This window comes from Amphibalanus amphitrite, unplaced genomic scaffold, assembly GCF_019059575.1.
Source record: "Amphibalanus amphitrite isolate SeventyFive unplaced genomic scaffold, NRLGWU_Aamphi_draft 000070F_arrow, whole genome shotgun sequence".
In the NCBI taxonomy this organism is placed as follows: Eukaryota; Metazoa; Arthropoda; class Thecostraca; order Balanomorpha; family Balanidae; genus Amphibalanus; species Amphibalanus amphitrite.
In genome coordinates, this window is record NW_024881566.1 from 60,006 (window position 1) to 319,795 (window position 259,790).

The following is a 259,790-nucleotide window of genomic DNA, read 5'->3' on the forward strand; positions in this document are numbered from 1 at the left end:
TTAAAATCAGTCTAGCAGTTTCGGACATATAGATTGGGGTCGATGCAATCTAAACCCCCGCCCTTCAAAGTTCCCCATATGGCGGTTAAACTCAGCCAATAGTCCTACAAGTTACGGTTTACCTCCTCTCCCTCCCTTGATGTTTTCGGTTTGAGTCTTGAAGCTTGAGATCAAGCTCTGCACAGGCTAACGTTAAATAAAAGTTATAAAATGATCGTACCTAATCCCTTCAGCAGTAGCCCAGCGATTAGTGTTCTGTGTGGTTGGCGACAGCGGCGGTCACACAACTAATCCTCACCCCGGCTCTACGCTCGGACGCTCGGACGGTGACGGTGCCACCAGACCTAGCGTCAGAGCGACGACAGCGCGAGACGCAGATGGACGCCGCTTCTGGACTGCTCCGGTACCTTTATCAATGCCCGGTAAGTTCTCAGCACGGGAGACAGGAGTGTATGCACGTAACGGGTAATTATGGCAGGGATGGAAAGGCACCATGAGCGGCAGCACGCGCGTTTGTTTTGGATATAAAATGTCAACCTATGAGGTGTTACGTTCCATATCGACGTTGATTTTTTGCGCAGCATTGTGTCAGCTTCCTGTGCATTTGCTGTTAGTACGGGTACGCATGTTACCTACAGGGGCGATATGTTTGCGATAGCTCCTGCACGATATGAGAGGGCGAACCTTTAAGTGTATTTTCTCCAATAAATTAGACACTCAGAAACAAAAATATTTACCTATACTCCCTGAATAGTGCGTCGCATATCGATTCTTTAGTTACTGACCTTTTTTTTAGAAATTTAGCTCGAATGTTTGAAATATGGACGGATTGACAAAGCCGGAGCCTACGCTAAGCAGAGCTTGTTTTGTCCGACCCCTACCATCCGATCGCGCAATTCCGGGTAACGGGATTTAGATGGCAGATGCCAAAGTTAAACGTGCTCTTCAAAGTTCAAAGCCGGACATTGCCTGTCCCACTCAACTGACTTCAACTGGCTGCGGCTGCTCCCACCAACACAGACCACTCCCGTCAGGAGTCTCAAATGTCGAGCGTCGGAGTGACAACGCTCTGCCAACTGAGCTACGGGACAGGCAGACGAAGGGTATGTCTGCCAACAGGCAGACCGACCCTTACAGACGAATTTCGACGTCAAGGACTTATGAACCAATAACATTTTAAACTCAGAAACTAAGGTCGCAAGTCGCAACTATTTTGAAATAAGATCAGCAGCTTACTTAAAGTGACCGTCCCACCTTAACATTAGTTTTGAGTTGAGATAGCCAAAATGGGGTCCCTGGCTTGCACTTAACGGTTTTAGAACTCACAAGATCGAGAAATGCCTCAAATAAAAAATATCTCATTTTAAAGTTTCAGCACTTGGATTCAGAGGGCCAGAGGGGCTAATGCATTAGAATGCCCCTTCTGAATGTGTGACGTCAGCGCAGATCTAACGATTTTAAATCTTTTACTTAAACGTTTGGTAGCACGCGGTGGTAGGTATATGCTGCTTTGCGCGCAACAAGTGCCGCACTTTCAAATAAAGTCGCTGGGAACAGCGGAGATCCCAAAAAGTAAACAAAAGTAAAAGCATAATATCTTGAAAACCGATGAATATTTTTCGATGAAATTTTGTATATATTCGTTTTCGCTCTTTCTTCTGGACTGAGCGACATCACTTTAACCCTCGCACGACCAGGCCATTTCTCATAACACGAACGACCAGGGGGGGGGGGTTGTTACGACCCCCCCCCCCCTGGCGTTTCGAAACGGAAGGTCGTAGAGCTTAGTGGAAAAAACCAACGGATTGCTCTCAACGAGATCTCGCGATTGGTGGTATATTTTTTGGTCCTAGGTCAACATTTGACCTACTTATGACCGGTCAAAGGTCAAATTTTCCGAAAAAAATCAAACTTTTTCAACTTTCCGCGGCGATTGCGGCAAAACGGTGGGAGATATCGACTTGAAACCTTCACTATCGTGTTCCTTGATCAATTCTCTATCGTTTGGTATGTATTTCGTTTCCCTAGCTCTAAAAATGGCGCGTTGGGAGCGCCGGAAGTCGGCAAGGTCACAGTCGGCGGCAGAAATTCGAAAAATCAACATTTAAATTTTTGAAATCTGATTGTATTTTTGGATTTGGGAGGTCCATTTGCTCCCTATAGAAGCTAATATTGCTGCATATTCCCATTGAGGTGACAAGAATTAGCAAAATAGTGGTTCGGGCGCTTTTCAAAAATAGTGCCGGACGCTGTTCCTCTTGTGACGTCATAGCTCCGTGACCTGACCTGACCCGGTCAATTTTCTTGCACCACACGATAGCCAATGCTTGCCCCAACATGCATGGGAAGTTTCATCATGATCCATCAAACAATGTGGGTATCACCGGCAGAAAACCTAGGGATTCGGCGCACACGTTTGGTAACTGTCGGCCGGAGGCTGTACCTCTTATGACGTCATAACTCCGTGACCTGACATGACCCGATCAATTTTTTTTCGGCAAAAGATGCGCAAAGGTTGCCCCAGAGGGTATTGAAAATTTCAGCCCGCTACGACAAGCCGTTTAGCGTGCACTTTGAAAAAACCTCAGGGGGGGGGGTTGATACAACCCCCCCCCCCCTAGGCGTTCTAGGGTTAATGCCAATTGCCAATGGGCATGCCAACTTTCATGCCCGCGCCCCGCCTTGGGGGGGGGGGCAGAATCTGCCCCTTCCCGTTTTTTGCCAATAACTTCTAAACGCGTTATGCCAGCAACGTCAAAGTTTCAGTACCTTACCATACATCAATTTAACACATTTCTGAAAATTTGAGCGAAATCTGTCGGCAAATTTTAGAGGAAATAACGTTTAAGTGACATCATGTCCGCCATTTTCGCCTCAAAAACGGCTAAATTTCAAACGCCGCTAACATATTCATTTTTAAAGGAATCAAGACGTAACAAAAAGTTTATACGTGATTCTACTTTGTCTATGAAATTGATGTCTCGGTTTTTTGAAACTTTTGGATTTTGGACCATTTTTGTCCTAAAAAAAACTGATTTTTTTGGGGAAAAAAATAATAAAATCACAAATTTTCAGTGTATCAAAAAACTGGAATATTTGTCAGAGAAGTGGTCTATGTGCACCTATATACCAATTTTTAGAAGAATCGGTTAAAAAATGTGGGAGTTATTCAACATTTTATGACGTCACGACAATTTTTTTTGAAAAATGATTTTTTTTTGAAGTTCTAGACCTCCTACGGAAACAAAAATAGCACCATTCGATTCGCCATGAAAAACTGCATCAGATAGACACCTTTTTAGGCCTTAACAACCAACTTCAAAATTTGACCACACTTGACATGACCTTGACCTGACATCGACCTGAAATTCATCCAGATGTGGTCCATATCGCTTATTATTGGATTCTATGAATAACATGACCCATAAAACATGTGTCGCACATGCCCTTTTCTATATTTCGTTTTTGTTGACCTGACCTGACCTTGACCTTGACCTTTGCATGATATTGTATGCAACGAATATTGTCTTGGTAGCCTTAAAACACGTTTTGGGCAATCAGTCTCAGTCCATTCTTTGGCAACTACGGTGCAAGGTCGATACTGTAGAAACTTTCATTTACCTTGACCTGACCTTGACCTGCCTTCTGACCTACTTAAGCAAAAACAAATTGGCTCTTAAGATCCGCCGTATTGAGAGCTTTCGATTGCCGTTTTCCCCGTCTTTCTGCGGCCATCGGTTCGAAAGTTAGATAAGGGGCAGAATGTGCCCCCCTCCCCAGCAGGGCGCGTATGGCTGAATAGCCCAGCGGGGGGGAGGGGGGGGGGGGCGGGTTAACTTTTTTGAAGGTGGGAGGGTCCCTTTACCATTGAAACGTTCGAGCTAAATGAGTTGATTTTTATATCTCTTGTTTGATATACCCATGGAGGCTCCGTTTTAATTTATCTTTTTTCGCAGGCAATGAAGAGTTGCTGATCGCTCTCATGCTGTTGCTGTCAATCGCCAAAAAAGTAAGGCCACATATAATTTGGATCTTCACTCAGCACTCATAGTCCCCCTGATGGGGCATTCCATGTCAACCGGGACAGCCAAAATCGGTCACCTCTGCGATTTTGTTCAAACTAGGTATACTGATTGCCTTTTGGGTGAAACCTCTGAGGGTGAAAGGATTTTGTCATATGCCCTCGGGCTACAGAGATACAAGCTGCTAAACTTCTGCTTTTTTTAGCAGAATTGGACGTGTACTGCAATCTTGAAAGATCTATAGCTTCAACATTTTTGAAGCTATTAATTTCAAACAAACTGAAACGTGTACATAAGGAGTTATTCTAGTAAAATTTGACAATTTTTACATTTTTTGATGATTTTGAATTTATTTTATTTTGAATTAATTTCTTAAAATGTAATTTGTGAAAAATGGGTACCCTTCGATTTTGCTCAAATTTAGATATTGTTTTCCACTACACGTAAGGCACAGGTGCTGAGAAAATTAGAGTGGGCCAAAGATAACTTTGGATGATATAGCAACAAGAAGTGCAACGTAGCACGGGCGGTGGAAGGGGCCGATTTCGCTAACCCCGCCTGTTTATCGCCAATAACTCACGCCATAATTATCATATTAACGTCAAACTTTCAGTATCTGTCCAGAATCGAATTGCAAATCCTCCCGTGCAAGAAATAGGTAAATCGGTTCACAACTTTTCTAGTAATGGCGGTGTAAAGTTAAACATTCCTGCCGGAGCGGCTCGGCGGCCGGCGCCGGCCGTTAAAGGGACAGTATCACCATTTTGATGAAATTTGACATTGTATAGGCCCCACCTTTCTGGTGCGGAAACTGAACACCGATCCTCGAAACTCCACACCGTTATCCCGCTATCGCCGCTCAAAGTACGAAAGGTGTACCACACTTTGAATCGTGCTTCACTATCTTCACTGTTTAAATGTTTGCGCCGTTTTGAATTGACCGCCAGTAATAAAACTTTTACCCTGGTCATTTCATCAAATTTTATAAAGCCAAAACGTTTTTCGCACTTATTCATCACCGTTAAATTCATTAAATAGTCGTAGGCAATTTCCGCTGTTTCCTTCGGATTCTAGCGGCTCAACAAAGGAATTCCTCCAGCTTGAATCACAATCTCCCTCCAATGTATGACGTTTATCACGTGATTGTCACGTGATATTTTCTCCCATTGTCAATTGTCACGTCCAATTGTCACTCCCTCCAATTGTCACGTTATATTTTTATAGGCAATACCTAAGGCTACCTCTCCCTAAGGACAACTCAATCAGAAGAACGACCGCGTAAGCGTAGCGCCAATAATGTATTAGCTGCGCCAGTTCTGTAGTAATTTTGCATGCTTCCAAACTGGCGGCCATGCTTGTATAGTGGTGGTTCGCTCATGAAAATGAATCATGAAAATGAAATGTGGTTGCAATATTTTTCACCGAGTTCGGTCCTCAAACTATGTTTTTCTGATTCAGAAAAATAAGAAATGCTAGTAAAGAAAAAATCAGCTCCATACATGGATTTTTTTTTCGATGATACTGTCCCTTTAACCCGCGCCCTGCTGGGGGGGGTGTTTGAACACCCCCCCTGTGGTTTTTCGCGGATATCTCAAAAACGGCGGCGCGGAGCGCCGCCGTTTTTGGTACACCTTATCATACATCAATTCTACACATGTTGTGAAAATTTCAGACCAAGGTCATTCAAGGTCAGGTCACCAGGTCACTTGAAGTGACCTCACCTCATAAAAAGTTTCAATGTCTGCCATAGCTACACCGAGTGACCGATCGCTTTGAAACTTTCAGCGATTACTAAGAACAATAGCATGTACAAAATGTATATCTCAGAATTTTGATATCGATGACCTAAGGTCAGGTCAATTTTGCGACCTCCCCATTATAAGTCAATGGGAGAAAATTGAAATGCGCCTCTTTTGGACGAAAAGCATTATAAACACTCCCAAACACTGAATTACAAGTGGTTTAGACACACTGAACATGAAAATGGTGTCCGTGACCCCTGGTTATGCCCCTGAGGTCATCTTAGGTCACGAATGGTATCTAACAGTTTTTCGCAAATAACTTTTGATAGAGGCATGCTAGAGCGATGAAAACGCCTTAGATGTGTTCAGCTGGACGATACGGATCGACTGATATGCAACATGACCCTTTCCGGTCAGGTCATGACCTTGACCTGAGGTCAAATTTTCAAGTTGACCTTTCAAGGTCAAGTTATAGTTCATTCGATGCGTCTTGACGAGAGGAACACGATGCCGGTAAAAGTAAGCTCGTACAAGGTTTGGGTCAAAAGTTATTGCAGAAAAACTGTTTCCGAAAAAATCGGCTATTTTTGCAGTTTTTACCCCCTGCAGGCAAAACCGTTGGCGCTAGGTCAATTCTGAGAGAATTACTCAGAAAGAGCGTTAATAGGGCTATCGAATGCGCTTTTCCGCAGCGCTGTAGCTCTATTGGTTCCCGAGTTATGCGCTGGCTTCTTGGAAATTGTCGACATTCGACCTGGAAATCGGCGAAATTTTGCCTTCAGTGACCTCTGGTGACCTGACCTTTGACCTGACCAAAAAATTGACCGAAGTGATTTCGTCATTATTTTTTACGCTCTTTCGAACGCCGCCTTCCGCGTATCGCTACGTGGCCCAGGAGCCGAGTTAGAAGGGGGGGTGTTTGAACACCCCCCCCCCCCCAGCAGGGCGTGGAAATCCAGGACCCCCAGCAGGGCGCGGGTTAACGCCTGAATGGTAGACTGTGCCGTGTGCCGGCGCGGGACGGTTCATCTTTGCACCGCGCTTCTTACCGCTGATTATGATCGATTCGTGTCAAATTTTGTGTGAAGGCTTAAAAATGTACAGGCAATCTAATGGTCAAATACCTACATGAGAAAATCAACAGATAAAAATTGAATTATTAGGGCGCAAACACAATCTGTGAATGAAACGTTTCCCGCTTCGGCCGATCCCCGCCTCTGCCGGCGACATCTTACTCTTAGCAGGCCAATAACTGCCAAATTTATGGTCACATTAGCTAGAGATTCTCATAACACTACAAATGTATAAAGGAAGAAATAGGGGAATCGGCCATTAACTCTTAGCGCTATGGGCGTATAAACGCAAAATATTCACTACCTATAGCAAATTTAATCACGTTTAACCTCATTTGATCTTGAAGATATTGATCTAGGGCCATGAAATTGGCACACGATAAAGTTCCCCACCGCCCCACCTACAATTCAAATTCCGTTTTTTAATACCCTTTTTTGACTAAACCGGGCCTTTCTCCCCTAGCGCTGGGAGAGTCAGGCGTATTTCCTTTTTGCAACCAAAGAGAGGCGCTGCCGGGAGAATGCTCAATTGCATCATTAAAAAAGAAAACTGGCTTACAGTTCAGCGATGACCAGCTATCTTCGTGGCTTAGTAGTTAGTGTGCCGAGTGTACCTAACCCACCTCGTAATCTAAAGGTCGCTGGCTCGTGGCTGGTCAGCCTCAAGTGTTTTAACACCGCACGCGTTCATTTTTGTTTTATAGTGTTCGTATCTAAGTAGCATTTGGCCAGCCAGCAACTGCCGTGAGGGCTATACATAAGTTTACGCGTGTTAGATTAGGTCAGGTCAGGTCAGGTTAGGTTTGCTTTGGTTTGATTGAGGTAGAAAGAACCATCTCCGCGTAGCGCCTCTCCTTGGTTGCTAAAACGAAACGCGCGAGTGCCAGACATTACGAAGTCCAAAAGACAGTTACGTAGACGTCGGCCCATTCTGAAATTTTCATATGAAGTAGCTAATGTATGGAAGAATAAAATATGCAAAAATCAGCAAAATCGAAGGGTACCCATTTTTCAGAAATTCAAACTTTATTTTTTGAATTTTAATTATGATCACTAATTAGTTAATGACGTCCATATTGTGATCCTCAACTTAAAGGGACCCTCCCACCTTCAAAAAAGTTAATGAATTGGCACGAAAGTGATGTCGCTCGGTTCAGAAAGAGCGAAAACGAATATCTACCAAATTTCATCGAAAAATATTCACCGGTTTTTAAGATATTAGACTTTTACTTTTGTTTACTTTTTGGGATCTCCGCTGTTCCTAGCGACTTTATTTGAAAGTGCGGCATTTGTTGCGCGCAAAGCAGCATATACCACCGCGTGCTACCAAACGTTTTAGTAAAAGATTTAAAAATCGTTAGATCTCCGCTGACGTCACAAATTCTAAGGGGGCATACCAATGCACTAGCCCCTTAGAATCCGAAAACTGCAAGTTTGAAATTCCATATCTCCGAATTAAAGCATTTGTCGATGTTGTGAGTGCCCAAACCGGTATTTGCAGGCCATGGCCACCAATTTGGCTATTTCAACTCAAAACTAATGTTAAGGTGGGAGTGTCCCTTTAAAGCCTGATCTATTCCCTCCATTTCAAACTTTGTCGCGTGGTGATATGTCTAAAACTTTAAAAGTTATGACGCTTTAAAGATGATAATGTGCCTTGCCGAAGTCAATGTTTGATGACGTGTATCTCGGAAACGTGACGTCATATCTTGGCAAAAAAATGTCTCCTTTCTTTTCACATATAGATGAGTAGTTTCACAAAGTTTCGCAAAAATCGGAGGAGGTGAGGTTCAAAATCGTCATTTTTTGTCCCACTTGACGTGGAATGCCCCTGATACGGATAATCTGACCACTCCAACTATCACGCATACAGAAGGATTGCTAAAAAAAAGAATATTGGTAAGACACCCGAGCAAACAGGATAGTCATTAGCGACTGCTCGTCGTCCACTGGAAGCTCGTCCCGATGGCTGCCAAGATGATAATCGGCACCCTGCTCGGTCTGCTGATCGTGGCCACGTCCGGGGTGCTGCCGGTGGTGGTGTCTCGCTACCGGCACCTCCGCTCGGCCACCAACTACCACCTCTGCGTGATGAGCATCGCCGACTGCGTGGTGGGGCTCATCATGGTCGTGTACTCGTGGCTGAACACCTTCTAACCGTCGGCCACCAGCTCGGGCGTCCTGTGCGCCCTGCTAATGGTCGTCAACACGGCCTGCTCGACCGCCTCGAACGTCACCATGTTCTGGCTGGCGCTGGACCGGCGCACGGCCGTCCACAACCCTCTGCTGTACCCGCTTCTGGTCACCTCGTCCACGGTGGGCCGCCAGCTGCTGCAGACGCTGGGCTTCATCGCGCTGCTCATCGGGTACGTGGTCACGTGGCGTCACCTGGCCGGCGCGCCCTTCCCGGCCGAGATCCCTCGGTGCGCCTCCTCCTCGCAGCTGGTGTTCGGAGACGTCGGCACGGTGATCAACAACGGCGTCAACCTGCTGGTCAGCTTCTCCACCGTCATCCTCTGTATCGACGTGCTGCTCGTGGCGCGCCGCACGCTGCGCCCGAACGTGGCGGCGCTGCCGCACGAGCTGGCCGAACGTGCACGGCTGCGAAAGCACGTGCGCACGTTCTACTACCTGCTGCGTGTGATGGTGCTGTACGGCGTCTGCCTGATCCCGTTCTGCATCACTGCCCTGCTGAAGGCCGTACTGGATATCAAGGCCTCCCTAGAGGACGGACCTCTTGCCGAGTCCACGGCTGAGGGCAGCACGGCGCTGGCCCCCACCATGGACTCCGATGATCCTCAGATCCTGTGGTTTGTTATGATGGTGCTGCGCGGTTCGTTCCACCTCGTCGACTCCTGGCTGTTCTGCAGCAGTCCAGAGCTGAGACATGCCATCCTGCACTATTTCGGAGGCGACCGCTTCGACCTTTACCCATAGATATTGAGACAACTTGAGACATAAACCCGGGAACAGGGGGGGCAGCGGGGGCGCTTGCCCCCCCCCCCCCAACGTGAGAGCCGAGGGGGCGGCGCTCCCTCAACATTGAGGCAGCGAGAAAGGATCTGTCCTCCCTTTTCCGGACTTCTTTCCTTCTTGTTTCCTTTATACATCTAAACATCAACACACGACATTTGCCTTACCATCTGAATGGTTTCTGCTGATACGGTATCGATTTGATAACATCTGCAGTGATATTGTCATTCCGCTATGGTTTGGGCCCTGACCTTGGCCATAAGTTTGGCAGGCCAGATTTTACACTGGACCATTCTGAGTCAACTTTGAGAAATCGGCGTTTAGCGCAGCTAGGAGCTTTTTCCAATCGTATACGAGCGAAAAATTTTGTGGTACCATGACTTCTCTGTTTGGCCCTCTAGGGGCAATGAACCAGCGCGCGGCCGCTGCGCAGCCAAGACGTCCGTCGCGGTCACGTGACTTAGGCTAGGGGACGCGCGCCCGCGATAACGTTGTGTCCCATTTCTGCCTGGTCTGTCTGGCGACACACGCGTTGGCGCTCCGCTCTTACAACCAACTGGCGTTACATTTACAAGGTACGCATATATCTTTCGCACACAGTTGCCGTTCGGCTTCCCGGTTTTTAAATGTGCTCGATTTGGTGGTGATCAATTTAGAGCGGTGTGCTGTGCATGTGTTGTTCTTGTTGCTATAGGTATAACACAGTTTACCCGCTCCGGGTGTGAGGGAGGGGTGTGGGTCAATGAGTGCACTGACGTGGCGCCCTCGGAAGGCCGGTATGAGATTAAAGCTCACTAAGGGCTTGTGTGGTGCCTTCGGTAATCGGTAGCACCCTTAGAATCACCGGCGTAGGGCCCTCAGAGCCGCCGGTAAGGTGCCTTTAGAGGCACTGGTGTGGGGCCGTCATGCAGGTGCCGGTGTGGGCGCTCAGAAGTGCTAGTGTAATTCTCTCAGATGCGGCGGTGAGGGCCTTTACAGGCGTTGCTGTGGGCCCTCATAGACGCTGGTGTGGAGCCGTTACAGACGGGTGTGGCGCCTTTAGAGCTGCTGACGCGAACCCTCTACAAGCCGGCAGGGGGTTCTCAGTGACCGGCAAGGGGCCCTTAGGCCGGCAGATGAAGTCCTGTGGGGTCCTTTGGAGACCGGCATGGTACTGTCAGACGCCGGTTGGGCCCTCAGAGTCACTGGTGTGGGGCCCTCAAATGTCACCAGTGGGTGGCCTTTAGATGTACAGGTGTTGAGTAAGAACTATCAGAGGCCAGTAACGGGCCTTTGGAGACCACCGAGGTCCGAGGGGCCCTTAAAAGCTGCAAGAGGCCCTCATAAGACGGCGTGGGGCCCTTATGGAGATCTTAGTGTGGTTATTTAGGGCCCATGAGGTGCTCTAGCGAGCCCCATGGGGCCCTTCTGAGTCGAAATATGGCCATTGTTAACCCTCAGCGGTCAAATGGCGCCACTGGGCCTCTCGGACCCGAGGATCCCTTTGAACCCGATGGGGGGGGGGGGGGTACGACAGACACGTTTTTTATTCAACTTTAAAATTTGACCTTTTTTACCTGAAGTGGCCTGACCCAAGCTAAATTCAACTCAAAATGACCTCAAACGACATAGACGACGACATCGAATTCGAAATATATGGCCTAAATGGACCATAAAAGTTCCGTCACGTGACCAATGCATGATGTAAGATTTCCGTGACCTGTGATGACCTGACCCTGACCTGAAAATCAAAGTACAAGTATGGTACCTTCAGGGTATCTTAAGTATCTGTTCACGAGTGTGTAAATAAAAAAATGAACCTGATCTGACTTGTAAGGGACCCTCCCACCTTAACATTAGTTTTGAGTTGAGATAGCCAAGTTTGCGGCCAGGCTCAGAAACCACTATTTATCCTGGTCTCAACCCCCGCAGCTTTATGGTGTTCAAGAAATTTCTTCCCTTTACTTGCAGGGTGGGACCAGCGTGGTCCCTATCTCTTAACCATTACGGGAATCTGATGACGTCATCCGGCTTTCGAACGTCCGTTTAATGTTTGACTAAAACGTTTTGTAGCACGCGGTGGTATATGCTGTTTTGCGCGCAACAAATGCCGCACTTTCAAAGAAAGTCGCTTGGAACAGCGGAGATCCCAAAAAGTAAACAAAAGTAAAAGTCTAATATCTTGAAAACCGGTGAACATTTTTCGATGAAATTTGGTAGATATTCGTTTTTGCTCTTTCTGAACCGAGCGACATCACTTTCATGCCAATTCATTAACTTTTTTGAAGGTGGGAGGGTCCCTTTAAGACGGTGGCCAGAGCCCAAAATGTGAACAAGCCAAACATTGATAATTTTTACTTTGACCTGACCTGTGAAGTCATCGGTGACCTTGAGGTCAATGACATTTGGTTTCGTTCGACAGTTTTTCCGGAACTATCAGACAGCGTTTGAATTTTGACGATCGGCCCAGTAGCTTCAGAGTTAGGAGGGGGGCTATGAATTGCCCACTCCCCCCTCTCCCCAGTAGGGTGCGTTATACGCAGACCCCAGTGGGGTGCGGGCTAATGAAAAGAGTTCTTTGATGATACGTTGACGGCTCGTGATGCCCACGAACCATTAGCGCCATTTTTGGCTGGGGAGGCTTATCTGAGCGTCCTTTAGCTTCTTACGCAAGAAGCTGAGCGAAGCCGGACAGTCAGAGGCTATATTTGGGCGAGAACGGACAGCCAGGACAGATCAGATCCTGGCTCACCCCGCCTATAGCTATATGTCTTTGAGAAAAATGAGACGCAACCTGACGACACTGGTATATCCGCAGATGAAGCAGGTCCATAAACAGATTTAGGTCAGTCAGCGGTAGCGATCACTCGCTGAAAATATATTAGGAAAAGCATTACTGGATTCTGAAAACGGGACCAAATATTAGAAGAAAAAGTCAAATACCTATAGTTGTACTTGTCAGGTACCAATGTTGAAAAAACTGCATTTGTGTCAAATTACACGCATCAAGCTTTCGATATGAGAATACCCTCTATACATATATCTGAGAGCAGCTGAACAGTGTCCAATATATTTTCACATCGAAAGCCTTGTGCATTATTTCCAATTTGTCCCAGTAGGTAGGTACGGGTAAGCGCATCTGAATAATGATTTATTATCGTTATCTGCTATCCTAATTGTTATGGATACACTAAGAGTACTGTGGCAATATGTGAGCGCGAAGCTGGTAACTACGTAACAACATTACAACCGCGCCTGCAGCGCACCGAGCGTCCATATTCATACCGCCACTGACGCAGACACATACGGCGGCTCTAGGTAATCATAAATCTTTATTCAATGAAGCAGCTTATCTGTGCCGATACGAATGAAATCCGAGACATTCGTGCCGGTTTATTGTCAACTGTTAGCAGTAAATGGCACTTACACTTGTGCTTGCATCAATATACAAACATGTTTATTTGATCCTTCTCAGACAATTTTACGCAGTACACAATATTTAGCATATGCAATACGCACGCCACGTTCGGCTGTCACGTCGTGCATACTTGAGCGGCCGTTTTACGACAAAATGTCGCTGACTCGCCATGTGCATATACAGGACAGACATCGAACACACGTTACAGTGGTCCCTAGGCCGACCGAACATGAAACACCACCGAGCGGGCTCGCAGGTGTCGGCTCGATCGCAACCACATGATGTCCTTGGCCACAGACTTTTCGATATATATGTATATATGAAGAAGTCTGTGCCTTGGCGTATGCGAATCTCACACAGTACGGCTTATTCAGCGTTGATAATTGCTCGAAATAATCAAATATGTAACTACATACCTCGTACGAGCGGAATCACCCACACTCTTCGCACCGAAACCCTTCCCACACGCTACGTGGCTGAAGCACACCCTAATTCCATACCATAACAGAGCCAGTGCCGAGCTCCGCCAGCCCAATGCCGTTTCCCGAAGCCAAAGTAGCGCGAATCACGCCGACAACGTTGGCTGTCTAGAGCAACATTCCCGATACGTTTTGTCCTGCTCGTGTCCATGGCAACGGTTAAGCTCCAAGCAGGAATATTGCGTTGCCAGCAGTAAACCTCTGCTGGCAATGCCTCCAGCCTCACCAAGCTACATTCAGCCTTGTAGAAAAATAACAATTTCTTCCCTTAGCGAGCCATCTCTACAGTCACAAACAGCCTTGCCTTCTAACTAAGCATGTGATCTGCAAGTTTTAACCGATCCAAAACAATATGGTGAACCAGTGTCTTTGCATCGTGTAACTGAGGGCCCTGTCACCCAAAGAAAACGCATAGAAAAATGTAGGACGTTTGACATTAGGCAGGCATCAATACACTGTCAAATCATCGCTTACGATGACGCGAACCGAAAGGACGACAGATGGGTCAGATAACGCCTCCGGAAAGGACTGGAGTCCACCGCATTTCTCCGCATTCATTGTGCATCTGGGTTTTTTTGAGCTGCAACCGCTGGCTCGCGCTAGACCCAGTCCCACCGACACGCGACTTTGGATCACGAGTCGCTATCACATGACGTTTCTGATCCGGGAGATCACCTTTGGTAGCTGGACAGTCCCGGGACCGTGAACGGGGTCCCGATTATATCCGCCTGTAAAACAGAACATCGCATAACAGTTAAAACGTAGCAGTTGCACTGTGCTATTAAATGATGAGAAGAAAATGATGAACTGTTGAACACTGGAGTGCGAAAAAAGGTCAGTGGGCTTGGCAGTACCTATGTAGACAAGGTGTTCAAATAATACATGTGGATGAGATGGAAGGGCAAATCATGTGACAAACAAGCCAGAATTCTTCGGTCCAGTATTTATCGCACTCGCATTTACAAAACATTAATTCAGCAGCTGGACTATGGTCGCACGGATCCGTGCGCCAGCCGCGGCGCCTGGCGGCGGCGACTCGCCTGTGTCAGGTCGCACACGCCGGACGACTTGTAAAGCAGGTAGGCGTTGCAGAGCGCCAGTACGGCCACGATGAAGAGCGTGAGCACCAGCCAGCGGTGTGTGGCCGCCCCGTGGCGCGCCACCTGCTGCGAGAGCGCCTGCTGGCGCGCCAGCCGCTGCGACACGGACTCCAGCTGCTGGCCGAGGCCGCGTACCAGGGTGAGCAGAGGCCGCTCGGGGGCCGGCGCGCAGCGCAGCCGGCGCTCCAGCCGCACCTCGGCCGGCAGTGTCTGAGAGCAGAGGGCAGAACAGATAGAACTGATACCGCAGGTCAGAACAGAGTGGCAGACGGTGGAGGACAGAACAGCCAAGAGGGGTCAGGGCAGCGGGCAGACGACACACGAGGAGTCAGGGCACAGAACGGTGAGCAAACAAGACGAGGGTTCAGGGCGCAGGACAGCGTCCAAAAGAGATGAGAGGTCAGAGTACGGGACAGCGGGACAGAGCAGCGGGCAGACGAGACACGCGGGGTCAGGGCACGGGACAGAAAGCACACAGGCGACTGCAGCGGTTAGAACGGTCAGGGCACGAGCGGCGTCCGGCATGTGTTAAACATTGAATGAAACTATGGCATAATAAATAAAATACAAAATAAATCAGGGCAAACGGTACCAACAACGTCCTCAGAAAGTGTATTGGCTAGTGTTGAGCTTTAAAATGTTTCGAAGTCGCCTAGCGAACACTGAAATGATCTAAGGTTCGATTTCAGGGCAGTGAGGACGGCAGAATTCACCCCCAGCTCAGGGCTCCCCACACTAAATCCAACCGTTCCTCCGCCGCCGACTCGATTGTCTCACCCTCCAGATGGTGTCCATGTCACCGGCGGCGACCTGCTGCGGCTGCACGGGTGCGGCGACCAGCAGGAACTTCTCGCAGACGGCCTGCTGGGCGGCCACGCCGGGCGCCAGGCGCAGCTCGACCGTCACCCGGCGACCCGGGGCCACCACACCGCACGACGGGCGCACGCGGAACTTCTCCGGCGCCGTGATCTTTACCTGTGGACGGAACAGTGTGGGTGAATGATTCGTGCCGGAGAGTGCATTTACTGTCTGAACTTCATAGCAAGGATCGTCTGATTACAGGCAGCTGTGCTTATGTATACGCATGCTTCTCATCGCACAAATGTTCCAGAAAACAGCCATTGATGCAATCGTAAACGCCAATACGGCTGCAGACGCGTATGCAAGCTGTGCGTAAAAGGTCGGATTGTGCGGCTCGTGGCAGAAGTTCCAAACTGACGGGAGATGCAGTTAGTTTACAGGGGATGTGATAACGCGAACACAGCTAAGCGAGACGCTACATTACCGCATCACACAGCGATACGCTGCATGGGTAGACTGTGCCACATTACACCATACGCCGCGTAGGTAGACTGTTCCGCATTACACAGCGAGAGCTACATACTGTATAGGTAGACTGTGCCGCAATACACCGTACGCCACGTAGGTAGACTGTGCCGCATTACATAGCGAGAGCTACATACTGTATAGGTAGACTGTGCCATATTACACCATACACCACGTAGTTAGACTGTGCCGCATTACACAATACGCCGCACAGGTAGACTGCGCCGCATGACATCACACGCCGCAGAGGTAGACTGTGCCGCATTACACAACACACTGCATAGGTAGACTGTGCCGCATGACATCATACGCCGCAGAGGTAGACTGTGCCGCGTGACACAGTTTAGCGATACGCTGCATAGGTAGACTGTGCCGCATAACACGGCTCAGCGATACGCAGTTATAAGGCCGCGCCGTATCACAAAACGGCTGAATGATACGGCATTCCGTGCCGTATGACGTCAGTCGCTGATCGGGAGGCGGGAGCGATGAAGGTACTGTCTTGATGGCATATGGTGACGGTACATGATAACATAAAATAGTAAGCTTGCCAGTAATGTGATGCGTTGTGATTATCGACCTAAATCCTTAATTAGCTTCCATTAGCCAGCCGAACAATATCTAATAGAGTAATATACGTTCTAGATCACGGTATTTCTTTTCTCGTGCTGGTTGAATTCACCAGCAGTAGGTATGTACAGTCCACCGCACAAGTAATGTGCGGTATCAGTCGTGGTTATGCTTTGCATCTGTATCTTCGGAACGATTTGCCAGACTACAATGAAACTTGGAATGTAGCTTACATGTGTTCTAATTCTTGCAGCTGCTATATGCTCTTGCAGCTTATAGTTATCTTTAGCTGTCTACTCCTGGATCACTCCGTATTTAAAAATCTTCAGTCAAATATATCTGTTGAGATTGGTAAAACCGCACATTACTTTAGCGGTGGGCATATATGTAGCATTACTACATGATCGTCAGGAGGGTAACGGGTGACTAAGCCCATTTAGTTGTACTTGCGAGGTGTCTGGGTGGGCGAGCTTCTCGGAGCTAACGAGCGGCCGCCCAGAGTGAGATGACCATTTACTGCATTGTTCCGCTCTTGCCTCTTAGCTGGGAAACGACTAACATATAGCTGTGCATTTGTTACTGACTGTAATTTTTTGGAGACTTGTGGTAATGTCACTCTTTCTTCGAGAAGTGTTTGCTTTTACGTGCTTGTCGCGTCTTTACACCTAACAAGCGATTTGAGCAAATATAATATAGCACACTTTGAACAGACAGGGCACTGGCTTACCTTAAATGCGACGGGAGTCCGGTGAATGTTTTTCAGCATCAGCGGTCGCCTGGCCTCCACTGCATCCGTGGCGAACTGAATTTCGTCTCCCGGACTGATCTTGAGCAGGTCACCTGCGGTCAGCGGCCAGCCACAGTCAATGTGTCAGCCGAGGCGAGACACGAACATACCTGCCACCTACAACAGGCTCTAAACTCGTGCCGTGACGGAACAAAGGCTCCATTGTGACAAAGCGAGACGGGAGATGGCGCTTACCCGTCATCATCCCGACAAACTTGTAAACGCCTGAATGTCTGTGAGTTGTGACAGTTACAATCACAGTAGGCTGTTAGTTAATGTAACTCTTGGGAGGAATCCAGGCACACGGTGCGCAATTTTTTTCAGCGTGCTATCGCGAGTTCGTGAATGTGCATTTCGTGATTTCTCACGAAATTTACAAGTCACTCGTCAAGACTCAAGTCACTGGCACACCATCACATGACGTAACAAACAACCGATGGGTTCTTTAGCTTTGGTTTATCCTATGCCTGTGCAAAATATGTACCGGTGAATGGTGACACGGAAGTAACGCATGTCACTTACATGTAAGTGAAACATTAATATTTCGGAGACACGTCCGGGTTCGTAAGTACTGTGGATTGATAAGCGAGTGTCTCAGGAAGGTAGCCTTGCAACAAAACGCTACACATTCGTGTTTTCTAATTCTCCGAATGCCTAGGTACTGCGAGCATGTCTGGTGCCGCCGGGACCATTAGTGTAGGAACGCTAATGTTTGACAAAACGTCTTCAAGCATGCTCTCCCAGCCGTGCTTGCCGATGTTTTATTGAAGCTATATAGGCGAAGTGCAGCATAGATGCGACGCCCGTGATGGTTGAGCAGTGGCGCTATCTTGTTACAAGCATCCACATAATTCAGCAATGTAAGACATCAATGTGGTAAACATGTGTCTTCCCAAACCCTCGCGATTAAAAACATGTCATGCAATTTTATTTATCCACGAAACCCCGTCACCCGGGGCCACCATCACCATTGGCTCACCCCTAAACCAGCGTTATGTTTCCTCGCCCACACCATCATGCGTTCACCGTTCACCAAGCCACTAGTATACCGCTAACCGATTCGGGGTGCGAACGCACCGATTTCCGCTGTAGTGTCCTCGCCGCCCGGCAGCGACTGGTCCGAAGTCTCGTCGCAGGATGCGCCGCTATCATCCGACAAATCCTGCTGGTGGCACAAGATGACGATCGGTGTTTACTACTGCTCCATGCGCCCTAAATGTGGTTCTCGGTCTGTCTTTGATTCGGGATCAATTAGATGCACCAAAAAGGCAAAATACTGCTCACAAGCTGATAATGCCATTTATATTTCAGACAACAAAAACAGTTCAAGTACATTCAAGTTCGGAGAAGACGGTATCAAAAGCAAAAAATCATGGGTAGCTTGCAGTTCCATGATACAATGCATGATTAAGATGACAGTTCCCTAACATAATTCGAAAAGCATTTGATGAAGCATATAGGTAATATACCCGTATAACGCAAGTGCAAGTGAGCTACCTAAACACAAACAAGAAAACATCTGAAGGCAAAAACATTTGATAGCCTTGTGTCACACACAATATGATGGAAAAACTGACAAACCAGCCCTATAAAGTTTCCCAGAATAACTATTCAAGAGAGCGAAGCGGAGTGGTCTAGTATTATCGAGTGTCCAGCGGCAGTTTGGTCCACGTCTGGTGAGGTAGGACAGTTAGGGACAGTCGCAGTAGGTAGGCACCCCTGCCATCCCTCCCGTTCTGCTTATCTCGGCAGAGTAGGTGCACCTGGCCACCCCGCTCAGGCGGGCGCGGGCGGCACCTGCCCGTCCCGCTCCTCGGCGCCGCTGGTTACCTTGGCCCGGCGCTCGGCCGCGCTGCCGGCGATATCCACCACGCTGCGGTAGTGCAGCAGGCTGCTGTGGCTGAGCGGCGCCCGCTGCGTGCCCGACGGCGGAGGGGTGGCGCGCCGGCCGGCCGTCCGCCGGCGCACCGGCGCCTCCGGGGGCTGGTCGGAGGCCTGCTCCGCGCCGCGCGACCCCTGGCGACCGTCGTCAGCGCCCCCTGCGCCCGGCGGAGGGGAGGGCTGCTCCCGGGAGGAGCCACTGTCCGCCGAGACGGTGTCCGTGTCCCCGCTCCCGGGGCTCTCCTGACGAGCGGCGAGAAACGGACACATTTATGATAGTGCGGCATTAAAGTTTCCATATCTCACTGACGTTGTATAGGCACCAGCCAGGAAGAAACAAAACGTCATGGTAGCGCCATTAAAATTCGGATTGAAGAAAAAGCTCGTCAGAAATCTACTCCTTTCAGATGAGGTCTTTCTGTACACTGACCTGCTGGCCGAGGAAGGGAGACGGCGGCATCTCGCAGTCCTCCTGCCGGTAGGTGTAGGACCAGGGGTCCTTGCCACCCCACCGGACCAGCGTGTGCTCCGGAGGGATCACCGTTCCGATGTCCTTCTTATTGACGAACTTGATGAGCTGGTGCGACTTGGGCGGCAGCATCTGTTTGATGATTTTCCACGCCGCTGCCGAACGAGTCCCACGTCAGCACATCGGGTATTTCAGGGAAAATACACAGTATCTGCAGTGATGCACCTACAGTGAGTTGTGGTAGTACTATAGCAATCATAGCTTTGCACAGAGGTAAGATGTGGAGATAGTCTGGTCAGAGGCCGTGCAAAGGTTACGTACACAGTAGACACATAACCTGTCCTTCCACTTTCCAATTGCGTAGTTTAACCCTGGCTGGTGTGCTAAAATCACACGAGAATATGCAGGGAACAGCAATCTCAGCACATTGCTTCATAGAAGCTGACAAAAGTAAAGCGACTCAGTTGTCCAAACGCTAGCGAAATTTTCGTGTTTCTAGAACAGTATTGAAACTCGTAATCACTAATGCTACCGAAAGGGGAAAAAATCATAAATTTGTATAGGTACGTAACTTGTAATACATAACTATATTACATAAATAAAGAAAAGACACCCGCATAATTATGTAATACTGGGTGGGTTTTCCGGATTGAATTCCGCACAAAGACATTATGTAAGTCCACAATGTCCGACGAGCTCATTTCCGGTTTCTGAGAAAATAATCGTGATTGTACAGTCATCAAAAAGATCTCTGACAGCAGCGCGCCAAGGTCTGGAGAGATTAGTGCTGTCGTCTTCCGTGAAGACGTTATTCTGGGATGTAATTTTTGATAATTCTCCTGCAAGGTCGACAAAATACAGAGGATTAATTAAGGTGCGCTTTTGCACCACGAAGGGGCTGTGGGACAGACCTTCGTTCAAGATAAGTCATCAGTGGTCTATTGAGGAAATGTAAGCCTAAAGCCCACCAATGACCACTCTCCATCAGAGGACACCGGTGGGCGGCCACCCACCGTTCATGATCCACGGCATCTCGAACACAATGATGGAGTTCAGCATGTCCGGGTAGTAGAGCTTGAACAGGTTGATCAGGAAGCCGATGAACGGGATGTCCACGTTCGACAAACCGGCGTTACCCATGTCGAGGATGAGCGAGATCCTCTGGCCACGCTCCTCTCTGCGAATACGGGAGAAATCACACGCAGTTAATGATTAATTCAAACTCGGAAACGACTGGATAGTATAGGGGAAGATGGGGGAACACCGACCCCTTAACCTTTTAGGGTCTAGTCACGTATTTTTTGGCAAAATCATCAATCTCTCAGTTTCAATGGATTGTCGCATCAATTTTACATACATATCAGCCAGTTGTTTTCTTGTAGTGTCGTCCATAATTGCATTATTCCACATTTAGTAAATGTCTACATTTTTCGGGGTAACACCGACCGTTGGGTAACACCGCCCGGGCTCAGCAGGCAACGAACTTTGCAGGTTACTGGACTATTAATTTGTTCTTCTTATCGTAAATTTCGAGGCATTTTAGTATATCTATAAATTGCAGTGGGAACGATTTTATTATTTCTCTGTACAATGTAGTACTCATTTATATAACTAGACGACTTAAAGTCTCAAAATTTAATTTTTTCGAAATTTTGCATTATCCACTAAAAAGAAGACATAGCAACAACGTTCTTTCTTTATTTGAAATGCGCCACTCTTGGGTTTGGTGTCACAATGTGCTATTAAACATCAAATTGCCCAAGTGGGCGGTGTTACCCAAGTGTCTCCATTTTTCTAAAAAATCCTTCAATATGGCAGCACGACAAAAATTTCGCTCGAGCAGGAGCACGTAATGCTTGGATCAGTCCTAATTATGGCAAAAAAATACTACTTCAGGACTAATATCTGTCAAATAATATAAGTTTTCTTCTGCTTATTTTGCTAGAAAAAAAGTATAAAGCGTATTAACGAAACGTAAAATTAGGAATTTCTCGCAAATCACCTAAACCAATGCGGTACACTGCCCATACCTGCACTTCTGTTGACGTGACGCTGCCAAAAGACAGTCAGCTGTCGCCCTAGACCTTTTTATATTTCTGATATCGGGGTGGGCGGTGTTCCCCAAAGGGCGGTGTTCCCCCATCTTCCCCTATAGGGCCTTGGACTGGATACCGTTGCGGTCCGTTATATGTATTATCTGCGGTCCTTTTGGATAAATATCAAACACAATTGAGTGCCGGCTAGATACTGGATTTTGGACGTAGTGGTAGTGGATAGGTCTTATGGGACAATCATGCTGAGGGGCGTGTACAATGAACTTTGATCCCTGGCAAGGTGGAATTGCGGACATGGGCAGACTTCTGCTTTGTTGGCAGATATAAGCGGTATGAGCACTACGAAACGAAACAAACTACGAAACCGCATAAAAACGAAACAATATAGGTAAACATAGACAAATGTTTCGCATCCGGAAACAGGGTCTCAATTGCGCTGTTTATTTTCCTAAGAATTATAATGTTCAAGCTATACAGACACCGCATGGTACCGAGCATAACTTCTGGGCGGGCACGGATCAGAGAAAAACACGTCAGAATTATAGGTCCATGACAGCGGCCATTTTGGTCAGCAGTTTCGCAGCGAATGTGACCGTCTGTTTGGGCGGCTTTGACGACGGCTCACGGCATACGGTCTGGACGGCACGGCTCAGACGCTAGCCCAGGCGGTGGTTCAGACAGTGGTTCAACTTCAGACGGCGGTTCAATGCGTGGCTCAAACAGCTTGGCTTAGACGGTAGCTCACTGTGGGGCTCAAATGGTGGCTCACGGTGTGGCTCAGACGATTCGTCTCAGAGAAATGCAGCTCAGGCCGCCGACACTGCCGGCTCAGATGTCGCAGCTTATGACGATGGTTCATAGCAAGACGACGGTGTTGCTTACCGATACCGATCAGACAGCAGCTCACGGTGGGGCTCAAACGGTGACTCAGCCGGTGGGGCTGCGCATTCCCCAAGTGCATCACACGAGTCGCCCGACCATCTAGCGCAGCGCCATCTCTTGGGCCACGTCATAGTGACGTCATATGCCATGGTCATAACGCTTAGGATCTTATCTATGCATAGATAAGGCATAGATGCCTTGACGAACCCAGCATGCATATGTTGTGCAGCGGCTGGTGAGAGAATACAGATGGGATTGGACTTTACACAACCGGCAACTATGTGAACTGAAGTGACTTTGATTCAAGAACCTAGTACATAAGCCTATGGCCGGATTCGTACGGTAGTTCGCGTTTGAGCAGCCCTGTGCCGAAGGCGTTGAAAGTGACTTGAAAAGTCAGACTGACATCACTGTCACTGTTGATACAGTTTTACGCCAGTGTTTGTCGGCTATTTTGAACAGTGGCTCGCAGCATCGCATGCATTATTGCATAATAGCACAGGACGTCCTGCTTTGTGATGCCCTCACTTTCTGGATCAATACGGGACTAGCGAGGTGCCGGTGTTTGCATTGCACCATATCATTGCCAACATTACAGAGCAGGATGGAAGCGCTTTCTTAGGCACCATTATGGACTACTTGCTTAGATGTTTCGCTGTAGGTTGCGATTGACTGTCAAGAGGCATATTCAGCATGTTTGATGTTTTCTTACAGTTTTTTTTTGCATATCTCTGACGCAATAATTATTTTTTAACACATAACACGAGTATAACCAATGGGCATATTCGCACAACATTTGAAAAGTCACGATAGCCATAACCTGATTTCAAGCCCTGTCTATAGTCTACTGAAGTCTCACGTTTTCACAAAAGTAACAGCGCTTTGTGCAGCCATTCTACGAGCATGTTGCAGGGCTCTGCTGTCTGCAGTCTGCTGCAAATAGCTGTGCCGTGGACGGAGACTGATATATGTGTCGACATAGAGACAGTCTCTCAAGCAGGAGGCGATCTGCTTTGGCTATTTCGCATGATGTGTGAGGCGTAGGATAGTTGCAAAGTAAGACATTTTTAATAACTTGTTGACTTTTAAGCATGAGGTTTGCAGGGTAGGCATACGAAAGATCGACCTAATTAATTAGCTAAATAACAGATGCAATATCTTGGGGCACATTGGGTTGGAGTTACTGACAGTGACAACAATCGAACAGCAGAGTGGAGACGATGGATTATTGGGATAGCGGGGCAGTGGGACAGCGGGGTGGTGGGACGGCGGGGCAGTGGGACAGCGGGTCACTGGGGCAATGGGATAGCGGGACAACGGAACAGGGGGTAGTTGGGGTAAATCGGGACAGCGGGGCAACGAGACAGCAGAACAGCGAGAGCAGTAATCTGAGCAGTAATCGCAACGCACTTTGTATATGGATCGCTCTTAAATGTAAATACAAATACGAATACAATACAAATACAGCGAAGTACAACGGAACAGCGGCCAGCGGGCATCGAGGCATAACAGGACAGCGGATAGCGGGCAGCGGGGCACCAAGACAGCGGGGCAGCGAAGGACAAACAGCGGACAGCGGGGCAGCTGAGTAATAACTGTGGACACTGGACAGCGGGGCGCCGACCGTCATGGCCCGGCGGCGCTCCGACCGGCCCGGTCATTACCAAACTGCTGACCTCCGCGACCACTCTCACCCGCCGCCACAAGGTCGAGAGTTCAGTGTCGCCCCGGCGGCCGGACGCCCCTACCGCAGCTCGCCGTGTGTGGTTATACCGGAACACGTGCAGGGGAGAAATTAACGCGGTCAGAGGGACGGCTGTGCGGCGACAGCAGCTGTCCCGCACCCCGGTCTACTCAGCTGTGAACCCGCGCGGCCGCCGGCGGCGAGCGACTTCGGCCGCGTCGCCTCGGTAATGTTGTAACGCCACAGTGCCACAACCGTCCGCACATGGCGGCCGTCCCAGCGAAAGCTGAGGAATGATGCCGATCAGTTGATAGGATCATACTGAGAGGCGCAGCAGCGGTGAGAAGCATATATTTACATTTATAGTTCTACCAGTGCATTGCAAATTATCTACAGGATTATACTGGCCATGGAAACACCGCACCAGAATACAGAGTCGCAGCTACTTATATTCTTATGACATTTATTTATCGAATGGAGGCATTCACTCGAGACGGTGACTGCCTCCGGCTTGAGTTCACAGTCCTGCAAGTGTCAGCTCCCAGCCGTTCAAATCCGGCGAGCCGTGCCCGCTCCCGACGGCGGCGCGTCCCAGAGGTGTGTGACCGCCGCGCGCCTGACCTTGACCCTGTTCGGCGCTCGTCACTGGTCGCCCGCGGCGGTCGGGCGGACTCGGACGGACGCTGGCGCAACCGCAGCGTGATGACGTCACCGAGGAGCAGCTCGGTGAGTCGCGTACGGTCCGACAAAGCTGGTTTGGGGCTCCACAATAGCGGTGCTGGGGACCGGACGATGGTCCGCCCCCCCCCCCCCCCGCCCCACTGCAGGGTATCCGTAGAGCGGGGAGCTCGACGCAGCGTAGGCTGCTAGCTCGCGATGGGTAACACGATGATAGCATCTGCCCCACGTGAATGATATGACTCATGCTGCCTGTTGCTGATCGCACACCACGTCTCTGAAGCACGTCTGATATGTGCGTCAGTTGGAGGAAGCACTATTATTTTTGTCTTGCGCAATCATAAACATGGTTATTTTTAGTAATAAGTTTTTGGTCCTCAATGGAATTAGTTGCCTAGACCTACAGGTATAGGCAAGGCAATTCATTGCAATTAGTAATGTCCATACTTCACTCCATTCATGGCTGAGTCACCACTCGATCTTTTCTACCCTGTAGACGACCAACTAACCCATTCCATTCATTGCACGGACTCACCTTTCGATCTTCTCCACCCAGTAGACGAGAAACTGTTTGACGCGCTCGAAGCGCTCGCCGTGGGTCCTCTCGTGCAGACAGGAGTGGAAGATCATCAGAGCGGCGCCGTCCCGGTCGCGGCCGTGCACGCTGAGCGTGCCCCGCTCAAAGAACTCGGTCACCACCGAGTCGTGAGTCAGCTCTGTCGGAGAACAGTCACGCGCTTGGAGTTAGTTACTGACGACATGCCAGATAAGTTAGTAATGATTGAGAAACAGGCGTTAAAACGTTGAGGAAAAGCGAGACATAGTGACTTTTTTATTTATAAACATAAGTTAATAAGAAATGGTCATAGCAAACATTGCACAAAATAAATGGTGAAGGTCCGAATCTAGCGAGGAATAAGCACCTAAACATAACATCATCGATACAGTTTTCGCAATTACCTAAATATTCATTAGTCGATAACATATCGCTCGATGACGCCAGATTCTCGACATATGTATTATATTGAGGTCCGTCAGTCATATCAATCGACACTTACGTAGTAATGCGAGCTGGGCAACTCCTTCCATTGTCATGCTATATGTAATGTCACAAAAAAAACTTTATTTAACACAATCCAAGACAAGGAACAATTAGGACTGAGTATGTGTGCTCTATTAACCAATATCAGTAACACCAGTATAACGCCTTTTGGGGCGACTAACGGAGCGAGCGAGAGGGTGGGCCTTGCACGTGCGAAATTGCGAGGGGGTACCTCCAACTGACTTGTGCACGGCACCCTACTAACCGGTCTCTAGCGATGTGCCAAATTTGAGCACAATCGGCCCAGCCGTTCTCGAGATCTGGAAGCGGCACCCTGCACGTGCGCACGTGCAAAATGGGGCCCAACTGACTTTTGCACGGCACCCTACTAACCGGTCCCTAACCATGTGCCAAATTTGAGCGCCATCGGTCCAGCCGTTCTCGAGATCTGGAATCGACCCCTGCACGTGCGCACGTGCAGCAGCGCCCCAACTCTGGCACATGGATATGCAGTGCCTAGTGGGTGCCTACCTACATGCCAACTTTCAGCGCAATCGGCCAAGTAGTTACCGAGATATTGCAACAATTACAAAACGGACACCTCTTCGTTTTGCACGTGGCACGTGCATAAGGGGTCACCCACATGCATCGGGAATAGTCCAATACTTGGAAGAAGGAATGAAGCTACCCTACAAAAATTACCGCATGTAAATCGGTCAAGTGGTTGCTGAGATATAAGCCTCGCAAAAGCGTGACCACGGCCGGCCGGCCGGCCGGCCGGCCGCTCATACTCAGAAATTTCCGTTAATCTAAGGAAAGACTACGCTCGCTTCGCTCGCTCCGTAATTAGTGTTCAACAATTTACGAAAAGCAAATTCATTTAAGATAGCTTTTAAAGAGTTCATAAGTCATCAAATGTGACAAATCTTCAGAATATCTTAACTGAGGACGATAATGATGATTTGGTTGTGGATGCCCGGACCTGCAGAGGTCATCGGTTCGCAAGTCAAGCGCTCGTTTCGAATTGCGTTTAACTTTCAGTCAAAGTCATCATTCGTCAGTTGTGCGCGATGCTGACGAGTCCGTGACTGCTCCGGGGTGAAGGAATTCCCAAAAAGTCACGCCACCCAGCCACCAGCAGCCCCTCCCCCGGCTCAAAACGTGCCACGGAGCGGGGAGGTGCTGATCCGCGTCACGGATAGAGCACACCTCTGCGCGGTACGCGGCGCGGCGTGCGACGTAGACTGGCATCAGGCGCACCAGCAGGCATAACCTCAGCCGAGAGCTACCCGTGCAACTGCAGAATGCCTGCGTGTCGCTGGTGTAGAAAATGAATTTTCTTCCAAGCAGTCTGTTTGTCATTTTTATAGCTATCTAAACCAACTTTATAAACTGCCTGAATAATTTTAACATTGGATTTATGTTGTCTTGCTGTTAAAATATAAATTCCTTCCTGTAAAATCTTGCTGCTCAGAAAACCCGTTTCTTCGTGAGATAGAAACAACGTTGACTCGGACATTGTTTCGTTTGTGATCGAGATTTATGTGTGCTGTGCCTTTTACAACTACAAGCGTTGACCACACTGCTTCACCGTTTATAATTGCGCTTATAAGAGCGCAGTGCACACCGCACAACGCACATCCTACCAATTAATTAGACATCCGAGTAATTACGCCAATTTAGGATTTTATCTAGCCCATGTCCCAATAATTTACCCAAAACTCACCGTTGACTTGCCACTCGTGGCGGAATTTCACCGAGTCCATCATGAAGTCGAAGGCCTTGTCGATCTCCAGGTCGCCGTGCGCCATGAACCTCTTGCACCAGAGGTCGTCCGTGCGAGCGCGCACGATGTCTTGGGGGTGCACATGATCTGCAAACAGCGAGACAACGGCCGTCAATGGCTGAAAACATGGGGGCTCCTACCGGACCTTGGGATACACCCGAGGGACAGCCAGGGCAGCCGTGGCGTGGCCCGTGGGTCCATGGATCAGTGCGCTTGCGGCCTGGAACAGCCTGCTTCAATACGCGACAGATAATACGTTTTTCAGGTCTTATATGTTGCTGCGCTTGCAGTTAGGATAGATATAAATGATATAGTATTTTTAGGCAAATAATTTGATAAAAATGTAATGCCCATTGGTCAATATCGGCAACGATTTTACGATAAGCTGGAAACAAGCGAAGCGAACCCCAATCAACCGCAACTCAACTAATATTTCATAAACTGATGGAGTGGCCTCATTCAAAGGGAAGTCCAGTGGTGTGGGACAGAAAATCACCACCTTGCGGACGGGCTTTGTGCTGCCAAATCTCCTCCCAAGGTTGAAAGTACCGGATCTTTGGGATAGACCGCTGGTTTCCGCACGATATTCCTGTATCTGACCAAGGACGCGGGGCCTGGCATCTGACGTGCAGCGAAATCCACATCACGCATACGTACTGCCGACCATTCAGAACGTGTTCACAACTGATGACTGTGGATAAAACAATAATCCCCGGCAGTTTGTGAAGTTTCGAAGTTGAGCTCAGTAGTTAGATCCGCGGCTGGCCCCATCTCGGGCTAAAATCCTGGAAACATGAGCCCGCCTGCAGGCTGCCTCAACGGTCAACCGTCTCAGCATTCCACAGAGGATTGCCAGAGTTACATAACGGATAGAAGAGACGCAGTACTAGCCTCTGAGCAGAGCTAGCCGAGCAGCTTCTCTGATTGCAGTCTGAGTTCAAGTGCATGGCTAGGCTTGTACAGATTTCATACCTATACAAATACAGGATTTAGAGTAATCTAAGGGAACAGTCAACTTTGAGAATCCATCCTCGCGCATGCACTTATAATATCAGATTGTTAGATCCTATTTCTGATGTTGACCTTCATTTTGTTCAGCAATGATGTATTTTTGAATTTAGGGTGGGTGATGTCAGGTAAGATCAGATAAGCTTTTAGGTGTCCCGTTGTATAATCTTAGCTGGTGTTTACCACCACTAACAGATTCGCAAAATGTGACATGGGCTCAAAAACTAGTTCCAAAACCCCGAAACGTACGCTAGATTCGAAATAACGTACAAAAGCTACCACGAGCCGTAAACTTAGAAAAGTCGACCGCTGTTGCCAGAGGTCAGTGACCTCGAACTGACCTTCACGTGAACTTGGAACCCACTAAACTCACGGGAAAACATCATCTCACATGTTGGCACGTTTTTAATCACACACACAAAAAAAAAACTGGAGACGTACAAATATAATGCGCACTGTCACGTCAAATCACCATTATGGACTGATGTAGTGTCGAGAAAGGGGTCACATGCCAATGGTGGTTTGAGCCAAGTTCATGAAATGTTCAGGTGGGGTGTAACATTGATGAACACGAGAACAAAGCATTGTCGCAATCCGCCGCTTTCTACGCACGTTAATGAGAAAAAACAAGGGATCCATCCGACCCGCAGTCCCCACTACCCTTCCTACCAGTCCTCGCGCTACCCTCCCGTAGAGCGATGGTATACCGTGGTTAGCAACTCTTCGGCTGTTTAGTGTTTGTGTTTACTTAAGTAACGAGTTAATCATTTATGTACATTATTACGTACATTATTATTTATTTATGCATTAGGTATGCATTGAAAAATAATTATTGAGCGTTTCTACTTTCGTTTGCTTTTACGATAACCGATGTACCTAACGAAACTTATTATTGCACGCATTACATGATTCTACATAGTCCGGGCCTGCATCAGCCATCAATTCAGCCACGATTGTGCTGATTTGGCATGGTTAGAGTTGAATGACCACCACCTTAGTAGGTATTGGTCTTAGTAACAAATTGCAGGTATTGATAAGGCTTCACATAATTCAAAACCTATAGCCGGTAAGTATGTAAATAGTGATTGCAAATGTGTTTAAATTCTAGAGCATAACCGTTTTACTGTCATTAAAGGTAGTGTGCCAGCTTTCTTGGACCATATGGAGTTAATGACCCGGATAAGGAGAACCGGATTTTTAGAACTTATCCATACCTTCAAAACTCATGCAAACGTCTTAAATTCTTCAAATTTTGAGTACCCCAGTGCGAAATTCGCCCCGACGGGTTGTCGGTCGTACCCCAACCACATTTCACACCACTATGAACAATAAATCCACACACTAAAATCGCTATTACCGATAGGCTCATCCAATCAAGTTTCGATAAACCCGTTCATCATCATCTCCTGCGGTTTCGAACACGCCTGTTAGGTGGCTTCTGATGCTCGTTGAGGTCGGAATTTCCAAATACGCGTGGTGCGTCGGGCCGCGCGCTCTGACTTCGGCCAAGAAAAATGCGTCAGCTGATCATTGTCATTTCTGCCACTTGCGTGTGGTGAAATGGGGTCATAACTTAAAAGACGGCTGTTTCATATAAATTATTTTACATAAAATCATATTTCAAACCATAAATTAATGTTCAACAGCCAAATTAAAGAAACAATACCAATACAGGCTTACAGTTTAAGTTCGACATTGTGCTGTCTACGACTAGACAGCTGATAACTCATTCCCGTACGTCGTAACCCTATAATGACCTTTGCTTATTGTCACATGTGCGCCGCATTCGCGATTGTTGCCGACGCCTGTTTGCAGGTCAGCCCACTACAGTTGTTATACATATCGAAAAACCGATAAACTTTTAGGCAAAAAAGGCACTATTCCAGGCCCATTTTTGATTTTTTTTTTGCGATATTAGGTAAAAACAGAAGCTTCTTATCCTAGGAAAAATAAAATGGGAAATCATTGGAAGGTGGCACACTACCTTTAAAAAGTAATAATGGTACAAATAAGGTACGATCTGCCCTCCTCAGCGCCGTATTGAGGATGTCGCTGTTATGGCAACACTCAGACGTAATCCACGCCTCCAAAGGTAAAGTTGCCAAACTGAGCAGTGTGTGACGAGGGCAAGGTCAAGATGACTGGGCAAAACAGTGGACGTCGACATCGACTCACGAACCAAACGGTGTCGTCATTGAGCAGGTGTCACGAATACTCTCGGCACACATGGGGCTCGCCAGTCTTCAACTATAACAGAACCGTTTTGCTATCCTGCTACACTGTCCTGCAACTGATTAAAGGGACTATCCCACCTTCTAAAATGTTATTAAAACCAGTTAAATTGTGCCCGACTTTATAGATTGGATGACCAGGAACACGGTTCTGGCATTTATTTTTCATTAAACATCTTAGGCTTCCCATATTCCAAACACAAACTTTCAAATATGTGACGTCACAGCCCAAAATTACCTCCTTCCCCAGGTCACATTACTGTCATAAAGCTGATTCTTTTTACTCTGTAGGCACCACAACAAAGTTCAGACCAAGTTTTAAGCGATTTTTCAACGAACAAACCCATTTAAATCAGAATGACTAAACGAGGTGACGTCACACTAACGGTCGCTCCATGTTGAAGATAGGGCCTTGTACAAGGCCCATTTTCAAATGGAGGGAACGAATTTCTTCAACACCAGGAGGCCGCGGGGGTTGCAACCTAGATAGATAGTGGTTTCTGAACCTCGCCGCAAACTTGGCTATCTCAACTCAAACCCCATGTTAAAGGTGGGATAGTCCCTTTAAGCTCTTTATACAGATTTTACGCACATATTTTTTGTATATGACAATGGAGGTCTGGGATGGCTATTCGGGATAGGGGCCGCATGGAAGAGACATGAAATGCGGCACGACATTCGGAAGTTTTTTTTTTCTTTTGCTATCATTATTTGGTGGACGTGTGGAGACGCGCAATTAAGCTAATGCTCTCCATCACAATGTCTTGTGTCTCGAATCGATATGTTTTCCATCCGATACACATTTGTTCTGAAGTAGCTACCGCGGTCTTTTGAGCTCCGCTCCACGTATTTCAGTCGCCCGGCCCAGTCCACTCGTTGAAGGGCGTCCGGTCTTGCCATTGCTGTATTGCATCCAAATGTCGTAAGTCCGGGCGGACCGGGGCCGGCGGCTGTGGAGTAACACGCGGGTCACCGGGAGGGCGGGGCGACCGCGCGGGGCGGGGGGGGGGGGTACAGGTACCGGTCCGGCCATGTGGTAACCGTGCACCGTCCGCCCCGCCACCACTGCTGGGGCATTCCACGTCAAATCGAACAAAAATCGGCTGTTTTGCACCTTACCATCAGCGATTTCATTATAAATTTGTGAGCGAGTTCCTGTGTGGCCCCGGACATTACATATATGTTTTTTGCACATTCTGACCACAGGTCTTCTAAATATAGGGCATCAAATTTTTACAAAATGTTGCATCTTTATATTTTTGAACGACCATAACTTTGGTTGTACTTGTTTGATTTGAATGAAATAAACTTTACTGTTTAGGTAATTTCTTAAGCATTTGTTTAGAATTGCACGTACTTAAATATATGACTTTGAAATTTGCTTAACTCTGTTCTTAAGCACAAATAATGAAATAGCAAAAAACACGTCGCCTTCGATTTGGCTCATTTTCATATATTTTATTGCCTACCATATTCTTAACAACCTGTGAAAAAATTAGAGTGGGCCATACATAAGTTTTGAAGAAAATTGCACATATGCAAACGTATGTTAGCACGCGCAGTGGAGGGGGAAGAGCGAATTTCGCCCACCCCTCCTGTTTTTCGCCAATATCTCATAAGATTAATGCGAAATTAATTATGGCTACCTGTCAAGAATTGAATTGGACATCTCATCGTGCAAGCAATAAGAAAATCGGTTCACAACTGTTCTAGTAATAGCGGTGTAAAGTGAACATCCTGTCGCCGCAGCGACGCGGCGACTCGGCAGCCGGCGCCGACCGCTACGCGCCGCCTGAATTGTAGACTGTGCCGGGACGGAACGGAACGGTTCCGTCTTTACATCGCGCTCCCTACCGCTGATTACGTTCGATTCGCGTCAAATTTTGTGAGAAGACTAAGAAATGTACAGACAATCTTATGGTGAAAGAATTTTGAAAATCAGTTGGTAAACAATTGAAATATGAACGTGTAAACACAAAATTGTGATTGCTGCGTTTCCCGCATCGGCCGAGCCCGCCTCAGCCGGCGACATGTTACTCTTAGCAGGCCTCTAACTGCCATATTTATTATTGGATTAACTAGAAATCCCCCATACATACTAAAAAATGTATGTTCTTTTGTATAGTGAAGATCAAAAGACGTGAAGATATCGTTGCGTGATAATGGTTTCGTTGAATTTACTTCATGATGCATTTCCACACGGCTCAAAATTCACCGCAAAATACCGTTTGCCTGAGACACTTTTACTATGGAACGTGAATGCTTGACTACGATGACTATGCATTTCCATTCTCGCAGAGTTTGGGATATCACTAATCAGCAATCATTCATTTCAGAAAGTGTACACAAGCAGGCATGTCTTGACTCTGTCTTTCAAGGTCACGCGCGGTTGCGTGATGTTGATGCATGAAAACGGCGTTTGCCGCGAAAGTTATGAATGGCCCACTCCAATTTTTTCACAGATGGTTAGGAACATTGTGACGGACATAATATGTAAAAATTACCCAAATCGAAGGTGACGTGTTTTTTGCTATTTAAATTTTTCTGTTTTAATTCAAGGTCAAATGCATTTCAAGGTCACTTCAATTTAATTTTATAATTAAAAATCAAAGCCTTATCAATTGCCTATAAGACCCTGTTAATATCATTTTGATACCAGAAAAGGAACCAGAGTTATAGCCATTTAAAAAAATGATGTGTGGCATTTTTCGCTATATTCGATGGCCTATATCTCAGCAATACGTTATCAAATTTCGAAAATATTATACGTAACTCAGTTTTGAACCATGCCCAGTCTGCCTACAAATTTTCAGAAAAATCGAAGGGGATGACGGATTTCGGTGTTTGATTTGACGTGGAATGCCCCTGCTGCTGCCGACTGGCAGGACCGGCCTGACCGGCCCGGTGACCCGGGGGTCGTCTGACCGGCCCGCCCGGACCCGCCCCGTCCGCCGACGGACCAGGGACAGCCTCCTGGTCCCGCCGAGCGACCAGGGACCGCCTCCTGGTCCCGCCGAGCGACCAGGGACAGCCTCCTTTATGCATTCATCTCCACCAATGAGTCTAGAGCCGTCTCCTGTGCCCGGTCCCGCCGACGGACGATGGGAATGGGCCAGGAACTGTCTGTCACCTGTGCCCCGCTGTCCGCTGCCCGCTCGGGTCGGCAGGAGCGGACGCCCGTGACGCTGACCTGGCCCGGAGACGGCCCTCTGCATGGGTAATGTGCTGCCTCTCAGGCTCCGGTCGCCGAATTAGCAATGAAAGCATCTCCGCCTCCAGGGCCTCTGCATACACTTCCGCAGGGTGCAGTGGCACCGCGTCCGTGCGCAATGGTTTAGTCTGAGCGCGACCATGATGTGACTGATCTGCAGCGCAGCATTCGAATGCTCAAAAGGTGCTATTCAAGCATCAACAACTGTACCGAAGTGTGCCTACACCTCAGACCACGCCAGCTGGTACTCTCTTGGATCTACCAACATCTCGGCGTATCATTTGAACCGTTACTACAAACCAGGATCTGCTCTACATCGATGTATCCACCTGAATCGGTCATAGGAATGTGTCCACTTCATACTTTGCGAACTTCACAATTGTTTAGTGAAACACCCCTCAGTTAATTGTTTCATGCTTAACATAAATATATAGACCTATCTACCATTGTTCCGGCATAACCGTTTTAATGAATGTAACTTAATTTTAACGTCACAGAATGTAAGCATATAGCATCATCGACGCTTAAGCTTACAACATCGTTTGTTGCACCAGTTCTGGAGCGAGTTAGACCGTCCAATGTGGACATTCTAGGGTTCACGGAAGAATTTAGAGCTGAACGTCTAATAAATGTTCTCACATATCCGAGCATGTCCACTGTCCAGCTCAGCTCAAGGCAGAAAACTGTTATGTCCTGTTAATTAATTAAGAGCATTTGCCCTCACTTAAAATTTAAATATGTTGTTAACATTCAATATCAACAGTTTAACATTCACATAATTAGTTAGCATACCCATTAATGCCGGAATTTTTATTTTTTGATTCTTTAGTTGTCAACAAATGTTAGTCACACGGGTCCCAGTAAGAAAACTGTGCAAGCTTAAAAAATTGTTCCATCGGTTCTCAAGTTATAAGTATGGGTCATAAATGACCCAACCGGCATTGGCATAGCCACAAATAAGGAGTTATACGAAAACCGATTTAGCTAGATACCTTATTGTGTACCTATACTGTATAGCGGTCTCAGACAAACAATATTAACCCGGCAGGCGGTGGGCCTACCAGCCACCTTCCACGCGGTGGGGGGGGGGCACTTTTTTGCCCCCCCCGTATCTCCGAAACTACTGGATGGATCCGAAAAATTCAAACGGCGTTCGATAGCCCTGTCAAATTTGTCGAGGGAAACCAAATTTCATTGACCTCGGGGTCACCGATGACGTCACAGGTCAGGTCAAAGATAAAATGTTTCACCGTTCACAGGGCTTCTAGGGAAAGCGCTATAACACCGAGTAAAACGCATTTTGTCGAAAATCAGCGATAAGGCGTCAGTTGTCTAGTACATATGTTGCTATTAGAAGTCACTGGTCATACCAGGTCAGGTCACAGGTCAGGTCACCAAAGGTCACCAAGGGTCACCACATGAGCCCAACTTTACTAAGGTTATGTGATGCATGTTTTATGGCCAGTTTTTCATTTCCAACTCAATGGTGTTGGTTATAAGAGCATCAGGTACGGTTAAGGTCACTTTCTGGTGGAGGTCAGGTCAAGGTCAGGTCAAAAAAGGTCAAATTTCAAAGTTGATATTTTTGCACAAAATGGGTATCGATTCGATGCAGCTCGTCACGGGGAGTCTAATGGTGGTCTTTGTTTTGCGCTACGAGGTCTAGAACTGCTAAAAATTGAGTTTGAAAATTTGACGTCATCAATTTTGAACAGTTTTTTTCGCTATAACTTGGCCAAAAAACGAGGTATCGATCTCAAATGTGGTATGTAGATAGAAGGCGGTAGGGACTATCACATATATTCCGGTTTTTTCGAAATTCAAAAAACTTTTTGGATTTTTTGGCTATTATATTCAAAAAATCTATTTTTTGATTTTTGGGGGTCAAAATCCAAAAAATTCGAAAAACCGAAATAGCAGTTTTGTAGCCCTTTTGATTCCACACCTTTTATGTCTAAAACATTTTTCTGTATCTCTAAAGCTGTAGGTCTGACAGCTCTTCCCGCGAAACCTTTTTTTGGGTCGAAAATGGCAAAAATGACGTCACTCTTACGTCATTAGCGGCCAACCTATCATAGCCTTTGGAAAAATTTTTGGTCACCATGTGCGCTAGCTGCTCCCGGGAGGGTACTGAAAGTTTGGTGACGATCGGCGCAGCGGTTCTCGAGATATATCGAAAAAAGTAAAGGGGGGGGGGCAAAAAATTGCCCCCCCCCTACCGCCTGGAAGGTTAAGAGGCACTGCATTGCAAAGCTTTGCAACGTCTCATTGGCGAGGCCGTTGGTGACGCTGACAGGCCTGTGGTGCCCCTGTTAGGCCTCTGGTGCTCCTGAGGGGACACCATAGGCCTGGCAGGCCTGTGGTGTCCCTGGAAGGACTGTGGTGCTCCTGGGCCCTGACAAGCCTGAGGTGCCCCTGACAGGCTTGCGGAGCCCCTGACAGGTCTGTGGTGCCATTGCTAGGTTTGTGGTGCCCCTGGCAGGCCTGTGGTGCCCCTGGCGGGCCTGTGGTGCTCCTGCTAGGCCGCTGGTGCCCTGGGTCCTGGCAGGACTGTGGTGCCCCTGACAAGCCTGAAGTGCTCCCGACAGGCCCGTGGAGCCCTTTACAAGCCCAAGTTGCACGTGCGAGGCTGGTGGTGCCCCTGTGAGGTCGATGGTGCCCCTGGCAGGCCCGTGGCTGGTGCCCCTGGCAGGCCTGTGGTGCCCCCTGACAGACCTGTGGTGCTCTTGCTAGGCCGATGGTGCTCCTGCAGGCCTGTGGTGCCCCTAACAAGCCTGTGGTACCCCTGACAGGTCCGTGGTGCCCCTCGGCCGGCCGAGTCGCCGGCCCGCCCCGAGTCACGGCCCCGGACAACCGGTCCGCTCATGATATCCCAACATCGCAACACTAGGCCTGTGGTGCCCCTGATAGGTCGGTGGTGCCCCCGGGTCCCAGGGGAGGTCATGAGTGACCCATATGACCCCCCTCCTTTGGATCCGCCACTGTGATCTGATCACAACCCCCAGAAATAAATAATCGTATAATCATCAATTGCTTCCCGTGTATTCAACATACGAGAAAATTGACAACACTATTGCCGGCTGGGTCATTTATGACCCAAGGATATTTATCGAGGAAAAATAAGTTATCCGATGGCGACAAGAAGGGCAAAAATATACATCATGCCTTTTTCAGACAAATTTAGATGCCAGGTGGACGATCATTCAATAGATAGTAAAATGCAAACATAACATAATATTACTTTTTGGGACGGCGCGCCATTGCCAGTGACCGGCAACTGTGCAGTCCCGTCGTCTTTGGCTCCAGAAACTTCAGTGGACGAGCTCACACGAGTTTTAAGCGGCTCCAACGCTCGTCGCTGAACCCACAAATCCAACAAAACACACGCACAAGTTCCTCAAAGTGCCACTTGCCTCCATTTAGAAAAAAATGTTAAGATGTTGCTTTTGGGTCATATATGACCCAAGCGGCATTAATGGGTTGATATAACTTTTTAACCGGGTGTTATTAGTTACCAACTCAGGATGTTTTCGACCGGTTATCACCATCTGCCTATAACGGTAATATAACGTATCAATAAATGCGTAAAATATAATAATTAACCCGCGCCCCGTAGGGGGGCCGAAACGGCCCCCCCCCCTGTCCTTTTCGGTCGATATCTCCTAAACGGCTGGAGATATCGCCACCAAACTTTCAGGACCCCTCCGGGCATCAATTTTACACATTGTGACCAAAAATTTTTCCAGAGGCTGTGATAGGTTGGCCACAAATGACGTCAGAGTGACGTCATGTTCTGTCATTTTCGACCGAAAAAAGACCTTCGCGAGAAGACCTGTCAGGACTACAGCTTTGAAGATACAGAAAAATGATCAAGACATAAAAGGCGTAGAATTGACAGGGCTACAAAACTGCTATCTCGAATTTTTGAAATTTTTGAGTTTTAACCCCCAAAAATCAAAAAAGCATTTTTTGGATATATTCGCCAAAAAATCCAAAAAGTTTTTTGAGTTTCGGAAAACCGGAATATATGTGATAGTGCCTACCGTCTTCTATCTACATACCAAATTTCAGATCGATACCTCGTTTTTTGGCCAAGTTATAGCGAAAAAACTGTTCAATAAAGATGACGTCAAATTTTCAAACTCAATTTTTGGCAATTCTAGAACTCGTTGAGCAAAATGAAGACCACCATTAGACTCCCCGTGACGAGCTGCATCGAATCGATACCCATTTTATGCAAAAATATCAACTTTGAAATTTGACCTAATTTGACCTGACCTTGACCTGACCTTCACCAAAACGTGACCTAGGCTGGCCCCGAAGGCTACCTAACCCACATAATCGCATTTGTCATGTAAAATGGACCATAAAACATGTATCACACGACACATTCATATTGTGACCCCCGGTGACCTGACCTCGCTGTGACCTGACCTGGTATCAGTGACCTCAGATAGCAAAGTATGTGTTTGACGAACAATGTACCATCGATGGTTTTCAATAAATTACCAATTTACTCGCTTTCACAGCACATTTCTTGAAATGCCTGTGAACGGTGAAAATCTGACCTTTGACCTGACCTGTGACGTCATCGGTTTGACCTAGGTCAATGAAATTTGGTCACAAGGTAGTTCCCGGGTGGGGCCATCGAAAGCCGTTTGAATTTTGAAAATCGGCCGGTAACTTTCCGAGATCTTAGGGGGGGGGGCCGAAACGGCCCCCCCCCCCCTACGGGTGGTAGGGTCCGCCGGTAGCCCTACGGGGCGCGGGTTAAAACATAAGAAAATAATTGATAAATTTTGCAGGTAACTAAGGAACGTTTCAAACAATGTTTTCAACAACAATCCAAATCAGCGTTTTGTTGACGCATTCAAAAATTGTTACCACATGAAATTAGTTTCAAGCGGTTTGATTATAGGTACCTATCAAAGAGTACCTATGTGACGTGTCCACTGTCCACTATGCTATGACGATGGGCGTCTTCAATGTTTATGCCAGCCAAATCATCCACCGAAAGCTTGAGCCAGACATTTATCACTCAATTAGCCATTGATCGAGAGGCCCTTTGCTACACCCATGACTCCGTGCTGGACGGTAGGTAGTGGTTGTATTGTGAAAGTGAACGGACAAGCGTGCAGACGACTTGGCATAAGTAAGTATGGTCAAGTCAGCATTATCAGCACAAGAACGAAAAACTGGTCCTCTAGGTTGTCCCAGGAATCAGTGGCGGTCGCAGGGGGGGGGGCATCAGGGCCATGCCCCCCCCAAGGCAAATCAGGGGGGCCATCATATCATTTGCCCCCCCCCCCCCCCAAACAACCGATGGGCCCCCATGGGCGTATAGGGCCCTGGCCCGTATTCGATTGTCACGAGGCTCGAGAAACCCACGCCAGCTATTAACAGCTCCCATACCGGTCTTTGAGGGTCCTACACTTACCTCTGAGGACCCTTCAGTGGCGGTCAAGCGCCCACATTGACCGCTGAGGACCCACGTTGACCTCTGAGGGCCCTCCACTGGCCTTTAAGGGCCCCTAAACCGGTCTCAGGGGCCCAACCGGCGGCTGAGGGCCTTACACAGGCTCTGGTGACCTCATTTCTGTCTCAAGACTAGCCTTTAATTGCCTCTGAGGGCCCCGCACTGGATTCTGAAGACCCGATGTCGGCCACTAAGAGCCCGGATCGACCTCTGAGGGCCCCTCTTGGTCTTTGAGGGCCCTCCGCTGGTCTCTGGGGTCCAACGCCGGCCTATGCCGGTCTTTTAGGGCCCCACACTGACCTCTAAGGGCCCCATGCTAGCCTATGAGGACCCACATTAGCCTCTGAGGCCCCCGCACTGGATTCTGAAGACCCAATGCCAGCCTCCAAGGGCCCGCATCGGCCTCTGAGGGCCCATCTTGGCCTTTGAGGGCCCTCCGCTGGCCTCTGGGTTCCAACGCCGGCCCATGCCGGTCTTTTAGGGCCCCGCACTGACCTCTGAGGGCCCCATGCTGGCCTGTTAGGACATACATTAGCCTCTATGGGCCCCGCACTGAATTCTGAAGACCTGATACCGGCCTCTAAGGGCCCGCATCGGCCTCTGAGGGCCCATCTTGGCCTTTGAGGGCCCTCTGCTGGCCTCTGGGGTCCAACGCCGGCCCATGCCAGTCTTTCCGGGCCCCATTCTGACCTCTGAGGGCCCCATGCTGGGCTGTAAGGGCGCTTATTAGCCTCTGAGGGCCCCGCACTGGATTCTGAACACCCTATGCCGGCCTCTTAGGGCCCGCATCACCTCTGAGGGCCCATCTTTGGCCTTTGAGGCTGGCCTCTGGGGTCCAACGCCGACCCATGCCGGTCTTTAAGGGCCCCACGGCGGCCACGCTAACCTCTGAGGGCCCCATGCTGTCCTGTAAGGACCCACATTAGCATCTGAGTGCCCAAGTCGGTCTCTGATGGTCTCAATCTGCCCTTTGCAGGCCCTGTACTGGTCTCTGAGGGCCCTAAACTGGCCTCTATATGCCCCCAACTGGCCTATGAGGTCTCTACACCGGCCACTGATGGCCGTATTATGTTCTATGGGGGCTCAAGACTTACCTTTGGGCGTCACGCATTTGCCTCTGAGGGCCCACATCAGCCTCTGGGGCCCCATCTGGGGCCTTTGAGGCCCTTCGCTGACCCTTGGGTCCAACGCCGGCCTCTGGGGGTCTGACACTGTACTCTAAGGGCCACATTGCAGCCTCTATGCGATAGGTATCGCCGAAGCGTTATCCATGGGCCTATTAGTAAAGGAGCCACGGGTGCAGTGGGTGAAGTTGCACCAACAATAATTATCCAGTGGGTGCAGACAATGTATTCTCTACCCACAATAATCTGGAATAAAACCCATTTTCTCATCAACACTACTTTCGATGCAGCACGACAAATTCAGGATATTTTGCCCACTACTATCCATCTTTCGATGCATTTGCTACTGTGATGGTCTTCACAACTTACATGTGTGCTCAAGTGAAAAATAAGAAACGGAACATATGTGATTGAACACGTACCGATGACCCACTGTTAAAAGTTTTAGCACGATATCTTCAAAATGGCTAAGTTAGCCGGTTTTACTTTTTGCGGTAGTCAATTCACAGTTGCGTGAATTATTGACATTACCAATGCTTCCAAACAGACATGTGCATGGATCCGAGAAAATGGATCTGGGATCTGATCCCACGGATCCTGATCTCGGATCCATCGGGATCATAGATCCAGCTCTTTAATTTATCGAGAGATCCGTAGGGATCATAGATCCATGTCTAGTATTTTTGCTTGAGATCCAGTGGGATCATAGATCCTCATTTATTTTTGGTCAACACAGAAATCCCAAAAGATCACTCGTTGCAACTCACAAACGTTCTTATTTAGTGATTTTATGTGATAACACGTCATAAGCCATAGTTTTATGGCACTTATTGACATAGAAACACTTGAAAACCTGGTTTCAAATGTTGTGCATGGTGGGATCCACTCAGATCATAGATCCATGTTCTTGGTTTATCGTCAGATCCTGTGAGATCATAGATCCAGAATAAATTTTTCACGCCGGATTCGGTGGGATCATAGATCCGAGTCTGCAATTTGCCTCGAGATCCACTGAGATCATAGATCCATCACTCGGATCCATGCACATGTCTGCTTCCAAATGAACTTACCTTTTCGACATAGTACACTCTCAAAGCTGGCAATGAGCCTCCGCCCGGGTGCCGCTCCCTACCCCCCCCCCCCCCCGCTTCACCGGTCATGGCTAGATTTCTGCACTCATGCACTACGCCCGTGGGCCCCTTTAAGCTAGCACCGGGCCCCCCGGGTCAGTGCAGGGGCCCCTTTGCCAAGTTGGCCCCCCCCCCCCAAACGCCAAGTCTGCGACCGCCCCTGCCAGGAATAGGGCAGGTGGCTTGGCAGCTTCTCCACTGTGGTGGCGTCGCCCGTTAATGTTAACAGGACTCCCTCCGCCGGTAGAAATCCCCCTGCTTTGGCAGCATTGTTACCGTGCCCGCGTAGATGGCAGCACGTGGGGAGATGGGAGTCGCGCGCCGCCCCCGGCACGGTCCGGGTAGGATCCGTGTAAACGTGTGATCGTGGATCGCGCAGCCAAGTATAAACCTGCCCAAGAACCGCATAGTCTCGCCAGTCGGCTCACGACACAACACTTGGCGACAAGGACCGAGATTTCGGACTGGCGAGCAGCGGACGCACTCCGAGACACGCTGGGGATCGCGATCCGGTGCGTGGGAGGCCTGATTTGGCCTGGAGCGGAGTGGCGTGGCGGTCTTGGCAAGTTGAAGTTCCGAACAGTTTCGTGTCCTGCGTGTACCGAATTGCTCGCACCAGTGTGGCCATAGGGCGCCGGCGTGATTTTGCTGGATATTTTCGCTCGCGCGGCGGGACGGCGCGGCGGCCATCTTTGCATCCCGCCACGCGTGCGGCGGCGCGGCGGTGAGTGTGACGTCACGCGAGCTTCGGCGGTCTGCCGCAAGGGGGCAGCCGACGGCGGCGGGGCGCGGGGCCGCCAGTCGCCGGGTGTCGGCGGAGCGGTGCGGAAGTGCGAGGAAGTGCTGCGGCTCGTGCTGTTAACGGAGCGGCCGGCGGGCCGTGACCGGTGTGCGGAGGGTGGAACGCCCTCTTTGGATGCGGCAAGACACCACATTGGGGCCGGTCAGGTGTCGTCGATCCCCACCCACGCGAGGGTGTTGGTAGATTGACTTCACTGCCCCTGGATGCAGCAAGTAACTTCTTCCGCGTGACTGGCTGCCGTGTGGCCAGCGAGCGGCCGGGCAGTCCGTACGAGTGAGCGGTGGTGTGGCGGTCGGCGCCAGTGAGGTGATAGCCTGTGCGCGTGACCGACCTGTGGCTGCTGTGAGTGTGGTGTGCAGGCAATGGTCATGGAGGCCCAAGGGATGGCCTTCCCGCCTGTAGCGCGCTATTCCCCGGGCGGGGATTTTGGGAGGTGGCTGAGGGAGGTGGACAGGTACATGGCCGCCGTCGGCATTCAGGATTCAAACCGCAAGAGTGCCGTCCTCCTGCATCTGATCGGGCCAGACGTCGCCGACCTCGTGGACACCCTGCCGGAGGAGACCGACGCGACGGCGGAGGCCGACGACTACGACAAACTGAAAAAGAAGCTGACAGCGTACCTGTCCCCAGTAAGGAACACCGTGGCAGAGCGTTCCGCGTTCCACCAAATGCGGATGGAGGCATCGGAGGACCTAGAGCACTTTCTGGGGCGCCTCCGTGCCCAAATCGCGCTGTGCAGCTACCCCGCCACGGAAACGGACACAGAACTGAGGGATCAGTGCGTGCTGGGCTGCCGAGCGGGTCTCCAAGAGAAGCTTGTCCAGTTGGCGGCCTCTAAGGGGGACAAACTCACACTGGAGGAGGTCCGGCAGGCGGGCCGTGCCCACCGCGACCTCCAGCAGCTCGGCGCCCAGCTGGCTGCCACGCGCGTAACGGAGAGGCCAGCCGCCGTGGGCGACCAGCCGCCCTATCCGCCAGAGCCGCACTCCGTGGACGCGGTGGGCGGGCGGCCGGCCATTGGCCGGGCAGCGGCGCCGCGCGGACGGCGAGCGGTCCGCTGTTATCACTGCGGAACGCTGGGTCACCTGCGCCGCGACTGTCCTGCGCGACAGGACCAGCAGCAGCAGCAGCATCGGCCGGCAACAGGCAGGGGGCGCCCTGCCCAGCAGCAGCAGCCGCGGCGGCCGCGCGGCCGGGAGCGCGACGGCGGAACGGCTGACGGAGGCGGCGCCGACGGCAGGCGTCCAGAGACGCGGCGGTGCTTCAAGTGTAACAAGGTCGGACACCTGCGGCACCAGTGCCCTCAGAAGGACGATACAGACATGTGGGGCATCGACTTCGGCTTCGGGAGCATCAACTCGGTGAACCTGACGCAGGCAGTTACAGTCACCGTGCCGGTCAACGGGGTAAAAATCAACATGCTGGTGGACAGCGGCAGCCCCGTAACGGCGGTGGGGCGTGACACGCTCATCCCCGGTCTGCAGCTGAGGCCCAGCCCACTGCACCTCACCTCATTCACCGGTCACGTCATCCCTCTGATCGGTGAAGGTCAGGTGTCGGTGAGGTTCCGGGGGCGTGATCACCGTTTGCGACTGGTGGTGGTCGACCTGCCCGGCGAGAGACGGCTGCTGGGCCGCGACTGGATGTCGGCCCTGAACATCAGCGCGAGTGGCGAGGCTGCAGTACTGACCGTCGGACCGGGCGGCGTGGCCGCAGATCTGCAAGCGGTCTGTGATCGGCACGCGCCGGTGTTCGATGGCCGCCCGGGGCGGATCAAAGGGACCAAGGCGCACCTGGTCCTCAAACCCGACGCGCAGCCTGTGTCGAGGCCGGTACGTCTGCCTCCCTACGCGCTCAAACCAGCCGTGGAGCGGGAGCTGGACCGGTGGGTGGAAGCCGGTATAGCGGAGAAAATCGGACCAAACGACGCCCTGGGATGGGGCACTCCGCTGGTGACAGTCCCGCGTGCCGATGGAGGCATACGTTTGTGCGGAGACTACCGCCTGACGGTAAATCCGCAACTGCAGATGGCCACGCACCCGACGCCAACGCCGGAGGACATCTTCGCGAACGTCAGAGGACAGCAGTTCTGTAAACTCGACCTTAAGGACGCGTTCCTACAGCTGGAGCTCGGAGAGGAGTCACGTGACATGACGACCGTGGTCACACACCGAGGAAGGTACCGAATGCTCGCTCTGCCGTTCGGGATCTCGGCGTGCAGCTCAATTTTCCAATCAGCGATCGACCATATCCTGGATGGAATTGACGGCTGCGTGGCGTACCAGGACGATCTGCTCATCGCAGGCGCCGACCGGAAGGAGCTGGCGCAGCGGCTCGACCGAGTGCTGGCTCGCCTGGAGCAGCACGGGGTCAAACTGAAGCGAGAAAAGTGCCGCCTGGGACTCGATGAAGTGCAGTATCTCGGCTGGTGTATATCGGCGAACGGACTGCGGCCGGTGAAGGACAAGGTCCAAGCCGTGCTGGACATGCCGGACCCCAAGGACGTCAAGGCGCTGCGCAGCATCCTGGGTAGTATCACCTACTATCAGCGGCTGCTACCCAACCTGTCGACGCTGCTGGCGCCGCTCTACCGCCTGCTGCAGAAAGGGGTGCCGTGGGAATGGAGCAGCGAATGTCGACACGCGCTGACTCAGGTCAGACAGCTCCTGGCAGGAGACACGGTACTCAAGCGGTACGAGCCGGAGGCGCCGCTCAAGTTGGTAACGGACAGCAGCGAGGTCGGAGTGGGAGCAGTACTGACACAGCCCGACGGCGAAGGACTGGAGCGCCCAATAATGTACGCCTCCCGCACACTCACCGGCACCGAGAGGAAGTACCCGATGGTGGAAAAGGAGGCTCTGGCAGTGTCATTCGCCGTCAAACGGTTCGGGCAGTTCCTCTATGGCCGACGATGGACTCTCGTCACGGATAACAGAGCGCTGTCGCGTATCCTCTGTCCCGAACGCGAGCTGCCGACCCTCGCTGCGGCGAGACTACAGAGGTACGCACTGCAGCTCGCAGCCTTCACGTACGACGTCGAGCTGAGACCCTCGGAGAACATGCATCTGGCTGACAGCCTGTCCCGCATGGCGGTGCCGGGGCGCCCGCTACGTCCATCAGAAGACATGCACCTGGCGGACAGTCTGTCTCGTATGGCAGTGCCAGGCGGAGAGGTCGAGCCAGCGGACGCTGAGGACGACACCAGCGGCGGCTCGTATCTGCTGTTCATGGACGGTGTAGCTCCAGTTCTGACGGCCAAACAACTCGCGGCGGCGACACGCCGCGATCGGGTACTGTCGCGCGTCCTGACGTACGTGCACAGTGGGTGGCCCGGACAGGTGGAGCAGGAGCTGGCCCCGTTCCGTCAGAGGCGGGATGAGCTCTCCACGGACCTGGGATGTCTGCTCTGGGGTGGCAGGACGGTGGTTCCCCACTGCCTTCGGCAACAGGTGCTGGCAGAGCTGCACCAAGGTCACCTGGGCAGCGCCAAAATGAAAGGTGTGGCGCGCCGATACGTATGGTGGCCGGGCATGGACGCCGAGCTGGAGGCCCTGGCGCGTGACTGCGCGGCTTGCATGGAAAAGCGCGGGGCACCACCGCGTGCTGAACTTCACCCTTGGGAACCGACGGACAGCTGCTGGTTCAGGGTTCACATCGACTTCGCTGGACCTTTCCAGGGCTCTTTCTTTCTGATAGTGTATGACAGCTACTCGCGCTGGGTGGAGGCAGTGCCGATGCGTGAGACCAGCACGGAAAGCACTGTGCGTGTTCTGCGCGAAATGTTCGCCAGGTTTGGATTGCCGGTCCAGGTGGTCAGCGACAATGGACCCCAGCTGACCGCCACTGCGTTCTCCCAGTTCCTGAACTCGAATGGGATTCGGCACATCAGGACAGCGCCGTGGCATCCAAGTAGCAACGGGGCGGCGGAGCGCGCAGTGCAAACCGTAAAGAATGGCTTGAAAGCTGCACTCAAGGACGGAGGAACGCTTTCTCAGCGCCTACAGCGGTTCTTGATGGCATACCGGGTGGCGCCACACGCGACCACGGGGAGGTCTCCAGCGGAAATGATGCTGGGACGGAACGTGCGAACCAACCTGGACCTCCTAAAGCCGGATGTGGACGTGCGGCAGCGCGAGGAAAAACTTCGCCAGTGGCAGGCCGGTAGGCCAGGTCACAACAGGCAGTTCTCGATCGGAGACCACGTCTGGACACGGGCCTACGGTGGACCGTCCAAGTGGCGGCGGGGCGTCATCACCGCCCAGACGGGCCCGCTGTCGTTCGAAGTGGACGTGGGGAGCGCGATCTGGTCCCGACACGCCGATCAGCTCCGTCATGCTGGCGCGCCCCGCGACCCCGACACGCCTGCCGAGCCCAGTGCAGTCCCCGGACCCGGCGCAGTCGGCCGGCCGGGCGCGACTCACGGCGACGGCATCGTCAGCGGACGCGGCGCGGCCAGCGGGCCTGACGCTGTCGGTGGTACCGGTCAGCGGCAGCGGTTCGGGAGCGGCCAGGAGCCCGGACACGGTCCCGGTCAGCAGCGTCACGAGCAGCGGCCCGGTACCGGGGCGGCCGGCGGCTCAGGTGCGGCCAGCAGCCCGGACACGGGCACGGTCCCGGTCAGCAGCGGTACTGGCAGCGACCCGGTACCGGCCAGCGGCACCTGCACACCCGGCCGATCTCCTGCAGAGGGTAGACCCGGTACGGACGCCGGCAGCAGCGCCGACACCACTGGTCGGCCAGAAACAGACGGGTCGCCAGACTCGCCCAGAGTCGGCGAGGACAGAGACAGACAGCTGGGAACGGGAAACGGCGCCAGCGCGGCGGATCAGCCGGTAACTGCTGGCACACAAGCAGTGAACGCCGGAGCTGGGACCAGCACACGCGGCGGCCGCCGGTCCGGCAGGCGCCGGAAAGCAACCCGCCGACTTATAATGGAACTGTGATTGAAACGAACAGGTCGTATACTGTGAGCCAATCTTTGTGTGATTCTCTGTAACCTTACCGCCACGAATAAGTGAGGGGCAGCGACCTTTTGTTCCCACACCATGACTCCCCGGTGTCTTGAGAAGCTGGACTTGTGTTTTTTTTTATCGTCGTTGCACTCTGATATGTTCGTTACCTCTTCGCATGGTACCGTGCGTTCGATTTTAAGGAGGGCGATGCGTCGGGGAAATTGACGTAAAGCAGCTGTTTGTAGAGGTCGATGTTTGGATTTTTTTTTGGTTGTGTTTTTGTACGCCGGTGGGATTAACGCGTTGTTTAGTTACAAGCCCGAACGCTGATGTGGTTACACCCATTTTAATTAAGGAGGGTAAGGTGTGGTGGCGTCGCCCGTTAATGTTAACAGGACTCCCTCCGCCGGTAGAAATCCCCCTGCTTTGGCAGCATTGTTACCGTGCCCGCGTAGATGGCAGCACGTGGGGAGATGGGAGTCGCGCGCCGCCCCCGGCACGGTCCGGGTAGGATCCGTGTAAACGTGTGATCGTGGATCGCGCAGCCAAGTATAAACCTGCCCAAGAACCGCATAGTCTCGCCAGTCGGCTCACGACACAACATCCACGGTAGCTGCCTATAAACACGATAGTGCAAAGTAAAAGACAACAGATTAAATTATGAATGCACCGAGCCTGGTAAACGGACTGGCCAATGACGACAATGACGAACGACTTTGCTGCTGGAATATACCAACCAGCCGTGACTGTGACTGCATACACAGTATGTAGTATGTACACACATACGAGCATTCGAGCGTTGAAGTCACCGCTGGTGACATACTACAATCGGTAAATGTTCAATTGTTCACGTCAGGTCAAGTAACACTTTGCAAGTATATATATGTCCATCGTTCATGGTGTACGCGTGCTCCCTCTGATCGTTATGATGGAGTGACTCGAATGGAGGGTGCAGCCGGTGTCAATTCGACGACGGATACACTTGCCGAGACTTGTGATGTGCATTGTTATGTTCAATGTTCATACAATATAAAACTTGAATGTTTTTTGGTACCGTGAACCCGAGACTGGGAATGGTTGAAAAATTGTTATTGCAATTAACATGATACTGCATAGTGTCGACGAGAGTCGTGTCGTGCAGCCACAAACGGTACAGGTTCTTATCGAGCACAAAGAGCACAAATCTTGGGAGCTAATACAACTGACGGCTTATGATGGCAAGAACAAAATAAGCTTCTCGAACGGTACTGTAACTCCGTGTAGAAATGTGTCGCCGTAAAAATGTGTCGCCTTCCTTATAACATTAAACATCACCAGCTAATGGTGTTCAAACTCGTCAAAGACTCGCATCATGATTCAAAGCAAAACGTGAAATATTTCGGTTGATGGTAAATAATAATGCGTCCATCATTAGGTATTCAATGTGTTTTGCAGGCTCATGACAGATACAAATCGTCTGAATCATTAATTTCATGATGGCCATTGCGGTTGGTAGGCAGCGGTATACCACACACCACGGTAGGTCACCCGTCCCACCGTTTCCGGCCACCGCCCCCACACGTCACCGGATACGTTCGGCCGCTGTGGCCGATCAGGACTCACCTCGCACCTCCTCCTTCTCCACCGCCTCGAGGAACCTGCGACGGAGCGCAGCCGCCTGCGAGTCGCTCACGTCCGACACCGAGTAGATGACGGGGCCGGTCATCTTCGGCAGACGCTGCTGCTGGTACTTTCAGAGAGCTCACAGCACGGACAGTCCACAGAGGGGCGGTAGGCTGGGACAGCCTAAGCGCAGCCTTAGTACAGGTAACAGAGCGGTCCGAGAACGGTTTGAGAACGGCTTAAATCGTAGCTGCAGTAGAACGAGGCAGGCGGTCCGGCTGCAGCGTACCGGCACTCCGTTCGGTGGCTAGGTCTCGGACACAGCTATGGCACAGTTCAGCGCGTCTAGCACGCTCGGTCGCTCCCCGCTCCGTACGCACCTCTCTCGCACGAAGGTCGCGCTCCAACTGACGGGCCGGGGGCGCCGGCGGGCCGCGGGCCGCTCCACCTTGAGAGGGAGACGGCCGACCGGCCGCCGGCGCGGGACCGGTCCCGCCGTACCGAGACGGTCCGGCCTGCACGCTGCAGCCGCCGGGATCAGCGGCGGTCCCCGGAACCCAAGGCCTCGCGGGATGACCACCGGCTGACGGAGGATGGCGCTCGGACCGCGGCGCGCCGGGCAGGTGAGGCCACCGCGCGCTGGGACGTGTGACTCATCGACAGGGAATTGCGCGAGCCGCGAGCTCATCGGCACAGGACAGCGATTGGATCTTTCGGTTTCCTACAAAGGTTCGCCTCGCCCGAGAGTTTAAACCCCACCATCCCCTTCCGACCCTAATTGAGGTAAAAAACAGCCGTGCGGAAAAAACGAGCGAGGTGAAGAGCCGCGATATTGGCACTACCTTGCTCGACACGCTCAGGTGTGTCGAATAATATTTTTTGCTTTGTTTTGTTTGGAAGAGGCCAACATAGGATGAATCAGGTCCAGTCAGGTCACAGCCGCTCAGGTTACAGAGTTGATCGAATGAGGTCATGGATAGGTATCGCACATCACACGATTCAGCTGCAGCAGAACTTCTGAAGTCAATGTGTGGCTTTTCCAACTCGCTAGGTCAACTTGATCGGGAGTTATTGACGAAAAATTCTGATCACTTTGATGACGTGATAGGTTTGTCTTATCTACCTATCTCTTCAGCTTCAAGCAAAGTCCTACAAAGTGCCCAAAACTAAAGTATCGGACCTTGCAAGGAGTATATGAAATTACGACTCCATGCCCTTGAGATAATGTTAGATCGCCTCCGGCGTTAGCACTCACCTTTGTCTGTCGCTGTCGATCAGCAACTGTCCCTTGAGTCTCAACGGACCGTAGCAACTGTCTATACGTCCATCACTGCCTGTCCCTGTCTGCCAACGTTCGTCATTCTGGCTGACACCGTTACCGAATTTCCCCGATTTATTTGATTGAAGGTAATGGTAAAGTCAAGTGACCGATGGTCCGACCTGGATGCAGGTGACTTTTATCTGAAAAATCCAAGACGCAAGTAGGTAGGTAAGTACCTATAGTCGACTACAGAATGATGTTCCACTTCAGTAGCGGCGGAAGACCTTCAATTAACCCTCGCCCTGGCAGGGGGGGGGGGTCGATGCGACCCCCCCTAAGGTTTTTCGAAGATAGCGTAAAAACGGCGGCGCGCAGCGCCGCCAAATTTGGCACAGCCTATGGGGCAACCTTTTTACATACGACCTGAAAATTTCAGGTCCGGGTGACCTTGGGTCAGGTCACCAGGTCAGAAAAACCGGTACAAGGTCATGGTCAAATTTCAGTTTTCTTTTTGCACCTGTCCAACTCACAGTTTTGCACTGATTTCCTTCAAACTTTCAGGATGTGCTAAGTTCACCGAGTTGTATAACATATAGTTCGGGTTTTTTGAGGTCACTGACCTGAGGTCAGTTAGAGGTCATTACGTCGTAATGTTAAGCCTATGGGAAAATACTAAATTCGGAAAATACTGGAGATATCCGCTTCGTTCTATCACTTTTGTGCTTTGAAACCACAGTACTTAACAGCAGGTCACTTGGTGCTTCTTTGTTTGGTGTACTTATCCATGGGTCAGGTCAAATGAGGTCAACTGAGGTCAAATGACGTTTTTGCCAATAACTTGGCACATAATGACGCTAGAGCTTAAAAAATGGTATCATTGTGTTCCTGGTGATCAGCCGAATCGAATGATTTGCGATATGATGCAATTTGGTTAACTTTAACTTAATTTATTAATTTAAGTTTACTTAAAATTTAAGAAAAACTTTAAGTACACTTAAGCAAGCTAAAAAGTATATCATTCGACGCGCCTTGACGTGCTGAGTTCACTGGTGCTTTTCTTTTTGCTCTATCTTAATTAGATCAAAAGTTATAAGCGAAATACTTTTGACCTATTTTTAGCGAAATTTTTACATTTATACCCCCCAAAACCCCCCTAAATATTGACCTAGAGCAATCAAATTTGCACAGGGGCGAGAACTCCAGGGGGCCCACCTACCTACCAAATTTCGTGTTTCTAGGTGCCATAGGAGCCAATCGCGAGGGGGGGGGGTCGCATCGACCCCCCCCCCTGCCAGGCCGTGTTATGAAAAATGCCCTGCCAGGGCGAGGGTTAAGGAGGGGCACTGCCAAATTTTTGTCCCATTCTTTCCATGCAACGCCCATAGGGCTAATGTTAAAATGACAAAATCAAAGGAGGGCACGGTGCCCTGGTGCCCTCCCCATTCCGCCGCCTATGTTCCACTTTTCACAGCACCACCACACCCTGCTAACAGGCAGAGGCGCAACCAATGGGGGGGCACACTGGGCATTTGCCCCCTCCGTCAGCTTTGAAGGCGCCCTCGAGGCAAATGCCGCCCCTGCGCACGAAAAGGATTTGCAGGCGCCGAAGGCGCCTGCAAATCCTTTTAAAATGTGAGCATGCAGTCTACAAAAGTGTCATGCCGCCCTCAGAAAGAACAAGGCCGCCCGCTGAGGTGTTTTACCGCCCTCCACCGGTTTACATGCAGTCCAAAAATGCGTTATGCCGCCTTACAAAAGAGTAATGCCGCCCTCTGAGGTAACATGCCGCCCTCTGTGGTCAGTACGCCGCCCTCCAACGGTTTGCATGCAGGCAACGAAATGGCGTTATGCCGCCCTCAGAAAGAACAATGCCACCTTATGAGGTGTTATGCCGCCCTCTGTGACCGCTATGCCACCCTCTAACGGCTTGCATGCAGTCCACAAAAGATGTTGTGCCCCCTCAGAAAGAACAATGCAGCCCTTTGAGGTGTTATCCCGCCCTCTGTGGTCGATACACTACCTGCTAGCAGCTTGCATGCAGTCCACAAAAGGTATTATGTTGCCCTCATAAAGAACAATGCCGCCCTCCGAAAGAACAATGCCGCCCCCCCCGTGGTAAGTACGCCGCCCTCTAACGGCTTGCATGCAGGTAACAAAAGGCGTTATTCCGTCCTCAGCAAGAACAATGCCGCCCTCTGTGATGTTATGCCGCCTTCTGTGGTCGATACGCCGCCCTCTAACTGTTTACATACATTTCACAAAAGGTGCCGTCCTCAGAATAATGCCGCTCTCTGAGGGGTCATGTCACCCTCCGTGATCAATACGCCGCCTTTCATTAGCAACATGCTTGGACATCGACGTCATCAGACCAATCATACAAGACGAACTACTTTACGTGCGCCCCAAAATGCCGCCCTTGTCAGAGTGCCGCCCCTCCCTTCCGACTGAGTGCCGCCCCTCAGCTATGAAGTGCCGCTCTCTGAAGCATGTGCCGCCCCTCGGCTGAGCTCGCGCCGCCTGTCTAAGCAAGTCTGACCATTTGACCAGCTTTTTTTTTCGCGCGTAGATGCCCCTGGCAACATGTTGCCCTGTGGAATATTAACCCGCGCCCCGTAGGGCTAGCGGGGGACCCTACCACCCGTAGGGTTCGGCCCCCCCCCCCCTAAGATCTCGGAAAGTTACCGGCCGATTTTCAAAATTCAAACGGAGTTCGATAGCCCCACCCGATAACTACCTTATGACCAAATTTCATTGACCTAGGTCAAACCGATGACGTCACAGGTCAGGTCAAAGGTCAAATTTTCACCGTTCACAGGCATTTCAAGAAATGTGTTGTGAAATCGAGTAAATTGGTAATTTATCGAAAACCATCGATGGTACATTGTTCGTCAAATACATACCTTGCTATCTGAGGTCACTGATACCAGGTCAGGTCACAGCGAGGTCAGGTCACCGGGGTCACAATATGAAAGTGTCGTGTGACACATGTTTTATGGTCCATTTTACATGACAAATGCGATTATGTGGGTTAGGCAGTCTTTGCGGCCAGCCTAGGTCACGTTTCGGTTAAGGTCAGGTCAAGGTCAGGTCAAATTAGGTCAAATTTCAAAGTTGATATTTTTGCATAAAATGGGTATCGATTCGATGCAGCTCGTCACGGGGAGTCTAATGGTGCTCTTTGTTTTGCTCTACGAGGTCCAGAATCGCCAAAACTTGAGTTTGAAACTTTGACGTCACCATTTTAGAAGTTTTTTCGCTATAACTTGGCCAAAAAACGAGGTATCGATATTTGGTATGGAGATAGAAGACGGTAGGTACTATCACATATATTCCGATTTTTTCGAACTTCAAAAAACGTTTTGGATTTTTTGGCTAATATATCCAAAAATATATCCGAATCTTTTTTGATTTTTGGGGGTCAAAACTCAAAAATTTCAAAAATCCGAGATCGCAGTTTTGTAGCCCTGTCAATTTTACACCTTTTATGTCTTGATCATTTTTCTGTATCTTCAAAGCTATAGGCCTGAGTGGTCTTCTTGCGAAGGTCTTTTTCGGTCGAAAATGACAGAACATGACGTCATTCTGACGTCATTTGTGGCCAACCTATCATAGCCTCTGGAAAAATTTTGGTCACAATGTGTAAAATTGATGCCCAGAGGGGTCCTGAAAGTTTGGTGGCGATATCGCCAGCCGTTTAGGAGATATCGACCAAAAAGGACAGGGGGGGGGGGCGTTTCGGCCCCCCCCTACGGGGCGCGGGGAGTCATTCTGCCGCCCTACTAGTTGTTATAAATCGACCCCCAAATATATCATTGCACCTAGGAAGGAATGATACCGAGTTTTGAAACAATTTTGCCGCTCTCGAATCATTCTATATCGCCCTCAATAGACAATAGACATGGCACCTCCATTCGAAGGTACGCATTCAAAAGTATCTTGTCACTATGGTAGTAGAGATGCAGGTCTGAGGAAATATTTAACGAAACATAAATGTGGCATGTGTCGTATGTAGCGAGTTTTGGTTCGCATGTCTCCGTCCCCCTCACTCACAGAGTCGTGTAGCGCCGACCTAGGTCACGCAATGGAAAGGCACGGGCACATTGTGTGGGACTCATACACTAAATTATCTTTTTATTTTATTTTAATGAATTTACCAAATCAAGTGGACGAAATCCGAGGAGAAACAAATTTGGAGGGGTAGGTTGGTGCCGCCCACCTGGGCAAAAACTGCGCCCCCTAGTGCTGTGCCCCCTCCGAAATATTTTTCTGGTTGCGCGCCTGCTAACAGGTGTGGTGACGTCTGTGGCTCGTCGTGCCGCCTGTGGCGCGTTGTCTGTGAACGGCGCTCGGCCTCCACACCAGTGCCCAACTGGTGCGCCGAGCGACGATCTGCGACCTGCGTGCCACCTGTTGGCCGCAGCTGAAGATGTGCGTTGCCCCCGTTCACGCATTGCAGCGCTGTCTGCATCCGCCACCTGGCGGCCATAGTTGGAGTTATTAGTAACTTCCGTTACGTCCCTCTCTCTGCCTGTGACCGCCGCCGCGTCTGGTCGACGAACGGACCGGCTCGTGTTAATTCGTAATAAATCCGCTGTCACTGTAGTGAACCTCTTTCCATTTTACGGGGCGACTGGCGCAGGCAATTATTTGCCTGGAGTGGTAGGCTGTGCCGCATCACACGGGCTGAGTTTACAAATTATAGTTTTGTCCCAATGCTCACAATCGACACGCTTAATTGCGTGATAAACGACACAACTTAGCAGTTAGCGCTCTGGTCAACTGATAGCTATTAGCCTCTAAGGAGTGGAACATCATTCTGCAGTCGACTACACATACGAGTACGCGATACGATTGCGCGATACAGTTTTTTAGGGGACAACACTATTCGACCACCACCCTTGCAGCCATTCTATAACTCAGGAACTACTGGACCGATCGGAACGAACGAAACACCATTCGAATCACGGGGTACGATCTTATCAGCCGTTTCGAAGCTCGTGACCCCAGGTGACCTCGGTGACCTCAAGAGGTCAACTCGGCATTGACGCCTATTGCAGCCATTCTATAACTCAGGAACTACTCAGCCGATCGCGACGAAAATACCACCAGTCGAATCAGCGTATGCGATATCATCAGCCGTTTCGAATATGGTGACCTCAGACGACCTCGGTGACCTCAAAAGGTCAACTTTACGTTTTCGCCTATTGCAGCCATTCTATAACTCAGGAACTACAGGGCCGATCGTGACGAAAACACCACCAGTCGATTCAGCATATGTGATTTCATTAGCCGTTTTGAATATGGTGACCTCAGGTGACCTCGGTGACCTCAAAAGGTCAATTTTACGTTTTCGCCTATTGCAGCCATTCTATAACTCAGGAAATACTGGGCCGATCGCGACAAAAACACCACCAGTCGATTCAGCGTATGCGATTTCATCAGCCGTTTCGAATATGGTGACCTCAAGTGACCTCAGTGACCTCAAGAGGTCAACTCGGCATTGACGCCTATTGCAGCCATTCTATAACTCAGGAACTACTGGGCCAATCGCGACGAAAACGCCACCAGTCGAATCATCGTATGCCATTTCATCAGCCGTTTCGAATATGGTGACCTCAGGTGACCTTGGTGACCTTGGGAGGTCACATGACCGTTGTGGCCTATGGCAGCCATTCTATAACTCAGGAACTACTGGGCCGATCGCGACGGAAATATATACCACGAGTCAAATCAGCGTATGCGATTTCATCAGCCGTTTCGAATATGGTGACCTCAGGTGACCTCGGTGACCTTGGGAGGTCACATGACCAGGTCACCGAGGTCACCTGAGGTCACCATATTCGAAACAGCTGATGAAATCGCATACCGGCTGATTCGACTGGTGGTGTTTTCGTCGCAATCGGTCCAGTAGTTCCTGAGTTATAGAATGGCTGCCATAGGCCACAACGGTCATGTGACCTCCCAAGGTCACCGAGGTCACCTGAGGTCACCATATTCGAAACGGCTGTTGAAATCGCATAGGCATACGCTGATTCGACTGGTGGTGTTTTCGTCACGATCGGCCCAGTAGTTCCCGAGTTAAAAAAAAATGGCTGCAATAGGCGAAAACGTAAAGTTGACGTTTTAAGGTCACCGAGGTCACCTGAGGTCACCATATTCAAAACGGCTGATGAAATCGCATACGCTGAATCGACTGGTGGTGTTTTCGTCACGATTGGCCCAGTAGTTCCTGAGTTATAGAATGGCTGCAATTTAGGCGAAAACGTAAAGTTGACCTTTTGAGGTCACTGAGCTCACCTGAGGTCACCATATTCAAAACGACTGATGAAATCGAATATGCTGATTCGACTGGTAGTGTTTTCGTCGCGATCGACCCATTAGTTCCTGAGTTATAGAATGGCTGCAATTGGCGTCAATGCCGAGTTGACCTCTTGAGGTCACCGAGGTCACCTGGGGTCACGAGCTTCGAAACGGCTGATAAAATCGTACCCCCTGATTCGAATGGTGTTTCGTTCGTTCCGATCGGGCCAGTATAGTTCCTGAGTTATAGAATGGCTGCAAGGGTGGCGGTCGAATAGTTTTGTCCCTTTTAGGCCTTCACATAGCTTATTGCAGCATTTTAGGGGCCACTCCCCTTGTTGCAAAAACAGCGCAGAACTGCGCCACTCCTTCCACTTTCATAAGAACTGTTCTATTCTGCTGCTGACATACAGTCGTGAGCGCTACTGGAAAGTTTACCATTCAGGACCCTTCTTTGGCATAAGTAGTGAACATTTAGCGGCTTTGTGAACACATTTTTCAGAATCAAATTGTTGACTGATAAGCAATAACGAAGCTAGGGCGCACTTGAGGGCGCACCCATTAGCATTTTCCGTAATTGGTGGGGTTCCTCTTCAGTTTCATATTTGATTGATGACTCATTAAAGGTATTTTCGGACCAACAAAGGGTCTATTCATCGTTTGAATAGACACAGTACTGTTTGCCTACTGTTTTATTGTTTTCTGTCGTCGAGTCAACGCCTTGCTACAATGACCGGTCGGCTACCGGCCTGCGTTATTGATAACGGAACCGGGTGAGTTATTTCATTTTTGACTGAAGATTTTTTAATGAAATTTCTAATGAAATTAGCTATAACTGCATCTAAAATATCAGATTCAATTGTGTTTATAATTATGGGGTTGGCTATCTTCAACATTATCAGCATACCTAGGTGCCCAATCTTCGGATGAATAAACTCAAGGTGATAAATACGGTAGTCATAAAGCAGGCGTCACACTTCCGTGTTAACGGTCGGAGGTCCGGTGACGGGCTGTGGCCTTGAGACGGCCGCCGGTTTATTACGTCACAAACGTACTATCGATGCAGAGTTTTCTATCGATGTGAGAGCTTTGATTTACGGAGCGGGGAGATGAAAATGACCAGCGCACAGCGGACGCAGGGAGAGGAAAGGATAAAAAAAACTTAGTCACAGCAGCGGACTCGCTTCGAATCCGAAGGTCACCGGTTCGAATCCCACCATGCCGTTCGATCAGCGGCCGACAGTCGCGAACTTTTTTGGGTGTGTGCGTGTTTTTTTGTGTGTAGAGGGCTGGGATCGGCAGTGTTGAGGGTGCTAGAGCTCACTGACTTGACCCCAATGCAGAGATCCTGGGTTCGAATCCCACCACGGCGTTACCTAAGCGGCCACTTTATCGTAGGTACTTTTTTAGTTTTATAGGATTGGGATCGGCAGTGTTGAGGGTGCTAGAGCTCACTGACTTGACCCCAATGCAGAGATCCTGGGTTCGAATCCCACCACGGCGTTACCTAAGCGGCCACTTTATCGTAGGTACTTTTTAAGTTTTAGAGGGCTGAGATCGGCAGTGCTGAGGGTGCTAGAGCTCACTGACTCGACTCCAATGCAGAGGTCCTGGGTTCGAGTCCCACCACGGCGTTACCGAGCTCTAGCACCCTCAGCACTGCCGATCCCAACCCTCTAAAACTTAAAAAGTACGATAAAGTGGCCGCTGAGGCAACGCCATGGTGGGATTCGAACCCGGGACCTCTGCATGGGAGTCGAGTCAGTAAGCTCTAGCACCCTCAGCACTGCCGATCCCAATCCTATAAAACTAAAAAAGTACCTACGATAAAGTGGCCGCTTCGGTAACGCCAAGGTGGGACTCGAACCCAGGACCTCTGCATTGGAGTCGAGTCAGTGAGCTCTAGCACCCTCAGCACTGCCGATCCCAGCCCTCTAAAACTTAAAAAATACGATAAAGTGGCCGCTGAGGCAACGCCATGGTGGGATTCGAACACGGGACCTCTGCATTGGAGTCGAGTCAGTAAGCTCTAGCACCCTCAGCACTGCCGATCCCAATCCTATAAAACTAAAAAAGTACCTACGATAAAGTGGCCGCTTAGGTAACGCCGTGGTGGGATTCGAACCCAGGATCTCTGCATTGGGGTCGAGTCAGTGAGCTCTAGCACCCTCAACACTGCCGATCCCAGCCCTCTACACACAAAAAAAGCACGCATACACCCAAAAAAGTTCGCGACTGTAGGCCGCTGATCGAACGGCATGGTGGGATTCGAACCGGTGACCTTCGGATTCGAAGCGAGTCCGCTGCTGTGACCAAGTTTTTTTATCCTTTCCTCTCCCTGCGTCCGCTGTGCGCTGGTCATTTTCATCTCCCCGCTCCGTAAATCAAAGCTCTCACATCGATAGAAAACTCTGCATCGATAGTACGTTTGTGACGTAATAAACCGGCGGCCGTCTCAAGGCCACAGCCCGTCACCGGACCTCCGGCCGTTAACACGGAAGTGTGACGCCTGCTTTATGACTACCATAAATACTAGGTGGCATCACAAGAGAATACTGACGTGCATTTTTTTAGGGTAAAAAATATTTATTAAAGGGACCCTCCCACCTTCAAAAAAGTTAATGAATTGGCACGAAAGTGATGTCGCTTGGTTCAGAAAGAGCGAAAACGAATATCTACCAAATTTCATCGAAAAATATTCACCGGTTTTCAAGATATTAGACTTCTACTTTTGTTTACTTTTTGGGATCTCCGCTGTTCCTAGAGACTTTATTTGAAAGTGCGGCATTTGTTGCGCGCAAAGCAGCATATACCACCGCGTGCTACCAAACGTTTTAGTAAAAGATTTACAAATCGTTAGATCTCCGCTGACGTCACAAATTCTAAGGGGGCATACCAATGCACTAGCCCCTTAGAATCCGAAAACTGCAAGTTTGAAATTCCATATCTCCAAATTAAAGCATTTGTCGATGTTGTGAGTGCCCAAACCGGTATTTGCAGGCCATGGCCACCAATTTGGCTATCTCAACTCAAAACTAATGTTAAGGTGGGAGTGTCCCTTTAAGTTTGATATTGAAATAATGCTTTTTGTTAAAGTGATTCCAAATCTTACGAAATGTCCCAAAACAATATAGTTATACCTATAGTTACCAAGGGCAAAATTCTTCTCAAACAGAGTGGTCCCTCTTTGGAATAGCCTCCCATCAGGAGTGGTAGAGGCAGATACAACAAACATTTTCAAGAAACAGCTCGATAAGTTGAAAAATGGGTACCAGTGGTGCTATCCTATCTGTCTGAATCCTGATCATTAGTCTCCAAGTACTTACGATGTGGGCACCTAATAGCCTGCCTAAATCAGCCCGCTATCCCTAATCTTAACTTATCTAAAAGAGATATCCTCAGAAAAAGGCTGCTATTCACACAATGACATCACACAAAACACGTTACAGGTTTACCAGTGACTGTGTCCTGAATGAACTATGAATTGGGCAATGGGCATTCATCAATATTTGCATTGATGTGGATATTACCTGTCCAACTCCAGAGTCCATGACAGTTACTGTCTCTTCTCACCTGGTCATCTCACCTGGTAGGGTTCTCCTTGCCTAGCAGCCATTAGGAAATGATAGCAGAAGTGGTGGGAACTCAGGTTCAAAGGACACTCCAGCTCACTAACAAACATTGCCCATTGTCAGTCGCAGTGTGGGTGGGGCTCTTTGATCTGAGCTTACCACCACACCACATGGTGGGCATAAGTTCCAGAGGAGAATGGTGAGAGCACAAAAGTATCGGATCATTTGACTGAACATTCACCATGGAGATGATCCAAGCAAGACATGACTTTTTACAAATAAATAAAATGTATGTTCTGGATTGATAACTGTTGCCTTTTGCAACAGCCCACAAAAGCAACAGAAAAGTTTCAAAGGGATTTCATTGTGCATATCAGTTTCCCTAGATTGTTGCATATTGTATCTATCAGATAGCCAGATGCCCCATCTATATCAACCAGGCTTATCTAATAGTATGTCAGTATGTCAAACAGCCTCTAATTGTTTGTCTTCTGGCCAACGATGATTGACATGAATTGGTTCTTGGTGTCACTAAGTACATAGTAAATAACATTTTATGCTTACATTGCTCATATAACAAAGCTGTTAGAAGTAAGAGGATTGAAAAGTCAAGATAAGCACTGCTTTTTCCAAAAGGTCCTGTGAACCTGCTGCATGATCTTGATGGTGTCCAGTTCACCATTCCTTTCATGACTGTATGACTAGGTATTGTCCTATCGGCATTGGTATTATTTTGAGCTGATACCCATGGTGCTGCAGATACACAAAGCTGGGCTTTGCCGGTAACAAGGAGCCCCAGTTCATCCTTCCCTCTGCGATCGCCATCCGCGAGTCGGCCCGTATCGGGGACCAGGCGGCGCGACGGCTCGGCAAGGGCGTCGAGGATCTCGACTTCTTCATCGGCGATGAGGCGTTCGACGCCACCGGCTATGCAATCAAGGTGAGTCCAGCTATAATCAGTGTGGGCTGTGGCGTCAGCTGGTGGTTAATAGTATAGTGCCTACTACAAGCTGTTATGTAACATGAACAATCTGTTAAAGTTAATTAATTTTCTCCTGAGATTCGTCAAAGTATAGACCTCTGTACAGCGGTGACCTCTGCACAAAGCATAGGCTGGTGTACAAAGGTCTGTGGTTAAAGTAAAAACAATTTAATAGTCTACGAATGTTCTCCGTGAGCGATGCGTCGCTGACCGTCGGCCGTCCGTCTGTCTCCAGTACCCAGTGCGGCACGGTATTATCGAGGACTGGGACCTGATGGAGCGCTTCTGGGAGCAGTCCATCTTCAAATACCTGCGGGCTGAGCCGGAAGACCACTACTTCCTGCTCACAGAGCCGCCGCTCAACCCGCCCGAGAACCGCGAGTATACCGCAGGTGGGTGTCCGAGAACACCGTTGATGGGTGTTCGGTGCAGGTACACCTCAGGTGGGCGTTGAAGCACGCAGCAGGCGGATATCCCAGTCTTCGCGGCTAGACGAGGTAGAAATGGGCTCGGTGTTGGTAAGGATTGTGAAAACAATGTCAGATGTTATCTGGGACGCCTGTTCTGGCCGATCTCTGTTGCTGTCTGACCACTCCCCGCCCGGCCTGTCTAGGCCCCGCTGACCGCTCCTTCGCTGTGGCCACCCTCTGACCGTCTCGTCCGGCCGCCAGAGATCATGTTCGAGTCGTTCAACGTTCCGGGCCTGTACATCGCCGTGCAGGCGGTGCTGGCGCTGGCCGCGTCCTGGACGAGCCGCCAGGTGGGCGACCGCACCCTCACCGGCACCGTCATCGACAGTGGCGACGGCGTCACCCACGTTATCCCCGTGGTGAGTAATAACTACGTGGATAAAATGGCTAATATCCTCACGTCGTCCATTTGTCTCAATTCTTTGGGATTTTCGTGCAGTGTATGTCATTGTGGGATCCGACTTAAGTTCCGACTGTGTTTGGTCCGGCTGTGAGTTCTAACTCTCTCCCGTTATCCCGTGTCCCCCAACTCTGAGCTCTGACTCGCTCTCGTTTTCCCGTTTCCCCGACTCTGTGTTCTGACCCTCTCTCGCTCACCCTCCTTTCCCCCGACTCCAGGCGGAGGGCTACGTGATCGGCAGCTGCATCAAGCACATCCCGATCGCGGGACGCAACATCACCTACTTCATTCAGTCGCTGCTTCGCGAGCGGGAGGTCGGCGTGCCGCCCGAGCAGTCGCTCGAGACCGCCAAAGCCATCAAGGAGAGGTGAGTGCCGCCGGACGCCCAGTGCTGTTCTAATCGATACTGCTGGGACAGTGGGGGAGGCGGCAGAGGTTAGTAGCACACCGGATGGGTTCTACTGAGGAGTTCCATGCTGGCCGGGTGCATTCGAAACATTAGGCATCGTAAAACAGCGCTGTTTTGTACTCGTCCCTGACCGGACATGTATGGTGCTCCGTAACCTAGAGGCTAGATGTGTGACATTCGGTGACTGGGATGGTGTTTTTCTTATCGATATTTGGTGCTATATAATTGTCCCCGGCCGGCGAAGTGTGGCGTAGATTGTATAACCTTTCCTAGCGGGCGAGTCGCCGGCTGCGGACACCGGACGTATCGGTGGGCCGGGACAGGAAGGGAGGAGCCGATAAGGGCAGCGGCCGACGCCGGCCACACGGGTATCGGCACGGCACGCCGTCACTGCAGGCCGGCCGTTTGACTGAGGACTGAGTGGACGACTGACAGCATATTTATATACGACTGAACGACTGTCAACATTGCTATCACCTGTCTGACTGCTATCATCTGTCTGTGTCTGCTGTCGTCACTGAACAAATACTGTTGTCTCATGGCCCAGTCAGTCACAGTCACTCTGGTTTGCAATCAGGATGAGGGAAATACCGACTTGTCGGTGGCTTCTGTATTTGACATACTGGGTGTCCCAAAAATAATGTCACACCTATCCAGCGTCAATTGCATGAAAATAACAAACATGAGAGGTGCGCTTTTCTTATATATGTATCGCACTCGCACCTTCTCCGTGATACGGGCAAGCATACGTTCCGGGACATCAGACATCAACATGTCCAGCTTCTGTGGACTGATCTTGGACCACACAGATCGAACGTTCCTGGTCAGCGTGCCTTCAGATTATTCTGGTGCCATTTTGATCACCTCTTACCGAGCGATCGCCCTAAGATTTTCTATCTGCGACAGGTCGGGACTATTTCCCGGTCATTTGTCCTTCTCCCAGAATGCTGGGAAGTTCGATCTGCACCAGTCCTTCGTCGTTCTAGCTCGATGAGCCGGGACGCCAACCTGTTGAAAGATGGCCCTGGACATGTTCAGCAGAGGTTTTCGGCTGGAAACGTGGCTTGGTGAGCCTCAGCTTTAGAAACAGCCTCCAGTACCGATGAACTGTCAGCTTGGAGACTGGATGACTGTTGGCAATCAGCCTCCTTGCCAGTTTTCTTGTTGATAAGCCCGTATTTAGCTCCGCACTTCGCGATGACGAGCTGCACTACCCGGCTGGCAGAAGTCTTGCTGCCGCGACCTAGCTTGTTCGCGGGCGTCTATCAGCTTCTGCCGCGTGACAACCAGCGCCAAATCGTGCGGCAACTCATGCCCAGTGTCTCGGCGACTTGGCCGTGGGTCATGCCACCGGCAATCATGCCGACTGTCCCGCTGCGGGACGATTTACTCTGCAGTTTTGCCATCCTGGACACCTGGTCCGCGCGCGCTGGGTACTGTCCAGGAAATGACCTCCGTACACCCCTTGACCGGTCAGGGTAACAACAATTTGAAGGTCACGTGACTAGAATGTAACCAATATGGTCTGGGAGCCAGTACCGGCGAAATCAAATTGATATTGCGCCGTAGAAGGAAAAATGAAGATTGTGAGAGGGTGTGACATCAATTTTGGGACATCCTGTAGTTACATCGTGCAGAATCTGAAATGTTCTTTGGCGGAAAGGGATGTACATATGTATACGTCATGTGTGTGTGGGAAGAGGGGGAGGTATGTTTTTAAGACTATTATTGGACTCGACTCCGATTTCCTATTTCGATCCATAATAAACATTGACGGTCCTCACTCCTGACCACACCAATCCATCAACACTGTGTGCCTCACTAACCACTGCGTTACGTACGGTTCCGTTCCCAAAGAACTTGCTGGCTTATATTTAATGTCCGGCGCGCCCTGCCCCTCTGGCGTTCGCGATCACCATCGCGTCTCGCCTCCAGGTTCTCCTACATTTGTCCGGATATCGCCAAAGAGTTCGCCAAGTACGACGCGGACCCGTCCAAGTGGATCAAGCAGTACCAGGGCGTCAACTCGGTGACCAGGCAGCCGTTCGAGGTGGACGTCGGCTACGAGCGCTTCCTCGGACCCGAGATCTTCTTCCATCCGGAGGTAGGAGAGTGGTCCGATGGCCAGTGAGACTTTCCATCCGGAGGTAGACCGTAGGGGTGTCCCGTTGACCAGTGTGAGATCTTCAATCCAGAGGTAGGGGACGATTGAGAGGTCTTCCATCCAGAGGTAGGGGGCTTGTCCCGTTGACCAGTCTGAGATCTTCCACGTGGAGGTAGGGGTGTCCGGGTGACTGATGACACGTGCTCCGAGACGCTACCTGTATGGCTGGTGTTGGACAAAGGCCGCTTCTGCGTGATTTGTACTCGTGAACATTTGGAACCAGAAACAAATATCTGATAAGATATCAAACATATGATTTCCCGGCTTATTCATGAATCTAATATTAGCCTGTCAGATAAAAATTAGTGTGATAAACGCGTAAACAGACTGCTTTGTACGCGGTTGTGGACATTTTGGTGTTTCGCCATTGGCATATAAAATTCATCGTCTAACGTTGTCTTTCCCATCGTATTGCCGCCGTTCACGTCTTGCATGTTACTGCATATGTTCCAGTAAAGTGATTTTGCCGGCTATTTTAGCTCGCAGAGGACTGACATTAGAAGTCGCATCTCTGAGTTCTGACACTCTTCTCCCGTACGTCTGTCGGCAGTTCGCGAACCCCGACTTCACGACGCCGATCTCGGAGATTGTCGACAACGTGATCCAGAGCTGCCCAATCGACGTGCGCCGGCCGCTCTACAAGAACATTGTGCTGTCGGGCGGCAGCACCATGTTCCGCGACTTTAGTCGGCGCCTGCAGCGTGACGTCAAGCGCCAGGTGGACGCGCGGCTCAAACTGAGCGAGGCGCTCAGCCAGGGACGCATTACGGTCAGTGGACGCCGCGGGGGACATGGGGAACGAGGGGGGGGGGATGACGACGGCTGGGGATGTTCTGTCTCGAGGCATTGAGTAGACCGGGCAGTCACTGAAAATGTGCAACGATGTAGTTCGGGAATGATCATGCTAATATGCTGGATTGATTGGACCTTACTGCTCATCCCATGGATGATATGCATGCTGTTTAACTGAGTATCTTTTTATGGAATGTGAAACTGCTGCAGCACTCCAGTCAGAAATCGTCTCAGGTGTGACCGGGCCTGTCCCAGGCACTGTTCACAGCCGAAGTCTTTCTATCTGTCTGTCTATCTTTGGTGTGATCTGAGGTCCGGTCATTCAGGTCTGGCCAGTATGCGTATAATAGTGTATGATCTGTAACCCCTTCGCCGGAACCCCGGTTCACAGCCGAAGTGTGTCTGTCTATCCGTTTATCTGCGGTGTGGCCCGAGGTCCATATGATCTGCTGTCTAACTCCCCGATCCCGTGCTCCTGTTCACAGCCGAAGCCGATGGACGTGCAGGTGATCTCTCACCACATGCAGCGCTACGCCGTCTGGTTCGGCGGCAGCATGCTGGCCTCCACGGTGAGTGAGCGTCCTCCCGGACACTCCATTCCCTCCCCAGCGCTCTGGCATCCTCAGCGCCCCTCCCTGTGTTGTTCCTACCAATGTCCCTCCCTTTGAAGGAAGAAAATATATCGTTTTTATCAGCATTATGGCACAGTTGTCAGTTAGACGTTCGTCAACTTATATCTAACGCTCTCGCATCGTTAAACTTTGAAGCCAAGTTTTGTTTGCTGTTGTTGTTGCTGTTTTAAGGCGTATCTAAAGCAAAGGCGGCCTGCCGTAAAATTAAATATACATATCTCCGTGTATCTCAGCCACTCCCCATTCCGTGAATCTCGGTCGCTCCTCATTTTCTGTACCCGGCCGCTCCCCGGTGTTTCGTGGGACAAAGAAGGGGACCGCACCTTCATGGTTATTGCCATAACGCTCTGTCCCGCTGCCCTAACGATATGACCCTTGACGCACTGCCCCCTGCCATGACGCTAATGTCCACTACCACTCTGTTCCCTGTCTTGCCGCCCTGTCCCGCTGTCTTGACGCTATGCCCCTGGCGTATGTTCTGCCCCTTCCCTGGCGCTAATGCCCCTGCCGCTGTGCTCCCTGTCTTACCGCCCTGTACCGCTGCACTGACACTCTGCCTCCTGCCGTGACGTTCTGCCCCGTGCCCTGATTTATGCCTTTTGACGCATGACCCCGTGCCCGGACGCTCAGTTTCCTGCTCTGACGCTCGTCCCCGCCCCGTTCTCCTCCGGCAGCCCGAGTTTTACCAGGTGTGCCACACCAAGGCGCAGTACGAAGAGTACGGGCCGAGCATCTGTCGGCACAACCCCGTGTTCGGCACCATGTCGTGAGCTGCTGTTAGCAGAAACGGACGCCGGCACAGCCGACCGGACCGTGCTGACGTGGCTGAGACTGATTCCTTTTCTTACACAATTTATAGCGTGTGGTGCCGGCCGCCATTCCACCTAGAGAGAGAGAGAGCGGCCGAGATGAGAGGAGCGAAGGTGATCATGGCGCGAGACTAGACTGGCTTTGGCGTGAAAAGCGAGCGGGGCCGCAGCCAGTGCTTTATTGTTAATTTTCGATATCAGCCGCCCTCATGTGATTCGAATATGTAAATGAATACATTATCCTGTATTAGAGGGTGTTTGTTTGTCGGGTACATCTGTCGCGAGACGGGGACGGGGTGTGGGATGTTTTCGCGAAACCACACCTGTCTGCGTTCTTGTCTCATTTCTGACGTCATGCGATCTTTTTAAGAGCGTCGGACTGTGAGTTTGTCACTTCGTATTACATCCGAAATCAGCACTGCGCGAGTGTTATATAATCAGATGGAATGTTCAAGATAAATCCCAGATGTATACAGACATTAACTGACATAAACAAGCATGTAATGACACGGAAGTGGCGCCACGGTGGAATTATGTGGCGAGGTATGGAAATATTGCCACGTAAGGTAACCTTGGCTGCACCCTCCATGTCTCTTCTCGGGCAAAAACCCGTGGTAATATTTTTGCTGGTGGATGATACTTGCATCTGACCACTGGGCTTGGTTCTATTCGGAGTTCAGATTTCTCGCAAGATTGTGGAGTTAAGTGTTTAGAAAATACCAGCGGTCATTCCTATGAATTCGAGCCTAACTAGAGGAGTGGTGCCGGTGGTAACTGGGAGTTGATCAAGGAATGGTGGATGTAACTTTAGCCAGCCTGATATTCTTTTCTATTCGTCCTAACTCTAAGAGGCCTCTTCTTCAGCCAGCATCAGCCTACGCCGCGTATATCTATCTAGCCTCTCTAGCCAGAGGTGGAGATCTCGGGGGGGGGGGGGGGGTCAGGACCCCCCTGAAAATGAATTACTGCTATTTAAGTCAATGGTACTGCATCCAGCCCGTCTCCATCTGCCCGGCCTGGACCCCCCCCCCTCCCTGAAATTTTGACAGATCTCCACCCCTGTCTCTAGCTACTCCACTCATCGCTTGCCCCAAATGTGCATCGTGACCCGGCGGAAAATGGTTAAGAAGAGTCCATTTTTAAAATTCACGGAAAGCATCGATGATAAAGCTTCAAAGACATTAGCAAAGCAGAAAAATGTGATGTGAAGTGTAGTAACTCTAGATAATTACTCAATACTCATGTCATTATCATTATGTGTTCCCTCAGCTTATCAATTCGTGGTCATGACCACTATTACAAGTCCAGGGTTTTGCATCACACAAACTGTCTTTATTGAATCACGCAATAATATGACGTCATCAAACGAAAAGAAAATAATTGAATGTTCATTCAAACATCGAATCAATTTCAAAATAATTTTGCTTCTTGCAAAATTTGTGTATTTCTTACAAAAAAAACGAGTAATAGAGTAAATTTGACATTTTTATTCCCAAACAACTTTTAAAATAACCAGTCCGGCCATAATTTTGCATGACGTCATTTAAATTGAAACGTGTGCATAGACTTATTGAACTGTAAACAACAGACTTTCGGGAAGAAATCACCACACATAGGGGTGATTAAAACGTAGATTGATAATACATCGGAACTCGCTTTTGAATAAATAAAGGTGGTCGGGCTATATTTCAGACTTTTCCCATTTATTTTCTCCGTGTTTTCCGAAATGTCTGGAGCAACTCGACATGCATCCAAAAGCAGTAGCACCGGAAACGAAGAGGACAGGTTCGTTGTTTGATAATGCTTTTGACTATCGATTCAATCCTATACGATCATAACCTTAATTTGAAGCATAAATGGTTGGTTGCCTCTAATTGCCATAGCTATGTTAGTCTTAATTGCAAACATTCTCTAGTCATTGGTAGCCTCAAAACATTCCAGTGCATGGAGTAAATTCAGTTGCGGAACCAAGGCCAAGGGGAGCATTTCAATTTGAGGCATTTAAACTTTACCCCGCTGACCCTACCCTTGGTACTTGATGTTGACAACTTTTTGCAGTTTTCCTCACATAGAAAGAAATCTTCAGTTTGACCCAAAACTGCACAGCTGAGCAAGATGCTCTAAGGAGGGATTTCCAAGAAGTTTTTGGAAATCTGATAAACGCTAACATTAAATATCTATGTTTTGGGTTTTCAGAGTCTAAACTCTGCCTTTATTGCAGGAGGAACTGCTGGGTGTGCTTTGCATCAGATGAAGATGACCGCATGGCCCTGTGGGTGAAGCCCTGCAGATGCAGAGGAACTACAAAATGGGTATGCATCCTTGTTTGGACATCTCTCTGGAGTCTGCTATGTGCAATGGATGGGGAGGGGCTCTCTGGCCAGGGAGTGTGTGGTTCTGCAACAGATGATTTCTCCAGGATTGCTCAGGATATTTCACTGAGCTGTATTTCAGCTTACCTGACCCTTGACTTAAGCCTGACATTTTAGAATCTAGCCCATTTTTAACCTCACCTCAGCTGTTTACTTGGCTGTCAATTCATTACACCCTTGTGAACCTTGTCTCAGCACGTGACGTTTATTGAATCCGTGTCAACCAAGGCTATGTAAAACCATGTCAACAAATGCCGCAACTATTCTGCCGCAATATTCCGACACATCTCCCCCTTTTTACTGAGACACATCTTTCTACGCAAACGACACCGGCTCTGAACTAAACATCGGCACAACACAGCGGCCCTCTACAGATCCAAACGCGTGGGGGCCACCGAGGCGCGTCCCGATCGTGTCAGGATTGGGCGCGCGGGCTGACGCGACGGGGGCGGAGCTGGCTTTGTGGTCCGCGGCGACGGCTGCTCGGGCGACCTCTGGATCCGCGGGGTCTGCGGCCGCTCGTCTTCCGTTCCCCCTGTGGCCGCTGGAGTCGGAGTCATGTGACCGTCTCCGTTATGGGCGAGCGGTCGGCGGGTGTCCGGGACGTACGGAACGTCGACTGGCTGCAGGTTTCGGCGGTTACGCACATGATACGTCCGCTCACCGGCTCGACCGATGATCTGCTGGGGATCGGTCCAGCAGCGCTCTCCTGGCAGGCGGGTGAGGACGACATCACCGGGCCGAAGAGCAGGCAGCGGCCTGACTCCATGCCTCCTGTTGAAGTCAGCAGTGCTCTTGCGCTCGGCTTCGTCCGCCCGGCGAGCGATGTGAGCCATGTCTGGCCAGCGTGGCGCGAGATGGGCCTTAGTCGTCGGTAGTCGCGATCGAAGCTGGCGGCCCATGATCAGCTGGGACGGCGTGCATCCTGTGACGTCGAGCGGCGTTGACCGGTACGTCAGAAGCGCGAGATACGGGTCTGGCTGAGCCATGATTCTCTTCGCAGTCTGGACGCCTCGCTCAGCCGCGCCGTTTCCCTGGGGGCAGTACGGGTCAGACAGAGTGTGGAGGAACCCGTAGTGCCGCGCGAAGTCAGCAAACTCGGCACTAGTGAATTGAGGTCCACCGTCTGACCGTACTTCCTCGGGGATGCCCCATCTGGCGAACAGCGACTTCATGTGGTTGATCACCTGCGCGCTGGTGGTACTTCTGAGGTGTTCAATCTCTATCCACCGGCTGAAATAATCCACGACGATCAGATACATCTGTGAGCCATATTGACAGAGATCCGCACCGATCTTCATCCACGGACGCTCTGGCAGTCCCCTGGAGACCATGGGTTCTGCGTGCTGAGCTCGACGGTTCGTTTGACAGAATCTACATGATCCTATCCAACTCTTGAGGTCAGGACTCAAGCGAGGCCACCACACCGAGGCGTGCGCTCGCTCGCGGGACTTTGAGAGACTCATATGCCCATCGTCGTGGATCCGTTGCAGCATTTGGGCTCTCAACGACTCTGGGATCACTATTCTGCCATCGAACATCAGAAGAGACACGCCCAGGACACTGAGATGGCCTCTCACCTCGTAATACGGCGAGAGATCCTGCGACCTGCAGTTCCGCGAGGTTTTCTGGCCACCCATGTAGAGTGTAGTAGATCACTTGCTTGATCTCGGGGTCTTCCTGCTGCTTCGTCTGGATCAGCTGAAGCATATCTCCAGACGCTGGCAGGTGGGACGCCACGTAGTTGACGTGAGCATCGACGTCACGCTGCAACTCGTCCGCCACTCCTCCAGGCGGGCCTTGCAGCGGATGGCGCGACAGGAGGTCTGCCACTATCAGCTTCCGACCTGGAACATAGACAGCGGTAGGGGCATACCTGGCGAACCTCATCAGTAGTCTCTGGCACCGCAGCGGTGTGTCCGACAGGTCCTTCTTGTTGATCAGTGGCACCAGTGGACGATGGTCCGTCTGCAGCTCAAACTCGATGCCACACACGAACGTGTGGAACCTCTCGCACGCCCAGACAGCTGCCAGGCACTCCTTTTCTATTTGCGCCCAGCGTTGCTCCACTTTCGTCAGCATGCGAGAGCAGTAGGCGACTGGGCGCCATTGCTCTCCGTGCTTCTGTAGCAGGACACCTCCGATCCCATACGAGCTGGCGTCTGCAGACACCACAGTCGGCTTCGTGACATCGAAGAATGCCAACGTCGGTGCTTCTGCCAGCATCTTCTTGGCTTTCTTGAAAGCGTCTTCTTGTGCCGCATCCCATGTCCACGCGGCATCAGACTTCAGCAGTGCATTCAGCGGCTGCAGGACAGCTTGGGCGTTCGGCATGAATCTCGTCAGGTACGTTATCATACCCAGGACCTTCCTCAGTTCTGCGACGTCCGTCGGCGGGTTCAACTTCAGCACAGCTTCAACCTTCACCGGACTGACCTTGATACCCTGGCCAGTGATCACGTGTCCCAGGAAGGTTACTTCTTGTTTCTGGAAGCTGCATTTCTGCTTGTTGAGCTTCAGTCCGCTCGCTTTGATCCGTTCTAGCACCGCTTTGAGTCTTTGGTCGTGTTCCTTCTCGTCCCTTCCGAAGACGAGGACGTCGTCCATCGAGCATATGACGCCCTCCAGCCCTGTCAGAAGTTCGGTCATCTTGCGCTGGTAGATTTCGGGGGCGAGCGTGATTCCCATCGGCAGCCTGTGGTACTTGTATCTGCCGAAAGGCGTGATGAAGGCCGTGCATGCTTGTGCACTCTCATTTAGCGGAATCTGGTAGAATCCCGATGCTGCGTCGAGCTTCGAGAAGATTCTGGCTCCAGCCAGCTTCCCTGTGAGCTCCTCAAACGTGGGTAGCGAGAACTTTTCTCTCTTGACGCTCTGGTTCAGTCGCTTGTAATCGACGCAGATCCTGACCTTCTTTTCGCCTGTACCCTCTTCTCTTTGCGGTTTTATCACTGGCACCATGGGTGCACACCAGTCCGTGGGTTCAGTTACTTTAGAGATCACTCCCTTTTCCTCCATTTCCGTCAGAGACTTTTTCACAGCTTCCATCAGTGGGATGGGCACCCGTCTGGCAGCGCTCACTGCATATGGCACTGCGTCTTCTTTCATCTTGAATGACACCGAGTCGGTGTTCCATGTCCCGAAGCCAAACAGGCTTTCATCTTCCACTGCTCCAACAAACTGAATCAGACGGAGCGTCTGGGCTGCGGAACGGCTCAGCAGATTTCCACAGCCTCGAGGGGTGTCTGGAAGCACATATACATCCATCAGGACAGTTGTGTTCTGTGATTTGCTGCGTGCTTCAGCTTGGAAGACACCGATCACTTCCAGTCTTCCAGCTAGCGTCATCAGCTTCTTCTCCGGGGCCTTCAGACTGGGCTTGGAGACCATCTTGTCGAACGTTTCTCTGCTGATCAGACTCACATCGGCACCTGAGTCAACCTTGAATGGAATGACAGCTCCACACATCTCGAGGTAAGTCATCCAAGCCTCACCTGGCTTTTCCATGACATCTCCCAGGAATATGCCAGTGTTCTCTTCTCCATCATCTTCATCTTCTTCAATCACTTCTCTGATCCTGCGTCCTCGGCTGCTCTGGCCTCTTCCACGCTGTGGGTTCCGTGACCCTCTCATCTCCTGCTGCTGTGGCTGTGGGGTCAAACAGGCTCGTGCAAAGTGATTGAGCATGCCACACTTGTTACACCGCTTCCCATACGCTGGACAGCGTCCCGGCCTTGTCATGGCTGAATTTGCAAAACTTGCACTGGGGGTACTTTTGGCCATCATATTTCTGCCCTTGGGCTTGTGACCCCCTCACAGCATTGACTGCGGCTTCAGCGGCCCGTCCTTGCCTCACATCGGAGTAGTTTCTAGCATAGTCCAGGACAGACGCAAGGGTGACATCACTTTTGGTGAGGTGAAGGAGTTCAAGCTTTTCCGACAGGTCAGAGCTCGCTACACCGAGAATGAACTGATCACGAACGCGCTCCTCTTTGGACCCACCAAACTCACAATCTGCTGCCAGGACATGCAAAGCTCGTGAGAACTCCTCCACGGACTCACCTGTTGCTTGAACTCGTTTTGAGAATTGTTTTCGCAGCCTCAGAACGTTTTTACGGGGCTGGAAATAGTCATTAAATTTTCCAATCACAGTGTCAAAATCCTGTTCACTTTCCGCACTCAGGTTGAAAGTCGCCATAATATCTTCAGCTTCCGGGCCCATACAGTACTTTAGGGAGGCCACCTCAACCTGAATTGCTCCTGTTTCATTTTCCAGTTTTGTGAGGAGTCTGAATGTCACATACATTTTTCTCCATCTGAACCAGCCTTTAGGGTCAAAGTCAAATCTCTCCGGCGGCGCGTACTGGGCCATGTTCCGACGCTTTTATCACAAGCGGTCAATATTCCAAGTCACGGCTGATCAAAATTCAAATTCAAAATCCGCAAGAAATCCAAATCCACGTTCAAATCCAGGTCCCACGTGGTTTCGGCACCATGTCTCAGCACGTGACGTTTATTGAATCCGTGTCAACCAGTGTTGCCGTTGGGAATTTTCGACGCGTACCAGATTCTGAGTGAAAATGTACCAAAACGAACCTATTTCGTACCATATGGGGTATGCCAATGTACCAAGTTATGTACCATTGTATAAAATACATCAAAACGTCATAGATCAGCAAGATTCTATATAAATTCCGGTCAATTTCTGTGTTTGGTGCTCATATTTGGATATATCAGGATGTGATATGCAACATCTGCTGTCCGTATTCACTTCATACTCGTAATATGAGTTGCTTTAACCGCATTGATGTTACGTAAGTCAGGCTAACAATAATTGTAACTTCTCATGCCTACAATATTGCTAAGGAATATAGTTATAGTTCTTTTTTTCAACAGCGGTTTGGCTCCAAGTTGATTATCGAAGCTCTCACGTTAGTTTTGGCAACTTCAGCGTCTGGCCAATTCATAATTTCTTACCAGTAAAATATTCAATTTCAAATTTGCTCGGTAAATACATGCAAATTGTATCTTCAAAGATTATCATACTATGATGACGTCACTGGTGGCAGCTGGCAGCTTATATCCCTACGGTGGCTTAATGTGTCGACGAATTTGAGGAAAATTTCAGTTTCATTGTTACCGAGGTCAGAACGGAGTAAATAATTCTGTCCATGGTAGTTATAGGTATACTGGTTATACATTACATTGCAACTTCGACAACATGACATCACTGTTCCAATGTTTAGTTCTAAAAAGTACGCATCAGCATGGAATTTATCGGGAATAAATCACATGTTAAAATAAGGCGACGTTCGATTTTCTCAAGCTCAGTTTTTGGTCGTTTGTACGCGTTTTACGTGCTTAGTCGAAAAATGTACTTGAATTCAAACCGGTTTTGAAAAAAAAACGAACTACAGAAATATGCTTAGGAAGATGCTTATTTAGGTGGTCTTCCTGTTACAGCATATTCGTTTTAATATTGATACTGATTGATTTTTGGAGGCAGAAATCTATAAATTTAACGTAAAAAGAAATGCTTGCGCGAAACCGTGAAATGTACCAGATTTGGGCCTCATTGTACCAGCGTACCAGAAAGTGTTGAAATGTACCAGATCTGGTACAATCGTACCATAGCGGCAACACTGGTGTCAACCAAGGCTATGTAAAACCATGTCAACAAATGCCGCAACTATTCTGCTGCAATATTCCGACACAAACCTCATCATGGTAAAAAGGTTTTTCACATTTGAAAATGTGAAAAACCTTTTTTTAAAGCTTTTGGTTGGTAATGAATTGTATGAGTTAATAGGCAAAGTAGCTAGCTTTTGAGCTTTTTTACCATTTGTATAGGTATTACAGATTTTACTCATGTTACCTGATCTTTGGTTAGTGAAATTACTGTCCCCCTGAAACCTTGACAAGGAAGTAGGTATCAAAATTGCTTACCTACTTAGCCCCCCCCCCCCAAAAAAAAAACACCTAGTCCCAGCTAAGCATTCATAATCATAGTTTCATAGCTTGTGCTCTTTGCCTGCCTATGTGCTCTTTTTTTGCTTTTAACATCTAGTGTGACATGTCTTACATGTCTGTCTTGTGATTAAGCTACTTGACCTCACTTAAGTCAGTTTAGGTCATAGCCATTTTTGGTAATAACTCCAGACCAATTTGAGATAGGCATGTGCCTGGTTTGGAAATATAGGTACCAATGAGCTTATAATAAACTGCCAAATTAAATGATTTGCAACATCTGAATCATCTGAATCTGAAAACACCTGAATTAGATTATCACTCTGAATGGTGTTCAGTCATCAGTGGGGTCCCCCAAGGTCCAAGGATCAGTGTAGGAACCAGTCCTGTTCATTATGTTTGTAGATGAGCTTTCAGACATTGTGGGCAGCAACATGAAAATGTTTGCAGATGACGCGAAGATATACAGGTCTATTCAGTCACAGGAATATGCTGAGATTCTCCAACTGGATATATCATCTTTTTAGAAGTGATCTCAGGACTGGCTTTTGGAATTTAACCCTCACACTCCTAGGGGGTCTGAACGCCCCCCCCCCTCCCCACGATTTCGCGAATAACTCGCTCAAAAAGCGGCCCATCGTGACGAAACTTTTAGTACCCTCGAGCCTATCAATTTTACACCTACTCTGAAAATGTCATGACCCTTACCCAAACGAACTGGACCTGTGACCTGTTTCTCTAAGCTATCTCAGGCCAGAATCGCGATTCGGCGTGATATTGCATATCATCTGCGCGTCTCCAGTCTTTTTGTGGATGCAAATGTTCCAACTTCAAATATGTGAAATAGTGTTTGTTCCATGCGTTATGGTGGGTGTCAAGGTCTTGAGGTCAGCTCAAGGTACGGGGTATAATCGCTGTTCGCCCCCTTGCCGTTTCGCCCCTGATCGAGCTAGAGCTTCGCGGAAAATACGAGTGTGCTGCCCGTGACGAGAGGAAGCCGATGATACCCAATTTTAAGGTCCTCGGTCATTGGTTGACCTTCCAGATCAGGTCAATGATCCAAAAGTCGGAAAATCGGGACCTGTTAGAACATCGCCCCCTATACGGGCGAGGTTTAAATCAGATCGAAATTCGAAACAGGCGATTCTACTCCGTCTGTTTAGTGCATAGCTAATTGTTAATAAAACTTTAAAATAGTTGTTACAGTTCATAAACATTTATGCATAAGTTAACAGAAATACTTCATACGTTGGAATGTCAGTTGTTGGCTTGTGAAAATGATCCACCTTTGTGCTTATTTGTGAACCGACGTATTTATTTACGCAAATGCCCATTGTATTCGGTAGACCCTTGGTCAATGAACAAACAAACAAGCAGGAGTTGACGTGTTTGTTTTGTCTTACTGTCAGGTGCACCAGACGTGTCTGCAGCGCTGGGTGGACGAAAAGCAGCAAGGCAACGCCATGGCGCCCGTCCGCTGCCCGCAGTGCAACACAGAGTACATTATCATCTTCCCACAAATGGGTGAGGCTGCTGGATAAACTGGGGCTTCCTCAGTTATAGCCTTCTAATAATGTTTGCTGGTTGTTAATGGAACTTCTACCGGCAGCAGTTCAAAATAGTAACTAGTAACTACCTGATGGCCTTTGAGATATCGTTTGCTCGTTAGTCATTATGTTTAATTTGATCTTCCACACATAAGCTTTCGCACGCGGCCAGACTGATGACCCGCGGGCGGTCACGGCCGCTCACGACCCCAGCGCCCCTGGTGACGGCTGCCGCAACTATGGTTGACTTGTCACTGCCTCCCTCCCGGTCCGCGTTTCTGCGCAGGTCCGGTGGTGATGGTGATGGACCTGATTGATGAGTTCATCAGCCGCTCGTGCCCGTTCGTGGCCGCCGGCGTGGTGATCGGCTCCGTCTACTGGACGGCCGTCACGTTCGGCGCTGTCACCGTCATGCAGGTGAGACCGAGGGCAGACGGGACAGATCTTCATGAACAATGAAAATACGTGTTACATGCAGATTACAATGCTGAGCGCATGAGGAAATCAGTTTACAATGCATATTTACTCATGTATTCCCGGTAATAGCGATAATCCGTAAGGTCCTGTAAACACTTACGAGTTAATATTCATAATACGGCAATTATGTATGTTTTCCAGAACAGCTTATGATTATATATTCCTAGTTATGTCTCGTGGATAAGGTCTTGATGCTATTCGGACAACAGGATTGTACGAATCAAGCAGACATACTTGCAGCTTCCTTATTCAACCGGAGAACTCACCGTGCTTGACGGTGAGATCCGAAGGTGTAGCACATGAAAATGTGGCGATATCGACACAATGTCCGTTCTCTCAGTGTGACGCTGGTTCCCGCTCTCCATACAGGTGGTGGGTCCGCGCCAGGGCCTGGCCGCCATGGAGCAGGCCGACCCCATCTTCCTGCTGGTGGGTCTGCCCACCATCCCGCTGCTGCTCATCATGGCCAAGATGGTGCGCTGGGAGGAGGCGGTGCTGCGCTTCCTGCGCTCCAGCGCCGTGCGGCTGCCGCTGCTGAAGCACCTGATGCCGCCGCCCCCGCAGCTCGTCTCACCGGCGCAGCCGTACGTGGACACGCTGCCGCTCAACGACCCGGCGTCGGCGACGCGCGTGCTCTGCGGCGCGCTGCTCTTCCCCACAGTGGCCACGCTGGCCGGCAAGGCGCTGTTCGAGAGCGTGCCCAGCCGGCTACAGCGCACGCTGCTCGGCGCCGCCGCCTTCGTGGCCGTCAAGGGGGCGCTGAAGATCTACCACAAGCACAAGCAGCTCATCAGGCTGAGCCTGAGACAGGTGGGTGGACGGGACGGACGGGTATAGCTGAGGATGGGTATCAGGACGGGCGGATGAGACTTACCAGGACATTATCAGGACGGCTGGCGGGTGCTCGAGGTCCAGCACCAGAGGATCGAGGTCTCGTACTAGGGAGAGTGATTCGAGTCTGGCTGGGTCTTGTGATGGTAGCACTTATAGACAGTAACTACTTGTACGGGTTGAGGGACGAGGGTTCGTCTTTCGTACTGATATTACTGGAGATTGGGGATTTCAGTGTCCATGATTTGTAACTTGATGCAGGTGCTGCGTATTTAGCAGCGTGCAAGTATATGCTGCTTTTTGGTAATTAATTAAACTCCTTTGCTGTCGCAGGTGCTGAACTTTGACGACGAGAACGCAGTGAACATCCGACAACGTCAGGCGCGGGAGAACGGCAACAGCGAACGACGGGAAAACGCACAGTGAGCGGTACTGAACGACGGGAAAACGCCCAGTGAACAGTACTGATCATCAGTGAAAAGTGCTGAACGGTGGATAACACCAAGTGAACAGCCGAACAGCGGGAAAACGCCCAGTGAGGCAGTGAGCACTGCTAGACGTTGGGAACATGCCCAGTGACCTATGCTTATTGGCGGGGAAACGTTCAGTGAGGTGTGCAAAACTGCGGGAAAACGCCCAGTTAGGGCTTCACCGAGAGCAGCAAAACTTAATCTGCCTGCTGGGGCGTCCTTGCTGCACTGGTCGGGAAGCAGTGCCGGCGCCTCTAGCCGTTCTAAGTGTGAACACTGGGCGTAATGGCAGGAGTCTGCACTACGACTCGCCGTTCGCAGCGCGGCAGGCCGTGAAATGTCGCTCGAACACTCGGGCCGTGTTGTCAGCGGCTTGTGTAGAGATAACTCGGTAATCTGGACGCAGACGGGACGCGATTGCAGCGCGTCCCTGATGATGAATTGTGCGTGGTGTTGCTCGCTTTCTCCATGTATGCTTGTAAGCCACATGACGTGATAACGATATAGAATCCTGTGTACGGGACGATAGGCGTAGTCGTTAGAATATGATGGGCTGGCACATGCTGAATTCAAGGTGTTCTCTGTATTGAGCACTAGGCGTGCTTATGACTAAGAGGCCTGGAAGCATGATTCTCTGGCAACGTGATCACGTCTGTAGTTCTGCAAACGCTGGTACAAATGATAACGGTAGAGCAATGGATTGATGGGCGTTATGTTCAATGTTTTGAATTTGAACAGAGTGCTGCGCGCGCGGTGCGACAGCTGCTGTTAGCGCCATGTAAGTTGTAACGTCAGGTGGTGTATGATGGCGTCTGATGCGAATTAACCTATCGGTCCAGATGCTACGCCGCGCAGAGCAGCGTCATCTGTGACCTCTGGCCGATGTTGTACATTACTGACGAGCGACCCGAGTCGTCGAAAGCCTCCGCTAGCTGTACAAGAGAGTATCTTGTCTCCGAATTACGCGGCCCAGGTCGCCACTGCAGCTTCTGGAAAGTTATGGATGTTTGATGTGTCAAGCCTGGCCAAGCCAATTCTGAAGTAAAACCATGTGACTTGATCCTAATCTTACACCGTACAAGTTGTGTATAGCTTACGGTGTGCTCGGAGCTTCTCGCATCTTATGTGGATTAAGTTTCAGTGCGGGGATTTTACGTTCCGTGAGAAGGTTATCCAATTTATTCACGTTTGGCGCAGGATCAGCGTACTCGTTTAAGAAGTCTTATTCAATATTCGTTCTTTCATCGATTAATACAGCTGATACATTGGAAATGTGCCCACTAAATCTTTTGTCTGAGCAGTCTGAAAGCTGGTTGTCACCAGCAGTTATTGACCGTTGTTAGGACGTCATTGACGTTTGAGGTTTCGGGTTCTGACGCCGAGTGGCATGGGTGCTTCGTGTGAGTGAGTGGTACCGGTCACCCATCGGAATAACGACACCCACTCACTTTTTTCTTGTCAAATGGGAACGGCTTGTCCATGGCTGATATCCCGACTCTGTTTTCAACAGAGTCGATACCCCCGACATGTTTTCAGATGACCGGCTTTTACATGAGCATAGTCGTAGAAATACCGTTGCATCGTAGCTAAAATCAAGATTCAGCCTGTGACGTGTGGCTCGAAACATGATTCCCAATCCCGCGAGATAATTAACCATATAATCACCACCGTACGGTTATTATCTGGCTGAGTAGGTCTTGAACAGGCGAAATGAAGAGTTAAATAGTCTCAATCGTGTAGCTTCTTTAGATGTTCATTTGGTTTGTCACTTTCCGTGAAAAATGTTTGTTTCGCTTTTTTAGCAGTGTTTTAAGCCCAAACCAATTTGCCTGCCCCTTTTTCGTGCCTTTTTCAACATCGTTGACTGTTTACATTCATGTGGGTGTGAGAGGGGAAGGAAATGTCTGGGGTCGTGGGTCGGATGAGGAATGTGCGGTTGCCGAAAAGTACCAGGCGTAAGTAAAATCTTACATTTTCACGTATTCAACTTTCTTATGTTCCCTAAAGTGAGTCAGCGTTCCTCTGTGTGCGAAATTAACCTTGTTTGTTATTGTAGCAAGAGCGCAATATTTGTCGCACTGCTTCTAGCCGGTGTTTATGATGGTAAAAATATGTCATTTCTCATTATTTCACAGGAAATTTTCACATATTTGTGGTTTAACACAATATCTCCTTGAGGCAGGCATCATAATATCTCAATTTTAATGAAACATATCAATATGTGAACCAATGCAGATTCTGCCGATGTGAAACATTTTCCTTTTTATTATTTTTTATTGGCTCCCTTGACACCCATTCATGAGTTGTTTTTTGATGGCATATTGCTTGGTTTTCTCTATTTTGAAGAAAATTTCATCTTTAAAAATTTAGTATAAATCAGCTCTGCCGTGCAAAGCAAAAAACGCGTAAGTCAAAATTTTGGCATTTTTGTTTTTTTACATCGATCAATAGGTTTTTTCGCGCTCTTTCACCTGATGTAGGACATGTTATCAAAAATAAACATTTTAATGCATAATTTTGGCATATAAACCCTAATTAACATACGTTTTAGTTTAGTGTCGGGAAATACCACGAAAAAACACGTATGTCACTGGAGTTACGTCGAAATTGTTGCATTTTGATCGTTCACTTGCGAAAAGACCGTAGAAAAGCACGTATGTCGAGAGTTACGCGTTATAGTGGTAAGACACTTTTTTACTTCCCTTGCCTAATGCAAAGGAAAAAAACACGTATGTCACATACGCGTTTTACGGACCAATTATTTTACGGCTGTTCCGCAACATTGCAAAGTAAATCAACGTATGTCAAACATACGTGCTTTTTTGCGGCACTTGGACGGTTAATAAGCAACGAAATCTCACGTATGTTTGACTTACGTGTTTTCTTCATTTGCCTTTTGTTATATCGCAGGACATACGTTAAAGATAATTGTCCCATTCATGTAAAAATTTGTTTTCATAATTGAGTCGAGTTGAACAGACGGACATGCCGGCTGCGGAGTCGATGTATTTTTACTCAGACTCCGAGTTCGGCTTTCAAAAACCAACTCGGACTCAGACTCTGCGAATCTGGCAGGGCTGCGGAGTCGACGGATTTTCGTTGACTCCGATCCCGGCTCCGGTATCCAGAATCGACTCTAACTCCGAATCCGGTCACAGCTGTCGACTCCGATTCCGCAGCCCTGGACTGGGAGACCATGGAATATTTCGGACGATTGTGTCTTTATTTTACATGCCAGAGCTAAAAGTGCACGGTTGCCATGAACAAGCTGAGCGGCGACGGTTGACGAGTTGCCGCGTTTTCCGATATATTCGTCAGAATCTGCACGTGCTGAAGCACACCTCGGTTGACCAACCAAATGCTCATAGAGCTGTACATATACAGCTGGCGCTGTGCCATGCCAGCGGAATCAGAACGTCGAGTGCCGGGTCCCCATACCGCCTCAGCCCTCAACGCTTTGGGACGTAGCTTCACCACAACCAATGGGTCGATCACCACCACGAACTTGCCGAAGTCTCACCACCACGAACTTGCCGAAGTCAACCTGGGGCGTGTCTCGGGAACCGCTGGAATTTCGCTGTGACCACACCACTGCACCTTTACTGCAGTCAGCATAGGTAAGTACGTATTGACATCCACAGTCTCCAAGGGTGCTTAAGCGCCGCCTGCGTGCGTCTGCGGTGCCGCCGACAGGTCGTTGTCATTGACCACATCAGGTGAGGTGGTAACTGGTAGATATAACGAGGCTCGTCCGATAAAGCGGTGGTTCGGTAAAAGAGGCTGGATTTCGGGACGGATGTTCGCTGATGAGACCAGTGTCCACGCGCTGCCTCACGGTGGAAGGTTGTGTCTGTGTGGCGACACAAGTCGCTGGATCACGACCATCACCATCGGAGGTGTTCCTGCTGGACCTAATTTAGACCCCACGCATGTGACAGCATGTCGGCTTGGTTTCATCGGGTTCATTGCCTCAGCATTTGCGTTCCATACTTCCCGCTCGCTGTCGCTGGAATAGTTAGTGCCGTTACCATACAGCAAACGAGCTGCGCATTTCTTCGCCCGAAGCCTTAGGTCTTTCCATCGTGGGTCACCCACGGATAACCCCGGGCCGCGGCTGGGCCACTTCCGATGAGTATTGGATCTTGCAGTTTCGGTTCGCAAAGAATGTGTTGCATCGCCTGCTCTCGCCATGCATTGGTCCGCACTCCGCTGCAGTACAGCTGCTGCTGGATCGTTCTAGAATACCGTCTAGTTACAGCTCAAGTTCGGCTTTGATCAGTCAGCGGCGCTGACAGCCGTGATCACGGCTTGCTGTTGGAGCCGGGGCACGCTGATCGGAAGGTGGTCTGTGGGTAAGCTCGCTACTTGGTGATCACAAAGCTAGTGCCCGTATCCATCTTCCAGCTTGAAGCACATCAATGCCAGCAACCGTTCGCTAATGCGTAATTAAATTACATACTTATAAAATCTTCATATGCAGGAATAGGACAATTATTTACGATTCAGATCGATTAGACAACCACTGGTCATTAATGACATTGGTCTCATACAAGGCTGCGGAATCAATGGATTAACAATGACTCCGACTCCGGCTTGACTCTGACTCCGACTCTTGAAAAATATCGACTCCGATTGACTCCGACTCCGCAGCTCTGGCACGTCTGCGGAGTCGATGAATTTCCGGTTACTACGACTCAGACTCCATCGTCGGTCGGAAGTGTTGACTCTGAACGACTCTGACTCCGACTCTGTAGTCCTGGATCTTGTTTATATGTTATTATCGAGTCGTCGTTTCTCTCATCCAATAAAGCATTACGTATGTCAAATTTGTTGCATGTCATCGCCAACTTCCAGCCTAGAGCAAAGGAAAAAAGGCGTAAGTCCCGACATACGCTGTTCTTGTTTTGCATTTTGGCAGTCCCACGTGCACTGCAAAGCACGCATGTATCACATACGTTGTTTTGGCGAGCTCCCCGTATCAATGGAACGCAAACTCGCGTTGACATACGTGTTTTTTACGACATACGTGGTTTTTGCTTTGTCTAGCCTCCTGCCGAAGCACAGAAACGGAGAACGTATGAAAGCAGCCCCTTATTTAGCAAATATCTAATTTCTAATGTCTTATTTAATTATACAGTTAAAAAGCTTATTCAATTTCGTTTCCAGTGGTATAACTTTCATCGGGTATTGTGTCATACAATTTGCACATCGCACCTAAACGCAAAATGCTATCTTCTGCAAAACTTTGAAAATTGAATTTCCTTGACATACGCGTTTTTTGCTTTGCACGGCAGAGCTAGTTGCAGCCATAAAACATTTAAATATGACTATTGCTGATGTGAAACAATGTGGTTGTACCTAAGTAAAAATTATGTACCTCAATGGTTTCCTTTTTATGGAACCTTTGATGCGGGGTTATCAGCTATTTTTAGATAATGTACTGCTTTTCATTTTAAAATAACAGTTTCTCGACATTACGCACTTTTTTGAGGAAAATGGAGTGTTTGTGCATAAAATACTGCATTATCTTACCTTATGCTCTCACCGTAGCATGCTATATAATTTTGTTGATAGCAGGCAAAGATGGGGCTGATAATACCTAGATGCAGTATCATCTTACTCTGACTACATGATTTACACCAAGACATTAACATTAAAAAGTGCAAATCAAGAAGCATAGTCATTCATTTTAAACATCTATGTTTAACTTGGATGGGGTTGATTTATTATGTGGTGCAACACAGTTACACATTAACACATATGTAATAATTCAGGCTACTTTATTTCTGAACTAGTATTGAGAAGGTAATTCCCTTTGTGTCTGAAAATATCACATGGCTCATGGCTGTAATAAGATTATCCTCATTATAAATCAAATTTAATAGTGCAGTTCTACTGAATTATTACTAGTACTGTCTCTGAAAAGACAAATTTTCCCCACCAGGTCATCTGCTAGATCCTACCATGGCATGCCAGCATCCCCCTGGTTTTATTGTATTTGTTCATGCTGCATACCATTGTTTTGTTAGAATATTTAGGTGGATACCAATCCAAATGTTACTGTTTTGATGTTATGATTTTCTGTTACTTTTAATCTCAAAGTTTCTTAACTTGCTATGCTACTGAAGCCAGCACTTCCTGTCATACCACCCCTGCATCCATTGACACCTCTGGCATAGTTACTACCATAGTCACTATCATTATCACTTTATCCCTGGTGCATCACCCTGGTACAAACAATGCTCCTGTCCCTATCACCCCCCTTGATACTCACACCAGCTCTGGTACTCATGTTTTCCTGTTGCTAACATCACATATTGTACTGCAACTCATACCACCCTTACTTTACTAATTCCACCCCTTGCTTCAGCTAGCACTTCCCTGTGGCACTACTAATACTGCTGCTATCATCACCCATACTACTAACAGTCTACTCCAGCCACTATCGCCACCCTAGCACTTACTATCAACAGAACCTGGCACTATTACCACCCCTGGTCCTGTCACTAACCCTGGTATTACCACTACCCCTAGTACTATCACCTCTTTTGCTCACATCACCCTGCCCCCCCACCCCACCCCTTATACTCACCAGTCACCACTCTTGCTACTATCACGGACTACCTCTTGTACCCCACTCCACCCGGTTTTCACATCAAGTCTACCTCTTTCCATCACTCTAACACTATCACTACCCCTGCTATTCACAATGATCCTGACATTAGTGCTATCACCATACCCAGGTGCTTCTACGTATCACCACCCTTGTTCTATCACCAACCCCTTCATTCACACAGACCCTGCCACTATCTGTTGCTGCCCACACCATCCCTGATAGCGCTACTGACCAGGGCTGCAGAGTCGGTGAATTTTCGGCGACTTTGACTCCGACCCCGACTCCGACTTTCAAAAAACCAACTCCGACTCCAACTCTGACTTCGCGCAGAATGGCCGACTACGACTGACTCCGACTCTGCAGACCTGGCATGGCTGCTGAGTCGATGGGGTTTCGGTGACTCCGGCTCCGACTCCGGCTCCAGTTTCCAAAATCGACTCTGACTCTAACATCGGCTACAATTGTCGACTCTGGCCGACTCCGACTCCGCAGCTGTGTTACTGAGTACTGACATCACTTGCCAGGAACACCACCCCTCTTACTTACACCACCCCTGTCTCTCACATAACGCCTCAGGCCGCCGGGACAGCGATGAGGAACCGATCAGGATCGACTTTTCTCGGCCACCCTCGGAGAATATCGTCGAGTTCGTGTGGCGGGCGTGTCAGCGCGAGGGCATCAGCCGCGGCCAGCGACTGGCCTACCTGAACGCACTGGTAAAGGTGTTCTCGGCGCTGGAGGCACAGCAGGATCTCACCATCGAGCGCGAGGAGCTCATCTACTGGTCAGTCGGCCGCCGCCGCAATCGGCTCTGTGGAGTTGTTGGTGTAGCTGCTGAATTTTTGCTTAGTGAAATATGAAATGGGCAATCCAAATTGAGATGATTCAGTTTGTGACTTGGTTAGATGATTGATGTTATGTTTCGTTACTTTTCAGACTTTAGCGTGTCTGCTTTACTGACTGACATCAGATCTGATCCCGATGAGCCGAAATGTACCTATGTCACATCACACTCTAACCGATATGTTTGATCCGTCAGTCTGCGGGTGACGCTGGTGAACGAGACGAAGGAGGTTCGCGCCGCCGGCTACCGGGCGCTGCGCTACCTGATCCGACTGCCCGAGGACGTGCGCTCCATCATCAGGTTCCAGGTACGGACGGCAGCGGCGGTTCGGTGGGACACTGCTCACCGCTCGCACCCTGCACCCACAGAGGTGGACGGACTGGGGATAAAATCACTCTAGGGCAGTCGGTGCTGCCGATGGAGGTCAATTCAGTCGAGTATACTGCTGGCGTGATATGACGTCCCTCGTCAGGCGTCAGCTGCCGGTATTGATATGTAACATTTTCCCGGCAGATCCTAACGCTGCTGGATGATGGTGTCGCATTTCTCCTTCAGATCCTGGTGCTGATGTGTGTTACGTTTCCGCATCAACTCCTATGGTGCTGATATGTGTCATGTTTTTTCGTCAGGTCCCAGTTTTAATGGTACGGACTGTTGGTTGGTCACGTTTCCCCGTCAGATCCCTGTGTTGATTCCTGGTACGTGTTATGTTTCTCTGTCAGATCCCGGTGCTGATGGTGCGCTCGCTGGACCTGATCCTCGATAACACCGTGGAGCGTGTTCAGGCGCTGCGTCTGGCGCGCACCATGCTGACGGTGGCGCCCAGTCTGTTCCCGTCTGACCTGACCCGCTGCCTGCTGGCCATTACCGCCGACGGGCCCGTGGAGCGAGACAAGCTGTGGATGATCACACTGGCCACTGTCACACAGCTCTGTGAGTGGTTGACGGGTGGGGAGGGAGGCGCTGGGGCTGGTGAGCGGGATGTGGAGAGCTGCTGGATGCTTTGATTATCTGGTTACGATAATTCGGTAATTGACAAAATATATCGAGTGTGGTCTGTTATGGAATCAGCGAGTTTTGTTGGTAGAGGGGGGAGGGGTGAGATATATTTATTTTAGTTTTTCAACGATGTGACGCCTCGTCATTCTTGCTGCGTGATCTGCAGGGTTGTGACCTCTTTTACACGCATTATCGGGTATTTTGATTGATTGATCTGGCAGATTTCTCTCGGTATTCTGATTGACTTCTCTGGCAATGGCATGCCGCGGGTAAAGTTGCGATTATTGCCCGGATTGTCCGGATATGCCGGTCCTCGTTTGACTGCGCCTGCCGTCGCCATGTCGTGTCGAGCTCGGCCCGTCACAGTGACCGCCTCCCCGACCCTCCGTCCAGCGGCGGCCAACAGCGACCAGCTGGCGGCCTGCGGCGGCGTGCACGTGCTGCTGCGAGCCGTGCTGGACTGTTACCAGCCGCGCGCCGTCGACGCCGTGCTCTCGGCGCTGTTCGGCCTGCTGTCCCGGCCGGCTGGCTGCTGGCCAGACCTGGGACTGCTTCTGGCGCCCCTGGCAGACCCGCACTACGGACACCACGCCCTCGAGCCCGACTCCACATCCAGGGGGTGAGCGGGCGCAGACAGGGAGATACGGACGTTATGAGGCAATAGAACTGGCTGTGTGTCAACTTATGAACAAAGTACTTTTATCATGATTTTTTTATATCAAAATATATTTATCTAGCGTACTTTATCCGTTGATCCAGGGCTGTATCAGTTATGGTGGTTGCAGCAAATCGGCAAAAGTGGCGACCAACCACCGGTATCACAGGTTAATGGCATAGCTAACTCATTGTCATTCCGTTTTCAAAATAACTGCCCGTGCTCCGTCAAGCCCATATAGGTAATAAAGTTCGATCTCGTTGACATTGCTGGTTGAAGTCCACCCACTGACCGCCTCTTGTCCCCGTCCAGCGCCGCCAGCAGTGGCGAGGAGGTGACCCGCTTGGCTCAGGTGGCACAGCTGACTGCTCCCCTCTGACCGCTCCCCTCCCCCCCTCCGCTCCCCGTCCCTCCTCTTCCAGCGCCGCCAGTAGTGGTGAGGAGGTGACCCGCTCGGCCCAGGTGGCGCTTCTCTCGCTGCTACGCTCGTGGCCCGGCCTGCTGCTGCTCTGCTCACAGCACGCCGTGGCTTTCCGGGCCCTGATCGACTCACTGCACGTGGACCGGCCGGAGCTGAGGGTGAGAGAGGGAAGTGGGTAGATGGGGAGAGGGATGCTAGGGAGAGGGAAGGAGCAGACTGGTGGTGAGGGAGGAAGACAGACTGGTACTGAGTGTGTGGATGAGTGTGGACGGTCAGTGTGATCAGGGTGAGTCTGATCATGGATGGAGTGGAAGGCGGATAGTGAGCTCTGGCATGGGGCAATCGGCCTCCGTTTTTCAATTACATATTGAATGTCACTGAATGTCCCTGTCGAATGAAGGTATTCTGTTCAACAGATACGTTGAAACATTGGCTACAAATCCATATTTTACGTCTGTGCCGTCAGAGGTCATTAGGTCCCCCTCCTTCGATTTGCTGGTTAGTCCTCTATCAATCACGCCTGCGCTCCGTCAGAAGGTGGACCAGTACCTAACCCTTCTTCCCTCACGCCTCTGCTCCGCCAGAGAGCGCTGCTAGCAGTACTATTTGAGCTGCTTGGTCGAGAGCTGCCCGACCCGAGCAAATCGCCCGAGACACTGGTCACCGAGTACCTGAACGCCTCTCTGCCCGCTGAGAGCACCAAACTCTACGAGGGCTTCGTGGCCGAGGAGGCGCGACTCTTCCTGCCGCACCTGGGCGACACGCGGTGAGCTGCTGCGGCGGGATGTGGTGTGGCCAACGGCGGGAAACACTGGAGGTGGTGGGTCACAGCGGGTCCGGTAGTGGCTGTGGCTTTGTAAGCCGTGGTGGGAACATCTAGTCTTTTTTCGCCATTTGCCATGCATGAATAAAATTACCTGTGTTCCCATTTTAGAAGACAGTAAGTTAGCATGCAGTCAGTTAAAAGGAAATAAATTGACAAGCAATAGATATTGAATCAAGCTTGCTCTTTGTGACCTATAACGGTCCAAAACGTATATGAATGGAAAAAAGTTGGCACATACGTTTACTTTGGAACCTCAATTTACTCAATATTTCTCCTCTCAGTCGTGACCTGGTGATGAACCACCTGGCGGTGCTGCTGTACGTGCTGCTGAAGACCGTGGTGACTATCTGACTGTGTGTCTGTGTGTCTGCCAGTCCTGACCTGGTGATGAACCACCTGGCCGTGCTGCTGTACGTGCTGCTGGAGAACGGCGTGCTCGAGGCGCTGGTGGAGGTGGTGGTGACGGCTGACACGCCGCTTAGCCTGGCCGCCACACTGCTCATCGCTGACATCCTGCACCGCGTCAACGAGCTGCTGCCCGTCGAGTGCGCGCGCTTCTCCAACTGTCTGCCCACGCTGCTGGGACGCGCTGCGCAGTGCGGGCCCACCGAGAGGAGGGTAAGACGAGCTGTGGTCTCTGACCCTCGGCCCCCGGCCCCGAACCACGCGCCGCCCAGTGCGGGCCCACCGAGAGGAGGGTGAGTGACCCCCGCCCCCCCCCCCAACCATGCGCCGCTCAGTGCGAGACCCCAACGTTGAGAGTTTGGTCCGTGACAGGGCAGGCAGTGAGGGAGGGTGGGAGTAGTGACACTCGGAGCGCATGTTGGTGAATAGATGCGTATCGACGACGGACCGTTCGTCAGAAATGTCGCTGTCAGTTTCTCGACCCAGCTGACCCCTCTTCTCCCCTGATCGACCCATCTGACCCTCCCGTCTCTGACCTGCCTCAGGTGACGGAGGCCATCAGTTTATTATCGAGACTGCACACCGTCCCTTCTGACCACACATCTCCCTACCTCAGGTAACGGAGGCCATCAGTTTATTATCGAGGCTCCACACCGTCCGGCGGCGACACGCTCTCATGGATGGAGCCAGTGTGTTTTTCCGTCAGCAGATGACGTTCTGTGGCCAGGACGACCCCAGCGCCACAGACGTGTTCGACCGGGCGCTACGGGAGAACAGGGAGGTGAGTCATTGAGTCTCGGCTCTGGGGGATAATAGGGAGATGAGTCGTTGAGCCACGGCTCTGTGGGACACTGGGGGCTGGAGGACGTGAGTCTTTGCTCCATCCCTGGCATTTCAAAAAGCAGTTTAAAGTGTATTAATTTCTTAAATTGGTTTGTGAGGTGCTGAAAGTCAACTAGACCGCTGAAAATGAACGCTGCTATGCCGTGTGTTTGCTGTTACCCGTCCCCTGTTCGATAACGCTCTCCCTGTCCTCACCTTCCCCAGGTGAGGGTGAGCGATGAGTGCGTCCGTAGCCTGCTCTCCGACAGCGGAATGATGAGCTCTGAGGATTCCACCACTTGGCGCTGGTCATCCGTACACTGTCTGGTCAAGGTAGGCGTGGCACTGGGGTGGTTAAAGTACGACCGTATGACAGTGTCGAAAAACACGGGCTAGGGTGGTACCGGTAACTGGTTATTGGTCAAGCATCAAGGTTGGGCAGGGCCCCTAACCAGGATAGTACGGTGCAGAACAGACATGTCATATTATTCAAGGCTCAAGCGCGTTCACAGTTTGTTATTGCCCGTTTAGACTTTTGCTCGATCAAATTATGTAAGCTTTCTTGCTTGTTGCTTGTATCATAAGTTGGCTACCGCAACACAGTTGTCACTCTGGAAAGCCATTTTTGACGCACACTGTTGTGCTGTAACGCCGCGGAAGAACGTGCCCGTCTGTCATTCACCGTATGAATGGTGTCCTCGTTTCCAGCTGTCCACGACCCAGCACGGGACACAGCTGTGCGCAGTGCTCTCCAAGCTCTGCGCGCTACTGAAGCCCGACTGTCGCCAGTACTGGCGGCTGCCCGTGGGGAAGACCAGCCACCAGCAGACCCTGGTCATGGCCGACACGGTCTCCGCACTGCTGCGAATAGACCAGGCAAGGAGCGCGTACTGAGACTGGAGACGCCGGGGCTTGGATGGCTTAGTAGTGTGGTACATGAGACAGATGGACCGGGGAACTGCAGCTAAATGCTATCTTAACGGTTTGGAAAAATGATTACAGATAATGATGATCGCCTATATGTAGTCATGACTGTATACCGACCTACCCTGACTTTCTTTCGACCCTTGGGAGTGTGCTGCTCTGACCTCTCCCCCCCCCCCATCCCCAGAGTGTGTGCTCCCATTGCGGTCACCTACTGTCCCAGCTGATCGGACCAGGACCAGTTTCTGCTGACACCCCCCCCCCCCCGGGGGCCTCCACAGAGTGTGTGCTCCCAATGCGGCCAGCTGCTGTCCGCACTGGTCTCGGACCAGGCCCAGTTCCTCCGCTCGGCCGCCGGTGGCTCGACGGGCGGCTCTGGTGACAGCAGCGCGCAGATAAGCGCCAACTCGCTAATCAACACGTGCGTGCAGCACCAGTTTCTGCTGATCGGCCGCGTGTCGAGCTCTCAGCGCGGCAGGGAGCTGCTCGAGCGGCACGGCGTGGCCGCCAGGTGAGCGGATAGGGAAAGGGGTGGACTGAGGGGGGGGGATTAGTCGGCCGGGAGCTGCTCGAGCGGCACGGCGTGGCGGCGAGGTGAAAAGAGGAAGAGGGCCGGGAGCAAGGAGAAGGATTACATTTAATACCTGGACAGTCTGTGATGTTGATGGTGAATGGAAGGGGGAGGGAGTCGTGCAGTTCTTAACGTCAGTGCACCTCCGTCCTCCGGTCATTCTGTCTATCTCTGTGCTCAGTGCGCGCCTCTGTAACCTCTCGTCCGTCCGTCCCGCAGGCTGACGGACCTGGTGGCCAGCTCCGGCTGGGACTACTACGTCAAACTGGTGGTGTCCAGCCTCGACTACAGCCAGGGACAGTGGTCGTGGCGCCTGCTCGAGCGCTGCCTGGCCGCCGCCGAGGAGACGAAGCGGCTCTACTGCGTGCAGCTGCTGCGGCTGCTGGCGCGCGCACACTGCCCCGGCTTTGCACGCTGGGGTGTGGAGATGCTGGTCAGCCAGCTGTACGACACGTCGGAGCGCGTGTCGACCGCCGCTCTGCAGGTGGTCGAGGAGGTCTGCGACTATGAGGTGAGTATTCCGCCGTGCGCGTCCACGAGTGGGTACGTGGTTGGGGTCACCGCGTGGAGCCCCGGACAGTATCGGTCATGACACTCACTGCCAAGTAGATCAGGGAATGCTAATAAAACACCCAGCGATTTATTTTGGGTTGATCATGATTCGAAACTTCTCAGGATTCGCTACATTCTGTGGCGGTGAACTTCGCATCGTTGGATTTTCTTATTTGAACGTTCCAGCGGAACCTCGGCGGTGGTCAGCCAGCAGCCGTCTGTATTGTATGTCTGTCTTTGTGTTCCAGCCGTACCTGAAAGCAGTCGTCAGCCAGCAGCCGTCTGTATGTATGTTTGCCTGTGGGTTCCAGCCGTCTGTATGTCTGTCTGTCTGTCTGTGTTCCAGCCTTACCTGATGACTGTCGTCGGCCAGCAACCGTCTGTATGTATGTTTGGCCGTGGGTTCCAGCCGCCTGTATGTCTGTCTTTGTGTTCCAGCCGTACCTAAAAGCAGCCGTCAGCCAGAGCAAATTCTATGTATGTTTGTCCATGGGTTGCAGCCGTCGGTATATCTGTCTGTCTGTTCCATCTGTACCTGAAACTTGAAAGCAGTCGTCAGCCAGCAGCCGTCTGTATGTCTGTCTGTCTCTGTGTTCCAGCCGTACCTGAAAGCAGTCGTCAGCCAGCAGCCGTCTGTATGTATGTTTGTCCGTGGGTTCCAGCCGTCGGTATGTCTGTCTGTCTGTCTGTGTTCCAGCCGTACCTGAAGGCTGTCGTCAGCCAGCAGCCGTCTGTATGTATGTTTGTCCGTGGGTTCCAGCCGTCGGTATATCTGTCTGTGTTCCAGCCGTACCTGAAGGCCGTCGTCAGCCAGCAGCCGTCGGTGCTCTCGCTCGGAGACGGCGGCGTCCTGCTGTTCGCCCGACTGCTCTCCGTGCCGGCCGGCCACCGGATGTTCCAGCGGGCCAACTTCCTCGACCACGAGCTCGACCGGTGGCGGGACAGCTTCAACGCCAGGTGGGAAGTGGGACCGGTGGCGGGACAGCTTCAACGCCAGGTGGGACTCGAATGCGGCTCAGAACAGGCCGCCGAAATTGAAAGCGAAATGATACGAATTTTTGAGTTAGGCGTGCTTAATTTTATCGGAAGACATCTTAGAAATGAAGGCCGAATTATCTGTGTAGTGTATTCTGTTCTCATTACCGTACACAGCTGCTAAGTGCGACTTTCTGCTAGCAGGCGTGCTCCGGTGTCCCCTTGAGACTCCCCGCTCCCCCAGGTAGTGTCCTGTGTGACTTTCCCTTCACTCTCCTGCAGATACGTCTCCCTGGTGGAGACGGAGCTGAATGACGCGCTGACCCGCCACCAGCGCGCGGCCGGCGGCGGATACGGCCGGCGTACGGGTGAGCGGCACCAGACGCGGCCCGTCCACCTACCGTACCACCTGTACGGACAGCTGGCGCACCACCGGGCCGGATTCGACCTGGTGCGCGCACGGCCCGAGGTTACGGATATGATACGGGTGAGACGACCGGTGGGCCTGGGACGGGCTCGTGCTGCTGACGAGAGCGGTGTATGAACAGGACAATTGGTGGGTCTTGGAACATGCTACTCACGGCGGCGGCTTAAATATTTATGTGAGTAATAATTTTAGCGGAGTATCACAAATTTGTTACATTTAATGACGTTCGGTTTTAGTCGAATTGTTGTTGAATTCAATGCTTAATTTCTTTATGATAACCTGATTTTCGCGTGACGAAATTAGTAATGGCTGGATATGTACCCCACTCGCTGATTTTTCTGCTGGCTCGTTTTTATGCCTCACTGACCAGCGTCCCGCGGCGCCCGCAGGTGGTGAAGGCGGCCGCTGCCGACCTCTCCACCCCCGGAAACCTGCACCAGCTGAAGGCGGCGCTCTGGGCGCTGGGTAACGTGGGTCGCACCGGCCTGGGCGCCTCGTGGCTGTCGGACGCCGGCCTGGTAGCGGCCGTGGTGGCACTGGCGGCCGGCGCCGGCGCGCTCTCGGCCCGCGCCACCGCCTGCCTGGCGCTGGGTCTGCTGGGCTCCACTCCGCAGGGCGCCGCCGCGCTGGCCGCGCACGGCTGGCAGTGTGTGTGCCGCCGCTGGACCGAGCGCTGGGCAGTCGACGAGGAGAAGCTGGACGCGCCCGGGACGGAGGAGCGTGCCACCAACGGTGATCTACTCTCGGTCAGCAGCGGCTCCAGCTACGACCTGAGCCGGGCGAGGACCGCCAGTGAGACCAGTGAGACCGCAGAGCTGAGCGCGTCCGCCCGCAGCGCCACCCTGCCCGCCCCCGGCCGCGCCGGCTCCAGTCGACACGCGCGCAGTCTGAGCGACGCCGCGCGCGCGCCCGTGATCCCCGAGTTCGGTGCGTGGCAGGGCTCGCCCACCGGCGGCGGCTGGTCGTCCACGGAGAGCCTGGGCCGCTCAGGCGCCGAGCCGACGCCGGCGGCGCCGCTCAGTCCCATCGCCAGCTCGGGCTCGCTGGGTGACGGCGGCGGCGCGGATCCGGCCGGCTCGGCGCGGCTGGCGGTGCCCGTTCCGACCACTCGCTCGCGCCTGCCGTCCGTCTCGCTGTCTCTCTCGCCGCCGACCTACTACCCGAGCGAGGAGGACGCGCAGGGGTACGCCACGCTGCGCGGCCTGACGGGCCGGCTGCGACGCGGCGAGTCGGCGGATGAGGGGGCGTCGGGGACGTCGGCAGCGCCGCTGCTCGACTGCGGCCGCCGCCGGCTGGCCTCGCTGACGCTGGACGCGCGTCTCAGCAGGACGCTGAGGTGAGAGAGGAACTCGGGACCAGGGAGAGAACTTGGAAACCGGGGCTGTGTGGGAAACTGTGTCAACACACGGGAACAATAAGACAGGGGATCGTGTGGGCGCTAAGTAATTGTCAGGCTGGGCCAAAACAAGGTGCGTTAGGAAGACCGCTTGGAGGACGGTCTTATGATTGGCATTTTTTTAAGGATGTTAATTGTTATGACACAAATTTTTCTCAAGAAAGCATGAAATTTGTCTTGTCAAAAATCGGTTGCTTATTAAGAAACTATTGATTTAGTTTTATTTGTAATTACCGTCGCTATAAAAGTATGCCATTCGGCACGGTGTATCGGCTCGCTTTGCCACTTCCCATCCCTGACCTCCCCTCCCGTTGTCTCCCGCAGCGGGGCGGGTCCACCGTCGCCGGGCGGCGCTCTGCTGATACGCGGCTCGTCCCGGCGCTCCTCGCTGACCACCGTGAAGCGCTACCAGCTGCAGAGGAGCGCCCTGGCGCCCGCCTACCTGGGCATCGCGCTGCCGCTGGACCTGACCACCGGCCTGCTGGCGCCGCCGCCACCGCCGGCGCACGCGGCGCCCCGGCAGCCGTCCACCGACTCCGAGCCCGAGCAGAGCTCCAAAGACGCCAGCCTCTCCCTCGGTGAGAGGGGAGGAGAAAGGAGGAGAGGGAAAAGGGAGCTAGGGATGTTTCTCTACGTGTGTAATTTTTGGTGCTGGGATATGGGCGCAATCGCAGCTCTATTGCGGCAGCTAGAGCCCACTTTTCATCATGCCTGCAATTTTCGTCATGTCCTGCAGTGTCTCTATTTCTGTTCAGTCTCCGCCGTGACATGCTCTTTCAGTGCCCGCTGTTCGCTGTGTTATATTACTAACACATGCTCTCTCCGTGTTCCGCTGTCTGTGTCCCCGAACTGACGTGTGCTCCCTCTTTTCCCACCGCCGCCTCTGTACAGACGAGGACGGAGTGCTGGAGTTCCACAACCCGACCAACTGTATCCGCTGCTTCACACTCAAAGACCGTGTGGAGAGGAGGCCGCGGAATAGAACAGGTCAGTCGTACTTGCTAGCTTGACTTTTATGACATAAGTTTACCACATGACACCACCTGACCTATCCGCCATAGGGTTATTACGTATGATCCATATGACGTCGCATGGCGTTCATGTGACGCTACGCTCCGTCTCAATATATTCCTGCCCGGGGCCGGGATGATTCAATAAATGTCACCGAGGTTTTTTTAGCGAAAACTCCGAGGGCCGTTAGGCCCGAGGTGATTTTGCTAAAAAAGAGAGGTGACATTTATTGAATTCCCGGCCTTAGGGCTGGAAGGTGTTTCCCATACCTGCCAAAAAGCTCACAACTATATGATAGTGACGTCAGCAGCCGTGTGGTTCAACGTGTTAAACCACACCCCTTGAACCACACGGCTGGCAATATTAAAGTACTGCATTAAACTTTGAAAAGTGTGGTACAGTGCACGTGCCGTTTAAATGCCTGGATGTCTCGATTTAATCATGCAATGTAGCAGGTATGGGAAATAACAGCCCATGATTATGGCAGAGTATGCAGGAACAACGCCCGAACCGCTACGTCATGACGCTTTGTGCCCATCTGTATGACCCTGTGTGCCCCGCTCTGTCTTCAGACACGGAGTCCAGCACGGAGAGCGCGCAGCACGTGGCGTCGCCGCCCCAGCCGGAGCACCCGGTGGGCGGGGGCGGCGGCGGCGGCGGCGGCTGGTACCTGTCACACCTGCGGCTGGGCGGCGGCGGCGCCACGCTCGATATTCCGTCCTCCATCACCAGTGTGGGCAGCGCCACCAGCCTGGCCAGCCACGAACACCTCCTAGGTGGGTATCAGAAGGGGAGGGGGCCACGGCGCCACCAGTCTGGCCAGCCACGAGCACCTCCTAGGTAAATGCCTACAGGAGTGTCGAAAGTGCCGAGAGTGTCGAAAGTCTGAGGTGGGCCAACGGTGCGGGCCAAGTGAAACTATCGGCCGGAGGGTTCGGACCTCGGAGCTGGGTGAAACTGCAATTATTGCTAGCAGTAAGGGCTTTGGGTGATGAACTGAACCGACCGTTGAAAATTATTTGATACAGTCCTGGGAAGGGAATAGAAAATGTCATGCCTTGCAGCTGCTGGTTTGATTTGATATGATAACACCTTGATGATTCGTGATGTTACTCCGTACGGTGCGTAAGTCTGATGCCACATAAACAGCTGTAATACCACATGGTACGGGATGGTCGGCGCATGGTACTTACCAGGTACTTACTAGACACTGTGCAAATGTGTCTGTGTATCATCTAACCGCGACCATGGACGGCAGGCGGCTCGCGCCAGATGACGGGCGGCCACGTGCGCTCCCTGGTGCGCCGCGAGGTCCTCCGTCTGGTGGGGGCTCTCAGTACCAGTGTGGGCGTCAAGGCCGCCGAACAGGGCCTTCTCAGGTGAGTGGATGGGAGGGGAGTGGAGCACTTCGTCTGGTGGGAGCTCTCAGCACCTGCAGTGTTGGCGTCAAAATCATGGTATTGTTTCTATGTAAATAAAGTCGCGAATTTCAGGTGAACCTCGAGGAATAGAAACTGTGCGAAGCGGATTGTTGCGAAAGACTGGCCATTAAACACCCAACTGGACAATCTTGGGTACACAGCGTAATTTATGATAGAGTGGCCCTTTCAGTCCTTGGAGAGCCACTGAGTGACCCCCTCCTCTTCCCCTCCTTCATTTTGTACCGATCAGCCTGAAGCAGAAGTTCGGCAGTCTGCTGCGGACCGACCTGTGCCTGTACACGGAGATCCACCTGCTGCTCTCACACTACGACTTCAGGCTGGCGTCGCGACGATTCCTCCAGGAGCTCTTCGAGGACGTTATGTTTGAGGACGTGAGTAGTCTATGGTGGGACGAGAATTGGGTGTTGTCGATGTGGGACAAGCACTCGGGGACGTCAAACGTGTTGGATTATTTTTGTGAACGGTTGCCGGGGATAGCTTCAGAATTATGACGAACGACTGACTAACGTTCGTCATAATTCATACAATGTGCATATTTTTCGTTTTGGAGGTAAAAGACTGCTTCTTTCTCAAGATGATTAAATTCATCAGACTCCAAAAATATATGACATGTTCTATGAATTTGCTATGCATATATGTGTTCAAGCAATTTTATTTGATTTGCTGTCCTTCACATGGGCTTCATATGACAATGCGCCTCTCCCGGCGGACAGGTGAAGTCGGAGGCGCTCTGGATCCTGGGCCGGTGTCGCCAGGAGAGACTCGACCAGACGTTCGACACGGACACTGTCCGCAGGCAGGGCTTTCTGGACGTTCAGCCGACTGACCCGGCGGACATCTGGCCCGAGCCGCCCGCCTGAGCGCTGGGCACGCGGGGCGACCGGACACAGAGCTTCGTAGGGGCGCTCGGTACGCCGAGCGGTGCCTTTTTAATCGATTATTTATTGAAGAATTTCTTTTGTCACAATGCCGTTACTGACGCAATGCCGTCTTGTCAAAGTTGCCTAGTTCACAGGGTGAGGAGGTTTGAGTCCAAATGGCAGGCGGTTTGTCGGTGTGCTGTGTATTAGAGACTCGGGGGTGGATGTGATGAACTGCCGCGGGGCCCGGAACGGACCAGCCCCACTGCCTTTGTGATCCGCTCCGGGCGGCGGGGCAGCAGTGATCGATCTGTGTGCTCCCGTGCCGTCCCTCCGGGGCTATCCTCGTACCCGGGACCGCTGATCTGCCTGTGCTCATATCCGGGGTTCCGGGCGGGCCGGACCGAGTCAGGACAATACGTCGACGGTGGGGTTAGGGACTGTGAGACGTCTGATGGGCGGGGGTGACCGCTTTTACGGCCGGTTTTTATTGCTCAGTATTGCCGCAGCCTGAGAGTCGTGTTAATTGAATCATGTATTGCGGCTGATTCCAATGTGGCCGAAACGCGTGTATTGCGGGCTTATCGTGTGGGCTTCCTCAGTCCTAAATTGCGGGACGGGCGGCTCGTGTGGCCGCGGAGAGGGTGGGAGAATTCGGCCGGCGCTGTTGCGCCCGCCGCTCGTTTTAGAGTTCGCTGTGTATCGCGGGATTCGGGGGAGCGACAACCACGACTGTGACGGCGCTTCATATTTATTACATTGTTATTAAAGTGTTCATAACCCATGCCGCCGCGGTCGCGGGCGTCAAGTCATGTTTTTTCACTCGTCGACAACGTTGATAAACCATCAAACTGCTCTGAAGTCTCGTGTATTGTCATTAGTCACAGTCGATTTTGGTGGACCGCCTGAGGCATCGAATCTGCGACATTGCGCGCACAACCGAAAGACTAGTCCCAAAGGTCCGCCATCAGCGGGCTTTATCCAGCGGTAGCCATACCCACAGGCTGGGGCGAGTCGGACAGCCGGAACATATCATCACTGGTGAGAGGCGCCGTGACGCGTTTGACAGAGCAGCAACCGCGTTGGACGCCGCAGCATAGACCGCCGCAATCAACAGTCATGATAGGAATCCCGAGTTGCACGCTCGGTAAATTGACCTCACTGGTCTCTTGTGGCATTCTTTGGGGAAGTTCGGAGCGCCTCGGTATCTGGTGTGCACCTCAAGTCCGCCCAGTAATGGAGTCAGCTTATTTAAAGTCAGCAATGTTTGAATATTTGTAACAAAACAGCGTATTGTACAAAACTGAGATTTCAAGTAACACACATTTGAGACGATTTTTCTCGTCCCATATCAAATCTTTGACAGCCTAGCGGTGCCGTCAAACGGATATCCATATGACGCTCTGCGCTAATGGCGTGCAAAACGGCGTCAAATTGCGTGGAAAGACAAATTTCAAAGTGATCTATCCGACCGGTGAATTCATCAACACGTTACCGTGAAATACAGCACTGGGTTCCACCCGACGAGCAACTGTTCACACACCCATATTGGCCGTCAAATTATGCGAACCTAGGATAAAAACGTGCAAACGAAAACACGACAGCAATGAAACATGGATCGATCTGAAACGGCAGAAACTGTCGAGCCCATAATGAACACCTGCACGCGGGATGACAACACAAACACCTCACTTTGGGGGCGAGATCAGAAAGCAAGGGCCGCGCACCGTGGGCACTGAAAGTAGCCCCAAATGTTCGACCGAAAACGGGAGAATAGCCCAACTGTAGGGCTAAACGGAAGAAAAGTTCAAACAGTTCAACTGGTAGTTAGATGAAACTACCAACGGCTGTTAACACCATGTGAACAGGGAGGAGTTCCTTTGATGCTGCCAGCTATTTTCTACCATCGCGGGGTCATCAGAACAGGCTGTGTGGGCTCAGCTCAGTACCTCAGCCGGAACACAATTAAACCGGTACCGCAGAGACCCTTCCACCGGAGAGCATAACTAGCCGTGACAAGACTTACACCGCGGCCCAATGACATCATCACCTGTTCGTACCTCCCGCAGTTCCCTGAACCCTGTGGATCGGACGTGCGTCCCTCATCCGTCGGCACCCCCAACGGGCGCCAACCGGGAGTCCTTGACACAGCGAGAACCCCGCTCCCTTCCGTCCACCCCGAGCCGGGGAGGTCGGCGGTCGCTACCGCGCCGGCTTGGCCTTTTTAAAGGCGAGCGCCATGTAGAGGCTGCAGGCCTGCCACTCGGCGCGAGACATGGTGCCCACGCAGCGCTCGTGCTCGGCGGCGGCGCGCGCGTGGCTGTACTCCTCCTCCTCAGCCAGCAGCTCGGCGCCGTGCTGTGGCGGGTACGCCTGAGAAACACCGACCGGCGGCCAGTCAGCGAGATAGAAATGGCTCATCCAATGCGATAATAGCCGCAGGAACCTTTAACAGTTATTATGGTTATTGGTCATTGAGACATAAACACAAAAGACGACATAATGCGAAACACAAAGCATGAGAGTCAAAGGATTGCAAAAGCATGCACCTAACGTTATCAAAATAGCCAGCACAACAAAGTTTGCCCACGCATGGAGGCGATTGAACGAAACTTGATCACGAAGAACATAAAAACGGCATGTGATTCCAACAGAGCATATTACAAAAGCTCACCTCGAGGGCCTGCATTTTGTTGAGCAGCATCTTCCCATCCTGCGTGGTCTTGTACGTGCGGAACATCTCATTGAAGCGCTTCTTGTAGACCAGATCCAGGTCGTACTTCTTGCACAGCCTGTGGACGCGAAGATATCGTCGTGTTTTCTGATTATCACCGAACAGTCGAGGAATGGCTAGGGCTGGGTGAAACTGATGGCCGACAAACTGATCTTGGTGGCCACACCGAACAAAATACTGTCCATTGTCCTCCACTGCGGAAAACTACGTATATCACCATGCGACCACCCCCAGCTGAATATGAAACATAACATGGGCATTCTTCGTTTTTTTCCTTGCTTATGGTATAGCCAGGCCCAATGCAGTGCTCACACTAGGCCACCCCTGTCCGTACGAAAGTGTGGACCGATTTCCACCCACCCGACCACTCACTTCTCCAGCAGTGGCAGGAAGACGAGGAACTCGGGGCAGTCGACGACGCCCTCCAGGAAGAAGTCGTACTGCGCGCCGAACAGCGCCGGCGGCCGCCGCTCCGGCTCGCGCAGTCGCACCTTGAACAGGTCGTTACCGAACTGGCGTCCGCCGGCCCGCTGCAGACGCGCCCTATGCAGAAACCAGAGGTGAGAACAGCGACTGCAGCAGGTAATACTGAGAGTCTGAACACCAGCTGTGGCACACTCAGCAGACCGGCACAGTGCCGATTTAGTAATCATGTCGTGGATACACTGACTATGAGTGACTTAAGCACCGATATTTAGTGTTTTTATCATACGGGAGAGTCTGTGAGGGACATTGTTGCGCCCCCGTGATGAACAGTACCGAACTCTAACGACTTAATAGTTCCCGTAACTCTAACGACGGCACCTATCCACTGTTCCGCCCTCAAATGACAGTGCCGATCCTACATCCCACCTGTCACTCTCACTTGTATATGATGGTACCGAGTACCGACCCAGCATCCCCGTCACCCGCATAATGATAACAACCAGTATACAATTCCATGTCCCGGACTCACATGTCCGCACCGACATCCGGCCTCCCCGCGCGTCTCTCTCACATGATGGCGTGTCCGTCTGGCACGGTGGCGATGAAGTAGCCTCCCGGTCTCAGTCGATCTGAGACGTTCTCCAGCATCCGCTCAGCCTGCTGCAAGCTCTCGAAGCCGTAATGCAGCGCGAACTGCACGCTCACCAGGTCCACACGCATCTCCGGCGACCGGAACTGCTCCTGGATCCGCACCTGAGAGGATAGGGGACCACATCAGAGACCCGGGACACTATACCAGGATACCTATTGACTGGCGACCGGAACTGCTCCTGGATCCGCACCTGAGAGGATAAAGGAGCGTCTCAGAGACCCGGGGCAGTGAGACACTGCCTACCGACTGGAATTCGAACTGGGGTTTGAACTACCTACTGAGCTTTAATTTCAATAAAGGTTCTCGTCTCAAAACAAAGTCTCTTGTACAAATGGCTCCACTAACCCCACTGACCCTGAAACAGTCCACCCCACTGACTCCCACTGACCCCTCTGACCCCACTGACACGGATACAGTCTGCCCCACTAACCCCTCTGACCCCACTGACACGGATAGGTACAGTCTGCCCCACTGACCCCCCCCCCCACACACACACACACACTGACCTTGGTACATAGTCTGCCCCGCTGACCCTGGTACAGTCCACCCCACTGACTCCCACTGACCCCACTGACACGGATACAGTCTGCCCCACTGACCCTGATACGGTCCACCCCACTGACTCCCACTGACCCCTCTGACCCCACTGACACGGATACAGTCTGCCCACTGACTCCCTCTGACCCCACTGACACGGATACAGTCTGCCCCACTGACCCTGGTACACAGTCTGCCCCACTGACAAGGATACATTCTGCCCCACTGACCCTGGTACAGTCGGCGGCGATGAACTCTGCGCTGAAGAGCGGCTGCGGGTGTCGCTCCCGCTCGTTACGCTGCTTCATGTCGCGGTACCGGCCCCGGCACTGTTCCACCGACGTCTCGGCAATGTCCACGCAGATCAGGTGGCGGATTTCCGCCTGACGGGGAGGTAAGCGTCAGATACCGATGGAGTTATGAGATCGTAGAGCCTACTCACTTTGTAATGCGTACAATTGCATTTATATTACCGTATTGCAAATAACGCGTGTGACTTTCGCACATAAAACATATCACGCGCAAAAACAATACCAATACCAAACACGCCATTGGTTTGAGCAGCCGTTAGTGTGGCATTCCTAGGCCCTGTGACAGATTCCAGTGGGCAGTGGAAGCCCCTCCTTCCCGGGGTTGGACGGACCTTTTTCCATTTGAGCATGTCTCCGCCCTTGCCGCATCCCATGTCGAGCACGGTGGGCCGGTGGCCAGTCACCGACTCGTCTGCCAGACGGTGCACAAACTCGCCTGCAACACACACACACAGCGTGACGAACTGCCAACGCACCGAGCTGGGTCGTAACGGCCAGCTCAGTACACATCTTACTCAGTGTTCAACAGTCAAAGATCAACAAGCAAAAAAAAAGTAACAGTAATAAATAAGTATTTGTTGCGGTTGAAATTAGAAAATGCGACGGAAAATGAAAAAATCAATTATTCATGAAATGCAATGAAATTTGCGTTATTTTAATGTAAAAATAGCGATAGCCATACGAACCGATGAGCATACTCTTCACCCAGTTGTTAAAGTTTCTGAGGTAGAAGATGGGGCTTTTGATTCGGTCGCGGACACCGGTATTCTCCAGCTGATTGTAGTGGTTGGCAACCGCAGTAGCGAGTCCATCCTGCACATAAACATAACAAGTCACGCTTCGCTAAAACATGGCGTAAACAGGGAACATCGCGAGACAGTGTTTCACTTTTAAACTTTAACTTTTAAGCTCTAGATTTATTTACTTTTTACTCTACAACAATAAGTAGGCCAACAAAACACTAGCAGAGTCCCGTACCTGGTTGGCCGTTTGAACCTTGGTGATTTCGTCATTGCTCTCGGTGGTGGCCTGGGGCTCGTCGGCACTGCCCCCGGGTCCCGCCGACTCCTCAGTTCTCTTCTTCTTGGGGATCACAAAGCCACGATCTTCACCATGCTTCCTTTTAGTCGCTGGTAGAGTTGGCCTCTCCATTATCAACCTGTCCCTGGACCTAGACATTGAGCACAAAAAATGATAATGTGCATTCCACTGCGGTAATATTCAAACTATGAGGTAGGCATGACAATTTTGACAATGCGTAAGTCAAAGGTGCGAGTTGCTCAGCCAGCACGGATGGCGCAGATTCTTGGAATGATAGCAGCGGGCATTCCAGCTTGTCTGGCAATTTTAACATTTTTCAGGGGTTCACATTAATTACTCTCACTGCTGGTGCACTCTCATCACCTAGTCTGCCGCCATACTTCAGCCTGGTTTGAGTGATAAGCACCCTATTCTACTTGGACTGAGACAGAAGCAGACTGAAGTTTTTAAGTAGACTCAGATTTATATGGTAGGTACTATTATGCTACAGATATGGAAGTGTTCCTTTGGGCTGTGAACTTTGGGGAAAAACTAGTGAGTAGTGTGTACTACTTGCCCCAGTGTTTGTCAATTATGCTGCCTCCAGCCTCGCAGATGAGTAACCCTTCAGACATGATCTAGTCATAATTGTCAAGCGTAAATGCCTACCTTCTCTGCAGCCCTGCCAGGAATCAAACCAGGCAGATGGCTGGATCTAAACAAGACTGCATAGCGTGGCAATGTCAGCGATCCTGTTGGTGATGGGGCACTCAGCCTCAGGTGGTGTGTCGTGTATTGTGAGTTCATTGTGGTGTGGTGAGGACTTTGAGTGGAAAGATGTGGACATAGCAGAGAGCCCTGCTGATCTCAGCTGCACTGGTGCATCATAAGTCCAAGAAAATGGTGTACCTATGTGGTGTGATACCGGGGTCGTGGTATCCCGTCACCGGCGCCGATGTTAGAGACGGTACCTGGTCCGGGCTGTACCAGGCCCCGGACTGTACCGGGCCTCACTGTCAGAGGCGGGACGACAGGGGGTCTGGGGACGGGAGGACCGGGTGGGGGCTCGCGCGGTGTGACTGGGAGAGTGCGGTGACGCGTTTCGCGAGGGCAGTGGCCCGTTTCGCGCTATCGGACAAATACAAGCTATTTCGGCCTTACCATGGCTGGAGACGAGGTGCCATCAGTGTCCGCGAGTGCAGTGAGCGCGGGTGCCTTGGACGTCCGCGTGATAGCGGAGTTTGACGGCACCACAGACGTGGTAGAGTGGTGGACCCGCGCGGAACTGTTGTGCGCCCACCGTGGCGTGGACTTTGGAGCGGTGGTCCCCCTGCGTCTCACCGGTGGAGCCTTCGCCGTGTGGGCTCAGCTGCCGGTCGATCATCGAGCCTCCCTGGCAGCCATCAAGTCTGCCCTCTTTGCGGCGTTCGCCCTGGACAGCTTCGCGGCTTACGATGCCTTCGTCACTCGCCGTCTTCAGCCGGGCGAGTCCGCCGACGTCTACCTGGCGGACCTGCGGCGGCTGGCTGAACTGTTCGGTGGCGTGCCGGACCGGACTCTGTCCTGTGCATTCGTGAACGGGCTGCCGGACGCGGCAAGACAGGTGATTCGCGCCGGCTCGCGCGCCGAGGCGTTGGACCTTCCCAGCGTGGTCGCGCGAGCGCGCGCGGTCCTCAGTGACGACCGCGTGGCAACGGTGGCGGCCGCGACGGCAGCGCCTCCACGCGGAGGGGGCGGAAGCCGCGGTGGAACGCAGGACGCGGAGGCGGTGATGGCGGCGCGCGTCCCGAGACGGCCGTGCTCGCGCCGGTGCTGGGCGTGCGGCCGGCTGGGCCACCTGGCGGCCGGCTGCCCGCAGGGAAACGGCACAGGGAGCGGTGCGTCAGCGCCAGCGCCGTCTCCTGCGCAATAAGAGGAGCGCTGCCCATAATCAGGTTGCCGCTGAATGGAGGACTCCGAGACGTGCTTGTCGACACGGGTTGTACGCATAACCTCGCGCACGTGGACATTTGTGATCAGTGGGACCGGCAGCGCTTGCTGATCACGACAATGGGTGGTCACGCTGTTCAGGCACTGGGCGTGGGAGTCGTGACGGTTGGCCGCGTCGGTGGCGACAGTGTCTTGCCTGTGCTAGTGGTGGCGTCGCGACCAATGGGTGTGGACATGATTCTCGGAATGACGGGCATCTCCGCCCTCGGCGGAGTGAGCGTGAAAGGGCCGGGGGATGTGAGGATCAACGCGGTTTCAGAGAGGGTCCCAGTGCGCCCGGCGGGGACCAACAGAGCAGTGGCGCGCCCAGGTGGTGTCGCGGGGGCGGCAGTGCGCTTGGCTCCGGCGACGCAAGGAGGCAGCGGGGCAGTGGCGCAGCCAGGCGAGGCGCCGGCGGCGGCGCGTCCAGCCCGGGCGGCCCAGGTGATCGGCGGGACAGTGGAGCGCCCAGGCGGTGGCGAGGCAGCGGCGGCGGGCCCGGCCCGGGCGGCGCAGGTGATTGACAGTGCAGCGGTGCGCCCAGGCGGCAACGAGCTAGCGTCTGCGGGCCCGGTCCGGGCGGCGCAGGTAATCGGCGGGACAGTGGCGCGCCCAGGCGGTGGCAAGGCGGCGGCGGCCGGCCCGGCCCGGGCAGCGCAGGCGATCGGCTGTGCAGCGGCGCGCGCAGGCGGCGGCGAGGGAGCAACGGATCGCCCCGCTCAGGCAGGCCAAGTGACCGGCGGAACAGTGGCGCGTCCAGGCGGCGCCAAGGTGGCGGCGGCGGAGCCGGCCAGGGCAGCCTCGGCATCGCGCGGAGAGGGGGCGGGGCTTGGTGGCGCCGCAGCGACTGCGTCACAGGACCCGGCCGGCCCGGCGACCGGGCATACCATGCCCGGGCCCAGAGTGGGCGGGGCATCCACCGCGGAGCTAGTGGCCGACGCGAAAGACTTCACGGCGAGGTTCGATGTTAAAACACGCAGTTGGACAGTGGCCTGGAAGTGGGCGGACGGAGTCGCACCAGACTGTCTGACCAACCGGGTCGCCGAGTACCGCGTGCCGCCGTCAGCGCGGCAGGAGTATGACGAGGAGCTCGAGACGTGGCTGAGGAACGGCTGGCTGCAGCCCTACAATGAAGCAGAGGACGGTCCGCCGCGCGGCCTCGTGCCCTTGATGGCCGTCCCACAAGCAAAGAAGGTGCGCCCTGTACTGGACATGCGAGAGCTGAACGGTCACGTAGCTGCATACACCGCCGACTCGGACGTGTGCGCCGACCGCCTGCGGAAATGGCGCCGCCACGGCCGGCGGGTGGCCGTCGTAGATCTGCGGCGAGCGTACCTGCAGCTGCGTCTCGACCGGAAGCTGTGGCCGTATCAGACTGTGATCATCCGTGGTGAACGATTCTGTTTGACCCGCCTTGGTTTTGGACTTAATGTAGCGCCGGCCGTGATGAAGGCGGTGGTGCGGCTCGTCATGGCGCAGGATGCAGCAGTGGAGCGCGCCGTCTGTCCGTATGTGGACGACCTGCTTGTGGATGAGGCTGTCGTCAGTGCTGAGCACGTGGTCGAGCACTTTGAGCGTTTTGGGCTCGAGTGCAAGCCACCGGCACGCGCCGAGGACGGCGCTCGGATGCTGGGACTCCACGTGCGGCGTGTGGCGGGTGAGCTGCGGTGGTCTCGTGACAGTGCTGTCCCCGACCCGCCCGACCGTGTGACGCGCCGATCGGTATTTGCATGGTGCGGCAGGCTGGTGGCGCACCTCCCCGTCTGCGGCTGGCTGCGACCCGCCGCCGCCTGGGTGAAACGGCGCGCCAATGCCGTCACGCGCGGCTGGGATGACGTCACGACCGACGCGCTTCTGCAGTCTCAGATCTCGCACGTGCACTCCCGGCTGCTAGCGGCGGACCCGGCGCGGGGCCAGTGGTGCTGGACCGGGGAGCAGGCAATCGTCTGGACTGACGCCAGCTCGATCGCGGCTGGAGTGGTCATCGAGACTCCGTGCGGTGGCGTGATGGAGGACGCCTGCTGGCTCCGGCCCGGCGACGCCGCAGCGACCCACATAAACATGGCCGAATTGGATGCCGCCGTTCGCGGCTTGAACCTGGCCGTGGCGTGGGGCGTGACAAACATCGACCTAAGGACAGACTCGGCGACAGTGCACCGCTGGGTGGACGACGCGCTCAGCGGCCGCGCCCGCCTCCGGACGAGAGCGGCCGGTGAGACGCTAATCAGACGCCGTGTCGACCTCATTCGACAGCTAGCCAACGAACTGGAGCTCAAGGTCACCGTCACGCTGGTTCGCTCAGAGGAGAACCTCGCCGACGCCCTGACGCGAGTGCCGAAGGAGTGGCTGCGTGACGAGTGTGAAGAGAGCAGGGTATCGGTGACGGCCGATGACGGAGCCGGCGACTCGGCCGCCCGTGGGCAGGTGGTCGTTGGTGCTGGTGCTGCAGATGCCGTCAGGTCGTCTGTGCAATCGGTGCACGAGCGGGCCGGTCACCCTGGCGTTCGTCGGACGCTGTTTTTCGCGCGGCGAGATGTGTCTCGTGACGTGACGAGGGCTCTGGTGCGCGCGGTCGTGACGACTTGTGATGTGTGCCGATCGATAGACCCGGCGCCTGTGCGGTGGCGGCACGGCTCGCTAGAGGTGGCGGCAGTATGGGAGCGCGTCGCGATGGACGTGACCCACTACCAGGGGCGGAGCTACCTAACCGTCATCGACTGCGGGCCCACGCGGTTCACCGTCTGGCGCCCGCTCGGCCGTGCCGATGCAGAGGAGGTCACCGGCCACCTGGAACAGATCTTCCTGGAGCGCGGCGCGCCCAAAGAAATACTGGCGGACAATGACACTGTGTTTCGGGGCCGGCGACTCGCCTCGCTCGTGGCACGGTGGGGCATTGCCCTGAGATTCCGCGCCGTGCACGAGCCGGGCGGCAATGGCGTAGTGGAACGGTGCCATCGAACTGTCAAGGTGATCGCGGCTAGGAGGCGGTGCGCTGTGTCCGAGGCCGTCCACCTCTACAACGTCACTCCTCGTGACGGCCGGACGGCGGACACCGCGCCAGCGGCCGGGGTGTACCGCTACGCGGTGAGAGACTGCGTCCGCCCAGGGCATGCGCCAGTCGATGCCGACGGGGATGGCGCCCAGCCTGCGCCAGCGCTGACTCAGCCGACCGAGACCCGGCTCCGGGTAGGGGACCGTGTGTGGGTGCGGCGCCGCGGCACCCGCTGTACCGAGATGTCTCGGCGCGGGACGGTTACGGGCGAGCTCTCGGAACAGGTGCTGGAGGTGGACGGCGTTCCGTGGCACGTCCGTAACCTGCGACCGCGGTACGAAGCGTCCTCGGACAGCGGGGATGACAGTGAAGAGGCCGACGAATCGCCGCCACTACTCGTTGGCCCCCCGCCGGCCGCACTGCGAGCTGAACATGACGCGCTGAACGGGGCGGCGCCCCCCGATGAGCCACAGACTGAGTCACACGGGATAGATGGGACGGTGCCGCCTGGCGAGGGGTCGGAACCGGTTTCGACGGAAGGGGAGCCGGCGGAAGCGGCAAATATCCCCCCGCCCCGTCACAGTGAGCGTGCCCGGCGACCGCCGCCGCCGTGCAGCTGCTGCACCCAGCCAGAGTGATGACTCTTACGTGAGCGGTGAGCACATGTGCGTTTGATATTGTTTTGTTTGTTTGTATTGTTTGTATTATGTGTTTGTATTGCCGTATCGTGTGTTTATATAATTGTATGTATGATTCTTGAAAATCAGGGGGAGGTGTGGTGTGATACCGGGGTCGTGGTATCCCGTCCCCGGCGCCGATGTTAGAGACGGTACCTGGTCCGGGCTGTACCAGGCCCCGGACTGTACCGGGCCTCACTGTCAGAGGCGGGACGACAGGGGGTCTGGGGACGGGAGGACCGGGTGGGGGCTCGCGCGGTGTGACTGGGAGAGTGCGGTGACGCGTTTCGCGAGGGCAGTGGCCCGTTTCGCGCTATCGGACAAATACAACCTATGTAGACAGTAGAGAAGGAACAGGGTCGGACAGGGAATAATGGAATACATATGACAGTTCTCCTTAGTACAGCTGGTGCAGATTCCTGAAATCTGTAACAATTTAACAAAATTATAGGTCTCATTCAGCACAAGCTGGGGAAGGTTTCCACCCTGAACCTAGCTAGTGCAAAATGGTGCAGATTTTCCAGTAAATATGAAGATGAGGTCCAAGTAGATAAACAACACAACCTAACCTGGCCTAACATTACCTACTAACCTACTAAACCTGCAAACCTACAACCTACATTTCTACAACCTACCTACCAACCTAGATAGATAGCAATAGGGAAGATGGGGAACCCAACACATGCAAGTTAAATAGGTGAGTCAAACCTACATCCTACCAGAATACAACAGCCACTTGGACTTCATCTTCACATACCTATACCACCGATTTCCCACCCTAGCAGGCTTAACTCATTGATTCTAACGCCATTTTAGAGAGACATAGTTCAAATGAAATGAATTAATGGTTGGCCTCAGCCTGGAGCCTGGGTGCCATGCTAAGCGATGCCTGATCTGAATGACACCACAAGCCCACCAATCACCATCTGACTTTCACCGTGCCTAATTTAACAGTGATTATTTCAATTTCAAGGTAAACATAGGCAACAGGTAAGTATCACAGGTAGATTCCTAGACAACGATACAATCATCCCATGTCTAACCCAGTCCCTTCTCACCAGCTTTAGGCTGGATAGATAGCTGAACATAAGTCAAACAACATAGATCTCCCAGTCACAAGCTTGCTGCCAAGTTCAGTTTGGACCTTGATGCCTAGCTAACCCATAAGGCTGAGGCCAAACCGAATGGGGGACAGGGAATCTGAATGCTTTCCAATCTGGGATCCAATACTCTGTAAAACACTGATTAAGAGGTAAGGAATAGGTACCTTTTGTCTTCACAAAAAAAGATTGTTACCCAAATCACAAAGAAAATAATAACATTAATTGGTTTGGACCTATATTGATATCCAGTGGATCAAGTGGTAACCGGATCTCTTACGCTGTTCTAAGCGGCCAGGTAGCGGCAAAGCCATGTGTATCGCCCAGGAATTAAATCCAGATAACTGAGCCTTGGGGAAGTTACCCCTAGGCGAAAATGCTCCCCAAAATGAAATTATTTTCTAATTAGTATATAATGGCATACAATACATATACCTTGAAAAATATGTTCAACGCACCCTGGTATTCGTCTCTTTTTTTCCTTAGCAGGTTTTGATTGGTCACTTCTGTTTCAGGAGAACGAGACAGAACGGCTAATTTACCGAGCAGCAATCAATTTTGAACATTAGTTGGTTTTTGCGCTGTCTGTCTTTTAGCGTCATTTATGAAACAGAAACTTTTTGTATTTGAGTGATGACGTAAATATGATACTTTTATTTTTCATATTTAAATTTCACAATTGAAAAACCATTAAAAGACTTTGATGCTAAAAAAATATCAAAATCTATGAAGTTCATTGTAGCAAAGACTTACTCACAGATATAAGAACGAAAACTTTTTTCCTTAAAATTAATATACGTCATTTGTAAGCATGGGATATTCTGAGTCATCAGCGAAATACGTGGGGCGTGTTTATCGTATCGTGGAAAGCGTTGTGGATTTGTGCCAGGGAGGCACCGGTTCTGACGTCACACGAAAATATCAGTCGGCTGGTTGTGGCACTGCCCCCTGCCGGCGCGACTGTGCTGCCACCTAGCTAAGCCTAGTCAGCCTAGGACGGGACGGTTTTATTTGTTCTCGTCTAGTGGTGCAGCTTGCGACGACACTCGGTCGACATAGCTGTGCTGCAACATACCCCAGGTTCGGAGTCTCTCGGATGGCCAATCCTGTTCCATAACCACAGCTAAATCCCCGCTGACCTTAACCAGGATTGGCCGGACGACGTTAAATCTTCGTAGTTCGAGAGACACCGAACCCGGGGATAGTCTATCGAAGCCTTGGCGGCTGAAGAAAGGCTAGACATATCTCACTTGATTTTGGCGTGGCCAGCCTCACTTCTGTAGTTTTGCTTCACAGAATTATGCGTCCTATTGAGTTTCCGGTTACGTAGTACACGACCACGTTCAGGAACTCGATGTTTTTTAGATACATCACGTAATGACAAACTTTTGGCAGCATTTACATTGGTTGCCTGCATATTTTGGTGAGGAAAAATCGCTATCGCAGTAGTACAGTCAAGACATACCACAAAGGATCAGAGCTAAAGCAGCATTATTAACCAAAAGTGTATTGCATTGATCACCAGCATGTTCGTAAAATAAAATACATCAGGAATAAAGATGACAACCAAGCCGCATGGACACTTATAACAAACATGAACGATAAAGTGGCAACACAAATGAAAGAGAGAAGATGAATCTGCCCTTCGCAATCGCCAACTTAAAATAAAACTTCAAATATACAACAACAGACCTCTGTGCATTAAAAGAACACGAATACACTCGCTTTGTCGTCGACACATAATGGGAACATCCTGGCGGCCCAGCCAAACAGCGCGCCCGCCTTCGAGTAGGAAATAGCAGCGGCCGCAGAAGTGGCCAACAGATAACTACCACATTGTTCGTCACGCCACCTGCACTGAAACGTACCAGCTATTTAATCGTGAAATGTAGCTATCCATCCAAAAATGATGCACTACACCAGCACCACCGCACAGTTAGCAGATAGGTACGGAACGCAGGTCCTGGTCTCTGTCTCTTCCGAGTAGGGTCTCCGGACCGGTCACCAGCGCCACCATCTCCGCGCGGTAGCTAAAGCACAGCTCTCCGGCCGGGGCCCGCAGTTCCTCGGCCTCTTCGTCCAGCCTTGTCCTTGTTTTGACGTGAGTGAATGTGCAAATGTTTTGAATGATTAGATCAGCAGCCGCGGATACGGATTCTGAGCAGTAATCGCCACGCACTTTGTATGTGGATCGCTCTTAAATGTAAATACAAATACAAATACAAATACAGCCAGACCAGCACGGCTCCCGCCCAGCACCTGAAGACTCCGCCCTCCGCAGATCCGTCCGTCCAAAGCCGGACAGCACACAGGGGGCAGGAACGCGAGGTGCAGCGTAGCCACGCTTTCCCTTTCCGCCGCCGTGGCCCCAGCCCGGATCGGGCACACGTCCAACCGGAAGGTGACGCCAGCCGTCTGTTGGCACGGTGGGATTCTCGCTCTCGCCCAAGCCTGGCGGCCTCGCAATCTCCAGCCTCGGACCGAAGACAGGCGCGCCGGTGCCGAGGCCTTGGCGGTCGCGCGCAGGGGGTCCCCTGATGGCAGAGCCAGCGCCCTCCCCAGCAGCCTGGCAGCCAGCGTCCAGCTTCTCTCCTCCATCGGAGAAAGTCGGGCTTCCGCCATTAGTGCGTGGCACGGTGTTGAGCGCGGACACAGGTGATGATGCGGCCACCTCTCGCAGTCCTCGCTCCAGAAGATTCACGTGCGAGGGGGCGGCCGCCGGCAGCCACGCGACGGCAGCGTGTTCGAGCGCCCCTCGGACGTAACCGATTGGCCACCGTACTAAGGGCACCCTCGTCCAGGCCCCAGCTATTCAACCAGGTCGACGGCGCCGTAGCCGTCACTCGAGCCACGCCACAGAGCTCACGCCTCAAAGCGGTTGGCTCTCCGGTCCTCGGCATCCGGCATCCGCAGTGATTTGGCGTAGCCAGGACAGGTGAGATGCCGGCCTCAGTCATAACCGGAAAGCCTGTAAAAAAAGCAATATGTGATTGACAAATGGAAATATATTGTAAGCATAGAGTTGAGAAATCATGACGCACACTGCATTGTGACAGTAGATACTTAAGTGCGATTGGCACAGGAGGGACTTATTGTCAGAAAACAATGAGCAATTGAGGCATTGATTTGGTTCTGTAGGTAGCTACCTACCCTTCACATATGAATGTGGATGATTTGTACCATTAAGAAAAACCATAGGCGTAGGAGCGGAGGGGGGGGGCATGCCCCCACTTTTCAGCTATGCTAATTTTTAAAGTAAAATATTTATTTTTCATTTAAATTCAAAACTAAGAGCAAGAAATGGTTCGGCAAGGTGAGATGAGCACGAAACTGCAAAGAATTTGTTCATAGGGGTATTACAGTTCCCACAAAGTGACATTGAAGTTCTCTGCCCCCCCCAAACTTTACGTGAGGTTCCTATGCCCATGGAAAAACACATTGCATTATGTGCATCAACACTTAACCCTTGCACGAGGGCCACAAAGCCCACTATAAAGCCCACAAGACACCATCTGAAATCAAAGCATGACAAATGATAGCATGTAGGCACCTGACCGCTGACCTACTACATATAACCTACTGGACAAAACATACCACATATATCAATATGTATGTGCAGATAAAGTATGAATGCTAGGTTGATACCAAGGCTGTTTAGTAGGTTGTAGGTATGCTGAAAGGATGAAAGATGGGCATTTTTTCAAAAAAAAATATCTGATCTACAGTTCATATGAACATGCAACATGGGGTTAGGTAAGGTTTGATTTTTGTTTTGTACCAGACTGGAAATAATACAAGTTATGCCTAATATGTCCGGCATAGTGGCGGGATTGCGCCGAAAATTTCAGCGCATGTCAGGCGTAGGTAACTTCGCATGCGCCGAATTCGGCGCATGGCGGCAAACGCCATAGCCTTGATCGGTAGATGTGCACATGTGCTTTATATAAAAAGGGTTTAATTTTTGCACAAATAGGTACCTAATTTTTGGCGCAAATTACACAGAAATTTCAGTGTCTGGGTACCCACCTTCCTGTCAAGTTGATACTTGACACACCATCCTGCTATCTGAGGCGGCCCAGGAACCAGCTCAGGCAATTACAATGAAAGTCAACAGTCGTGCGGGAATTACACCACTCCCCATTAAAATCTGATATCAAGTAATTAGTTAATGACGATAATCCCGCCACCACAAATCTTATGAAACACATCAACATTGACCTTTGATATTCCGAAAAGAAATACCCATCATGATTTAAGGCGAACGTGTTCTTACGCAGCTGTGACATAAGCTGCGCATACGAAAAACACCAGCTAGACCAATTGATGGCGAATAAACCTGTTGATGAAGAAATACTTGTCTCCCATTGGTCTGTGAACACAATCTGCAGGAAACGCAGCTTAAACTACAGTAAAATTTTGCAGGAAATTCTGCAGAAAGTAAGAAAAATGCAATTTAAACATATTTAGCCAATGAGTCTGGCCAATCTGTTAATATATTCCGATAGATATTGAGCACGATCAGTCATTTTGAAAGAATTACGGTCCGACTCTCTTTATTTTTAAAGCAATGACGCATAATATGATTATTGAAAAATTGACAAATATATTTTCTTGGAGGGAAAAGTGGGACTAGCGTTAAGTTAAAAATCAAAATTAATACACTGATCGAGACCTCGCTTTCAAAAGTATATATCAGTGCATTTTCGCATCGAATCTCTCTCAATCATGAACAAACATGGGCAAAAACAGCAAGATTGCCTGTTTTGTCAATTCACACATTTTCATATTTGGGGGCAATTTTAAAGTTGATGGCCAATCTTTTCAAAGTCAACATTTCCACAGGGAAAAATACAGCTATTTTTCTTCCAAATTCATTCATTTGTAGAGTCCGACTCTCTCTTGTTTTCTCGCAGTTTCCGTTGTGATTTGAGAGAAACGATCATGTGTATCATAAGCGTTTGGCTCACTTCAAGACGGCAGAATTTGCACTTGCATTTTCTGCCGTGTGGAAGACCAGAGGGAGTCAACTAATTTATGACAGAATGTGCTTAAAAAATGACTGGTGAATAATATGTTTTGTCAGTGCCTGACAAATATTTATATTTTAAATCACGCTCTTCAGCTGTCAAGTGAGCTCCAAATGGCCTAAATTGTCAGCTGTTTATCATCCTAGGTCAGCTCAAGGTCACAGACGTCAGCTGAAGAAAGTGGTGACCATTGGCCCTGTGTTGAGCGGACAAACCGGTGTTACCTAGTATTCTATGTACCGTGATTTGTGCTTATGTGTGGGAGGGTTACAGGGATTTAGATAATTTATTCACCGTTAATAAATTCGGAATGCTCATCAAGGAATAGTAAGTGCTTCAAAAAATAACATATAATTCATTTCCAACGGTTTGCTGTGCTATGCTTGCCACATTTCTCGATATCGTCGTTGCGTCTTAAACGTCTATTGATGAGTAGTTGTGAGGTTATGTTGATTTTTTGTAATTTTCATGCTCTCTTTTTTGAATACTACTTAACCGCAAGTAGTACATTCAGTATTATCTACCTATTTCAGTTAGTGGTCTGGCGAAAAATAAATGCTGGTAGCGGTACACTCGGGGGCAGATTGCTGTTCCACCACTCCCTACCCGTCGGGCTCCTGCCTCCCATGGTTCAGCACTGGCTGCTGTCAGTGTTGCCTGCTCTCAGCACTGCTCAGCACTGCCTGCCAGTGCCAGTGCTGCCAGTGCTGCCACTGGCAGCAGCCAGTGCTGAGCCATGGGAGCCCGATGGGTAGGAAGTGATGGAACATCAATCTGCCCCAGAGTGTACCTTTGGACTGGCACGTATAGGCCATAGCTAGTTCATACGATGAAATAAATTAAAGCCTGAAGTTATAATTAAAAAAAATCATATTATAGATAAATTTGAATGGCTGGGAACCCACTGAATTTGTGGCACCTCCACTGTTCTTGCTGTGATTCTATCCTTATGCTCTCTGGAGTTTTTTTGTGGTTTCTATAATAGCTGTTAACACAAGGTGTTTTGTTTCAGCCGAGTCGTGCTGCCACTCACAGTGGAAGAGGTGAGGACTGAGATGTAGATTGATTTTATGTGACTTGTTTTGTGTTTGACACTTGTATTTAACTCAAAAGCTCTCTATGCATGGGATTTCCTGAGATACAAATAAAGGTCCATTCAAGGAGGATTTCTTAAGACATTTGATGAGGTTTTTACATATGTAGCCTTTGCATATGTAGCCTTCTTAACATTTTGTTTGCATAAAAAGCTTGTATTAAGCTTTAATTGGTCATCTCTCATCTCATGGGATGAATGAAAGTTGAGCAGTCACATTCTGGATGGTCTATGGCGAACCTATGGCTCAGGCATATGTAGATCTGACAGCATGTGTCTCATTTCAGTACCAAGTTGGACAACTGTACTCAGTAGCACAAGCAAGCAAAAATGAAACAGGTGGTGGTGAGGGCATTGAGGTGTTGAAAAATGAACCCTATGACAATGTGCCACTCCTGGGAGGAAAGTTCACAAAGGGTCAATATACGTACAAAATCTACCACTTAGCTAGGTGAGTTTTGAATTATGTTACCATCATTCATGCATTGCATATATTTTGTTTTATTTTATATTTTTCTTAGGCATGTCTCTTCTATGCCCAGAAATAGTGATATTGATATGTCTGAAAGCCCTTTTCCTTGTTTGCAGTTCATTTTGTATATTTTTGGTTTCCAAGTTGTAAAAGCCTCTTGGCTGTTGTCATTCATCCTCAAATGTTTTGTCTTTTCAGCAAAGTCCCCAGCTTCATCCGGCTGCTGGCACCCAAGGGGTCACTTGAGATCCATGAAGAGGCATGGAATGCCTACCCCTACTGCAAAACTGTACTGACGGTAGGTGCTCTAACATTGAATTATTCGATCTTATTTGCTGATGGACAGGGCATATTTTAAGGCACTTACTGCGTCCCATTTTGGGACGCAGCCCCCTCGCCTTGGGACGTAGCCCCTGCTGATTTGACCCACTGTGTCCCTGCCCTGTGCCCTGTCCGGTTCCCTGACCTGTGCCCTCCTGTCTACCCTGACCTGTACCCTTCCCTCTAAAATGTCCTGTGCCATGCCCTGTAACCTGCCGTGCCCTACTTTCTGCCCTCCTCAGTGCCCTACTCTGTTCCTTGCCCTGTGCCCTTAGTCGTAGCACGTGCCCTCTGCTCAACTTTGGGACGCAGTAAAAATTTGTTAAAATATGCCCTGCTGATGGAGATTTTGTCATGTTCAGATTTTGTCATGAAGCCTACAGGTTTTTAGGCTCACATTCTTCCAGATAATGAGCATCGCATTGTATATCTTTTTCATACCTATCAAAGAAATCTCTAAAGTTTATTATTGTCGTAGGATCTCCAAACGTACTTGATCGTAATTATGATTGCGCCACATTATCGCATCGTAAATGACGCAGTTACCATAGTTGATAATGTTGCGGTTTTTTCAGAACCCGGGTTACATGAAGGACAATTTTCACATCACGATTGAGACGTACCACTATCCGGACGCCGGCCAAACACCAAACGTGAGTAGATATGCTATGCCCCGCTCGCGGACCGATGCGGCCTCTCCGGGCCCGCTCCCTGAGGCACCTCCCCTCGGCTCTCAGATGGGGTCGCTCCCGCTCCCTCCGACGCCCGCTGTCCCTCAAAGACGCCCACCCCGTGTTCTGGTGATAATTGCCGGCTGAGACGCCGCTACCAAAGGACTAAGGTGGTCCGGGTGGCCGCTGCTAAGGGTTGTGGCACTCTGTGACGCCGCTGCCAAAGGACCGGGTGGGTCGGGGACGCTGTCACCGACGCGGCCTGCCGGCTATCCTGGACTGCATTCACCCAGTGACACTGGCATTCCGTGCTGTCCAAAACTCAAAATCTTCATCATTATCATACTAACAGTGATGTGGCAAAGTACAGGGCAAAACGCCATCTGCTTCCAGGTATTGCGAAACTCGCCGCTTATGCTGCGTATATGCCATTGAGCGTTTGCCGATTGTTGACACACGCCATATTCTTGCGGCAGCCGTCCAACAGTCAAGTGTGCCAGGGTATTTCTTCGGCAAATGTCTGGGTGCGTTGTGGCGATTGGTCCACATAGGAGGTGACATTTGAATGTTGGGAGGCACCTTCTTTAATTAAGTTTTAGTTAGACACTCGCCAGGTCTGAAAGTATGGCAGAGGCATCTTCCGAAAACGGAGTCGTTTGGACAATGGTTGGTTGGCAGTTTGACGGCAGTTTGGCAAACTTTGCGCAATGCCGCCCAGAACGGCAGTAACACACAGACGCTTCTTACTTTGAAGTTGGTACCAGAACCCTGTCTGTTTCATAGTGTGTCGACGTGTCGTCTGCAAAGCTCCGATGGTATTGTGACATTCATGGCAAGGTTTCTGTAATGACAAATTAGGTACTAAAAAGTGGATGTTATTTAGCTGGTGACGTCAGCAAGTATTTGATTTCAGTGAATAGCTGCGCAAAAAATCGAACTGAATCACTGTTTAATTGATCGTGAAGTGATCGGCATTCAGAAGATTGTGACTTTTAGTTGACATTGGAACGTTTAAACTTATAACCACCATAAGGCTATCGTGTATGCGATTGGCAATGAAATCCCCTGTCGTGTACTACCGATTTCATTAAATACCACTAACGCACATGGCCCGACCCAGTGTCCTACTACCGTGTGCGTCTCTGTAATCGACGTGTAATGTGACACCATCTGATAACGTGATGAGGCGGATAGCGCATGTGGCCGACTCACATAACACCACGCGTTTCTTATGGACTGTCTACGATCGGGGACGGGGAGGGTACTTGATGTGGTCGTTCGTAGCTTAATGCTGGAGTGGCTTCGCGTGGAGCTTGTTGGGGTATGCGGCATTTTATACATGGTTTCCTATCGTAAAGAAATAACATATAGATTAAAAGTGATAGAGCAACATCCAATCTCAATTTGGCGTATGGTTTCATCCAGGCTCTTTCTCCAAGTTATTTGGAAATGTTTGCTGGGAGCAGGTTGCTAAGCAGGTCTTTTTTATCAAACAATATAAAAAGATGTTTGAGTGGCCCGAGATAGCTTATGACTCGAGTTCAGGTGCTTCGATCTTGGCTGGGGAAGTCCCTTTCATATTGATTTTTTTTTTCTAAAAGATCAGCATCTCTTACGTGGCCTATTTGACAGCTGCTCGCGCACAGTGTGATCGCTCTCCCTGCATGCCTCTCTCCGCGTGACCGGCTACAATACCTACGTCTGCGGTTAATCATTGGGCATATTATGCAATCCTCGGATAGTAAATTAACATCTGTCATTGTTCAGAAGCGTGGCTTCCATGAAATAGCGACTGTTTGACATAACGTAAACGTTTGACCGTCTGATCTACGCATGGGGACAGCCTCAACTACTTCCCTGAGTAAAAATGAACTCATTAGGCACCTGCTAGATCCGTGGGCGTGGTTTTTACTTTGCTCGTCGTGCATTTCATGATTTCTCGAGACTGTGGACCGACTTCTTTAGTCTGTTCGTGCTATTATGATTCAGCAAAGCGAATGTTCACGAGATAATGCAACTGAATGCGCGGGTGGCGACTCCAGTGCCCACATTTTATCTCGCAATAGGGCTAGCCGTTTATTTGTCTTTAGTGAGTTGAGGGGTGAACCACGCTGGTCGCTGAACTCGGCTGCGATTTCACCAACGTACGGGGAAGTGTTTCTTTCATCTAAACGTGGGGTGCATTGTTGCGTTACTCGTGTTTCGTAAATACCAGCCGAGCCTAACCACCTGGTCCGTTAATTTGCTGCAGAGCCTGCAGTCTGCAGTGCAGACAACATCGCCTTTCGGCTTAACGATGCTTAGAGAAGTTCGAATTGTCTTCCTGGAGTAGGGTGGAGCAGCATGCTCCCCTTGTATGTCAGTGGCCCAACGGCCGCCTGCGGTATCCCCACCGGCGTGACTGGCATATTACTATATCCAACTCACTCGGTAATCGATCCACGCGCGCGGCCGGGGAGCATTTCTCGCGGCAGGTCGTCTCCATACTGTCAACTTACCATCAGCATAACAGCGGTGTCAGAGGCCTCCACTGCTCAGGAAGGAAATTAACAATGATAGCGTCAGTATGCGTGCTCGTGTTTTGGTGGCCTGACTTTGGGGGGGAGGGGGCTGTGTGCCAAGTCCGGACACTGAACACATCGAGGAATTGTTACGTGACTAATGCTGCTGGTAGGTGGTTAATTGCATAGTTACAACCTTTGACTACTAATAGCGAGTAATGCTGAGTATCGGCTTAGGAATAGGGATCAGGTGAATGGTCAGCAGGACTGTCATCACCGGCCGACACAATTGAAGCTGACAGTTCAGCTGTCATGTCATCCGTGATGATGGCTGCGGAATCGCCCGTGCACCCCTTTTCTCATGCTCCGTGCGTTTTTCGCTTGACGCCTTTTCAGCTAACGCGTCTGATATATTTCCATCTCGCTTCACGGGACGGGGAATGCATTCAGTAACGGAACCGAACTGTCCCATTCGTCCCTCAGCCACCCACCTGTCTCTCAGCCCCCCCCCCCGTGCCTGACCCCCCCCCCCCACTCCATGCTCCCCGCACCTGACCGACCCCCCCCCCCCTCCCTCCAGCTGCACGAGCTGCCTCCGGACCGTCTGAAGCAGCGCGAGGTGGTGATGATCGACATTGCCAACGACCCGGTGCCCTCGTCCGACTACAAGACCGACGAGGACCCGACCAAGTTCCAGTCGGTCAAGACGGGACGCGGCCCGCTGGTGGGCAATTGGCAGCAGCAGGTCAGTCGTCGTCGCCGCCGACGCCGAGGGGGAGGGGGAGGGGAGGGGGAGGGAAGCCCCGGACCGGCCAGCCGGGAAGCCAGGAGCCGACCGGAAGGAGGGTGATTGGTGGGGGCGATTTATATCCGCCGGGTCTAATCAATTGTGATGTTTAGAGTAGAGTCTTTCTAGAAATTGGAACAGATTTGTATGGATACGCATGGTTATGTGTGTTTTACATAATTGTTATTCCCGTTGTATCAGACATGGCTATTGATTTTGATGTGTGTGTCCTGCTGATGTCCGATTTTAGAAGCCGGTCATATGTTGTTACAAACTTGTCGAGGCCGAGTTCAAGTGGTTCGGCCTGCAGAAACGGGTCGAGAAGATGATCATGTTCCAGGAGGAGCGCATTTTCCGCAACTTCCACAGGTACCCGGTGGGGTCCAGTTCTGTCATGCTCAATCCAGTCCTGTCCGGTCCGTTGCATTGTTCATTCATTCGTGCTGTCATTCATGTTCATTCATGTCGTCAATCCAGTACTGTCCGGTACGTTCCAGCCGTGTCCGGTGGTGACTGGTTCCGTCTGTCACACTCTGTCCGGGGATCCCTGTTGTGCCGTCGATGGGCGTTCGTAATGTTTTCGTCCTCACGGATTACCGCTGTTTCCGCGCCGGGGATGGCTGCCCCCCCCCCCCTCCGCCCTGACGAGTGGTACACCTCCCATCAGGAACCCATCATGTGCTGCTACAAACTGGTCTCGGGCTACTTCAAGTTATTCGGCCTGCAGGGGCGTGTCGAAGCCCTGATCGATTCTCAGTACCGGCGCGTGTTCAGGACGTTTCACAGGTAGCTGCCACTCCAGCCGGCCGGCGCTCTCTCCTCCCGGCCTCGTCTCTCTCAGTCTGTGTCTGTGACCGCTGTCCAGTCGCTTGAGGTGGCCCACTGTCCGTCCCACCGCTGTGCTATAACACTGCTGACCGGAGCGGGACGGGCGGAGCGACGGCACGGCGCCGCGGGCGGGGCGACCGACCGACGAGAAATACTGCCCCCCTGACCGGCGAGAGACGCAGTCTGCAGAACCGGGAGGCTGGCCGGGATGATACAGTTTTAACCTCTGTTGCGCTTGTGACCCGAGTTTTCTCTCGCTGTCTGATCGTGACTGCCTTCGGCGCTGTCTGTACCTATGTCAGCGGTGGCTGGTGACCTTTGTTGAGACCTCGGTGACGTTACAACTGAAGTGGTACAGTGACGTACACGTGGTGTTGTGAAGTGATCGATTAGTTATCTGACGGAACCCAAGGTGACTGGCGGATATCGGGGGGTGACACGCCGCAATCTATGTATAGTGGCCGATGGAGTTTAGTGTGACTAAGTTAGCGTGTTATCTTATCGACCTCTTATCGACCGTTAAACATCTTAACGGTCGACATTTTAGTGCGTCATCTTACATTTCCGAAAGTGACCCAACTTAGAGAAATGGGCTAAATTACGCGGTCATGCTTGGTGCGTCCTGTATTGATACCCTATTTCGGTATAAAAAAATGTAGTGTTAACCCTATTCCTGGCGGGGGGGGGGGCCTCAGGAGCCCCCCCCCCTGAGGTTTTTTGGTTATTTCTCCCAAACGCGTTGAGCTAGGAAGCTCAAATTTTCTGACTTTTCCTAAAAGGCTTCTACGCAACATGTCTGAAAATTTTGAGTTGATCTGACCTCAGGTCAGGTCACCAGAGGCGGTTTGGTGACCCTACCTCAGAAAAGTTTGCAATCACGCCAGAGCTAGAGTTTTTGACCGATCAATTTCTTCTCTTCAGGGTTTAGTTAGAGTACCAGTATGTGCAATTTGTATATCTTGGAATTTTGATATCGGTGACCTAAGGTCAGGTCAATTTCGCGACCACCCCATTATAAGTCAATGGGGGAAAAATCAACTCCCTGTTTTTACCACTAAAACGGGTCGGAATGGCCCCATATACCATACATGACTTCATATACGATCAACCTTCACTACCTTGAGATCTGTTTTGCTTTTGGGCAGCTGTGAGGTCATGTGACGTCATCAAAGGTCACCAAAGGTTTTTGGCCAATAACTCCGTACAGGAACAAGATACAGACGCGTGGATGGTCTCATTGTGTTCAGCTCGTCAAGACGCATCGAATGATATACATGATGACCTCAAGGTCACGTGACCTGAGGTCAACCTTTGACCTTGACCTTTCGAGGTCAACATATATATCATTCGATGCGGATTGACGAGAGGATCACGATGATGCCCTTAGTTTGTTCCTATCTTGACTAATTCGAAAGTTATTCGAGAAAAACTCTCTCCATATCTAGCGCCGCCATTTTGACTTTTTCGACCCCTGTGACGTCATCTTTGACCTGACTTGAAAATGACCTTTGTAAAAATTGTAGATCTTGGCCGTGCGTATCCGATGCCGTTTACCGCTTGTCGCTATCTTGCTTCGTTCTCGAGATCTCAGGGGGGGCCGAATCGGCCCCCCCCCGCCAGTTTCTTGTCCCGGCGGAGCCCGCCAGGAATAGGGTTAAATGCTCGTTGAAGCAGCTGTGGCCTGCGCAGCTATCTCGCTGTCTCATACCGGTGACCGTCTAATGCCGTCAACTACCGTCAACTGTATCTGTGGCCAATCTGTCTGATAAGTCTGACCGCCATCCGTCTGACTGGTGTCCGTTTGACGATATCCGTCTGGCCAGAATGCCCATTTGAGCCATCTGACCGGTACCATTTCCGTCAGACCAACATGCGTCTGACCCGTACCCGTTTGGCCGATATCTGATCGGTATCCGTCTGAGTCATCTGACTGTCTGACCCATATCCGTCTAACCAGTGTCCGTCCTTGCCATCTGACCGATATCCTTCTGAGTCGTCTGACGATTGTGCTGCGTGTCTGCGTGTGTGCCCGGCAGTTGAAGGAGCCTTATATGACCTGTTACAAACTAGTCACCGTCGAGTTTAAGTGGTTCGGCCTGCAATCGCGGGTGGAGAAGTTCATCATGAACCAGTACCCTCGGTTATTCACCAACTTCCACAGGTAGCGCACGCCCCCGCCCCCGCCCCCGCCCCCGCCCCCGCCCCCGCCGCCGCCCGACCGTGCTCCGCGCTGTCTCCGTCCGCCTAACTCACTCTCACTGCCCGCCACTAACCGTCCACTGCGCATGCGCCGTGACCCGCCGCCGGCGGCAGGTGTCGCCCATCATGACCTGCTACAAGCTGGTCACGGTCAGCTTCAAGTGGCGCGGCCTGCAGAACCGCGTGGAGCGTTTCATAGTGTCGGCAGAGCAGAGGCTCTTTACTAACTTTCACAGGTCTGTCGGCTCGTGCACGCCCGGCTAGCACCCCGCATGGCCTGCCGCCCTCCCTCCCGCGCTCTCTCTTTGCCCTCTCTCGCTCTCCCTGCACGTCCGGGTATGATAAGGAGATCAGCTGCGGTGGGTGGGGTCTCGGCTGCATGGGTCGCTCGCGGTGACCGCCGCCCCGCCCGGTGTCGGTGCATGGCCTGCTGCTTAGCGCGCTGGATAAGTGGCTTTCTGAAGCGATACTAGCTGGTGGATGGAGGGAGTGGCAGCTCTGCGGGTGTGATAACCAGCCAGGTAGGCAACCCTTCATTTGTATATTATTTGGAGACGAATATAGATTGTGTCAATACAATAGATTGTTTAGATCAGGCTGTATTATTGCATACGAATAGTTTATTGCTGAAGTAAATCCGCAATGTCTTTTTAAGCTAGTTGAATGTGTTTTATTGTTCACTGGTAGATTCCTTGAAATGTCTGCTTAAATTAGGAATGGCTTTTAGCGGCATAGTCATTTAGCATCACTTTTTACTAGACACCACAATGTGTAGCGTAGAATATAGGTCCAATAGTATAATTACTGTTCCCTTTGCGCAATACTGGTGCACGGTTGATGCTGCTACGTCGGCCACATCATGTCTTTTCGCAATTGTTATGTTATTTAATATTTTTACTGGGTGATAGTAGGCTTATTCCAATGCCGGTGAATGACAGAGACTCTGAAATTATAACAAAAAAATAAGCATCGCAAGAGGAGGCTTTGAATGTGCGTATTGGCGGTTCACTGATATTACCATGGTGACTCAATGAACGGCAGCCCGCCAGTGCAGTGCGCACAGCGCTGAAACAGTGCCAGGGGCGTGCTATATCGCCCTGCAGTCGCGGCCGGCCGCGCGGCGCCCGTGCGAGCGGCGGCGGCCAGGTTCTGTCCCAGCTGGCCGGGCGGTATCACGCCGAGCGCCGCCCTCCTCAGCAGCGTGCCGCCGGCCCGGCCCTGACCCTGCCCACGGCCGGCCGACGAGCTGCGCCTGCCCCCCCCCCCTCCCCCGCCCGGCCCGCCCCCTCTCTGTCTCAGCCGCGCCCCGCTCCGTAACACGCCGATTGTGGGCACGGGCGGTGACGTAGCGGGACCTGTCGGCTGATGGGCGGCGTGCAGTGAGGCAGGGTGATGTAGGCTACATGCAGGTGACAGGATGGACTTGTAGGCCAGAGAAGGCTAGTCTAAAAATCTCCTCCATTATTTATATAGTGAATGGAAGAGTGTGAATGTAGAAGAATGAAATGAATTTAGTGAATGGAGAATGTCAAATTTTCCGTTAGAGGGCCGCGGACACGGGACAGCTCTGAAGATATTTCATTAATACCCTGACTAGATTGGTGGATCATTAGCTTGGCCCAGTTCGCCGTAAATATTAGCGGTTTTCTGCTCAAATCCACGTAAGGATCCGACATTGCGTGTCCCGGAAGGCCTCGGTCTCTGGAATTTACCTGCAGTATGGCACGCGGCACGCTACCTACAGATCAATGCTCGAACAATCAGTCTGGAAAATAATTCGGCTAGATGTTCCATTACATTGAGTGACTACACTCTGCTTACCCCAAACGTTGGTCAATAATGGCGATTTAATGGCCCAAAATGACTGTCATGATAAAATATACTGCATTGAATGGAAGTCCGATTGGAAATTATAAATCGGAGCTTATCATCTTATTCCTCTAAGGACCGGGGAGGCTACACGCTCCTACCCAGGGATAGAATATATCTGGGATCTGGTACACCCTTTTGCACCACTGCGTGCGGCGACATTTCGTGCTCACCCGGGCCGCGTTGACACTGCACGCGTGACGTCATTTCTGACGTTTGCTATGACGTCACTTGGGTATTGTTTGCCGTGGGCCGTTAAGTCGCGCGGTACTTACCGCGATTGCTGGAACCGGGTGGGCAGTTGGCGACGGCGGGGTTCGGTCGCTGCCACCGCATTCAGTCAGCCTTGGCAGGGACGGTAGCTGAATGGGTTCGTAGAGTGCCGCCCCGTACAATGGCGGCCGACTGGGCTGCCGGGGAGGGGACTGGCTACCGTGGGGAGGGGAGATTGGGCTGCAGTGGGAGAATGTTAGGACGACTGGGTGGTATGGGTTAGGGACTGATAGACCGCCGATGGCCGATCCGACTGCCGTGGGAGAGACGAGGGGACTCGGGACGGGCTAGTTTGGCTGTCCCAGTTCGTACCGTGCCGGGCGCCAACTAATTACTGTGGCTATTGGCCAGCTGTATCTGGGAGGTGGACACCCGCCACCGCCACCTTACTATGTGGCTGGCTTGCTGGATGTGGGAGATGGAAATAAGTGTGTGCTGCGGCACGAGGCATATATTGGAAGATGTTGATTAGGTAGAATAAAATGGATGCATTGATCGGCATCGAGCGCGTCCGGTCAATCGGATTTAGGGAAGTTTGATGACCTCTGAGTAAGCTTAATGCTACGACCATTTTTATCTGCCTGCTCAAATTACAATGGCCTTTATGCGTAACAGACCTGAACCGAAATAGCTTCCTCGCCATTCCGCTGAGTAAGTGCAGAATGCTGTCATGTTTAACACTGACTCAGGGCGTTGACCAGTCGTCGTCTGTTTTCCTAACAGTAGGAACTGCTCCCGGCTGCCAGCCGGTCGGGTTGTGTAGGAGCCGCTGCCAATGCGCCCCGCTGACCGGCGCCCCCTACCCGCCGACCACAGACAGGTGTTCTGCTGGCTGGACAAGTGGCACGGCATGACGATGGACGACATCCGCGAACTGGAGGATAAGACCAAGGCCGACCTGGACAAGGTGAGACGTCTGCAGAGACTCCCGGGCGGCAAGGAGGGGGGTAGCCATGTGTGGAAGGGCAGGAGGGAAGGGAGCGGTATGGGGGCAGGGGGGAAGGGGAGGCAGTGGAAATGGGGGAAGGGGATCGGGAGGGTGTTGTGGCGTGTGCGTGACGTCGTACGTGGCGTGGTCTAGTGCGTATGCTGTTTTATGGGCACATATGACCTGGATTGCCTCAAACGGCAGTACAAACATACCTGCACGCTCGTAAGACCTGTTTTTTCTTCCCGCCCTCTACCCCACCACCTGTGGCTCCGTTCTGACGCCCCTCCCCCCCCCCCCAGCAACGGCGAGAGGGCCAGGTGCGCGGCATGAAGGCGGAGGGCGACTAGCGGCGCGGCCGTGGCGCTGACTAGCGGCGGGCCCTGGTACCAGTGGTTCGCCGAGCGCCCGCCGACACCGGCCGGCCTGTCACGCGTGGGTGTTTAGGTAATGGCCATTGTACGGTGAATTTAGTTGATTTATATTCAATCAGTCAGTAAAATTTAGGAGGCTAGTGGGAGGAGCTGAGACATTGTGTGTGCTCTGCGTTGGTCGGCGGTCCGACCCATCTCTGTGTACCCCCGGTCCGCGCCGGTCCGGCCGCCCCCTCCCTCCGCCCGGCCGGCCGCCCGCCCGCATACAGACAGGCCGACTAGTCCGGCAGCTGTGCCCGCTGATCAGGCGCGCGCAGTGGTCGTGTGGGGCGGCGGACCGCTGGGGGTGGGTGGGGGCGACCGCGGCGGGCCGCACACGAATCCACCGACCGACAGCGCGGCTCTTATTGGCCCGGAATCTATGGCGATGTAGAATCGTTCCACACACTCGTATCTCGAATCTATCATCTCAGACTGCAATGGCTGACGTTATTTTCCAATTAAGTAGGAGTGGAGCCCTGAATATGCACCGCTCGTCAGGTACTGAACTCTGCGCGCGGGGCCATCAGGCCGACCGTTCACCGATCGTCGTTCGAACCAGCCTCCTCCCACCCAATCCTCGCCACCGAAAAGGCTGATCTGGGTATCTAGTGTGAATGTCGCTCCTCTCCCCAAGTACGAGCAGCCGTCACCCGCATGTGGACGCGCACTGTTGTAACTGCCCTCCCCTCCGAGACGTCGACCGGTCCTCATTTTATGCGTGTGCTCAACGGAGAGAGAGAGAGTGGATAATATTATCACGTCTTACTTCACTCGCCTCGCATCAGTGTCTGCTAGTGACCTGCCTCGGAGCGAATCGGAGCCGCGATGGAGTGCATGGGCCCCAGACTGACTGCTAGCTCTAGCTCGTTTTGCCTCGCTGTCTCCGCCGCCGCCGCCGCTGTCATTCGGGCGCCGCGGCGCGACTGTCGTTTGTTTCTCTGTCCCCCCGGTTCGTGTGTGCTGGTCCTGTTCTATTTCTCGGTGCGCGGCGACTGTCTCCGAGGCGCGCCGGTCTCCGCCGCCGTCCGGAGCCGTCGCTCGGACTGTGCGCGGTCGCAGCCGTTTGTGTCGCTGTGTGCGCGCCGGGCCGCGTCCCTGCCAAAACTGCGCTATGCTTGCCCCATAATCGGGGGCCCACGCGCATGGGGCGTATGCATTCCATTCTTTTGTTTTGTTTTGGCTGTAAAAAGTGTGAATACAGGTAGGTCAGGTCATACCTAACGTGTTTGATGTGACATTTACTGATATTTGACGTTACCGGATGACGGCACAACCGCACTAAAGGGATACTGAGCTCGTCGGGCTGAGACGGTTGCCTATAGCCTCACAGAGGCTTTTGTCAAGCCTCTTCACACCGCCTGACCGACCCAGAGCCGGCCGGCGTCACCCCTGACCGGCCGGCAGTCCGTGGCACCGCCCACTCGGCGCGCGTCCCCCTCAATCGCACCTATCGCTAGAGCGTGACCTTCAGCCGGCCGACTGGCCTAGATGCGCCCCGATAGGACACGCTAGCGGACCCTGTGACCCAGTGCCCCACCGGACGCGTCTCCGGACAGATAAGCTGCACGTCACCTATCACCTCTGAGTGCCACCGACGCGACGGAGGGCGATAGATGATAGCCGCTTGTTACCTATGCTGTCACAGCTTACATAAATGAGGCGTTACTTTGGTTGCTATTGGATTGCTATTGGCGTATATACAGGGATTTAACGTAGATTGTTGGAATGATCAATTTTGTCTTCTTGTGTCACATTGCGAAAAGAAAGGAAAGATTTGATGGAACCTTTCTTTGGATTTGGTGAATTCATTCAATTTGGATTTGGTAAAATCTTTCAAGCCGGCGCCTGATGTCTAGTGCGACCTATTCCTAGCATTGCAATATGGACATTGACAAATAGTATATTAACCCGCGCCCTGATGGGGGGGCCATTTTGGCCCCCCCCCCCCGTGGTTTTTCTTAAATAGCGAGAAAACGGCGGCGCGCAGCGCCGCCAAATTTTTAATACCTTACCGGGCATCAATTTGACACCTTCACACAAAATTTCAAGTCACAGGTCACCTCAGGTCAGGAGTTATTGAGGTCAAACTGAGGTCATGTTCGAGTAAAAATGAGCAAAAAACATGACATCTTTAAACGCTCACAAATTCTACAGTTAACAAGCAATTTTAAAGTTCTTTATGCGGTTGTGTAGAGAAAAGACGGCGCTACAAAACTGCTATCTCGAATTTTCGAAATTTTGGGATTTTGACCCCCAAAAATAAAAAAAATGATTTTTTTAGAAAAACTCAAAAAATTTCCAAAAAAATTTCGAATTTCGAAAAAAACCGGAATATATGTGATAGTCCCAGCGCTCTTCGATATACATACCAAATTTTAGATCGATACCTCTTTTTTTGGCCAAGTTATAGCAAAAAAAACTGTTAAAAATTGATGACGTCAAATTGTTGAACTCAATTTTTAGCAATTCTAGACCTCGTAGCGCAAAACGGAGATCACCATTGAACTCCCCGTGACGAGCTGCATCGAATCGATACCCATTTTATGCAAAAATATCAACTTTGAAATTTGACCTAATTTGACCTGACCTTGACCTGACCTTGACCTGACCTTGACCAAAACGTGACCTAAGCTGGCCCTAAAAGTCTGTCTGACCCACATAATCGCATTTGTCATGTAAAATAGACCATAAAACATGTATCACACGACACTTTCATATTGTGACCCCCCAGTGACCTGACCTCTGTGACCTGACCTGGTATCAGTGACCTCAAATAGCAAAATATGTGTTTGAAGAACATTTCCCCATCGATGATTTTCAATGAAATGCATTTTACTCGATTTTACAACGCATTTCTTGAAATGCCTGTAAACGGTGAAAATTCGACCTTTGACCTGACCTGTGACGTCATCGGTTTGACCGAGGTCAATGAAATTGGGTCACAAGGTAGTTCCCCGTTGGGGCTATCCAACACCGTTTACCGCTTGTCGCTATGTTGCGTGGTTCTCGAGATCTGAGGGGGGGGGGGCCAAAATGCCCCCCCCCCCCCATCAGACCGCGTTGCTCGGCAGACCCCATCTGGGCGCGGGTTAATTATTTTGCCCTGGCTGACTCCATATGCGTTCCAAATGAGAGCAGAGGGCGTGGTCAACACCTATAAACCGCAGCCTCCCGTTGTTCACCACAGTCCAGTCAGGTATTGTGTATCAGGGCGCTGTGCTCCCGTCGCCACAGAGGTTTACCCTGTGACCGGAGTATCAACACGGCGCCGAAAATAGCGCCTCCCACTGGCCGCTCCCCGGGGGGGCGGCCACCGGGAGACCTATTTGGAGGAGCCCGGCGCCGGCCGGGGATCGATAGAGTCGTTATCGGCGCCGGTCCGGTCCGCCGGATGGACCCGGTGACACGCCCTCCCTCCCCCCACCCCTCCCCCTGCGGCCATCGATTGGTGTGACGTCACCCAATTGGTGGACCAATCGCCGAGCAGCCGCTCCTGCCATCTGTCGGTCAGAGAAGGAACTTCTACACAATCCTGCAGCGCCCCACACAGACTCTGGGGTAAAAGTATATTTCCTCTTAGTTTTGTACAACACCAAATTACGCCGTCAATAACCGGAAATAGACCATTGTTATAAAACGCTTATAATACTAGACATAATCTACGCGGGCGCTCTCGTGTGTGTGTATAAGGCGTTATCATTGCGCGGCGCCATGGGGCGCTGGCGGGCAGGCGAATATACACGCTAATGTCAGAGTCGGAGTCGGCGTCTGGTCAGTCGGTCAGTCGGTCGGTGATTCACACGGCGCGCGGAGGGGCCGGCGGCGCGGCGGACGGCCCACGGCCCTCACACCGACCCGGCCGGCCCGGCACCCTCCGCGGCCCACTCCGACCGTCGCTAGTTGATATGTTGAACGCTGACTCGCACACAAGCGGGCGGCGCGCAGCGCGGCGCGACACATGTTATAGTGGTCATATAGGCACGCAGGATCACTCACGCACATTCAATACACAGCTCTCAACAGAGGCGCACGCGCGCGCGGCGGGCGGCGGCTCACGAACGTTCGCAGCCGACCCAAGCTCTCGGCGGCGGCACCTGACGGCCCGCCCCCTCCTGGGGGCGGGGCGGTACGGCGGGCAGTGGCGCGGCGCGGCGCCGCCCCCTAGGTCTGACCGCTGCGGTACGAGCGGCTCGTGTTGGTCATTGTCACCGTCTTCTCAACGCGCTGGGAGCTCTGACTGAGCATCCGCTCGGCAGAGGCCAGCGAGGTGAGCGGGTCGCCGCCGCCGCCGGCGCCGCCGCCCGTGGTACGCGTCATCGACGAACTGTAGTGACTGGTCGACGACTGCCGGCACACGGTCAGGGCAGGTCAGGGGTATTCAATGACGGGTGGGAAAAGATAGGGTACTTGCTTTTATTGGTAGTGCTGATGTAGCATACAATACATAAGCTGAAGTACATAACACAGTTAATTATTTCACCCATTTCTATGTGCATTGCTAAATACAGACCATACAACAGACAACTTCATCGTTAGGATGTTCCTTCACAATGCCAGCATAGGTAGCCTGGTGGACGGACGGGCGGCGGCCTCACCTTGTTGAAGTTGCTCGCGGGACTGCCGGACCGGCCGCCGGCGAAGCTCTTGAAGTGTTTGAGTGACTCGGAGAAGCTGGGTCCTTCTGTGATAGAGCTGTCCATCTCGGCCTCAGAACCGGCGCCGCGGTCCGCCAGCGGGCTGAACAGGGAGAGAATATCAGAATTAGGCGGCAGCGGACAACAGGCAGGGCACATAACTGATGATTCGGACAGTTGATAGCACGCAGGGCACAGACGACTCAGACAACAAACGGGGCACAGACCGACTCGGACAATAGAAAGGGCAAAGGCTGACTCGAACAACTGAGCAAATGGTACAGAGCGCAAGTAGTCTACGATTCAACTAAAAAAGAAATTATATTCGTAGACTACTTGCTCTGTACTATATCATACATGTCCAATATATCTACAACTGAGCAAATACTAAGTCGGACAAAAGACAGGGTACAGACTGGCTCGTACATCTGACAGTGCACAGACTGAATCAGACAGCAGACCATGACGGCACCTAGCCTAGTGAAGAAGTGGGAAAACCCACTCCTTCACTAAAATCCCTGACAGCTCACCTGGCGGTGGACCGTTCGATGGTCAGTTTGGAGAGGCCGCCGGCCAGTGCCGAGGCCGGGTCCTGGTTCACGGGAAACTCGCGCGTCACGCTGTACGAGGTCTTCTTGAGCGTGTTGCCCGGGGTGGACTGGGGCGTCGAGTGGGCTGACGACGTGTAGTAGATGTTCCGCGCCCCGTTGGCGTCCTGACGCGAGGTCTCCAGCCGAGAGGACTCGTACCTGTAGAACGGAGAGGAGTTAAAGAGGGACGACAGTGGGGCAGAGAAAGGAGAGAAGCGGATGATGCACAGACGTCATGGACGGCACACCAAATCATTACAATACAATGCTTGATTGATGTGTACGTAGGATGGCAAAAGCTTTATTACAGAGTCCATAAAACCAGTACGATTGTAGATCTGAGCGCCAGCCTCACCACTTCTCAGTATTAGGCGTCATGGGCGCCAACTGCCGTGCAAATGCAAAAACGATTACGTCAGGTCAGAGGTCATTACGTCAGATACGAGCCTCACAGTTCGACCTAACGTAATCACTTTTGCCTTTGCACGGCAGCACTGTTGTATTGTATGAACCTCGGCGGACCGGCCGTTCATCTTACCTGGTGGAGCTGTCGTAGCCGCTGAGGTATCCCTCGCCCTCGCTGTCGCCTCCCTCGCCGTACTTGGCGCGGCGCAGGGCGGCCAGTTTCAGCCGGGCGTCCTCCAGTTCTCGCTCCTTCCGCAGCACCTGGCAGAGGACGGCACAGGGGAGCGTGACAGCGGGTCAGCAGACGAGACAGCGTCACAGCGTGTCAAAGGAAGCGACAGGCGGACGGGCAGTGCTCAGAATCTCCATCGTGCAAGTAAATCTTTCTTGGAACTTCGCTACAAATAGAGGTAATTTTTGTCAGTCAATTAAAATATATCAAAACAGAATGCAAAAGACAGCGCTTTATAATTTCGGCCAAAAAAAAAGCCTCAACAGACACAGTCGAACCACGCCACTATGACAAAATCCCGCGGCCTGTGCTGGGTGCCACAAACCACACACCAGCATCCACCACTCCCCCTGGCGGCACTCACGTCGCTCTGAGCGTCGAGCTCCTGGGCCAGTCCGCCGACGAGCCGTTTGTTGAGGATCAGGCTGCGCTCCTCGTCCTGCTCGATGGCCTGCTGTGCGGCGCGCACCAGGTTGTCGGTGGCCTTTTTGACGCGGTTGCCGGCCTCCTGGAGCCGGCGGGTGGCGGCCGAGTCGGGGTCGGCCTTCACCTTACAGGCCACCAGCAGCTGGGCAGTCGAGCCCGCCACCTGGACAGGGCGAGAGGGATGTGTTACTGAGACTGACGCGGGTCAGTGTGAGGAAACAGGCTCTGTAGAAAAATACTAAACGCAGGGAATTATAAACAAAAGTCAACAAAAGTCGAGTAATCTGATTATCTTGTATGATGTAAGAGGAGCTACAACGTGGAAAAGGTGGCAAGAGGATGCCTTGTTGTAAGCTTGAAGTTTGAAGATAATCTTCGTTGAAACTGGAAAATACAAACATACAGCAACACATTGGCATTACGTCTACCACTTTTCACACCAATCATTCTCAGGAGGGAGCCGACCGCAGCCCGTGACTGACCTGTTTGGCGGCGGAGATGAGCATCTCCTCGGAGGAGTGTCCCTGCACCAGCGAGTTAGCCGCCTGGCACAGACTGTGGGTAGCAACGGCGACAGTGCGTGCCGCAGAGATGAGGCCCTCCGACCACTGGCCGTCCTCGCTCGAGTAGTGCGCACGCTGGCTCACCTGCAGAGCCGGACGGAATTAGTTCAGAGGTGAGAGACAGGTCAGATCTGAATGAGGAGGCTGGGGTAGCTGAACTATATGTCAAAGACAAAGACGGGAAGTGCCTACCGCGGGGAGCTACCCAAAGGAATACCCCACAGGAGCAGAGGCAGGTTTGGGGGAGACCGGTCCTGAGTAAAAGATAAGCCACCTATCTTAGGATGGCTGGTTAGGAAGATGCGGAATGGAAGCGACAGGGCGCGTCCCCCCGAAGCCGTCACAGACTGTTGGCTGAGCGCGGGTCACCGTGTGGGACCGGCATATCGGCGGTAGAGAGAGAGACAGTGACGAGCCCAAACACAATGGTGACAGCCGGGCGGGTGCCGCCCGATACGGTGATGGAAGGAGGGTGTGTCCGTCAGCGCACGCCACAGGCGGGGCAGGATTGTCCTACGGCAGGACTAACAGAGCGACAGCACAGTACACCGCCAGAGAGCGACAGAAAGTCACGATACAAAAGCCCGCCCCGTCCCCGGACAGAACACGCCGTGTTGAGAGCCGAGAGCGGACGGCAGAGTCTCTGGTCTGACACAGAACAAATATGTCCACAGCGCACATATGTGATTGTAATCTTAGTTCTCCTTCCGTGACATCTAAATTCTAAACCAGCCCCTGATGCCTGCATTTCCTGACCCCTACCACTGCCATCTCTCCTTCCTTTCTACTCCCCTACCCGCATATCCACCCTCTCCTTCCCTGTTCCCCGCACTCTCCGCCCCCCTCTCCACACTCTCCGCACTCCCTTCCGTGGACTCTCCACTCCCTTCCGTCCCCCTCTCCCCGCACTCACCACTCCCCGGTCGACCAGCTCGCGCTGTGCGGAGGAGGCCGCCTTCACCAGCGCAGAGGTGGCCGCCGCGATCGACTGGCATGACTCCAGGATCAGCTCGTCAAAGTTCATATCCTGGTCGGCCTCCTGTGGCGACAGACGGGGTCACGGGTCAGAGGTCAGGTCACGGCTGGGTCAGAAGTCAGGTCAGTGACACGGCGCCGGTGGCTCGGCCCGGGACGGAGGCAGCGCCTCCCGTCGGTAATAATATGTCTGATATCTGGTTGATTGAAAACACAACCAAGAATATCAAACATATCTGACCGCCGGGGGCAGGTCTCCCGGGCCAGCTCTGGACGACTGACTGTCTGAGCCGTAAACAGACGCATTGCACCTGGTAAAGACAAGACGTCATATCGCTACTCAGCCAGCAATGAGCATACATTGTCGTGAGTGCTTCAAATCGCACGCGGTTCAAGACACGGCAATCCCTGATGACTTGTCGCTCCCTTCTCCGTCAGCACACCATCATGCATAGTTTAACTACCCGTCACAAAAGCAGCTTTCTCACTGGGTTGTAAATCTAACAACGATAAAAAGTTTTCTACGCTCTCCTATTCAGCTACCTACCTTGACCTGCCGCCGGGGACGGAGGGCGGCCAGTTTCTTGGCAGCGGCGTCGATGGAGGAGGCGGCGCCGAGCAGCTCTGTCTCGGCGATGGCGCACGGGTCGTCCGGATCTACCCAGTCACTGCCTGTTGGACGGGCGGGCGGCGGGAAGAGTGTCAGCAAAGACAGCGAGGGTGGGCGGACTGGTGAGGGAAGACTGGGGGCTTGTGAGGAAGGATTTCAGGCTAAAATGCAGCTGGGAATGGAGGGCAAGATAGGGTGCTGAAACTGGTGAGAGAAGTGAGGTGAAGTGCGGGTGAAGAGAGACAACGGGCGTCTGGTGAGGGGTTGAGTGGGCGTTGAGAATGGTGGGTGAGGTGAAGGGCAATTGAAGAGGGACAGGCGGACGACGGGCGAGTAGTGGGAAGAGACAGACAGAGGAGAGATGATTGATGAGCCGGGGAGACATTTTGCGACGAGACCAAACCATCAAACTTACATTACCGCCGTAAACTTTAGTCAAAACATAACTTCAGCAAAACCGCTCTCCAGGCCACCAACTGAGCTGAATATCCTGACACGTTATGTAAGTCATACAACATCAATATTTTTTGCAACTACATGCTACTGTTAGTCTCGGCAAGAATCCACACATCTTAAAAAGTAATCATTAGCTGGGTCAGTGGCCAGTGCCGAACCAAAGCACTGACTAGATGAGACGCTCCACGCAGCGAACGCACTCGTCTTCCCAGCATCAGCTCGAGCATCAGTATCAGTTCTCTACAAGGAGCGTTAAGACGTCCTGGGTCACTACTGTGCAGGCACGAGCGGGTCGGTCCGACTCTAGCGAGCCTCCGCCGTCCCTCAGCTAGTCACAGCACACGCAGACAGATGAGGAGGGTGAGAGAAAGAGAGAGACAGCCAGCGAAGAAGGACATTCCCATGCGGAGATCGGCGTCCGCAAAGGACTGGCAGAGTCTGGGAGCCACGCCGAGCCACGCCGGGCCCGCTCGAACCAGGCGAGATCAGTGAGAGACGCAGGCAGTTACCCCGCAGTCGGCGCCGCCGCCTAAGAATTAGATCAGCTCCACTCTGTCGACTGAGCTAGGTGGGTGCTAGTCTGCTGCTAGTCTGCTGCTAGTCTGCTGCTAGTCTAGTCGGAGGTTATCCGGAGCCACACAGAGAGAGCACACACAGACTCACCGTTACCATGGAGACCGTAGTGACCGCCGCTCTCAGCTGCGCGCACACAGCTCGGTCAGACAGGGCCGGGGAGGGGCAGACGAGCCCGCGACCGGCCGCACACAGACACACAAACACAGGGAGGGCTGGAGCAGAGACTGAGGCGCGGTGACGAACTCTGTTTTGGTCAGGATATAATGTTGTTGTTTTTTTAATGCTAAAATAATTAAAAACATAGCATGGATGAAAACCCTTGCTCGGAATATTTCAGATCATATGAAGCGACCAACAATGCTGGTGACCACTGTATAGTTTTCGGATCTTAGTGTCATCGAATAACAAGATCGTCAACTTCCTATAGTTTAGGCTGCTGGAATACCAAGCGGACTGAGCCGCAGCAATATCCGGCAATGTCCAAAGACTGAGTTCATCACTCCCGCCTCAGTCTCTCTCCAACACACGTAGTCACAGAGACGGCACGCGGGTGAAACACGGGCACACGGCACACATTAGCCGGCCGTCCAGCCACTACCTACGGGGCGCGGCGGACAGTGCTGTGTTGGTGCGGGAGGCGATACTGGTGCTGGTGCGGTTGGTGCAAGAAGACAATGCTGCCGGCCGGTGACGGTGCAGTGCTCTATGCGAGTCTAGTGCTAGGTGTTGCTTAGCGCTACAGTCTGAGATAGCCCCTAGAGCTGTGTGTGTGTGGGACGAAGCACGCAGCCGGGCGGTGTCTAAAGCGGGGGTCGAGCGGGGGACAGACGCAGGAGCCACGGTACGGCCCGCACGCCTGCACCGGATTAATCACCGTCACACTGGCATGGACTCACGGCTGTCTGGCGCCCGCCGTCCGCCGTCCCTTCGGCTGCTGCCGCGGAGTGCCCCACCTCCCCCGTCCCGTCCCGTGAGACCCACCTTTGAGCTGCTCGGCGGCTGCCACCAGCTCCGTGACACACTGGGCGATCTGGCGACTGACAGCCGGCAGCTGCTGCTTCGACTCCACGGTCGGCTTGTTGAGGATGGTCAGCACCCACTGTAGCAGACGGCGGTATTCGGCAGCGATACTGTGACCCGCCTCCAGCGTACGCGTCTTCAGCTCGGCAGACTCAGCACTGTACGCCGCGCCCTGCGCCGCACAACAGGAAATGACAGCGTTAACAGAGGATCAGGAAACGCTTAAACTTGGCGTGCAAAAATCCCGATCGCAGCAATATGACCGCAACTTACACCTGCTACACACACAAACTAGTTCCGGTGACTGCGGAAGCAGCGTTTGACACTGTGGAGCATAAATACAAGGTAGTTTCCAGGTACCTTGCAGGCGGTCAGCATGTCAGCGATGGCCTTCCGGCCAGCGTTGGCCGCCGCAATGACGTCATCCTGGCGGCAGCTGTTACCGGCGGCCACGGCGCGCGCCGTGGCCTGCGTCACCGGCTTGGTGGCACGGATCAGCTCCTCCGGGGTCACCTGAGGGCGCACGGCGGTGGTGTACGGGTTAGTGGTAAGGTTACATGTCAGAGATCAGTCAAAGATCAGTGGGGTCAGTCACAAACGGTCAAAAATATGGACCATGGGCAAGAAATGTCCAAATAATTAGCGATTACAAGACATTAGTTGACACTTTATCAGATTGGTAGCGACGAAACTCATACTACAGAGGGAGTAGCCTATTTTTTCACCCCTCGTGAAAACCCCTCACCCAATTCCAGTACCTTGCCCTTGGGCGGGTCGGCCGAGTCGAACGCCTTGAGCTCCTGCGCCAGTGCCTCCACGGTGGCCTCGAGGGCGCGCGTGCCGCGGTTGTGCTCGTCCTCGACCACCTTCACCGTCTTCAGCAGCGAGGTGACGTTGGTGACCATCACCTGTAGGCGGGTGGAGGGCAGGTATGTTAGACGCCGACGAGGTTCGACAGGACCGGAGACGGGAAGGGAGCGGCAGGGAGCAGCCAGGAGTCGGTAGAAGGGTAGAGGAACGAATCTTCAGAAGCCGGTAGGGGAGAGGGAATGCGCGGCCAGCAGGCAGTGAAGTGGAGGCAGGAGCGACTACTAACGGTGGATGGAGGCGGCCAGCCATCAGGAGATAGTAAAAGGGAGGGAGGCTAAAGGGCATGTCAGTGGCTGGCGTGAAGATAAATCCAGACTCAGAGAGAGACATGTGCTTAGAAGGATTGAGGGCAGTGAGCTCCAAGAGTAGATGTTATTGATAGATCTGAAAAGGGGGTTATGTTGATAGGACACAAAACAAGATAGTAGCGTGACCGCCCACTTCTAGACAGGGAGACAGGACACCCGAGAGGGCAAAACAGGAGAGGGCAAGACAGGAGCGCAATGGAACAGGAGAGTCGGCAAGTCGTGGTCAGACAGGCAGCCAGTACCTGCTCAGTCAGGCTATCTGGACATCCGGTACTTTCCCAGGCCGGTTGAGAGATTGGAGCTCAAACAACACAGGACCGGCCAGTTGGGCGCAGCCGGTAACACACCGCACACGACAGGGTACATCGCACTAACGGGACATCACCGACACACGGCACACACACGCGCACGCACACACAAACACATAAGGACACCAGGGTCATGCTCTATGCGCGCATGGCTGGTGGGTGGGTCGGCGAAGCTAGCTAGGCACACGGAGAGGCCGGAAAAGGCGGATGTGCGGCGGGAAAAGGCGGGGACAGACGGGCGGAGCGGGCCGGCACACGGGTTAGCTGAGCAGGCGGGCAGCTCGGCGGGTCACCGCGCTAGTCTAGGCTGGGCCGGCGGCGGCCTGTTAGTCTCAGATAGAGATAGAGGGTCAGCCAGCGCCCTGCGGGGCCGTCCTACCTGAGAGGGAGCCGCGCACCGCCACCAGCGCCGGGGAGCCGCCGCCGCCGCCTCCGGGATCTGACCTGACCTCTCTGTCGGACTCCGGGACCTGACCTGACATCTCTGCCGGCCTCCGGGACCTGACCTGATACTTCTCTGATGGCCTCGTCCGATCTGACAGCCCCGCTGGCTCTGACTCCGACTGCTCTGCGCAGTCTGATTCGATTCAGATCGGACTCAAGAGCCCTAGCCTGACAGCCCCTTACGGATAACACCCGACAGACAGTCATTCAGACTCAAACCTAACCTAGCAGTCACTCTGATTCCGACAAAGTTCCGCGTCCTCCGAGCACACAGGAACTCTATCAAAATTCGTGTATTAAAGCTCGAAGCGACGAACTTGGCGCATCTAACGGTGGGCACGGCGGACCACAGCCGCCTCCTGCATCGAGACCGCGGCGCCGCCGGCGCGGAACGACAAACCAACTCTGCAGCATCACCCCTGGCGACTAGTCCCCTCTGAACTCAGCAAGCTACCACTTTACGGTCGGCAGTTGGACACTTTTCCCGTTTATCTGACGGCTAGTATTCCAAGTTAGCATCCGTTACTCGAAGACGATACCCCCGACGTGAGATTCGCATAGACTAGCGTGAGAGGGACCCAGCGACTGCTCGCGCGCGCGGGGCGGCGGCCCGCTCAGAAGGTGCGGATAATTTTGGCGCTGTCAATATCTGGCTGCGGCTGATTGAGGTTCTCGACACTGAGCAATCGGATGAGCTCCTCCTCCTGATCTGAGACGGCCCAGTCGGTCACGTAGTCCGACTCAGAGGCATAGCCGGCCTGCGGTGGACGAGAGAGACAGACGGAGGGCCGGGCCGGGCGGGCGGCCGTCAGTCGACCGGCCCCGGACAGAGCGACAGAGCGGCAGGGAGAGGGAGAGAGGGAGGGGGAGGGAGAGGGCCGGGGCGGGCGGCCGTCAGTCCACCGGCCCCGGACAGAGCGACAGAGCGGCGGGGAGAGGGAGGGAGAGAGGGAGATGGAGAGGGAGAGGGAGAGGGAGGGAGCGGGCGGCCGTCAGTCCACCGGCCCCGGACAGAGCGACAGAGCGGCAGGGGAGAGGGAGGGAGAGGAAGGACGGAAGGAGAAGGAGAGATGGAGAGCGGCCGTCAGTCCACCGGCCCCGGACAGAGCGACAGAACGGCGGGGGAGAGAGGGGGAGGAAGAGAGGGAGAAGGAGAAGGAGAAAAAGAGGGAGATGAAGAGACGAAGGTCGGCGATGAGCGGTCTCTACAGTACGGACACTACGGGGAGAGCGGCCGACACGGGATTTGGGAATAGCATCAGAGGACCGGGAATCGAACGGCATACACACAGTTAACGGAGCTACGCCTTCCAAACGAGCAACGTTATTCATGGCGGAAATATTAATGTCACAAATGACAATCAACATCTCGAAAACATCGCGCTTCAACACATGCCGCGTCGATATGAGTAAAATAATTAATCAACACAGTCCGAACAAATTCAAATGATATGTTAACATGTTAAATTGGTTACGTGCCCCACTACTACTTTCAAGTTTTGATAAAATGGCTCGCAAAGTTTGGTAGCGCCTTACCCGCAAAAAAAGCGAGTCATGAATTAAGCATACTTTCCGCCATTTTAAAGAGCTGGATCCTCTCAAATAAAAATGTCTTCATTTAATTACGTGAATTTTTACTAGAGGCAGCGTTTTGGGAAAGTGTTTCGATATTGTGATAAACAAATAAAATGGAATGCAAGTAATGACACACATCATATGCGTCAAAATATCTAAAATATTACGATTTTTTCAGAAGCAAATAAGGATAACAATCCATCAAACATTCTTTCCGTGTCACCCGCCACCTAGCATTTCCGTCTGATGGCGATGGTGAGCCCTATCACTGAAAAACACCAGGCACCGCCGTAAAGTCCATCCTGCTGGCTTCAGCAACTCCTGCCTCCCAGAAATTAATTGGACTGCGGCCCGCGGACCTAGTCGAGAAGGGTGCCGCCCACCCCGTCCCGCCCGCAGACCCACCTTGGCCGACTCCTTGAGGTTGAGCATGGCCGGGTCGGTGGACGGTTTGCCGGCGGCCGACTTTGTGGCGTGGATCAGGTCGCCGAGGGCCGAGGCCACGTCACGGACGGCGTTCATTAGCATCACCTGTCGACGGGAGCGGATGACATGGGTCAGCCGCGGGAGGGGGGGGGGCACTGGCCAGGGGTCAGCGGACTCCCGCAGGGGCTGACAGGTCGAGCGCCATGTCATCCGCAAAGTCTACATCTGCCGACTAAATTCACTCAATGCTTATAACGTGTGACACAGCTGATGGTTTCTTTTCTTCTCGAGCATTTGAAAAAAAAAATCAATGGCCGTAAAGTTGATCATCCATCCCGTCCGTCAGCTAACCCTCAGTCAGAACGATAAGCATTCATCACCGATCATCCCCTCGCTCTCTCACCTGCGCGTCTGTGTTGTCGGTGCCCAGGCTGGCGGCGCCCAGTTTAACGACGTCCGCCAGCTGCAGGATTGTGGCCACCGCGTTCTGCGCGGCCGAGGCCAGCTGCTCCTGGGTGCTGGCCGCGCCGGCCACCAGCGTCTTGGTGTCCTCGACCAGCGCCTTGGCCGTCTTCAGGATGGTCTCGCGGTGGTCGGAGAAGGTGTCCTCCTCGTTCTCGGCAGGTAGGGTGCCGGCAGTGGCGAACTGCGGGACGGACGGGCGGTCAGTGCACAAAGCGATAGTGTCGGTATAGCTGCTAGTTACTCCTCATTAACCCGCGCCCTGCTGGGGGGGGGGTGTTTGAACACCCCCCCTTGCGGTTTTTCGCAAATATCTCAAAAACGGCGGCGCGGAGCGCCGCCGTTTTTGGTACACCTTATCATACATCAATTCTACACATGTTGTGAAAATTTCAGACCAAGGTCATTCAAGGTCAGGTCACCAGGTCACTTGAAGTGACCTCACCTCATAAAAAGTTTCAATGTCTGTCATAGCTACACCGAGTGACCGATCGCTTTGAAACTTTCAGCGATTGCTAAGAGTAATAGCATGTACAAAATGTATATCTCAGAATTTTGATATCGATGACCTAAGGTCAGGTCAATTTTGCGACCTCCCCATTATAAGTCAATGGGAGAAAATTGAAATGCGCCTCCTTTGGACGAAAGACATTATAAACACTCCCAAACACTGAATTACAAGTGGTTTAGACACACTGAACATGAAAATGGTGTCCGTGACCCCTGTTTATGCCCTGAGGTCATCTTAGGTCACGAATGGTATCCAACAGTTTTTCGCAAATAACTTTTGATAGAGGCATGCTAGAGCGATGAAAACGCCTTAGATGTGTTCTGTTCAGCTCGACGATACGGATCGACTGATATGCAACATGGCCCTTTCCGGTCAGGTCATGACCTTGACCTGAGGTCAAATTTTCAAGTTGACCTTTCAAGGTCAAGTTATAGTTCATTCGATGCGTCTTGACGAGAGGAACACGATGCCGGTAAAAGTAAGCTCGTACAAGGCTTGGGTCAAAAGTTATTGCAGAAAAACTGTTTCCGAAAAATCGTCTATTTTTGCAGTTTTTGCCCCCTGCAGGCAAAACCGTTGACGTTAGGTCAAATCTGAGAGAATTACTCAGAAAGGGCGTTAATAGGGCTATCGAATGCGCTTTTCCGCGGCGCTGTAGCTCTATTGGTTCCTGAGTTATGCGTTGGCGTCTTGGAAATTGTCGACATTTGACCTGAAAATCGGCGAAATTTTGCCTTCAATGACCTCTGGTGACCTGACCTTTGACCTGACCAAAAAATTGACCGAAGTGATTTCCTCATTATTTTTGACGCTCTTTCGAACGCCGCCTTCCGCGTGTCGCTACGTGGCCCAGGAGCCGAGTTAGAAGGGGGGGTGTTCAAACACCCCCCCCCCCCCAGCAGGGCGTGGAAATCCAGGACCCCCAGCCGGGCGCGGGTTAACCTGTGTATGGCTGTGACTTGTTCTTCGCCACCTTTTTAACAGTCTATTACAGCATAGAACACAATTTAACTGTTTATACATACGGTATTCCCTGACCAGACATGCATTTCCCAATCATACGCCGGTATGCATGCATGTATGTATGTATTTACGGCGCACTCATCTCTATGTGGTCAAAGAGCTATTCTCTAGTCAGACCATCCGACCATCCAGCCCAGTTACCTCACCCAAACCCACTTAACACCATCCTCCGTTCCTCTGCCCGCGCCTCACCATGATGGTAGTGTCCAGGTCGCCGATGATACCCGACACGGTGGAGGCGGCGTTAATGCACGCCTGTGTTCCGCGCGAGCCCGCCTGGAGAGCTGACAGCACCTGGGCCACCTGGCGAAAGAAGAGCAGCACATTGTCAGAACAAAGCCACGGCATAGCTTCCCACACAATACGGCCAATTCTCTCTCTGCATGTATGTTGTATAATTCAGTCGACTATCTAACTAAACATATTCCAAATGTGATAAAGAAAGGAGTTAAGCAGCGCATCACGATATGCAGCTTTGAGGCTTACACAATACCTTCATTATCTATGACCGTGTAACCATGTAAGCCGTGTAAGGAAGCCTATCACCACCAACTTTGTCGTAAGCGCGTTTTCCTCACAGTCTCCTCTGATGTTAATTGTCCTTGCTCGGTGCTTAGTGCTTACGGGGCATTCCACGTCAAATCGAACAAAAATCGGCTGTTTTGCACCTTACCATCAGCGATTTCATTATAAATTTGTGAGCGAGTTCCTGTGTCGCCCCGGACGTTACATTGATGTTTTTTTGCACATTCTGACCACAGGTCTTCTAAATATAGGGCATCAAATTTTTACAAAATGTTGCATCTTTATATTTTTGAACGACCATAACTTTGGTTGTACTTGTTTGATTTGAATGAAATAAACCTTACTGTTTAGGTAATTTCTTAAGCATTTGTTTAGAATTGCATCGACTTAAATATATGACCTTGAAATTTGCTTAACTCTGTTCTTAAGCACAAAAATTGAAATAGCAAAAAACACGCCACCTTCGATTTGGCTCATTTTCATATATTTTATTGCCTACCATATTCTTAACAACCTGTGAAAAAATTAGAGTGGGCCATTCATAAGTTTTGAAGAAAATGGCACATATGCAAACGTATGTTAGCACGCGCAGTGGAGGGGGAAGAGTGAATTTCGCCCCACCCCTCCTGTTTTTCGCCAATATCTCATAATATTGATGCGAAATTACTTATGGCTACCTGTCCAGAATTGAATTGCACATCTCATCGTGCAAGGAATAAGAAAATCGGTTCACAACTGTTCTAGTAATAGCGGTGTAAAGTGAACATACTGTCGCCGCGGCGACTCGGCAGCCGGCGCCGACCGCTACGCGCCGCCTGAATTGTAGACTGTGCCGGGACGGAACGGAACGGTTCCGTCTTTACATCGCGCTCCTTACCGCTGATTACGTTCGATTCGCGTCAAATTTTGTGAGAAGACTAAGAAATGTACAGGCAATCTTATGGTGAAAGAATTCTGAAAATAGGTTGGTAAACAATTGAAATATGAACGTTTAAACAAAAAATTGTGACTGCTGCGTTTCCCACGTCGGCCGATCCCGCCTCAGCCGGCGACATGTTACTCTTAGCAGGACTCTAACTGCCATATTTATTATCGGATTAACTAGAAATTCCCCATACATACTCAAAAATGTATGTTCTTTCGTATAGTGAAGATCAAAAGACGTGAAGATATCGTTGCGTGATATTGTTTTCGTTGAATTTATTTCATGATGCATTTCCACACGGCTCAAAATTCACCGCAAAATACCGTTTGCCTGAGACACTTTTACAATGGAACGTGAATGCTTGACTACGATGACTATGCATTTCCATTCTCGCAGAGTTTGGGATATCACTAATCAGCAATCATTCATTTCAGAAAGTGTACACAAGCAAGCATGTCTTGACTCTGTCTTTCAAGGTCACGCGCGGTTGCGTGATGTTGATGCATGAAAACGGCGTTTGCTGCGAAAGTTATGAATGGCCCACTCCAATTTTTTCACAGATGGTTAGGAACATTGTGACGGACATAATATGTAAATATTACTCAAATCGAAGGTGGCGTGTTTTTTGCTATTTAAATTTTTCTGTTTTAATTCAAGGTGAAATGCATTTCAAGGTCACTTCAATTTAATTTTATAATTAAAAATCAAAGCCTTATCAATTGCCTACAAGACCCTGTTAATATCATTTTGATACCAGAAAAGGAACCAGAGTTATAAGCATTTAAAAAAATGATGTGTTGCATTTTTGGCTATATTCGATGACCTATATCTCGGCGATACGTTATCAAATTTCGAAAATATTACACGTAACTCAGTTTTGAACCATGCCCAGTCTGCCTACACATTTTCAGAAAAATGGAAGGGGATGACGGATTTCGGTGTTTGATTTGACGTGGAATGCCCCTTACCTTATCCTGGACGACTTTGTTGGCCTCCAGCACCTCCCTCTGAGCGGTCGGGTCGGCCGGCGCCGCCTGGCAGCTGCCTCCGGCCTTCACCAGGCCCACACACGACTGGCCCAGGTCCTGGACTGACGAGTGCAGGCGGTTGCTGCCGAGAGAGAGGTAGCGGGAGTTAGGTCAGATGGGGGGGGGGGGGTGAAGTGGGCAGGGACAAGAGAGAGGGACAGTGGGAAAAGTACAAACGGACGAAGGGGAGATGGGAGTACGACTGGTAGTTCAGCCTCAGAGACTCTGCAGCAGCGAGATACGTCGAGACTTACTGAAGCACACTTGAGTTACCTGCGAACATCCCGGGCACATAGTTGGAATTATACCTAACTGAAAGATTCTTAGCTGGGTTGAGAGCTGTTAGCCGATGGCTGTGTTGATAGCTTACCCTTAGTGGGTTTTTTCTCCAAACTTCACTAAACCCTCTCGGAGCGCCTATCCCGGCCCGTCGACCGACCTGATTTCGGTGTTGTTGGCCACCATGACGGCGCCGCGGCTGTCGGAGGCCAGCTGGCTGTAGCCGTGGCTCAGGTTAGCCGCCAGCTGTCCCAGCTGCGCCGGGTCGGCCGCCGACTTCTGAGACATCTCCTGAGATGTGCGGCTGATCTCCTTCACACTCTGCACCATACGCGTCTGGTAGTCGACGAAACTCAGGTCGCCGTACGCCCTGCAGAGGTAGCAAGCGATAGCGGAGGTTAGTATAATACAGGTCATGGTTATCTGCAACATGCTGAACTGCTATGATGAACATCAAACAATCACTTCATTAAAAATGATGAGGATCAGAAGAAAAATAATCTTATAAAGAAGTAATGAAAATTAACACTGAGGATCCCGATTCACACGTCAATGTGTTAAAGATCCCCAGTTGTTCATAAAGCTGATAGCAAACTTAAGCTAAAATATGTTAGCTCGTTACAAGGAAGGCACTAGCACCACGCCCCAAACAGCATTATCCGCGGTAGGCGTAGGGTCGGTCGCCATGACCTTCCCAGTGCACACACACCCAGAGACACGGACCTGCTGTCTGTGAAGTCCTGCTGCACCATCGACTTGTTGATGGTGTCGATCACGCCGTCGACAAAGCCGGCGTTGGCCGCCTGGTGCTCGAGACTGGCCAGCAGCTCCTGGGCCGCCTCCTTCATCGTGTCCGCCGACTCGTCGATATCCGAGTGGATGTGCGACGCCTTGGGGTTGCCGCCACCCTCCTTGGCGGCGTAGAGCAGCTGCAGCGCCGACTCAGTCAGCGTCTTGCTCTGCTCGATCAGCATCATCTGCTGCTTGGTGTTGATCATGTGCGAGCAGGTGCCCACCACGGAGGCGCACAGCGGCTCGAAGAACGAGCTGAGCGCGGTGACGCCGTGTCCCAGCCGCTCAGCCTCGCCGCGGGCAGCGGCACGCACTTTGTCCACCGTCTGCAGAATCTGTAGGACAAGGGAGGGGATCACGGTCAGTCGGCGGGGAGCGAACCGGGAGAGCAGAATCACATAGAGGAGAGAGCTGAGTGACTGATAATGACTTGCACGCATTGTGCTTACAAGTGGACCAAAAAAAAAAAATCAAAGGATGACTGAAGTGATTCTATAGTTCTAAGCGGAATACAGTGTAGGCGAGCAACGGGGTTTCCTCACTATTCTTGGAAACACTTTCTCTCAGCTTCAGTATAACCAGTCCCTAAGTCAACAGCCATGGCCTGACTGCCCACTCGCGAAGCGGTCTTACCTGACTGGTGGCGTTCTCGGCGCGGTCGCTGAAGCCCTGCAGGGTGTTGTCGCGCCGGGGTGCCAGGCTCTGACTGGCCACCGCCATGCTGGCCTGGTCCAGCTCGCGGATAGATGCCGACAGCTTCTCGATGCTATCCTCGCACTCCTTCTGTCCTGGCGCCTTATCACGGATCGACGACACCAGTGCCTTGATCGAGTCTGAGACGTCCTTGCTGTGCGAGGCCAGCGCCTGCCAGCGTCCCGGGTCGCGGCTGTTGACCGCCAGCGACTTGGCGGCCGTGATGAGAGCGCACGAGCCGTCGATAATGCGCCGGCCCGAGTCGCCGATCGGTTGTTGCGCCTGCTGCGCCTTGGCAGAGATTTTGGCCGGCACGGACGCAAACTCTGGCGAGTTGGCGAAGCTGCAGAGGTTGTCCACTGCCTCGATCAGCGGCCGGGTGGCCTGGGCGCAGCGCGCACGGTTGGCGTCGCTGTAGTCCTTATCGAGCTCCTTGATCTCCTTGACGAGCGCAGCCGTGGCGTTGGCCACGTCCTTGGCCGCCTGCACAAAGTGCCGCTTGGCCACCGGGTTGGTGGACTTGCCGCTGGCCACGCGGCAGCTGGTGCACAGCGCAGACGTGTGCTTGGCGATCTGGGTGGCCGCCGAGAGCACCTGCTGCTGAGAGCTGGCGCGGTCTGTCAGCGCCACGCACGCCTGCTGGATGGCCTCTCGGGCGCGGCCGAACTGGCTCTGGTCGACCAGGCCGGGCCGGCCGGCCACCGAGGTCGGATCGGAGACGCCGATCAGGTAGCTGGCCTGGGCGGCCGACTCAATCAGGCCGCAGATGGACTCGGACACAGAGCCGACCGACTGGCCGAACCGCTCCGGGTCCGGCTGACGCGTGTGGTTGGCGATACCCGTCATACCGTCACCTGCCGGAGCGGGGCAAAGCAGTCAGGGATGGGCGCATGGGTCGTTGCAGCGAGAGCGGGCCGTACATGGGCTGATGCAGAGAAAACGGGAAACGAGAAAGAAACGATAAAAGTAGCTCGGAGACGGCGAATCGGAATATTGAAGACGGAGAGTGGGAATATTGAGCTAGAGTAAAGTGCTAGTCAACAGAAGTACAGCGGCGGCTGAGGAAAAGACTAGGAAGTTATCAACACTTTCGGTCCACTTGTCGCCCAGACGAGAATGCTTGAAATCGTCACTCACCCAGACTGCGGGACTTGTCCATGACGGTCTCGAGGCACTCAAAGTAGGAGCAATCGCTGATGGGCTCGGTCGGATTGGCCAGCAGCGGCTGCAGGCTCTGGATCTGGCGGATAGCGTTGTCACACTCGCGCTGGCCAGGCGCCGCCGACGTGCACACGTTCACCAGACTGTTGATGGAGTCCGTCACCTGTTCACAGACACGGAGAGGTCAGTCTGGGTGGTAAAATACCTAATGATGGGTGGGGTGGATCGGCGGTAAATGCATTCATAACACATACAGTAATGGCGCCTACCATAGCTGATTTTCAAAATTATTCTTCAACACCAGCATGAGTCATTCAAGGACACTGACGCCGCTGGCAGGCACGTGTTTGTATCAACTGATCATGCGATGTAGAACAGAGATAGGGACAGGGATAGAGACCACAATCTAGTAACGGAGACAAAACGGGGACAGGTACAGAAGACGGAGACAGACAGAGAAAGGGAGACAGGAACGGAAAGAGATAGCGACAGACACGGAGACTGAGCGAGAAACGGAGACGGAGACGGAAACGGAGACAACAATAGACAGAGACGTAGACACACCTGTCTGGCGGCCGCGGTCAGGTTGTTTTTGGCGTTGGGCGCGCTCGGGTCGGCCGAGACAGTTTTGGCGGCGTTCAGCAGTCGGGAGGAGACGGCCGAGACCGACTTGAGCGACTCGACGATCTCCTGACGGTTGTGCTCATCCTGTTGGAGCACACAGGCGGCGGGGTCAGATAACTGAGGTACCACTGCAGCCGTAACGTGGACAGATACAGACGGCGGGGTCAGTTCACTGTCGCCGCGACGCAGAGCGATACAGGCGGCGGGTTAAGGCTTTATTCGTGGCGGTGCCACTGCCAGCGTCACGTACAAATGACAGGCCGTTACCCAGCACAGCACGGTTGAGAGTGACAGTATTATTCTCTGCACATCTCGGCACACGATTGTTGGCAGTCGCGATCCTTCCTGTCCTTCCAGCTCCCATTTAGCCAGCCACGTCCTGAGTTTAGCCAAATACACTAATCAGGATCTCCCCTGTCCCCATATCCCTCATCAGAATCCCACTTTCGTGGGTCCATCCTTACAAAAATAATCCCTCACCCTCATTTGGGTCCCTCTCACCACTATCCCTCACCTTACGCAGACTTCCCTTACCTAGGTACCCCTGACCTCTGTCCAGTGTCCACTCCTCACTAAGGTCGGTCCCTCTTTCTTACCTGGGCCTGGCCGGCCATGCCCATGCCGGCGTCGAGCACGTCGCCGTACGCCCCGCCGAAGCGTTTGGTGCTGTCGGCCAGCTGTGCCGGAGACGTCTTGGCGCCGTGCACCACGTCAGAGGTGACGTCGTTGAGCTGGGAGGCGGCGCGGCTCAGGTCGGCCTGCAGCTCACTGAAGAGAGAGCGAAGGAATTGAAGTGAAAATTAGTAGCCAAACATTTAAAATAAAATTTGCCTAAGCCCCGAATTCTAAGCCAGCATACATCATACAACTACGTCATCATTTTTCAAGCATCTCAGGTTGACAATATGAGCAACAATCGATCATCATGATGCCGCTCACAGAAAGCTACGATCTCTGTGATCTCTGACCACCGACCACTCACAGTCCTTCTCCCTCCTCTCCCGCAGGAGAAGGACCACCCGCCATCCCAACCAGTAACCACCTCTACCCACCGTTCACGAACCCGTTGGGTTTCCTGGCCGCCACTTCGGCTGACCCGCATAATTTGTTGCCCCGTCACTTCCCTGTGACTAGCCAATAAGTAGCCATGTCCCGTCCCCTCCGACCGACTGAGCCGTATGGTTTGCTGCCCAGTGCCCAGTCCCTCCCACTGGCCCATGTTGTTTGCTGTCCCGTCCGTCCCCTCTAACTAACCCGTAGGGTTTGCTGGCGGGCGGGAACTGGTGTCTCTCCAGCCGGGTGGTGGTCTCGGTGATCTCCTGGAGCACAATGTCCACGTCCCGCTGGCCAGGCAGACAGTTCACCGTGTTGTTGAGTGCCTGGCTCACACCCTGTGCACAGGAGGCAAGGCAAAGTGTCAGAGCGGCGGTTAGGCCAGATCCATACTCCGTTATTCACACAGAACAGTGGCTTCCTGCGGTAACCACTAACCATGCTGCTACATTTTCCAAGTTGTGAGTAATTTCGAACACTTTGATTCTTTATTGATCCTACTGATCCCACAGAAGTAAAATCCCATAAGTATAGCTTAGGGTTCGGCGACATTTCGCTTCTCTAGTCGATCATTTTCTCATTACACCTCACTTACAACAGCTCTGCTTCAGATATTGAGCCCAACACAGCAGCTGCAATATCTAGCAGTCCACAGGCTTTTGCCCGAATATCATAAAAGCTAACTAACCTTGGCGACGTTCTGGAGTTTGCGCTGGCTGTCTGCCGAGCGCGGGTTGGTGACAATGATCTTCACCTCCTCAATCAACATAATGGACGAGCCCATCACGTCGTGACCGGCGTCAATCACACTGCGGGGTCAGACAGACGGATAACAATCAAAACCAAAAACATCAATCAATGATTTTACACTGCAGGGTCAACCAAAATGACTTAAATTCACGAAGAGGCGATTACCACATTATCAGAGAATCAGGTACAAATACAACCAGTCTTTTGTCACCGCAACCAAATGCAGCTGGGGTCACTGTGAGCAAACAACCCAAGGAACTAGCTTCACATCCACCTGACCCAGCATAACCACCACGACTTTATATTCAGCCTCTCCACATTCTCACCCTCAATTTACCATTACGCATCACAGCATCTTCCCTTCAAAGCATCAAGCTTTCACCACAGCCCCTCCCTGGCCCTTATCCGATCGGCCCCCGTCCCTCACGAGTGCTGCGCGGCGTGGTCGTTCCTCGTTCCCCACCCTACCCACCCCTCCCCTGTCCTATGCCCCTCCCTCCCCGTCACTCACGAGTGCTGGGCGGCGCGGTCGTCGGTGGTGGCCGCCCTATCCCACCCTCTCCCCGGCCTACGACCCTCTCTCCCCGTCACTCACGAGTGCTGGGCGGCGCGGTCGTCGGTGGTGGCCGCCACACTGCGCACCCCCTCCCCGGCCTACGCCCTTCCCTCCCTCCCCGCCACTCACGAGTGCTGTGCGGCGCGGTCGTCGGTGGTGGCCGCCACACTGCGCACGGCACCGGTGAAGTCGCGCAGGGCGTTGGCCGTCTCGCGCGCCGCGCGGCCCGTGTAGTCCTCGTTACCCTCGCTGGCAGCCGTCAGCAGCTGGGTCATCGTCGAGCCCACCGTCTTCTTGCAGGCGCTGAGGTTGTGTGCGGCCAGCTCCGGCTGTGTGCGGCATAGGGAGAAGGTCAGGGGTCTGTCCGGTAATACTGTGTTACGAGAACGATTGGAGCCGAAGATCGAGATCACAGATGTGTGAGCGAAACCCATTATCTTCGGCAGCTGCTTTATAACGACAAATTATTTGTTGACTATCACTCAAACTATTGTGGTCTATCTCTAACGTAGCTGATGCTTTATCAACAACGCTATCCTGACCGACTCTCGTCCTGTCCCATCCTTACCCTATCTCCGGGGAGTGGGCGCAGCTGCAGCTCGTCGGCCGCCTATCTCAGTTGTGTACCCCGTCCCTCCCCTGTCCCTTACCGTATCTCCGGGGAGTGGGCGCAGCTGCAGCTCGTCGGCCGCCTATCTCAGTATGTGTACCCTGTCCTGTCCTGTCCCTTACCGTGTCTCCTGGCAGGGGACGCAGCTGCAGCTCGTCGGCCGCCTATCCCAGTATGTGCCCTCCGTCCCCGTTCCCGCCCCTTACCGTGTCTCCGGGCAGTGGGCGCAGCTGCAGCTCGTCGGCCGCCTGCCGGAACTGCTCCAGCTCGTCATCCAGGCCGCGGATCATGTCCAGCGCGGCATCCACCTCCAGCGAGCCGCAGGCCTCCTGGGCGCGAGCCATCGACGCCTGCGGTCCGGACAGCAGGGGTCAGCAGGATCAGCAGGTCAGTAGGGGGTGAGCTGAGATTCAACAGACCATCGACAATGCAAAGACCATATTTTAATCACATCACATCAAGCCGACCAGCTCTTTCCATCCATCAGCCAGCCCCAACTGTCTCAGACCCGCCAGTGACTGCCGACCCGGAGGAACCAAACCAGCCGTCCCTGACCCAGTTGTATCTGCTGACCTGCAGGTCGGCCAGCGCGGCGCTGAACTGTTTGCTGGTGTTGTTGAGCTGCAGCGCCGACGACTCGTCCTGCACCGTGGGCAGCGCGCGACGCACGCTGTCCACCATCTTGGTACTCGGCTGTACAAACGACTGGCACGCCTGCAAGAGGATAGTCATGAGCGTTTGAGGCGGCGGGTGGGCGGAAAGGGCGCCAGCCACGGTCAGTGACGACTGCTGTAAAGATACGTTTATTAGGATATGACACGCAAATGAACTGTATCCACAAAACAGCGCAAAAACGAAGATTTAACATGACAAGAACGCTGACAGGAGACACGGGGGATAACGGTATTCCTTCACATTTCCCATCAGACGCTTAGCCAAAATCAGGCGAAATGACCTCAGACTTCAAGAACGTCTAATCCGTTTGAAATTAAACCTCCCGGCACGAATATCAATAGTGGAGCTGTCAGCCCGATTAGTTCCCCGGACGAAATGAGACGCTCCATTGTCAAAGGAGGGTTGAAATGAGACGAACCATTCCGAACAATGAGCGAAACTAGGATCACACGGTCTCTGTTGGTCTGAAGGCCTTCAAACAACCCTCACATTGCGTGTTGATCAAACATATTGTGCATCAATACAAGGATTTGGATATCCAGTGTTACTGGATACAAGATATTCAGTAACACTAACAGTTCAAAAGCTAAAAAAGCCAAGCCTCTAAACATCAATTTCAACTATCTACTGAACAGAGTGACATCCCCTTCTCCCTACGTCTAGCATCTACCTGAAGCCTACCCAGCCCTGCCATCCTCCCGTCTATTTCCCCTCCTCCCCTCCATCCCTCACCTGCAGAAGGTCGAGCTGCGCGCGGGACGAGTCCGGCTCGGAGAGCGTGCCGCGGATGGAGCGCACCAGGTTTGGGATGTGGTTGGCCACCTGCCTGCAGTCGGAGATCAGCTCGTCCTGCACGGCGTGGTTCGAGTTGTACGGCCCGGCGCCCTGGCCGGCAGCGATACACTGCGTGGCAGAGCTGGCCGCGTGCTTGGCCGTGTCCTGTCAGGAGGGGGAGGTACGTCAGCTAACATGGTCTATGGGTCTTCTCCAAGAGAGGTGCGTTATCAGGGCGCCAGCCGACACGACATCGAAAGTATACATAAATTAACAATTCAATCAATTGGGTAAAAAAAATCAAACTCGTCTAATCTAAGTGTCTCTTCCGTCCCGACGTCCCATCAGCTCAGAGCCCTTCTCTCCCCTCTTTCCTCTCACATTCCCCTCGCTTCCTCTCTTAGCCCTCCCATCCCTTCCCACGCCCCTCCCATGTCCCCTTCCTCTCCCTTCCCCGCCGCACCTCGAGTCGTTTGATGAGTTTCTTCCGGAGCACGTCAGACGCAGCCAGGCTGGTGGCCGTTCGCAGGTCCTCGGCCGCCTCCCTCAGTCGCTGCTGCTGATCGGCGTTACGGGGGTCGGACGCGCACTGCTTGGCCGCCTGCAGGAGTGAGCCGAGAGCCGTCAGTATTTCTTCTTTGAAAAGGCGATCGAAGCCGAAAGCATGGAAAGCTGGACCAAAATGTGAATGAAAATGCGGTTGATTGATCAAAATTTAGCTTGAAAAATCTTATCGAATCAGCTATCGCATTATCATGAGTGTTAACATAACGGCCATCGCATTCTCATGAGTGTTACCGAAAAAGTCTGAGAAACACAAAACTACGTCATTCCTGACGAATTCTGGGCATCCCACAAAATGAGACCATTCATTTAAAGCAAAACTGGCCGTTAGAGACTGAGTAGGTGCCACGTGGACCACACAGACCAGACACCCCGACCGGTCGCTCGATCGTCACTCACCGCCACCATGCGCGCGGTGGCGTCGGCCAGCTGTTTGGCGGCGCTCAGCAGGCGCGTCTGGAGGTCAGAGTTGGGCGTCGTCTCCGCCTGCCCCTGTACAAAGGAGACACGGGAGTCAGTAGGGTACGGGTTGGGCGTCGTCTCCGCCTGTCCCTGTACAAAGGAGACACTGGAGTCAGTGGGGTCGGAGAGAGGCGTGGATCGGACGAGGGGCCATTGACGATAGACTGACCAGGGGATCCGCTGGGTCGCCTAGGTCAGATAGGGTTAGGCTGGAAGAAGAGACCATCTGATTCTGGCTCTAGTGTACCCAGGACAAGCCCACCCTCGGTGAAGTCAGAGATGACCTCTGGAGACCGAAGGGTAGGGTCAAATTAGAACAGATGTTCACACAAGATCTGTGGAAACATAGTTCGAAGAAGAAACTAGTTTAACACAGCACAGGGCGGCTACATGCACTAAGTCATTGATGACAAACACGTCGGAAGCAAGGCCACGGAAACAATTTCGTAGTATTGAATATTGACACTAAGCTCCGGTTCCTAAAAATAAAACGCTGGAAGAGCCTGTTACTCATATCATCGCACACAAACTGTTTGGAAATGTTTATCAAACAAAACGATTTGTGGCGTGGGCGTCCTCATTCAACCCGTTCGCTCGGCCTGACTACTCTATCGTCGGTGTACTTTATAAAAGCAGCGGTACTAACACAAACTAATTCCCAGCAGCTACAAGCACAAAGGCGCAGGCCGCAGCTGGTTGGTCGAACACAGTGAACAGTCAGCGTGGACCTACTGTCTGTAAGGGACACCGAAATCCCCGGCTGCCAGCAGAGATAGACTCCCCTGCCCGGCCCTGGCGACTGTGCTGCGGTCAGGCGGCGCTACTGTAGCTACTCGGACCAAGGCGCACCGGACTGGCGATACCCATGGCTACATAAGGTGGGCACATGCGGCGACGTGCAGCTATCGAGACCGGGTCGGGCCGGGTCGCGCTCAAACTCGGCGCAGGAGACTAAACCGACGGCTAGCTGGAAAGCTAACTCCCTGAGGAAGCTAGCAACAAACGTCTCCTAAGCGTAACTCAAGCAACAAACACAGACGGAGTCGAGTCGACGGGGAAGGGGGACACCCCGTCGACCCAGCTTCATTCACCATGCGGTCGCCATGCAGCAAAGCAGCGTTTCGCATAGCATCGAGTCAGCCGCGAGCTAACAGCGGCCCTACGCTCGGTGGCGCTGACATGCAAAGTGCGTGAGACAGACACAGCGCCATGGCGGCGAGCGCGGCGCATCGGGCAGCCACTAACCGGGGAGAGGCCGGCGGCCTGCTGCGTCGCATACGCCTCCTCCTGTAACAGTGGCGCATGGCTGAGCAGGGCCGTGGGTCGGACTCGGCGCCACACGCGGGGTTAATTATTACACACACACGCACGCAGGCCGGGATGAGAGTTACTGTCAGTCTAGTATACAGGTGTACCACGAGCAGCGAACACAAAGATGAGGCTTGCCCGTAGTTAGTGCGGCAGAGCCCAGAGACAGTCTGAGGGGTTAGTGAATCGCCGCAGTACGGACGGTGCCGGGTCGGCCGGACCGAGGGTAGATTACAGTTACCATAGGTACTACACCCTCAAATCGAGGAGCCGGCGAGGGAGAGTTAGGGCCATGTTACACTGCCATGCCGTGCCCGCTAATATTATCCACAGCACCAAACCAAGACACCCATCCCAGAGACACACATCCCCGTATCAAACTCCCCATACCAGCACTCAAAGACCAGTCCACCAGGCACACTCTGAGCTCGACCAGGCCGCGAGTCCTGCCCGGTCACCTACCTTGATGCTCTGGATGAGCTGGGCGGTAGCCTGCGCCAGGATGCGCGCCTGGTTCACCATCTCCTTTGTATCGGACGGCTGCGCGAACATTTTGTCCGTGACGGTGATGATGGTCTCCACACAGGTCTCGTCCGTGGTCTCCTTGACACGCTGCTTGGTGCCATGTCTGGCGGGGAGGGTTAGAGTGTGGTAACATGGTGTGCAAGGGCGACAGCACAGATGTTCAGACTTCAAACACAGTTGGTAACGCATGCCAGTCCAACATGGCCGGCGGCTACATACTCAAACGCTGACTTTTAAGGCAACAAACAAACGATTGCAAAACACAGCCCAAGACAGCCCTAAAACACAATAAATACAACACACTGTCGACATACAGCAGCCCGTCCCAAAGCATCATTCCTCTCCCCTCCCCACTCAACCACCCATCGGCCACTCACTTGATATGGTTCAGCAGGTCGTTGAGGGCGCGCGTGACGTCGGTGGCCGCGGTGCCCAGTTCGCGGCTCAGGGCCTCATCCTGACAGCCGAGCTGGCACTCCTGGACGACGGCCTCGACAGCGCGCGCCACCTCCTTGGCCGCCTCGATCAGCTGGTCCTGGCAGCTCGGGTTCTGGATCGTCGGGGCCACCACCTACGTGGGAGAGGCCAGACAAGAAGATGACGTTACTTGATGGAAGGGACGAGTGTGAAATAATGACTACAGCGTTTCAGTTACAACAAAACCAGCGTCGATACAATAAGTGCAGTCGGAAGGGACGGAGTCTGGATGGTGCATAAATTTCTATCGCAGAAATAAGGTTCAAGGGTGGTGAACAGAGACAATGATGAACACACCGCAGGCTTTGCAGTGACTACGGCGCCCACCAACATCTAAAGACTCAAGTCAGGTGGGTATATAATATGGCGTCGTTCCCTTCAAAAATCCTACCCTGCCCCTGAATCCACCAGTCAACATCCCAATCAAATCCTAATCACATCCCAACTTCTTATGTCTCAACACACGCCGCTCACCTTAGCGATGGCCACCAGCTGCGAGGTGGTGAGCGCGCACTGGGTGGCGGCGCCGATCACGCGGTTCTGCTGATCCTCCGTCTCACATGTTGACGCCACGTTTTTGGCCTTGAGTACCAGCGCGGCGGTGGAGTTGGCGACGGCCTTGGCCAGGCCGAGCAGCACATCCTGCACCTCCGTGTTGATCTCGGTCTCCTCAGCGATGTTGGTGAGCACGCCGCCAGAGGCCTCGCCCACCCGAGAGGCGGCGTTCAGCAGGTTCTGGCGCGGCTGCTCGGCGGAGACGGAGCGGGGAGAGAGGGTCAGACCGATGGGGCTCGCACACAGTGCTGATACCTACTGGTGTTGATTACTGCCCCTGTGATCGGCTTGATGAGCAAGCATGATAAATTTATATTTCTGGTTCGAAGTAGTCATTCAGGCTAAGGCTCCAATGCAGCACTTAGACACTATCTCCGACAACTGTTTTCAGCTACCTCAGATCACAAAAGTCGTTAAACCTAATCGAAACCCGGCATTTCTATCCTTTTGAAGCCGTAGACCAGTTGAAATCGTTTTCGGCCACAAACACCCTCCCCATCAGCCCTGCGGCAATGGCCCACCTCCAATTTCTCCGGCTCGGCGGCCTGCAGCAGGTCGCTGAAGGGAATTCCCCTCCCGCTCTATTCCCCAGCCCTGCGGCGGCGACCCACCTCCTGTTTCTCGGGCTCTGCGGCCTGCAGCAGGTCGCTGAAGAGGAATTCCCAATCTATTACCCCAGCCCAGCACGGCCCGGTGACCCACCTCCTGTTTCTCGGGCTCTGCGGCCTGCAGCAGGTCGCTGAAGGCGTCACACAGCTGCCGCGTGGCGCCGATCAGCCGATCGCCCGACATGGAGTCGTCCATGAGCGCGGCGATTGTCTGTACGCCACGGGTCATCGACGGCAGGTTGGTGGTGATGGTCGAGATGGCCGCGCCTGTGGACGTTCAGGGCGGTCAGCGCGGGGTAGAGTAACGTAGCGAATAAATCGAGACTGAGCTACAGGGGTGAGGCGTATGGAGGGGAAGAGCTCCAGAGAGCCTTATTTGAAATGGATAGCGTACACAGGCTGAACGTTCAATGCAGTAACAATCAACACGGCAGTTTACCGCCTGGCTAAACGACACTCTAGAAATTGTCCAATGCATTTAGACTTCATGGCAACAGGAATGCTTTGGTCGTTGTCGCCCGACTTATGAAATGTTAGCCATCTCGAAATGGTGGCGGTGGTTTAGGCAGTTTGAAGTTTTAAACGCAGTCGGCGGGACCAACCCAGGATGCGAGAGGTGCCATTTAGACAAGTAGCTGGCTAAGCTGCCACAATAGCGATAATACTGCGCAAGTCACATCTCAGCTAGTCATTTTCCACACACTAAACAAACCATTCCACCAAAACAGTAATCAAGCCGCTCTTGGGCAAGCTCCATAAACAGCTATCGCACCCGCACACACAAAAAGGCACATGAATGCCGCAAATATACCACAGCGAGCACCTCCACTCGGACAAAGGATGTGGCTGAGAGCGACACAGCTCGGCCGGAAGGGTCTGTACGGGTCTGTACGGGTCTGTACGGATCTGTACGGGTCTGCCGAGTCTGCACGCGGCCACGGGCGGTGCCGATTCAAACCGCGCACGTCTTTAGTAGGAGGGCGGGGAGCGGCGGAGCTCGGCTCTCGGCGCCTGAGTTTAGCCACAGCAGACGAGGGCGGCGCACGCCGCTCTGACGGGCGGCCGGGCGGTTAGGGCACACGGCAGCGGCGGCAGCGGCGGGCCGCGCGCGCGGTACGTACCGGTGCCCCGGCCGCCGGCAGCTCCGTCAGAGCGCGCGGCGCGGCCGTCGTCGGCGGCTCAGCTCTGAGCGCGGCGTCCCCAGGCGCACACACCGTTCGGCCAGCCGTGTATTGGAGAGAGAGCTCACACGGCCGGCGCAGCGGCGCAGCAGACCCGGCACGGCACACACGGAGTTGCGGCACCGAACACGAGGCTCACACCGAGCCTCACAGGGTGTAAGACGGCGCCACGCCGCGGCAGACTCGTATCTTCCGTAAGGGTGGACCGGGCGGCGGGCGCCGAGAATAGAAGGCCCCTTACACACCACGCTACACAGAGCTACCCAGGGGAGCGGCAGACCCGTACCTTCCAAAGGGCGCAGCCCCAGAGATAAAGCACCAGCACAACGCCGGGTACAGAGTTTGCAGCTCTTACATTGCTGCCAGCGGCGACCCAATGCACACAAGCGACACAGCACTCGGATACAGCCCACGGAAGGCGTCCCCAACGCTCATTAAGCAAACTCCACTACGGGATGGCTGCATACTGCATAGTGCATAAACTCCACACCACTCACTTCATGAACTCAGCACCTCTCATTCCATAGTCAATACCCAGGTAAACCCTCGCTACTGCGGACATAATTGCATCCTTTCATATTGAGCCCAAATAATTCGGTAGTTTTACAGCTGGCCCAAACGTTCCTCCACTTCTGGGCCCATTGGCACATATTCCTTCCAGCACTCATAGGGACGCAATCTAGAGCAGACCGTCCCCCTGCGGCCCCGTCCCCGTCGCGCGCCGCTGCCGACTCCTCCAGTCCAGCCAGAGCATTGTCAGAGCGGCCACACAGAGTACGAGAACGGCTATCAGCGGGCCGTGGGGTCCAAGCGGGGAGCGACGAACGGCAGCCAGCGCCACCGGTTCTGCCGCAGGGGTCCCTGCCGAGGGTCCACTCAGAAGGGTCCCTTCCGACGGTCCATCTACAGGGGTCCCTAACGCCGCCCGCTCCCCATCCACCTCTGCGGTCCTTCCCTCTTCGGTCGCCGTCCCCCGCTCGGCACTCCCACTCGCCTCTGCCGACGTTCCAGCCTCGGTCGGTAAAACTCCCAGTCCCAGCGGGTCCTGCGTCTTTCCTGTCAGCTCCTGTGGCTCCCCCGTGCCGTCCGCCCCGGGCCGCCAGCGCAACGCGCTCGGCTCAACGTCCACAAAGCGCATCACGAGCCTGCTCTCGACCCAAGCGAGTTCCTCTGCCTCCTCGGCCTCCACCCAGAGCAGGTCCTCGCTGGCGCTCCTGGCGCGGTGCAGCGCCGGCCCGAGCTCCCCCTCAGAGACGGCGTCCGGCTCGCCGAGATCAGCGTCCCGCGGCCTCTCCTCGCCGCCTGGCAGGCTCTTTTCCAAGAGATCCCACTCGGTTTTAGAAACTCTAACGTCACCCAACTCCCTAGCTTGTTTGGCATCTCCATTGCGCTCAGTAAATTTGACATCGAAACTGTCATTCGTCTGGCTTTCTGTGCAGTCTCTGCTGCCTCCAGTCTTTCCGGAATCCCCGCCTTTCCACCGCCCCCGGTCGCTCTGCCTATCTGCGCTCGTCTCCTTCAGCTCGCTACTGCCGGCCGGAAGCTGTCCCCGCCGCTGATCCTGCAGCTGGAGAGCCTCTTGGAACACCCGCCGGGCCAGCTCGCTAGAGCGGGTCCAGTCGGGACAGCCGGCCGCACTCGCGCTGCCCGCCCGCGGCCGGCGAGGACCGCTCGGAGACTGGCTGCCGGGTAATGGACGCAGGGTCTGTACACCCTCAGAGTTAGCCCGCAACGTTCTGGGCCTGGGCAAGGGGCTGGTTTTGGTACGCTCATGAGTTATGCTGCCGCTATCTGGTTCGATGCTGCTTTGGTTGAGTGTACAACTAGAATCAATGGCTATCTGATTCCCAAATTCGGAAGATACTTTTGAGCGGGTTCCGTTTATTTTAATATGCTGATTTTTATCGTAACAGGCTTTAGAATTATGAAGGATTTCTGAGCTAGAGTTGTATCCACTTTGTGCAAGCCCGTCGGTAGAAGCTGCTCCTTCCCTCTCGACCTCACGACTCTCCTGAGAGCAGGTCCTGTTCTCTGTGATAGCAGCGCCCTCCTCTGACCAGGCCCTGGCATCTCGACCCCTCTCCATCCAGCGGCATCGCTCGGGCTCCTCTGACCAGCCCCTTGTGCAGCCGCGCCGGCCCCCCGCCGGCCGGACCCGGGGCGACGGCGGCGGCCGGGCCGCGGTGCTCGGCCAGATGTGCTCAATGTACTCCGTCTCCTCATAGACCCGCGCCGGCCGGCGGCCGCCCCTCCCGACCCGCGAGTCCAATACCGCGCTGCCGCCGCTGCCGTATCGGGTTCTATATCGCTGAAACCCTGCTCCGATACTACTAGAGGACACAGAAGGCCGTCCCGTGTCGCTCCGAAACCCGCTGAGGTAGTTCTGACTCCTCTCCCCTCCTAGTTCACTCGTGGGCTGCACCTCAGCCACTGCTCTCGTAGCCAGCGGCGGAGTTCTCGCTATACACGTCTCTGCGCTACCGCAGCTACTGCTACCGCTACTGCTCAGCTCAGTCCGCCTGCCCACAGGACTGTCAGGAGTGGGAGCGCTGGGACTGGGTGACAGCCGCCCGTCTCTACCCATTACAGCTCTTCTATCACCCGTACCAGCACTGTTCCAGCCATCTATACCATCACGCCTCTCTACGCCAGAACCACCGACCGCACCGCTCAGCACACTCGCTCCATAACGCCTCTCATCCCCTCCCACACCCTCCGCCGCCTTCTCTGCACCCTTCTGCATCACTGGAAACGTCGCGACTCGACACGTACCGACGGCCGTGTGATCGACGTCCTCCTGTGGCCCGGAGGTGAGGGTCACCACCTGGGCCGTGGCCGCGTTCATGGCCGCCAGCTGCGACGACACGCTCTGCTTGTTGGTGTCCATGGTGGTCTCCTTCCACTTGAGCGATGCCTGTGGGAGGGAAGGAGGGTCATAGGGTGAGGTGGGTGGGCTGGGTGAGCATGAGACATGGGTGAACAACACAGGTTTGTTTATAGGAGTTTTAGGGGGCGTCGACAACTTGCGCCCATTGCACGACACACGAGAGGCAGGATTGCTCAAGATGGGTTGCTCGTTATAAAGCCCCATCACAGTCACATTAACAACTTAGCAACATCATCTGAGCGTCAAAGCCAGTCGTAGAACTTTCACTCGCATAACCCTGCATACGTAACCAACGACTGGCATTCATCAGATTCTCATGTCACTACAGTTACCCACAATCACGATACACCCTTCCCCTCCCCTTCCTCCCAGCTCTCGGCCACACGGTCACCCTCTACCTTCACTCTCCTCTGGCCCCTCTCCCTTCCTCTGCCCAAAGTAATGTTGTCTCCCTCCCTCTGCGGGGCAGAGTCCACTAACCGGGTCGGTTCCCAGCTCGGGGAATTGCATCCTGGTGTCGAGCTGGCGGCGTGCCGAGTCGATGGCCTCGTGTCCCACCACAATGGTGTTGACCAGCGCGCGCTGCGGCTCAGAGCCCACGGACGTGATCTGGGGCTGCTGCGCCTGAGAGGGTGGGTAGGGGAACCGTCAGAGGGTGGGTGGGGACGGGGACTACAGCACATAGTGGACACAGACAGAGACTGTGAGACTCTACAGCTACACACGGTGATCCTTCCACAGCAAATACAGTTGAGCTTCAGGCGCAGTAGCTTGAATCATGGAGTACCAGCAGGACATGGCACGGCCCTGAGGATTGTTAGCTCTATCCCATCAGTACAGTCCTGGCAGATTCGAAGCATGGACACTGCACAGCCTACATATGTAGCCTATATAGTAGCAGACATAGTCGCCTGGCGGCGGTCGCGACATCCCTGTCGATAGGGGGTCGCAGCCGCCCGGCTCAGTCACTAGCGGCAGCGCAGGCAGCAGTCACGGCCGGTCAACAGTGATGGACCATTAGAGGTGCAATGTGAACAGAGCACATCACGGCTGGATGGCATCCACACTCACAGCACAGCCACACTCATCGAACACAGATGTGGTGCCACAGTCAGTTAGCGCAGTCAGTCTCAACCAGCGAACGGCCAACAATCACACATAGCCCAGACAGTCAACGCGTAGCCCATAGTCAACGATCAGCCCACAGTCAGCCAGCAGTCTACAGCCAGTGAACAGCCCACAGCCAGTCTCATGGCGGGCGCCACATATTTACAATCAGCCAACAGCTGTCAGCCAGCCTACAGGCACGTAGGTGGCTATTTGATGCTACAAAGTTAGTTAATGACGGTTAAAACAGCTCGTGCAGCCAACAGTCAGTTGGTTACATTTTATGAAAATGTCTGTAATGGAACGCCAAGATGGGACACTTGTCCAAATCGTGCAGAATAAAACGAAATGTACGGTGATTACTGGTCATGCATCGAAATGAAATAAACTACTAACTGAATTGGAATGACATGCACTTGCATCAACCCATTAGTCTATTTGATGGCATGACAGGAGCGATATATTTATGTACCTACACAAATCCTAAAGAAGTATCCTTTGGAGGCTAGAAAAGGGACAGAAAGACACAATCACCCAAAGCACCAGAGATGGCACACGTCCCAACCCATGTTAGTCACTTGAGTTGGTAAAGGCTATAAAAGGTTGTTTGGAAAGGTCTGGAGCGGTTCAATGGGATACAGAGCAGGGCAGGACAAGCCAAGACGGACAAAACCAGCCAGGAAGTACTGGAAGCACTCGGGATACTGAGCCCAGCCTCGGGACAGGACCGGTGGCCGACAGCACGGCTCCAGGAACTCGCCAGGCCGGCCGAGCTCATAACCCTCAAGTGGGACCAAATGCACGCCACAAGGAGCGGTCGAGATCGCCGACAGCCGGCCTCGGGGCTCGGCGGACGCCGTCCGTCCGGTTGGCCACGGCGGCTCCTTAGCTGCCGCCGTCCGACCGTGCCCGCTGGCCCTCCGGCCGATCTGGTGTTGGGTTACACCCTCGACCGAGGCAGCGGCCAGCTCAGCTCGGCCGGGCCGGGTGGATCAGAGGTGAGCAGAGACGGCGCCAGGACTCTGAGAGCCTAGCAGCTCGGATGGCGGTAGGTGGAAGGTGGTAGTGATGGTGTGATGTGGGGTGAACAAATGGAAGAGCCGGCCAACACTTCCCAGGAGTGAAAATCGACTGGAGTGACAGGGAAATATGCGATCCATGTACCGGAGAGACGGACGGAGGCAGGTAGAAACGGTCAGTGTCTGAGATACGAGTCAGAGTTGACAGCCAGGATCGGTTTCACGATGGCAGAGAGCAGAGTCTACTAGTCTGTGACAGACGTGTTAGTGGTGTGAGTGGACAGCCAGGATCACTTCTCTGGTGGGCGGGTTAGACAGCGGTTAGCTCCGGTCGGCACGTCGTCAGCTCTTACCATGGGCGGCGCGTGTGCCAGGTTCACCTGGCCTCTCATGGTACCGTGCTGTGCTCCACCCATGTGGCCTGTGCCCATCACGTTCGGTCCTGGGCCACAGACGGCACCGTCAGCGGGTCAGGAGGTCTGCGCGGGGCCCCCACCGGGACCAGCGGGACCCCGCGGAGCCGGCAGATCAGCCGGTCCAACATGCGACACATCCGTGCCCGAACCAAAGACGGCCGCCGTACCGGCGACCGACTACAAAACAGCGAACTGAACCGAACCGAGCGTGCTATCAAACACAGAGAGTGATCCCGCGGCTGGCGGGCGGCCGCAAACAAACTGACAGCAGAACAAATCAACTGGCCGGCTGAGCAGTGAACTGAACAACGTAACTCGCAGGCTCAACCCACCGCAGTAACGGGGGAACGCAATGTGAACGCGACCGGTCACCGCCGAACAGAGTCTCACTAGCGGGCCGCGGCGGGTCTAACACAAAGACTGCCGGTTTGAGACTTACCAGTGTCACCCGTCCGGAGGATGCCTGGCTTGGAGATGGAGTCCTCCTCCACCTTGGTGATCTTGGTCATGCCCTGCTGAATGATGGTGGCCCTGTGGCAGAGGAGGAACACGGGAACACGCTGTTAGGAGCCGGGTATGTAACACATTGGCCCACACATCTAATACGGCGCTGCAGTCATGCCGGTGTGCAACTTTGTCTACACTTTGTGAGTTGTTGGATAATAATCGAGTCACTACGCCCACTTTCCCTAGTTTCTACCTTTTCATCAAACCTAAACTGGCACATCGTCGGCAGGGAAGGCCTGAGGTTGATCGGGAATATTGTTTGACCCCCCGGTTCACACTGGGCCACAAATCACGGTCACATTTCGGGTCCGTCAGAGGCAGCCACTGCCGGCGCCGTTAACAGTGTATCAGAGTCCGTGGCAGCGGGCGGCTGGTAGCGGTCGACTGGTCGACACCGGTGCTTTCTGGACGCATCAACAGAGCTAGCCGAACGGCGCAAGCTCAGTCCTTCGATATCAAATTTGTACGGTGTATGCATAAAAATGGGATACAATTCAAATTAGCCCAAAACACCTAGAGATCTTAACATTACACCTCAATCTTGACACGTCATTCTCTCCATTTCTACGCGATGTTGGCTACCATTCCCACATCTCATTCTGACCACTTAAACTCCACAAGCCAATCCAGTACATCCTCCAAAAAAGCATCAACATGCCTTCAGACCCCTCCAGCCCGCCCCTTCCACCTGACTCACTTGTTGGGCGACACGGACTCTTCCAGCATGATGGCATCGTCATCCTTCTCGACGCCCAGCCAGTCCTTGGACTTTTGCTTCTTGAGGATGATGTCGATGTAGCCGGCGATCAGCTGTGAGATCTGCTCTCCCTCCGTGGTCTGAACCGAGTAGTACTGGTCGGCGTAGTCGCCGAAATCTGACGGCGCGGAGGGACGGATAGTCAGCAAGGGGGGGGGGGGCGTCACAGGGAGGGATGGAGGAACGAGCGAACGAGAAGATGTCACACAGCAATAAAAGCGGCGCCTCGCTGGACAGGCGTACTTTGGAATGTTAGCATGGCTATGTGTGAATGTGATTGAAGATGAAAAAGACTGGCCAAGTGACTCAGCCCAGCTGCAAAATGAAGACAGCCAGCACGTGAACGGAGAAGCGCAGGGTCAGGACAGAAAACGTCGACTGGCGACACCTGGATTATGCTAAATTCCTCGAATTTACCATAATCCTACATACCCTATAATATGCGCGGCATGCTGCTAGAATTGTCCAAGCGGTTGCGCAGTATCCTAAGGACACATCTCCCTCATTAGCACACAATTTTGGGACTGGCAGGCGGCAGCCTCGCGGCGCACAGTGGTCAGTGGCCAGTGGCCACTCCTTACTGGTCAAACGTACCGAGTGTGAAAGTGTTGGGGCTGATGGCCCACCGTCGCACAGTGTCCTAGCAGCACCTCTTTCACGTCCAAACGTAACGAGTGTGAATGTGTTCTCGGACGTCTGGCGACCCAGCGGCGCACAAGTAAGAAAATCCGTCCTTTTCTATTCAAACGTACCGAGTGTGAAAGTATTGGGGCTGGCCGCCCACCGGCGCACAGAGGTCAGCGGCCACTCCTTACTAATGTCAAACGTACCGAGTGTGAATGTGTTGGGGCTGGCGGCCCACCGACGCACAGTGGTCAGCGGCCACTCCTTACTGGCCAAACGTACCGAGTGTGAAAGTATTTAGGCTGGCCGCCCAGCGGCGCACAGTGGCCTGAGATCACCCCTCACAATTCCAAACGTACCGAGTGTGAATGTGTTGGGACTGGCCGCCCACCGGCGGACAGTGGTCAGCGGCCACTCCTTGAGAATCTCCTTGGTCTTTTCATCCAGTCGCAGCACGGCCTCCTTGGTGACGCCTAGCAAGCGCGGCACCAGCTTGTTGCGGCCCTTCAGCTTCTCCTGTGGACGGGAAGGAGTCGTAAGTGTCAAAGATAAGCATATCTCCTAGTCAGAGACAGTGCACATGCAGTCATGTCTCAGCGTCACGGGCCATAAAGGGTCTACGCTAAATACAGATGGTCTCTAACAGCATCGTCGCCGGAGTAAAAATTAGGTCTCCGCCGGTTCAGCAGATCGCGAGCTACTTCAAGTGAGTCGTTACGTTCCACCCGGCGTATATTTGCAGAATCCATCCCAATCGCGGTTATCGCTGAATATCAAACGCATGTGACGTCAGAGCACGGCTTTCGAAGAGCATCGATCATCGCTCTGAGAAGCTGTCCCGATCTGTCAACATATTTACTAGCAGCACACAGCTTACACGGGTGGAACCGCGAACTGCGACGCGGCGCCGTGAAGGTCCCGACACCGGCTGCCGAGCCGTCAGCGGCCGCTAAACTGACGACATTCTCCTAACGACTGACACTGAGTGCGTCACCGCGGCAGCGTCTGCCGCCCCCATATTGCCGCCGACCACACTCACTTTGACAAGGAAGAAGCTGACGCCATAGGTGGGCAGCGCGCGAGCCTCCTTCACGTACTCGACCTTGGCGTCGAGCTCGTTCTTGCCCTCGTACTTTTTGTGCTCGCTGTAGATCTTCTTCTCAATTCCTTTCGTTTTGACATAGTAGTGCGGCACAAACTCACGAAGACTGGCGGAAAGGGGAGAATATGGACGGTCAGATAAGCGAGATAGTGTGGGCGCAAAACTGACCTTGTAAGGCGCGACACAACTTAGCAATGACCGGAGCGTGCTAGAGAACCGAGGTGGCAACAGTTGGTTCATCTACTGACTTTGGTCCCAAGCGAAAACTTGTGTAATTTACAGACAGCTAACCACCCAGCAACGAAGTTGGGATAGAGCCAGGCTGTGGGTCAGAACTACCAGCCCGTCCCGGGCAAAGCCAATATCGGACCCCACTGCGAGTCTCCAGACCAACTATTAATACAGGCATTATTGCAGATGTGCGGGTTTCTAAGGTCCATGCAGTCCATTACCCTCACATTTAACAAAAGGAAGACCTGCGGAGCCGTGTTGGCCATCAAATTTTACGGCGTCAACTCCACTAAAGCTCATCACAGGAGTGGAATTAAGCCGTTCCCGGACACAGGGCGATTACTGAGCGGCGCCGAGCTCCGATCCCAGCTGCGCCAGCTCCCGGCGGCAGCCGGCAGCCCCCGCAGCAGCTGCAGCTCAGCCCTCGGCCGGCCGGCGAGCGCCAGCTCAGCCGCACGTGAGGCTTCAATCGCCTATCGACCCGGTATCACCCGTCCCGCTGCGCCCGGGCCGTCCGTACCCCGTACTCACTCTAGGAAGCCGCTCTTGTGCTTCTCCTGCTGAAAGTCGCCGAACTGGATCTGGCACTGAATGCCGGCGAACTGGCACGCCTTCTCCTCGGTGACCGGGTGGGTGCCGTTCAGAATGGCGTCACGGGCCTGTGAATATACACTCGACACGTCAGTGGAGGCTGGGGACGACCAGCCGGGGACGCGAAGCATAGTGAAATAAAAATAAGATGACTGAAACATTGGAGATGCGACACAAAATGAGAGACAAGTAACTTTAACCAGTATTGAAAAATTAATATTGTGATCATTCGCAGCAGCAATGAGCCCCAACGTCCTGCACTGAACTCATTCTTTCATAGCGAGTTCTGTCCTATGGCTGAGCTGTCCCAGTGACTGAATGTCTCGTCAGGAGGAAAAGGCAGCAGGTAAGGCAGAGCAGTACTGAGACAAATGTGCACAAAATGGCCAGTCTGGGCAGAACTGACAGCCGGGGGTGGGGGCCGGGCTATGGGCGGGGGCGCCGCCACGCCGGCGCCACCACCAGCCACAGTGGCGCACACATCAATCTTACACGCTGGATTGGGGCTTAACGGTGCGGTACGGTCGGTGCGGGGGCCGGCGGCCGGCCGGGCGCCACCAGATGGTCCCGCGGCCAGGTCACGGGGGCTGCCGCCGCCGCCGCGACCGGCAGGTCATTTGAGCGCCGCCAGCGGCATGCCAAACACGCCCGGACGATCACTGAGCACCAGAGGAGGGTGGAGCTGTCCCAGTATCAGACAGAGGACGACGGGGAACGCCAGCCCAGGGCGACGGGGAAAAGACAAGGGAATGTAGAACTCAGGTGTCATTTGGGTCTTCACAGGCTGGTGTTTTAAGTCGTCCAATCAACTCTCCGCAACAATTACAACCACTGACAAATACTAGAACCGTGACTAGAGCAAGGGACAGAATAGTGGATAGTGGAAAAGAACAAAGGAGACAGGCGAACAGCGCGAATGAACGGCGGAGCACGCTTCAAAGGTCTGCAGTCTCACCTGAACGTAGAGCAGGTTGAGCTGGACCGGGTCGCGGCCGTCGATATTCTGGTCAGAGAAGAAGAACTTGCGTCGCAGCAGCAGCGTTTCGTTTTCGTCCACCCCCTGTTCACGGAGGGTTTTGCTGTGGTCCACCCACCCCACTGAGGCACAGAAAGCACGGCAGAGCGTCAAAAACGAGCAAAATAAGACACAGGTTGGCCGGAAATAAGGCATTCATACGCATCATTATACGTGACATAAAAAGTGATGGAAATACGCATTTCATAAGGCAGTTACATGGCCTGGGCAATACCCAAAGGGACCTACACTTGCCAAATGTGGTCAATTGGCCATTCATAGATCACACTTCGCGGTGATGCTTTGCTATTCTTCTTGGTATTCCTGGAGTAAATGACACCACAGTGAGCAGCCCTCGGTACATAAATTCCGGCGCTGGACTGCAATGGGCGCGGTCCCCTCAGTGAACGCTGGGACGGGACACACACAGCCCCTCGGCGGCGGCACCACTATCAGCAGCAGCCATCTGAGGGCAGCTCCCACCGTCACCAGACTCGGCAGCCGCCCGGCGCAGGCCGCTAACACCCCGGCATCTGCCTGCTAACGCCCCGCGGCAGCACCGCGCACGCCTGGGGTCTGCCAGGTCGGCCGGAGTATTACCGAGCGGCGAGCCAGCTAACAGCGCTGATAACGAGAGCGGCACCGGCCGGCTGATTGCAATCAACGCGCCGTCAGGAAATGTGGGCTGTAAAACTGCGCGGCCGCCGCTCCAGTTTATACGGAAAGCAGCGACATTTTAGCAGCAAATCAATGAGTGAATGCATCGGAGGCCGCGGATTTTTCATCAGCAATATACGCCTCTAATTGCTATCTCCGAGGGCCGCCAAATATTCTGCCGGCTGCCATCCGAACCCTGAGCGCGCTGATCCGATTACGTTCCAACAAGCGGCAATCAGGCACGCTCGTGCCATCACTTCTGCTCGTCTCCCTCATTTCTCCCGCTCCCTCCTCTCTCCCTCCCTCTCTCCTCTCTCCGTCGGCTGCTCACGTTCGTCGTCGGTCTTGAGCTTCTTCTTGAGGGACTCCATCTTGGCGTCGACAGTGCGGTCGTCGGAGGCCTTCTTGCGGCGCAGCGTGAGCGTGCCGAAGTTGGGCTTGACGTTCTCCTGCTCCTCCTCCTCCTTCTCCCGGATCAAGGAGTACTCCTCGTGGTTGATGATGCCTGCCGGAGAGAGACAGATGTGTCAGATGTGCTCGCTGAGGCCGCAGAAGCGCAGCGCAGCGCAGCGTTGAAACATGGCACCACTAATTATCACCGAGCAGTGCAATTCATTAAGTGAGAGGTGCATGATTGTTTCTGCTCAGCTGTTTTATGAATTTGTGCCCGCTGCATCCACAGTCATATCCCACGACCTCCGATTACCATCCAGAATCAATCCATCTGTCTCGAACTTTCCTTCCGCCTAGTATCAGTCGGCCCTACCATTATCGCACATAACAGCATAGGCCTGTGTCTAACATCACGGATAAATGGATAAATCCTGCCACACATCACATCACATCACATCACATCACAGCACAACCCTGTCCAAATCACAGTACAGTCCGTCCACAGTTCAGTACAGCGCGACCCACGTCACAGCCCAGCCCCATCCTACATCACAGCCCGGCTTCGTCCCACAGCCCGCCCCACATCACAGCCCAGCCCAGCCCCGTCCCACAGGCGGCCGCACGTCATTCCGCAGCCCACGTCCATTCACCCATCGGCAGCACATATCGGTGGTTCCGCGCCCATCACCGACCAGTCACCGCCAGCCGGCTGATAATCAGCAGAGCTGCCCGAGCCGAGGGCGGGGCGGGGGCGGCGGGGGCGGGGGCGGGGGCGGCTCTGCACCGAGCTGAAACCGAACCGGGTGCGAGGCGCCGGGAAGGCGGCGTCCCGGCTGCCGGCGGGCCGGCCATCGATCCGCGCTCACAGCCGCCGACATACCGGCTGTATTACCGGCTGTATGGGAGGAGCAGATACCGGTACTGACATACCGGCTGTAGGAGAGAAGGAGGTGCCGATAGAATACCGACACAGATACTGACACTGACACCGCAAAGGTACCAATACTGACACCGCCGACACCTGACGTACCGGCTTTACGGGAGGAGTGGGTGCCGGTACCGACAAAGGTAACGGTACACCGCTCAGATACTGATACTGATACTGACACCGCACAAAAAAAAAAAAACAGCCGCTGACATACCGGCTGTATGGCAGGAGCAGGTGCCAGTACCGACTACCGACACAGCCGTAGATACTAGATAACCACACCGATACTGTGCAGATACTGACACAATTGTCCGCCACTGACATCAAGCCAATAATGACGTCGGTGCAGATACTGACCCTGACGCAGACGCTAACACCAGTATAACGCCTTTCGGGGCGACTAACGGAGCGAGCGAGAGGGTGGGCCTTGCACGTGCGAAATGTCGAGGGGGTAACTTCGACTGACTTGTGCACTACACCCTACTAACCGGTCTCTAGCGATGTGCCAAATTTGAGCACAATCGGCCTAGCCGTTCTCGAGATCTGGAAGCGGCACGCTGCACGTGCGCACGTGCAGAATGGGTCCCAACTGACTTGTGCACGGCACCCTACTAACTGGTCCCTAACCGTGTACCAAATTTGAGCGCCATCGGTCCAGCCGTTCTTGAGATCTGGAAACGACCCCTGCACGTGCGCACGTGCAGCAGCACCCCAACTCTGGCACATGGATATGCAGTGCCTAGTGGGTGCCTACCTACATGCCAACTTTCAGCGCAATCGGCCAAGTAGTTACCGAGATATTGCAACAATTACAAAACTGACACCTCTTCGTTTTGCACGTGGCACGTGCATAAGGGGTCACCCACATGCATCGGGAATAGTCCAATACTTGGTAGAAGGAATGAAGCTACCCTACAAAAATTACCGCATGTAAATCGGTCAAGTGGTTGCTGAGATATAAGCCTCGCAAAAGCGTCCGCACGGCCGGCCGGGGCCGGCCGGCCGGCCGCTCATACTCAGAAATTTCCGTTAATCTAAGGAAAGACTACGCTCGCTTCGCTCGCTCCGTAACAAACGTTGAGACTGACTGATACTCAATTAGACATTTACTGACACAAATAACGCAAGACACGTGCACACATACTGCAATCGATGGGTAGTACTTGTTGGTAGCGTCACTGCTACCGAACCGCAACACGCACGGATAACGATATTACTTGGATATTACACTGGAACATGGATGATATAACACTGGATTGGTGTCTCGTGGAAATTAACATTGGGATCCGCGACATTGGGATCAGGCCTGCCATCTAGCGAGAGAATTATCGTAAGTTAGGAGCAAGCCGAGTGAACGCCATCTCTCACCATTATGACACACGTGGGTGTGGTGTGTTAGTTGGCTTGAAGTGCATATTTCCACGAGTTGGAGGTAATCTTACTGGACCCGAGGCGACAAAAATGTCTTAAATGCTTGAAAGCCAAAAACGTCAAACAGCCTTTAGGTAATAACGAAAATAAAATGCGTAAGACGGTGTGTATTGAAACGCCCAGTCCCACCGGCTTGTACAAGACCTTTTATATGGTCATTTACTCACAATGGTACGGCAGTTTGGCAATATGTCATGCACATTTGGTAGGCTTATTCCTTCTTCTCCGAATTTCGCCCGATTTTCTTCATCTTAGTTAATGTTACGGCACGTGCCACGTGCCAACTTAGGGGTGTCGAAATTGTTCCACATAAAGTAACTCCGCAATGACTGGGCCCATTACAGTAAAACTTCGTCAATAGTTAGGCACCCAGTGGCCAATGCATTTCCATGTGTCACCATGGGGGTGCTACTGCACGTGCGCACGTGCGGAGTGCCGCTTCCATATCTCAAGAACGGCTGGGCGGATAACACTCAAACTTGGCAAACAAATGTCACATCGATGCTGCACTGCATTGATCATTACTTACATTGGTGCAGAGTCGTTAGGAAAACGATGAAATGAGATGCGTGGTGTTTATGCCTTTTTGTTCCAGCAGTTGATTGATCCACAACAGGAGATCCTTGTTTGAGAAGGGCGAAGGCTTCGTCTCCCTTTTCCACTCCTTGTTTAAAATAACATTAACAATGTCGAAGATCACACATCAAAGTTGTTTTAGGCGGCTATCTTGGGCCAAGGCTGCGGAGTTGTAGTCAGAGCCAGCGGTTCTGTTCCGACTCGGAGTCGGTTGATTTTTAAAAGCTGTAGTCGGAGTATGAGTCGAACGTCACCGAAAAGTCATCGACTCCACAGACTTATCAGGGCTACAGAGTCGGAGTCAGTCGGAGTATGTGTGAATCGACAATTCTGCCCGGAGGAGTCGGAGTCGATATTTGGATACCCAAAATTAATCGATTTGGGTGTGAAACGACATCCAAATGAAGACCATTTTCCACTCTCACTTCAACCTTTCAAGATAAATTTTCCACTCCGAACGTCAAAAGCAAAGGGCATGGTCGTACATGGTCGTGCATGGTCTTAAACAACATATCGATGCTTACATTACACGCTATATCCTATCATTTTTTTTGTGAAAATGTATGCTATCAATCTGTTTTTACTCAACTCTTATCCCTCGCATCTGTTGTTAGCTTTACTTTACCGGCAATTTTCCACTCCCTTCACTCTGTCTACGGAATAATTTTCCTCTCTGACACCCAAGCTAAAATATAATTTTGGTACACTGGGATACCGGAATCGGAGTTGGAGCCAGTCACTGAAATTTCATCGACTACGCAGCACTGGTTGGGTCCTTTTCATAGAGCGTCTTGAATGACATATTGAGCGGCAATGACGTTAGCAATTCCGTTTAACTTTTTCATAAGACTTATAGATTAGTACTTAAGTTAGTTTTGTTCTTTGATCGGACAATTTGTTTGATTGAGGCCTGAGGCCAAGTAAAGACTCATGTGAAAAATAGCGAAAACGACACGTGCTGGCGAAGCCTCCAATAACTCCCTGTTTCACGATTTAATGAAGAAATAACATGGAACTGCTTATCTTATTACTGACCCTGCACATAAATCTATTAATTTCTTCGCTTTTACTGACATATAAAGACATAACCTTTTGAAAAATTGCACAACAAGCCTGCTACTACACCACACTCCCGTGTGTCACAATGCTAATCAGCGGCGTTCACTCGGCTTGCTCCTAACTTACGACAATTCTCCCGCTAGATGGCAGGCCTGAGCTCAATGTCGCCAAAAACTGCGGAGACACCAATCCATTATTATCTCATCCATGACTGGAATATACAGCTGAACAGACATGGCATCACAGATGCACATGCTATTAGGATAACTAGGTCCCACGGAACCGACAAATACCCACAGCGGCTCATCCAGCATCCGCTGCATGATCCACATACCCCCAACCAGCCCAGCCACGGTCTCCCACGAGCCGGACGAGCGCCATCCGTGCTCGGCTAACTCACCGATCTTTGTGCAGATGGTGACCATGAGGTTGCTGACGATCTGGGAGTCGTCGACCAGCATCGTCTTGACAGTGCCGTCCAGCATACGCACCCGCAGCGGCCGCAGCTTCTTCCTGTACTCGATGACATCCTGAGGACAAGAAACATATGGTAGAGGCGTGGCGGGACGGGTAATTGTAGGGAGCTGTGTGATATTTTTATGTTGATAACCACGCCTAAATGATTTCATCGAAAGCATCAATGACTGGTTAGCTTACACGTACAAAACGAGACAAACTAGCAACAGCGAAGGTGTAGGTAGGTATCATCGTTTTACAATTCCGCTTTATCTTTTACTTACGTTTTATGCTCCATTCCTTATGTAACTTTAAAAAATGTTGCAGCACACCACAGAAAGCATAGCAAACTACTTATCATCGCTGCTTACATAACGGTTTCGAAGAGAAAAAGAAAAGCAAAATCATAAATTAAATTCAAGCAAAATCCTCAAAGAGGATTTAGGATTTTGAGGGACCATGTGAAGACGGAAAATGAGGCTGAAACTGATAAGAAAATGCGCCCGAAACACTCCAGTGACATCCTTTGGCACTTCTGAAAAGTACGGTCCTCAGAAGTCGCTGGAGCTCAAAACTGAAACTGACCCACCTGCGACAAAAACGCACCCAGCATTGGCCGGCGCAATTCACCACCACAGTTCGCGATGTTTTCCCCGGGTGGCAAGGGCATGGGACACCCATGGTCAGAGGAATGACTAAAAATCGCACCTCATACTTGACCCCTTCTAGAAACCTGAGCTCAGCCCAAAACAAATTCGGGGAACTTGTTCTGAGCATGTTACAAGAGTGAAAGACACCGCATTATTCCCGTCAAACACGACTGATGGTAAGAAGACAGCGTACCAAACATCCAATTACCACCAATTTGTCTCTTTCTGGTCCGCTCTTGACATCAAAGCCGGGTTTTTGTAGGAGCGACTCGTCGGTCGGAACTGACAGAGGCGCAGTGCGCCTGGATTCCGCGAACAGCCGACGGTATTCAAAGGAACGGAAGTGGGCGCCACCAGACTCCGCCGCCGGAAGGGAGGCTGGGCTCTGACCGCACCCGGCGGCCACTCCCTACGGACCGGCGCCGAGACAACGTCCCCGTGGCCGCACAGCGCAGACAGCGAGCCCGAACAGCGCTCCAGCGCATAGATGCACAGTGCATAATGCCGACTGGAACTGTGTCCGTGGCCATTTCCTGTGGTTTGTGGACAACGGTACGGCGCCAGGACAGCGCCCCTGTGACTGCATCCCGCGGACCGGGAGGGCAGCGCCCCAGCGCATAGCTGCGCCCTGCGAGCAGCGGCCCGGCGCCAGGACCGTGACCCGGTGCATAGCAGCACCCTGCGGACTGGAACTGTGCCCGTGGCCACTCCCTACACAATGCGCCTACTAGAGACGGGACAACGTCCCTGTGACTGCACAGTGCACCATGCAAACTGGAACCGTGCTCGTGACTACTCCCAGTAGGCACCCAAATGGCAGCGTTGGTAAGCCGGAATAATGACAGCAGATTGTAACTTTGTAAGGACACTCGACCACCAGATCGTCAGCGCCTGCACCGTACAGGTTGGCCTGAAACCAACCTCTCTGTTCCGTGAGGAACAGAGAGCCAGATGTGATGTGCCGCAAGGGAGCATCAACGAGCCAGAAAAAGGAACAGCACGGTAGGTTCAATGACCCCACCTTTCGGTCCAACGCACTTGCTTATCTTGCAGCTCAACGCATTTGCAATATTTTAACTAGGTGCAGAAACTCAACTGAAGGTACACCAACATAACTAATATAAGATGGCACTGAATCGCATAAACAAACGCAAATATTGGTAGGTATTCCTGTCAGATTATCAAATTTCTCAGACGTGAGATAAGCGCTGCAATATGAAGATAAAATAGTTACTCCGCAGAGCGGCGTTTCGACATCACACGCAAATAAATAAGAACTGATGAAACTCTGCAACGAACTTTGATAAACATTAACTTTTAGGACAATCAGCTTCCTAGTCGAAGCATTTCACAGATTGCATTTTGTCAATTTCAAAAAAGGCGCCAGATACCATCAGAGCGATGAACTCAAATATGACCGTGCATTTTGTCAACTTTAAATCCTGTGATGTAAATCTATGCATATCTAGCCCCATTCCGCGCACTCACACATAAAGGGAATGCCGGTGGATGACCACTATGCTCCACACCCTCATTTCTGCGTAGTTGCACAGCCCAATGCCCCCCGACGCTCCCTTCCTACCTCCTAGTTCCGGAGCCATCCCTGCCAGCGTAGAGGAGCAGACCAGCTGCCGCCGACCGGCCTCCACCACCATATGCTGCAGATTGGCCCCGACCGACCGATTTCCAGCGGCGGCAGACGGAGCACTGCCAGTCTCCCGGCGGTGACCGGGCCGGGACACACAGACAGCCACAGCGCGGTCCCGGTGACTGTCCTCTGGGCGCGCCCCGCTGACTGTCTGTGGGCGCGGCTGACTGGCTCGGTCGGCGGACCACCAGCCGCAGCAGCGCCGGCCGGGAGCCACGCGCGGCGCCGGCGGGCCGCGCCGCCGCCGCGCCGTCACTGGACGCCCGCCGCCGCCGGAGAGGAGCCGCCGCCGCTGGCGTCGACGCGACTGGGAGCTATCGATCTGCGCGCCGCTCCCCGCCGCCTCCCCCGGCTCCGCTCGGCCGGCCAGGCCGCCCCGCAGCCGCTCATCTCTTTGTAGCGCACCGGCCGCGACGGCCCAGTCGGTGCCAAAGAGCCCCGGCGAGATAACGGCGGCACCGAGCGGCCCCCGCGTGCCATATACGGCATCGATACTTCCGAGCCGACAATTTCCGGCCGGCAATTTCCGTACGTGGTCCGCTCTAAGGGAGATTCATCATATCAACCAGCAAGCCATTCTAGAACGTCGGATATCTCCATCCACCGTCAGTATACACTGAAACATCCCTTGCCAGCACCCCAAGGCACCTCGCCCGGCCCCGGCCACACCATGCTCGATAATCCTCGCCGTTCCGTCAGACTCAGTACATGGCGGGCAATGAACGGGTGTGCCCGGCCGTGCCGACTGCCAACGACCGACCGGTCGGCACGAGACGGCCCCGTGCGCGCCGGCACGCAGATAGATCCGGATGTCGTCGTGATCAAAGAACGATCTCTCACATAAAAGCACACAGACGCCCCGTGGTGCATCAGTGGCACTGACGCCAAAGCCGCCGACAGTACTCAGAGCTGTGGCAAGCGGAACTGCCCCCTCGACACCGGTCTGGGACGAGCTCTGAATTCATTTCCACCCACGAGACCGACTTTAACGAGCTATTCAAACCGGACACCGTAGTGCTGCCTCTCACGGAGCTTGATTTGATAAACTATGTAAAACAGTGTGTGGCGAAATGACACATAATTTGAGCCAGCCGCCGGCCGCCGGTGAAACTTCACTAGCCACGAGACAAAGAGCAGAGTCGGGCGCCAGACGCGCCCGCCCCGGCGGCACCATCTATTCAAGTTGGTCGCTCGGTCGAGAGGAAATCTTCTGAGGAGCGGCCCCACCTCGGTGATGACTCATTCTCCGCCGAGTTTCAAACAGCCCAGTGGCCTCAGACATCAAGGTTCAATCCGGCGGCTTTATAACAGCCGCAGCGGAGTTCCGTGGTGCCTTCCGTTCACCTAATCCGGAGTTTCAGTGATGTAAAGTGATTCAGATTATAATTTGACACGACGAAGCACTGACACAAGGCTCATCACATCTTATCAAAGGGGGATAATTTCTTCTCAGCTGCGTACATATTCCGGAGATGTGCAGATAGTGGGACTCACCTCGCTTTTGAGCAGGTAGTACTCGAGTGTGCGGCCGGGCTCCAGCCAAAAGCCCTTCTTGGTCTCCTCGTCCCAGAAGAACAGCCCAAAGTCCTTATCTGAAAGCAGACAGACAGCATTTAATAAAGAACGACCGTGGAACCGCCTCTCCACAGAACAGTGTGAGATTGCTGCGCCGTTTGAGTGGTCTGTCAGCTGTAACGGCTATGACACTGTCGATGTCTGTTCTCATTGTCCTAACACCTCTCGCCTAAAGCTAACGTTTCTCGTCCCCATAAATGCCTTAGCGCTCTATCGAATTTTTCAATTACGGCATTTCATATTCAATGGCACCTCTCACTCCTGTTTTCCTGGACACAGTGAGACGCGCACGGCGGCATTGCGCCGCTTCCACCGCGCGGAGAGAAATCAGCTGATTCAATTGTGCCCCGACTGCAATCGATCGCTTCGAACCGCTCAGAGTACATACTGTGTAAATAGAGCCGTAACTGTTACGCTGTAGGTAACCGTGACTAAGTGCCATATCATCGGCTCTTAAATAAGGAAACAGTCACTTTAGCAAATCTATAACCGGTCTGGTCGTGAGCATGACAGGCTTGTGTTGAAATAATCGATAGACAAAACAAAGATCACCGTCTCGAGTATCTGTCTTTTCTCGGCGACAAAAGCTACATAAAGTGAATCACATTCCATTGTGCGCTCGCTCGTCTGACGAACCTATTCGTATCTCGAGAATTCCTAGAATGTCCGGTGGGATTATGTCAGCACGCAACGAATTAAACCAGTAAGAAGATGTAGCTTTCTCATCAGTTTGCTACCACGTCACGCAGACTACAAACCTATGAAATAATTACGGAGCGAGCGAAGCGAGCGGAGTCTTTACTTAGATTAACGGAAATTTCTGAGTATGAGCGGCCGGCCGGCCGGCCGGCCGGCCGTGCGGACGCTTTTGCGAGGCTTATATCTCAGCAACCACTTGACCGATTTACACGCGGTAATTTTTGTAGGGTAGCTTCATTCCTTCTACCAAGTATTGGACTATTCCCGATGCATGTGGGTGACCCCTTATGCACGTGCCACGTGCAAAACGAAGAGGTGTCAGTTTTGTAATTGTTGCAATATCTCGGTAACTACTTGGCCGATTGCGCTCAAAGTTGGCATGTAGGTAGGCACCCACTAGGCACTGCATATCCATGTGCCAGAGTTGGGGTGCTGCTGCACGTGCGCACGTGCAGGGGTCGTTTCCAGATCTCGAGAACGGCTGGACCGATGGCGCTCAAATTTGGTACACGGTTAGGGACCAGTTAGTAGGGTGCCGTGCACAAGTCAGTTGGGACCCATTTTGCACGTGCGCACGTGCAGGTGCCGCTCCCAGATCTCGAGAACGGCTGGGCCGATTGTGCTCAAATTTGGCACATCGCTAGAAACCGGTCAGTAGGGTGCCGTGCACAAGTCAGTTGGAGGTACCCCCTCGAAATTTCGCACGTGCAAGACTCACCCCCTCGCTCGCTCCGTTAGTCGCCCCAAAAGGCGCTATACTGGTATATCCAGCGTAGAGTATCCTCCGATATGTAACGGTAGCACAATACAGTTTTTACTGAGGGGCAGGGCGATCCCCGGCTGGGGCCGCCACCGTGTTTACGGACCACTGATCGGGGCGCTCCCCCGGCCACCCTCTCCCCTCCCTCCCCTCCCCAGCTCTGCCGGCGTCCCACCGCCAGATCAATACCCACCAACAAACGACATCGCTTACCAGCCCCTTAACCAACTCAATTACCGGAGTGTTTTGTCTCGGCAGCTCGGCAATCGATGTGAGCCGCCTGCTCGCCTCCGCCGGACGGCCGGTGGGGCCTCAGACTGGCGGTGTGACCCGTCTCGCCCGTCGCCCCTGAGACTGCCGGAGGGTGTGAGGACGCCCCCACCCGGTACTCACGGTTGGAGATATCCGTGGTGTCGGCCAGACGCTCCCGGATCATGCGGCAGGCGTCCAGCACGGCCGTGTTCGGCTCGAACTTCATCGCCTTCACCACATTCCGGTCCTCTATGCGGACCCGCAGCGTCAGCGCCATCTCTGATCTGCCGGCGGAACGAGAGATTCTGGTCAGCAGCCGCCAAGGCGCTGTCGTCGCGAGACCACTCCTGTTGTTGAGTCCGTCCACAGAGTACTGAGTAGTAAAGTAATCTTGCGTCCACCATCACATTGTCAAGTGTACATACTAAAGCACACTCAACGTACACATCAGACAGTTGATAGTGAGGTGATACGTAAAGAACTGAAGTGAGTGGCTTTTGCGGCAGTCCCACACCGGTTGCAATCTTGGGTCGAATAGCCAGAATGCGGACACAGCACAGCGAGCAACATGAAGCGGACGACGGCGCGGAACGGACAGCACACGAGACAGCGGCGGTAGGGCAGGCAGACGACAGACAGCAGACAGCAGACAGGGGACGGCAGTCAACAGACAGCGGATTACAAACAGCAGACAGGAGGCCACAGACAGCGGACGATAGACAGCAGACAGGAGACGGCAAACAAAAACAGCGGACTTTGTTGTTAATCAGTCGGGCGATAGTTACAGCCATGGCGATGGTTGAATGCCGGACCGTAACTGGTGAGCGCCCATCAAAACTACCCGCCGCACGAAACGCTCGTCAGTCTACTTAAAAGCATAAAATGTTGAAAGCCCGAAGGGAAACTACAGCGGGCGTTTTTCGCATTCTTCTCTTACATTTACAACTTCCAGTATGATCAAACTAAGCAAGTTTGACATCTGACATCCGGTCAGAATAGATTAGCATATAGCGTGAAAAGGTAATAAAGTGCGATAGTGTGACGGTGCAGACGGAAAAGATAACGTGGAACAAGGAAAAGAACCATCGTGCCTACACAATAAACCACGTCCCTAATATGCATCCACTATTTCACCCGCAAATCGTTCCCCGAGATTCAAAGGCAGAGCGGAGCGGCCGGCGGTCTATTACCGTTTATCGTCGCCCATCACGATACCGCTCGGCAAACGGCCGGCCGTTCTGTGGCTATCAGCGGACTGATCGGCCACACCCCTCCTCCCCCACCCCCGGCGAATTCATCGCGCGACTATCACTGTCAGTGTCCCCTCCCTGCGCGCCGTCCTCCCGCAGACCAGCCCCCGGGGGAGCGCGAACAGCCCTATCGGTAATTGTATCACTCCATAAAGCGGCCGACACAGACAACGGGCGCACGCGCCGCAGAAGAGAGAGAGCTCTCCCCGGCAGGGAGAGGGGGGAGCTGGAGAGGACCAATTAGGCAGAGCGGTGACGGCCGACAATGGGCGCAATTTGGCCGGACGATGTGACACCGCGTGTCACCGGGTGACCGGAGTGACACGGACCAGCAGACCGGGTGGCCAAGGAGGACAGACACTGCAGGACGAACGAGCGAGGGATTCAATCGGCACGTTATAATGGTTTGTAAACAAACAGCCGAAGAACAGCATGTCAACATGGAACAAACCGATTCACTGACAGAGCAGCATCGCGACACGGCACCAGCACCAGCAACACACCAGCAGCAGTGGCCCACCAGCACTGGCGGATCCAGACTTGCGTTTTGGGGGGGGGGCCAACTCCTGCAAGTAACCAAACCTAGGGTACCCCCAAATCCTGTTTTCTCATCGGATTTAGGCCACTTATTTTTTCGTCACAGCCCTGAAACGATATTTTTTTTAAACTAAAAAAAAAAAATAGAAATGGTAGCCCACCCAACCCGAGCCTAAATATTACTTTGAAAACACTTCAAATTGCTTTTGTCGACCAATTAGCCCGCTCCGGGTCGGTGCGTGGCGCAGCCTTCGCGGGCTGGGAGGTGTCGGTTGGACCCCCTGCCGTTCGGCCCCTGATTAAGCTAGAGCTCGCGGAAAAAAAAACAGGCGTGTTGCCCGTGAGTGACGAGACGAAGCCGATGATACCCGATTTTAAGGTCCTTGGTCATTGGTTGACCTTCCAGGGCGGTGTTTCACGGTCGTGCTGACAGCCGCTGACAGCGCATTCCGCGAGCTAAGGTCAGCCTTCGGGAGTGTTGTGGGTATAGGCTTGTTGATGTCTCCATTGAAACCAAAAGTGCCATCAGCGCTGGCAGCGGCTGGCAGCGTGCCGTGAAACACCGCCTGCAGGTCAGGTCACAGACCCAAAAGACGGGAAAATCAGGACCTGTCAGAACCTCCTAAAGTAAGGCTGTAATACGTTTTTTTTTTGTGCTGATCACAAATTTCATGTTAGTTTGGATCATAGATAATGTCTTCATGCGTTTAGACCATGTCGGGGCAGGTCAGGTCAGATCAACCAGTAGGAGTACTTATGGGCGTCCGTATAGCAGGTGTCCACTACCACTGGCAGCTACGTAACATGATACGAAGGCATCAAAACTACTTCGTAAATGTTCAAATGGCTGCAAAATGCTAAATTCAAACTCAGCTAAACGAAACTATCCTAGAAACATGTTAAACTCGGAAAAGTGCACCGAGGTCATCAAAGGTCAATGACCTGACTTGACCGTAAGGTGACATTGGCATCCGCCCTAATGCGTGGGAGCAACATCATATCACATGTTTGAGCGTTTTAAACCACGAAAAGACTATAAAAGCGCGGATAATGTGAGCCGACATATGCCGAATCGCTATTCCGGCCAAACATGGCCTCCAACATGGCCAAACAGTCTCGAGAAATAGGCCACAAGTCAAAGTTCACTTGGGTCAGGGTCATTAAATTTTCAGACTCTGTCACCATGAGGGTACTAAAGTTTCGTCGCGATCGGCTTCATGATACCTTACACGATAACTTCACACGTCGATCGAGAGTTAAAGCATGGATGAAGGAGAACCAGGGGATGAAGGTTCTTTCATCCATGGTTAAAGTGTGCAATAAGAACTTCTTGGGTGAAGACAAGACCAACACTTTTATCAAGCTCACAGATTTTTAATGATACGGTATTTTCTCTCTACCTACTACGCCCTTCTCACATTCATTTTTCTTAAGTGTTTTTGGGGACAAAAAATATATGTTGTTCCCCTTTCAGGCTTGGGGGCATGACCCCGTGGCCCCCCTGGATCCGCTAGGCCGAAACTAACTAGGTCGTTTTCAAACGGTCTGATATTTCAGGTCATAGTTTGCAAACGGCAGGTGTTTTCAGGTAGTTTCATATGGCCTGACTGGGCCAGGCCGTTTGCAAACGGACCGAATTTTCATACGGCCTGTAACATATATTTCAGATTTCGACATCTGTCGTAGCATCAAATGCTGATGTGGCGCACTCAAAAGCCGGAATTGGTCCTTGGATGCCGTAAGGACCCTTTTAAGAAATAAGTGACCCGACTGACCCTTAGAGATTGGCCTGAGCTGTGACCGAAATAAGTCTTTTACCGTTTCGCAGGAAGGGACAAAAAGGTCCCTCATATGCTTCTTGTACAATTGCGAAACAAAACAAGTTTTTTCAACGAAAACTCAATGAGTTTTCCTAAAAAATTTATTGCGCATATTCCGTGAATGAAAAGTTGCCGGGTCATGTCAGGTCAGGCTGCCACAGCAAGTTTGTTAACTTGACAGCTCAATCGATATTTATGCAATAAGACCTTCTCGGGTGACGATAAGACATGACGACACTTTATGAAGGAAGCTAGTAAACCCGGTAGTTTCTCCATAGGCGCGGGAACCGGGGGGAGGGGGCAGTGGTGGCAACTTGCCCCCCCCCCCCCCAACTCTGGGGCCGTGCGGGCGGTGCCCCCACAACTTTCAGACAGAATACCGCTCCTTTTTGCAAATGTTTTCTTTTTTTGTTGAAAAAGCCAAGGGATGAAAAATAAGTGGCCTAAAACCGGCGAGAAAACTATATTTGGGGGATCCTAGGTTGATCTCTATCATGGTGTGACCTCCCCCCCCCCCCCCCCCCCGTCTAAAAGTAGTTCCCGCGCCCCTGGGTTTCTCTACGCTATTGAATCACGCTGCTGATTCTAGTAAGTATCTACTACACAACCTTCTCACATTAATTTTTCTTCGAGCGTTTTGGGGGGGCCAAAAGATATGTTGGCCCCCTCTTTCAGGCTTTTTGGGCCCATGGCCCCGGTGGCCCCCTTGAATCCGCCAGTGGGGGCGGTGCCCCCACAACTTTCAAACGGAATACCGTCCTTTTTTGCAACTGTTTCTTTTTTTGTTGAAAAAGCCAAGGGATGAAAAATAAGTGGCCTAAAACCGGTGAGAAAACTAGATTTGGGGGGACCCTAGGTTGATCTCTATTATGGTGTGCTCCCCCAGTCTGAAAGTAGTTCCCGCGCCCCTGACTTTCTCTACGCTATTGAATCACGCTGCTGATTCTAGTAGGTATCTACTACGCAACCTTCTCACATTAATTTTTCTCCAAGCGTTTTGGGGGGGGCCAAAAGATATGTTGGCCCCCCCTTTCAGGCTTTTGGGGGGGGCCATGGCCCCGGTGGCCCCCCCCCCTGGATCCGCCAGTGCCCACCAGCACCAGCAGTTGGTGCAACCATGGCTTAACCACTAACCCGGCGCCGGACGAGACAACCACCCGCCCAACTCCCATGCCACCAGCCGGCTGGACCATGACGTCACTTGTCCGTGACGTCATCCGTTAGCGTGACCTCCACACGCACACTGGGCGGCCGACACACCTGTTTGGACCATCGACCGCTGACATGACGCACACACACCTGTTCACTGACCACCTGTTCAACACGCAGTACAAAATAGAGCCACCGTCAGATTATCATCTTCAACTACACGGGACAAATGCACCGTATAGATGCAGAGAATGAAGTGCGACCGCAGTGTCCAAAGGCGACCAACTCGGGATAGTCCAGTTCCCACGGTACGGCTCAAAACAGAGTACCCGACTACACCTGTTCTCCGGAGAGCGGCCACTAATGACGTTCAGACCCATCACGCAACGGGGGCCACCGCTCTCAAACTGCACTCGGACAGAGTGCAAACCGCTGTCCGAGTTTGTACCAAGCCCGCCCGCCGCTGACTGGGATCATCAGTCATTCGGCACGGGACAGACACAGCTGCTGGAGCAGGGTTGGCAGCACGACAGGCCATGGTGCAGTGGCATGTGGCACCGCCCTGTGCCGGCCGGCGGGCTGGACCCCGTGGGTAAGCTAGGCTCGGCATGACAGGCCCGGTTACAGCGAGGCCACTGGTCCGGTCCGGCCGCCAGAACTGCCACGCTCTCCAGAGGACACACTCGGAAGCCGTGTAAAGCTGTGGACTCTGCCTTCATGTGGGTTCGTGACCTTTGTGTAGACTCCTGGACTCCCGGTCTACAGTGGGCGGACCCGGCCGCCGCCGGTGGGTGGGCCGCATTGTGTGCGTGCGCGCACGCTGAGTGAATGCGTGATATGCGCGCCAGCGTGTGCGGCGTGACACGCACGTCTGGCGGCTGAGGTATGCGGCCGCCCACGACAGTGGGACAGCTGACACGGTCGGTGCCCTGTCAGCGGTCTCTGGGACATTTCCTGTGTCACATACCAAACGAACAAACCAGACAATGCAACGCAGAGTTAGAATATGCAGAATGAGTCGGTAACACATCACAGAAAAACACAAAACTCGACACTGCGCGCAACGCGCAACTGTCATCAGGACACGACCCGCTCTGCCCTGTTCCGTGCCTGCCTTCCTGAAGCGCCGAAGCCAACATGAAATCGCCAGATTTATTTGGCAGATGGTTTGGACAAGCATGATCACTTGTACAGTGCTCCCGGAACAACTATCGTACAGCAAAACTGTGGCATGACCAGACATGGTGACAGCCATGCAGCGGACGGCGGCGGCCGATCGGTCGGTAAGGGTGAACGGCAGCTGGACACGGTAAACACATCACAGAGACTGAGGGAGTAGGCGGCTCAGCTAGTGGTGAAGCGAATACACCATGTGAGCAGGTGCGCTCGGAAAGTGTTTTCCCTTCCACGGTGGGCGATACGCGACCAGTGATCTCAAGCTTACTATTACAATTGTGAGGGTTAGAAGAGTTTGACATAGTTGCGAGGGCCCGCCAAAGGAGTTCACCATCGCAATGACCGCGTCAACGTAACGTAAATGCTTTCGGCTATCTCAGTTCACCGCCCTAAGCGTTCGGGCACAGCCGCGGCGGCCGGAACCGGCTTAGAGAGCACGGAAGAACCAGAACCGGTCTGGCACCCCCCCCCCCCTCCCCACCCACAGAGCGGGGGAGGTAGCTTACAGGAGTGGAGTCTAGAGGGCGTGCACCTCCGTCAGTAGCTGCGAGTCGCCCCAGACGGTGGAGAAAGCGTTTGAATGTCCGCACAGAACAGCTGGCACGCAACAATGGACGAACACGCGCTGTGGGTTTGAACGACTGGGAATGGGCGTGGCGCAGTCACAGACGGCGGAAGCCAGCAGCTGCCAACCAGGCCAGCGGGAGACAAATCTGTCCATGGGAGGCGGTCTGAATTCTGATCCCGCAGTCGCAAGTGGCATTGTTGGCAGGGCAGCGCACACGCTACCATTTGACGTATGGATGAGAAGCATATGTGAGTGACTAGACAGGTCTACACCCACGATAGTCTTGATCAGGTTGAGTCAACCACACCCAAGCACTAGAAGCACGCTACCCTTTTCCGCACACAAAGCGCGATCTATTACACGAGTCGCAAGGTACCAGCCAGTGCACTTTAGATGCGCGGACAGAAGCTTCTCATATTTAGCACCGGTTATGTGGTCCATTTCCGATAAATTGTAGAAATTCAAAAAGCAGATAAAAACATATTAACATTACATAACAGGTGGCCGGATCCCGGACAGATAATAACCCCAGCCCGGGAAGGATAAATATCCGCCGAGGTCACTGAACCCGCATGAACCAAACTCGTCAATGATGTCATGCAGGCACGCTCGCGGGCATTGTTTGGCTGGGAACACCGGTCGGACGGGTCCATAAAACCGGCAGCTACGGCCCGGTTACACGAGTGAAGCAGGCGAGGCATTCAGTCCGAGCTGCAAGCGCGGAGAGCGCACCTGTCGAGCTGAGGCCTGCGCTCAATGCAGCCCAGCACGCACGGCACCAGCAGTTTGTCCCTCAGCTGGACTGTCAGCTACTCTCTCAGCTGTCCACCTACCACCATTGCTACTGAGCACCTCCTACCGTTATCCAATGAGCGTTGTTACCGAGAGCCTGCCCGGCTTGGGGCGGCCGGCCGCCGCTCCAGACACGGTGGTCCGCCGCCCCCGCCCGGCGTCCAGATAAATATAACTGCGCGCGCCTACCGCAGCACGGCTGCCCTCCGACCACCTGGTGAGCAGATACAGTTCGGAGGAGAGCCCCGACTCCGACACTCCTGGCAGGCCGACGGATACAGTAGCGGACGGTAATATCCACTCAACTGGCAGCCACTCTGGCAGGTACTCGATTCAATGATCACGATGGAGAGGGTTGTTGGCTTATCACCGGACAAGTTGATTGATGAGCCCGCAATCAGTGAAGGGTTGTCAAGTGTAGCGGGGGTATCTCAGCCGGCAATTACGGAGAGATATGTTTTAACAGTCAACGAGCGAGCGCATACGACCACTATTGTGAGTCGTTGGTCCCCCGACGAGCCCCCTCTGTCGGTCGTACAGAGCCATCATCGCTCTGGGGCGGCGGCGCCTGTCGGGCCGCTCGTTTCCGAGTCATTTCACTGAGGAGCAGCACTGGCGCCGCTTCAGACCCCTCTCAGTTACTGTACGGACGAACGATCCGGCGCGCGCACCCCTCTCACAACAGACCGATGGCCGGGATGATGACACAAATCAAGACCAATCGTGGGTAAAGGCAGCCTGTTTAGCGGGCCGCGCCGGGGGCCGGTTACGCCCCCGGGCCGTATCGACTCTAATGAGCCGTGCAGCCCGCGGGCCGGCCTGTCGCGGCCTTTATGTCATTAGCGGCGCTCGACAGTGGCGGCCGTGCAATCTCACTAATGAGGGGCGAGGGTTCAGACAGAACGGCTTCAGGCCCTCCCGGCGACTGTCGCCCCTCTGAGCCTGTGAGCTGACGGCTGTCGCAGCAGGTCAGCAGCTGAGAGAGCAGCTGCCGGAACGACACAGTATTCCTATCCCTAACACTACGAGTCCTATCGAGCATTCCCATCACAGTCGGAAAGGAAAGGTAAAAACATTTAATCACTACATACTAAAAACGGGATAAGCACTTCATTCGGATAGCGACTGGCAGGCAAATGAAACTTTGAATGTTTTTAGTCCAGCTGCTCTTCAGCCGCTGTGCAGTCGCTCCATTGAAGCAGCCATTCTAGCTGCAGCTGCTCTCTGAGGTCGCGCTTGCCATTTAACCCGCGCCCCAGTGGCGGTCTCAGCCAACTTCGCCCTAGTGAGGGGGGGCATATGTTACCACCCACCTTTAACTCAAAAACTACGAGGGCTAGAAAGACGCGGTAAAAAGTAGTCGATAGCTCTCAATGCGTACGTTTGAAAGTATTTCGGTCATTTTTCACCTTAGAGCAATATTGGGGTCACCAGAGGTCATCAAAGGTCAAAATTTGCCAATTGTCATGATATTTTTCAGAAAACATGCCGCTATCTCAGGAACTATGATAGCTAGGAAAACGCATGGAACAACAATCGGTAGCTTTTGAACTCTTCTTTTGAAAAGGTCATTATCAATATTGACCTCAGGTCAACGGTTTAGCCTCCAGAGGGCAACAACTCCAAAAATAGCCGTTTTTACGAAAAGTGTTTTTCGACAATAACTTTCGACTACAAAAAGCCACGACATTTCTATTGCCAGAATCGTGTTCCCCTCGCCGAGACGCGTCGAATGAACTATAATTTGACCTTGGAAGGTCAACTTGAAAATTTTGACCTCAGGTCAAGGTCATGACTTGACCGGAAAAGGTCATGTTGCATATCAGTCGATGCGTCTCAACAAGACAAACACAATGAAACCATCCCCAGCGTTCTATCTCTTTCCAATCGCGAGTTATTGGCAAAAAACTGTTTGTAGCCTCAAATGACCTCGGATGACCTTTCTAGAGGCTATCAGCAAAAAAGACCCCTTGGTCGTCACGAGTGGACTAAATCATTGTGATTCTGAAATATTTGGACTGTTCCTATGCGTACACACGGATCTAGAGGCATTTTCATTTTTCTCCATTGACTTGTAATGGAAAGGTCACGCCACTGACCTGACCTTAGGTCACGGATATAAAAAATCCGAGATATACAAATTGTAGGTGCCCATAACAGCATGCAATCCACCAAGTTTAAAACCTTTCTGACAAACATTGCAGGCTGGACATGATTGCAAACTTTTTTTTAGGCTTGGTCAGTTAACTTGACCTGGTGACCTGACCTGACATGACCTGGGGTCAAAAATTTCACACATTGTCCAAAATTGATGTACCAAAAGCTACCCCAAGCGGCGCGGCGCTACGCGCCGCGGTTTTTTATTCATACGCAAAAAACGCGACAGGGTGGTAACATATGCCCCCCCCCACTGGGGCGAAGGTTAAGCTCCTTACTGCAAGTTTGCACAGAGGCTGAAACTAATGAGCTTACGGATCAAAACACCGGAGGCTTGCGGACAGCAAGAGCATCGCTGAATGCTACGCAAAAACCCAACGCTGGTTTATAGTCAGCCGAGAACAGGACAGGGATCCGACCCGTCGACAAAGTATCTCGACAGAACAATTTTTATCGGCATTAGGCAATAAAAAATTGCTTCAAAATCGTCACCCTGGGTAGCTAAAGAATCTAAAGAAGCATTTCTCTCAATTTTGAGCTAGAATTGAAATTATGTGGTTAAGAATCCATCTCACCATTATTTCGACACCAACGGGCCATATCATTCTCCGCTGAGGTGGCGCTTATAGAGAAGCCTAGAGTAGCAGCAAACAATCCCCAGCCGTAACAAATTCACCTCAGTATCCGGGATTATCCCCACGTCACACGCTCGTTCTGTCACCACTGCTGTTAATCCGATAGTGGTGCCTGCCGCGACTTTACGCCGTCGTCCAGTGGCCGCGGCCGGGGCGGGGGCGGGGGCGGCTCCCCGTGCGCCGCCGGCGGCGTCATCTCCCTAATGACGCCCATTCACATGCAAACGTTGACACAGCGGATCGGGCATTGAGCGCCGGTCGAGCGCGACTCGTCCACTTGAGCGGCGTGCGCGCGGCGGGGCGGTGGCCAGTGACGCGTGCGCCGCTGACGGGCCGACAGCGCGCCGGTGACGGGCCCCGACAGCCGAGGGCGGCGCCCCGATCACTGAGAGCAGCGCCCGCGGAGGAAGGCGCGGCAGGAAATGCCCAGAGCTCCGATCAGTGCCCGTCCCGCCATCGTATTCATGACTGAGGAAAACATTATCGCTCTGGAGCATCCGATGGGTGGAAAGTGAAATCGCACCGCTGAATACTCAAGAACAGTCCACTGACAGACCTGAGTTTCTGACTGCAAGACAATAGCATTCCTTGGGATGACTCGACCGGGAGTAAGATCTGCGGAGAGTGGCGGACCGGGCCGGGACGTCGGCAGAGCTGTCAGGCCGGCCCTGCAGGGTCGGCTGTTACCGGGCGCCAGACGAGGGCTCCGTCTGCACCGTCACACAGACGGACTCACAAGTTACCAGGAACGCTCATCTGACGAAGACCTTCCCTCTAAAGGAGACTGTTCCTCTGACCGTCCCTCTGACGGAGACTGTCCCTCTGACGGTGGCCGCCGTCTCGGCCAGAGCCTTGGAACGCACAGTCAGATACACCTAACGATGAAAACTCGGACTAAGAATCTGACTTCGCAGCCCTGTCATTACAATATGACAGCTGTGCATTACATTACAGTTGTATCACTGTGCAAATGCACAGTGATCAAGGTTCTATGAACTGAACTATATCGTTCAACATCCCCAGACCTCCCTCTATATGCCAGATATGGGTGTTTACATCAACTGCCATGATCTCCAAGCTCCATATCGGCCGCTAAATATCATGAGGGCTGCCGAAATCCCAAAAATTGACAGACATGCTCTGTCCTCTGTCGTTAAGTTTACTGAATGCTCAGCCGCGATTGTCCCGTCCGAAGCAAAAGCAAAATCAGCCAATCGGTAAATACATCATTCGGGGACTTTTATCAGAAAGCTCCCAGCAATACAGACATAATTAAAAAGTGAATTACATGCATACCTGAATAAAAATATACATGCATGTGTATGTCGGACTTATTGTTCTCCGTTTTTGCTTCCTCGCTTTTACTCTACTTTCGGGATGTCAGATTGATTTCAATCTTTGGCACTAAAAAGTACCATCTGCGCAGTCAGTGTCAATTTTCCACTGGTCTGTATGTCTCGTATATTATTATATGCATTATCACTTTTTCCAAGAGACATATTTTCGTGGGAAAAAAGTACAAAAAGTGAAAACCATGAGCGATGAAACAGAGTACACAGCAACGGTGATGAGATATGCGGGCAAAAGCTACTAGGCAAACGTCATAGTATAACCACGTTCAGGACCTGGATAATCTGATAAATTTTAAATTAAAAAAAAAACCGCAAAGTGCCGCTAGACCCGAGGTGATCACCAGAGCCTAGCCGATACTCTATCGGTATTCAAAAGATGAGCGATATCGGGCTGAAGCGTTGGTTCTGGCCGCGTTGGCCGGGCAGGGCCGCCAAAGCCGACCGGGGCTCAGTGCTGGCTGCAGCTGGCCGGCTGAGGCTGAACACTGAACACTGAACCGTGAACGCTAAACAGCGACGGACAGCTACGCACCAGCTGTAATCGGTCGGCTGAGATAAGCGGCATCAACAGGGATTGGTCAGCACGAATCACTGGCAGCAGCTGGATCGGTCATTAAGGATCGGTCACTTGGGATCGGTCACCACGGATTGGTCAGCCGGGATCAGCGGCACCAGCCGGGATCGGTCGCCGGCATCAGCGGCAGCAGGCCAATTAGATAGTCATGCTCGGCCGAATCGGCCCCGAGCGGCTGTCCAGGACCTACCTCTAGACAGCCAGACTGATTCCGAGCGACGGCATTTGGAAATACTAGACGCCACCATACACCGCCACGACCAAATCGGCCCCGGGCGGCGGCATTCAGAATAGTGGACGGCGCCATGCCCTTAGACGGGAAAGCCGGCCTCAAGCGGAGGAACTGACAACTGGACGGCTCAACCCGAAGGCGACTGGATCGGCACGGATGGCCGCTTCAGCTCGACCAAAAAGCATAAGATAGATTTACACACCTCCGCAACATCAGCAGGACGTCAGTCCGCACACCAGTCGGAACTGGTTGACATCAAATTGGCAAATAGGCTATGAAACACCAGTAGACATCAGTGGGGCTAAACCTGCCAACTGAGCTCAACATGCAAAACGACGGAAGCTGTGTCACGGGGAGGCGCAGTCGGCCGGGCCGGGGCCGTGTTAGCTGCTGATGCAAGCGTGTCGCCGGCAACAAAGTCCGCTACCAGAGTTCGATAACATCCCGGGCCATCCGCTACCAGAACTCAGTGACATCCCGGGTATGCCGAGCGCCAATCGGCGGCCCGAGCCGTGGCGGGCCGGTTGGGCCAGGAAGAAGCCAGCGCCCACTCAGATCCCACAGAGAGGGCACAGCAACCAGCGCTTAACTGGCATCAGAGACTGGGGAGCAACAATCAATGCTTACTCAGCCCCGAGCACAGCAACTGCCGCCCACCTGGCCCCCAGAGCCCGGAGAGGCGCAGAAACCAGTGCTCACCTGGCATCAAAGCCCGGGGCACAATAACTAGCGCTCTACCCGGCACCAAAGCACTGGGTACAGCAACCAGTGCTTACCTGGCGCCCACAGCCTGGGGCGCAGAAACAGCATCCAGATCCGCTTAGCCCGTAAGCTGATTGCCACAATCCAGGACATTGGAGGGCATTAGAGCGAGCCGCATCCGAGGCAGAATTAAACAAATTGACTGCCGCCAGATTTGTTGAGTAGAATGGCAAACAAATGGCCGCTGGCTTTTGCCGGGAACTAATCACAAACTTATCCTGATCATCTCCGGCACATGAAAGGCCATCCAGTCGCATTGCACGATTGCACCAGCCACAAACTTGGAATGATGCATCCTTTTTTATGTAATACATATGACGGTATTTATTAATTCCATATTGTCTATTAACTATATGTTACTTTTTATTTATACTTTTTCAAAGAACAGTCGAATCGCCAAATAAATTTTGCCATAGGGAATTGATTTTCTGCAACCAAACGAATTCGTAAAAATAACAGCATATGTAAAGGGTTTGTTTCTTACTGACCATTACGGCAGAACCGCAGTTGATCGGTCCCAAAAAGGCGTGTTTCTCATTCAGGGTAAGCGTGCCTGTCTGTTCACCTGTCCTGAAGTATCCATAATGCATAGAAGCGTTCGCGTGTTATCCGCACATGTGATCCAAACACGGATGTCCGGCCCCAGCCCAGCTGCAGGCGCCGTCCCAAACCACGAGCTATTGTCCCTTCAGGGCAGAGCGCGATGCTCATGCAGCCAACCTCTCCTGACAGACTGTAATCAACGCAAACGGCTCGCCTAAAAGGAAGTAAACTGTGAAACATTGGGGAGCTTGGAATATTTCACCTTGCCAGTGGCCAGCATGTGATGATACGTTGACCATCTAAGATCAAATAGATAAGCACAATGTTCTGCAACTTTGTAGATGTAGGTACGCAGATTTCACAATGTGCAAGCGAATATATCTCGTCTGCATATAGGTATGATATGGATGAAGCCAGGGACCTCCTAGTTCCTTTGCTGCAACGCCTGCCTTTCAACAGCTCTGCCGAAATTTCAACTAGTACTTACCGATTGTGCTCTGGTAGACCGGACTGTGGCGGAGCGGCGCACCGGCTGGGGTCGGCTCAGGTCACGCCGGGTCACCGGGTCACAGCCTGGCCCCATCTCCGGTGGCAGGCGGACAGTGCCCGAGGCGGCGACAGCGACCCAGCGAGCGGCGGCGCGCCCCGCAGAAAGGACCCCCGGCTCAGAGAGCCGCCGCCGGCCGGCTCGGCGCACTCGTCTGCAGCCAATCAAAGCTCGCATCGAGACACCCGAAAACATGGGCCCGCCACCCGCCGGCAAGAAGGGCCTACGTTTTCGGGCGGGCCGGCCGCCGTCGGCCTGCGGCGGACTGGGTCGGCCCCGACGGCCGGGACAGCTCCGGGCAGCTCTGCTCCGGGCAGATCCGGGTAGCACACGGGAGACCCCGCGGGTACAGACGAATGTCCGGTCTGGAGTACGGACTCAGTGACTAGTGATGTCAATTATGGAAAATCGTGATACCGATACCAAACCAAATACCAACAATATCCATGGAAAAATACCGATACCGAACCGACTTGGGAATTCGAGGAAAATACCAACTTTTTACCAAATTATCAACCTCTTTTACATTAGTGAAGATTCATAATACCAACAATACACCAAATGTACTCTCCTTGAAATACCAAATACCAAGTTGGTATCGGTTTGGTATCGGTATACCAAAAAGTTGGTATCCGATTGACACATCTATCAGTGACAGCACTGAGCACGCTCACCAAGGCATTTCAGTACCGAATGGTGATAAGCGAGCCGATGTAATAGACATTGTTTAAGTTTGGAAGATGCAAATGAGTAGCGTAATCCTTCTAAAATATCATGGGCCTATAATCTACATATATTTAGGCAGGTTAGCACGCGTTCCGTAATTAGCTGACCTTATCGACGTAGAGGGTAGACAATAGAAATTACTTAAATGGTATATCCAGATATCTGGTTTGAGAATGAGCAAAAATATTCGAAATGGTATAACAGCGTACTTGGACCAAACAACGGTAAATGTTCCTAAGTCGTTGCATGGCTAAATTTAAAAGAAAAATTAAATATGCTCAGCAAATAAAAACAAATTTACTTCAGAATGATACAATTCGAAAGCCAACCGCCCAAATCACTCGAATCATGCCTATACCTACAGGCATGAAAGACTACGAAAAAAACAAGTTTGCTGGTTTGCGAGAAAATGCAAACTGTGTAGGCGAAAAAAATAGTATTCAGCCCCTGCATGTTTCAGGAAATATCCAAAACGGAGACACATATACAGATTTGTCATCTGAGTATTCTTCGAAAAGCGCCACGCCCGGGCGCTACGAATCTCTGCCGCCCGCCAATAGATGGCAGCAGCAGTACCGCCTGAAGGTAGGCTGTGCCGCAGGACCCAGCCAGGACAAACGCGTCCCCGAGAACCAGCCGAGGCAAACTGATCGGCGCCACGCTGGCTTCTGATTGTAACATAAGCCCACAGCATCTCGGAGACAATGACTAACGACAGAACAACCCAATGAACAAAACGTCAGACATGTCAGCCACCATCAATGAGATACGCCAGATGGGACCGAGGCACTCACAAATCATCCGACTGTCACGGGACAAATGACAGTCTGTCAGTCGGCAGTGCCGGCGCCCAAAGTTAGGTCCCTCCTCCCCCCCCCCCCCCCCGCCGCCGGAGGAGTCATCAGCCACCAACTGCCTGCCGGCGGCTCCCCCGGCGGCCCGCGCGGCGATCATCGGATTAGAACTCCGACACGGCACAGCGCGCCGCGCCGCTCCCCAATTGGATTACACAAACATTTGATATCCATCGCTGATTTGATTTAGCGGCGGCGACTCCCTCGACAGCTCGCAAAGCGGCGTAGCGCGCCAGTAAACGCCGCCGCCGATAGCATTGTTCCCCGGGGCCAATCTCGGGCAAATTACGGCGCGGCGAGACAGGGCTCCGCCGGGGAGGTTGCGGAATGGGAACAGTGCCCCGGCAGAGCGGCGACGCACTCGCCGACAAATGAAGACAAACGTGCGTCAGAGCGCTGACCGAGCGGCAAGCAGTGACCGATGGCAGCCAGCCCGGTCAGCCAGGGCACACTCCCGACAAAACGGCCACAGCACGGGAGCCCAGATGAAACGCTCCTTTATCCAAGCTTTCACTCGAGTAAAGCGAAAATCCGCGGGCATTTAGCCCTAGTCAAGATCAAAAGTCGGCAGACGTCAAAGTCCGACCAAAACTCGCGCTCAGCCTCGCGGAAAGAAGCAAAAAAAAGCCTCGCATCAAATAAACCAGCCCTTGTCGGTGACGAAGCGAATAGCTAAGAATCAGCGATCCAGTCAGAAAACTGAGCTCATACCGCATCCATCCGTCCGCAGACGTGTATTCCAAATCCAGACCCCGCTCGGTCTCGGACCGCCTGCGTGGCTCGGCCAGGGCGGCGTTTAGTGCGCCCGTCCGGGGGACGCCGCCGCTCTCCGTCGTCCTCCCTGCAGCGGCACCCCAACTAATGGAACGGAACCACAGCGCTGCTTCCGCGCGCGCCGGATGCGAACGCGACCGGAAGTCGGCAAGAATCCCGGAGCGGGAGCGTGCAGGGGGAGGGAGGGAGACGCGGTCGGGTCGAGCAGGGATGATACCAGGGCGGCTTTCCAGCGGGGCGCCGGCCGCCGCTCCGACTCCGGCCGGCGCCACTCTATTGATTGCGGCGTCCCATCTGCAGCTGATGGCGGCCACTGTGAGCGGCGGCGGCCGCCCGGCCCGACGGCGCCGGCGGCTGTCCACTGGCTGTCTGGTGGAGTACCGACCCCGGCGGCCGGCAGACAGCCGTCGGCACAGCTGCCGAGCTGCAGCCGACCCTGTGCACAGCTGGTCAGACAGAGCAGCCGCCTGGCCGACCCGCCCGCGCCGCGCGCCCCTCCCACGTACCGGCCGAGGTGCTGCCAGCACCGCCGCCGCCGCGACCTTGCCCCTCCAAACACGGCCGGCTCACCAGCGCCGCCCCGCGGCAGATCCCGCAACTGGCGCCGGTCGGCGTCCCCGCCCTCCAAACACTCCGGCTGCAGCGAGCGACGCCCGAGCGGCCCGAGGCTCGTCGTGCTAGGAGAGAAACTGACGACAGACCAATCCCCAGAATCGGCCACGGATCGGCTGCAGAGTTCGGCCACGACACACCCAACTCCAAATAACGATCTCTGCAGATGTTAGCGGACTAGTTTGAATCGCAATCCTGAAAATCCGACTGATCGCCTGCAAAATGCACCAAACAGTGGATGCTTGCACGACAGGGGTTCTCGTCTCACGCCGAGATGCTCCACGGCGGCACGGCCACCGGAGATGGTGGGAAGACTGAAAGAAACATTCAAATCGCTGGTTTCAACCACTGACTAAGAACAAAGTATTTCGAATGCCTACTGCCGAGGCCTAGCAATTTCTTTTCCGAATGTTGCAGATGATCAACAATGCAGCAAAAAGAAACGGCCGATGATCATAAAAAAGAAGCAATACTTCTACGACTGGAAGATAGGCAGCGATAATCAGACGACCAAAACGCACTCAGTCGACTGAGCCCGCGGCGCCGCCGGCCGGTCGTCGACCGCCGTTGAAGACGAGCAGTCGTCGTTGTCGACGAGCGAGGCCGCTCTGGAAACAGGCGCGATTATGACTCAGGCCGTCGGCGCGGACGCGTCATCGTTGTTTTATGCGCGGCAATAAACTGGCAAATCATCTCAAACGGTGTGCGGGGGGCGGAGAGAGAGTCCGGGGAGGGGAGGGGGAGAGGAGCCGACGAGGCTGCCAATCTCGCCGAGAGGTTCGGGCCATATATCATCGCGGGGCGGCGTGCATTATCCGTAGAGCACACAGCGGCGGCGAGCCGGAGGAGGAGCGGACAGCGCGGCTTCTCCCCTCCGCGGAGAGAGACGGGTGCGGAGACAGCCGGCCGTCGGTCGGAGAACGACTGTCGTCATCAGCTAATGACGAACGCCGTCATCAGCCGATTGTTGGCGGTCAGGCAGGCGCTGACGCCATTCGTCGGGTAGACCTGTCAGCTCACGGATTAACCACAATCTCATCACCGGTAGCCACAAACCGGAAAAAGACTAACTTTATACCGGCAGCTCAGTGTAACCGGTCTCCGACCCACTCCACGGACTCTGAGGTTTGTGCCCCTCAGATCACTCAGGTCGGTCGCATTCGGTCGGCAACAGCAGCAGGTGTGGCGGCAGCGGCGGGGGCGGGGGCGGGGGCGGCTGGTGCGCCATGTCCGCCGCCCCCGCCCGAGCCGGTCCGACTCCGCCCCGAGACAGCGGCGGCCCTGCACCTGTTCACTGTTCGCTGTCCACTGAGACAGTGTCTCTGGCCTGGCGCCTGTCCTCAGTCCAGTGAGGCAGTGGCTCCCACCCGGCGATCATTCTCTGTCCAGTGATGCAGTGGGACTGTATCCCACTCCAGATTGCCACCTCTGCAGTGAGGCAGTCGTGACTGGATGTCAATCGAAAACAGACTTTTTGGCATAACGATACCAAAAGCAGTGCAGTGATGCAGTGAGGCAGTCGTTACGGTGCAGGTCACCACAGTTACGGACAGTTGACTGTCCGTTGTCACCCTGTCAGCGGCGGTTTTGTTTGGGACGAGTTCAGCTTCCGCTCTGAAGACAGACAGAACTGGCATGCCAAAAGTTGACCTGACCTGGAGCCAAAGAGCGGCTGATCTTCAAACGCAGTCACTTGACTGGGACCTGTGATTCGTGGCAGTTGACTGTCAATTCGAACTAGCTTGATCGCGAGCTGATAAGGCGGAGAAAGCTGTTCAACGTGCTTCACCTGCACCGAGTGCTGTGTCAAACATGATTTACGATCACAAATCGGCTGAACACGTGATGTGTGTGATCATTCAGAATCGTACAGCCCGAGCCGAGCCGAGCCGCGTCGGGGCCACGCTCTCCATACACATGAGCCCAGCAGACCACGTGACGCTCCTGCAAAGGCCAGCCCGAAGCACCTCAGCGCCGACCGCCTCGGTCCCACGGCGCTAACCGCAGGTGTGACCGCGGTTCTCAGCCTTGACCACAGCACACAACGGGTCCAGATCACACCACGCCGCATGGAGCTGTGTGAAGCAGCCCTATTCCTGCGCCGATCGTAGGTGTAGTGGAAACTCGACGCTGAATCTCATTAAGGCTCGATCAGCATCAATCACCTGTTTAGCATATTTACAACACTAAAGGAAACCATCAGACCCGACAGACGAAAGTTGACGCCCCTCGCCCGGTATGGAGAGGGCGTACGCTTTTCCGATATCGCGGCGGCACTCCCGATATACAGAGATAGATATGTATAGATAGATCCCGATATGTACAGAGAGCGTTAAGTGCCAGTGGAGCACACCCAATAAAAGCCGGCTCAGGTGCGCGATCTCCCCAGCTCCGGTCTGTCCTGTGACCTTCCCTCCGTTGTCCATCTGTCTCGCTATGTCTCGTTCTGACCACGGTACGGTCGCTACTCCTGACCAGCCGCCACCTGGCAGCAGTCGACAGGGTCTCTGATAACGGGCGGCACGCCGGTACGGACCGACCACGTGAGTACTGAGTACACACTGGCCGACGCCCCGCGTACACACGCGTCGAGTCCCTATCGGGGCAGAGGGATCAGTGGAGCACCGCACCGGGCGTGTGACACCCGACCACGCCTTACGGAAGAGCGCTAACCTATACGCTCACCCCGTAGTCGGCATAATGCCAATGGGCAATGGGCATTCGTTGAGCATAAGAGGCAAACACGAATACAGCTACCGGACAAGGCGAAAGGTTTTTTTTTGCGGACTGACGAAGGACGATGTGATGTCTAACTGCCCGATAAATATGGCTCCTACTAATAAGCAGAATATGAACGGCTGCGCCTCAATCATTAAAAATGAATAATGAACTTTAGGTATTTAAGCACGGAAGAAAATAATTCCTTTCAACCTACCTACACCAACAGCAGTTCTAGGGACACTTCTATCCAACAAAGCACTGGTCTGTACTTTTATGCCATTGACAGGTTCAACAGACGAGTCATCCAGTCTGTTTTTTTTTTTTTAATCGCCTGTCGTAGTCTACCAAATAACCTTACGGCGTTAGTAGGTTTAGGCTCAGTGGACTGAGCAGGTTGCACCAGTTTCTCCGCCACTGGGTGGCGCCAGTGCACGCCTCGCCGCCGGCACGGTCGGCTCCACAGACGTCCGAGAAGATACCGAGCGAACCCGCTGGACGATATCCGGTAAACCCACCGCGGTCACGGCCTGAGGAGATGGGAGAACCGTCCGATTTCGACGAGACGCCTTACTCGAACTGTAAACATTTCAGCAGCAACTTCTTCCTCATTCCCCGACAGGCTGCGATAGTGAATGGAGTATGATAGGACGGCGAACCGTTGCAAGGGATCCGAAACTTTGGCAAGGCCCTCGCAGGCGGCGACAGTGGTCGGTGGCGATGACAGCGGCAAGTAGGCGGTCAAACAGAGTAGTGCACCAGTTAGGGCCTAAACTGACGTTCATCTGTAATGTGGTCCACGGCTTGATGGTTGCGAGCCAGTGCCCCTTCGCAACAGCATCAACGTTTCACAAGTGATCACGACGAGTCACAGTTACCGTCTCTGTGAGCGAATCAGCATCCGACCCATCCCCCGGACACACTGAGTCACCTTTTCCCAGTTCAACCCCGCTGCGAGTCACTCATCGCTGCGAGTCACGCGGCAAGCTGAGTCATCCGTGACGCCAGTTCTCGGAGACGTCACTTGGCAGTTTTCAGCGCCCTGTCAGCAGCAGTTCCCCCATCCAAACTGCTGACAGCAGCCGGCGCGCTGGCCACAGACCAGGCTTCCCAGACCTATATCACAAACACACACGTATGTATCCGTTCAGACCACAAACCCCAGCGGCCCACACCGCACGGTGAAACCCGCACCATCACCCGCACACACAACACCGGTGGTCGGATCCGGTGACGACACCACTCTGACGTCATCGTCGACAGTTCCGGCGCAGCGCCGGAAGGGCGACCCGGAGATGTGACGTCACAGCCGGAGGCAGCTCCGTCCGTTCTGTGGTCTGAAGCAGCTCCTCTAGTCATCCTCCCGTCTGAGACAGGGCAGCTGAAGGCTCTCCAGGCTCGGTACTAGGTTTAGAGCAGGGTCTGTTTACCAAGCCGTGTGTATCAGCACCAGCCTCACCCGGTGGTCTAACGGAACGTCGCGTTCATGGCGGTACACGCCTCCCGCCTAACGTAAAAGCTTCCTTGGCTCCTCGGCGCACTGTTTGACCGGGTCGGCTTTAATCCCGTGTTGACTCGGCCGCTCACGTACTGGGTGCCGGCGGCCGAGGGCCCGCTGGACAAGCCGCGATGTTGTAAGAGCCGCGTGTTTTCCTTGGCCGTCGAGCCGGGCGGCGGCGTCGGGCGCAAAGTCGAGCCCTGACGCCCGAGACGAGCAGTTTCCGACAGACGTTCATTTGACGGGGTTTGATCGTCAGCGAGGGTACACGCCGAGCGCGGGCAGATGACCTGATGATGAATTGGGGTTTTTGGGCGCCCGGACTACAGTGGTCATCGGCGCCCAACATCGGCGTCCAGCAGATGACCTATCGAGGCTGGACGCGAGGGCGGCGGAGTCACTGACGCCTTGTGCCGGTGGTGAAATACAGGGCATCGTGAATCCAAAACCGTCCAGCATAACAATAAATGTTTCGTCAGCCCAATGATCGAAAAATCAAGAGCGATGCCATCCTCCGATTGTTGGACATTACTCGGACCAAAAACCCATCGGGACTCACCTTTGTTGTGGAGCTCAGATGCAGTTCGTTGTTCGGGTGGGTCGTTCGGGAATAAAAGGCACAGCACGGGCAGTTCTCCGACTCTGTAACACAAACCATGAGTCAGTAACGGAACGGGCTGCCAGCCTAATAAAACGTAGGCTGCAAGAGGTCATGGCAGAATAGAGCAACTAGAGGAGCATCAAGGCATCAAGAGGAGCTTCTTGACGACGGTGTTTACTCCGACGAATGCATCCTATATCAACACCATCCGTGGGCCAGCCACCCATCACGCAACACATGGAAACGACTAACGACTGTGTGGATGCTCCATTCGGCATCTTCACAGCTTTGCAATAGGTAGCTTTGTTTCTCAATGTAGGCAGCTTTTAGGCAGCTAGCCCCAAGGCACAAAGAGCATGCCCCGGCTTCTCCATTCCCCCACCAGTAGGGTGGTCCACATTTACATGGTAAAAAATAAAGTTCGTCAGATTCTTCGGGCCGGGTCGGAATTCTTGTCGATACTATAGCACAAGCTTCTGTGCAAAATTTCAAAGATTGGATGATTTTATCCCGTCCCGCAAAGCGGTCAAAGTTTCCATTATATGTACCAGCCTTCAGTATAGGGCGAATACTTGTCTTTCAACATTGCCCAGTCGCGCCAGCGGCTATCTACCAAAGAGCTTGCATGCTCAACACACCAACCCTCTCTAGCCTTCTCAATGATAGATCTAGTCTTCCTATCAGCCACAGGCAGGAACGATAATCCACAGTTCCTGTTGCAGTTCCTGTTCTCAGTGCCAGGAGCAAGGGCCTGTATGCCAGGAGGTGTGAATGCATTACGCTAGTTAGGAATTTGCCTGCGTCTGGGATGGCCGCTGAAGCTGCAAAAGGCACACGCTCAATCACCGAAATGTGGCTTGTTTTGGCAGCCAGAAGCAAATCCTTGCTGGGTGAAACAGCCTCTTACGAAATGCATGACGCATCTTTTCACTTTTCACACCATCCGCCTTCCGGCCCGGGACTCCCGAGATCCCGTCCTTCAAGCGGTTTGTAAAGTGGTGGCAGCTCACGGACCGAGTGTCGTTCAAACCGCTCAATGACTTCATTGACTTCGCCGACAAGATGATCGTCACCTGACGCGCGTTGCTGATGAAGCAGCGGCCCCATGATTACTACCGCAATGTGGTGTACTTCACCACCGCCGTGATGGACGGTGACTTGGAAGCGAGCATCCTGAAACCGGTTGCCCTACAACGTGCTCGTTGGATGGCAAAGTTGATCAACACGTAAGATCTCTCAAGTCAAGAACACTCTCAAGAACACTCTTCTGTCAGCCTCAGCTTGCGCTCACCGAGCACGAGAAGAGGACGATGGTCCGGTTCACCGCCTTCATCGTCACAAGGTAATTAGCACCGTGGCTGTCTGCCCACTGATCGACCTCAGCATCGTGAACTGACATCGCCCTCCGCCAAGGCTCCTACCGCTTACCACACAGATATCGGACGGTAACCGGGCAAGGTGATGGGCAAGGCCATCGGTCTCTCCTTCTTCAACGACGGGACGACGGTCGAGGAAAAGAGGCGATCGCCACCTCCATGCAGCAGCGGCTGAGAGAGAAGAACCCTGCCGCGCCAAAGTCGCCCTCGACGCAGTGGGGCAGCGCTCGCTGGCGTCGTTTGCATCTGTCGGTCGGTACGTCCCTCGGGGCCAGCCACGATTTCCTCAAAGTCGACTCCGCCGAGTGGTCAGACAATGACGACTTGACCACTGCTCATCGGCGACCGGCACATATACGGGTGGTGAACGACTTTGCGAGAGCTGGGTATTGCACTGTTGCCCTCACCAGTGGGAAATTTTTAGCGCCATCGCGCACGGCAAGGAATAGTGAAAGCACTTCCTTCAGGTCGAGGAGCACCACTGCACCGGGCGTTGCATCCGAGAGGGATATTATTGGTGCTATTGGTCTCAAGATAGGGGCCCAGGCGACCTGTAGTTCGGATGCGGTGAATACCCTCACCCTCGCCACAATTCGAGTGGGGGTTGCGCTGGGTGGGAGGAGGGATGCACTCGGCCGACCTGTGGGGAGGGTAAGGGTATTCACCGCATTAAAACTACAGGTCGCCTGGGCCCTTATATTGAGACCAATAGTACATGATGGCATGCACGGTGGATTTAGTTCTTTTATCTATACCAGATATGCTATTTTCACGGATGCCCATTCCACTCTGATGTGTTTCTCTCCTTTGCTGTTCTTTTTAATGACTGCCAGTGCTTATTGAGCGAAAAATGTGGACTGAGTGCGAAAATTCGTATTATCGCTCATCCCGTTATTGATAACATAGGGAAAACTTTGGTCGCTTTGCGGGACGGGATAAATTTATCCGATCGCAATAAAATTTTGCACACAACCTTGTATCATGGTATCGACAAGAATTCCGACCCGGCCCGAAAGATCCTAGAAACTTTTGCAAAATGGACCACCCTACCCACCAGCACCTCGAGCGTCCGACTATGCCAAACGGCCCAGAGATAAGCTGGCGACGATCGTATAAACAACACCACTGCAGCGATTCACCGCACGTTTTGACGTGGCTACGGGGCACACGGTGCGACGGCATTTCGCAACGAAGGCTCTCCTAGGCCGGTCGTCCATAACCGCCTGCTCCACACGCCAGGACACAAAGCTCCCCACCCGACGGCAGCCGTCCGCAGCACGCCGGCCGATGATACAAAGTTACCGGCGTCGCTCGGCGCGTTTGCGTAAGATAGGCGATATTGGGTTACCCACGACCGTTATTGGGTAGTGAGTGTCAGCGAAATTGCAGCGAAGTTTGCAGTGGGCTCTGCTGGCGCCGACCGGCCACCTGGACTCGCTCGGGCAGGCGAGTACCAGTCTCGACGACTGATAGACGACAGCGTTTGCTGGCGAGCTGGGTTCGAGTAGCTCAGAGGGAGGGTCAAGGATCGCTCAAGGACCGCGTCCGCCGGAGATGACGAGTCAATAACCAGCAATGAGACTAACAGGCGGCGCACAGAGTGAGTAAGGCCCAGAGGCCTACTAAAGGTGACGAAACCAGAGCAGTGTCAGTAGTTCATGCATGAGCTTCATGAGTTCATGCATGAGCATGGGGAGGTACGAATTTCCAGCAATCTTCCACCACATCTCATGTCCCATCTCGAAAAAAAATCATCAAATGTCCCCACATCCACCGCCCGCTGTCCACTGACCGCGCACGCCTACACCGGCCGACACCGCCGCCCGTCTAATGACCGAGCCTCTGCGGCCGTCCGGACCATCAGCGCGGCCGGTCGCCGTACTATGAGGTCAGCGCGGCCGACGTCACAGGTCCTCGTCCAGCAGCGCGGCGGGCGGAGAGCGGCGCGGCGGCCGGCGCCATATATGGTTATCGACACCCTGCCGCCGAGCCCCGAGCACGGCCGGCCAGGTCAGCAGCCCAAGGCCGGCCGGCCGGCCGGCATCTGCCGCTCCTGGCCTGAACTGAGGGGAGGAGCACGACTCCAATATACAGGGAGAGTCAGCCGGAGGCCAGAGACGGCTCTATGGAGTCGGTCAGAGTCAGGTGACGGCTCTATAATGAATATCAGAGACAAAGATGGGGAGAAAGCGATGTAGATAGAAGAGCTGAAGGAAAACGATGAACATTAACAAGGATAAGAAATCTCCAAACTATGAGAGAGAGAGAGAGAGAGAGAGAGAGAGAGAGAGAGAGAGAGAGAGAGAGAGAGAGAGAGAGAGAGAGAGAGAGAGAGAGAGAGAGAGAGAGAGAGAGAAAGAGAGAGGGTAAGAGAGAGAGAGAGAGTAAAAGAGAGAGAGAGTAAAAGAGAGAGAGAGAGAGAGAGAGAGAGAGAGAGAGAGAGAGAGAGGGAGAGAGAACCCCCGACTTCTCTCCCATCCTGTCGTCCACAGGTGCGAGGAAGTTTGTCGCGAAGTAAGCCATTATTTGATATTTCCACAGCTGATGAGTGTAATAACGAGTCGTAGTAAATGGTACTGAGAGGCGGAAGACACCCGTAAATATTAGATCCCATCAGGCCCGAACAAAAAAAGAAAGAACTTTTTCCTGTTGATGGCGTTAGAAATGACGATGGCAGATCATATAATCCAAATCGGACAACCACGATTATCTAGGCATACCATCACAGCCCCGGTGTTGCCTCTTCAGCGGCTGCTGGTTCGGCTCGACTGCCTCAGATCGGACAGAGGTCACGTGACCGGGCTGTCCGTCCCCGACCCCCGGTCAACGCTGATGGCCTGCGACACGTGCCACCGAGCCCGATGTCCTGTCACCCCCGATCCGGCACTGGCCGCAGAGGCGCTCCGACAGCGCGTTCCAGGCCGGCTCGGGTGTAGCTTTGTGCCCGGTGGCGTGACAGCGCTCCACATGGAGCGACTCTAATCGCGCCTGACATCAGCGTCGGCCATTGGGACAAGTTGTGCCAATCGTCCGAGGAACGACCCAGACGGCGCAGTGTCACGACCCGCTGACTGCTGACTCACTGCCGGTCTCAGTTCTGCTAGAGATCCCTCGGGAGATTAAATACAGCAAGTTCACCAGTTCACAAACAATATCCCCCAAACCACTGCGGAGCGCACACAAATCGCCAGCAGCCGCCGCCTGCCCTTGGAGCACCTGTCACACATCTCCCCCTTCCCAGCACCCAGCGACGAGGCCGTATAGTGCGCGTTGGACAGCGTGCTGTCTCCCACCGCCGTACCGAACAGCGCCAGATGCTGGTTCGGTCAGGGTGAAGGAGACGGGAGGGTAGGGGAGCCAGCGAGAGACAGAGACATCCGAAACCCGTCCCGTCCCACAGATGTGGGCCATTCTCCGAGCCACGTGTGGGAGGCGCGCCGTATGCTCACACAAGACGAGCAGGGTGGCGTAAACTGGGTTCTGATGTCGCAATAAAAAAAAAAACTGGAAAGGAAAACAGTTAACATTGGCGGACAGGTGCACAGCATCATATCACATGATGGCAGTACATTCGGTTCTGAATCGTGTTGCATGTTTCTGTACAATGGGCAATGCACACTGGCTTATAAGTAGTAAAAATGCGTGGTCTGGCTTAGATATCCACTATACAAAATATCCGGATTTCGGTCTGGCTCAAGTCCGCTATACGAAAAATCCAGATTTCATCTCCTAGCCAGCAGCACGATATTCTGGGCACTACACCGCTCCAAACGGGTCAACTGTCGGGGAGAGCCCACAGCTGAGCGTTCGTTCCCAGCAGCTCCGAGGTCAGCACTGGCGGCCGACCCGGGGAGCTCCACTGCTGGGGCCAAGGTCAGCACGAGCGTGAAGAACCCCGCGACCCGACCTCTCGCCTCGCCCCGGTGCCGACAAAGCTACGACGCTGACAGAGGGGCAGAGAGAGGCAGGGGGAGAGAGAGAGAGAGAGAGAGAGAGAGAGAGAGAGAGAGAGAGAGAGAGAGAGAGAGAGAGAGAGAGAGAGAGAGAGAGAGAGAGAGAGAGAGAGAGACGCAAAGACGCGAGTGGGGGCGGGCGGCCGATAGCGGATCGAACCAGGTCACCAGCAACAAAAAGGCGCCGCCTGTCGCGCCGTCGCTGCCGAGGGTCGAGGAGCCCGCTGGGCTTTACAGCGGGTTCTGCCAGCTCACACACCGCTGCTAACGAGCCAACGGCCCTCTCTGGCGACAAGACACAGGTCATCAGCGCCGACAGCGGCGCGGCGGACGGCCGAAGGCGGTGGCGCCGACGAAAATCTGGCAGGGCGGCAAGCCCTACGTCAGGGTTCCGGTGAAACCTGGCCGGCCGCGCCAGCTCGTGACCGACCACCGATATTTGTGATAGCAGCCAGAGAACCGGATCACGCCGATCGGCCCGCATGGGAAGCTGTGAACCGCGGCTCCGCCAATCTAGACCTTCAATTGAGCCGAGCGGGAACGTCTCCGGGCCGAGTGGGACCGTCCCGTCTCCAGGCCAGCAGAGCGGCCCGATAGCGTCCAGGGCCGGACAGTGACATCCTGTAAGTTCTGCCCTATCAACAGCATGTTGCCCCGCCGGCTGCTGAGCCCACTGCAGAAAACTGGGAAAGGTCGTTGCCAGGATGTCTGTAGGCAGTTGGCAGCAGCCTCTCGCTGACATCACGCAGGGAACCTGGGCACGGCCGCCGCCGGCGGTACGGACCCGCTGGCACGGCCGTCCCGTGTGACTCAGAGCTCGACCCGGCCGTGCCCCGAGTCCCGACGGTGGGTCGAGGGACGGGCCGACTCCCAGCCGGGGCCAGAGCCGCTCCCCGGGCTCCCCCGTTCGCCAGACGGGACGAGACGGGGCGAGACGCCAGCCGGCGCGGTCCCCGGCGGGGTAAAAATAGTCGCCGCTGCCACCGACAGCGGCACCGACATCGACAGGACGTCCGCAGCCGGCCTGGAGCGGCCCGGGACCGACGAGGGACGCGCCGCCGCGGCACAACCCGCCGGGGATGGCTGAGACTAGCAACTGGACGGGGAGAGGGTGCAGGGCAGCGCGGGAAGACGATGGGTCACAAATCACGAGATGTGTCAACTGCACAAAGAAAAGACAGCGACAAAACCAAACTATCATACCTATCCTTAATGCAAAAACAATCTACCGATATCGCCAAACCAGTTTCTATTTCCAGTTTCCCGCTAAGCAGATACCCAGACGGTTTGCCCTAGCTTTGTGTTCACCGCTCACCCAACACCCTGGCGGAGCAACCCATCTCCCCTCCCCCTCCCCCACCAGCCCGTGCCCGGCGGCGGAGTGCCCGACGGACAGGGGCGCTTCTATTCGACCTGCGCCGCGACGGCGAAGCCGGAGCCACCCCGGACAGGTGAGACTGGCCGGCCGGCTCGTCCCGCCTCGGCTGCGCCCATAAACACAGAGCCGCGGCCAACCTAAACAGGCGCGGCGGCGGCGGCGGCGGCGGCCGGCCGTGCACCGGGGCGGGGGCGGCAGATGCGACCGTGCCGAGCGCAGCGCGCCCCGCGGCAATGAAACCAGTCCGCGGCCGCTGCAGCGGCGGCACCCAGCTGCACCAGCCTCAAAACACCGCCCTAAACGTCTTACCGCGGCGGCAGACGAGCACGCTGCACCAATGACCGACCACATAGTGATTAAGTCGCCCTTTCTGCCAGGGACGCCAGCCAGTAACGGTTGCGCTGGGCGCGTTTGAACGCCGGCCTGGTGGAACACAGAGGCCCTGTGTGACCTCGCCCAGCCACTGTCAGTGTGCACCGGAGCGGCGTGAAACAACAAACGTCGCGAGACGGACAGGCGCTCGGTGTTCTCGCCCGGCCACTGGATACGCCAGTCTGCAGCCGCACGGTCGGCGCAGCCAGGCAGAGTTTGAGTGTAGCCCGAGTAGAATCCGAGCGGCGCTAGAATAGAGCCCGAGCGACGCTAGACAGTCCGAGTAGAGCAAGAGCGGCGCCCAATTAGAGCAAGAAACTATTATGTCTTGGACAGCGACACTGCTCAATCGTTGCTGCGACAACAAGAAGTGTCAGTTTGTTTGGTGGTTTGTTTTAGTTTCAGCCAAGTCAATGACATCACACTGTGTTTATTGAAAGGACGACATGTACCAGACGGAAGCTATGAATAGCCTTCGAAGGGTGTTACTCTGCCACTTGTTCGCGATCACCAAGTGGGCGCCGCAGAGTGGCACCTGGCGATGGGGCAGACGACTGACTGACGAGCTGGCAGTTGGCCTCTGAAGACAGACAGACGTCCAGCCGAGAGTGGCAGGAGGCGACTGGAGCGGCGCCTAGCAAAACAGGCGGTAGGCGGTTTAACGCAGCCAACCACCCAGCACCCACTCAACCAGCTAGCCGCGCATCCAGTCAGCCAGCGAGAGGCTTCTAGTTCTAGTCCCTGCAGAGGCTGCCGTTCTCCCACTATCCCGCCACGTCGCCACCAGTCAGACGCTGAACTTCCGTCCACAGCTCGCCGGCACAATACCGCCAGTACTCGACCGCCCCCCGCACCTGCCCGCACCGCCACCGCCGAGCGTGCACGGGGGCGTGTCCGTGAGCACGCCGTGCACCGGAGCACGCCGCCGCAGAAAGGCCCGATAGTGGAGCACGCCGCCAAAGCACGGTCAAGAGCCGGAACACGTCGCCACGATGGAGCGGCACGCCCGATCGGCCTGATATGCTCGCGGACGCAGCTGAGGGGAATCACTGACTGGGAATACGTGAGCAGAGTAAGTGCGTATTATAAACACATTACATTGCTGAGCGAATAGGAAAATCCGTTCCTGATATGCATTTCCTTGCTCATGTGTCTCAAGTAACTGACGGGTGAGGCGAGCTAGCTCAGTGGGCGTTCAGCAGCCCGGCCGACCAGTCACCCTGGCCGGTCGGCCGTCAGGCAGTCCAGCGGGTGCGTGGGACCGAATCCCATGCCGTCCCGACATCCGAGCCGCCCCCACCGCCGCTGACGCCCAGATGTGCACATTCCTACGCGCCTGGAAACGGTGCCGGCCGCCCGCGGAACTGGTGCAGCCTCTGCCGGGCGGGGGCGGGGGCGGGGGCGGGGCGGCAGCGCCGCTTTGTCTGCCGCCCGCCGCGACCACGGCTCTCCGCCTGCTCCAGTGGTGCCCAGGTGACGCACAAATTCCGCCGTCGGCCGGCCACTCCCCGACGCCATGAGTCAGCGCTCAATCCCGACGCTGAATGTCGTGCCCTTCGAACGAAAATAGCAACGCCTACAGGCTACAACCGAGTGCAGCGACAGAGAACACGCAGCGCAACAACCATTGTATCAAACCAGCTGCGGCAACAGCAGTGCCAGCCGGTCAGGGACTGTTCCAGTTAGAGCGTCAGGAGCAGGCGGCGACATCGTGTCGCGGCTCAGACTACGGCAGCTGGGGAGATCAGTCCCCGTCCCGGTCACTGGCGGCGTCTGCGTCACCCGGTGGTACTGGGCGTCATCTGCCGTTCAGGTACTGGACGCCAGCGGGGCCAGCGCCGCCCACCTCCGTTTATCTCTCGCCTCTCTCGGCGGAGGGCGTGGAGAGCAGCAGTGGCGGGCGTCCGATGCCAGCCAGCGGCCAAAATAGGCCAGCCCAGCCGCCGCGTGACGTCACCGGTATGACGTCATCGGCGCGTGCGCACCTCGTACCGCGGACTCAGCGGGTACCCGGGTGCGTCAGCCAGCCTTCTCTGACCATTAGCGCATGTCATTATTCACCATGAGTATTTCTGACAGGTTTTCTATAAGTTCCACAAAGAACAGAGGCGCCACCACCGCACCTTGCGGCACGCCTTGGTGGGCGGTTTGACAGGCCTGGCTACCGACAGCAGCTGCAGCCAGCAGAGCGCAGGGCGGGATATCTGTCCGGGTCACCACAACTGCAGCCTGCGCGCATCCGGCTGCCACCAGCGAGCCGAACAAACAACACAAAACTGTCCGCGACTTGTCGACAACACGCGGAAAGTCGGCGAAACTCGGCGATCGCCAGACCACGGCCAAAGCTGGCGCCACCTGCAGCCGAAATCCGAACCACACAGAAAACGATACGCTTCAAAAGGTCACAATCAATATTTTTGAAAGCCCAAAACTTAAATATTTCAAACAGCACTTTGCATCTTGGGCAAACAGACCACGATATCCCGTTTTGGACTGCACAACCCTCGCATGTCCCATGCGTCTGATGGCAGGCCGATGCTTGCTGCAGACATTCAACAGGTGGCTGCGCTCACCACTCGCCGTGAGAGCGTCGGTCACCACTCACCGCTGGGATCCTCCGCTGCTGCAATCGTCGATCCTAGGTCAGTCGTGTCTCCGAGACGCAGTTCGTACTCACTCCGGATTCAACCGCTCACCCACAACTCTCCAGCAGTCTCCCAGGTTCGCACAGCCACCTCAGCCCACCGCAGCCTCTCGCGATCCGCTCTGCACACTCGTCACCGTATCTGCACGCCTACCTCCCTGTCGGCTCTGCGGCCCTCTGCGTTCCTCGCTCAGCTCTGTGCACAGCTGGTCACTGTGGCTCGGCGCGGCGGCGGCCGACCGGACGGCGGCACGACGGACACTGGCGCCGCGGGGCCGCCGGCACGGCACCTGACGTCGCTGCCGCCGTCACAGAATGACGTCACCACACGGCCGGCCAGCGGCACCACAACACGGCGAGAGCCGGCCGGCACAGGTCAGACCGCAGCCAGTCCTGGACAGGGCAGTCATTATAGACGCAGGATTGAGTTAGGCAGATTTTGATATGCGAAGGGGTTGGTGTCAAGTGAGTCACGGCAGCTCACCTGAATAAAACTGAAAATGCAGCTGAGTCACGTTTAGTGTGACGAATGACGATAACTACTGGTTGAGTTCATCATCCCGAAGCGTTTAGCGGCTGGCGCTATTGAATCTCAGCTGTCATGATAATCGGGGCTAAAACTGTACATTTAGTAACAATCAGACATGAGCAAAGGTCCATGACATGTGGTAATGGACACTTGCACTTAATACACCATAACATGGGAACTGCAATAACAAGAGTTGTGGGCCGCGTACTTATGAAAAAGGTCAAGGACACCCAAGGGCTAGACAACTGCCAGATGCATTGTATGACGTCAGATCACAACACAACAGAAGTCGCTGGTGGTGCCGCCCTGAAGTCTGAACAAAGTCAGCCTACCAGAGTTGACAACCAATGTATACAGTATACCTTACTTTTTCTATATAGGTTGATAGGGTAGGGTGGGGTAATTTGAACATATTTTTACGTCTTCTCCGTCGTACCAAATTCCAGCTCAACCCTGGATGAAGAAAAACTGTTTCAGTTGCGCAAATGTCACTTCCTTTCACCATGCAAACCTCATTTTTGGACGAGCCGAGCGTACCTTGGATAGCATAGCCTCACTTCTCCACCAAGTCACGGTGTGTTCAAATTGCCCCACCGTGGGGTAATTTGAACATACTGCCTTTACGTGCCATAAAAACGATAATCCCGCCAGCACCGATTTTGTTTGATGCGTAAACAAATTGATAGAGCAATCCTAAACATACCTTCATTTGAAAAATCAACAAAACAACAAGCATAACACTTGAAGAGTATCAATATATGCATGCTGCACACCGGTCAGTTGACAGAAGTCGCCTCTCTTCAGTTAACAGAACGTCTATTATTTTCGTTCAATAAAAACTCGCCCAACCTTACTTCATCTGTTATAGTGGCGCCAATCGGAACCTGGACATTTGGAGTTCTGATTTTGTCCAATGTCCAATTCGGAATTGGTTGGACAAAGGTAGCAGACTGGACAACATTGGACGATGGCTTACTACACTTCAGCATTTTTATGAAGTAATCGTGCAGGCATTGATTGGCGAATGGACAGCTTAGTTAAGCTCTCAATATATTGAACACTTTTCAGCTGGTAAAACTACAATATAAATAATAATGACAGCTTTGGATGCTGATCAATGCGTAATTTTCGGACATATTTGGACACATGGCTGATTAAAAAAAAAAAAAATGGACGGAAATTCAACGAAAATCCCGGACATTGGACGGAAATTAGGCACAAATTTTCTAAAACTGGCATCACATAGCTGCTACTGCTTTGTGTCGATAATATTGGCAAAAAAAGCTAGGAACGTTGTTTTTTTCGGAGTTATACCTGCCTTTATTAAAATCCTCACACTATGTTCAAATTACCCCACGCTAAAAGTTATTTTGTCATATTTTAACACAGGTTTCAAAAGCCAATTTCTTGGGTTGAAGGCACTTTATAGTTCATTGTACAACAAAAGCCGTTGCGTGTTAAGTGCTAGCAATGTAATGTTTTGCGCTGCAATGAAGTTGCAATGACGTGTTGTTGGGCGTTTTTACTTGCGAAATTGACTTTTTACATTGTGCGTCCACATCTTAATTCCCTGAAACTTTAAACCCCGTTCATATGATAGCCCGTTTAGTTACGATAATTTCCCTAATTGGTCTTATTGTCGTGCCACTTATGGATTTTCCATAATTTTGTGTTATTCATACTATGTTCAAATTGCCCCACATGTTCAAATTGCCCCACATGTTCAAATTACCCCACCCTACCCTAAACACTAAACATGTTTGGTGGGGAGCAACGGCAGTGGTATCAAAGGTCACTGAACTAATGAGTAACTAGCTCCGACAAACACTTCATTAATGTGTAACAAATGTAACAATACACGGATGCTAGGCACAATTTTGATAATATTTACCAATCAGAATTACTAATTTGACTGATCCGGACATTTGGTCACTCAACCGATGGCAATACGGTGACTGCTGGGTACGAGACGCCGGCACCGTCACATTACGGGATGGGACGCCGGCGCTGTTTGCTGTTGGGGACCGGATAGTGATGCTATCTGTTACGGACGGGACGGGATGCTGTAGGGGATGTACTCCAGCACTGCTTCATGAGCACGACTTCCCACTGAGGACGGACGCCGACGCTGTCCGATGGGTACGGATGCCGACGCCGATGCAATGCGTTGTGGACGGGATGGACGCCGATTCTCACAGGCTCCGAGAAACATCGATCGTGCCGCTGTCATCCGTAACGTCCAATGCTCATCATCATACCGACGCCGGCATACGGGCCGGCTGCCGTCATACGGCCAGGTCGATACGGCCGCGCGATAGGCGTCCAGCCACACACCGGTACCACGCCCGGCTTACTGACCAGCGACAATTCGCCTTGATACAGGCATACAACGGCGTCTCCATTGAAACTCACTCACTGAGACCAACAAAGGACACATCCTCAGTATGAAGCTGGTGTCACCATTCATAAGAGAACAGAAAAGCAGGGGAAGAAAACCCCTGCATAACCAAGCTACTTTGCACAAAAGCCATGACAGTGGCTCCGGAGCAATGGATATTGGTATATTTAAGAAATCTGGGGCTATTTTTACATACCTACCTGGCCAAGGGTTTTCAGATCAGAAGTGCCAAAGCAGACCCAGATTCACGATCCCAGCCAGGAAAAAAATGATAAGTGATAGATGCACCTAAAACCGATCATTTCGCATATTATTTATCTAATGGTATGTAGTAATTAATACTATATTTTATAATAATAAAAAATGATTTTTGGAAAGGCCTGTTTTCTGACATCTCTATATGTATTTCCCCTATACAAAGGTGGTTTTCCATATTCATATACACTGTGGTTTTCCAGAGGAAGTTCATAGCCAGGCATTTAACTCACAAGTTGATGCATGAGAACCATTAATTTTGTAGCACCTCAATACAACACAATAGTGCATCATCAAAATGGAAGAGCACAAAAGGGTCTAGGCTGTAGTCTTCTAAAATCAAGATAAAATTATAATTAGGTACTCATAAAAACAAACAGTCAACAGCCATAATGCAGTTTGACAGAATCCCCTGACCTGAGGATTCAATTTCATCAAATGTTGTTAATGGGATTAAGCAGAAGCTGGGTGAGGATCAAAACCTGTGAAAAAAAAAACATTAAGAACAAAATGGTTTTGCACTTTTTCATCCACTCAAAATTCACACTCAAAAAGATCAATTTTATAGCTTGAATACATCTTTGCAAATATAAGCATTCAGCTGCACCATGGTGGATGCATGTTAGTTGTTACCATGCGGGGTGGATGGAGCATTACATTTTTAGAATGGGGCTCATGGGTAAAATGTCAGCACATAAAAAGCTGACATATTGTTAATATTTACAAACAAGTCTAAAGTTTATTTCTATCTAAAAGCCTGTACCTTGCAGTCAACAAGAAGCAAGATTGAGATGAGGGCAAAATTGCAAGGCAAAGAAGTATTTTTGTTCAACAGCAATTAAGTGAAAGTGATGCAAGATAAATAAGACCTGTTCCAGCACCTCCAGAAACCTCCAAAAACCTCTAGAATTCTCCAGTCAGCATTCCAGCACCTCCAGTAAGCTCCAAAAGTCTCTAGAATTCTCCAGTCAGCATTCCAGCATCTCCAGCAAGCTCCAGAAAGCTCTCGCCAAGGCTCCTGAAACCTCCAGTAGCCTCCAGTCAGTTGTGAGGTCCACATTTGACTGGAGATTCACTGGAGGCTCTGGTCTACAATTATGGTGCACATGTGACAAGCATGAGTGTAAACAAAGGACTAAGACAGGTAAGTTTACAATCCAATTGTACAGAAAATTACAGTATTATAATTCTTAAATCTTTCTTAATTAAGCTAAAAACAAATTTGTTTTTTTCAAGGGTGAGCCATCATCATTCTTTTGGTATCCATGACACCAATCTCCAGGAATCTCCAGATTCCATTCCTATGTCTCCAGTGAAACTTAGGGCCTGTTCCAGCACCTCCAGAAACCTCCAGAAAGCTCTAGAATCCTCCAGTGAGCATTCCAGCACCTCCAGTAAGCTCCAGAAAGCTCTTGCCAAAGATCCAGAAGCCTCCAGTAGGTAGCCTCCAGTAAGTTGCAAAAGTCTGCATTTCGCTGGAGGTTCACTGGAGGCCTTGGTCTACAATTATGGCGCACATGTGATAATTAAGAATGTAAACAAAGTACCTTTGACGGTTAATTTTATAATTCGAACGTAAAGTAAATTACAATACATTATAATAATTTTTTTAAATTTTCTAACTAAAATTAATAACACATTTTGTTTTCCAAGTGTGAACCATTATCATTCTTTTGGTATCCCTGACACCAACCTCCAGAAGTATCCAGATTGGACGACGGTGAAAACAGGGCGCCTGGGGCGATTTGATCAAGGTTGGTGAAATTTACATGTGATGTTTGGTATTTAGAAGGCTAACATAAGGGGAGAAACTCCAAATGTCACGTGACTAATATGCCCTCCGGCGCCCTGTTTTCACCGGCGTCCTCCAGATTGCATTCCTGTGCCTCCATTAATACTTCTAGTAGAGCCTCCAGTCAAGAATTTCTGCTGGAGGTGCTAAAATAGGCCCTTACTGAGCCTCCAGTCATGAATTTCTACTGGAGACACTGGAACAGGCCCTTAGACAGACATTAAAATCAGCTAAGTACTCACACCACATTTTAGCTTTCTATGAAAATTCCTCTGTTATCATTATGGATCATGATTATCAACTTGAACTGATACTTGATAGTCACCGTGGAACTGATAAGTTGAAGTAATGATGTGATAGAGTGGAAGAGAAGCCAAAAGTCATACTAATGCTGATGTTGATATCAGTTGGGGAAACTACGAGGCGAATGTCAAAAAATGGATTGGTCAATAAATGGACTTTTGATGACCATATATGGGCATAAATGCAGCCCCCGCTACTAAGGGTGAAAAACGGTATAACGAGCCGGTACTTGTGGTATCGCGTCCACTTATTGGAGAGAAAAGGCTTCCATTTTTCACTAGGAATTAGTGTGATTTGATTAAATTCGGCGAATTGACTCGAAAATGCGATAGGAAAACGGCTTTTCTGCAGGTTCTGGGCGTCACAATCAGCTGGCCATTCAATAAATGGATTGGTTTTTATGAAAGAAAATTGTTAAAAGATTTAATTTAATTACAATAAACAAAAATATTTAATTCTAAAATAATAACTCAACTACAATTAGAAAAACCATAATCAAAATAATAAAAATAATGACATTTTTAAACCACGGTACTGCTTACATTTTTTGGCGCGTCTGTTTCAATCCGCCATATTTGCCAATCACGGTTTGACCTTGCGTTGTAACTTTGCGATTTAGAGCCGCCAGTTAATTATGCACCGGGTGAGTGTAGGTCTTGTGTGGTTAAAAAACATTCTTATGCCTTATTTTTTCATTTGAATGCTAAAATTCATTGAAAAGATGAAGTTGTCTGATTTTATGACCATATATGGTCATCGCCCCGCCCACTCCAGCCGCTGATTGGCTAATCCATTTTTTGTTTGGCTCCTCGTAGTTTCCCCAACTGATATAGCTTGTTGATGGGTGAATCATGAATCACTTATCATACAATATTCAATTACATCCCTGAGGATATGTATATCCTCACCCAACTTATTACGATAAATGAGAAAACTGTATCATACGAGAACAAGAATGAAGAATCAAAACAGTGCACATCTGCCAACAACGTCGTCCATTATTCATTGAGCAAAGTAAGGTTCCATGGCGTCCTAGCGCAACAAGCAAGATTTTTTCCGGTCACATGCATGCTGAAGCAAAACCATAGGTCAAAACAGTAAAAACAGTTCGAAAATGCGTTTGCAACTCACATGTATCGGTTCCCCCAGTCACGCCCTCCTCCGCCTCCATCGCTGTGTACTTTTAGAAACAACGTAGTGGTGGACAGTTTTACGGCAATAGAGGTGGGTCAGCAAGGATGACGCTATTGAAAACTAAACTGCTGCTAAAAAGTTTATGCGGGGCCGTGGAGTTTGAGCACCCCAACAAATTGGCCTTCCATGCGATTTTTAAATGTATTTATTCTCCACGTACTGGGAAACTCTCAGACACAGGTCACTCAAGGTCAGTTGACCAGGTCATGTGAATGTCAGGTAACCTAAATTAAAAAACGTTTCCACGCTCGTCACAGCTACCTACCTACACTGAATGGTTTGAAACTTGGTTGGTTTGAAACTTAGGTACCGCGATGCATGAGAGTGACAGCCGACAGGATATGCAAAACGACAATTTTGAATTTTCGATAGGTATCGGTCACCCGAGGTCAGGTCAATTTTGCAATCGCTCGATTATAAGACAATACGAGAAACTCTGAGTGTCTGAGAAAATATGAGACTGCGACGAAAGTATTTGGACAAAAGCCATTTTAACCCTCGCCCGCACATGCCATTTTCCCATCCTAGAACGCACATGGGGGGGGTGGTTGCCACCCCCCCCCCCGCGCCATTTCGTTCCTGTTGGAGATAGAGCTTAGCGGTAAAGACTAAAAAGATTCTTTGGGAAGAGACGAATCCAATGATACCCAGTTTTACCTTCTCAGGTCAGTCATTGACCTTCCAGGTCAGGTCAAACTAAAAAATGTTGCTATTTTGGGTCACCGTTGGATATCAAGTGCGCTGCTTATCAAATACCGATGACGATGCTGTTTTCTGGTGCCAAGCCAGCTAGAACCTCTTTGTCACACTACCCGACCAGAATTTTGCTGCTGAGGTCATTTCAGGTCAAGTTAGGTCAAGGTCAATTATATGTTGTAGTGGTTTGCGCCCTCCTGGCTAGACTCGTGGTTTCCACGCGAGTTGTTTATTATTCTCCCGCCAAAAGACAACGACAATCTCGGCGCACTTGGCGACCTAAAATGCTGCAATATGCTGCAATACAGTACACTTTCCCCCTCGGAACATAAGACGTACTGCAACTTCAACTTCACAAAGAGCTTCGCCAGACACTCACATGAGCTATGCTTACTACTTTAGCCAAAGGCCAGCGCGCTGATTTCAATCAGGCGCTGAGGCGCACGCTTAGGTCTACTTGACCTGCGCAGCGCCGGTGTAGGCGACAGTGACAACGAAGATGGCCGCGCAGGCTCCACCCGACTGCTACTCTCTGCCTCGTTGTCGTCAGTCGTCCGTCCTTCATCCAGCGTAGCTGACTCATCAGGATAGACCCGGTCTGAGTCCCGTGTCGTCACCGACCGGTCCGGTTCAGCCGCAGACTCCCTGCGTTCCAGTACCGGAGGCGGAGACGGTCGGCCCACTGTCTCCTCGTGAGCCTCCTCCCGGCGAGAAGGATCGTGCCGAAGGTGGTTGACGTGGACGAACCGGACTCGACCGTGAACCCTGCACAGGTACGTATGCGGTCCCTTACGGCACAGGACGATGCCCGGTACCCACGTCACACGCTGGTCGCTGCGACAATTCCGCACGAACACAGGCTGCCGCGCTGTGAATTCGCGCAGCTTCATGTCCTTTCCATCATGACTTGCTTTCTGTTGCTCCTGCATCTTCTCCACTTGAGCCTTCAAATTGGGCTTGAGTAGGGACAGACGCGTCCTCGGCGCTCGGCGAAGAAACAGTTCCGCCGGCGTTTTTCCAGTGACTGTGTGTGGCGTGTTTCGGTACGCGAACAGGAAACTGTCCACTTGGTGTCGAAGCGTTCTCTTCTCCCCCGACACTTCGTTTTTCAGCAGGTTTTCCTTCAGCGTACGGACGCAACGCTCCACCTGACCATTCGACGCGCTGTGATATGGCGGCGTCCTCTTGTGCTTCACTCCATTCCTTTTCAGGAAGTCGCTGAACTCCGACGACGTGAACGACGGTCCATTATCAGTGACAACAACCTCCGGAACCCCGAAACGTGCGAAGAGGCTGCGGAGTGCTTCGACCGTTCGCGCTGTCTTGATGTCCGCCATCAGGAAGACTTCTAGCCATTTTGAATGACCGTCTACTACCAAGAGGAATTGCTGACCTCCTTTCTCAGCAAAATCCAGATGCACTCTTTCCCACACACGTTCTGGCCATTCCCAGGGTATCAGCGGTGCTGCGGTCGGGTCTTGTCGGACGGCCTGACATGCGCAGCAGCTCTTCACTTCCGCATCGATGTCAGCATCAAGCCCCGGCCACCAGAGGTAGCTTCTCGCAAGGGCTTTCATACGACCGATACCCGGATGCTCCTGATGCAGGTCCTGGAGAAGCCGCTGTCTGAACTTCGGCGGGATTATCACTCGTCTTCCCCACAGGAGGCATCCATCTTCTACAGACAGTTCCTCTCTTCTTGTGAAGAACGGCTGGATGTCGTCCGTGATGTCGTCATGCCAGCCCGACATGACGTACTCGCTCACCTTACCAAGCGTCAGATCCCGTCTGGTTTCTTCTTTGATTTCTTGTGCTGTCAGCGGGAGCTCCTCGACAACGGAGAACACCGGCTCTTCTTCCATTTGATCCGGGTCTTCAATGTTGTCCCTGTTTGTCACCAGCCGAGACAGCGCATCAGCGTTGCCGTGTAGATCCGATCGTCGATATTCGATCTTGTAGCTGTACGCCGCCAGCATGAGTGCCCAACGTTGCATTCTTGCCGCGGCGAGGGGCGGCACTGCCGTATGCGGCCCCAGGAGACTGGTCAGCGCCTGGTGATCTGTGACCAGGGTGAACAGCCGTCCATACAGGTACTGATGGAACTTCTTTAGTCCGAACATGATACTCAGTCCCTCTCGTTCCACTTGTGCATAGTTGCGTTCGGTGGGAGTCATAGTCCTTGACGCGAAGGCGATTGGTCGTTCCGATCCGTCGCTCATGACGTGAGATATGACCGCTCCCAGTCCGTATGATGAGGCGTCACAACTGAGCTTGATGGGCTTCTCTTCGTCATAGTGCACCAGCACGTCATCTTCACCCAGTGCTGACTTCAGCTGTTGGAACACCTTCTCGCAGGCTGGAGTCCAGTTCCAGCGTGCCTCTTTCTGCAGCAGCTGGTTCAGCGGCTGCAGCTGCGTCGAGAGGTTTGGCAAAAACCTCCTGTAGAAGTTGATGATGCCCAACATGCTCTGCAGCTCCTTGACGTCGTCCGGCCTCTTCATGTTCCTGATGGCCTGGATCTTTTCTTCTGTGGGATGGATTCCATCCGCCGTGATCCTGTGTCCCAGATAGTCGAGCTCCGTCTTGAACATCTCACACTTTGCACCATTTAGGTGGATGTTGTACTTCTCCAGGCGCTCCATCACTTGGCTGAGGTCTCTGCGGTGCTCCTCCACTGATGAACTGGCCACCAGAATATCGTCGAGATACACCAGTACCCCATCCAGTCCTTGAAGGGCCTGGTCCATCACCTTCTGGAACAACTCTGGTGCCTGGGCTACACCATATGGCAGGCGTTGAGGCTGTAGGAGACCTCTCGGTGTGTTGATCACCAGCAGGCGCTTCGATGCTTCTGAGAGCTCACACTGCAGGTAAGCCTGAGACAAGTCCAACTTAGAGAACACTTTGCCCTTGATTTTTGCAAAGAGGTCCTGGACCGTGGGCAACGGGTAAGTGCCCACCTCAGCCCACCGGTTTACGGTGACCTTGTAGTCTCCACATAGCCTGACTGTTCCATCCTGTTTCATCACTGTGACGATGGGTGATGCCCACTCACTGCTGGTGACTGGAACCAAGATTCCCTCATTCACCAGCCTGTCCAGCTCCTCAGTGACCTTGGTTCTGAGAGCGTAGGGCACACTGCGGGGCTTGAAGAAGCCTGGTGTTGCTCCCTCTTTCAGCTTAACCTCTACTTTGAAGGATTTGATGGGCCCCTTACCTTTCAGAAACACTTCTGGGTACTGCTTCTGTATATCACCCTTTTCCACCATATTCATGGTGGCAAACGACTTCCAGTCCAGTCTGAAGACCTTGAGCCAGTCTCGACCCATCAGGTTGGGACGTCGGCTGTCCACATCCACCACCAGCAGACTCACGGTGTGTTCCTGCTCCTGGTACTTTGCTGTCACAGTCATTTTCCCCACCACAGGGATAGGGGAACCCGCAAAGCCTGTCAGGGTCACATCTGTGGGCTCCAGGGTGGCCCCTCGGAACACCTCATCAAAGACATGCTTGGTCATGACAGTTTGGGCAGCCCCTGTGTCCACCTGCAAGCTGACAGGTTTGTCATTCAGCCACATCTTAACTTCATAGGGATTTGCACCCACATCATCCATGCTGTACAGTTCGTACATCCCATTGTTCGGTTTGGATGGTCCTTTTGGTTGCTTTTTTGGGGTAGCAGACTCGGATGCTCCCTGTTTGGTTCTGCACTTTTTTGCCACATGCCCCTTTAGGTTGCACTTGTAGCACACTGCATTTCGGAATTTACATTGTGCTGCCTGGTGTGTGGTACCACCACAGCGATAGCAAGGGCCTGCACTTTGGTTCTCCCTCTTACTCGAATGGGCTTGTCCCCCAGTTCTTACCATGTGCACTTCTGGTCCTGGGCCATGCAGATCTCTGGCTTGCTGGGCAGCTGACTCCATCCCCAGGGCGATCTCTCCTGCTCTTGAGAATGACAGCTCATTGGGTTCTGCCAGCAACTTCTTTTGGATGGATGGATCCTTTAGCCCACAGACCAGCCTATCTCGTAGTGCCTGATCCAAGAAGTTGCCAAAATCACAGCTGCTTGACAGCTTTCGCAGTGCCAGCATGAAAGCCGCAATGTCCTCTCCATCACCCTGAGCTCTACTATGGAATCTGAATCTCTCCGCAATTACCAGTGGTTGCGGGCTCAGGTGCTTCTGCAGCACTGTTATCAACTCATCTAGTGTTTTCTCACTTGGTTTGGAGGGTGACACCAGATCTCTTACAATTCCATAAGTTTTCGGACCGATCACAGCCAGAAAGGCCTCTTTTTGCAAGTTTTCTTCCACTTTAGCCACTCTGAACGATAGCCGCAGGCGCTCCACATATGTCTCAAAACTTTCTTGGGCCTCATTGAAGTGCCTCACTGCAGTTAAAAGAGCTCCTAGGTCTCCTGACATCTTTTCCAAATTTGATGTCTACTGCAAATTCACAATTTATCTCATTCTTCGTCGCCAGTGTAGTGGTTTGCGCCCTCCTGGCTAGACTCGTGGTTTCCACGCGAGTTGTTTATTATTCTCCCGCCAAAAGACAACGACAATCTCGGCGCACTTGGCGACCTAAAATGCTGCAATATGCTGCAATACAGTACATATGTGTTTGTATGTCTGTGTGTGTCTGTGTGTACTGATGTGTGCACCGATTGTTTTTGGGTCCATATTACCTGAAATCATGATCTGAGAAGCTTTTACCAAAAATGCAGTCAAAAATCTTCACAAAAAGTAAATTCAGCTTGCCTAAAACGCAATTATCTTAGATGACCTAGGTTGACCTTGACCCTGACCTTGACCCCTGTACATCGTCGAACAACATGTTCCATGATAGGTGGGAAGTAAGACTGGCAAAAAAGGCCGAAATCAGGGTGTCAAAAGCTCACAAGGCCCATGGCAAACGCAAGATGTTGAGAATTGGCCATTTGGGTCATGACATGACCTAAAAAACAAGGTCATATCTCCGAAACAAAAAATCACAGAAACTTGAAATTTTCAGTGGACATCAAGAAAGGATAGAGGAGCAGCTATACGAAAAATCAGCCTTCTAGCTATAAAAATGTTGAGTGCAGAGCAGAAAGACTACCTGGGGGGGGGGTGGCAACCCCCCCCCCCCATGTGCGGGCGAGGGTTAAACACTATAAAACATTTTTAGTAGGCTAGGTACCTATCATATACCTAACCTTTCCTGAGTAATGTATGAATTACCAAAAAGTTGGCTCCTGGCATGAGTTGGCATCCCCCCCCCCCCAAAAAAAAAACGCAGATCTGGATCCGTCAGTGTGCCTATTGAAACCTTATTAAGTGTTCAGCTCGACGATACGGATCGACTTGTACGCAAAGTGACCTTTTCGGTCAGCTCGTGATCTCGACCATGATGTCAAATTTTCAAATGAACTTTTCTGGGTAACATTATAGTTCATTTGACTTGGCTCGACTAGACAAACACGATTAGTTAACCCGCGCCATGCTGGGGGAGACGCTTTCGCGCCCCCCCCCCCCCGCCCCCCCCCCTCAGGTTTTTCACGAATATCTTAAAAAACGGCGGCGCTGCAGGCCGCTGTTTTTGGCACACCTGTTTATACATCTTTTCCGCACATGTAAAAATTTCAGACCCAGGTCATTCAAGGCCAGGTCATCAGGGACCTCATAGAAAGTTTCAATAGGTATACCATAGCTACACCGACTGACACGGGTGGAGAATGTTTGAAAAAGTTACCCCGGCCGGCGACCGAAAGTCAGAAAGACGATGATGGTCAAATATTTGTCAACGGTTATCAACAAACCCCTATTCTGTGGCATAGAATAATGGATGTCTGCCGTTTGTACGTTTTTAGGGAAAACTGCTGCACGCAGGTGCGGAAGATTTCGTAATTGTAACTACAATTTTGCAACACTCCTTAAAATTTCGGACGCATGTCACCTAGTGATAGGTCAGGTCATCAGGTCAAATTTGCTGGATGGTCGTGCTAAAAATGCCATCATGCCCTTTGCAAAGCTTATTCCGTGGAAGTTGCAACCTTCCCATACAAAACAAAATGTCAAATATGACCGTTTTGACCCTCTTATTGATTTGAGCTCGCACCTGAAATATTATTCGCGACCGAGCCTTAAACGAGTAATCGAATGTTTTGATTGCAGTGTTTAAGCTCCGTTATGTTCATGAAGTGTGAGAAAAGTTGTCGGAGAACGCTAAAATCAGAAAAATTTGTCTTTTGATGTTCTATGGTGATTTTATAATTGAGCTTGCCTAAAACATGACCAGATTTCTCTGATCACGTTTGTCGCTCTTTCAAACGTCGTTCCGCTTCTCGCCTCGTAGCCCAGTAGCCGAGTTAAAAGAAGCGTGAAAAGCCCACCTCTCGAGTCTCGACTCAACGTGTTACGATAAGGCCATCACCCTGGCGCGGGTTAACCCTCGCCCGCACATGCCATTTTCCCATCCTAGAACGCACATGGGGGGGGTGGTTGCCACCCCCCCCCCGCGCCATTTCGTTCCTGTTGGAGATAGAGCTTAGCGGTAAAGACCAAAAAGATTCTTTGGGAAGAGACGAATCCAATGATACCCAGTTTTACCTTCTCAGGTCAGTCATTGACCTTCCAGGTCAGGTCAAACTAAAAAATGTTGCTGTTTTGGGTCACCGTTGGATATCAAGTGCGCTGCTTATCAAATACCGATGACGATGCTGTTTTCTGGTGCCAAGCCAGCTAGAACCTCATTGTCACACTACCCGACCAGAATTTTGCTGCTGAGGTCATTTCAGGTCAAGTTAGGTCAAGGTCAATTATATGTGTTTGTATGTCTGTGTGTGTCTGTGTGTATACTGATGTGTGCACCGATTGTTTTTGGGTCCATATTACATGAAATCATGATCTGAGAAGCTTTTACCAAAAATGCAGTCAAAAAACATCACAAAAAGTAAATTCAGCTTGCCTAAAACGCAATTATCTTAGATGACCTAGGTTGACCTTGACCCTGACCTTGACCCCTGTACATCGTCGAACAACATGTTCCATGATAGGTGGGAGGTAAGACTGGCAAAAAAGGCCGAAATCAGGGTGTCAAAAGCTCACAAGGCCCATGGCAGGCGCAAGATGTTGAGAATTGGCCATTTGGGTCATGACATGACCTGAAAAACAAGGTCATATCTCCGAAACCAAAAATCACAGAAACTTGAAATTTTCAGTGGACCTCAAGAAAGGATAGAGGAGCAGCTATACGAAAAATCAGCCTTCTAGCTCTAAAAATGTTGAGTGCAGAGCAGAAAGACTACCTGGGGGGGGGGGGGGGGTGGCAACCACCCCCCCCCCCCATGTGCGGGCGAGGGTTAAGTTGGGGGAGCCTTGAGCCCCAGCAGCTCGCCCTTCTATCTCACTGATATTACCCTCGTCCTCGTCCTGTCTTGTGATGTTATTACAGTGCCATCTTACGATAACGGCCCTTAAATATGATTTACTTCTGTTTGATGAAACATGTCGGGCTCCGCGATGAAAAGACTTAAAAACATAGAAGCTCCAAAATGAAAATAAAGTACATTTTCAAGAACTTTTCAAGGTAGATAAGAATAATGAGAGACGCTTTTATAGATGGCAGTTTTTTTCGTATGGAGACAGCTTTTAGGATTTACAAAAGTGGCAAAAGTTACCCCGGCCGCGCCGGGGTCGGCTGAAAGTTACCCCGGCCACGGCCGGGGTGGCCGGGGCAGGTTCTCCACCCATGCCGACTGACCGACCGCTTTGAAACTTTCAGTGCTTGATAAGAGCAACAGTATATGCAAAATTATTGTCTCGGAACTTTGATATCGATGACCTAAGGTCAGGTCAATTTTGCGACTTTCCCATTAGGTACCTATATGTCAATGGGAGAAAATTGAAATGCGCCTGTCTTGGACGAACGTCATTCTAAACACTCATAAACATCGTTTTACATGTGAACATGAACCACTGAATCGGAAAATTGCATCCGTGACCGTGACCACTCCTGTTGGTGTCCCTAAGGTCATCTCAAGTCACGGCAGGTCTCCAGCAGTTTTTTTTTTTTTACAATAACCTTTGATAGAGACAATCTAGAGCAATGGAGACACCTCAGATGTGTTCATCTCGACGATACCGATCGACTGATATGCAACATGACCTTTTTGGTCACGTCATGACCTTGACCTGAGGTCAAATTTTGAAAAAAAGATCTTTAAGGTCAAATTACCTATAGTTCATTCGTCGCGTCTTAAGAGAGAAACACGATGCTCACAAAATTAATGTCGAGACTATATCTTGAGTCAAAAATCATTGAAAAAAACGTTTTTCGTAAAAACGGCTATCTTTGAATTTTTTCCTCTGTAGGCTAAACCGTTGACCTAAGATCATGCGTTTTTCCGCGGGCTGTAGTTCTATTGGTTCCCGAGTTAGGTGTGCGTTGGGTGATTGGAGAAATGTTGGAATAGGCAATATTTTACCTTTGATGACCTCTGGTGACCTGACCTTTGACCCGGCCTAAAAAATGTACAAAGTGCCCTGTTTTTTGGACGCTATTTCGATCGCAGCTTACTGCGTGTCGCTACGTGGCCAAGGAGCCGAGTTGGTGGTGTGGGGGGCGTGAAAACGCCCCCTCCCCCAGCACGACACGGAAAACTTAGGCCACCAGCACGGCGTGGGTTGAGCCCCCTCCCCCTCCCCTATCAATAGTCATCAGCTTGTCTTCATCGAAAATCGGCGCCGTCACGCCAAGCGTGGTTACAGTACTCCTATTCCAATAGCCAAGCCCCAATGACATTGCACTTCAGTCAGCTGCTAAGCTAATATGTCTTCTAAGAGATGGCGCTGTGAGCGGGCGCCTGCAGGTAGGCTGTACCGCACGGCGTATCTCACTAACCCGCGCTGGGCCTGGGGATGTGTTTGAATTGAACACCTTGCGGTTTTTTTACAGATATCTCAGAAGCGCGCCGCCGTTTTTAGCACACCTGTTCATGCATCTTTTCTGCATATGTTGTGAAAAATTCAGACCCAAGGCTCTCAAGGCCAGGTCACGTCAAGTGACCTCACCTCAGAAAAAGTTTGAATCCTATTCTCGTCATAGCTACGCCGACTGAATGATGACCTTGAAACTTTCAGCGATTGATGAGAGCAACAGTATGTACAAAATGTATACCTCGAAATTTTTATATCGGTGACCTAACGTTAGGTCAGTTTTGCGATTATACCTAAGTCAATGGGAGAAAATTGAAAAGAGCCGCTTTTGGGCGAACGTCATTCCAAACACTCGCCAACATCAAGTTAAAGGTAAACTTGGCAAGCTGAATCACAAAATAGCACCCGTGACCTCTCTTTGTGTCCCTGAGTTCATATCAGGTCATGAAAGGTCCCCAGCAGTTTTTTGACAATAACTCTTGATAGAGACATGCTATAGAGCGATGAAAGCACCTCAGATGAGTTCCTCTCGACGACGATACGGATCGACTGATATGCAACATGATCTTTTCCCGTCAGGTCATGACCTTGACCGAGGGTCAAATTTTCAAAATGACCTTTAAAGGTCAAATTACAGTTCATTCGTCGCGTATCGACGAGAGGAACACGATGCTGGCAAAATAAATGTCGTCAATGTATTGAGTCAAAAGTCATTGCAGAAAAACGTTTTTCATAAAATCTGCTATTTTGGAAGTTTTTGCCCTCTGGCTGAAGGCTAAGCCGTTGACCTGAGGTCAAATCGGAGAACACTCAGAAAGGTCTGTAAAAGGGCTATCGAATGCGCTTTTCCGCGGCGCTGTAGCCAATTGATTCCCGAGTTAGCTGTCGGCAGTTTCCAAAACTGTTAAAATGGTCTAAATTTGAGCTTTGATGACCTCTGGGGTCGACCTTTGACCTGACTCAAAACACGACCGAAGTGTTCCCGTCATTATTTTTGACGCTCTTTCGAATGCCGCCTACCGCGTGTCGCTACGTGGCCCAGGAGCCGAGTAGACGAGGGCGTTCAGACCCCCCCCCCGGCCCGGCGCGGAAGTCACGGAGCACCGGCCCGGCGCGGGCTAATGCTGGTGGTCGACGGACTCAAAGCGGCGGGCGAATATAAGGGCCTATGCAGCCGGACAGGCACGAATATGGATGAAATAGGGCGAGTCCTACCGTAACGCGAGGGATTTTTGTGCTTGACAGTTGAATCAATTGATCTCATGTCGATTGGATGTTTAATCACTGTTAATTCACCGAAATATTGAGCCCGTTGCACTTATGTATCGACCGTTCAGGACTCAGGTAGCATTACCTAATTCACGGCAAAGAAGCTCATTCCATGGATGACTTTGTTACATTTAGTAGAGGACCTATGATCTCAATTCTGGGAGGACCGATCCTAGCACTCAAAACGGCGCTATCAGTGCCCGAGAATGCCCAGCTCTGTTGAGTTGGGCAGCTCCCAAATCTGAGTTGAGAGACTCATTCCTGGATTGAAACTTTAAGAATACTTTCTAGATTGAGACAACCTGCGCAATGCGCATGACTGGGGAGGGGGGGGGGAGGGCTTTGCAAAGCCCTCCCGTTTTCTGCGATATCTTCAAAACCGCTAAACCTATCAACACAAAACTTGTATTACCATGGGGTACATTAATTTGACACGTTTGGTCCAAAGGAAAGGCTGTTACTTACTATAGGGTTCCCGGGTTTGATATAAGATTGCTGTGATGTTTGGACGATTTTGATGCAAAACATGGGCTTACGCGTTACGGCAATCGCTCTCAAAAACCCAGTTTTTCAGCAAGAAACATTTCTTTCAGGGTTGTGCTTGACTCATGAGTCGAGTCAGAAATTGGACTCAACTCTGACTCAAATGAGTCAGATTTGAGTCGAGTCGGATAAAAGGTTGAGCTGTTGAGTTGAGTCAGAGTTGAGTCGGACAAAAATATTAAAGGGACCCTCCCACCTTAACATTAGTTTTGAGTTGAGATAGCCAAGTTTGCGGCCAGGCTCAGAAACCACCATTTATCCTGGTCGCAACCCCCGCAGCTTTATGGTGTTCAAGAAATTTCTTCCCTTTACTTGCAGGGTGGGACCAGCGTGGTCCCTATCTCTTAACCATTACGGGAATCTGATGACGTCATCAGGCTTTCGAACGTCCGTTAAATGTTTGACTAAAACGTTTTGTAGCACGCGGTGGTATATGCTGCTTTGCGCGCAACAAATGCCGCACTTTCAAATAAAGTCGCTAGGAACAGCGGAGATCCCAAAAAGTAAACAAAAGTAAAAGTCTAATATCTTGAAAACCGGTGAATATTTTTCGATGAAATTTGGTAGATATTCGTTTTTGCTCTTTCTGAACCGAGCGACATCACTTTCATGCCAATTCATTAACTTTTTTGAAGGTGGGAGGGTCCCTTTAAGGTGTTGAGTTGAGTCAGAGTTGAGTCAGTAAAATAACTTTTGACATTGAGTTGAGTCAAGAACATTTAGGAACATGAGTCAGCTGACTCAACTTTTTAGAAACAATATATAGTATAAGTTTTTCATTCTCCCCCCGCTTAACAACTTACGCCTGGCCCTGCTGCCGGATTTTTTCAGCCCCCCCCCCCCCGCTCAACAACTTTTTTATCTGAGTCAATTTTGAGTCAACACACTTGACTCAACAAAAAATTTGAGTCAAGTTTGAGTCAACTCATATTTTCATTGAGCCGCTTGAGTCATGAGTCGAGTCAAGGGCAAAAATCAGCTCCTTGTTTGAGTCAGAGTTGAGTCAGGGCATTCTGAAGTTGAATGATGAGTCGAGTCGGCAAATTTTTTTGAGTCGAGCACAACTCTGATTTCTTTGCATGTGATATGACAAAATACACAGGGCTATCTTAAGCACTGGCTCTGGTTTTCATTTTTATAATTTTATATATTATACATCTACAATCTCAATCTTTAGGTATATTTTTGCAATTATCTTAAAGTTTTTGACTTTTTCGTTTACCTTTCGTTCAGAGCTGCTGCAAGGAGCATGATAGATGTAGGAAGTATCATTAGAATATATGACCTTCTCCTCGGAAAATGACAAAATGAATGAAAATGATTATTTATTGATGAATTGATGATATTTCGGTCGCAGACCTTCGTCTAAATCGAATTCGATCTAAATCGAATATTTCGGTCGCAGACCTTCTTCAGAATTTGATCTAAATCGAATTCGATTTAGAAGAAGGTTTGCGACCGAAATATTATCAATTCATCAATAAATATTTATTTTCATTCATTTTGTTATTTTCCGAGGAGAAGGTCATATATTCTAATGATACTTTCTACATTTTTGACTTTTTGACAAAAAAGTTGGACGATATGCAATAGAACACATACCTACCATTGACCCACCGTAGAAAGTTTTTTATTTCCTCAAAACTCTTCAAAAAATCCCGAGCTAGTTATCCGCTTTTACATTTTGTCGTCAATTGTTCAGTGTTCACCGTTATCAATAATTCAAATGCAGTTTCCAGTACATTTTCGACCTTGTTTACTAAAAAGAAATAGCGCCACCATGTTTCTAAGCCCAAACTGCATCTGATGGGCGCATTCCAGTTGAAAAGAATTGAACTAAAAAAATGACCCTTTTGGCCAGGGTTTGGTGTTTCGCATAGTTGTTCATGAACACTTTGGGAACGCTTGTTTGTTTGTTTGTTGTGTGTTTGTTTGTTTGTTTGTTTGTTTGTTTGTTGTTTTTTTTGTTTGTTTGTTTGTTTGTTTGTTTGTTTGCTTGCTTGTTTGTTTGTTTGCTTGTTTGTTTGTTTGTTTGTTTGTTTGTTTGTTTGTTTGTTTGTTTGATATATTACAAATTCCTTCACTTAAGGTCACATGTTCACGAGCTGAATTCTCTGTTCACTAACAGTTCGTGAACGTCATGAACAAGTCATCATTTCTGATATCCTTTGCGTTATTTTTCTCATACAGCAAGCAAAAATTCGCGACCATTTTCGCGTTATATTTCAGTGATCTTTTCATCACGGCTAAATTCACGCGGCATCAGCTCTCCCCAGTGCAACCGATGGCGTTAAAACCCGAATAGCTTAAGTGTTATTCACATCATCCAGTTACATGAGCTTTATCCATGACGGAAGTTCATTTTACTTTTGTAGTGTTGGTTTTATTTCAGACAAACGGTTAGGTAGAGCTCGACGTATCGTACTTTTATTTCTGTTAATTTACAACGGTCCCATGAAGCAGTCACCCCTTCCAACCACATCGTGGCGTTTTACTACGGTCCACCGCCGCCGGCCGGCGCACAGCGCCAGGGCTGGAAACTGAAACTGATGGCGAAGTCACTGCGATCGCAGTAGCAGGCGGCGAGGTGTGGCCGGAACGAGGCTCCTGTAGGACACAGCTCGTGGCACATCTGACTCTCCGCGTGATAGGTGAAGCCGCGCCGACACGACGGTCGTCCGTCGATGACCTGAGGCTGAGTGGTGACCACCAGGACCCCGCCGCGGCTGCGGGAGCTCCCTGTGGTGGTGGTTGTTGACGTAGTGGGCGCTGGCGTGGTTGTTGAAGCTGACGCTGGGGGAGGAGTGGTAGTCGAAGGTACTGGCGAAGAAGTTGTGGTCTTAGGTGCCGTCGGGCTTGTGGTCGTTGGTGCTGGTGAAGAGTTTGTAGGCCAGTGTGGCGTCAGCCTTGTAGTCCAGGCTTTGGTTGTCCACCAGCCTGGTTGTGGAGTTGTTTGTTCATCTTGCGTGCCATCCCATTCTGTCCAGACACGAGCTTTGGGTTGAACAGCCGGGAATCCAGGCAGTGGCCCGGAGCGGTGCGTGGCGTCCAACAGGCTTTTAATATCTGAGGAAGAAGTTAAACACGTTGTTAATAAGCGTACCCGCCTTCAACCACAATGATGTTGACGTTTACGTTGATCTTGCTATTCATGGGCGATGTAACAACTTACAGCTATCCACTTATATCATCATTTCAGACTTATGCTTTTGAGCTCGATATCGTAAGACGTTACAATAGCCAGCAAAGCTCATATCAATTATTCTCTCCCTCTATATTTACCTCTTCCAAATTTGTCCAGTTTCCTCCAGATCTCGCGCAGCGTCCTGCTCTCGCGGACACCTTCTGGTCGCTGCTCATCTGGCACCGACCCGTCATCTCGGCGGTTGGGGTTATTCCCGTTGACGTTTCTGTGCTCATTGTCTTCCAGCTCGCGATGTTTGTGCTCCCGCTGCCGGTGTTTATGACGTTTGTGTTCCCGTTGTTTCGGTCCATGGTGTTTGTGCTCAACGTGCTTTTGTCCCTTGTTCTTATGGTCCTTCTTGTGTCCCATGTGTTTGCCTCCCTTGCGTTTCTGTCCCCTGTGTTTGCTTCCCTTATGTTTCTGTCCCTTATGTTTGCCTTCCTTATGCTTGCGTCTCTTGTGCTTACGCCCCTTGTGCTTACGCCCCTTATGCTTACGGCCCTTATACTTACGCCCCTTATGCTTACGCCCCTTGTGTTTGTGGCTGTGCCTTTTGTAGCGCCGGTGTTCTAATGGTGACCGTCTCCGGAACCGGAGTCTACTGAAGGCTTCCTCAAGGTTCTGATCAGAATTGCTGTGCAGCAAGCTCAACGGGAGCGGAATCAACCCTGCAGAGAAGTAGGAAACAATCAGTCGCATGGAAATTGTTCCTGAATTCAATCTCCTTTTTTTGGAAATGGTGGAATGAGCCATTTTTACGTTGGGAATAAAGACTGGCTATTATTTGTGTTAGCGAGCAAATAGGCATTTTGGATACCTTCGCAAAGACGGCCGGCGCTCGGAGCGCGGCGGTCGGTCCGCCGCGCCACGCCGCTCACATATGTGTCATCTGGCCCCTGTCCTGGTTCTCATGCCCACGTGTTGTGCGTACCACGAGGGCTGAGACGGGACGGGGGCCTGACAGTCTTCGACGGGACTCCACCGGTGCGCGACGGCCCGGTGCACGACGTGGCCGACGTGGCCTTACGTACGACGCGGCCGACGTGGCCCTACGAGAACGATTCAGTGAACCGCATTTGTGACCGCCGTATTTTGTGCATTTTAATCGTTTCCGTTTCATTCAAGAATAGACTTTTACTTATATGAACAATAACTTTATGGTCCTCCGGGTGACGAAAGAGAACGAGTGAACGATCACGAGCACGCACAAAGATTTCCGTATCGAACGAGTGAACTTTACGATTCTCACGAACATTCTGGTCCTCCGGGCCGGATATCAGTGAACTAGTGTGATGGATTTACAGTGACGACGCGGTGTTGTGAGCTGTGAGTACAATGTCTGACAAACGGTCACGACACGACAGTGATGCAAAATCGCATCAAGGTCGCCGGAGCTCATATCACACGAGGAGTGAGGCGAGCTTCAGTACGGCGTCCTCTGGCCTCAGTGAAGCCCGCCGCCGAGCTGCGCTCAGCAAGCTCCAGGCGGAACAGGTCCAGCGCGCCGCCGCCGCCAAGGCTGAGCTGGCCCGGCGTCAGGCGGAGGCGCAGGCGGAGCAAGCCCGACAACAGGCAGAGCAGTCCCGGCGGCAGGCGGAGCAGGCGGAGGCGCAGGCAGCGCTGCAAGCTCAGGCGGCGATGGATGAAGCTGAATACCGTCAGCTGGAGCTGGAGCTGCTGGAGCAGGAGGAGCGGGGTTCGCAGCACCCTCGTTCTTCCGCTGCACCATCCGTCGCCAGACTACCGGTGGTTGCAACTGAGCCACCGGCACCGGTGGACGTGTCTCGACAGACGGACGAGTCAGTCACGCGCACCCGACAGTGGCTGGCTCAATCTCAGCTGCATGTGCCGCCAGTGGATACGGCTCCTGTCGGCACCCTGCCTCCACCTGCAATGCGTCTGCAGCGCCCGTCCAGTGACGACACGCGAGCGGTCCCACATCTGCCGCGCATCACGCTAGAGAAGTTCGGCGGCTCTGCCATCGAGTGGCCGCGGTGGATAGCCCTCTTCAAAGCGCTGGTGCACGACCGCGCTGATCTCACCGACGTGGAACGGCTAACCTACCTGCAGACTCACCTGACGGGGCCGGCAAAGGAGTCGGTGCGCGGCATGCTCTGCGACGCCAGTCTATATAGCACTGCCCTGGGTGAGCTGGAACGAGAGTTTGGTGACCCGTCCCGTGTGATACACGCCACGATGAAAAGACTGATCACAGCGCGGCCAGTGAAAGACGGTGACCTGTCAGCGCTCACAGAGCTGTCTCGTGAGCTCCACACCGCGGTGAGCGTCCTACAGTGTCTGTGTTGCAGGCACTTTAGAAAATCAGCCATTTTGTAAAATGCCTAGGCATTTTACAAAAAGACGGCTGTTTGAAAAATGACTGAACGCAACCAGGCTTTTTTCAAAATGGCTAGCCATTTTACAAAATGACTAGGCATTTTGCAAAATGCCTGACCAGCATGGAACGTAGATCCCACTACAGATACTATGGCCAACAGTTTTTGGACGTCTTCCTATACCCTATATAGGTACGTGTTCAGCCTGTAGCTGATCGATTTGAAGCTCTGTGATAACGACAATGCTGAGTAACGACCAGGTTGAATTGCAGACTCGGCTGTAGCATAAAGCATTGTTTAGTTAACGCTGTAAAAACTCCCAAGTACATCAACGCCGTTCATGTCCTGCCTGAAACTAGACCTAACAAAACCAGCCGGAGACCGGCCCTAGTCAATAGGCAGGCCCGGTTGATGTACAATTACATGTAAACGAATGAGTGTAGTCTTTGTTTGATTGTGCCATTACGGACAAAACTGTATTATGTATTTGGACATTAAAAACACGTTCGAATTTAATTAGGTATAATCTCCCACTCCTTCTCTCTCATCCTCACATTTTAACACGCGCAGTGGAGGGGGGGGGGGGGGCGGATTCCGCCCACCCCTCCTGTTTTTCGCCAATAACTCGCGCCGCAAGGTTTTCTTTAGGTTTTCTTCCTAACTTTTCTTTGGAATAAAAAAAACTCTCTGATCACAATGAATATTAAAGCAATAATCAACAAAACACGATTAATTTTGCTCTGTGGCAACAGCTTTGAGTACCTACTTGCATGGTACCAGTTAAAAATATCAAGCTCCACCTCTGGAGAATCATCAGGTCGCTTGGCGTAGGACGAGAGCGTTGGTTTCAGAAGACACTAACGCCTAAGTGTGTGGGATCGAATCCTCGCGACTTCTAATAGTTTTACAGATACAGGCCGGCATAGGGCCAGTCGTTTGTTGACGCTCCAGATCGATCATTTTAAATCCAGCAGCGTCGCTGACGTGGGGGTTGGAAATGTCGCGGGCCTGCACTTCTCAAAATAGAGGTAGGTATGGACTTCCCACTGCTGGACTCCTCTGGTCATAATGCTGGACTCCTCGGTCCACCTACACGCTACCAAAACGTATATAATTAGGTACTCGTATCTACAACACACTGCTCAGTCATTTTGTAAAATGGCTAGGTATTTTGTAAAGTGCCTAGGCATTTTGCAAAATGACTGGAGAGTCAGTCATTTTGTAAAATGCCTAGGCTTTTTGCAAAAAGCCTGGAAAATCAGTCATTTTGCAAAATGCCTAGGCATTTTACAAAATGACTGATTTTCTAAAGTGCCTGCAACATCTGCACTACGAGCACGACCTCGCTGCCGCCACGAACGTCACCACTGTGACTGGGAAGCTACCAGCCTCCCTCGCCTGGAGGTGGGGCGAGCACATGGTGGAAAACGGCATCACTCGTCCGACGCTCGTCGATCTCGACGAATGGCTTCGCCGGCATGTGTCAGCTGGTCGGTTGGCCTTGAACGTGACCACCAAGCAGCTGCCGAAGGTCGAGGCTAATGACGCTGAGTACCGCCCGAGACGCGTGTTTACCACCGCGTCGGCGCGGCCCACGCCGGCGGCTGTAAAGCGGGAGAGGACAGCTGCCATAAAGTCATCAGCGGACGGACACAGTGACTGGTGTACCATGTGTCAGCAAACACACGAGCTCCAGCACTGTGACGAATTTCTCGCGCTGACTGTGAGTGAGAAGGCAGAGTTCGTCGGCAGAAACGGACTGTGCTTTAACTGCCTGGGTCGCGATCACATCAGCGCCACGTGTCCCAGTGATGCACGATGTGACGCGGAGCACTGCGGCAGGCGTCATCACACGCTGTTACACAATGGAGGACGAGTGTTTCCGCTGCGCGATTCCGATGATGGTACGCCGTCATCTGCCAAACATGTCGGCACCGCATCGGCCGAGCCTCGCAGTGATGTTCTCCTGCAGGTGGTGCCCATCACCGTAAATGGGCCGGCAGGTAGCCGCACCACGAACGCACTCTTCGACCTGGGCAGTCAGGTCACACTGATCACCGACGACCTGTGTGACCGGCTCGGCATCTCGGGGCCCACCGACAAATTGGTGCTGAGTACGCTGAGTGGGACCCAAACGACGACGTCACGACGCGTATCCTTCGCCGTCGAGGCTGTGGGCGGCGACGGCAGGGCACACCGTATACGTAACGCCCAAACGACGCCGACGTTAAACGTGTCAGTCAAGGCCATGGTCTGCACAGTAGCAAAGGAGAAATGGCCGCACCTTGCCGACCTGGATCTCCCCAGCGCCACCCACGGCCCAGTGGAGGTGCTCCTGGGAACCGACGTCATCGAACTTATTGTGCCGCGGGAAGTGATCGAGGGACCGACGGGAACGCCGTGCGCCGTAAGAACGCTGTTGGGATGGACGGTGACCGGGCGGGCGTCGGAACGCTCGGTGCTCGATGGTGAACACGTTGTCAATCACGTTCGTGTCAGTGATAAAACGAGTGGTGCAGTCGCTGACCTTCACACCCAGGAATCATCAGAGACGACCCAGTGGTGTCACGCAGCCGAGCCGCCGGGCCCGGCCGACATCTTCAGCAGAGGCGGCCCGGGGACGGACCTCGCCCCCGGCGGACCGTGGATACGAGGTCCAGCTGCGCGGTCCGGCCCGGCCGCCCTCTCCGACGACGAGACGAGGGTCACAGCGTGCGTCACCGAGCGAGCGGAGCCGGTCGTAAACGGCAGTGACTTCTCGTCCTGCCTCATGGACTCCGGCGGCCTGCTCAGAGTCGGTGGCCGTCGCTGGAAGCGGAAGAACACGCAGCCGCAGGATCGCCCCTGGCGACGCCGGCGGCGAGAGTGTCTCCCCGCGCAAGCCGACCGCACACTGCATGTCGATCATGGACACGACCGAGGTCAAGGTTGGCGAACTAGTGCGACTGACCGACGGAGACGTACCGCGTGGGACACCGGCCGATGGGACGAGCGGAGTGTATGACGCCGGTGTAGGTGGTCGTATCCGCGCCGTGGATGCGACGACTGCCACTGGTCGTTACAGGCGGCCAGTCTCTCGTCTCTGCCGTCTCGAGTGCGACGGCGACGAACAGTAAACGGACTCGGAGAGATAATGTGCGGCACGGGGGACGGCTAAAGTGAGTCGTCTACGACCGCACTGTGCCGCCGGCGAGCAGTGTGGAGATCGGAGCGTTTATTAGTGTTTCCTGCGCCCACCATTCGCGATGCCAACGTGTGTGTGTGTGCGTGTGAGAGTGAGCCGCTCATTCTGTCCGCTGCGAATGGTCATTTGTGTTGAGTGCAGCCATTAGCTGTCAGCTGTGAGCCGTTTGACAGTTCTTGAACGCGCTAGTAGTTTACGACCTTAGAGTGTAACATAGCAGTGTTAGATTAGTTTATGATACGCACCGTGTTAGCGCTATTGTACGTCCGCGTTTGTTCCCTTCGCCGCTTCGGTAACGTAATGTGATGTGTGTTGAACGTTGTGCGATGGGCGTTAGTGTGTCGACAATGTGACGTCACTGTCACTGCCGCCAGTGCCTCTCGAGCGAGTGTTCGTAGTTAACGACATGCGTCAGTGCGTGACAGTGACCGGCGGCCGGGACCGCGCCGTCGTATAGTTTTACGACTGGGCGCGGGATTGTTGTCAGGAATGACCTCCGCCCCGGCCAGACTCTGTGTAGTGCGTAATGCGTATTGTATGTGAGTGTATGCATATTGCGCACGGTGTACGGATCGTTACGAGTGTGTGCGTGCGTACGAGACGCTTGAACGATTGCTCGCTAGTGGTTGGATTTTCCGCGGATGATCGCGAAAAACCGGGCCGGCTATGTTAGCGAGCAAATAGGCATTTTGGATACCTTCGCAAAGACGGCCGGCGCTCGGAGCGCGGCGGTCGGTCCGCCGCGCCACGCCGCTCACATATGTGTCATCTGGCCCCTGTCCTGGTTCTCATGCCCACGTGTTGTGCGTACCACGAGGGCTGAGACGGGACGGGGGCCTGACAGTCTTCGACGGGACTCCACCGGTGCGCGACGGCCCGGTGCACGACGTGGCCGACGTGGCCTTACGTACGACGCGGCCGACGTGGCCCTACGAGAACGATTCAGTGAACCGCATTTGTGACCGCCGTATTTTGTGCATTTTAATCGTTTCCGTTTCATTCAAGAATAGACTTTTACTTATATGAACAATAACTTTATGGTCCTCCGGGTGACGAAAGAGAACGAGTGAACGATCACGAGCACGCACAAAGATTTCCGTATCGAACGAGTGAACTTTACGATTCTCACGAACAATTTGCATTTTTTTAAGCCGAGGCGATTGTCCATTCCCAAGAATAGTTTTAACGATTTTTTCCAATTGAAATGGTACAGCCCACCGCTAAAGTAATGTAGGGTTTTACCAATCTCAACGGTTGGCTTTGACTGGCGATTGTTTAATGCGGAGTGATCGAAAAGAAGATGTCAATAGCTAAAGTAGCAGCTGCAAGGGTGACGATACATATAAGCTACATTCAAAGTTTCATTGTAGTCTGGCTAATCGTTCCTAAGCTTCAGAAGCAGAACATACCCATGACTGAAACCCCACATTACTTCTGCTGTGGACTGTACCTACCTACACGGTCTAATTGAACTTCTAAGTCCTACCAGAGATGGTATATTCTTTGCACCTTACCTTTCTTTCCCAGATTCACTTTGTAGAAACTTCGAACCTGTTGGTTTCTGTCATTTTCCGAGGAGCCCTCATGGACGCAGTGCTCGGCTCCAGAGCTCGGCTGGGATGACGGGATCAGTTCATTCTGAGCTGATCTCAAACGCAGTGGATCAGCTGAAAAACATAGCACAACTTTGGTCAAATGCAAAGTCAAACAGATGCTCTTACGGGTTAACGTTCTGAGATTTCCTTCATTACGCGAGGAAGTAAAAACTGTTTTGGCATGACAACATGAACAATGAGAAGGCTGATCACTCAGAATGGGCATTTTGAACTGAGAGCTGACAAAGTTGTGGCCAGGTCCTAACCGATTGCCAAGTTACTCGCAGTTTGCTGTAAAACTAAGCGAGCCGCCAGTTTTTCTCTGTTTCCATATCACCAAGATATCCCTCATTTCCCCACAGCTCACCTTTGACGTTGACGAACGCCGACACCGCAGTTAGGATGGCCACTATACGGGTCATTGTTGGATTAGTTCGTACGACGTTATGGTCAAATTATAGCTTGGCACACTCTAAAGGAAGCGTCCAGTTTGAGCCGCTGAGACTCTCCGCAGCTGAGCCACTGAGTTTAATTAACCACTGCGTCTGAATCTATGAGTTCCACAGAGTCCGCGAGCCGGTGGGCTCCTCAGGACCTCCGCGTCTGTCTCGTCGTCGCCGGTGCTGTCGATTATATAGAGTCGGCAGCTGGCCGGACGTCTGCGTGGGTGGCAGTGTCGCCGACAGCTCACTCCCCGCCTGGAGAAAGAGGAGCGGGGGAGGGGAGAGAGCAACAGGAGGCGTGTGGCGCGCTGACCCGCCGCGCCAGCGGATGGAGTGATGATCTAACCATGATCTTACCACTGACCGCAGACTTTTTGTGGAGGAAGAGGAGAGCCTTGTCGTGGAGACGTGTCAGTGCGGTTTTGGAGATAAACTCGGGCGGTATTAAGTGTTTGACCTTGAACTGAAGCAGCTATATGCAAGTTGCTGATCATGGGCAATAGCAGTTGTTAGTTGTTACTGACAGATCATGGGCTGAAGCAGTTGCAAGTAAACACTCTTTTCTTACCCACCTATTCCTTTACACTTTTCAGTACCTTTTAAAAAAATAATGCGCTTATATTGCGGGGGCGGCTTCTATTCTGCACCGACCGCTCTCGAGTGACTAATTGTGACGATCCCTGTCCGCAAAATACCGTCGCTATCTTGTCGCGTGGCAGACGAGAATGACACAGAGGCGGTCACATCCTGAACGCGGCCCGGGCCAGCTCAAAAATGTTTCACACTAGCCCCAGCATATGACACACCGTGCGGCACACTGGTGACGTGGGCGGACGACCGGAGGTCGGCGTGTGTACGCTGACCACCGCCTGGAGGGCATTGACTTCGCGTGACTCGATGCTTGTTATCGTCTTACATGAGACGACGACAGTCTGCTGTGTTTTTCAAATATGACTTTTATGTAAAGGCGAGCAGAGCTTTTGTGGCACCGTGCCTTTAATGCTCTTATTGGTCGGTGATCAGTCAGGATGGTTAGAACTAAATTTGCATTTTCATGCGTAGCGTTTTGTGTTAACGTGTCCTGATTCGCTCCAGTTACACACCGTGTTCCTCTGTTCTGGCCGGCGCATCTGGGCTCCGCCATCCCGGTCTCCCTGCAGCGAACCTCTCTCTCCTCTCTCTCTCTCTCTCTCTCTCTCTCTCTCTCTCTCTCTCTCTCTCTCTCTCTTCTCTCTTCTCTCTCTCTCTCTTTCTGTCTCTGTCTCTCTCTCTTCTCTCTCTCTCTCTCTCTCTCTCTCTCTCTCTGTTTCTCTCTCTCTTTCTTGTCTCTCTCTCGCTCTCTCCTCTCTCTCTCTCTCCCTCTCTCTCTCTCTCTTTCTCTCTTTCTCTCTTTCTCTCTCTCTCTCTCTTTCTTGTCTCTGTCTCTCTCTCTTTCTCTCTCTCTCTGTTTCTCTCTCTCTCTTTCTTGTCTCTCTCTCGCTCTCTCCTCTCTCTCTCTCTCTCCCTCTCTCTCTCTCTCTCTCTCTCTCTCTCTCTCTCTCTCTCTCTCTCTCTCTCTCTCTCTCTCTCTCTCTCTCTCTGAGGTCTCCCTGAGGTCTCACTGTGCTGGAGCCAGTGTCACCGGCTCAGGGACCTTATCTCGCCGGAATAAGGTGTACACTAGTTGAATGATTATCTGTAGCATTGATCATTCAAGTACAAATGGTATTAGGAATCGTGTGAGTTTTCTTCATCAACGGCTATTAAGCATTCCAGTTATAAGTGTTTAACTCAAACTTTTTTCCACACTTCCAATGCAGTGATTAAATATGTATTTGATAAATATCAGCGTATTGTACTTTGTGGAACGAAATGGGCCACAGATCACAAGTGATAGAGACGAACTGTTGAGAGCATAGTTCACTGTTCAGGAGAGATACATCTGTCGAAGACCAGCACGATAAAATAAAATAAGGCGGTTACGCTTAGCAAGGCGAGCACCCTGAGCAACGAGTTATAGCAGTTTGGCGAGTATAGACGGAGTATAGCGAGCTGGGTCCGGCTGTGCCGCCGCCCAGTAGCCGCTCGGAGCAGACACCGCTCCTTCTCGTGGTCGGGGCAGCACGCCGGCCGCCGCCGCGGGGAATACAACCTCCACACTGTGGAGTGTGGAGGCTACTCGGCACAATGACAGCCGTATCGGCGCTGCCTTCACAGGCTGGAGACAGCGGGCCAGGCGAAATGGGATCTGGTTAGTGATATCCGCCGTAGCCTCCGCCGTAGCCGCCGCCGTAGCCTCCCTTGTGTCCTCCGCCGTAGCCGCCGCCGTAGCCTCCCTTGTGCCCCCCGCCGTAGCCGCCGCCGTAGCCTCCCTTGTGCCCTCCGCCGTAGCCGCCGTATCCTCCCTTGTGTCCTCCGCCGTAGCCGCCGTAGCCTCCCTTGTGTCCTCCGCCGTAGCCGCCGCCGTAGCCTCCCTTGTGTCCTCCGCCGTAGCCGCCGTAGCCTCCCTTGTGTCCTCCGCCGTAGCCGCCGCCGTAGCCTCCCTTGTGTCCTCCGCCGTAGCCGCCGCCGTAGCCTCCCTTGTGTCCTCCGCCGTAGCCGCCGTAGCCGCCCTTGTGCCCTCCGCCGTAGCTGCCGTAGCCTCCCGGGCTGGCCAGAGCGAGTGCGCAGAGCGCGGAGAGCACCATCAGAGCCGACAGGACCTTCATGCTGAGCGCTGGATGGTAGAGCAGGCTGTGACCTGGCTCTGGCTGGTCGGTGTCGGGTTTTATAGGGGCCAGCCGCGGCGGGTGTGACTCGGTCACCGGCGGCACACGGCCAGGTCACGCCCGGTCACCGTCCGTGACGATACAGTGACACGCGGCGTTACGGCAAGCTCGGGCCTACCCAGAGTGCGCATGACGCGTGAAACGTCAGGTCACACCGCGGCTCACGTCAGGAAACTCACGAACAGCCCGCTCAAGGGTGGCGCGTGACTTCGAGTCATTTTGTGCACCGGCGCGTGCTTAAACTGCGTGCCCAGACCCAGTAAAGCGGCAAATCGATTGTTCAAGCGTTTAGGCGCAATGCTTTGCAATGCGAGCACTCTATTAGACATTCAGCAAGATGGCAATGAGACAGCTCAGTGGCACGCAATGCAACAAGTAAAAATGGATGTCGAGTGATAGCTTAGTCATTCGTGTTCAGTTGCTTGCTGGTGACGCAAGTGATGATTGTGATGTTCGGCTTTCGGACTTATTCTGGTGCCAGGTTTCTTCCTGTTTTATATTATGATACACATAAAAATAGCAATGTAATTTAGAGTTGATATAGAAGTTTATCGTACCATAAGACTATAAGTGGGTATTGGTAAATGTAGACGACAATAATATATCCGTCAACGTGACATTGACGTACCTACACACATATGGAGGTAGGCAAGTACCATGCTTCATTATTTGTTTGTTGACTGAAAGTGTCCTTGGTGTGCCCGAGACCGAACATCTTGTGGAGGCCAGCCTTTTCGAAACAGGCCCTCTGGTCCTCCTCCTCTCTGGCCATCTCCTGATCTGCACTTGATATTCTTTTTAAGACCTACCTAATTCTTTTCCATTTTATTTGCCAAGTAATTCATTGTTCCTACCACCTGCTTCATACTGCACTTCTATTCAACCATCGAAGTCCCATCTTCATACAACCCGCTTCTATTATATGCATTGCACATGCAATATGCAATGTGTAGCCAGTATCGTTGCAGTTTTTAGCTTTAATTACAATTTTTTGTTTGCAGGAAACAGGTCACCAAGCTAAGCTATAAGCGTTATTGCACACAAGTACACTATACCTACTTGCAAAACAACTGGTGCTTTTTATGGCATGCATATCATGAGACGGGTGGGGGCGAGCTAGATATGCATACGTCACGGGACTTGTCGTTAAACATTTAACGTGTATGACAGCCATCGACAACTAAATTGACGCATTAGCAATGTAGCACAAATGAAAGGCAATAACCCCACGGTAGCTGGGTTATTTCGCCACCCAACCACTTGTCTTGCTGGGGAAGGGGCGTTAATTAAACTTCCCTAGGTGTTAGCTCGGGAACGAATAGTCGCAGCCAAACGCACAAGGCGAAAGACTACAGTTCGTGACGACACGGCGGCGTATTTTGATGTCATGTGCCACGTGACATCGTATAAATAACTACATTGGATTAACATAAAAAGTGCCAGGTTTAGGAAAGTTCCAGTGAAGTAAAATATGAATATATTCACGGTCAGGTCATTAAGACAAGAGCATTTTACAAAACGTATAAATCATGTGCAGTATTTTGGTCGCATAGCACAAATTAGGTAATTTGTGGCGTGAAATTTCGCATGGTTACGAGTGAGCGCAAAGCCGATCGTGGAGCTTCTGAGACTATGAGCATGAGCAGCCGGCCAGTCGACCGGCCGGCAGGTGCGACTTTGAGCGGCTCTTATCTCAAACGCCCGCAAAACGTCTACGGGCTTACCTAGTTGCATCTCTTGCTCATATCTCTTAAGGTCTGGCTACACTATGCGTTTTCTTCGTGCGTTTTGTTGCGTGTTTGCGTGTTTTGCGTGATATCGTTCTAGAAAAAAGAACGATATTACGTTTTTGTGATGTTTTTCACCTTAAATTTTAGTTACATAAGAGTTATATTAGCTTTTGTATATAACCAAAGTAAAAGTTATATTGTTTATAACTTTTTTCCTAGAACGATATTACGCAAAACACGCAAACCTGCAAAAACGCACGCAGAAAACGCATAGTGTAGCCAGGCCTTTATAGCTCAGCAACCGTTGGCCGATTGACTTGTGGTCTTTCGTTTTAAGGGAAGTTTCCTTCTTCTAACAAGCATCGGGCTACTAGGGGAAGTTGGGGCAATGCCGGAGTTGGGGCAAAGTCGAAATTCGAGATATTTCGAAAACCGTAAGACATGGATGCCACCTGTCAGTGATGCTCTGAAGCTTAAGTGACTACAATTATCGCATGTTTGTTACGAGTCGTCATTCGGAATACTTCGGCTGTGAGGGCGCCAAGAGTGTTTTCAAGGTACGTTTCCATTGTACTACATGCGCCTTTGAAGCTGCATTTCTTACTCATTATGCTACCGTTTGTCTGGCCAATGCGGTCAAGTAATCTTCAGCATGTCTTTGCATATAGGGTAACTGTGGGGAAAACGCACCCCTGGGTTAAACGCCTCCCCTAAAAAAATCGTAGATCTTATCGGCGGATAGGTGTTTTATCCTGTCTTTCAGAACAGTCAGCTGCTTGTTTACGTAGTTCTCTATTTCCGGTTCTGCGTCTTGGGGAGCAGCGTGGGTAGGTGCTGATGTTGGTTTTGGGTGTTGTTTTTGTTGTTTTTACAGAAGATTCCTAAGCTTTTGATGCCCTCTGTATTTCACAAAACTTGCTATTGTGCACATCACTCAAAACTGCGTTTTATTGTCATTCTGTTGAATTTATTATGCTGTGGCGTTAGTGGCGCGTTTTTTGTCAATATTTTGTTGACCGGAAATGGAGTGGATGGGGAAAGACGCCTACTCGATGCATGGGGCAAGACGCCCCGAGTTTTCTGAAAGGGGGGCGTTTTGCACGGTGGTGAGAGTGCAGGGTAGCGCCCTGTAGGTCGGGGCCGAAAAGGCCTCTCCCTGTCCTTTTTTGCTGATACATCCTAAACGACTGCAGATATCGTCACCAAACTTTCAGGACTCCTCCGGGCATCCATTTTACACATTGCAACAACATTTTATTCCAAAGGCTATGATAGGTTGACCACAAATGACGTCAGAATGACGTCAAGTTCTGCCATGTTCATCATTTTCTCTGTTGATGGATGGGGTGGGGGCGCTTTGCACATGGGTGTGGGCGTATTACCCAGGGTGTGGGGCAAAACGCCCTTTTGTAAGGGTATGCGGAAACCTTTTTTGGGGGTTAAATACCACACGCAAGTGTCTTTTCTTGGTCTCAAAGCGTAGTAAAAAGAATGAGCTACATGATGGTGCCCAAAGGTTTGAGTAATCTGGGTTGGGTTGAGTGTCAGAAGGTTTCGCGCTTACTGGGGGCGTTTTTGACCTATTCACCCTAAGTGTGCTGCCTATTTGAAATGTATACAGCACGTTGAAAAGTTATGGGCCTGCAAATGAAAGTATGGCTGGCTGGGGTAATGCCGAAAACGTGCAATTACGCACGTTAAAGCACGCTACGTGGACTTTACTGCTGTAGAATAGCAACGTGTATTTTTAGTCACATAAATTAGGTACACTTTCAACCGACACAACGGCCTGTTACCTATAAGGAATGATTTACCTGGCATTTTCTTATTATATCACACAATTATAACTTCCAGTGTGCACCAAGCGTCCTCAAGCTCTTAAAACGCGTGTCAGCTTTGATGAATACCTACTGGATAAAGTTTGAGATAACATGGCAAAACATCAATGTCGGCATTCCCCGTAGATCAACGTATTCAACGAACGTATTCCCCGCAATCCGGGGCAACGCCGAAAAAGTCACTTTTTTGATATTTTTAGTTTGTGCGCTTAACGGTATGCGAATTCATCAAATGCGCCTGGTATGTTTGAACTTGGCAAAAGACTGGCCTCTCGAATGACGCCAACAAGAATAGCTTATGTTGTCTACCTTGCGTGCTACGGGCGTCAGAAAAAAAGTATTCGGCGTTCCCCCAACTTCCCCTATTGATGTATTGAGTAACCACTATGACACGGCGAAGTGTAAAAAGAAGAGATGTCAATTATCAACTTTAATCATATTACATTAAGTTATCAATATTCAATTCCTATGTACCGGGCCGATTGGGCGGAAGCCTGGCGAAAGTATCGGTAAGCATTCACCGGGCTATGCCCATATATGGCGTGTTAAGCCGCTTTAAGCAGCAACTTAAATATTTGTAAGTAAGTACCTACTCTTCATACTATTCAACTGAAGTCAGCTATTTTGGAAACCTATAGTTCGTTCGCGTCTTCTAAAAGCCCATTCCTCAAGTGGTCTGTGGGCACCATGTCGTGGTACGTGTCATCCGTCGCTTCCTTCTCCCTTGAATCATGTCATATCACGGGCTCTTAGACTGCCATTCCCCGATCACCAATGTATCATCAACAAGAAACTGGCGGCGCCAAGCAGCAGCCGCATGTCGCAGCCCACCGGAGCTGCGCCGTACAATTTCGTCGCGACCCGGCCATATCTCGCTCCGCTGTGTAAAGCTCTCGGCGGCGCGAAATATCAGGTCATCAGCCGCGGCCGCGCCGGCAGGCCCCTGGAAATAGGCGCCGCGGCCCAGAACGGCGGCCGCTATTGTCGGCCGGCGCGGCGATGATGTATGTGTCGTTAGGGTGGCGTCTCGGGCCCGGCAGCGCCTCCATTACCGCGGGGGGCCGGCGGCCGCTGACGCAGCCCGGCCGCGGCCCCTGATTGGTCGGTCGGACGGGAAGACGGCCCCCGGCGCCAGCCCGGCGCCCACCACACCAAACTCAATAATCCCAGATCGCCGGCTGACGCGTGCAAGAAGGTCCTACAGCCGGCCCCAAGAAAATGTCCGCCTATGGGGCGTCGGACTCTGAGAAGAAATGTACCCGCAGGCCTGCGTCGTTTCCCATCGGCCATTCGTAAAATATATTTTTACTGATGCCTAATTTAGCTATTCTCAACAAAATGTATGGTTATAGATTTTGCCGTACCTATTTTCTTTTTTTAACACGCGAATTAATGATACACGGAGTTTTCCGTCTGGAAACTGACATCGTTAGAAGTCCGAAACCAGTACCTTCAAATAGTGGTTAATACACAAATGTCATGGTGGGTTAACTAATAATATGACCTCGCCAACTCACACGAATCCGGGCTGCTCCAGTCTCAAGCAGCTTCGAAAGAATCTATGCATGCACATAGCAGAGTTAGAAAGGAAGGTGGGATTTGAAGCTGCCGAAGGCATATTATTCAAAACGTTTATCCAAATACAAATCAACCATGCTCGGATTTTGCTACCAGTCTTTGCTACAAATTTCAGTTGGATGTGGTTTGGTCGATTCTAAATTCTGAAGGTTGTCTGCCTCTGCGAAACTAGGCAACTTTTCATTTTTTCCAAAGTGACATTTGCCGCTAATGCCCTTTTGCAGCAGCCAGTGCCAACCGCATCAAAACACGTCTGAATCGATGTTGAACGAACAACTTCCTTACAAGACAACCGTTTTCACGACGGGGCATCTGGTGAACGCACCAAACTTGACCAAATCTAGCCAATTCTCTTTATTTTTTTTTACAAAAAATTATCTTAATATCATGAGTTTATTTCAATGTTTTAATAGAAAATATGGTCTGATAATTTGATAGGTCAGGATCTAGATAAGAATCATGTTATCTACGATAAGGTACGATATCTACGATAAGCAGTGGCGCGGGAGCCGGGGGAGGGGGGGGGGGCTAGCGGGGGGCTGAGCCCCTCAAACTTTTCGGCTGGGGGGGGGCTCGTCATGTATACGAGCCCCCCCCCCCAGCTGAAGGAATCGAAATCGGAAATCTACCAACATAATTCCATAGATTCATAGGCGCGGGAACCGGGGGAGGGGGCAGTGGGGGAAGCTTGACTCACAACTCGGCGGCCGCGGGGGCGGTGCCCCACAACTTTTCATGAGGCCAGGAACCGTTGGGCAGCTTGTCCTCCCCAAATTAGGGGTTGTGGGTCACAAAGGAAGAAAGCATGTAAGTGAAAAATCAACCTCTTTCACTGGCTCGGCAACTCATTTGGCAGATTAGAACCTTTATTCGTTGCTAAAACGTTAGTTTCTTCGAATACCTCACTTTTTTGCAAATATTTTCTTTTTTTCGCTGAAAAGGCCAAGGTCTGAAAAAATAAGTGGCCTAAAACCGGTGAGAAACCTAGATTTGGGGGTACCCTAGGTTGATCTCTATTTTGGTTCAACCCCCCCCCCCCAGTCTGGAAGAAGTTCCCGCGCCACTGACGATAAGTAACTAGTGCAGCCTAAGCTGATAACTACTAAAAATCAACCATGGACCTAATTTGACCAAATCGAACCAAATATGGCAATGTGCCATCATGAAAACGGTTGAAGTTACCTTGCAAGAAACTGAAGCATACCTTCAACAGAAAAGGTGAGATACGTTTGGCACCCGATGAATTTTATCCGCTGTTATAGCATTTGCTGCTTATGTAGCTGATTAAGTTATTAAATGATTAGACGTTATTTTCGATTTAAACATTGAAATAACTTCATGCTATGAAAATCTTTACTGTAAAAAAGATTTGGCTAGATTTGGTCATTCGTTCTCATTTAGAATCATTCATTCATTCATTCGTTTTTATTTAGATTCATTTCATTCTTTTGGTCAGTTTACCAAATAAGCCACCGTGAAAACGAATATTGTCTGCTTTTTAAAATATATCTAGCTTGTGTAATTAGTTTCGTTGAAATTGTGCGTTTAGCCATTTTCAATTGACTAAGTGTCATTTAACAGCATAAATGGAGCACCTGCACGCGTCTTGACAAGACGAATGCGTTGGTAGCGCACTACCTTAGCTCTAGGATCGTGTTATTTTTTTGTTAAAGTTGTTTGCGAAAAACTAAAACCCCAGCTCGGGGTCGTTGACCTGACCTCTGGTCTCCAAAATTATTTTTGACTGGAAGAGAAAGAAGAGGAACAGGAGCTCTCCTATAATTTGACATATTTAGCCCGTTGGAAGGAAGTCTGAATAAAAAAAGACATAGGCAATTCGCTTCTGAATTGCCAGTTTTAGGTATCGTATAACGAATATGATGTAAATTGTTGTACATCATGCTTTTACAATGCACAATGCACATTATTGTGAATTGTTGTTATCATGTACATTGTACATACATTATTGTTAGCTCCGTAATCCAGTGTTCTTGAAAAAAACGTCCAAAGTAATGATATAGGTACCGACGTTTATATTGTCGTCAGAAATGCAACGTATCGCAGGGTGAGCATTCACAATGTATAACTTATACTTTCCTCTGAAGCTTGAATACAAATCGCAAATGCTTAACAAAAAAGAATCAATTTATGTGGCGTATATTTAACATCCAGTAAGCAATAATGAATATCTCTACATAGTCGCCTGAACAATGACCTGGTTAGAACCGGGGACCATTGCAAGGACAACTGAGCTCGATAGTCGATACCCGCAAAATACAAGAACCTTCGAAAGCCATGTCGCAAACGGCACAACGTTGACAACATCGACTCTTTTTCATATGGTCCGATAAATGCCCTTCAGCGGCTGGAGAAGCACTTGGTGCAAGGGTAGAGGAGATTGGGGCAAGTCGCCATTGGCCATCCTAACGCTTTTTTTGCCGATGCCGACGCTTCATTTTTAAACTTGGAAGGATTTGTCCTATACCAGCATGATCCATCTTAAATTGCCTTTCATTTCAACTGCGTTTCATTTCTGACGGCAATTCACACATCGAAGATGTTGGCAAAACTGCTGGGTTTCTTTTTGCCGTTCATCCTAGCATTTTGACGAGGTAAACCGGATTTTCAAAGAATTTCAATTTATGCCCCAATGATTTGTGGAATAAATTGAAACATATATGAGCTGTTCGATGGTTTCAACAAACATTCGGTGACATTACACGCATCGGCCCTATAGGTGAACTGCTCCGATCATTTACAAACCCCCCAACGACTGAGAGTACTTATCCACACATTTCCAAAGGCTATAATCGCCATAGAGATCTTATATACATAGAGATGACACGCCTATGTTAAAGCACTTGATTTCGTGGCGATTCAGTGGGTCTTTTTAAGCAAGGTTTTCTGGGGTGCCATGGCCCGTGACTTGCATTTTGTAAGGATTCGGTCAAGGAGATTGTGTTCACATCCGCTTATTTTTAAGTACAGTTTTTCTTTTTTGTCTAGCTGTGACGCTTTCGAGCGTTATTATTGAAATGAAATTAAGCATGTTTTAACCTTATGCTCGTATCAGGTACTGCATGTATCATTAACCCTCGCCGTCCGACGGATGCGGGGGCGGGTGCCGCCTCCCTATAGGGTTTTTCACGATAGCTCCGAACAAGCAAGCGATAGAGAGCTGAAACTTGGCATACCTGACCTGTGATCCAAGCCGCATCTTGTGACACCAACCGCATTTTCAGGTCAGGTCAGGTCACTGACCTGTGACGTCATAAGTGAACCTCTGCACAGTCCTCAGATGTCGCAACTTCGCAACGCCGTCAGTGCCAGAGGAGCTTTCACAGGGAGATGAAACTTACAGGATGTAGTATCATCCAGAGGTCTCACAACTTGTGCATATATCTCGGATTTTCCCTAAAAATCACATGAGGTCAGGTCGGCCACGTGACCTCACCATTAGGTATAAGTCAATGGGGAAAAATGAAAACTGCTATGTTAGCGCCGAGAACTATCTCAAACTGTCTTCGGCACATGGAATCGTGATTTCTTGCACGTCTTGCAAGGTCCGATGCTTCACTTTTGCATTGTTGACATTGCGTGGCGTCATTTATGGTCACTTGGGTCATTGATTAAAGAAAGCGCGGTTTTGAGGCTCATGATTACATATATAACTGCAATGAAAACCGTAAGACGGTTTGACATAAGTCAGTTTGTCAGTTTGGCCAACATGTCTCATTTTCTTGGCCCTATTTAGAATATAATTATTAGCATGAGGCTTACGGTTTTCATTGCAGTTATATACTTGGGTCATTAGAGTTTTTCATCAATAACTCCTCATCAAATTGAGTTAGCGAGTCGGGAAAGCCACCAATAAACTCAGGAAGACCTGCCGATTCGAGTAATATGTAACATGACCTCTTTCAACCAGCTTCGTGATCTGGGGGAGCTGACCTGCCCTTGACCCGAGGTCAACACCTCAAGTTGACCTCACCCGAACAAAAAGTATACCATTCGACGCGTCTGAGCGAGGCGAACACGATGATGCCAAAATCGCGGCTCTCCGACCGTTTTTTTGTTTTGCGAAGTTATGAAAAACTGAACCCTGGCCCTTGGTCACTTGACCTGAACTCATGAGACCTTAAAATCGGGTACCAGTCCCTGCGTCTTGTAACGGCGCACACGCTTGTTTTTTCCGCGACGCTCTAGCTTCATCAGGGGCGAAACGGCGAGGGAAATCGTACCAACCCCCCCCCCCCCCGGCCGGCGCGTTTGTAGAAAACTAATAGGTCCGGCGAGGGTCAATGTATCATTGAATGGGAACATGCAACATATGTATATTTGAGCTTGCACCGTGCTCAGAAAGGTTCGGAACAGCCGTTTTCACGACGGTTGACCGAAAGCGCCAAACTTGACCAAATCTCAAGGAACATACCATGAAAATTCCATGAACCTGACCCAAATGACCTTAGACCTGTAACCTTTTGGGGGGGGGGACCATGTCAGGGGGGCCATAAAACATGCATCGCACAACCCTAGTAAATAGTAAAGTTGGTTCATGTGCTGACCCTTGGTGACCTGACCTGTGACCTGACATGGTATTATCAGTGACCTCTAATAGCAACATATATACTAGGCAACGTACGCCCTATTTTTAACGTACGCGAAACATTTTATCTTTGACCTGACCTGTGACGTCATCGGTGACCCCGAGGTTAATGAAATTGGAGTTCCGTCGACAAATTTGACAGGGCTATCGAACATCGTTTGAATGTTACAGATCCGTCCAGTAGCTTCGGAGATACGGGAGGGGGCAAAAAATGCCCCCCCCCCACCGCGCGGAAGGTGGCCGGGAGGTTCACCACCTGCCGGGTTGATGAGAGCCTGAATGAGAGAGAATGTTTTTAGGCGAGCTTTTAAGGAATTCAATAAAAATACAAAATGAAATCATGCTACAAATTTCATTGCTTACCTCAGGAATGAAATCAGCCAGGAAAGAACAGCAATATTTTTAACCAGTAAAACGCCTTTTGGGGCGACCAACGGAGCGAGCGAGAGGGTGGGCTTTGGACAAGAGAATTTGCAAGGGACACCTCCAACTAACTTGTGCACTGCACCCTACTAACCGGTCCCTAGCGATGTGCCAAATTTGAGCGCAATCGGCCTAGCCGTTCTCGAGATCTGGAAGCGGCACCCTGCACGTGCACACGTGCAAAATGGGTCACAACTGACTTTTGCACGGCACCCTACTAACTGGTCCCTAACCATGTACCAAATTTCAGCACAATCGGTTCAGCCGTTCTCGAGATCTGGAATCGACCCCTGCACGTGCGCACGTGCAGCAGCACCCCAACTGTGGCACATGGATATGCATTGCCTAGTGGGTGCCTACCAACATACCAACTTTCAGCGCAATCGGCCAAGTAATTACCAATATATTGCAACAATTGCAAAACTGACACCTCTTCGTTTTGCACGTGGCACGTGCATAAGCGGTCACCCACATGCATCGAGAATAGTTCAATACTTGGTATAAGGAATGAAGCTACCCTAGAAAAATCATCGAATGTAAATTGGTCAAGTGGTTGCTGAGATATAAGCCTCGCAAAAGCGTAACCACGGCCGGCCGGCCGCTCATACTCAGAAATGTCCGTTAATCTACGAAAGACTACGCTTGCTTCGCTCGCTACGTATTAATTTCTTCAGACTAACAATGCCTTGGCCATATTGGCACGCTACTGGCTGAAAATAAGTTGCTTAAAAAGACCCACTGAATCGCCACGATTTTAAGTGCATGTCATCTCTATGTATATAAGATCTCTATGATAATCGCGAGAAGCTGAAAAACAGTGGAATATAGCGTTACCGTTTTCCCCTCTTTTATCAAGCAGCCTTCTTGCTCGTCAGGTTTATACTTTTCAGCCCCAGGGCAAATTCAACCCACATAAAACTGCTATGTGAGGTTGGAATCTGACCTCACATTATAGTAGTTTTTGCCTTTGCACGGCAGCTGTATAGGTAGGTTGAACCGACCAAGTAGATATTCCTCTGCGGCATAATATCAAGCCGCAAGGCACCACATCTTATTTTTATTGTATCACTTCATTCCACGCCGAAGCTCTGCACTCTGCAGCTGTAGCGATGTTGCCGTCAATACAGCCCCTCACCCCAGCTGTACGGTATTTTCCGTTCACTTTGTGTGCGCTGACCTCTTGGCTGTATCAGCAGCACCCCTGCGACCCCCCCCCCCAGTCCGGAGGCGGCCCGATTGATCGGCGCGGCGGTCCATCCAAGATGGCCGCCGGCGGACGATGGATGGACCGTCTTCCTTCCGGCGCGCTGCCTCGGCCGGGACGGGGAGGTTTGGGGAGGGACCGGGAGGGGCCGGGGAAGACCGGAGAGGGGCGTCAATGGACCGAGGCAGCCTGCTGCCATCAGCGCACCAGTTCGACGGCCAGACAAATGTGCAGGCTGACGGCCAGACAGCCGGCCAGACAGACAGAACAGACATCCAGGCAGACAGGCCGAGACGACAGAGGCTGCAGTTGGACGCTAGAGATGCAACGTGACAGATGCAGTAGATGCAATGCAAGAGGTCCAGCACCTCGACGCTACATCGTGTAATAAATGCTAGACGGTGCAGCTCGGCGTGTCAGGTGCAACACATGAGGTGCAACAAATAAATACCCACCTAATAAAAGACGTTTCACATTACAGATGTTCAAGCGGGCCAGCTTCTGCATTGTGGACACTGCAGATACAGTGTAGGTTACAACATTCAATAGACAATTGAGATAATGTGTGACGTGGTAGAAGCTAGAGATGCAGTGTTTCAATCATAGAGCTGTATCACTTACGTACAGAAATTACTCCTACTGTAGAGACTAGAGGCGAAGTAAGTCATTTCCAGTACACGGTGAAGGTTCAGCGTGTCAGTTACAATGAACGCTGGACGTTTGAGTCGCACTGTGATATAGTGAATATCGGGTACAATAGGTATCGACACAACACAAATTGGGCCGACTTGAAGCGACTTCAGAGGGTGGTGGTACGCTAGCGGACGGGAACGGGGTCACACGCGAAACAATCCGCCTCCCGGGATATAAGAGACAGTATAGTGTTTTTCTAAGACACAGTAGATTGTTTTTTTCAGTAGCGTAGAGTTTATTCAAAGACCATATACTACATATTGGTCAGAGAATGGCTAGATCACGAAACTCTATAAGGTTTGAAATAGTGGTTCAAGGAGCAAACGTAAAACATTATCCTTGAAAGTCCAAAGATACTATTAGGGGAGAGTGGGGTAATTTGGCCGGTGGTGTAAATTGGCCGCCCCCACCTGTACGAAAGCTGATAAAAGTGAATGAAATAACTTTAGTCTCCATTCATTTGTCATCGGCAGAACTAACTCGAGAACAAATGTCAAAGCTTTCCCCCTCTTAGTTTTATTCAAAATTAACAAAAGGTGAATTACGTTAGAAAATGGCAACTTTTACTTCAGTTTAAAAATTTGTATAACATGTAGTATTTGGGCTGTAAACGAATTTCAACATTATAGCGCCATTTTTGAGGGTGTTCAGCGGTTCCAAGAGCAATTTCATCTAGTTCTGTACAGCCATGACGACTTTATAGACAAAAATTTTCAGAATGGCAACGTGGGGTTATTTGGCCGGGACTAGCGGGGCAACTTGGCCGGTGCGCTCAGAGTCACTATGCTGGGACGGCCGAGTTGTCATGGTCAATTATACCATAAAGGACATAATTCATGACCAACTTTGACTACCTTGATGCCATATTTCCTATTGGACAGCTGTAAGGGCATGTGGCGTCATCAAAGGTTACCTAACGCTTTTTTGCTAATAAAAACTTACAGAAAAAAGATACAGCCGCGCAAATGGCCTCATTGTGTTCAGCTCGTCAAGGCGCATCGAATGATATACATGATGACCTTGAACTCACGTAACCTTGAGGTCAAGCGACCTGAGGTAACGTGACCTGAAGCCAACCTTGACCTTGACCTTGACCTTGACCTTTCGAGGTCAACACATACATGTTTCGATGCGGAATGAGGAGAGAATTACGATGGTTCTTTTAGTTTTGGCCTAACTTGATTACTTCAAAAGTTATTCGTAAAAAAAAAACTGTCATCGCATCTGGAGCCGCTATTTTGACTATTTTCGACCCCTGTGACGGCTGAGTCAACCTCCAAAATGCTTCAAATGCGTCGAAGGACACGCGTCATTGCTGAATGCGAAGCTGACTCGCCTATAACCAAAATCATGGCCTCAAACTAACACCGGCCAAATTGCCCCCCACCCCCGGCCAAATAACCCTGCTAGTGGGGCAATTTGGCCGCTTTGAAGACCTTTGTAATACGCCACAATTTCAATATAAGTAGTTACTCAATCATTTCAACTTTACTGTCCAAGAAAGTAAAATGTATGCCACACCTGTCAGCGTTGAGAAAATGCAGAAATGTGTTGTCGATTTTTAGTTACATCGTTTTCTAAAAAAACGGCCAAATTACCCCACTCTCCCCTACCTACCTATACCTATGTGTGTAAATACCTACGCATCACCGGTGACTTTTACTAAGCTGCAACAGGAAATCTCCCATCTATTTTATTACATATCACAAAACCAACTTACTCGTGTGTGTTCATTTCACTATGATCTCACGACCAGCTGTCATAAAAAGGATGGTACCATCCTCCCTACCGCCGAAGCCAGGCGACCATGTCTTGCGGTGCAGTCTACCTCCAGGCGCTTACTCCCAGTGCCATCTAGTGGCGGCGGTAGAAGTACAGCGGTGCAGTCTACCTTCAGGCGCTCACTCCTGGTGCCATCTAGTGTTGGCGGTGGAAGTATGTACAGCGGTGCAGTCTACCTTCAGGCGCTCACTCCTGGTGCCATCTGGTGGCGGCGGTAGAAATAAAGTGCACTAACCCGATAGGCGTTATCACAAGTGTATTCGCGGCCATTGGGGCGACGTAAGAAAAGAAGAAAACAACTGGCTCCAAGAACTTTAAATTATCAGTTAGCATGCACCTTTTCCTTGACATGTAGCGAATTTACCATTAATTGTTAGAGATAATTGCTTTTAAAATCTTCCATTTATGCTTTTTTCATCATTTGCACAGTATGTTCTTTTACTAAGCTAGAAACACTAATTAGAAATAGTTCCCGCATCATCATTCAAGAACAATAGGGAAGGCTTGAAGTGAATACAATAATCTAAACGGTTTTGTAATCCATGTGAAGACACTTCTAAAATTGCCTGTAGAAATATTAAAGG

General features: G+C 52.1%; 9 protein-coding genes and 1 long non-coding RNA gene across 24 annotated transcripts; 5 read left to right on the forward strand and 5 right to left on the reverse strand.

Moving 5' to 3' along the window:
- Positions 1-8,802: 8,802 nt before the first annotated feature.
- Positions 8,803-9,774, forward strand: LOC122379039 (growth hormone secretagogue receptor type 1-like). The gene is made up of 2 exons (XM_043360904.1): positions 8,803-8,969; positions 9,009-9,774. The coding sequence occupies exons 1-2, from the start codon at positions 8,803-8,805 to the stop codon at positions 9,772-9,774; spliced, it is 933 nt and encodes a 310-aa protein (XP_043216839.1).
- Positions 9,775-13,169: 3,395 nt separating this feature from the next.
- LOC122379048 (motile sperm domain-containing protein 2-like) lies at positions 13,170-50,093 on the reverse strand. The gene is made up of 11 exons (XM_043360917.1): positions 49,482-50,093; positions 27,886-28,032; positions 25,653-25,833; positions 20,833-20,996; positions 19,781-19,974; positions 19,300-19,593; positions 18,547-18,634; positions 17,410-17,522; positions 15,564-15,761; positions 14,727-14,996; positions 13,170-14,414 (listed from the first exon to the last, which is right to left on the reverse strand). Exons 1-11 carry the CDS (start codon positions 49,582-49,584, stop codon positions 14,358-14,360), a joined length of 1,809 nt encoding a protein of 602 aa, XP_043216852.1. The 5' UTR covers positions 49,585-50,093; the 3' UTR covers positions 13,170-14,357.
- Positions 50,094-57,406: 7,313 nt separating this feature from the next.
- Positions 57,407-67,524, forward strand: LOC122379049 (actin-related protein 3-like). Its single transcript, XM_043360918.1, has 9 exons — positions 57,407-57,815; positions 61,374-61,554; positions 61,832-61,988; positions 62,268-62,425; positions 62,685-62,833; positions 64,811-64,979; positions 65,590-65,808; positions 66,317-66,400; positions 67,138-67,524. The coding sequence occupies exons 1-9, from the start codon at positions 57,772-57,774 to the stop codon at positions 67,231-67,233; spliced, it is 1,257 nt and encodes a 418-aa protein (XP_043216853.1). The 5' UTR covers positions 57,407-57,771; the 3' UTR covers positions 67,234-67,524.
- A 1,290-nt stretch (positions 67,525-68,814) lies between these two features.
- On the forward strand, positions 68,815-80,212 carry LOC122379050 (E3 ubiquitin-protein ligase MARCHF5-like). Its single transcript, XM_043360919.1, has 6 exons — positions 68,815-69,057; positions 69,494-69,584; positions 77,021-77,135; positions 77,445-77,575; positions 78,005-78,445; positions 78,800-80,212. Exons 1-6 carry the CDS (start codon positions 68,999-69,001, stop codon positions 78,890-78,892), a joined length of 930 nt encoding a protein of 309 aa, XP_043216854.1. The 5' UTR covers positions 68,815-68,998; the 3' UTR covers positions 78,893-80,212.
- Positions 80,213-80,803: 591 nt separating this feature from the next.
- LOC122379040 (rapamycin-insensitive companion of mTOR-like) lies at positions 80,804-99,537 on the forward strand. Its single transcript, XM_043360906.1, has 22 exons — positions 80,804-80,891; positions 86,129-86,336; positions 86,592-86,703; positions 87,119-87,329; positions 87,789-88,014; positions 88,473-88,629; positions 89,056-89,237; positions 89,672-89,915; positions 90,319-90,483; positions 90,750-90,857; positions 91,233-91,400; positions 91,730-91,959; positions 92,239-92,530; positions 93,359-93,528; positions 93,829-94,033; positions 94,363-95,309; positions 95,694-95,947; positions 96,261-96,356; positions 96,953-97,156; positions 97,639-97,759; positions 98,052-98,193; positions 98,536-99,537. The coding sequence occupies exons 1-22, from the start codon at positions 80,837-80,839 to the stop codon at positions 98,680-98,682; spliced, it is 4,644 nt and encodes a 1,547-aa protein (XP_043216841.1). The 5' UTR covers positions 80,804-80,836; the 3' UTR covers positions 98,683-99,537.
- An 864-nt stretch (positions 99,538-100,401) lies between these two features.
- On the reverse strand, positions 100,402-111,608 carry LOC122379051 (mRNA cap guanine-N7 methyltransferase-like). Of its 6 annotated transcripts, XM_043360920.1 has the most exons (10): positions 111,558-111,608; positions 110,404-110,425; positions 104,321-104,513; positions 104,029-104,155; positions 103,675-103,778; positions 103,262-103,414; positions 102,414-102,595; positions 101,789-101,959; positions 101,357-101,474; positions 100,402-101,055 (listed from the first exon to the last, which is right to left on the reverse strand). In XM_043360920.1, exons 3-10 carry the CDS (start codon positions 104,492-104,494, stop codon positions 100,885-100,887), a joined length of 1,200 nt encoding a protein of 399 aa, XP_043216855.1. In that variant the 5' UTR covers positions 104,495-104,513; positions 110,404-110,425; positions 111,558-111,608; the 3' UTR covers positions 100,402-100,884. The 6 variants fall into 6 exon arrangements, with proteins under 6 accessions (XP_043216855.1, XP_043216856.1, XP_043216859.1 ...); XM_043360921.1 differs by lacking the exons at positions 110,404-110,425; positions 111,558-111,608 and adding an exon at positions 111,380-111,526; XM_043360924.1 differs by lacking the exons at positions 110,404-110,425; positions 111,558-111,608 and adding an exon at positions 111,464-111,506 and having other exon boundaries at positions 104,321-104,507.
- A 982-nt stretch (positions 111,609-112,590) lies between these two features.
- On the reverse strand, positions 112,591-115,550 carry LOC122379053. Its single transcript, XR_006256118.1, has 2 exons — positions 115,126-115,550; positions 112,591-114,067 (listed from the first exon to the last, which is right to left on the reverse strand). It is a non-coding gene; the product is annotated as an uncharacterized LOC122379053 (long non-coding RNA).
- Positions 115,551-116,289: 739 nt separating this feature from the next.
- Positions 116,290-129,700, forward strand: LOC122379054 (phosphatidylinositol transfer protein alpha isoform-like). Of its 3 annotated transcripts, none has more exons than XM_043360927.1 (9): positions 116,290-116,453; positions 117,139-117,169; positions 117,507-117,670; positions 117,890-117,989; positions 118,588-118,665; positions 121,765-121,929; positions 124,836-124,960; positions 127,957-128,047; positions 128,371-129,700. In XM_043360927.1, exons 1-9 carry the CDS (start codon positions 116,437-116,439, stop codon positions 128,416-128,418), a joined length of 819 nt encoding a protein of 272 aa, XP_043216862.1. In that variant the 5' UTR covers positions 116,290-116,436; the 3' UTR covers positions 128,419-129,700. The 3 variants fall into 3 exon arrangements, with proteins under 3 accessions (XP_043216862.1, XP_043216864.1, XP_043216863.1); XM_043360929.1 differs by lacking the exon at positions 124,836-124,960 and adding an exon at positions 122,222-122,340 and having other exon boundaries at positions 116,322-116,453; XM_043360928.1 differs by lacking the exon at positions 124,836-124,960 and adding an exon at positions 125,113-125,234 and having other exon boundaries at positions 116,329-116,453.
- A 2,338-nt stretch (positions 129,701-132,038) lies between these two features.
- On the reverse strand, positions 132,039-220,446 carry LOC122379056 (talin-2-like). Of its 8 annotated transcripts, none has more exons than XM_043360935.1 (50): positions 220,372-220,446; positions 204,199-204,281; positions 182,505-182,647; positions 180,572-180,669; positions 176,724-176,853; positions 172,268-172,441; positions 171,220-171,362; positions 170,205-170,332; positions 169,380-169,548; positions 168,700-168,856; positions 167,657-167,834; positions 166,892-166,983; positions 165,494-165,522; positions 164,391-164,534; positions 163,796-163,937; positions 159,937-160,109; positions 159,154-159,423; positions 158,580-158,773; positions 158,140-158,305; positions 157,615-157,656; positions 156,307-156,399; positions 155,807-155,944; positions 155,302-155,508; positions 154,468-154,608; positions 154,101-154,244; positions 153,414-153,613; positions 152,667-152,787; positions 152,180-152,316; positions 151,522-151,693; positions 150,866-151,009; positions 150,278-150,464; positions 149,081-149,994; positions 148,379-148,782; positions 147,816-148,025; positions 147,317-147,458; positions 145,091-145,201; positions 143,306-143,548; positions 142,882-143,007; positions 139,730-139,879; positions 139,332-139,484; positions 138,933-139,143; positions 138,039-138,074; positions 136,857-136,981; positions 136,248-136,373; positions 135,254-135,418; positions 134,710-134,934; positions 134,247-134,374; positions 133,649-133,867; positions 133,080-133,221; positions 132,039-132,828 (listed from the first exon to the last, which is right to left on the reverse strand). In XM_043360935.1, the coding sequence occupies exons 3-50, from the start codon at positions 182,638-182,640 to the stop codon at positions 132,646-132,648; spliced, it is 8,262 nt and encodes a 2,753-aa protein (XP_043216870.1). In that variant the 5' UTR covers positions 182,641-182,647; positions 204,199-204,281; positions 220,372-220,446; the 3' UTR covers positions 132,039-132,645. The 8 variants fall into 8 exon arrangements, with proteins under 8 accessions (XP_043216870.1, XP_043216865.1, XP_043216867.1 ...); XM_043360930.1 differs by lacking the exon at positions 165,494-165,522 and adding an exon at positions 166,390-166,478; XM_043360932.1 differs by lacking the exons at positions 165,494-165,522; positions 220,372-220,446 and adding exons at positions 166,390-166,478; positions 218,027-218,137.
- Positions 220,447-233,818: 13,372 nt separating this feature from the next.
- LOC122379058 (putative uncharacterized protein DDB_G0271982) lies at positions 233,819-235,709 on the reverse strand. Its single transcript, XM_043360938.1, has 2 exons — positions 235,146-235,709; positions 233,819-234,929 (listed from the first exon to the last, which is right to left on the reverse strand). Exons 1-2 carry the CDS (start codon positions 235,414-235,416, stop codon positions 234,358-234,360), a joined length of 843 nt encoding a protein of 280 aa, XP_043216873.1. The 5' UTR covers positions 235,417-235,709; the 3' UTR covers positions 233,819-234,357.
- Between the last annotated feature and the right edge of the window lie 24,081 nt (positions 235,710-259,790).

Excerpts from the sequence above, each read along its gene's own strand:
- LOC122379054 (XM_043360927.1), top strand. Across the intron at positions 117,671-117,889 it reads AAAATCTACCACTTAGCTAG|CAAAGTCCCCAGCTTCATCC; the intron begins GTGAGTTTTGAA and ends TTGTCTTTTCAG. Across the intron at positions 124,961-127,956 it reads TTATTCACCAACTTCCACAG|ACAGGTGTTCTGCTGGCTGG; the intron begins GTAGCGCACGCC and ends CGCCGACCACAG.
- LOC122379039 (XM_043360904.1), top strand. The coding sequence starts at position 8,803 with ATGGCTGCCAAGATGATAATCGGCACCCTGCTCGGTCTGCTGATCGTG. Across the intron at positions 8,970-9,008 it reads GTGGGGCTCATCATGGTCGT|CTCGGGCGTCCTGTGCGCCC; the intron begins GTACTCGTGGCT and ends GTCGGCCACCAG.
- LOC122379048 (XM_043360917.1), bottom strand. The coding sequence starts at position 49,584 with ATGACCGGCCCCGTCATCTACTCGGTGTCGGACGTGAGCGACTCGCAG. Across the intron at positions 25,834-27,885 it reads CCACGAGTGGCAAGTCAACG|AGCTGACTCACGACTCGGTG; the intron begins GTGAGTTTTGGG and ends GTTCTCCGACAG. Across the intron at positions 18,635-19,299 it reads CGGCCGAGCGCCGGGCCAAG|CAGGATTTGTCGGATGATAG; the intron begins GTAACCAGCGGC and ends TTGTGCCACCAG.
- LOC122379040 (XM_043360906.1), top strand. The coding sequence starts at position 80,837 with ATGTCTGGGGTCGTGGGTCGGATGAGGAATGTGCGGTTGCCGAAAAGT. Across the intron at positions 87,330-87,788 it reads GGCCACTGTCACACAGCTCT|CGGCGGCCAACAGCGACCAG; the intron begins GTGAGTGGTTGA and ends CCCTCCGTCCAG. Across the intron at positions 96,357-96,952 it reads GAGGCCGCGGAATAGAACAG|ACACGGAGTCCAGCACGGAG; the intron begins GTCAGTCGTACT and ends CTCTGTCTTCAG.
- LOC122379050 (XM_043360919.1), top strand. The coding sequence starts at position 68,999 with ATGTCTGGAGCAACTCGACATGCATCCAAAAGCAGTAGCACCGGAAAC. Across the intron at positions 69,585-77,020 it reads GCAGAGGAACTACAAAATGG|GTGCACCAGACGTGTCTGCA; the intron begins GTATGCATCCTT and ends TCTTACTGTCAG. Across the intron at positions 77,136-77,444 it reads TATCATCTTCCCACAAATGG|GTCCGGTGGTGATGGTGATG; the intron begins GTGAGGCTGCTG and ends GTTTCTGCGCAG.
- LOC122379051 (XM_043360920.1), bottom strand. The coding sequence starts at position 104,494 with ATGGAGAGGCCAACTCTACCAGCGACTAAAAGGAAGCATGGTGAAGAT. Across the intron at positions 104,156-104,320 it reads AGGTTCAAACGGCCAACCAG|GATGGACTCGCTACTGCGGT; the intron begins GTACGGGACTCT and ends GTTTATGTGCAG. Across the intron at positions 101,960-102,413 it reads CCAGACGGACACGCCATCAT|GGCGCGTCTGCAGCGGGCCG; the intron begins GTGAGAGAGACG and ends GTTTCTGCATAG.
- LOC122379058 (XM_043360938.1), bottom strand. The coding sequence starts at position 235,416 with ATGGGACACAAGAAGGACCATAAGAACAAGGGACAAAAGCACGTTGAG. Across the intron at positions 234,930-235,145 it reads ACTGGACAAATTTGGAAGAG|ATATTAAAAGCCTGTTGGAC; the intron begins GTAAATATAGAG and ends CTTCTTCCTCAG.
- LOC122379056 (XM_043360930.1), bottom strand. The coding sequence starts at position 182,640 with ATGGCGCTGACGCTGCGGGTCCGCATAGAGGACCGGAATGTGGTGAAG. Across the intron at positions 180,670-182,504 it reads CACCACGGATATCTCCAACC|ATAAGGACTTTGGGCTGTTC; the intron begins GTGAGTACCGGG and ends GTCTGCTTTCAG. Across the intron at positions 170,333-171,219 it reads TCAACCTGCTCTACGTTCAG|GCCCGTGACGCCATTCTGAA; the intron begins GTGAGACTGCAG and ends GTATATTCACAG.
- LOC122379049 (XM_043360918.1), top strand. The coding sequence starts at position 57,772 with ATGACCGGTCGGCTACCGGCCTGCGTTATTGATAACGGAACCGG. Across the intron at positions 62,426-62,684 it reads TCACCCACGTTATCCCCGTG|GCGGAGGGCTACGTGATCGG; the intron begins GTGAGTAATAAC and ends CCCCGACTCCAG. Across the intron at positions 66,401-67,137 it reads GCAGCATGCTGGCCTCCACG|CCCGAGTTTTACCAGGTGTG; the intron begins GTGAGTGAGCGT and ends CTCCTCCGGCAG.